The 242,239-nt window shown below is 39.0% G+C and overlaps 19 protein-coding genes, 2 long non-coding RNA genes and 1 other non-coding gene across 45 annotated transcripts; 10 read left to right on the forward strand and 12 right to left on the reverse strand.

The window, feature by feature from the left end:
- Window positions 1-591: 591 nt before the first annotated feature.
- LOC103708878 (stress response protein nst1-like) lies at window positions 592-11,575 on the reverse strand. 2 transcript variants are annotated; one of them, XM_008793978.4, is made up of 4 exons: window positions 11,461-11,571; window positions 9,609-11,119; window positions 8,398-9,479; window positions 592-943 (listed from the first exon to the last, which is right to left on the reverse strand). In XM_008793978.4, the coding sequence occupies exons 2-4, from the start codon at window positions 11,031-11,033 to the stop codon at window positions 811-813; spliced, it is 2,640 nt and encodes an 879-aa protein (XP_008792200.2). In that variant the 5' UTR covers window positions 11,034-11,119; window positions 11,461-11,571; the 3' UTR covers window positions 592-810. The 2 variants fall into 2 exon arrangements, with proteins under 2 accessions (XP_008792200.2, XP_008792199.2); XM_008793977.4 differs by having other exon boundaries at window positions 9,609-11,575.
- A 4,123-nt stretch (window positions 11,576-15,698) lies between these two features.
- Window positions 15,699-21,948, forward strand: LOC103708877 (phosphoglucan phosphatase LSF2, chloroplastic). 2 transcript variants are annotated; one of them, XM_008793976.4, is made up of 5 exons: window positions 15,705-16,098; window positions 18,138-18,343; window positions 18,869-19,039; window positions 19,624-19,833; window positions 21,466-21,948. In XM_008793976.4, the coding sequence occupies exons 1-4, from the start codon at window positions 15,819-15,821 to the stop codon at window positions 19,825-19,827; spliced, it is 861 nt and encodes a 286-aa protein (XP_008792198.2). In that variant the 5' UTR covers window positions 15,705-15,818; the 3' UTR covers window positions 19,828-19,833; window positions 21,466-21,948. The 2 variants fall into 2 exon arrangements, with proteins under 2 accessions (XP_038988322.1, XP_008792198.2); XM_039132394.1 differs by lacking the exon at window positions 21,466-21,948 and having other exon boundaries at window positions 15,699-16,098; window positions 19,624-19,834.
- Window positions 21,949-25,989: 4,041 nt separating this feature from the next.
- On the reverse strand, window positions 25,990-27,553 carry LOC103708928 (CBL-interacting serine/threonine-protein kinase 14-like). Its single transcript, XM_008794041.4, has one exon. The coding sequence runs from the start codon at window positions 27,511-27,513 to the stop codon at window positions 26,197-26,199; it is 1,317 nt and encodes a 438-aa protein (XP_008792263.2). The 5' UTR covers window positions 27,514-27,553; the 3' UTR covers window positions 25,990-26,196.
- Window positions 27,554-32,748: 5,195 nt separating this feature from the next.
- On the reverse strand, window positions 32,749-32,830 carry TRNAS-UGA. Its single transcript has one exon. It is a non-coding gene; the product is annotated as a tRNA-Ser (tRNA).
- A 1,651-nt stretch (window positions 32,831-34,481) lies between these two features.
- On the forward strand, window positions 34,482-40,331 carry LOC103708876 (LOB domain-containing protein 15-like). Of its 3 annotated transcripts, none has more exons than XM_039132396.1 (4): window positions 34,482-34,569; window positions 35,002-35,118; window positions 39,446-39,683; window positions 39,800-40,331. In XM_039132396.1, exons 3-4 carry the CDS (start codon window positions 39,507-39,509, stop codon window positions 40,154-40,156), a joined length of 534 nt encoding a protein of 177 aa, XP_038988324.1. In that variant the 5' UTR covers window positions 34,482-34,569; window positions 35,002-35,118; window positions 39,446-39,506; the 3' UTR covers window positions 40,157-40,331. The 3 variants fall into 3 exon arrangements, with proteins under 3 accessions (XP_038988324.1, XP_038988325.1, XP_008792197.1); XM_039132397.1 differs by having other exon boundaries at window positions 35,010-35,118; XM_008793975.4 differs by lacking the exons at window positions 34,482-34,569; window positions 35,002-35,118 and adding an exon at window positions 38,237-39,032.
- A 4,099-nt stretch (window positions 40,332-44,430) lies between these two features.
- Window positions 44,431-47,037, reverse strand: LOC108511375 (peroxidase 4-like). Its single transcript, XM_017843279.3, has 4 exons — window positions 46,764-47,037; window positions 46,435-46,626; window positions 46,177-46,342; window positions 44,431-45,034 (listed from the first exon to the last, which is right to left on the reverse strand). Exons 1-4 carry the CDS (start codon window positions 46,971-46,973, stop codon window positions 44,643-44,645), a joined length of 960 nt encoding a protein of 319 aa, XP_017698768.2. The 5' UTR covers window positions 46,974-47,037; the 3' UTR covers window positions 44,431-44,642.
- A 5,814-nt stretch (window positions 47,038-52,851) lies between these two features.
- Window positions 52,852-57,210, forward strand: LOC108511376 (biogenesis of lysosome-related organelles complex 1 subunit 1). 2 transcript variants are annotated; one of them, XR_003386028.2, is made up of 4 exons: window positions 52,852-53,023; window positions 55,259-55,464; window positions 56,479-56,631; window positions 56,841-57,210. XR_003386028.2 is itself a non-coding variant. In XM_017843280.3 (3 exons), exons 1-3 carry the CDS (start codon window positions 52,918-52,920, stop codon window positions 56,566-56,568), a joined length of 402 nt encoding a protein of 133 aa, XP_017698769.1. In that variant the 5' UTR covers window positions 52,853-52,917; the 3' UTR covers window positions 56,569-57,210. The 2 variants fall into 2 exon arrangements, 1 of the variants encoding a protein (XP_017698769.1); XM_017843280.3 differs by having other exon boundaries at window positions 52,853-53,023; window positions 56,479-57,210.
- Window positions 57,211-58,045: 835 nt separating this feature from the next.
- Window positions 58,046-61,298, reverse strand: LOC103708927 (cationic peroxidase 1-like). Its single transcript, XM_017843270.3, has 4 exons — window positions 61,032-61,298; window positions 59,942-60,133; window positions 59,612-59,777; window positions 58,046-58,822 (listed from the first exon to the last, which is right to left on the reverse strand). Exons 1-4 carry the CDS (start codon window positions 61,236-61,238, stop codon window positions 58,437-58,439), a joined length of 951 nt encoding a protein of 316 aa, XP_017698759.2. The 5' UTR covers window positions 61,239-61,298; the 3' UTR covers window positions 58,046-58,436.
- A 2,481-nt stretch (window positions 61,299-63,779) lies between these two features.
- LOC103708875 lies at window positions 63,780-73,482 on the reverse strand. The gene is made up of 4 exons (XM_008793974.3): window positions 73,083-73,482; window positions 71,935-72,127; window positions 71,236-71,311; window positions 63,780-64,278 (listed from the first exon to the last, which is right to left on the reverse strand). Exons 1-4 carry the CDS (start codon window positions 73,375-73,377, stop codon window positions 64,138-64,140), a joined length of 705 nt encoding a protein of 234 aa, XP_008792196.2. The 5' UTR covers window positions 73,378-73,482; the 3' UTR covers window positions 63,780-64,137.
- An 8,463-nt stretch (window positions 73,483-81,945) lies between these two features.
- Window positions 81,946-83,307, forward strand: LOC103708873 (BTB/POZ domain-containing protein At1g01640). Its single transcript, XM_008793972.4, has 3 exons — window positions 81,946-82,180; window positions 82,352-82,525; window positions 82,656-83,307. Exons 1-3 carry the CDS (start codon window positions 82,004-82,006, stop codon window positions 83,121-83,123), a joined length of 819 nt encoding a protein of 272 aa, XP_008792194.2. The 5' UTR covers window positions 81,946-82,003; the 3' UTR covers window positions 83,124-83,307.
- Window positions 83,308-89,873: 6,566 nt separating this feature from the next.
- On the reverse strand, window positions 89,874-92,202 carry LOC103708872. The gene is made up of 4 exons (XM_008793971.3): window positions 92,028-92,202; window positions 91,481-91,588; window positions 91,193-91,363; window positions 89,874-90,163 (listed from the first exon to the last, which is right to left on the reverse strand). The coding sequence occupies exons 1-4, from the start codon at window positions 92,166-92,168 to the stop codon at window positions 90,077-90,079; spliced, it is 507 nt and encodes a 168-aa protein (XP_008792193.3). The 5' UTR covers window positions 92,169-92,202; the 3' UTR covers window positions 89,874-90,076.
- Window positions 92,203-111,732: 19,530 nt separating this feature from the next.
- LOC103708871 (protein NUCLEAR FUSION DEFECTIVE 4-like) lies at window positions 111,733-113,940 on the reverse strand. Its single transcript, XM_008793970.4, has 2 exons — window positions 112,788-113,940; window positions 111,733-112,409 (listed from the first exon to the last, which is right to left on the reverse strand). Exons 1-2 carry the CDS (start codon window positions 113,903-113,905, stop codon window positions 112,001-112,003), a joined length of 1,527 nt encoding a protein of 508 aa, XP_008792192.2. The 5' UTR covers window positions 113,906-113,940; the 3' UTR covers window positions 111,733-112,000.
- An 11,581-nt stretch (window positions 113,941-125,521) lies between these two features.
- LOC103708869 (regulatory-associated protein of TOR 1) lies at window positions 125,522-155,134 on the forward strand. The gene is made up of 23 exons (XM_008793968.4): window positions 125,522-125,902; window positions 133,084-133,186; window positions 136,443-136,525; window positions 136,612-136,770; window positions 136,862-136,978; window positions 137,107-137,264; window positions 137,632-137,786; window positions 137,875-138,019; window positions 138,103-138,181; window positions 138,315-138,416; window positions 144,103-144,186; window positions 144,300-144,410; window positions 144,623-144,976; window positions 145,052-145,241; window positions 146,690-147,313; window positions 147,453-147,782; window positions 147,910-148,033; window positions 151,415-151,539; window positions 151,751-151,896; window positions 152,001-152,102; window positions 152,425-152,510; window positions 152,730-152,814; window positions 154,315-155,134. The coding sequence occupies exons 1-23, from the start codon at window positions 125,624-125,626 to the stop codon at window positions 154,651-154,653; spliced, it is 4,080 nt and encodes a 1,359-aa protein (XP_008792190.2). The 5' UTR covers window positions 125,522-125,623; the 3' UTR covers window positions 154,654-155,134.
- A 4,115-nt stretch (window positions 155,135-159,249) lies between these two features.
- On the reverse strand, window positions 159,250-163,083 carry LOC103708868 (pentatricopeptide repeat-containing protein At4g13650-like). The gene is made up of 2 exons (XM_017843269.3): window positions 159,694-163,083; window positions 159,250-159,590 (listed from the first exon to the last, which is right to left on the reverse strand). Exon 1 carries the CDS (start codon window positions 162,901-162,903, stop codon window positions 160,480-160,482), a length of 2,424 nt encoding a protein of 807 aa, XP_017698758.3. The 5' UTR covers window positions 162,904-163,083; the 3' UTR covers window positions 159,250-159,590; window positions 159,694-160,479.
- Window positions 163,084-167,605: 4,522 nt separating this feature from the next.
- On the reverse strand, window positions 167,606-169,257 carry LOC103708867. The gene is made up of 2 exons (XR_604369.3): window positions 168,469-169,257; window positions 167,606-168,200 (listed from the first exon to the last, which is right to left on the reverse strand). It is a non-coding gene; the product is annotated as an uncharacterized LOC103708867 (long non-coding RNA).
- A 10,933-nt stretch (window positions 169,258-180,190) lies between these two features.
- On the forward strand, window positions 180,191-194,754 carry LOC103708866 (protein SCAR2-like). 4 transcript variants are annotated; one of them, XR_003386027.2, is made up of 12 exons: window positions 180,191-180,657; window positions 184,488-184,651; window positions 184,956-185,079; window positions 185,160-185,289; window positions 188,646-188,710; window positions 188,802-190,285; window positions 190,523-190,921; window positions 191,049-193,594; window positions 193,739-193,825; window positions 193,917-194,021; window positions 194,125-194,493; window positions 194,634-194,754. XR_003386027.2 is itself a non-coding variant. In XM_008793966.4 (12 exons), the coding sequence occupies exons 1-12, from the start codon at window positions 180,257-180,259 to the stop codon at window positions 194,176-194,178; spliced, it is 5,469 nt and encodes a 1,822-aa protein (XP_008792188.2). In that variant the 5' UTR covers window positions 180,191-180,256; the 3' UTR covers window positions 194,179-194,754. The 4 variants fall into 4 exon arrangements, 3 of the variants coding, with proteins under 3 accessions (XP_008792188.2, XP_038988326.1, XP_017698771.2); XM_008793966.4 differs by having other exon boundaries at window positions 190,523-190,657; window positions 190,748-190,921; window positions 194,125-194,754; XM_039132398.1 differs by having other exon boundaries at window positions 190,523-190,633; window positions 190,748-190,921; window positions 194,125-194,754.
- A 6,755-nt stretch (window positions 194,755-201,509) lies between these two features.
- Window positions 201,510-204,641, forward strand: LOC103708865 (WRKY transcription factor WRKY24). The gene is made up of 5 exons (XM_008793965.4): window positions 201,510-201,984; window positions 202,421-202,609; window positions 202,764-203,344; window positions 203,445-203,606; window positions 203,801-204,641. Exons 1-5 carry the CDS (start codon window positions 201,661-201,663, stop codon window positions 204,234-204,236), a joined length of 1,692 nt encoding a protein of 563 aa, XP_008792187.2. The 5' UTR covers window positions 201,510-201,660; the 3' UTR covers window positions 204,237-204,641.
- A 5,707-nt stretch (window positions 204,642-210,348) lies between these two features.
- On the forward strand, window positions 210,349-214,324 carry LOC103708864 (probable protein phosphatase 2C 73). Its single transcript, XM_017843281.3, has 5 exons — window positions 210,349-210,698; window positions 211,641-212,003; window positions 212,109-212,226; window positions 212,364-212,587; window positions 213,412-214,324. The coding sequence occupies exons 1-5, from the start codon at window positions 210,504-210,506 to the stop codon at window positions 213,856-213,858; spliced, it is 1,347 nt and encodes a 448-aa protein (XP_017698770.2). The 5' UTR covers window positions 210,349-210,503; the 3' UTR covers window positions 213,859-214,324.
- A 1,491-nt stretch (window positions 214,325-215,815) lies between these two features.
- On the forward strand, window positions 215,816-223,270 carry LOC103708925 (pentatricopeptide repeat-containing protein At4g19440, chloroplastic-like). Of its 4 annotated transcripts, XM_039132400.1 has the most exons (7): window positions 215,816-218,638; window positions 218,799-218,855; window positions 220,973-221,054; window positions 222,103-222,340; window positions 222,686-222,738; window positions 222,777-222,816; window positions 222,899-223,270. In XM_039132400.1, exon 1 carries the CDS (start codon window positions 215,891-215,893, stop codon window positions 218,414-218,416), a length of 2,526 nt encoding a protein of 841 aa, XP_038988328.1. In that variant the 5' UTR covers window positions 215,816-215,890; the 3' UTR covers window positions 218,417-218,638; window positions 218,799-218,855; window positions 220,973-221,054; window positions 222,103-222,340; window positions 222,686-222,738; window positions 222,777-222,816; window positions 222,899-223,270. The 4 variants fall into 4 exon arrangements, with proteins under 4 accessions (XP_038988328.1, XP_026661125.2, XP_038988327.1 ...); XM_026805324.2 differs by having other exon boundaries at window positions 222,686-222,816; XM_039132399.1 differs by having other exon boundaries at window positions 222,777-223,270.
- Window positions 223,271-224,552: 1,282 nt separating this feature from the next.
- LOC103708924 lies at window positions 224,553-230,336 on the reverse strand. 11 transcript variants are annotated; one of them, XR_005514345.1, is made up of 6 exons: window positions 229,307-230,336; window positions 228,095-228,178; window positions 227,192-227,284; window positions 227,013-227,038; window positions 226,522-226,617; window positions 224,554-224,893 (listed from the first exon to the last, which is right to left on the reverse strand). XR_005514345.1 is itself a non-coding variant. In XM_026805326.2 (3 exons), the coding sequence occupies exons 1-2, from the start codon at window positions 230,234-230,236 to the stop codon at window positions 228,131-228,133; spliced, it is 978 nt and encodes a 325-aa protein (XP_026661127.2). In that variant the 5' UTR covers window positions 230,237-230,335; the 3' UTR covers window positions 224,553-224,893; window positions 228,095-228,130. The 11 variants fall into 11 exon arrangements, 1 of the variants encoding a protein (XP_026661127.2); XR_005514351.1 differs by lacking the exon at window positions 227,192-227,284; XR_005514346.1 differs by lacking the exon at window positions 227,013-227,038.
- A 994-nt stretch (window positions 230,337-231,330) lies between these two features.
- On the forward strand, window positions 231,331-234,872 carry LOC108511374. Of its 3 annotated transcripts, XR_003386026.2 has the most exons (4): window positions 231,336-231,866; window positions 232,223-232,312; window positions 232,491-232,655; window positions 234,358-234,872. It is a non-coding gene; the product is annotated as an uncharacterized LOC108511374 (long non-coding RNA). The 3 variants fall into 3 exon arrangements; XR_001879571.3 differs by having other exon boundaries at window positions 231,339-232,312; XR_003386025.2 differs by having other exon boundaries at window positions 231,331-232,655.
- Window positions 234,873-235,079: 207 nt separating this feature from the next.
- On the reverse strand, window positions 235,080-238,853 carry LOC103708923 (laccase-3-like). The gene is made up of 5 exons (XM_008794035.4): window positions 238,674-238,853; window positions 238,428-238,579; window positions 237,987-238,231; window positions 236,417-236,545; window positions 235,080-236,288 (listed from the first exon to the last, which is right to left on the reverse strand). Exons 1-5 carry the CDS (start codon window positions 238,788-238,790, stop codon window positions 235,201-235,203), a joined length of 1,731 nt encoding a protein of 576 aa, XP_008792257.2. The 5' UTR covers window positions 238,791-238,853; the 3' UTR covers window positions 235,080-235,200.
- Window positions 238,854-242,239: the final 3,386 nt, after the last annotated feature.

Raw genomic sequence — 242,239 nt, forward strand, 5'->3', positions numbered from 1 at the left:
TACAGTGGCCAAGAACCGCCTGCGGCTGAGAGATAGGTCAGGATCTCAACCAAGTTTTTTCTTTTAATACCGTGGATGCATCAATGGATGAACAAACTTTAGCCGTATGAGTGTTTCCCTTGCGACTGTTCTTAGGCAGAGGCAACGACACCATGAAGTCAGGTTAAAACAGCCAATTTCGTATGGCGGAAACTTTGCAAAGCCTGAACCAGAACGATCAAAGACCGAACCGCATTTCCAGACTTTTCCACTCTATTCAAAACAACACGAGCTGAGCTGGACAAGGCCAGAGTTTTCTTCTAGATGTTGCCCTTTTAAAAAAATATATTAAAGCGGATGTTAGCGCAACGACAACGGAAAACAAATCATTCAAGGTTTAGGTTCTGGAGGTGGAGTTCAAAGGTTACCCATGAACATATTCCTGACGTCGGACACGAGATTCGTGAAACATTGAGCGGGTGCCGAGCTGCTATCTGGAATTTTTGAAAAAAAGCAGGGTTTTGAAAACACATGCAAGCTTCTATTGGCGCCCCAACAATAATCAGTATGAGTCGATGCAGGGGGCATACTTTCCCCTCCAAGATATCCCACTTTCATCATAAAAGAAGTAAATTGATGAGCATGCATGATAAGACTGAATGATACAGTGAAACATATCCTCATAGGAATGCATGAATGCATGCATGCCATCTATGCATGCCAATGAAACATATCATTCGCATTACAAAGGATACAGTGCAACAAGTTCCTCAACTCTCTCCTCAAAAGAGGCAAGGGTGCTTGCCTTTGGCGACATTGATTCTGTGGTGTTTATACCGTCTCTTTTTGATTGAATGACCAGACTGACTGTACATCTGGATTAGTAGAAAACAGGCCTCCGATGTGCGGCGTTGCTGGGGTTAGGTTTCCAGCTTCCTGAGGACCATTAGTTGCCCACTCCCTCCTGCAAACACTCAAGAGGTAAGTATTCAGCTGTTTGAAAAAACACGATGCTATCAGTTGTGATATCCAATCCATTTATTGGAAGAGCCATGTAAAGAACAAAAACTCATTCAACAAAAATATTGGTTTAGAACAGGAGATAAGTAGATACAATACTATCTTCATGGAAAATTTCAAATAAAATGAAGAGATTGCCAAAAACTAACCCTGCAAACTTGACATCTTCATTTCTACTAAAAAAAATCAAGTTCTCCAAAAAGATAAATTCTATGGTGAATACATAGCAAAAACATGAAGAAAATGTCAACCACACCAGCAAGTCAATACCAAAAACATGGATATCCAACACAATCTCAACCCGATGTGAAGGCCATAAAACAGATGATTATTCTTTAAGATACATCTAGGTTTAACTTCACCAGCTCTGCCAATTCACAAGCCAAAATATTGTAGATCATCATTTAATTATGTTTATGCCTGACTTTATGACAATACGTAACGGGTAAGCCAAGAAAATATTAAATAACTATGCAAGACATAAAAAATACTGATGAAATCCTTGTTGTTAACCGTTCAGATTTTTAAAAAATAACTCTAAAACAATTCTTCCCCAATCCATACATTACAATGATACTCAACACAGCCGACAAGAATGGTTTCTACCAATGAAAAGAAAGAAGATTAACAGTACGGATGCAGGGAAAACAGAAGGTCTTGCACGAGAGAAAAGTTAGAAGGGCTTGCTGCATTGCAGCATTGCCACATTAAATCTGAAACAACCAGGGTATACATCAAATTGATTGTCATCATTTCCCAAAATTCCAATTTTGACATGAAAAAATACAAGAGTTCTTTATGGGTCATTCAACTGGTGAGAACTAGATTATTCTGAAAAATTAATTGTAAACATTATAATACAAATTATATGTTAACAATTTTGAGTCAACCACACAGAGCCCACCCCCTGTTGGGTTATATCCAAGGCCAAGCCCTCAACTATAGAATGGCGGTCATACCAGTTCTAGCTACTCACATTATCTTCTTTACTAAAACACTTAATTTTGTCAGAACATTCATATTCATATCTCAGACCCACCTCACCACGGGTATTCCTGGCAACAACTAGAAAATGAATATTTCTGTATTTATTTGTGGTGATAAACTTGTGAATGTTACTAACGGAGGGAAGGCAACAACTCATATATTCGACAGCCAGAATGAGAGCCTGGATGCGGCACCAATTTACTCAAAATTTTCCTACTATGTTCTTGAATATCAACCGTTTTGAGGAGGCTAAGAGCAAATTACAGCCATTATTTTAGACTGCGTGATCCATTTGCATAGCCGTACCATTAGACTACCAGAGAAGAAGCTACAAGTACCTTCAAGGGTTCAAAAGCACAAACCATGAATAAAAGCAAGAGGCCTATCCAAAATAATACCAATGAGACAGTAGGAACCATGAAGCAAGAGCAGGCAGAAAATTGCCAAACAATGAAGGCACAGTCAAAATACAGCTCAGAGAGTTCAACCATTGATATTTTGATAGCTCATCTAGATGCAGATGAAAACAGAACCAAGGAGCATACAAACAAAAATTGGACAACATAGAAACATCAAAATTAAGGTACACAGGTTAGGAGCAAGCAGCATGCAGGTTATTCAGAGTGTCAAGGCCTCTAAAAATGGACAGCAACATCACAATGAGGGACCAAAATGTTGAAGCCAAAGTGTTATGAAGTGGGATATCTTATATAACTTAGTAGTAGCATAGCAGGATATCTTTTAATGTGAAATGTTGGAGCAACAAAGACTTGCTTGACCATTAGTTGCAAGAATTCTGTACCTTGGATGTGATTACACATTTAGAAGCTCTCCTCTTAAAATCCTTGTGTTCCTGGACCCCTTCTATTAGCTTTGTTATGCCCATGTCTCAGCAACTGCTTCCATGATCCTTGTATTATTTTCACTTAATGAATTCCTTTTAAATTTCTCCCAATTTTAATAACGAAACTAATAAGCTACTTAAGACGACACCAAATGGGCAGGCTTCTTTGTTCGCATATGACAAAATTCTGTCCATATGGTTCTTCGAAACTCTTAATTCTTCAACAATTTTTAAAACCACTAGGCATAAAAAAAAAAAAAACATCGATGAATGATCTTTTTAATACATCACATTGATGATAATTACAAACAGGAAAGAAAAAGATAATGACTTGTTGCATCTCATGTTGAAAGAAAAAGATAATGACTTGTTGCATCTCATGTTGAAATGGGATATCTCTTGATACTAGATGTAGTTAGAGCTCTTGTGTGTGTCTCTGTCTCTCTGTGTGTGTGTGTGTGTGTGATTGCATCTCATGTTGAAATGGGATATCTCTTGATACTAGATGTGTGTGTCTCTGTCTCTGTGTGTGTGTCTGTGTGTCTCTCTGTGTGTGTGTGTCTCTGTGTGTGTGTGTGTGTGTCTGTGTGTGTCTGTGTGTGTGTGTGTCTGTGTGTGTCTGTGTGTGTGTCTGTGTGTGTGTGTGTTAAAGACATTTAAGTGCACAAGAAGAAGTATCTCATACTGATGCTGACACCAAGAGGAGGAATAAGCAAGACAGGCCCTCAGTTTCATAAGGCAATTGCACCCATTTTGGAAGATGTAATTTGAAGCAGATTAATTTATCAAAAAGGAAGGTAAAAACACAAGAAAACTAAAAGAAAGGGCATCACAAGGTTCTTTAGATGGTCCCAACCAACTGTTGATCCACACCATTGCAAAAGAAAAGGCAGAAACGCAATTACAGTTTTACTGTTTCTAAACAGGAGAAATTGGGCTTGAAGGTTTTAAGCAGCAGTTTGATAAGGTGAAAAGTAAGAAAGAAGAAATAAAAGAGAGCCATAACACGTTTTAGGTAGAAACTAAATATTGAATTCAATGTTCCAATTCTTTAAGATGGTGATGATGATGAGAAGTTCAGGAAGATGGCAATGACCAACAGCAACTCAAATTATTGCTTCTTATAATACTAATTAATAACAGATAACAGAGTAAGGCCTCAATTTAGAGAATTCTAAGATAAGTAAACCCAGATGGATATCCTTCTTAACTATCTATCTGTTTATAATTGTGAAAACAGTATTAGAAAAATAATATATGGTTTGCACTTTAAACCCTTGTATCCACATCCTCTAATTGCAGAAAGCTGACAGTGGAATTTGCAAGTCTTTAGGTTTATTTGGTTTTACGAAAATGGAAATAGGCCATGTTTGCATGCTGGAGCATTCATTGTTTGTTTAACCAGCCAAACCCAAGCAAGTAACGTGTTAAAGATAGCCGGCCATGCTCTCTCTTCTCCTTTACTTTTTCACTTTTTTTTTCTACAATTTATCCCACTAGCCCTTGATCATCAACCAAATAAGGGATATTGTTAACCCATGATAACTGAATAAGGGATGACCGCCTCGAGTCAAAAGTATCTACCCTCCAGCTAGTTATTCGGCATCCAAAAAGGGCCTTACATGTCACATAACTCGGGTAAGTACTCCACCTTTAGGTGGATAAATGTGCACAAGGCAAGTGCACTTACATATATGTCATTTTCACCCATGTTCGCTAAGTGATCTCAGCCAAAGAAATTCTGAATCACTTCTCAGAATTTGAAATACCATGTTCAGACTTTTGCCGCCATGTTTGATCATAATAGACCATAATGATATATTGTCGATGATAGCTGACTATGCCAGGCTACCATAGTTGACCATGTCAGTCTTGCCACTTCCAGAAGCTTATTTCTTTCATGCCAAACAACCAGAATCGGAACAAACTTACCTTTCAATTCTCACATCCATTGGTCACCCGTAATACTTTTCACACTTAGCATCAACCAAACTAATCCTTAAGGGTGCAACTAATATAGAATATATTTAATTTGTTTTACTCTCTAGCTCCTTGCAATCATAAACATTGGTAACCAGATTTGCAATAATAAGTTTTAAATTATGACATATTCTTCAGCAATTTGAACCCAACTGAAACCAAATTAACATGGGCAATCGACATGGGCATCTAGCTTATAGAAAGAAGATGAGTTGTAAGTTTTCTAATTCCTTAAAGGCCACCTCAAACCAAATCAGTCACTAATTCTCATTAAAGAAACGAAAAGGATTAGATATCGAACATTAATCAGGTCATTTGTTCACCACACCACTGGAAGTCAATGCATTCCTTATCAAGGGACAGGATGCAGGCATCTCATTCTAGAGTTTAAGAAAACTCTAGTTTAATATTAACTTAAATTAGTACAGAATGCAAAAGAGATGATGTGCCTCTGGCAGCTATCAATCAGCCCCCTAATTCAATAAAAGAAAAACAAAATGGAAAAGGAAAGAGAAGGGAAAGAAGATAGGAAGGGGATAGACCAAAAGAAGAAGGTCAAGAAAAATAGAGAATGAAGAGGAAGATTAGTAAAACATTCCTTGAGGAAACATCAATATACCACTCAATTTTCAAATTACACCTTATCAAGCTCCCAAGAGTTTTACCTGAGGACTGCCATGTAGTCCAAAACACACTCCTAATGATCCTAGGCTTGTCTCAATTTGGCTTACAATAAACTAGAAATCATGAACCAGGGAAGACTATGAACTTTAGTTACACACCTATGCTGGCAGGAAGAAAGTGTATAATGCTACAATTAGTTGCTTATCTTGTTTCAAAACAGGTGGACATGTTAAGGCATTAATTTTGAATTCAACGTCCCAAAATGACTGTTTTTCAGTAACATCAACCAACCTGAACAAAACAAGAACAAACATGCGCTTAAGAATCACGTGCAGCAATGGTATAAAAAAGTCTAGCACATTGAGAGTTTCCATTTCTAGGTGCTTAAAGCAATCTTTGAGTACCTTGTAAACAATGCTTAGTCTGCTCCATGAAGCACTCCAATTAACTCCTGATTTTCCAAAGTCCATTGTGCTCTAAAAGTAGATCCACTACAACGTTTAGAGTTCATACTTCATGAAATTTCATTTGAAATCTTTGGTCCAATCCATCGCTAATAGGCTTATCATCCTAAGGCATACATTTAGCAAGCAGAAAGAATATAATTATTTTAATCCTTCATAAATTCTTTCACCACATATGCATTAATCTCCAAAAAAATGTCTCGTGATTTCTAATCACATGCCTTAAATTACTACCCTAAAGAATTGTTCGATGCACTTCTGGAAAATACTTTCCCACCTTCAACAAATCATCCCTTTCCTTTGTAGGTGTTACAGCTCTAATAAATACCCTAATTAAACATGACTATTTTAACGATGAAGGCAATAATGACAATACCTAACTCTAGTAGAAATATGAAGGAATGTTTAAGGTCACATCCATCTTGAGAAAAAATGAAGATGTTGCTAGATATATTTGGAATGTCATGTTGACATCAGAGACCGCAAATGCCAATGGCATTCCTTTGTTGGAATATAAACAAACAAGTAGAGCCTCGCTCAGTAGCAAGAAAGTTCTGTGTAGGGTGCTGCACCCTATGCGCCCTTCCTTAGCATTCCTACCATATTTTTTTGAAGGATCCACTTCCCCACACATGCACGTAAATCTGCTCCCGCATCTCTCTTTCAAGTGACAAAGACTTATAGATTGCAAACTTCTTGTATATGAGATGCCTTCTAAAATTTTGCATCAATCAGCTTCTTACATGAGTGTAATAAGGACTCCCACTACTAAAGCCTCATCTTTCACTGCAAGCTTAATCTACACCGCATCTAGTTGGATCAATAAGAATCAGTCTTCTCCCAATGATATTCTTGCTCAAGTCTTCAACATTTTATCCCTTCCATCCATAATTGCATATCAAAAAAATTAAAAAGCTGGAGATACATCTAATATGATCATAACAAGCTAACTGCAAATCAGCCAAACTGGGATGCACCACCTTTGCTAATTTGGTACCATTTTTCACTCAATGTGAATCCTTAATATTTATAGTTCTATTGGTATAAACTAAACTTTCAAAGATCGTTGCTCCACCTAAGGTCTAAAAACTTGGTCTACGTTTCAGTTTGGACAAATTCATTATATTTAGCAATTCTGGAGCTTTTTAGTACTATGAGCATTCAAATCTTTTGTTCATTCTTCTAGAAAAACTCATAAATATATTGAGTTCCCATAATTTCGAGGTTAAGTTGCTATTTAATCAAGTATATGTGGTTATAGAATGTTATACTCATTTAATTAAAAAAAGGTGTTATTTGTTTGAAATATATAGTATTTAGTAATTCAACTAGTCTTTGTAATTATTGTAATACGCATTCTCCAGGGCCTCAGCCCATGAAGGGTTATGTTCAATATTTATCTCCTCATTTGACTCAAAAAAGGAAATAAAAAACATTGAAAATTAACAATATATAGTCTATGTATTTAAACAAATAAAGAAATAACCTCGGTGTGATAGTAATCACCAAAATAATACTTAATCATATATATCTAGCTTGAACCAATTTTGGCTGAAACTGACTACCACTAAAATTGGAGCAGAGCTGGTCAAAACTAACCAAAATGCAAAAGTGGGGGTTAGTTTCAACTGGGTCTTTGCTGAAACAGGTCAGTTCTAGCCAAATCTTAAAACCTTAGCTCTACCAGATCCTCTACACAATAATAATAATCCGAAGGTGGGACTTTTATATATCCCTAAGAAAATAAGTTTTGGAAGGAAATAGGAAATTCAGCATTTTGGTTTAAAAGAGTAAGATATGAGAAAAAACATTACCATTTCTTTCTCTTCCCGTTATTTCTTTCCAAAAGGTGGAACTCTAAACACTAAAAAAGAGATACGACCAAGGAACCACCTCTCTCTCTCTCTCATCCTGTGGTCCCATACATAACTACATAGGAGGACGAACTAGTACATGAAATGCAACATATCTTAGGGCTAAGTTGCACGATTTTAGTCGTCTCTCAGCAATTAAACCTTTAGTATTCAAATTACCCAAAACTTTGAATGTGCCGCGTTCAGCAGCATCCAGTAATGTGGAATCTAGAAAGTGGGTGCTAGACAGATGGTACAGATAAAATATAGGGTGGTGTTCTATTCATGTCTTTACTTACATTTCTTGAGATATAATAAATATTTAGGAACAAAAATAGTTCCATGTTTTCAAGCAGTTTCAACAAAATATAAGGTGTTACTAATAGTAAACAAAATTTTGTACATAGAGCAGCAAAAGAATAAGAAAAAATCCATATTATGAAACAAAAAAATGATTAAATCCATCCAAATATTGAGGCAAAACCATTTCAAGACAACTATTATCATACTGTACTGTCTAATACATTCAGCAACTAATTATCGTAACTTTTTACGGTAGCGCACAAGGTGACAATGAAGACGAAGCTTAAAAACTGAACAGAGATCCATAACAAAAAGCTTCAAAAAGTATATGGGGGTCACTTACTTGGACCAACAATTAGCTGGAGGTAGCTCAAAAGGATAGGTAGCTGTTGATTCATTTGGACCGTCGTATTTCACATCATTCCTGGCAATGTTATCTATCAGATTAAGAGGAAGAAAGTGGCTTTCTCCCTCAACAGGCAATGGCTGGAAGGGTGATTTCTGCATCCACATATCATTCCCATTCAGACCAGGACCAAGAGGACTGTATATTCCACCATTCTGCTGATTAATAACACAAACATGCTGCGGAGATTGAATTTCAGGAACAACATGTTCCTCATTAGATATTTGTGATATCACAGCGTTGTGTGACAAAGGATGCATGATATTTTCTTGCTTAAATTTGTTCGTCCCCAGGGGTGAAAACCAGCTGGAAGGCCCACCTACCAAACCCAATGCATCTTGAGCCAGTGGAGTGCCCCACATTTGCCATGTCCCTTGTGCATTACTTGACTCATCCAAATTTGAAGAATGTGATTCCTGTGAATTTGGAGTACCAGATACTTTGCTTGATGCAGTATGTTTTTCTTCAAAAACTCGCAGTCTGGACATGGGAGACTCAATTGGCGAAGGCTTGTTAACGTCTCCAGGGGCAGATACATTTTTCAAAACACGAGGTACTTCCATCTTGTCATTAGAAACAAACCCAGTTCCTAGATCCACTGGAAGACTATCAAGTGACTTGGATACCGGCCCAAGCAAGGAGACAGGGTCTGGAACATAGCATGGGTCTTCAAAAAGCTCTGCTTCTTCTTGCACTGCATGTGGTGCTGACTCTTTGATAGGAGAAAACAAGGATTCAGCCACCAAATGAGGAACTGTACTGCCACAAAATGATGCACACACTGGGGGATAGGTGCTGAGCGGCAATGACTGTCCATAGTTGATTTGGTTATCAACAGAATAATTAGAAAATATTCTTTGATCAGGTAATTGTGCACTTTGAGCTTCTAATTGGCTATTCTGACTTGGAGGGCTGGAGGTATTCGTATCAGGATATGGAGAAACAGCTGCTGAACGTGTAAAAAGTTGATGCCAGGATTTCTTTGGGGCAGTTATATGTGGCTGTACATCTGAACTTACCTGGAGAGAGAAAAGAAGCAATTGCAAAATAAATGCATGCATATTATAAATTAGTTAAAATTGCTTCCTCATATAAAAAGCAAATGTATAACAATAAAGAGGAGACAGATTGTGTAGATCACAACTCACAGGCCGATGAATGTTGATCAAAGAAGTTCCATCTACACTAGCAGCAGATTTCACTGTTACATGCCCAGCAGAATGACCATCTCTTTTAATTCCAGAACCATGATCGACAAAGCCAACAGCAGGCTTACTTGCTTTGTTACCCGGAGCAGCAGGGCTCTGAGCATGTCTCCCAAAAAATGAGGCACCACTGAAACCTCCAGAAGAAGATAGGAAAGAGCCTGTCATGCGACCAAAGTATCTTGGCTTATTTGTTGTCACCTTATTTCCATGCCCAGGTTCTGAACTTTGTGATTTGTAGATCTCTGCTGCAGATTTCAGTGCCTCCCGTTTTTCATTCTCACTCTTTCTGTCAAGCTCACGCTTCCTTTCACTTTCCCTGCTAGCCCTCTTCTCAAGGTCTTCAACATCAGAATTGCTTTTGCTAGAACCTCTATCTTTCTCCCTCCTCCTCTCATGTCTCTTTTTCTCTGCATCTTTCCTTTTTTCTCTTTCTCCATCCAGAGCTGAGCTCTTTGCCCTCTCTCTCTCTGCTTCCAGCTTCTCATCACGTAATTTTCTCCTTTCCTCCACTAACCTTGCAACCTCCTCCCTCTGTTTCCTCTCCTCCTCTTCTAGCATTTCCCTTTCCAACCTAGCCTGTCTCTTCTCTTCTGCTTTCCTTCTAGCTTTCTCCCATCTGCTCTCCTGCAAATTTCCTCCATTCTCCCCTCTTTTAGATGATGATCCCTTGTAATCTGAATCTGAAGAACTCTCCTCCCTTGAACAACCAAACCTGAAAACTTTCCTGCAAAGCCAACTCACACTAGAGAAAAAACACAAAAGCAACTTGCAGGCAAAAGCCACCACGCCTGAATAAGACTTCTCTGTCAAGCACTGGCCGTCACCACCACCACCAACCCAATACCGTGGCACAGGGCTGACCCAGCTCCCATGCCCCTCCACCGACCAATCCTGGCTGCAGATCCAACCATTCTTTCCAAGAAGGTCGCTGATGATCCCTGAGCTCCCAACAACAGTACCCGGGACGTCCAGCACAGGCCTTTTAGAAATATGCCCGCAATACGAGCACATGAACCGGCCGCCTCCAGGGTTCTGATCGCGGTATGGGGTGAGGCAGTTCCGGCAACGGCGGGTGGCCGTCTTCCGGAGCTTCTGCAGCTCGAGGGCCTCGGTCCGCTGCCGCTCCCGGAGGCGCGCTGACCGTCGGGCCCGCCACACCGACAGCTGTGGCATCAGGATCTCATACCAGAACAGGGTGACGAGGAGAACCAGCACGCAGCCCAGCCGCGGCGAGGTGATCTCGAACTGGAAGCCCGGCGGGAAGAATTGCGACAGCGCCCAGAAGAAAATAAGAGGGATCACCAGCCACGGCAGCATGGTGGAGACCCACCGCGACCACCGCTGGACCACACAGAGTATACACATTATCCAAAAACCCTAAGCTTCTGAAATCAAAATCGCCGCTTCCACCCAATGCCCAGAAGATTGAAAGCCGGAACCCTAAAAAATCCCTGCAATCCACAAATCCTAAGATCAAAATGCTTCGCCTCCCGTGCTTCCGGCCTAGCCCACGTTCTGATCCGGGGCGTATTCCACCATGATTGACGATTCCCACAAAAGAAAAATAACCAACCTAGAATCTCCAAATCCCTAATCCAAAAGCAAACAAATTTCGTAGAACCTTGCGTTTGCGAACCCTAATCTTCGAATCTCGGAGGCGTAATCCGCTCGAAACCCTAAGCGGAGAAGCGACCGAAGGGAAGGGGGCGGGGGTTGGTTTCCTTCAGTGTCGGATTCTCTACGCCACGAAGAGACCGAGGAATCAAATGGAGAGAAGAGATCGGAGACTTACGGATTGGAGGTTTGCTCATGGCGGAAACCCTAGCTTCTTCGGCGACTCGGCCACGTCCCTACCGTGACGACAAGACAAACGGAAAGAAACAGATAAACAGACACTATATCTATTCTTTTTCTTTCCTCCTTTAAATCCTTTTTGTTTGGTTTTATTACATTTGTTTCCTCCCTCTTTGGGCGCACATGTTCCTCTGGTTCTTTATATCTTATGCTTTCCCTGAGAATATGGACAGTGAAAGGAGATTCCTTTTTGACAGGGAAAATAATAATGGCTGGGGCTTGATAGACAAATGAAGGGTATGCTATGTAGGGTAAGCGGTGGCGGAAAATTCAACGGGCCACTGCAGTCGTAGTGACGGAAAAAAAAAGTTTATGAGAGTCGATACTAGGTGAACCTCTTAGACTCAAACCATCTGATTAACCATTGCCATTTTTAGCTCATCATATATGAGCTAAGTTACTGTTTTATAATATTTTACTCAATGCAAAGCATTTGTGTGAATGTACGGCAATTTATGCGCGTAGACTTATGCGATGATGTAGCAGGATGGAAGTGGCCATGCACAAGATTGGCTAGTGCCGCTCGCTAGGAGCATAGCTAGCCAAACATGAGCACTAGCACATAGCTAGGGTTACACCTAGACATTGATTTTTTCTTTAATATTCTTCTTTTTTTAAAAGCAAGGAGCAATGCATGAGAGTTTGATACGATCTTCACCAATCTATGCACATGTAAACAAATCTAATAGCATGTCTACTTGCCAAAAGAAAGAAGAAGACCAAGACAAAGATTGACTTTCTACTGTTAGGCCTTTCTTTTGTTTCTATGTCAACAAGTATATTTGTTTTCAAAGTAGTTAAATGTTATACCACCTCATTGAACATTGAGAGTTTTCATAACATTGCACGGTAACTTACATGTGATTGATTACATGGTGATACTGCAATACACAATTTACCATATACATGGTTTGCATCCAAGATTCACGACATGCGCACTTTAATACCCATAGATTGCCAACACACTAGTCCATTCTCTTATATATCTAGGTAATGCAATTTTTTTAACTAGATCCAGGCATACATTATGCATGCAAGAGGAAACATGGATGATTACGATTAGAGACATTAGAAAATAGCTGAGATATGCAATTGTGAATTAGGATTTAGAAACCTTGGTTTTTTAAGAAAAGAAGGTAAGAGAGAAAAGAGTCAATTAAGATGCCGACATGTGAATTGGGATTTTAAAAATCTTGATTTCTCAAGGAAAAAGGAGATAGAGGCGGTTTGTATCTTGGAATTTGCAAGTTGAAATTCAGAAAAAAAACATACCTCATTTTTGACTTTGTAGATTCAAGATTGTGTTTTTTTTTTAAGATTTGGGATGGTTTTAGAATTCAAGACAAAAAATACCCCTATCCCTCACTTGTAGGTTTGTATAAGCCCTATTTATACAAGTATAAAGTAAAAATTGCTCAAATTTGTGAATGAATGATTTTTAATATATAATTGGTATTTGATGTGATGGAAAATTTGCATAGATTTTGATGAAATTTAATAATGAATGATCCAAAATGTAGAAGAGCATGATAGCAGAATTATGCATATTTTATATTATGAATTCATAATTATTAAGAGTGTTATAAATTTGAGAATGGACCTGCTCGCATTGGAAAACTTCCACAAGTTTTCCACACTATATGCAAAAACTGGATAGGGATTAAACTTCCACCGTAAAAGAGACGTATGCAAGATTGTCACTATTAGTAAATTCTTCTTCTTCTTCCTCTTTTCATATCTTCATTATATGGGATTAGACTTATCAAAACTCTCCTGCAGTATTTGGTTCCTAGTTAAGGGGTTGATAAGGGAAAGTTACTGGCTTAACCAACCACGCACCACCGAAAAAAAATGATGGTAACTTTGTTTGATCAAAGGGGAAAAGCTAGTTGACATGGCTAACTTTAATTCATAGGGAAGGGTGAAATAAAGCTAATTAAGCCAACAAACATTCCAGCCTCCATTTTTTATCTTGTTTTAATCTCTGGGGATAAATAATTTACTACTCACTTTCACTTGCATCTCTCACCCTCTCCGGATTACTGCTACTGCCCACTATCCACTCCTTGGCTCGAGATATGTGGAGTCCCTCCTCCTGCCTTCTTGTGAACCCTTTCGGTGCTTGGAGACACTCATGGGTCCCTTCCCGAGCCCTCTTGCTGACCGAGCCAGCTGCTGGCTTTTAATGGCCACAGGCACCATCGTGGCCCAATTTAGCCTCGGCATCACCTATTGATTTCTCCTCCTGTGCCTTATCTTGCCTTGGTTAGTCCTTAGCTCCACATCTTCTACAATCTTGAATCGTGGATGCCTTGGCTCTGTCATGCAGCAGTCGTCTTCTTCCCCAGCTCCGACATGGTTTCTGATTGCCATTGAGCTCTCTAGAGATGTGTTGCTGCCTCCTTTCATCTCCTTTCTTTTTATTTAATCTTCATTGCCTATATCAAGTAAGTTGAAGCCTGCTCTTAAAGGTCTCTATTTTGTTTCAAAGGCTTCAGGCATTCGCCAGACTTTGCCCCCCAATCTCTCTCTCTCTCTCTCTCTCTCTCTCACACACACACAGAGCCATTAAGGAGGAGAGGTAAGATCTCATTGGTGTTCTAAACTCGAAAGTCCGCTTCGATTACTTTTAATCTCAAGAATAGTTGGTGCATGAACATTTAGTTGAACAGGAGCAATGAAGCCCCCGATTATGTGGGTTGAGCATTCAGACTTGGGCTTAGCCTTGTAGTTTTATTTGTGTTTTTGTTTTTACGGTCTATTTTTGGACATTTGCTCAATGATTTGATGGTTATAATTGACAATGCTAGTAGAAATGATTTCTTTGAATGAAGTTAGTCATTATGGGCAGGACATGCTAAAATCCATTTGACTTTCCCTGAGCGTGGGGCAGGACATGTCATTCAATTATGAAGTACGGGCTTTTATTGGTAGTCCTTGGCTCGGCCACAGGACCTCTCATATCTGTATGGAAGTGGCGACTGCAAGGTCACTGTCGATGCATGATTGGCATGGCCCATGCTTGTCTTATTTGAATCCCATGATGCATTTTGTGAACCCATTCAATGGACATGACGGTACGTGTGAGTATACATACGAACGAATATTTAGTTTCACATAAATTATTTATTAAATAAATTTTAAATATTTATATAAAATTAAAAAATTTAAATAATACATTTCAACTAATATTTTTAGATGAGGTTTCACATTGTTACAAATAGTATCAAAGCGATCTCAGCCCATAATTTATATGGATTAGGAGATACTGCAGCACGGATTCATAAAGGCTGATCACGGGCCGATCGTAATGCTTGTGATTAGATTTGAACTCTTAACCTGACGAGGATGTCAGGACTTAAAAAGAAAAGTATATAAGAACCCGTTTTTAATACTATACAACCTGGTATTAGTTATTGGCAGAGCTAATAAGCTATTTGACAAATGAGTAGGGTACAAGTGTACAACAGTTGTTCATCCCTTCTGAGAGCTTTTCTTGTTCCCCTCCCTCGCAATTTTACGTATGTTTCAGTTTTTATAAGGAGCATCAAGATGTCTTGATTATAGACAGAATGGATGATGTGTAAATAAATCTCTCTTGAGAATTCGTATGCACCAAATGAGTGCTAAGCCGGATTTTGTGGATCATACGCAGATAGGCAGTTTGCATCATCCATTCTACAGAGCATTTTCCTTTCATCTTAGTTTTTAACCCAACAAATCACCTGTTAGAACAACTAAGAACCATTTATTTGTTAAGATTTCCAACATAGGCCACATCCAAATGTCTAGAACACCATTTATTTGTCTGAGACTTAGACAATATATTTTTGCCTTAAGAATAGATTAAGTTCAACCCAAGTCAATTTAAGCAGGACCTACTTTCATGGGTCTAGTCTTGACTTTCTATTTTGAGCTAAACCCAAGGCCCAAGCAGAACCCAGTCGATCTGAATCAAATTTCTGGGTTCGTAATTCCCACAACCCAATAATTATTTCTCTCACAAAAAAAAAAATCAAAAATCAGTACCAATTTCCTAAAAATCTTTCAGCTGTACTCAGCTCACCCTGAAAAAATCTAGAAAAGTCAAAAACATTACAGAATCTATGGCTCACAAAAACCTGCTAATTCGCCTCACAGGGCTCGCGCTCGCGCTCGCGCTCTCTCTCTCTCTCTCTACATATGTATACCTACAACCGAAGCTCCTTAAATAGCACTGAACCGACGAAGACTCGAGCAAAGATCAAATCTTTGACATAGCGAGAGACGAGGAGGGCGCGAAAAGCGGGTCCGGAGATGGGGACGATGGCGAACGGTTGCTTCTCCCCGGCGCTCCAATCTCCCCTGCGATCCATGGAAGAGGAGGCGCTGCTCCGTCGGAAGACCGTCGGGTCTTTGAAGCCTCTCAGAAAGCGTTCCAGAAGGAACCCGATCTACTGCACGATCTCCGGGAGCGGAACGGTCGAAGAGAACCGCCCTGGAGGAGGACAGACCGGCCCCAAGCGCAAGGTGGAGGACTATAATACCGCCATGAAGAGGATGATGAGGAACCCGTACGAGTACCACCATGACCTCGGTGAGAAATGAATCCCCTCGCAGAGAAATCTCATCCAAGTTTCTCCCCTTTGTTTAATTTTTTGTATATTATTTTGTAAGGTTGCTTAAAAATTTGATCTTTGTGAAACTGTTGCTTGTTTGTTAGCCGAATCGTCTACTGTGGTCTATTTTGGGGTCATTTTAAGCGTGGCATTGAGTTTGTTTGTTCCCTTGATATCCATTTCAGCTTCAAATTTATTTTGTGATGATGTGGTCTGAATTATTTTGTTTTATTATTATTATTATTTGTCGAGACTGGTTTCAAAGTTTGGAAAGAGCAGCACTGACATGCCATTTTTGATTTGGTGGTTCTTATTACTGTTATTTGTTGATGAAGAAAGTTAACTTTAGCTTATTGCTTTAGTTTTTTAAAGTTTTCTGCTAAATTAACGGTTGTGTGCCATTTTGGTAATATATTTTTTCCCCATGTTGCACGCATTGACTGAGTATAATGATTCTCTCTTTCCCATGTATTAGTTAAGGATGTGAACTTTCAATGCTCTAATCCATGTCTCATTCCAAATAACACCATTTGTCTACTTTGTCTCAGGATTTACCGACTGGATATCTGAAAATCATTTCCTCCAACATTCATTTAACCAAACATATACTCGATGAATCATTTCTTCTCTTCTAGCTCGATTAATCTTGTGGTACTTGATTGAATTTTTACCTTTTTCTATCCCCCAAGTATGCCTACCTTTGGAAAAGCTTAGTTAAGGATGTGAACTTTCAATGCTCTAATCCATGTCTCATTCCAAATAACACCATTTGTCTACTTTGGCCCTATTCTTCTCTTCTAGCTCAATTAATCTTATGGTACTTCATTGAATTTTTACCTTTTTTTATCCCCCAAGTATGCCTACCTTTTGAAAAGCCCATTATTCCTTGTGGCGATAATCAAAAGCCAATGTGCATGCCTTCGACATAAGGCGTAATGTCAGAACTCAGAAGTGCAGTGGATGCCTTGTATGAACTTCTATATGCAAAGATTATGTCTTTGTATCAGGAAATCCCATCCTCTGGGCCTTCTGTGGTATGCCTAATCTTGAGACTCTGAGGCAAGATGTGCTGCCAATAAACACATTAAAGTGATCTTATCAAATTAGTTGCTCCAAAATCCACACTAGGATCTCGTTCTTGCTTCTGTCTCTGTTTCTAGGTGTTTTCAGAATTTCCAATCAAAATGGAACATCCAAGATTTTTGGTCTACCAAGTCAACATGGACAACACGATGAGTTTATGTTTGTTCGAGTTATCTTTAACCTGTTACAGATGAAATCAGTCAGAAATCATGGAAAATGCATGGTCTTATGATGGAACTACATGATTTGTCCTCCTCCTCCTCATCAACCGAGACTAAACTTATTAAATAAAATGATGCCATCCTAAAGATATATGATAACCTTGATTACATCATCCTACTTGAATGAGAAAAATTGAGGCATGATGCCCTGATATTCTCTGTAATCATAATATCTACAACTTATGCCATTTAAGTTCAACAGTTTCTTGTATAGGTTTTGTTCAACCATGGGCAGAACAAAGCTGGCTCTAACTAGTAGATCAGCTTGGTTTTGTCTGGAATGGTTGTTCGGCTAACAATGGTAATATCTCTAGGACATCTAATGATAAATAATTCGATTTTTAAGTCTTTTTCTTGGAGTAATTGGAACAACTGCCATTATTTGTCATCATTTCACCAACTGAAGAGGCTTCCTTTTTTTTTGGGTTGATTAATCATAAGCTTCATTTCGTAAATAATTATCAAGGAAAAGAGAACAGCAAGAGATTAGGCTAGCTAATGGTTGTTTTGGTCGCCATAATTCTTTTCTACTTCTTGCTTATGGCCATCCCTTGGTCGGCACCTGGAAAAACAAAAGTAGTCTGGAGCTTTTTTTTCAAATGTTTTATGGATTGGATCTGCTATCTTTCAAAGTTGTGCATCGTAAACAATTTTTAAAGAAAAATATTATTTTTTCAAAATAAGGTTAACATTCTTCCAACTTCGGTATATAGGCATGAACTATACTATCATAACTGATAGTTTAATTGTGGGCTCCCAACCTCAGAAGCCTGAAGATATTGATCATCTGAAAGCAGAGGAGAATGTAGCCTACATACTGTGTTTGCAGCAGGACAAAGATATCGAGTATTGGGGGATTGATTTCCAGTCTATAGTCAAGAGGTGCAAGGAACTTGGTATTCTCCACATGAGAAGGCCGGTAAGCCATTTTCTCCCTTTTTCATGCTATTACTCTTGGAAGGAAGGAGTGAGTTGATGGATGCTTGCCATTTTCTCCTGTTACCTTTTTCCGTCGGATCTCTTACTACTAGGTCGGATCGGATGTCAACCTGTGGAGGCACCATTTGTGACTATTGGACAAATTCCTTCTTTCTTTTTCTTCTTGTTCTTTGCCATATGCCCATTCCGGGACGGATTGGAAGAGGAATTCAAAATTCTTTCGTAGATGAGACTAATCACACCTGCTCCGTGAAAAATTCTTACACCAATTATTTTTTCATTTACGAGCGAGTATTACACAAAGAATTTACAAGCGGATGAGTTTGAGGCCTCAATAGCTTAGATAGGGAAAAAATACTATACTCCAATATAGGGTGCTAGGGCTGAACTTTCAAATCTAGGGAGCCGACCACAGAAGCCTGCTAGGTAGTTTGAATCTTCCTCTTTTTACTCAGACAAAGAATTATTATTCTCTGCTGATTTTTTTTTCAATTTGTAACATCAGGCCAAGGACTTTGATCCAGATTCACTGAGAAGTCAACTGCCAAAAGCAGTGTCTTCATTAGAGTGGGCTATATCAGAAGGAAAAGGAAGAGTTTATATCCACTGTACTGCTGGATTGGGGAGAGCACCTGCAGTTGCAATTGCCTATATGTTTTGGTTCTGTGACATGGATGTAAGTCCTGACTTCTTATATATTTTCTGTCTTCCCACTTGAAATGATTAAATCCCCCAACCCCATCAATGCTTTTCTCTATCAATGGGTGTTCATGATAACATGTTTTTACAGTAGAATCTATAAATACCTTTAAGATATATGCATCTCTTTTTGGGTAGTCTATGCAAATGGTTTTATTACTATTTTATGATATTAATTTCTGCTAATTTAACCTTCCAGACACTATGAAAAGAGAAATAGAACTTCTATACTTGCCATTCTATATTGAAGAAGGTTCATTATGACTTTTTTCTTGTAAGTTTGTTAAGATGCTCTTATTTATGACAAATTCTTGGCATTATCTGCTTTATTTAGCCCAAAATGTTGGCGATAAGTTTCTCGTCACCATCATGCCTTCTCATGCAATGTTAGTGGCCAAAAATTGACTAGCATGCCGAGGTTTTGGTGTGTTTCATCTTTTTATAAATTAAAGACAGTTCTTTCTGCCTTGTTACACATGTTTTTCTTCTTCTTTTCAGCAAAATGGTGGGTGATTGCCCCCTCATGATAATTTTTTATACTGTTATGTCTCTTCCAAGCAGCTAAATACAGCCTACAATACACTTACTTCAAAAAGACCCTGTGGTCCTAATAAGAGAGCTATTCAAGGGGCTACCTATGATCTGGCAAAGAATGATCCATGGAAAGAGCCTTTTGAGAGCCTACCTGAATATGCTTTTGGGGATATTGCTGATTGGGAAAGGAAGCTGATTAAGGACCGAGTTCGTGGAATGCGTGGAGCTTGAAAACAGGTACAATTTCATTATAATTCTCAAAAACTAGCTGCTGGCTTTTGTCTTTGCTCGTATAAATTCTGTTTCTCATTGAATCTAGCTAGATGTTTCCAATGTTTATTTCATGCTTTACACTTCTTTTATCTGCATAATTTACATCAAATTGATCTAGCAGTAAGTATTATGAATCTAATACTATAATTGATCGTCATTGATGGAACAGGAAAAGAAAGATAGTACAAGATTGCAATTTTAAAAGCTGGAACCCATCCAAAGCATCCATACAAGATCATATGATAGATAACAACATAATAATTATGAAAACAAGGAATCCTTTTGTCTTTCCATTCTTATGTTGCATAGAAGTTTTAGGGACTTAACCCCATTAAACCACCTTCTATGTCAAGCAAATGGCTGAGACAGGGCTTGTGATGAAACCTGGGATTTACATGGGAAGTTCCGGCAACGAAAGGATCTTCTGCTAGTTTAAGAGATAGATGAAAGTTCAAGCCTTGTCCTTCCGTATCTATAGGACAGAGCCTTCCATCATTCTGATTTGCTGCCATATTTTGAACAGTTATCTTCATCACATCAAAGTTAAGCTTCATAATCTTATATTGAATATACCATTATATTTGCTTTGTTAGTGCATGCAAGTAGCATATTCTGTCATCAACATTCTGCTATGTGTAACATATGTTACAGAAGAAGATGTCAGTTATGAATCTATTTGCAGATCAGATCTTGATTGCGTTTGGTCTTCTGCACAGTCTTGGTTGGTGTTTGGTTTTCTTCATATTTCCATTTCTTTTAACCAGCTATATCATTAACTAGATAACCATTCGCCGACGTGTAGTAATTATACTCCATTAAAATTTCTGACAGAAGTTACAGGACCTGCGCTTCTGTTGTCTGGCTTGCTTCCACTCTTAAATTAATGTTATTTGTAACTTCATACTCAAGCTGGAAATTTTTCAAAAGTAAATTGAGATTAGAGAGATCTCTTCTTTCGTATTTGCCTTCTAATTGCTTCCATGACATGTTTATGGTCTTGCTAGAAGGTTAATCACCTGATGCTTCTTTGGATATTTTTTGATGGCACTATGACAGGAAGTTACCTCTTTATCTGCTTGAATTAACTCTAAATTAAGTGTCATTTTTCTTTCCTTCTGTATTTCCTGTTCTCTTTTTACAGATTATGTTGCCTCTGGTTGCCCAATAGACCTGTTTTATTGTTCTTTTGTTGCCTTCAGTTATTTTATGCCTGTATCAAGGTTTATCATTTTGCTTGGTTGGCTGGACCTGTCAGACCTTATCTTCATGCTTGCATTCAAAGCACTCACAATGTTCTTGCCATTAGCTGTTAAATATCTGTTAGAATTCTTCTTAAATGCTGTTGTTACTGACTACAGAGAGAAGATTATTGTTTACAATAGAATGTATTATTAGCTCGTAGAACTATCAATCACCATACGGGACAAAGCTGACCCTTCAGTTCATGGCTTTTTCCTAACAATGTTGGTTGGCCAATAAATCCTTCTTTGCTTTTTCCTTCCGTTTAAGGATTACATGTCCAAAATGAAAAGCTTCCGTATATTTTCAAAACTATACCAAATTCTGCATCGTTCTGACATCTTGTCATTCATCCAGGGCCCCTTTCTTACCGATGGTGTCTCTTGGATCTCACAGCACATGGAGAAACCATCTAAAATAGTTCTCGTTCGTGAATTTCCGAGTGGTGCTACTCATGATCTTCTCTAGTTACACGTATGTTAACAAAATGAAGATTCAAAAGAGTGTCCAGCCTCAAAAGAGAAGTGCCATGAACAAATGGTCTTCTCAAATGAAAAGCTCATCTATGAAAACAACCCGAAAGATCTCTTAAATCAGGAGCAGGATGTATTCTTAATTTATAGTTAGTGACTAGAGCAGGTAACCGATAAAGATGGGAAAATTGCAAACTGTGCCAGTTTGAGATGATTGTAGTATCACTTGCAATTGAATTCAATAATTACTTGTTCTGATCAAATAAGTAATGTGTCTTTGAAGGTTCTGGACTAACTGTTATGCCTGCGATATATGTAAAAACTGATATAATTTATTCTGGCAAGATTATTTGTTATGGATCACTTATGTGGAATTGCAATTCAGAGGCTGAAATTAAAACATATTCTACAACTTTTATCCTGCCTTGATCTGCATCAGACGTGCCGAATGATGGTAACCAGAATTTAAAAGAACTAGTTCATAATTCTCTTTTTCTTTATTCTAGTTTCTATAGAAAGCTAGCTCTAAGGTATATATCACCTCCTCAAAGCAGCAAGTCAAACAGAGCATGAGGAAAATTGCAGGGCAGTATTATAGTGTTCTGACATCATGCAAGTAGTGTAATGCAAAGATGTTTTCAACATTAGGTTTCCTTCGACTTCTTTCCCTTCTCCGTTTCTTTCCCGCCATCCATCCTCTTCTTCCTGAACAACTAAAGCAATTTCCTGGATGGAATTAATCGGTAAACAAGCAATCTGGAATTGGAGAGTTTCCATCCACTTGCTCGTCATAGAAGGAAATTAAAGATAATGGGAGCAAAACTAGAATTGCTTTTGAGAATATTTGGTCTTAAATACTTTGCAGTAAAGTTCAAGAATAGATTTGTCAAATGAAAACCTACACTGTTGACGATAATCTATGATGTCTAAAGTGTTAGAAACAAGTTTTTTATTTTTTTAAAAAAAGGGTCTTTAATCCTATCCCATGCATCAAATGGACGTAGAATACATAATTTCAGAGGTATGATATTTGATTGGATTTACGGTCTATGACAAATTTGGGTTTTGATACGTAGATAAGAGATCTTCGGATGAATTATTAGTTTCATACTTGAAACATCGTGACTAAGGATTCCTAATATGGATTTTTATTTGATATATCTAATGCATCGATTTTCATCATGAAGCATTTAGGATCAATTGCTCTCTCAAGAGCAACCTAGCTTTCACTTAAAAAATATTTGATAAATGGATGGAAACTACTTCCTTATTATTATATGACAGTGTAGGAAACTGGAGTCATGAATCGTGCAGTTCCACAATGGCATACAATTTACTTTTGTATCAACTTTGGACTAAATAATTAAGAATCTGTCACCTTTCGCCTTAAAAAAGATACACGAACTCCACCAACCCTGACTTCATTTCCTTGCCACTCTTGTTACGGTAGCTTGCGTGATTGCGTCCAGTCATTTGACTGCGGCCGGTTCCATGATCTCGTGACCACGAAAGGTGGAGAAAGAAGAAGAAACGCAGACGGTTCTTTTTTTTCTTGAGCTGCTGCCCATTTTTTTCCCCCTTTATTTTATTTTTTTCCTTTTTTTCTGGTGCCTATCACTGTTGTTGGTCAACGGAAGCTGCTTCTTCCTTTTTGTTTTTTTTTTTTTTTTGTGCGCGCGCGCGCACGCGCACGATGAACCGGCTGCTTTACAGATCCTAGAGTAAATATATTCATTTGCATCAGTCAAAATAATATTCCAAAATAAATGAGAAAATCCGACAAAGCCTTCTAAAGCGCCGGACCATTGTCATCGGCTATATACTAAGCCATCCAGTCTGCTGCCCTATTTATGCCATTAAAGGCTTACTTGATAATACTGGAAGAAACATTCGCTGTCATTAAAGGCATACTTGATAATACTTCTTCGAAACACTCTTTATCTCCTTAGGATTATTAATGAGCAAGGGTACTTTGTAAGTCAGTTAACCAGGTTTTAGACTCAAGCAGCAGTGAGGTTATGCAGCTAATAGTGTATAAGCATTCTTTACCTGTATAAACATGAGGTCCAACACACCTGAAAGATGACTACTAGGAATTCGCATATACTCAGTTGTATGCCTCAATCTCTAATTACTGGAGTTTTCTTTGGAGGATAGCTATCTTTTGGCACCATTTTGAGATTTAACTAGCCAGGAATGGACAGTGGCAGATCAAGCAATTAGGTTGGGAAGATTTGGCCTGAAGATGAATGGCGGATAGAGTTTAAAGAATCCTTGGATATGGCCTGGTCCTTTCTTACGTTCCCAGTTCCTACTCACTTGTGAGATAATCATAACATTAAGTTGGTAGACCATCAAATAGCCATTTAGTGGTAAATTTAGCAGTAACTCTTTGGAATATAACCTTTCTTTGCAGTTAAAGGACGAAAAATTAACTTCCTAAATCCACATGATAATGTTGGTGCTTAAATTGGATCTGTCATCTTTGCTCTCACTAAAGGATACCTTTTTTTTTTTGCACACGAGATCAATAAACAGACTAAGACTTGACAATTGCATCAAAGATGGCAGATTTGAAGCCTCTGAAACGAAATTTCTGTGCATGTTGAAGATAATCTTGTTTACTTTGGAAGGAGTTTCCAGCAATGGCTTGTAGCTGCTATATTCAATGAGGGCAAGGGACAGTTCATCATTTGTACTTCAAATTTATAGTCTTGACCTACCAAAAATTTAAAACTACAGAGATCTTTTTCGTCGCCCATAGAAATATTCAACATGCAAAGGATCCAATAACTGAGCCCTGAGAGCAGAAGAGAAAGGGATCGAGCTTGCTTGGCTGGGAAAAATATCTACGAGATAGATCCTGTCCTGGAGAATTATTGCTTCCCATCTTAAAGGACAATTTCCGTTGCAAATTATTGTCTATATCAATGAGTGGGATTTAGGTGGGCCTATGAATCAGACGACAGGATTCCTTTCCGTTATGAGTCCGGTCTGGGAGCTCACTAAAGTGTTGGGGCGAGACAAATGAACCAATGTTTTCCAAATGGTCCAAAATCTAAGTTCTTCGTCATCTTCTTATTTCGCAAGAAACCAATCCACCCTTGCCTCGTGGCAGGAGAGTGTTCATGTGCACAAGCCATGTCTGTATCGGGATAATATGAGGTGACTGGTTTTAATGAAATAAAGAATTTAAATAAAATTTTATTTGACCCATCACAATCGTAGCTTAAGTTTTATTTCCTGCAACTTGATGGAGAAACTGCTACTAATCTGGTCCATATCCTAATCTTGATAAAGTTCAATTTGAGAGGAGATCTAGACCCATGCACCTCACGATCTGTTCGCTCGGCGGCCTGGGCATGGGATCTGCGGGATCCTCGACGGGACCAAGGTTAACAGGGCCGAGGTCGGCTGGGCCTTCAGCAAGCTGAGGTTGACCTGGCCTCTGATCGAGATTGGCCTGACTCTTGACGGGATCGAGGTCTGCTCAACTTTTAGCCGGGCGTCGTTGCTTGTCGTCGAGGGAGCTTCTTCAGCCCGCTCGGCTCTAAGGTCCGTTCGACCGGAATTGAATGACTCCATGTTGGAGTAGGATGATCCATTTTGCCTCCTATCACAACCTATTAATGGAAATTCGTCCTTGAGGATGATATCTAACAGCACGTCAGGATAGTGGTTTTGGGGTGACATTTGAAAACAAAAATTACCTCTCGATCTAGCTGTATATCAATATACCATTTATGTATTATATCGATATTACATATATTATATTATATTTATATTACATGTATAGTATTTATGTGATATATTATATTATAATATATATATTAATCATGTTATTGTCATATTATTACTCAATTATATATTTAAATTATAATAGAAATATATTATTATATTTTATATTTATATTACAACACTATTTAATATTTTATTCTATTTACCTTATTTTCCAAATCAAAATAAATATTAGTATTAAAATAATATATATTATTCATATAGATAAAAATATTAATTATATAATAACGATTAATATATTTTTAGAAAATTAATAAATATATTTTTATGAAATGTGCTAAAGTTGGTTTTGGTATTATATATCTAGTGTCTTTAGATTTTTATAGAATACTAAATAGATTAACTTGTGGATATCTAAAGATCTTTAATTACTGTAACTTAGCATGCCAAACATAAGGATCACCAATTATCTAGGATCATCGTATTGATGCTATTTGGATCCATCTTAATATTTTATATATAGCATAAAAAGAGAAGCCACCTTTTTCCTTTTAAGACAAAAAAGTTTTAATAAAGTTTAAAAATCTGTATCCGTAAAAGTGCAAAAAATAAAACAAAATTAAAATATCTTCAATTTTATCTTTGTTAAAACTGCAAAAAGAAAAATCCAGGTAACAAAAAACACTAACTTTAAATTAAGTTATCCGAGAAACAATAGTTCCTCCTATTCCACATCAAGCCAAAAAAAAACTTCTAATTCTATCCGTAGAATCAAATTAATACTCATACCGCCGTAATTAATTTCCCCGCCCAGCTAATTCGAATAAGTTCCGTCTCACGTGTCAATCCACGAAAACCGGTCCGACGTGCAGCCCGACTAACACGAAACCGGAGTCGCCGGTTCAGTAACCGACCCACCCTTCAGAACCGACCGGAGCTTCTCCCTCCAAAACTCCCCGTTACCTTCCGCCTCGCCCCCGATCTCGACCTCGACCATCACCAACTTCCGGTTCAACCGGTGAACCTTGACCCAGACCACAAGATTACCGGTCTGGTCCTCGACGGCCGCCCCACTGCCGGCCCAACCAGGCTTGCCCTTCCTCCGCCGCACCACCAGCCCCTCCGCCCGGCACACCTCCTCGACCCTGCCGAGGATCGCCTCCGACGGTTCTCCAGACACGAACCGTTCCCGGTGCACTGCCGCGTCGAAGAGCCCGGAGATGTCGAACTCGGTCGAGAAGGAGATAATGTCGAAGGCGTTGAGCTCCCGCTCCTCCTCAACGTCTTCGAGGCCCTCGCGGAACCGCACCATGGCCAAGAACCAGTTCTCGTCGAGTTCCACTCGGAACCAGGGGTCGGCGACGATGCCCTCGACGGTGGTCCGGGTCTCGGGATTTGGGTCGAGGAGGCGGGAGAGGAGTCGACGAAGCTCCGGCGAGGTCCACCTTGGGCACCGGTAGTCGCCGCGGCAGATCTTGCGGTAGAGGTTCATCAAATTGGGATGGTTGAAGGGGAGATAGCCGGCGGTGAGGACGAAGAGGATCACGCCGCAGGACCAAATGTCGGCCTTGGCGCCGTCGTAGACCCTCCTGGATAGGACCTCCGGCGCTACGTACGCCGGCGTGCCACAGAGGGTCTGGACGAGGCGGTCGCCGGCGGCGGGGGAGACGACGGCGCTGAGGTCGAAATCGGAGATTTTGAGGTCGCCCTGGTCGCCGAGAAGGAGGTTCTCGGGCTTGAGGTCGCGGTGAAAGACGCCGCGGGCGTGGCAGAAGGCGATGGCGGAGACGAGTTGGTGGAAGAGGCAGCGGGCGGCATCCTCGGGGAGGCGGCCGCGGTTGGCGACGTGGGCGAAGAGTTCGCCGCCCTTGGCGAACTCGAGAACGAAGTAGATCTTGGAGCGGGAGGCGAGGACCTCGTAGAGGCGGATGATGTGGGGGTGGTGGAGGCGGCGCATGGCGGCGATCTCGCGGCGGATGTTGCTGGAGAGGCCGCAGCGGAGGACCTCGTGCTTGCTGATGCACTTGATAGCCACGCTCTGGCGGGTGAAGACGTTGCGAGCGCGGTAGACCTTGGCGAAGGCGCCGCGGCCGAGGAGGCGGCCCACCTGGTACTTCCCGAAGAGGACCTTCGCCTCTGGCTGAAGCGTCTCGGCGCCGCCGTCCGGAGGGACGTGGCCGTCGGCGCGCAGCATCGATGCGGCCGGATCCCAAACCCTATCTCCCGTTTCTCTCTTCTCCTCGCCGATTTCTATTTTATAGTTTTTATTATAGAAGAAATACTTCGACAATTTTATTATTATTATTATTATTATTATTATTATTATTATTATTATTAGTATTTATATACATCGGCAACCCATATATGACGGATGTGGATGCGGCCCATAAAATTAAAAAGGATGAGAAAATGTAAAGGAGACAGTACCGAGACGCGGTCGTCTGAAATAGATGATTTATATAATCATAGTATGGAAACATCTAAGAATATCTAACTACAATATATTCCGGAGCACACAAGGCATCTATCTTTCTCCAACCTAAAGGGTGTCTTCGAAGTAATTGGCCACGTATGAGGCCGTCTAGTCTGCAGTCTCTTTGGCCTCTCGTTGTTTTTGTCTCTCCCTTGCTGAGAATAGAAACTTTTCCTTCCAAATCCAAACTTTTCAGGATGGAGATTGGAAGGCCAATTGGATTTAGGTTGGATGGTCGCGAAAATTTAACCTTATGAAGATAGGAACCCTTGTGCTGTTACGCTTGAAGTTTTCATGTCTATTTCGATATTCTCATAAGAATATGTTACAGGAATCGAACTTATTAGTCCGCCCAACCAAAATCCCAACATGCGGGCTTATGATATGCAGGATTATTATATTAGGCTAGAAAGTATTGGGATGATACGGACCTTGCCCAAAGAGGCTGCCCCATTCCGGAATCTAATAGGAAATTCAATTTAATCTTCTCGGATTATCCAATTAGGCGGAAAAGTTTAGACCTAGATAATTTCATGTTTGTCTTTTTATAAGGTATTGGCTTGTTGTTCGTATAGAATAGAGGAAGAACTAGATACCAGAGTAGGAGGGTGTCTGGAACTATCTCGGTATACCCATCTCCGAGAGGAGGCTGCGGGTCTCGGAGTGCGTTGGTTTGGTGCAGTGGATTCAAAGCAGGTTGGAGGGCTGACGGGCGTCATCCCTATCCATGATGGGCAGGTTGACCTTGGTTCGGTCTATACTGAGCTCTATGCCCGTGTACCTTATGGCTAACACAGTGGTACCTTTGACAGTGCTAGACCGGATCGAGCGAACCTTGCGAGGTTTCCTGTGGGGCTCGATTGGAGGGGGCCATGGGGTACACCTTGTGGTGTGGGATAGTGTCCGTCGGCCCCTCAGAGAGAGCGGCCTCGAACTGCAGACTCTCCAGTCCGGACGAGAGGCGATCATTGTTCGTCATGCGATGCATTTCCTTCTTGAGCCTCAGGGCCTCTGGAGCGAGGCTATGGCTACCAGATGTGGTCGGTTATGGCCATCGGAGGGGGGTCGCTGTGGGAGATCAGTCTCATTTATGTGGCGTGAGATTGGAAGGTACCTGCCGATGGCCTGGGCCAACACTAGTTTGCTGATCGGTGATGGCAGGAGTATTGATGTGGGGGGAGACATGTGGTTGGATGCCCTTCCCTTGAAACTGTGGCCGACCATGGTTAGTCCGGAGGGGGTACAGGGTCTACAAGTGAGTGACCTACTTGCCCCAGGAGGGGGGAGTGGGATGAGAGTAGGTTGAGGCTGGTGTTCGGTGAGCCTCTGGTAGAGTGGGTGCGGCTTCTTCCAGTTCCGGGATGCACGGAATCGGATGTCCGAGTTTGGCGAGCTTCCTGTAGGTCAGGGTCAGTGTGGGCGATGTTGCCCAGGCCATGGAGCGGGACCTTGAGGCTGGCATGGACTATACTTGGGTTTGGTAGTTTGGTCTACACCTAAGACTAGCCTTATTCCTCTAGAAGGTGGTCTAGGACAGACTTCTGACGAGATTAGTTATCAGCAAACGGGGGGTGAGCATACCCCCGCTATGTATGTGGTGTGGGGATGAGGAGACCCTCGATCATGTACTTTTTTGCTGAGGGTGGGCGAGGGGACCTAGCAGTTGACGTGGTTCCCATAGGGTGCTTGGGGCCAAAGGGACCAGTTTGTGCAGGCTATCCGACAGTGGTCTGGTAGCCTCCAGCTGTGTCATTTGGCTTTTGAAGCCATCTGTATTGCCCACCAGATTTGGTTGGCCAGAAATGCTCGGACATTCGGCGAGCGCAGCCCATCTCCTAGGTTCGCGATGGAGCGGGGCCGAGCATAGGCAGCGGAGCTCATTCGAGGTACCAGAGTGGATAAACCTTTGATAGCTAGGGATATTTGGGACTCTCCTTTTGCTCAGGTAGCGCCACGGACTGTGCTTTTCACCTGGGAGCCCCCACCCTCTAGCTTCCTCAAAATCAATTTCGATGGGTCGGTTTTGGATGGAGGGAATAGAGGTAGTGTGGGTTTTGTTATCAGGGACCTGCGTTTGAGGGTGGTGGCCGCTGGTGGCTGTCAGCTCTCATACACTACTATTTTCGGAGCCAAGTTGTGAGCGGCCTGAGTGGGTATTCGCCATGCTCGCCGTGTTTTATGAGCTGATGTTATCATTTTGGAGGGTGACTCGGTCACCGTGGTCGGTTGGATTCAGGAAGGTCCGAGTGGTCTGGGTTGGGACCACCTCCTGCTTCGGGATATTTGGACGATGGCCGGGGACGGGATGGCGTTCCAGGCCAAGCACATTCTTAGAAAGGCTAATGATGCTGCAGATTGGATGGCTGCGTATGTGGCTAACCACTCTCATGGCACATTGTGGATCCAGAAAGAAGAGTTGCCTAGGATATTTCACGAACTCGTGTAGTCTTACTTACCTGCCATAGCAAAAAAAAAACAAACAAATAAATAATAATAATAGAGTGGTTAGATGAAAAAAAAAAAAAAAAAACTGGGACAACCACGTGGGGTTACTAGTGGCAGTTACCGTGGCCGAAAAGCCTTTCCTGGAAATGTGTGGTTGGGAATAAGAGGAGGTAAGGGAAATATGTGGCTCCTCTATACGTTCTACATCCTTCCAGATGATCTTTTTCGCATCAGAGTCACCAACTCCTTTCCTCAATATCAGTTTCGACGTCAGTATGCATGAAAAAAGGCCTATGGCGGACCAGCCTTCGTCTTTAGAGTTTATAGAGGATACTATTCTTCCGATGGGTAAGTTGCATTGAGCATGGGAATTCAGAGCTAGCCCAGGCCATACGGACCTTGAAGGCATACTATTCTTCGAGATCGGTCATCAAATAGCTGGCTCATATGGCCTCTGACGCTAATGGTTCTCACTCCTTCATTCAGGATTGTTGGTGCATGGTGGCTTTCCTTGTCTCTTTTGATATAGCTCAAATCTCAGAAAGGTAAATAGTGCTGCAAATATATTGGCTTACAATTTATATGGCCAATCGAGAAACCCAGTATGATCTTATCTCTATTCTTCCTTCTTCTTGTTTAGAAATTCTGAATCCTGACTCTGCACTTCCTTCTCATCTTTTGGAAATTTTATACTCTAATTCTCGTGAATGTTCCACGTTATGCATAGCAAATGGGTTCCACCAAAAGTTTTTTTTTTTTTCAGAGAAAAAAGATTGATTAGTTGAGGTAAAAAAATTTTGTGCAAAGAAAGACAATGGATAGAGATAGTTCAATGTAGCATGCATGGTATGCCTATGTAATTATCTGCAGGTTAAACATGAGTTGAGCTCATAAACTCTCGCATATGCAACACACGAGGGCCAGCCGATGAGTGACTGAGCGCGCGTGAGAGAGAGAGAGAGAGAGGGGAGAAGGTTGAACATAAGATCATTTATTAGCCGGTTGTATATCTCTTTAGTTTTATAGAAATATATATATCGAATGTCGGCAAAAAAAACAAAGATGTTGATTGTTGCTGGGACTTAAAATCATTACAAGCTATTACATTCTTTTCTGAGAGAAAAAATTGGAAAACCAGGGTTAGCCCATCTATAATTTATAATTTACCCTTAACAAATTTTTTAGGTGTCAACTCTCTCCAAGATTTATTTGAAGAGTTGCTCCTAGTTGTACAATTACTTGTAAATCATGCTATACCACCAATGTGGGATGAACTTAGCTATAACTTACCTAATTACACGTTAATTATCCTTTGACTCCTCCTGCATTATACAAATGCAAACACTAGCAATTTATGGCATGACATTAATGTTTCTTGGATGAATTCTTAACAAGTGGTGCTAAAACTTATACAAGTGCAAACACTAGCAATTTATGGCATTAATGTTTCTTGAATGAATTCTTAACAAGTGTCCTCCTCAAAACCCGTCTATGGGGATTTTCACAAATCCGCTTCCTAATCACGAAGCATGACCAACTATCATTAAGAATTTCATCTTTGGACCAAAAACAAGCAAGAGGTGGAATACCACAAAGAGAAAGTGTACCTAATAAAAAAGTAGTTCTTGTAATTGGAACATATCTTGTTAAACCACCCATAAGAACCATATTCTGACTTTTTTCTGGTGAATATCCAACAATAGATTCCATATCCTGACCCGCTACCACTGCATCCGTCCGTTTTCCTTTAAATGTTGTTATGCCCCAGTGACGGATCTACGATGGGACCGGAGACCCGGTCGAGCACATCGCTCATTTCGAGACCAGCTGTGGAAACACGGCTCACGACGAGCGTCTGTTATTCCGCCAGTTCTCGGCCTCGTTGTCTGGTGTAGCCTTTAGTTGGTATGGGAGGCTTCCTCCCAACTCTATCCATTTAGCATTCCTCTGTGCTATAGTTTTATTCAAGTCGATATTGTACTTGACTTTAAAGAGATTTTTCGTTCACCGCGGCACGAAAGAATGAAGAAGCTGAAATAACTCAGAAAGAGAGTGGCGCCTAGCCGTTGAGAGCGTCTGTTGTCTTTTAAGAATAACTGTGGGCACATGCTTCTCAGTACTGATTCGTATTGAATTAGCCCGACCCGGCGATCAAATTCTTGGTGGGAATCATCAACTTTATAAAAAAAAGTATTTTAGTACCGACCTTATGGTTATTATTCTTTGATGGTTCACACACGAGCCTTTGAGGAATTGGAAACATCTCTTTTCCATTTCCATTTACCCAGTTCATATCTTTGTTGTGCTAAAACAAGCCGTCCAAGTGCATGTACGAAAAGCAAATTTCACTTCAACCGATTTTCTATAAGAAATTTCATGCCAATGAATCTGATTCCATGAGATGTAACAAAGATTAAGAAAATAGAACCAAATTTTTGATCAACGGAAAACAATAATATAAAAAAGAAAAAAGGTAGAAAAAAAAGGCATTGGGGTGAAAAGAAAATTTTGCGTCGACAGCAGGGTTCGAACCTGCGCGGGCGAAGCCCAACAGATTTCAAGTCTGTCTCCTTAACCACTCGGACATATCGACGGTCGTTCCGGAGTATTCTCAATTATGATACATACTCTAAATGAGGTACCTCTTTTAATTTCCTTCGACGTGCCAGAGGGCAATTACAAGGTAAAAACAATGATCTACGGCAAGGAGAATTCAAAATAGGTTCCGACTCCTTAAGCACCATGTTTAACTTCAAAGTGGCAATGCCTGTTGAAGATGGATCATAGCCAAAAGGAAAAGAATGAAAAAATAAAGATCATCATAAAGTAAGTAGTCAATTAGGGGCAGGCCCGGACAATTGGGCAAGCTTAAATTCTTGTAGAATGATATAATCAAATTAATGGCGGAAAAAAAAAACGAACGTTAACATATTGGAATCAAGCATGATATGCACTCGAGAAAGTGTTCTACTATTAAAAAATCCAATGCACATCTAAACTACTCTTCATCTTTAGTGCCTCCTAAAAGAAAACTTGGGTGCTTTTAAGATGCACTGATGGAAGACTCACTATATAAGCAGGTGGTTGAACTCCTTGACATTACTGCCATTTCAAGTGGTCCTGGCTAACTCACGTGATTCACAGGGCACTGGTCCAACCCATGAGGTGCTTTGTTTAAGTGAAATAGAGTTAAAAATGAACAGCATAGTCATATGAAATCTCATAATAAGCTATAAATTTCAGGGAGGAGTCTTTTTTGGAAAATGCTAAAGATTAGCCATCAGATTACTCCTCCGATTTAAGAGAAAAATTCGTGATTAGCTGAGTGGTAGGCGAGGCCAGACCGATACAACCATTCACATCAATTCCTAACTATCATATATAAACTTTGTAAACTCAGCAATTATCTGACTAGTTGATAGGTCATGATCTTTATTTTTTTTTCCTTGCACTCCAACTACTATGGTTGAGTTGTGATAGTGTTTTTGTGAGGGCTTGCTCCATTTGATCAGCTCGGTTATGTATTGGGCTTGCCAGCCCAAAAGATGAGATAGGACTCATGCGCCTCGCACGTGAGCCGATTCCATTGGGCGGAGGAGTCTAGGGCTGCTGCTACTTTTTCTAAGCCTCCAATTTTGTCCATAAATGAGACTCCTTTCTCTTCTCTAACATCTGCCTTTGAAGTCCCTCAATTAGGGCTCGTTTGGTTCGCAGGAAAAGGAGGGGGGAAAGTATGGTCAACGGGAAAGTAATGAAATGCCTCTTGTTTGGTTGGAGTTTTCAAAGGAGAGAGATGGGAAAGTTGTATTCCCATGGGAATATGATTCCCATATTTCATGGGAAAGTCTTTCCCATGAGAAACATGGGAAAGTTACTTTCCCATGAGGTGGGAATCACTCCTTTTTTATTTTTTTCCAAAAAGACCCTTCAACATTAAAGAAGCATTAAAGAGGCATTAAAGAACTAATTTTTATTAAGGGCATAATAGGAATTATACATAACTTTCCTAGGAAAGTGGATGGTCAACCAAACATGAGCACTTTGGAAATTTATCACTTTCCCATGGTTAACCAAACATGCCAAAAATACTTTCCTAGGTATCCTCTTCCTAGGAATATGATTCCTGGGAATCATATTCCTAGGAGGGCGCACGCCTTCTCGAGGGCTACTATACTACCACTACCACAGCTGGCAAAGCCAGCCCGGACATCCAGGGAAAATACTTCCCGCGAACCAAACGAGCCCTTATAGTGCGATATCGAGCATTTTTCTATGGAGGATTTTCTGGAGAATTTACTATTGATTCGGCCGCGAGACCTTGCCGCATTTGAGGTAATAGCCATAGATCTTCTTCTCTTTCCTTTTCTGGTTTCAAGGATGCTGTGACCACCCTGTTTGAAGCTAGTCAGCCGCTAGATCTAGTCTCACATCATCTCCCCTATTTTGCCATCAATGAGAGAGAGAGAGAGAGGGAGCTTTTCCCTATGTTGAAGGAGAGCTCTCTCTCTCTCTCTCTCTCTCTCTCTCTCTCTCTCTCTCTCTCTCTCTCTCTCCTTGCCTCTCTACTTTTTCTCTTTCTCTTGCTACATATCTTACAAATTAGTAGAGAATCCAGATATCTAGCTAAACCAAAAATGACCATTAACCCTAGGAAGAGTTTCGAGTCAACATTATGTGGCCGTGGGAAGGGTTTTGGATCGATTTTATTATGATCATTGACCATAATCCATGGATGGTTAAGATTATTCTGACGATGAAATCCAGCTCTGTAGGTAAGCAATTGTCCGGGCAAGAAGGTGTTGAGCAGAATACTTTGCCTCCGAGTTTGTAAATCGAGAAGTCGATCGGTGTTCGTTGTATTTGAGTATGCTACCAATAAAGGTAAGAATCTTTGGACATGATCATCTGCATGTATATTTACTTATGCATTGCGTGATTTTGGTTCCGCATGGTTGATTATTGATGTTATACGATTGCCGATACAATTATTTATATTTTCTATATTATATGCATGTATCAGATGCTGATGGCATTTTCAGATATTTGGAATATGATACCATCTACTTGAAATTTTGAAAGAAATAAATCTTATATTATATTTGAATTGATAGTTATGAAAGAGGTATTTGAACTAGCTGCGTTAAATTATGGATAGCCTCGTTACAGCAGGAACATGGCATTGGGAATGGCCTCATCAAAGAAAGGAACATGGCATTATGGATAGCCCCAGGACGAATAGAAACATGGTAGTTGAACTTGCCGATCATGGACTAAAGCATGGCCCTGGTTAGTCAAAAACTGAAAGATAATTGTTGATGGATCCAGATCCTGTTAATGAGACATGGATGATATATAGAATCACTCACAATATTTTTTAGGAATTTGTGATAAACAATATATATTAATATAACGATTTAAGTTATATTAGATTCTTGTTATGAGATTCGATGATTTATGGTTTCACTCCAATATTGTTTATCTGCTATTTTTGAATTATATTATTATATCAATATGGATGTATGGAAAATCTTATTAGGCTGTAAAGCTCACACTATCTCTTTTCTTTTCCTTTCAAAGTCGCAGAATGCGTAGTCTCGATTGAGTTGGGTTTGGAGTTCGAGCAATGGAGTCATTAGCTAGTTAGTTTATTTTTTGATATCAATAAATATTTGAAATTATGTAATTGAATAAGTTTGATTGTTTGATCATAGTGGATTTATTTAGTTGAATTATTTATCTACTATTTTGAATTTCTGGACTTATTAAAAATTTGTTCATCTTAGCCTTGCATAATTTTTAAGGCATTATTTTAAGATACATACAGCCGTGTTATGTGACCGGACCAGATAATCGGTCGGGGGGTAACGGCTTTAACCCTCTTAAGTATCACTTGAGGTACCAGCCTAGCCTCGCAAGCATGTTCCGCATGGTATACGTTTCTTGGTATAGTTTGATGGCCCAATTTTCTGATGAATGAAATCCCAACAAGTATTTCTTGGTATAGTTTGATGGCCCAATTTTCTGATGAATGAAATCCCAACAAGTAGCTTCTGAGTTGTTGGGATATTATGGTCTAGACTAATAAGGTAGAACTGAAAACATCGCATCCATAAATAAAAGTAGTGTTTACTGCGAGCTGAATAAAGAGATTCAAATGAGCCAGCCGGTGCTTCAAGTTTGGATGGACTGATTTCTAATATAAAATTTTACATTGATTCAGCTGGATAATAAAGTCAATGTCACGGAAATATATGTTTATCTTGGTCCGGGCCCCAGTTCGAGCCCATTTGATTAAGGAATTCCTCAGCTGATACTTTAAAGGTAAACTCTTGACGGGGAAATAAAATTGAGCCAAAAACTCAAGGGGAGGAGGATACTTAATTCATTTAAACTCTTGGGACACTGTTTGTAGCAGCAGAGCTGATTTTGGTCTAGGGGTTTCATTGACCCCGCTATGGAATAAAGCCTTGCCAAGCAAAATGGACTTCATAGAAATATAAGTTCAATGGATCCTGACACAACCCATCCTCTCCTTTTGCAGTATCACACGCCATTTGTAAGAGAAGTGATTTAATAAAATATAAATTTTTATGGTCTATGCGAAATGGCCTATCAATCTCAGTCTTGGATGATCCTTGGATTGGTGATATTTTAATTGGAATGCTTGGATTGGTGGTATTTCTCTTGGCATGCTGTTAATGGACCACAAAATCAATGGAAATATACTTCTTGGTCTGTATAAGTATTCAAAATCTCTCTATCATACGAGAAATTTATGATAAGCACACACGAGCTATTTTAAACTCTCCCAATCTCTATCGACTTTTGCGTACTCCCTACAATATTTAAGTCTAGCTATCCTTGCTCGGCTATTAATCTAAATCCAATCAAATCTAATCATAAATATCATAATTAGTTTGTTGTCAACCTCAAAAAGCCTGTGTGCTACTGCTACAGTGCTTTATAGCCTGCACAAACCATGAGTTGGATTCATTCTATGCTATTCATAACTAGTGGTGTGGTCCCTCCTTTATGTGACCCACATCATTTAATAATTAAAAAAAAAGATAACGTGGCAGTTTCAAACCCCTTGGCTTGGGAATGGGGTAACCGCAGAAACAAAAAAAAAATGGAGAAGAAGTATAGGAACATTATTAGATGATTGGATGGTTAATTTTATTCATATTTGGCTAAAATTTCAGTATATTATTTCCGGCACTAAGAGCTACAGATTGAATAATTTGGATCTTTGAAAAGCTTTCTCCATTGATTATTTCAAGTATCAATATTTGGTGAGATCCATCATTTATTTTGTCGTTTATTGTTGAAATCCGCTTTATTGGTGATAAATGTTCTTTTTGTGGAACAAAGATTTAATCTTAATGATGTTTGTGTAGCCTCTAGTAAATTAGAGAGGACCTATTGTAATTCCATTATTTTAAATAGTGAAAGATTTTGATTGAACTAGGTCCCGTAGTTTTATTTTTCTTCACATCGAAGGGTTTTCACGTTAAAATTGTGTTGCCTCTTTTTTTTGGATTGTTTGATTATTTTGTTTGTTAATTGTTGATGTATATAATAGAGATTATTGTTGCTTGGTGAATTATAGTAACATTCCATATGATTGCACAAAGAGGAAAAGGGATTTTGTGGTGTTATTATTTCTTGATTGCATTTTTCTATCAATAACAACCTAGCAAATTACCTAAAATGACTAGTCGAAAGATATATTATTTGGATTTTCTAGTATGTATAAACACCCAAGATCTTCCCAGCTCGCAATTGAAGTGGGACTAAACACGGGCTCGCACGGGCTCTTACAAAAACATTTGAAGTGGGACTAAACACGGGCTCGCACGGGCTCTTACAAAAACATTGGGAGTCATAATTGTCTATATAAATATGCCTTCTCTATCTATTTTAATTTAGCATCATCTAGTTTTAATCAATTTTCTGCCATTGTATGCAGGTATCCTCTCTCTCTCTCTCTCTCTCTCTCTCTCTCTCTCTCTCTCTCTCTCGGAAGACATATCTGATCAGTTGCATCCTTTTGCCGCTGATCCCAAACAATTGGTACTGCGAAAATTGTTTCCAGAGAGATTCCATAACAATATTTAGCCATCAATGACGGTTTCTATGAGATAGACATCCAACTACCAGGTTAACATTACAATTAGCACGCAATAACCATGTGTTATCCGTAAGTTCTCACATAAGCGAATTACACATGCTTTTTTCCTTCTCCGTATATGGAAAATTCTTTCATTCTAATGTTGATTTTTGTTATTAACTCCAAAAATAGATCCCAAGACTCAAGCGACCTTTCAAAACCTAAACAACGAAGATCCCAATGTAGCCAAGACCTTTCCTTTGATTCCTTGCCAAAGTCAACATACGAGGGCAGTCCACGTGAGGAAGAAAGGCCAGAGCTGGCATCACGGAACAGAAGAAGAGCCTTCCCCTCTCTCTCTCTCTCTCTCGTTTTGTTCCAAGTCTTTTCTTAGCTTCTCCACCAGTACAAGCTTCTTCTCCAATGAACAAGTCCCTGTACATCAGCAGCAGCAGCCGAACAAAATCCTCCATTTCTTCCTTTCACCATCTTCTTATAGTTCTCTTCCCCTTTTGTCTTTTGCCTATGATATTTGCTTAGGCGCCCCATTTTCCTTACCATCTTGCCTTATAAGCACTCTTTTCTTTCTTCATATTCCATATTTCTGCTTAATTTCATCTCTCTTTCTCTCTCTTCGGAGCTCCATCTCCACTGCCAAGGAGCATGCCTGAATGTCCACAGAAAGGTAAGGTGTAGGAAAAAACAAATACTTCAAAAATACAAAAAAAAATCTATCAGTACTGGTTTTAATTTCAACAATATATTCCTTAGATTCTTGTCTTGGCGTTATGACCTTCACCAGTTTTCCTTGTGGTGGTTATGCTACCTTTAATCTCTCTCTCTCTCAAAAAAAAAAAAAAAAAATCACATTCACCAGTCCTTTTTTTCTTTTTTTTTCATGTGTTGTCCTTAAGTAGCACCAAATCCCTATCCTTGTTTCACTTGCTCCGTAGAAAGGGAACATAAGACATATCACTCATCCTTTTCCGGCTTTTGCTATTCATTGAATACACTGAAACCATAACCCTAGTACATGTAGACCCATTTTTTTTTTAGCTTAGACATTTTTTTTTGTTTTTGTTGTATATACGCCCTCAGGGAGAGATTTGATGAGGTTGGCAAGAAGATTAAGAGAGAAGCCGATGGCGCCACCGATCCTATGGGAAGCCCAGTGGGAACCCTAAACATCATAACCCCTTGCGCCGCTTGCAAACACCTGAGGCGGCGGTGTGCTCAAGAGTGCCCCTTCTCTCCTTATTTCTCACCACATGAGCCCCAAAAGTTCGCATCGGTGCATAAGGTCTTCGGTGCAAGCAACGTCTCCAAGATGCTCATGGTATTATCCCCATGCACTCTCCTCGAAATCTTACATCCTTTATCATATCTTCTCCATTTTAAATTATGTGATGAAGTTCTTGTGATGTAAATACTTCTCTATGACTAATTAATTAGGAGGTTCCCACGGCCCAGAGAGCTGATGCAGCGAACAGCCTTGTCTACGAGGCGAGCGTGAGGCTAAGAGACCCAGTGTATGGATGCATGGGGGCAATTTCAGCCTTGCAGCAAAAAGTTCAGGCCTTGGAGGCGGAGCTCCAAAGAGCAAGGGCTGAGATCTTGAAGCTTAAGTATAGGCAAACTAGTGTTCAGGTTCTGCCTGCATCTCATGCTGCTTTTCTTGCTCCTGTGGATGTGTCGGTGGCTGCACCACCCTCAATCCAAACTTCACCACCTCCTCCGGCTTCTGCTGCCTCTTCCTCTTCCTTTTCCATTTACATCAACCCAAATGAAAACGTTACATACTTCGGCTGAAAAGCTTTCAAAAAATTTTGAAAGTCTTGAACCATATGGAGTAAAGGAGGAAGGCATTATTGGATTGACGGGGAGTAGATTTTTTTTTCTTTCAATGTTTTCCATAAATTCGAGACTTACATGATGTTCAAAAGTCCATACTCACCTAAAACTTGTTGAAAAATAGTTTTGATTATCTTTTATCTCCTCCTTCCGATTTTTGTACTTCTTTAGATCTTGTTAGTTGGTGAAATTTTGTGCGAGAATACTTTGTTTTGTACTCATCCTTTGGTTGGAGAGGGCACATACAATTTTTTCTTAAGAGGAATCAAGGTATGCTTAAAAAGAATGCGCTAAATCGATCTGATTTAGACCAATTAGAAGATGGCTTTTGGATGCACCGAAAGCCATTTCAAACATTTCTCTGGATTCAAGAAAGAGAACACCATAAACTCCCATTCGAGTGAAGACTTAGTCCTATCTATGGTAAAGGCATGGAATCGAAAGGAATCGATCCAAGTGTTTGAGAAGAATTTTTCTCATAACTTTTTTGTCTCTTTTGCTTAAAGCTAATAAAAATGGACTTTTGAACTCCTTGCATGTCTGTGTGATTTGGTTGACTGAACTAGTGGATCTAGGGCTTCTTTACATGTTTGTATGTACCCTAAATCTACCTTCCTCGAAGTGTTCGAGAAGAATTTTTTCATAACTTTTTATTTTTCTCTTGCTTAAAGCTAATGAAAATGGACATTTGAACTCCTTGCATGTCTGTGTGATCTAGTTGACTGAACTAGTGGATCTAGGGCTTCTTCACATGTTTGCCTGTGCCCTAAATCTACCTCCTTCGAAGTGTCTGAGAAGTATTTTTTCATAACTTTTTTGTCTCTCTTGCTTAAAGCTAATAGAAATGGATATTTGAACCCCTTGCATGTCTGTGTGATCTTGTTGACTGAACTAGTGGATCTAGGGCATCTTCACATATTTGTCCCTGTCCTAAATCTACCTCCCTCAACACTTAAAAGGAGGGGAGACACAAAGTGTGAATAATTTGTCTTCCCTATGTAATCTAGGAAAAGAAACTCGAGACTTTGGTCATGTGGATGTGCAGAGAGAAAAATGGCCATCATATTCTTGGGAAACTGCACGACTAGTCCTAATTTTATCATCTATGTCCCAGAAAAAGATAACATTCTTGACATTATATTCACCTTTCTAATTCTCAAGACAATGATTTTGCTTGAATTAAGATGTTTATAATTAGAGAAGCTAGTCGGAGACACATTATTTGGTAGCTAGAAAGAGTTACTTGTGCTCTATCATTATATTTCATATCCAGTACTTCTGCAGCTATAGTTTTCCACTTTTTTGCCCAACAAACCATCTTACATGGAGTTATATCTAGTTTAAGTTCTTTTCAAACAGAAAATGCAGTGGTAATAATGTACTACTTGTAAAGCCAATAAGAAAAAAAAGAATATCAAACCAGAAATTCTCTTCTCTACTTCGACTATATAGCTTGGCTCAACGTAGCAAAAGATATGATCAGAGTACATCTTTTCATTTTGATCAATTTGTCGGAGAAAAGCTAATTGAAGTGTTAAGCTTGGAAGGAGACTGGTTTCCGTATCCGTGTATGAGCGAGAGAGGGGGGGAGAGAGAGAGAGAGAGAGAGAGAGAGAGAGAGAGAGAGAGAGAGAGAGGTGGTTCTTTCTTGGTGGGGTGGTCAATGATCTTGCCAACTAATCTATTATTAAGACTAGAGAGGGTTACGTAGCGTGCAAAGTTCTATATGGGCGGTGGTGAGAAAAGGAGAAACACTCATCACTAAAATATTTCATTGGAAACTGCATGACTTCACGATCTCCTATACTTTTCTACCCTTACGTTCGTTGTTTATTTTGGAGAAGAGGTGCTTCCATGGATGTTATGGGATTTGGTCTACCGTCGTAGTTGCTTGAAATGGTCCCATCATAGTTTTGTCTTTACTCAACTCTCATTCCAAAAACAAGAGTTAATTATACCAAAATCCTAAATATTATTTAAACAAATCCATTTCTACTATTCAAAATCTCAACTCCGTCTTCATCCAGCAAACTGAGTTTCATGTAGTTTTAAAGGAAAAGAATTGTCAAACGAGAATTTTTTCTTTTAAGACGGGGTTCTTCAGACTTTTTGAACGGATAGCATGTTGGTAAGGCTTCGAATTGGTCGCCAATATTCACTTAAGTGGTCACTGTTAAAATAGTAGTTAATTCTACAGCCGGGCTCCTAAAAAATATTAAAACAAATTCCTTTCTCTTATTCACAATCTTAACTCCATCTTCATGCAACAAAAGTTATAGTTTTAAAGCAAGAGAATTGCGAAGAGAGAACTACTTTTTTTTTTTTTTGGTAGATTGGGTTGCTCAGACATTTTGGAGAGCTCCAAGTTGGAACTGTAGGTAAGTCTTTTTCAGATTTTTAAACCGAAACATCAACCAAATGGTGGCACGAGGAGATTTTCGCACGTGCCACCGACTTGTGGTTAGAATTTGAAGAAGATAGGATCGAGGTCAGTTGCAAATATATGGTGCAAGCAGTAAGTTATGGGTGCGAAAATTTCTTTGTATCATGAGAATTAGAATTTTGTGTGTTTTTCTAGACACAGTAAATAAATTTCATTTGGATTGCTTTAATTTCCTTAATGACCCCTTCTAAAGCTATGTTCTAACTTCATATTGAGTAGAAGTTGCGCCACTTTGTGCTGCTCGATTAGCTTGTTAACGCTCCAACGATGCCTTCTTTTGATAGATTATAATTTAAGGCCATCTTTTTCGCTTTTCACGTACTTCATGAATTTTTCAATGATTTTCTCGTCTTATCACCTTGCCCCCCCGGCCTTTCATTGTGCCATCGTAGTTGAAGTTTAGATCTTCAAGAGTTTAGTGCATTGGCGGCCCAAGTTTCATAACGTTATGGGCCTTGCATTCACATTCAATTTGGGCTAATTACATTAACGTAGTCCTGGGCTGGATTGGGCCTTCGAACAATAACCCTATTTCGTTCGTTTTGGTTTTGATGTTTGAGATCTCACTATTGGGCACAAGCCTGGTTGGAGTCCATGTCAAAGAGTGGACGAGCCCATCCATCTCTACCCATCCCAGCGATCCCACCCTTCACACGTACCAGGGCAAGCCGAAGCCTTATATTAGGATTTCTCAAGTTTCAAGCCCTCGACTTCTCGCTTATAAGGCAAGAGGGTGTATCATTGAGCTCTAGGCTTATGGACTTTTCTTCTTTTTTTTTCTTTGTTGGGTTTCTTATAAGAGAGGCTTGATCTAGAGAGGCTTGCCTGTTATTTGATCTTTACAACGTCTAACAAGGACCATTACAAAAGCCACTTTTTTACTCCAAGAAATGTAATTAAAGCTAGACTAGTCAAACAAAGGATGCTAATCTATTACAAAAGTCAATCAGGGAACATGTTAAGAAGCTATTCCGCTTGTTCTGACAGTGCTAACAAAGGAGCTAGCCACAAGCATGGGCTAAAATAGCCGCTGTTTGGTAGGAGACTAGCAAAACACTAGTCAGACTACTGTGTATCGTTCAAGTACGTACATACAAATGTACGTATGTATACATAGATGTGTAGTTGTGTGTTTGTGTGTACGTGCGTGGCATGAAACTCATTTGTTTTGACCTTGTCTAATGATCGGTCACATGGTTTCTTAAACGCGTGTGCACTCCAAACAAGCCAAGTTCTAGTTATCTTTCTTGAGATTATGTGACGGTAAGTATTGAATGACTTTGTATTCAAAAGATGTCCAAAAACTGGCTGAAGCTGGTCGGACCAGTTGTTATTAATATTTGTTGGTATAGATTGATCTTAGAAACCAGAAACTTCGTCATAAGCCAATCTGCAAAAAATTAAAAGAGAAAAGTAGTAATTAAGGAAAAAAGAAAACTTGGTGCCATCATCATGTCATCTTCTACTCTGAATAGTTTCATCAATAAGTTACTCGTTATTGATTCTAACCTTTTTGTCGTTATTAATATCACGTACTCCTAACTATGATTATAGACTTAGAGGTCCATCATGTCATTTTCCAGGAGGCTGTAGACGACCCACGCCCCATGTCATTGCTTTGAAAGCTCACCAAACTGGTGGGACCATTCGACCCCTCGGCATCCTAGCAATTCATGTGCATTGTTCAATACTCCTTCAAGGAAGTAGATTCCAATCCAACATCAACTTTAGTGCACCTATGGTTATCATAACAGTGTATTTAGGCACAAAGCTTATCGATCCATTCAAATGATTAATCTTGGTAACTCAATAATAAATATCATATGCTTCAATAATCAATGTTCTTAATACACATCTGAACAAAAAAGTGAAGCTCTTGGTACACGACAGGCGAAAGTAAACACAAAGACATAAAGCAGTAATCTCGTAACTTTAACACCTTTCTTGTGATCGTTTTCTAAGAAAGGTGGTACAACCAAGCCTCGAGGTGCCGCTGTCCCCTTAATTGATCTTCCTGCAATTCTTCCTAATCTCACCCTTTGAGCCCGTGAGGGGGTTAATGGCTGCCATGTTGATCATGCCAGTGACAAAGTCACGGTAGAACGTGCCAGGGCTTGTGGTATAAGTCTTAACTTGGGAGTCAGTGGATCCGCCATTGAACAGCACTTGGTCGGAGTGGAGGAGGCCCTTCTCGTTGATGAGATTCTCGTAGTAATCGTTGTCGAAGTAATTTTGAGTCTGGACATCCAGGGGTGCCAAGTTGTTGTCCCCTGAGCCGGCGGTTCTCGGGCATTTTTTCTGCCTCTTCTTGGCGAAGGAACCATTGATGTCGGTTTCGTTGTATATGCGGCTTCTAAAGTTGATGCACCGTGCTTTGCCAATGGTGTGGGCACCTATGAGAAAATATACTTAGGATTATTTAGATGTACATGGTCATTAAGTATTGTATTATTTTAACAATCTCCCAATTAACTAAGTTAATTTGGCTGCTGTAAGGCTTATCTCCTCCACGGCAAAATGCAGGACCACTAGTATACTTCTATACTGTGTCACAAAGGGATCAGGGTTACGACCTGGATGGCAACACCATGTATACTGTGTCACAAAGGGATCAGGGTTACGACCTGGATGGCAACACCATGCTACTATCCATTTGAATTGATGTTCTACCTTCTGATGTTGACTCTAACGTGGAACATGTGTACATTGAAAGCTGGCGGGCAGCTTTGATGTCGCACATCAATATTACCAGGTCACGGGTGACATGCAAGCATGGAACCCGCACACGGTTGCTTATAATAATTACTTCGAGGATGAGATTCAGTATTTGACATGGTCTAGAGTATGCCAATTGGCACTTCCTGCATGGAGGAGCTTTTGGGGTAACAAAATTGTTTTTTATTTTTTATGATTATTATTTTGGTAAAAGAATAGGGGGGACGAACCGACCCGCGTAGCAGCTTTCACTAGGTCTTCCTTTCATCAGAGAATATTTGATGTAGGTCGCAAGTTTTTGCGTGTTCTTTCCGACCCGTGGGTTGCCCCACGTGTGAGTACGTCGACCCAGCACCACCTCGGTACAAGCGAACCAGATAGCGACTCCACTGAGTAAATCGACAGAAGGCATCCGGTCCTGACATTTAATCGACGCCCGTGCATTTCGAATCTAGGTCATTTTCATGGAATCTTAGTCCTGTTCCAACCATGCTGCCATCTTAGTGGCAACAAAATAGCTTTAAATGGCAAGAAGCCGCCATTGTCATACTCTGGTAACTAATTGGAAGAGTAACGTAGGTGACGTATATTTTGGAGTTTACTAAGTCAAGGTGCTTTCCCCACACACTGTCCTTGATTGGAGGGGGACATGCAACTGGGAGAGAGACGGTTGTTCTTTGGCCAGCTATTGAAGAATAGGTAGTAACAAGTCTAATCCCTCATCAACTTAACATATCAGAGTCATGAATTTGATTAAAATCATGTAGCATGGATATATGTGTGTGTATATATATATATATAGATGACTTGGTTATCATACCAGAGAGGGCTACCATGTCCTTTTTAGAGAGACCCACAGCTGCAAATTTAGAGATGAGATTGCTAAGGCTCGAGGTAGGAGGAGGAATGTTGTTGTTAGCTAGGGAGAAGCTGGCTGTCTTTGAATCCCTCCTCCCCAACGTCACCTCCCAGTATGGCCCTCCAAGCTGCAGAACAAGTTCTTTCAGTCAATCCAAAGGCTATTTCGATGAGCGAGACCTTTCTTAAGAATAGCGGCCGACCCATGATTCATACTCACAATGACCACCGAATCTCTGGATGTGATGACCACGATGTCGGCACACGACACGACACCCGGGCACACCTCCTCAACCGCGGCCTTTATCTTGTCTATGACATCGAATCCCCTCACGGAGTTGTTGTTGGGTGCTGCAGTCTTCTCCCCCCTGAAACTGGATGTGTCATCCAACAGCAACGACGCATCGCAGCCCTGCAGCAGATGCAACACGCATGTCGGACGCTAGGTATTGAGTTAAAATGAGAGTTTGCTCGTAAAAAGTTGCAGGAGAGAAGCCATTGGAAACCAAAATGCAAGCAAGCCAAGTAATATGAGAAAAGGTTGACTACTTGGACAAAGCAGTCATGGAAGAGGAGGCGAAGCAGAGAGGCGCCCATGCGCTTCTCCTTCGCGATCGCAGACTGCACCACATGTTTCACGGTGGGAAAGAGTTTGGGGCATGACGACGCATAGAAGTTAGGAGAGAGATTCGCCGAGGTGCTCCCAAGGAGGAGTAGAAGAAGTGCTAGAGGAGCAAAGGTCATGGAGGAGAGAGCCATTTTTTCTCTCGATGGTAGAGAGAGAAGGAGCAGAGGAGAGAGTGTGGCTTGAGGAGGCCATGCGAAATAATAGGCCTATTATATAGAAGTGCGAGGGTGGGGCTTGATTTGATCTTGGTAACTTCGTAGCCGAAGGTGCTTACCTAATTCCTTGGACTTTTGGATGGAATTGTAGGGGAAAACATGAGTGCATTAACTGGATCGGCGCAGAACAGGGCAATGGGGCCATGGGGGCTGGCTTAGCTCTGAAAGGGTCATCAACTGCACCGAGGCTTTTTGATTTGTCAAAATCAACGTCGGCTCGTCACGAGCCCATTTGTTTTTCTCGTGGTGCAGCGCTCTCTTCGGAAGGGTGGCCGAAAAAAGTATTGGAAGACCAGCGAGATTTACTAGTGTCGTAGTCAGTTGCCTGGATAAGAGCAGGGGACCAAATTAAGGAGAGAAGGATTTCAATTCAGATAAGGAAAGCCTACTGTTGACCAATGACTCGCAGAAATATCTCCTAGTTCATGCAAATCATGGGTCAAATCTATTCTGATACCACTTGTTGCAGCACATCATCTCATCTAAAAATGCAAGTCAGAAAATATAATTCAGATTTCTTAATTCTATATAAGTATCGAAATTTTTTCGACCAATAATCGATGTAGAGTTAAACACATGCCCACATGGATCTTTATTAAATAATTTTTTGTAAGGTGGACAAAAAAAGAGATATGAAAAAAAAGGATACAGTGGTGCCACGCAAAAATGCTTACACACAACTCTGAGAAACAACTCAGAAGAAACAGGGCAAGCATCTAAATAACCATGATTATTTGTCATGGCCATGCACATTAGTGGCAGACTCACCCTCTTGTAAGCAGAAAATTTAGGTGAGATTGCCTATTTCCCTTTCAGTTTTTCAGGCTGGTCCGGCTATTTTAGCATTCCCCTTGGGAACAGCTTTGTCCTTCTTTGCCTTTGGAAATCATGTGGCAAAAACAACTTAAAAACTACTCAATTGACCCGTCTAATCTCTTTTTGTACTCTCTCTCTCTCTCTCGCTCTCTCTCTCTCTCTCTCTCTCTCTCTCTCTCTCTCTCGCTCTCGCTCTCTCTCTCTCTCTCTCTGTGTGTGTGTGTGTGTGTGTGTGTGGATTACATCAGAAACTTCTATACAGTACACAATATACTGTGAAAGTAGGCAATCTTCTTTGGTAGTAGATATCCATCTCTGCTAAATTTGTCTCGTGGAAGCATCCTAGTTGGTATAATATGTTTTCAGTAGAGAAAGTCGAAAGGGAAAATAAACAATTAGTCACCTCTGTTTGCGTGCATTAAAAGATTGCACGAGAAGGTCAGATCTGAACTTCTGAGAGGGACAGAACGTTGTTCACGCTAAGCAATTCGGTTTTTTCAAGCTTATGTCGCTTAATTATTATCAGTCAAAGGCTTTAAGAAGCCAAATACACGACCTTCCGATTTGTCTGCGAGAGTTGGACAAAGTACTGGCCAATGGCCAAAAGAGTCCGTAAACATAATAGCTGGCGACCATATACTCGTGATCGAACCAGTTAGCTATTTTCTATTGGATAAGTTAATACGCAACTAGATGAACCTAGAACTTTTCGACATTGGAGACTCCTGAACATAAAAGATATATATAAATCCTGTAAGTGCTCATCATCTTAGAAATCAGCTCTCTTCAATTGAATTTTTCTTTGTTCGATTTGTTCAAAGCTAGTTGAGTTATTTATAACTTCATATGTCTTGTAAGAATTGATTTAGACTGGGTACAATTTGATGTTGTGCTACAGTTCTACAACTTCTCCATTGACTTGAACAAAGAAAGGCGGCTTTTGAGGATCATATAAAAGCAACACATTGGAATGCAGGTCAGTCGCTGTAAGTTGACGTCAAAGGAAGAGTGGTTGCCTGAATTAGCGCAGCCATGTGAAGACGTGAGGAATTCAATCACTCCTTGGATGTCTAATCATTCCATCTACGAAGTATTTCCTTTGTCTAGAAACCGCTAAGCAGCGAAAGGAAAGAAGCTGGAGTAATTGATGGAGGCTGTTGCTACTATATTCTCGAACTTCTCAAAATAATAGAACTTAAAAATTTAAGTGAATTCAAAGTTTCTAACCTTTTGATATTACAACATCAATGACCTGCAAGATCCCTTCGTTTTCATTTTCCTTAAATCTTCGCACTTTTCCACCAATTCTGACGGTAGATTTCTTCTGTTTTTCTTTGAGAAATACAACAAGAATGCCACCATCTATGTTCAAATTCAAGAGCTCTCTCTAGCTATGTGGTGTGTTGGCTAAAAAGACAAAGAAGGTCTGTTAAGATTAAGCTCAATCCAAACATAACATAAACCTGATCCAGATTAGTCCCGGCGTGGCCAAAATTAAGTAATTTTTGTTACTTGACCTTAGAAAAATCAACATGGCTAGCTCTTCTTTTTTTTTTTGATGTGCATTGGAGGAAGTAAAACACTTCCCCCAGATTTTATTCAGAAAATAGAAAAGTAAAAGAGAAATAAACATCAAAACAAGGCAGAGGATTAGGGACTAGAGAACAACAAACATCAATACAAACACGAAGGCGGGCTTGCGTGCAGAAGTGAAGATAAAAGTTGTCGACACGTTTTGGTCCATATCACCTACTTTTTGGAGCTTAACTATTTCCAGCTTTTGTAAGTATGGAGAGTCTTCTGCGAAACAGAGTAAATAGGCTCTTTCTCTCGAGAAAAGTAGACAGCAATGGTGAGTAAATAGTAGTCTTCTGCAAAACATGGCTAGCTGTTTGGAGTAATATTGGAACAATGGGTTTTCCTGAGCTCTCTGGAACTAATTTAACTCCATGTAGCAACAAAGTGTTGCCTAAGAAGTAAAAGAGTGAAGTGGAAATCAGATTGTGCTGTTGTTTGTTGAGACATCAATTCTGATGACATGGATTTGGCTCTTCCCAGTGCCCTGCTAGAAAGGAGAAAAGGACACCTTTCTTTTCACAACCTGGAACTTCTTGGTGGACAGCTTACATCCTAACATTCGCTAATAGGGGCTTTTTTTACGCTGACCAAAACAACTTTTTGCAGGAAATTCACCAGTTTAATTTTACACAAACGGACATATCCTTGTAATTTAATCACACCTTCCAGTGTGCCCATTGTTCAATTAATGTTCACTAGTCTTATCGTTTTCTACAGAAAAAAAGTTCACGAGTCCTATTGATGTATGATGTATCCAAGTAAGTCGTTCATCTGTCCCTGTTTTGTGCTCTCACTGAAAGCCATTGCATTATCTTCCATGGAAGTTTCTGAAGGCATATTTACAAGTTATTTGATGCCTAGTTTGGCTGCACAGAGAGACCTGATGCTTGGTGAGATGTAACCCTCATAATCTTATGAACAACCTGTCTTCCAAGATGGAAACCGACATGGTAATCATCAAAAAACATGGCAGTCATCAAAATCTTTCATATGGATCATGAGTTTGTGTCAATTTTCCACCAACCGTGAACATGGCAGGCCAAGGACAGGATTTGTTCGGTTCTTTTAAGACAAAATTTTCCTAAAAGTAATGAGTAAGAGGCCAACAATTCATTAGGGCATGTGTACGTTAGCTATGGAGTCAATCAAATTTCTACCAGAGTATGAAAGCGATATAGTGAACTTATTCTTCTTTTATTTTCTTGAAAAAGATTTCGATTTCAGTTAGCATATTCAGGAAAAAAAAAATAATGGCCTCAAGTTCTCTGGCCAAACTAGGATGCAGAAACAGAGAATTTTTACTAAAAGTACGTAAAAGATGCAGATTCATATATATTTACTACACAACCATTTTCATAGTAAAGGCTATGCAGGAATAGTTCTACTCTTGTTGACCATATAAATCTTCAAGAAACCTCAAAAATCATACAACCAAATATTCAAGAGATCGTCAAAGCAAAATCTGTTATCGTATATTTTTCATTAAAGAATCACCGAAGCATATTTATGAGATAGTTATGGAATCTCTAAAATCACGTAAGATTTTCAGTATATACCTTACGATTATTTTTGTATATTTTCATCCTTTTATCTATTACCATCATAAGCAATGTGAACTTTTTTGCATTAGATACATGCATGGACTAGTACTCTACATGCCGGAAAAGCTAATGAACCTAGCATTCACCTAGTCTTCCTCGTAGGTTCAACAAAAGAATTAATTAATTAAAAAAATCCCCAGCTAAAACACCTGGCATTCCTGCTAGAAGTGGTTCCACATGCTCCAAGAAACTCCTTGATTGGGAGGTTGCCATCACCTTGCCATTTCATGAGGCCAACTTGTAACTTTGAACTAACTGCAATCAAATAGATTGTTTACGTTCATCGCCCCATGCAATCCAACTGGGGTCGATCATATCTTATCCCACCAAACTCCTCGCATCTGATCTTGGAAAGTCCTTTTCAGTCAATATCGACTTCACAACTGACCACATTATTGCACTGCTAAGAAGAAGGAGAGGCAAAATTTGATCTCTCCTTCTCATTTGCTTGCATCTTAATCAAAGCGGAGGGATGAGGCTGATGGGCAGTTCCGCTTCAAATGCAATGCTATGATTCTCTATCCAAGCACGCGGTACATCACTTGACGTAAATTAGAAGCCATTTTTAAGTACTATTTCCCCCTTAAAGGTAGCATTAATAAAAGGCTAATGATTCAGTCCACATTCATTAGCTGCGGGCGGCCTCCAACTTTTCTAACTTTAGATTTGTTGTGTCTAAAAACATATAATATTTATATGGTTCAGTCTATTGATCTACATCCACGTCAAGCGCTGGCTGTCGCCATTTCAAAAAAATGGTCTCTTTTTGTCTCTCTAGAGCTTGTAAGCTCATGGCTTACTTTACAAAGTTAACATCTAGACTTAGATATGTTTGGTGTGGATGGATTCCTATCCTTTTCTTTTAAGAGAAAAACAAATTAATTATTGCTTTCTAAACTATTTGCAAAATTGTTCTCTTTCCTCATTGTGCTAGATTGAAATTTGGTGCACAACTTATCGGCATAATCAAGCCTATGTTAGTTCTGGCTTTTTTTTTTTTGGTGGTAGGAATGAAAGATCACTGCATTGCATCTGCTCTAATAAGATGAGCAAGATTGGGAGGAAAAGTTTCAATCCAAACTAATTAACATACCCAAACTCCATTAGAAATCCAAATTATTGGCTTAATTGTCCTATGTATTGAAGAAATTCCTTCCGGTTATTCAAATAGACACCCATGCTTAATTGGAATTCTTTTCCTTTTTTGTTCTTAGAAGTAGAGAAACAAACAAGATCAAAAGAATATGCTTAAAAAACAAAAAGTTTTCAATCTTTTGTTTCTTGGCTCAAGAAAAAGTTTAGATAATTCCATATAACTTATAAATGCTATTACTTCTTAAAAGTCTAAAAACGAAAAATAAGATATTAAAAGGTTGTAATTCCTTTTCTCCTGTAATAAAATGTAACAGCTCTAGCAATTAGATATAATGGCTATAAATGCGAAAATAATTATATCTGCCTTTTGATTTATATCTAATCTTATATTTTTAAGTTCATAATTTTTGTGAATCGGTGATGAATGTATTGCCCTTTTACTTTTGGCTATTTCATTTTTGTACTCTCTCTTTGAAAGCAAGATCCAAAAAAAACCCTTTTATTTATTGTATTACTTGTTGATTCAAAAAAAAAAAAAAACAATAATCAGCCTACTATATTTGTATTTTATAGAACTTTTATGTCATAAAACCGACATGAACCTTTTTTTTTCTTCTTCTATACATCATCATCATCATCATCATCATCTCATACTATTACTTTCAAACCCCTTAAAGACTTAATATTTACATTAATCTTTCTGTTTAGCGAACTAATTCACTCTTCGTCTGGGCTCTTCTTGGGGCCGCTTCTCCCTCTCACGCCGACGGATGGTGATGGAGGGAACGAAGGCAGAGGTGGGGAGTTTGGAATCGTCGCTCCTGCGAATCGTTCAGGAGCACCAACAGAGATCCATCCGGATCCGAGATCAAACAGGTCCGTTCCAGGGTTTCTCTTCCGCAGATTCCCAAAACCCTATCTCCACCTTCTCGAATATGATTTTATTCTTGCCTAATCTAGATCCAGGTTCCTATTCTTGTATGCTTCTTTTAGGCTTTTTACGTATGATTTCTGCTCTGATTTGAAGAAGAAAATGAGGGAAAATACGAGCCAATACGAAATCTTAATGAGGGGAAATCTGGAACCTGAATCTCAGAGGTGTAGCAAAAGGAAATCAGGATCCCTAATTAGGGTTTTGGATGTATTGTTGTTGTAGAACCCATCATAAAGAATATGATTTTGGCTGTTCGGTTGTGGGATCTTGAAAAGTCTCTTATATGGTAGATCTATATTGAGGAACGATCTGATTGAAGGAAAACATTGTAGTTATCAGATACTACGTTTAACTTATTAAATTAATACTATTATTTCAATTTTTTGATGCTGTTATATGGCTCGATATGGTGCGACTTCTGCTAGAAATTGGTGGATAGGGCTTCTTTGGTTCCTAAACAGGCACATACTTTTATCCAAGTCAGATATAAATCTAGCAAAATTTTAGTCGCCAGAATTGGGAGCAGTTGCAGTTTCAGTGTAGTGAATATTTTAAATTTACTTTCAGCACTAGGAAGCTGATGCAGGTCGATATTCTAGGAAGATTCTAAGTGGGTGCACTGCGCTGGGTAAAAGATTCTAGCTAGTAAGAGCAAATATTAGAAATATGTATGGGTAGGACTAGCAATGCTTAAAAGCATCAAGTCTAGCCCATGAGATTAATTTCATCCTAAATCCAACCAAGTAAATTTGTGGGCCTGAGGCTAAAGCTGTTTAGGATTGCATTGCAATCATGGAAATTTGGATCCAGTTTCATGTATGATGCCTATGTTTAGACACGCGAAGAGGGTTGATGTGATGGGTAAGGCAAAGGGGGCCGTCAATAATTTTGTGTGAGGGACAGAGACTATGAGACTAGGTTTAGTTTATATACTCATTTAATCTTTTAATAAGTTCTGAGAACTGGTACCAATGTCGAGCAAGAAAGAAAAAAAAAGGGGCATTAGTTTGTCAAGACTCAAGAAAGAATCAAGCTCATAGTGCATATCACACTTTAGTAAAAGTTCATGTGACCGACACTTGCTTGACAAAAGATTGAATATGATTTTTATACACATGCTGGGACCTATACTTTTGCTATAAAAAATTATTGCATGTGAGTAAATATGAAGTTATCCATCAACCAGTAGATATTTACATTCCAAACATCATGTTGTATTTAGATATCCAGAAATGCCTATTAGTTAGTAGATATTAGAGATTTTTACTTATTAACCATGTATCTACTTGGTTTTTCAAAAGAATTATCTTCTGCTAAAGATCATTAGTTTATAAAATCTTAGTGAAAATTTATAGTCTGTCGGGAAGTTTTTCCCTTGACAAAAGTTCTGATCTTATTGCAATTTGAAGGTATGGAAATAAATAATGTGAAAGCTTGTTAGGCTGGATTTTGAATTCCTAATTATTTAGTTTACATGGTCAGGCTAGATGCATTAAGTGTTACCTTTAGACCTATATAATTTGTCTTTTGTTTTTTTGTTTTTTGAATTGATTATCTAGATGACCTTCTTGTTTTTCTTGGGATTGAGGTAAAAAAATTTGATAGTTCAAAACTTTTTTTCTCTCTCTATTTTAGGTTCGGGGCTTACATTACATTTAGTTTTCTAACATGGTACCTTATTTAATAATATACCATGGCTTGGACCATCTTACTGGGCTCCATAGCTCAGAGAAATATCTTCCACTGTTGGGATGTAGTACTATTAATACAAAATGCTTTGTGGGCCATCGAAATTGAGAACCGACACCCATTGCTCATGATCATCATTTGGACTTTGGAGTAAATTTCACCAGTAAAAAACTTTTTGCTTGTTGTTTAAATTATCAATGACTAAGTTGGTTTTTGTATATATCTGACAATTTACTCAAAAGATAACAAACGATCAATCAATTGAAAGTGATCTTGATGTGTTCTGGTTTCTAGTATTCATTTCAATGCACTTTATGCTGTCATGAATCTAAAATGTTATGTTGTAGAAGGTGCTGCTGGTAAAGCTCTGACTTCTCTCATCAGTAAATCTATTAGAAACTCTTAACAGATCCTCTAACTTATATAAGTGCATGAGGATGCAATAGTGTAAGTCTTACTGAAATGTGGTTTGCTTTTTGTGCCCACAGATAAAGCAAAGAGGGATGCTTTAAGATCTGCAACACATGTTTCTGGACTTCTGGTTGACACAGTCAATGGAGGAGTTGAAGAATCCTTCATCAATGAGAAGCGTATTGAACTTGAAATACGAGCATTAGTTAGTACTGTCATGCGCTATAAGAAGCAAACAAATCAATGGCTGGCCGCTTCCCATGCATTGAATACTATTTTAAAGGTTTGCCCAATAGTACTACCTGTAGTATATTTTCCATATAAGCAGTTTATATCAGCATATTGGGGTTCATTCGACCTCTCCATCTAGCAATACTCATAAAAATTAAATTTGGTGAATATAGGTTATTTCTGCAGAAGAGCACTCTACATGCTATTTTCTCGCCCTCTTGACTCTCACTGATTACTTTGTCTATTCCTTGCAGATGCCCCCCCCCCAAAAAAAAAACTTAGGCGATTTATTAAACTATTGTCTAAAAGGTTTTCTGTGCATTTAGCTGTCCTTTTTCACCCAGTATGTTTCTAATTGTAGTTATCTGTTTCTTCATCATAAGTTTTCCAAGTTGCAGAATCTTCTTTCTTCTGTTTTCCTGTTTCAGTTCATGTAATGATTTAATAGCATCCTATATCTAATTAATTTTTACTTTGTATTTCTTATTACATCTTTTGTTTTCCCGTGAGCCTTATCGCTTCCATTTACACAATGTTTCCAGTGTGAATGAACATTAGCAAGTCCTTGAGTTATACATTTCTTTCTTTTCTATTATCTAGTACTGTTGGTGAGATGAAATGGGATGGAATCATCAACTGTTTTTCTATTAAGAATAAAGGGATAGGGAACATAACTAGGTAAAATATGTTTTTCTCGTGCCTATCCTAGTTTAGGGAATCATTGGTAGGCCTACCCATCTTTGTAGTATTAGTTATTTGCATGTAACTGTACTGACAATCAGTTTGGCATCATAGGATTCTACTTATGTATTATTGCTATCAAAAAATAATATATTTGATAAGATCACAAAATGACAAACTCTTCATTAAAATTCTCAGCATCTTCCCACATTTTGTCGGAGCTAAACATTATTGCCTGTGCTTATATGCAGTTCAAATGTTGGGCTGAATAGACTTCATTTTGCTTTACTTTTTCAGCATTCAATGAAACTGAAAATTGAACAGAGATATTAGGTCTTTTACCAGTTATTTGTATGTTCAAGATGAATGGTTATTTGAGTTGCAGGAGATTGGAGACTTTGAGAACTGGATGAAGATCATGGACTTTGATTGTAAAAGCATCAATGCTGCAATTTGCAACATTCATCAGACATAAGTGCATGCACCAGACCACAAGGGTCATTACATTTGCCCAGTCAGTCTTGTGAATCCCCTTGGAGTATGTCATTATGAATTTTGATTTTTTGAAATCATTCTCAGCCAATTTTTCATCAGTTACAGCCATTACTACAATTGGTGCTTCTGCAATTTCCTTTTTTCTGTGTAAAATTGCCATCATTTGGATGTATCAACAATCGTAACAGCCATGCTGATTCTTTATATGCATAGCCTGTATAGAAATTGTGATCCTGCATGTATTTGTTGTAGCGAACTGTTATCATTCCTGCTTGCCAAGTAAAGAGATGTAAGCTGATGGTATTCCGAGTGAAATGTAAGCTGATGGATTTAGCTCTCTTCCAGTGCCTCCGCAACATCTATTAATGGAGGCAAGCTAAAAGTCGAAGGGCTTAAATTATTCAGTCAATTAGGGTATCATGATGGTTGTGTCATGAAAATGATCTTTCTGTAGGAACCAAGCTTAGTATTTACTTGGTTGATGTACCATCAACATTTTGATCATATTGTCTGAAACAGACATGCTACTGTTCTTTTCTTTGATGTACTCTAGTAATTGTATAACTTACCGGTCGGATTTGGCAGACCCACTTATAAATTTAGTTGATATTATTGTAAATTATGTGTTGATGTATCTTTAAGAGATTCTTTTGCTTATACTGTTGCATCTTAATGCTAGCAACCATCCCAAGTCTTAATGGAGAAATGCAGACGGATATCAGGTGCTGTCACTCACTCACGAACAACCGGACAGAATTCAGCGATCTAATGGAACAGAGGCAACATGTATTCGTGTTGCTGATACCAGATCTGTCACATTCTGCGGCAATTATTTTAACAGTTCCAGGTATCTGCATCCCCACTTTGTGATATGCTCAGGATTAATTCCCTTCCATGCTACTGAATTTTTTGCCACGTGGCTCCTCGCCCCACTTCGAGAACTTAAGAGCATCTAATAAACATTCTGTCGGAGTGAGTGAATTCTATGTGTTACCGAGAAAAAAAGGATAGGATCTTATGTTGCTCAAACCAATGGGCTCTTGTGCACAGCAGTATGAATGCGAACTTCAGGAGACATCGGTATTTCTACAGGGAGATATTACTGGGAGACGATATCTGATAATAATTCAGTTCAATCGCCTGCTATCTGTTTATCATGGAAGGGGTGGGACTTGCACAGCTTGATCCAGGCCAATCACCTGCCATTGTATGATACATCGGTCATATGATGCATGGATCATGGATGACAGGTGATATAACCTGAACCAGACCAGAAACTCTCAATTCGAACACGAAATGGAAAAGATCCGGACTGGAATAGTGATGAACCAATCTAAACTGATGAGATGATCTAAACCGCATCCCTTTCGTTAAATAGTGATTTAACGTAGAAGATTTACTTAAATTAAAAGATAATCAGAATCTTCTTTAATTGGTACCCCCCAAAAAAAAACATCTTTAATCAATCTTAGACGCTTACCGAACTTTTGTGGGTGGATGATACAATTACAAGCGAGGTCAGGCCTAAAATTTCTAGCCGAAAGTTTAAAACCAACGCACAGCGTTAGGTCATGTAAACGCACCCAACCCACTAGTTTCATATGTGGTGGGCTAGTCTTACCTTGGTCTGGACCACGTTACGGGCCGACCGAGTGCAAGGCTGCTCACTTCCCTGGGCTTAGCCAAGGAAAGACAAACAGCACAAAATAAATTTTCCAACAACCCAACCTTATTTCTTCTTATAGTTTCGTAACTGTTACAAGACCTAAAGGACAAACACAGAACGAGCGAAGGGGGACTTGACCCTTCTCTTAGGTGTTGTTACATACTTAAAGATAGACTTCGATCTCAGTTGGTCTTCCTACAGTTTGTCCTGATCTCCCCACTGGTACCAGTGAGAGGACTAATGTTCCCCATCTTCACCATGGCAGCAGCAAAGTCACTATAAAACTTGCCAAGGTTATTAACGTAGGAGGCGACTTGGGAATCGGTTGAGCCACCATTATAGAGCTGTTGGTCTGAGTGGAGGAGGCCCTTCTTGTTCACCAGATCCCTGTAGTAGAAGCAGTCAAAGGTGGTGGGAGTGATGGCATCGAGAGGAGAGAGGTTGTCGTCGCCACCGGAGCTCGGGCAGTTGGATTGTAAGGAGGTGGCCAAGGAAGCGTCGATGTTGGTCTCGTTGTAGATTCGGGTCCGGAACACGGTGCACCTGGCCTGCCCTATGGTGTGCGCCCCTGCCAAGAATCAGATGTGAGATACAGGGGAAGAAGAAGAAGAAGAGTGGCTACTTTTGCTGCAACCTGGAGCTCAGAATTGGATATTAATATAAGAACGGGTCACGCCTGTTGACCCTCTCACAACCAGCAAAGCTGTTGAACAAATATGCCAACTTTCTGACTTTAATGGTTCCTTGACTCCATGTATAGCATCTCACTTCAAGTGATCGACAAAATTAAAGGAATCCTAGATGATCAAGGGATACCTGTCCCCCCGTTGTTTTTTGTTTATGAATTTACTTGTGATTTTGTGTTTCTCAGTTGTTGTTTTATGAACTTCTAAAACTTTCTTTTTTTTTTTTTTTGTTTTGAATGATACATAAGGGAGGCAACAGTCACCTGGCTTTTATTAATAATTCAAAGTGAACAAATTAACTTCTAAACGTGAACTTGTGTAATCATTATGTATAGGATCACCAATACTCACAAGTATAACTTTGCTAAATCTTAATTAGCATGGACAAATATGCCGGTAAAAGTGACCTTGTAATAAGTCTTAAAAATAATCGCCTGTCAGATCAATGATTGCAACTCAAACCTCATGACTGGATTTAATTTGTAGGTCAGTGGCACCTTAACCTATACATCCAACCTGCAAATATAATTCCTCAGACCAGATGTCCCAATTCCACCAACCATCAGTAGCCTCTCACAGCAGGCAATCTGACAAGTAGACCTCCAAGAAATTTATTTGAATGTTGATGATGGTTTGGAGCAAATAGGTGGCAAGAGACATGCAAAAATTACCTGAGAGAGCTACCATATCGATGGTACTGAGACCCTTCTTGGAGAAGTTTGATATCAGAACACTTAGATCCGAAGTTGGGCTGGGGATATCGCTGTTTGCGGCACTGAAGCTTGCAGTTGTTGCATCCCTCCTTCCTAGCTGCACGGTCCATGAAGGCCCACCCAACTGCCAAGAAAAAATTCCATCAGCTTCTCTTCTTCAGTCACATATGTAGATTTGATGTAATACTGATAACTAAATTGAAGGCAACCAGACTGAGATGTAGAGAAGAGAAAGATAAAGCCTTCAAATCTTCTGTATTTGATTCAGAAGAGCTGATTAGCACTTACTGCAACCACGGAGTCGCGGGCGGCCACAGCAAGAATGTCAGCACATGAGACGACTTGCTTGCATGTGGCCTCAACCTGGGATTTGATTGTGTCGATCACGTCAAAACCTCGAACAGAGTTATTGTTGGGACCTGCAGTCTTCTCGCCGGTGAAGCTCGGAGTGTCATCCAACAGAATGGATCCATCGCAACCCTGTAATTCTCACAGCAAACCAGAGCTTACAGTAGTTAGAATTGATGTCCTATTTTCAGCTTCGTCAACTAAATTAATGACACGATGATCAATATATGGGTTGGTTGTTAAAGGATTGAGATGAGGAGAGCGTAACCAAAGACCACTTGGATAGAGGTGGCGCAGAATTATATGAAGATGGCCTTTTATTCTGAAATTTTAATATAGTAAATGTCTTCGTGTGTATAAATCTGCATGACCAAAGGAAAAGAATAACCCTACGTTCTCATTTAGCTAGCTACCGTGGTGCACCACATACAAGCCAGCATGTGGTTGCAAGATAAAAAGTCACGTATCACTGACTTCTCAGTATCTTTCAACATCGCTTTTGTAATCGTTACTTCATTACATTTACATATGGATAAAAAAAGTATTACGAAGCAAAGATAGAAGGATAAAACTTCCCCTTTAGAGATGCATGAAGAATAACGCTAGCCTTATGAACCTTTCCCCAATTTTTATAGCGCAAGATGCAACAAGGAAGGCGATAAAAAAGAAGTGCTGACGACATGAAAGATTTCATGTTGGACCAATCGGTAACACTAGAAACTAGAAAGCTTCAGGAAGAAGGTGTGCAATCCACGAGTTATGTGTCTGTTGGCCCTCATGCATGGTTTAGGGTGTATAGCTAGCTATTGTGGGATCTTTCTTTCTCTAAAAGGTAGAGATCTATCTATTTCATTGTTATCTTGCTCTCACTCGATTGAAAAAAGAAAAAGAAAAAACAAAAAATCTACTGGCTATCAAGATGTCGTTCGATAGTCATACCCTAAAAAAAGAAGTGAAAAAGAGCCAGCAACTTAAACTAATTGATCGTGGTACAAGAGATGGTATAAGGGTGGGTTTTGTTAGCACTTGCATTAACAAAGCAATCATGGAAATGGAGCCGGAGCAATGATGCTCCCATACGGCGCTCTTTGAACACTGCAGCCCTGACTGCGTTTTGGATGGTGTATAGAGCTCCGGGGCATGAAGTGCCGTAGAACGTTGGCGACAGCTGCGCTGAAGCTAATGCAGCAAAGAAGAAGAACACCAGGGAGTAAAGCATCGCATGCATGGAAACCATTGTTCAACAAAGTAATAAGAGCGAGAACTTAAAAAGAGGATGGAATGAAACGTTGCATTATCATGGGTATTTATAAGCATGCAAAGTTGTCTAGCCACCCCATGGCAAGCCTTTTACTATTCTTTTTTTTCGATAAGAATGCCTTTGAATATTCTTGGACGCACCATATATGTTGCATTAGGCTGTGGTTGGGTGGTCAAAGTCCGAACGCATGAAGGGCGGAGTAAGAGCACGCCTGAACCTCCTCCATGTACTAGTGATTTGGTCCTCTATATCCCATTCACCTGCAAGAATATCCTGAAGCACCATTTATAAGTTCAATCTTCTCCATGCAAGGCCCACACACCACTCCATGGTAGGCCTGTCCATTACCAAAATTAGTCAGTCTCATTGATGGAACCAAAATCTCATACTTTAGGAATGAGGATGGTGTTGTTAATTCTATACGAGGATATCTTATTTGCATTATATGTATGATATATCTTACTACAAGGTTGGTAGCATCATGATCGATGCTCTTATGGAACATAGGTGTGTGACACCAGTAATCAACATTGCTTGAATGAAATGCACATGTGCCAATACAAACATGTTATCCACTACATTGAGGTTATCGCACACGGATTTTGTGCAACTTCATAAGGAGCAAGGTGATGCTATCTCCAAAGTAATTGGCTTCGGGTTCCATCATAGATCAAAATGCATATATCAGAAGAGTATATGAAAATTTGGATACAAAGATTGAAGATAAAACTAGTATCCGTGCCTCACATCATTGATGAAATGGGGGTACTAAAAGGTAATGCCTTGATTGATTGTCGCATGTGCATATATGGATAATGTTGGTAGGTCTAACTCCAACAAAATGACTAGAAATCACCTTGGTCAACAAAATTTTTCAGTATCTAATTAGGCATCAATTAATAGCAAGCTCTCTTTAGTTCTTTTGGTTTGAATTGTATTCTTGGACATCAATTTAATTGTTTCTACCAAATTCTTGTACCGTTAAAATACTGTTCTTGCTGGGCTTATTAGGCCAGAGGATATTCCTGTCCTTAGTTAATTAACAACACATTAGTTTACTCCGGAAATGGGGGTGGTTGATTTGGGAGACCACGCCACTAGGGACGTCTTTAAGGCGTGAACGGAGGTGGCTTAAAAGAATCTGATTTGGTCAATGAATTAGGCGCTACTTTCTAACTTGGCCTAGCTGTATGTCACATATGAATAATGTTTGCTTGTTCTCCACTTGGAACCTTCTAATGTTTGTCCAAATCAATAGTTATTTTCAAATAGTGGTCCTCAAACTTCTCCATTCTAATGTTGCAGATTAGCTATTCCCCATCTAAGTAACCAAGCAAGATGGGTTTGCCCTTTGACATGGATTAACGTATAAAAAGTTATCACATGCATCAAAGGCTCCTGTATGGATAACGAATTGACTAGAGTATTTCTTGATGACTCCCATTCTTGATTCTTTGTGACCCCATACACCATTGATTGCTTGCTGGCCCCCTCTTTGTGTCACATCTTCATGCGGGGACCAACCACATGGATGATGGATTGATGATATATTTTGTTTTCTTATTGAGTGAGGGAAGATTTAACATCATTCTGCTAATCTAGGCTCATATTAGTTTAAGAATGAGGTGAAAGTGCCCCTCATAATCATCCACTCGCCCCCACACTAATATCTTTTCAAACTTTTTCTTTTTTTCCTTAAAAAAAAATCCTCGATTCGACTTCTATGCTCAAATTCCATTGTTGGCCAGAGTCTTGGTGGCTTGTTTTCACTTTGCTGCCTCATTACTCATTCCCAATGTTTTAGTGCAAGTTCTTCCGAGAAACAAATATATTTTAGTGTAAGTTGGCCTTACTCTTCTTTTGTAATTTGCACTGCCGCACTAGGTAGAATTGGGCTACAAGTAACAAGATTGAGCCTTAACATTACCACCCTTTGACATCCGAGGACAGGGGGCCAATAATTGTTTCCTTTAGTCCTTGGGAGAGACGCGGGGTGGTTGGGAGTAGCTAAAGGCACTTTATGAAAGTCTTCGGTTCCTCCATTTTGATGATATGAAAAGATTTGGGTGGGAAACCACCACCTTTCAGCTTCCGGATGCTCTACAGAACCATCAGAAGAAATTACAATCTGGGGAGGGAGGCAGATGGGTCGTCAGGTGGACCCGAAGCAGAGCAGACCCGGAAATTGAGATCAAGATGTTGGGTTCCGGGAGCCAGCACGGTTTCCAAATTAAAACATGCTAACCAAACAGGTTGGGAATTAGATGGATCCCGTAAAAATTGAACCCGGTTTGATTAATTTATCACCTGGCAAAGATTAGTTGAAAATTCGAGTCTTAGAATCTTAAGACACATCCCCCATACCTACCACATTGTGGTTCCGATCCAAGTCCTCGACCCAAAGTCAGTACAGGTCGGGATCTGGATCAAGCTAGATCCAAGCCCTGTTTCATACCTAACATTACATGTCTTCCATTCCCATGGACCCAGGTAGGACAATCCCCAATAATATGGTACTGAGTCAAGAAAAGAAATAGAGCTGATTCATATTTTTGTATAAGGCTAAAGTACAGATTAGTAATTGCAAGGTCACTGAACTCCGCTAGTTTTACATTCACAGAAGTACAATCGATAGGTAAGTGATTGGTACACTGGCCAGTTTTACATTCGGAAGGCAACCAAAATCTTGCCAAGATTCCCAGTTGCCGCTCATGTGGTCATATCACTGTACATGGTTCCCCTGGGTTAGCATTCTGCAAGTATCCTACTCTATAGTCGAATTCCTAAGTAGGCGTATGCTCCGCTGCCATTCCAGTCGCTCTCTGAGACAACCACCTCAGACAGTTTAAAGGTATCCATATATCCAACGCAGACTCTATTCAAGTTCGCTCTCTGACACAACCTCCTCAGGCAGTTCAAAGGCATCGATCTCTGCAAAGTAAGCTTTCTGATTCTCAATAAAATCTTGAGGCAGTATCGGTTTGCAGATGGCTTCAGGCATTGTGTAGCGCCGCTTCTGTGAATATATCAAACAAGGAGAAATATTTAATACCATGATAAGTTCCAGATAGCAGTAATGAATCCACCACAAACCGTGATTCAAGTAGAGAGAACTCATGCAAGTTGGACAGCATAAAAAAAAGTGAGTGATATATAGAGAAGAATAACGAATTCTGTAAGTTTATGAGAAGATCCAAAAATTAATACTTCAATCGCAACAAGAATATAATAAATATTCTGCAGACATTACAACCAAAAATACACCAATCTAAGCACTTGCACCCCACCTCATGTAAAGGAAGCATAATATCATTCCACAATACTCAGCTGCCTCATTCTCAACTAAAAGCATCCAAGTCCTGCTTCATACTGTTAACCATTGAGCAAGCCCAATTTATGGGGAAAAATCAACCAATTTATTTCACTTTACAATTTATTCTACAATTTTCCCAATTAACTATTAATTTAATATTTAGAAAAACAAACTGGCCGCGCAAGCTCTTAGATAGGAAAAAAATGAAAACGCATGTGTTTGCTAAAATATTCTGGCAAAAAAGGATGGTGAAAAACAAATTCAGATAAACCATCATGAGACAGATCAACGTAGTGAGTAAAAAATAAATAAAATTTCAAACCACAAACAAATGAATAATATCTCGCCATGCCAACAAAGATACAAAAAGCATGTTCTATAATGTTTATCTTCCCCCTCCAAATAATTGGCAATTAATATACTAAACCTAGAGAAGAAACATGAGATATCTACAAATTCAGAAGCATATCATAAATCATGTAACCAAACAGTTAACATAGAGAACTAAAGGTGTATTATTGGCTTCCAACCTACAGTTCACTTGACTTGCATTTTCAGTATCCGGGTGAAACACCACCAGTTCTACCTAGGCTTGAAATTCTTGCCCCAACATCAATTAGGGACAACTACAGACCTTGTGTAATAACCCCGAATTTTAGGGCTCGTGGGCCGGCCCAAAGTGGCCAGGCCCAACCCAATCCCATGCGCCTAGCCCAGCCTATGGGCTTGTGGGCCACGCCAAATAGGCCGAGCCGAACTCAGCATGCGCTCAACATGCGTGGCAGGGGAGGGAGACTCCCGATCAGAGTCTTCCTCTTCCCCTGCTCCGTTTTCCCCCAATTCCTCCGGAGAAGAGGAGTCTAGGATGATCTCGGCTTACTATGTTCGAACCAATCTTCACCTACAAAAAGGGCCTCTTCCCCTCTCCTTTGGCATCATCTTTGGAGGTTTTCCATTAGAGATCTCTAAGCTTCCCGTGGGAGGAATTCAGAGCTTCCACCGTCGGGCCGACCGGAGGAGCTCGCCGGATGCAAGATGAGCTCCCTCTCCTACTCTTCGATCTTTAGGCCACTGTTCCCTTGGAATCCGGTCGGCAACCTGCCGGATTGATGTGAAAACCAAACTCCCCTGTTTTGATGCATTTTCCTCTTCCGATTCGGCCAGCCATCGCTGATCATGGGCGCTACCGGCACCACTTTGGGCCACGACCGCTACGGTCGCCGGCCACAGACGGCTACTGCCGTCGAGCATCCTCCCTTCAGGAAGAAAGAAGAAGAGGGAGGGAGAGCCTTCCTTTCCTTGTCTCTCTCTCCTCTCTCCTCTCTCCTCTCTCTTGGTTTCTCTCTCTTGATTTCTCACTTTCTCTCTCTAGTTTCTCTCTCTACCGGACTTTCTCTCGCTACTGGACTTTCTCTCTCTATCTGGATTGTTTCTCTGTTGTTTCTAACTCTTCACATGGTTTTACGAACCCAACAAGAGGGTCCAGATGTTTTTATTGTAGACCCCAATAGAAGGTTCTGGACCAGTGTCGTTGCAGCCACCCATCACGCTAGCCTTATCCTGACCCTCGCCGAGTACCATTGAACTATATTATTATGAATATCTATTGTGTTACATGTACCGTAATCTGATTCTGGTTTCATGATTCGGCTGGTTAGACTGGCCAGAGCGGACCGACCTGGATTGTCGGACGTTGTTACCTAGTCGACCCTATCCATCCTACACCCGATTGTTGTCAGCCATCATTGGACCCGTTATTAATAACCCTTGATTTATTCCCTTGATTTAATATATCATTCTTGATTAGATATATTGGTTTACGTTGTGTTGACCGATTCGAACAATTGGGTGTTATGATCTAGCTAGCCTTGTATAACTTCCTATACGAATCTATTTTTACAGCCAGCCCTGATTTTGTATGGGGATACAATCATTCTAGCAAAAAAAGCCCAACGAGATCTTATACTCTAGTTTCTCTCTCTTTCTATTTTCTTCTCCTGGTATTTTCTCTCTCTAGCTTGATCTGAGAAAATTTTGGCTAAAAGGGCTCGGAGGATAGTCCTAGATTACTACGTGATGGTAGACTCTTTAGTGGATCAATAGAAAGTTTTAGGTTGTCGAATACTTCGGATAATTTTTGATGTTGACTTGATTTTGTAAAAGAACAATCTTTTGGACAAGAGGACAATTGAGCAGAGTTCTGCGCACCCCGGTTCGTAAATCATGGTAGTCTGTCTGGGTTGTCGGCAAAGAGATAAGAATCCTTGTACATCGACCTACATGATATAGATATTTTTATACCTATATATGTATGATATCCTAATGATCTAAATAAGTAAAAAAGCAAAAATAATTTTATGATGGTTTCTATATTAAATTGTATTTTGATCAAGTATGCTTGTGATTGATGGTATGATGGATGCATATATGAGCATAACTTATATTTGCATAATCGGACTAATGGATGTGGTGCTCTGTACTAACCATGATATTATTGGTTGCCCTGTCACGGGCTATAAACGTGACTGTGATTAGTCTAAAGCTAAAAATAAAGTTAAAAAAAAATTGATGTATGGATGTGAACTTGATTAAATGAACAAGGACTTTGGGCCCGTCTCGTTATCATTGGTTTGCCCCATCACAGGCTAGAAATGTGATACTATTGGTTTGCCCTGTCATACGCTAAAAATATGAAACTATTGTTTGCCTCGTCACATGCTGAAAATGTGAAACTATTGTTTGCCTCGTCACAGGCTGAAAATATGAAACTACTGTTTGCCCCGTCACAGGCTGAAAATATGAAACTACTGTATGGCCCGTCACAGGCTGGAAATGTGAAACTATTGTTTGCCCTGCCACAGGCTGAAAATGTGAAACTACTGTTTGCCCCGTCACAGGCTAGAAATATGAAACTATTGTTTACCCCGTCACACGCTGAAAATGTGATACTGCCGATTGCCCCGTCACAGGCTGAAAATGTGATACTATTGGTTGCCCTATCACGGGCTGAAAACATGATTGGGATTTGGCCCAAAGTCGAAAAGATAATTGATTTGGATCAAGTTAAAAAAAATGAAAAGAAAAGCATTGAAAACATTAATGAAGATTTATGAGATATCATATGCTATATCACTCTTGAGGGGCTGAATTTCTATTAATATTTAATGTACATATTTATATTGATTATTAGAACATTATTGATAGTCGGTTTGTGATTTCATAAAATGTGCAACGATTTCTTGCGGTTTTCAAACTTATATTATTACTGTGTTGGTGTAGATGTGTAAAGATTCTTACTGAGCTGTAAAGCTCACCACCCCTTCTTTCTCTTTTTCAAAGTTGCAGGTTGCATAGTACATGACTACGGTTGAGATCACATGTAAAGGGATGATTAGATAGAGCATCACTGATACTGGTTCGATGATCAAATCTTGTAATTGGATCAACTTTATTGTCTGGTATGGATTGAGTTGGATTTATCTATTTTGATTAATTAATTAATTGTGCAGTTATCGGATTTTGTTTATCTTAAGCCTTGCATAAACTTTAGGGCACTGCTCTAGGGCTCATGCGGCCATATCGTATACGGGACCCGAGTGCTGGGTTCGGGGGTGACACCTTGTCCTGATCATCCGACCCAGAACAGCTTAAATACATGATATAGCTGGGAATACGTAAAGGCAACCCAGGCAATGCTCTGAATAGGAATGCTTTGCCTGTACATATGTTTGGCAAAATAAAGATTCATAAAGCCGAGAGCAGAACGTGGGGACAAGCCTTGGTAGTTATGGCTATGGGATATTGTCTTTTCAGTTATTTATCCAAGCTTAGCTAGTAGTTTCCTAAAGCATTGAAGGATCAAAGTGGCAAGGCCCATTCAAGCAAATCTTAGGCCATCCAATGCTCAGCTCAATGTCAGTTTTGAAAGTTGGGTCCTACCTTCAACTGAAAGTGCATGCCTAGATTGCCCAAGAATAAGATTAGGCAAGAGAATGCCGGCTGGGCCAATAACAACCTCTCTTCCAACTAGGTCCAGACTGCCGGCGCGCATCCCCATGTAGAATAAAGACCCCCCATGTAGAAGAAACTAACCATAGCATAAGCAGAATGCACAACATATACATCACCAATCTATCTTATGGATTACTTTCTTGTAACTACATATTATATTTAAAAATAATAAGCATGACTACTTATCTGCAATTTGATTTTTAACAAGATTTTAAGCTATTTTTTCCCGATTCTAAATGAGGGCTTGCCCTCTGGAAAACTCACAAATCATCAAAAAATCAAATGGAGATCCACTAATATTTCTAGGGCAAAAAAAAAGGAAGAGATATGCTTCCAGCGGAAGTTTCAAAAGGAGCTAATTATTGTTATGATTTACTAAATGTTTCCTCGTCAAATGTAGCTAGTAGGGTGCATTGATTTCACAAAGAAATATATGCACATTATTTTGCTCAACAGGTCCCGGGCAATGAAGAACCTTTGCTAACTTCAAGCTATTTAACAGATAATAATCACAGTTATCAAGATTAGTATGCCACTCTATGCCATGCAACATGGACTGTGCCAGTGCCTGACAAACACATGGCACGGCTGAGTGCCCAGCACAAAACCAAGGGAACCTGCATCTATGCGTGCCAAGCACTGGCACAGCATGGAATGGCACGTGCTATGTCAATTCTGCCAGGCCATCACTGCATTGGCAAATGTTAATGATTGTTATCTTTCTATTAAAAAAATTGTAAATCTATCATAAAGGTAGTTAATTAGAAGCACATATCAAAACACTCTATAGATATGAAATATCTATTTTTTTTGATTTAGTTTCAAACTTAACTCTTTAAAATAAGTGCTCATGTCAAGAAAAATACTTTGAAATAAAGGTCAGTGCAGCATTGCATGAAGAAACAATCTTAAATCTGAGTTTAGCAAAGATATATACTGCAAATTATGAATGGCACCACTAAGTATCATAGAACATCAACAACAAAGGAAATGAACTGTACAGCAGAATAAAAAGATGATAGTGGGAGTTAGAATCTTAGCTGCACCAATAAGAACAAACTTGCATTGCACAATGTGGCCAAGCAAATTACTTATGAAAACTCTTGAGTTATCTATCCAATGTATGCTAGAATTTACTACGACAAAAAATTAAAGGGTTTTGAAGTTCACCTTTTGAGCCAACATTATGCTTTCTTGACAATAGGGCCCATGCCTGGTGTGGCGTCTTATTATCTTGCTATAGCAGCCGAAATCATGATAAATGAATATCATAGACTCTTGATTGATGTCGTTTCACAATTTTATGCATATCATGGTGAACAAAGAAATCCTACTGAGCTTTAGTTTGAGAGCAAAAACAACATTGATGGTTCAGGATGAAGCAGACAGAGGATTTACTTGACTAAACAAATCCATGCATTGATGGAATCACATTTGTAACCAAGTCAACACATTTGTTTTTGACCCATTCCACTACAAAAGAGATTGAGATATCCAGCTGCAAGTGAATGGTTCAGATCCAACTGCTATTGAGCTAAAATGCACGTGATTTATCCAGTTCAAGAGTACCTCATTATCCACATTGCGCTTAGGTTTGTCAAGCAATTTCAAGTAGTTTATAAATAAATAGAACTTGTCACAATCATATAGGTTGAATTATGCATGATTTTGACAAAGATCTAATATTTCAAAATAGCTGCACTTAATTGTTGTCTTCAAATTTTTGGTTGTTGCAGAAAATTTATTTATAATAACATAATCGTATATAGAACATTATATACAGATACAATCACTTGCTTATGCATGCATTTCTGTAAATCCTAAAATGCCAAAATGTATACATTTTACAATTTTTCATGTTGGATTTTTTTTATACACTTCAATGAACATATGACAATTTATGTATAATTTTATTAATAGAAAAGGACTTCTCCAGCTACTGTAAACTTTCTTTAAGGCCTCTATTTTGATGCATTTCATGACAATGTAACATCCAGCGAGTCATGCTTTGTCTTTGTTAATGACGCATGGTTTGTTGATTACATTAACTTTCAGTAGCCAATGGCGCATCCATTACATAACATGAATCTGAAAGTTGTAACATGTCAAGAAAGGATTACAGTGCCAGTCTCAGATAAATATATTAATAATCAAAAGGCTTGAAAATTCTTTCTCATGGCTGAGTCTCTTAATGTGCAATTACATAAATCCTTTCCCAAGAGGGATTTCAATGAACAACCACACACAAGAAGCCTACCATGCAAACAAAGAACAACAAATTGCAAATTCTTGGACCTCAACAGAACTTACTATAGGAATGTAAAGTTTGTTTATCGACCTTAAGCAACCAAACAAGCAAAGAGAACCAAAATAGCTTTTCCTATGCATGCCGTCCAACTGGCCTTGATATCTAATAGACTTTTCTATTCCTTGAAAGAAAGAACATCCAGGATTCTTGCCTGAGGATCTTATCGAAGCAGCCGTCCCTTAGGTAAACATGAATGGATTTTGAAGCAGTTGCCATAGATTCAAATATTCATAGATGTGTTTAAAACATTGGTACACTGATTGTATAAGATACAATTACGAAAACTAGCATTATGCATGTCAAAAAAGACACTGATGAAGGGTAAGAAAGTTTAGACAAACCTTTTTGGCTTTTTGATAAGGAACTGAAAATGCTTTAGGGTGATCAACTTTGTCATTGTCCAACACCAGTTTTCCCCTAGTAGAAAGATATGAACCATATCATATAATATAAATATGACTGCATGGAAATTTATTTAAAAAAGAAGACATGTTTGGTATAAACATCTTTTTGTCAAGCATAGCTTTCGTGTATACTAACTTGTAACACCTCCAGTTTCTCATCCAGAAAACACACACAACAAACAGACATTGAGGAAAAGAGTATAGGTAATGTTCCGGTTAATTAAGTTTAAATGCTAACATATATACTATAGGTAGAATTTTTCCTTGAGCATGTAACAACCCAGTCTAACATGAACCAATCATTCTTATGCAATAGCTTGTGACTGCCATGCCGGTACCATTCTCAAGCTCCCATCATAACACAATACAATATCAGCTATAAGACGCAATAATACACGCATACGTATAAGAGATGGCTAAAGTACAACAGTTTGGATTGATCCTGGACTCCAATCCTACCAGTTCTCTCACTTCACGCACGCACAGACATGCATGCATGCGCACACACAGACATGCATGCATGTGCGCACATGGACATATACATAACCTAGCATGAACCATTAGCACGAGAATAAATTATAAAATAAAAACTTCAGAATAACCTTTTTTTTTAAAAAAAAAGAACATATTACATACTTTATACTTCTACTCCTTCCTACTGGTGGACAACTCGATGTAGTGGAGGGTACAGCCTTTTCCTTACACCTTCTTCCTGCTTCTTTTTCCTGGCATTTTCTTCCAGCTTCTTTTTCCTTACACCTTCTTTCGGCAGTTCGTTGTGTGTAAACTATATAATGCTCTGATTTGTCAGGTTGAGCAACATCATCAACTGCAAAACATAAATTCAGAAGTCTATGAAAACACAGTTACTAATCCTCGAATAGCAACAAAAGCAAAAAATAGTCCAAAAAGTCAATTGTTTACGGCTCAGATTATAAACAATTATTTCCTTAAAAAAATTATGAACAATTCCATGAGTTAACAAACATTAGTGAACTCTCATTATTCTAGAACCATCTGCAATGTCACAACATGCATGAAAAAACAATCACATCAAGTAGTGATTAAGAACAAGAGGAAAAAGATACTACAGTCATGGGTTTCCCAAAAAAAACAGAATTCTGCCAAGCATCCTAAGCAGTGGGATTACTTAAAAGTTAAAACCCTAAGGAACTCAAGGAATAGGACAGGGCATATAATACTACAAAATGCAATACCATAATTTCATATATCCTGGAGGTACATAAATAAGAATGTACATTCTAAGTCCACTCATAACACAACCTTCAATGGAATTCCTCTATGGACCCGATAACTGGCAAAACTTAACTCTACGGACAATACTGCAATTTCCCAAAGAGCACAAATTATACAACTTTATTGTCTACTTCTCCAAGAACTGTTATTTTAATTTCCTAGGAACAACAGATGCACCATCAGCCATTACTGACCATAGACAAACCACCAAAAATGTAAATACGCAACCTTGGCTGGAATCCTATCAATCCAATCTCAGTTTCTAAGCCTCTAAAGAACCTAAAATATGCGATTAATCTGTTTGCAGACTAAAGAATTTCTTGACATCGACGGCATCTACAGCCAATATCTATTTCCTCGGCATCTGAAGTAGGGTTAACTGTCGCGGAACCACCAAACCCTGGATTTCACGGCACAAGTCCAGAAACCCAGGACCACTATAAATTGAAGAAGTTCCCAACAAATCTACAAGCCCTAGCATTCTAAAAGTTTCAAAAATCGAAACAACACGGGAAAGGAGAACTCACCGGAATCCAAGAAGGTTTCCCTCGATCTAGGAGAGGGTGCGGCGACAATTTGAACTCCATGGTCGTCGGGGCCACCGGAATTGAACCCGGAGTTGGATCTGGCAGGGGTCTCGTCGGGGTTCGAGGATTGGGGCGGTGTCGGGTCGGAGGATTGGGGTTTTGGCTTCCGCTTGGGAATGGGATTGGGTTTGAGAGAAGCGGCATGGGAGGAGGAGAGGGAACGGGTGGTGTTGGTGAGGTCGAAGAGGGGTTTTCGCTTGAGATTTCTCCTCCTCTGGGATCCATGGCTTTCCATTAAGGAAAAATGGGTTCTTGGTTAGTAGCCTGAGCCTCACATGGGAAGCCGAATCCGGTTGAAGCCAAAGAGCGGGAATTTGGCGAGGAGACAGGAAACTAGATGGGGGGGGGGGGGGGGGGGGGGGGGAGGAAAAGGCGAAGGGAAGGGGATAAGATCATAAGAACGAGAATTAAGCACGTAGGGCTTTGAGTTTCGTGCAAGTTTTCTTGATCACTTATAAGCATGCCGCTGAATAACATGGCCGGCTTTGAGATTGATGCATGGGATATCTGAACGTAGTGCTAACGCTGAGGTATCAGCTTTGTCATTAGAGATCAAGAGGTCAAACTAGTGGCGGTTGGGGGTCGACACATCTTCAACCAGTCTGTCGATAGTACTGAGCTGAAAGCAGCATGAAAAGGAGTATACCATGCGAGACGGGTGCTGGGGGTCGACTGCCTTATCATTGAGGGAGATTCTGCCACGGTGATCCAAAGAATCCAAAGGACTAGAGGCGCTGATGGGGGACTACGACTGCTTCACAACATTCACCGTCTGCTAGGTGAATGCATCTCCTATCGGGCCTCTCATGTCTACAGAGAAGGTAATAGTACAACAGATTGGGTGGCCTCCTATGCAGCTCATCATTCAGGCGACTTCATCTGGGTGGACCAGGCTTTTGTCCTATCTTCTTTGCAGCCTATTTTACTTTCTGACTTTTTAGGCACTGCTCATACCTGTTGTGTGAGCCGCCGATATACTTAAAGAGAGAGAGAGAGAGTGCCAGATTGCCATAATTTTAGGGCAGAACGCCACCAACCAACCATAGACACATGTTTGGAGGGCTACAAAAACGAATGGTTGTAACTTATGATGGATGATGTCCATGGCCATACACATGGTATAGAAAATAATTTTTGGTCATTCGCTCTCTCTTTGAATGATGTATCAAGTGATCCTTTTATTTTTCTTTTTTTTCTTTAAATTTATTGATCCTAAAATTCATTTGGTAGATGCTTTTATACAACATCTAGAATCTCTTTTCACACAATAAAATTTACATAGTACACGTGTAGCATAATCAAATCATGTTACCCCTCAACAAATGAAATCAATTGGATATATGCTGATATCTTATAATTTAGGAGATCCATATCAGTCATCAAAACCATCTTATTCCAAAATAAATACAACACAAAGAATAAAGTATCATTATACCATGTTGTATGCACTAAATGGATTCAACACTAATTTATGGATATTCTCGAATACGTAACTTGCAGCCAAAGGTGGATATATAAGGTCTACCTCTCAACAAAAGAATATGTAAATGATAGAGTTAAATAAAAAATAATAATGTGTATGTGATAAAATTTGGTTGTGGTTCTGTAAAAAAAAATTGTACTCTAAGCACATTATTGTCTTAGTGTATTCAGGGTTAACAACATTTTATCCCATGTGTTATGCAACAAATAAGAGTGGGACACGTATATAAAATATTAAGTAACAATTTTAGTAGTATTTTTGAGTTATCAGAACATTGCTCATGATTTTGTTCGAGATCATTAATCTCTTATTGTATATAGATATTATATTTTAACTAACTAAACTCTTTGGTGAATGGTTTCCTATTTTAAATCTTATCTTCTTTTTTTTCTCTAGAAAATTTTCTAATATAGAAAGTCTGTTGGGAAATTGCCTTTTTGAATGCTTTGATAAACAGATGTGTAGGACTTTCTATCCACCAATTATTTACTACTTTGCATCTAAAACACTTTTCTTGAGTGCTTTCCTATATTAAAATCCCTAGAAAAAATTACAAATAGAGAAAAATATTGAGAAATTGCTTTCCGAATGCTTCGATAAAGTAGGCTTTCTATCCACCAATTGTTTAGCTTACATCTAAGAGATACTCTCTTGAGATATATCACTATCTTAGGTCACCTTTTTTTCTCGAAAAAAGGAAATCCTGTATGGCTAAAATATATGGTTAAAATAATACACAAAGATATAGAGGGAGAAGAGAGGGGGTGGACTACTTGGCCGTCGTCACGATGTGGGTAGTGTGGTCGGATGTAACAATGTGCAAATAGTTGCTTTGTACCTTGGTTGAACCCAAACTCCTACTTATGTTTTGTTTTCTTAGCGTAGTCTTATTTTTTTACTTATGAATTGGGATTGTTTGTGAGGGATGAGGTCAGGAACCACCCCTTATTCTTGCCTCTTTTAGTTTGTCCCTTAAGCCGCTTGGTTTACTTTAGAGTGAACGTATATCACTTTTTTTTATATTTGTTTCGTATTATTTCATTTTATCTTAATAAATGATAATCATTTAGCAATTGTTTGCACACAAAAAAAGTCGCCATATATATGGGATAAGACAAATTAATTAAGACCAGGTAGAAAGAAACTGATAAAACCCTAGTGTAGTGGTCTTTATTTCATTTTAAATATCCGAGTTGTTGGAGAATATATTTCATAGTGTATCAACTTTTGATTGCACTCCTCACTTGTTAGGTTTATTGACATGTTAGTAACAATATCCGAGTTGTTGGAAAAAAACAGGCTAGCACTATGACAAAGAATACCATTCTACTCGTTGTTTGATGCTGTACAATATATTATTTTTAAGATTTGTCCTAAGATATAACCTGTGTGATGCAAGGGATGCAGTTTTTTCTTCTTTTTTTCAGCTATTTTTAAAATTAAAATATAAAATAGATATAATAAAATAGATAATAGAAATAGAATAGAATATAGTAGATATAAGATCCAAATTATTTTTTTAAAACAAGTTTTTGATGCTAATATGATAATATACTATCACTACATAAAAGTTTTAGTAGTATATATCTTTCTATCAATATAGAAAAATAATATATTATTATAAAATAAAAAAGTATTGCATATAAGAGATATTGAAATACAATATAATGAGGCCATTAGTAGCTACACTTTTACTTTTAAATAAGATCACGATCATAAATATAAAATAGTAATTAATAAAATATCAATATAATCTAATAGCCCATGCGAGATGTTAGCTGGATATACTGCAAATAAAAAGTATATTTCATTAATATCAACATACACCAAGCAAATATAATTATTAACAATATCATTAATTTATGTATTAATTTAATTTAGAACCATATTAAATAACTTCCTATTTGTTATCCAAAATAAAAGTTGTATGATGATGTTATTAGTACCGGCATCCACGCATAGCAAATGGAGAGCTATATATATATATATATATTTGAGTTCGAATCTCAATGAAACCACCAAATTGATGGAGATTCACGGTCCCAAACCGTACATTAGGCCCTTGCCACCGCTCCTTGGCTTCACGCCTTGACGAGTTGCTGCCTTTGATCGATTTATAGGTAACGTTCGTGGATCTGAATCTCCTTTCTGCTGTAGAATTCTAGACTATTCGTAGGAATTACTGGTTGCAGCTTATCCCAATGCCTAGATCTAGTTGAATCACTCGCTCAGAAAAGAAAAGGAACAATAAAAGCAAACAACTAATGATTCGATTCCAATTTGAAGAATAAAGAACAAAATAAAAGGATAAATCTAATAAGAAATTGTAAGGATGTCAAGGAATTGATCATTGTTCTTTTTTTTTGAGAGAGTCGACCGTAAAGCTTGGAAGACACTTGTGCCTATTTTTGGTATTTAGATCTTTGTTCTAGAACTTGGGCTAATAAGGGATACATCAATTTCTTATTAGATTATTGGGCTAGTAAGAGATGTACGCATGTGTGTGTGTATGTATGTATACATATATTTTAGAATGGTTATCTCCGGACAATTTCATCCCATCCCATGTCATGTCCCTCACAAAAAAATCCCCGGACCGCATTGCATGACTTTTAACCTCAAAAATGTGTATTTTATCTCGACTTTGCAGTGGGTTGTCAGCCGCATTTCCCATAAAAAACACTCATAACTTGCGGTAGATTAGGGTTAATTAATTTATCCCCCACGTCGAGGAAGCTGGAACTCCACAAAGAAAACCACGTGCCTCCTGCCCATAAGTTTGGCAAGCCAGTGGGTCTCCTGCGGCAAAACAATGAGACCCTCCCTGTGACAAAGAAAAAAATCCCCCACGTTATGGCCAAACCAGCAGCGGCCCAGTCTCGCTCGAACCCATCGAAATCTACCATAAGAAAGTTTCGCCAACTTTCCAGCAACTCCCTCGGTTTGCCTCCCCTCCCACGCCTCAGGCAAGACCAAAGAAAAGAAAACAAAGGCTGCCTGTGGTTTCTGTCGCTGTTCCCAGGTTTGCAACTGAAACCAGGGGGCACCCTCAGCCTTATAAGAAGCACCCCCACCATCCTCTCACAATATATTCCTCAGCTCTCACTCAAAGTCTCCAAGCTTACAGTGATTGCAATTGTTCTTCCACCGTTTGTTGTGCCAGTATAACAGAGAGAACGGTTGGTACAAGATGAGTTCTTTGCAGGCTTGGGTTGCTGAGCACAAGCTCACTAGCGTGGGTAAGTACTCAACCTCTCTCAAAGAAAGAATTATTGAAAAGTTTTTCAGTTCTTTCTAATTTTTCATTGGTTGATTGATTGATTCTTCAAAGTACTGTACATAAATAAATCGATCAAAAAATTGTTCAATAATCAAATTAATAATTTTGTTGCAAAATTTACGAACTAAGCATAACATTTTTGTGACTTATTCACGAGATACTATATACTGAATGCTCGTTAGTGCTGTTTTTTTCTTTTGTTTATTAGTTACTACCCTTTCTCTTCCCAATTTTTTATATAAATAAATTCAGAAAATTATAGTCTATATTTCTATATCTTTATTATGTATTTCAAAGTTTAGCTGTCATTTTTTTTCTAAACTTCTGAAAAATTCATCGGATACATATATTTTTTAAAGAACCTATTGGCATTTGTTCCTGAGCACCGAACTTAATTATGACCATGCTCTCAAATAGTTGCGAGTATTATATATCTACTTCAAAGCATTGTTTTTAATGGGAATTCTCTTACGATTTTCTTCAGGAGCGCTCTGGGCGTCTGCCATTGGAGCCTCACTGGCTTACACTCGCAAGAGGGCTCCGCTTGCTAAGCCCAGCCTTCGGCTTATACACGCGAGGTAACATTTAGCGAGCTACTGTTTGCTAATTAGTTTGATGCCTCTGAGTTTGGGGCTCTAATACAAAGCTTGGTGTGGTGGATTATAGGATGCATGCCCAGGCTCTGACGCTGGCGGTGCTCTCGGGTGCTGCTACACTACTACGACGCCAAGCACGCCATTGATGACGACGAAAAAGTTTCTCCCACCACCCTTGTTTAGATAAGTTCAAGGGCTTATAATATGTCCGTTACTTTGTTAACTGGCAATGGCCATAAGAGTGAGAAGTAATGATGTTGTTGAGGGGGTTAGACTGCTACTCTCGATATCTTGCCCATTTGTACTTGGTATACATGGACTACGTTATGCGATTTTGAGCATACATATGAAAAATTTCAATCTCGTATGATCTTTTCTGTGACAAGTTTCTCCGCCTGGTGTGATCAAACTTAATGCTTTTATCAGGGTGTTGAAAATCTGAGAGTGGAAAAAAAAAAATTCCTTCATTGATGGATGAAGTGATCAGGCGGATACCTTGAGCATCATCAAGCGTAAAATATAGCAGTTTGCCGACTTCTCCATGCGGAAAGCGTGCATAGGGTTCGTGTTCATGTGCATAGAACGGAACGGAGGATGCATTTACCTAAATATCTTCTGTTTGATTAAGCTAATCAACCAAAGTAATCACATGCTATCAATCATCTATTGGACCACCCGTGTTTGTTATACTATGATAATTTGGCTAATAACATCACATTGTTCTTCAAAATGACTGGCTTGTCGCGTAAAGTTCTTTGGCCAATCTAACGTGACAAATCTTATTTTGAGTTGGACTAAGTTGGCAGAGGTTAGGGGTTATACCTTCATATTGGGCTTAAAAGTCTGCCTCTTGCTTTTGGGATTACTTAGCCCATATCCTAAGTAACTTGGATCAATCAATTCCATGGCAAATTGGTCAACCCTTGGCTTAATAAGATTCTTATGTTTTAGGTGAAGATGTAGTCCATAAACATCGAGCGGCGAATAATGCAGTGGACTGAATTATATCTTTTGTCATCTAGGAGAATACTTTGCCTAACTCTGCTCAGTTTTGAGATATTTTTTCCGAAGCCTATGATTGTATATACACTAGATTGATTTGATGTAACTGGTCAAAAAAAATAAAAAAAATGCGCGTGCACAAAGAAGAGGCCTTGTCCTACCATGGTCGCCAGACTCTAGGATATCCAACCATTTGGCCAGACCTAAATTGGTTTGTCCGGGCCTCTCTTCATGTACACAAATGCGACAAATCCAGACTCCAATTAATGGATTAGATCATTGTTAAAACAAATCCTTAACCAAGTCCACTAACATCAAGCATTTTACACTGAATTCTTGGGACCACAATAATAATTACTTTGAACCAACTATTCGAACTCCATAACATTAAAAAATGATCCATTAGACTCAGGTCATCTCAAGATGTATCCTTTCACCTAATGGTTGAGTTCTCTTGACCCAATACTCATTTAGATCGATGTTCAACTCCTAAATTATATGATTTGATAAATTAAAAAAAAAACCATATGATCACTATAAAATTAAGGTGGTTGCTAGGTCGCTATTTGGATCTCTCATTATGGTTATCAAACTCCTTTAGTGGGTTCCATGTATACGTTGTGCTTGGCCCCTTCTACCCAATGATTAAATTCTAGCAACTATTGCTTAGTTGGACCTCGAATAGAAGTAGGTAATCCCCACCACACTGTACCGTAGACCAATGTTCTTCTAGCAACACATTACCATCTCCATTTTGTTTATAGATTATAATTTATACGTGGCGGTTGTGTGAGTGGAAAGTAGCCATTGGGGATGGGCCGGCCTCACACCTTTCTCTTCATCTTTTCGCGTTGGAAAGTCCCTCTCGCCTTTTTGGCTAATCATTCTGCCCACGCCACTGTTTCATTAATCAACTCTTCTGCCTATCGAGGAAGCTGTTCTTCCGCATGGAAGAGTCAGAAGTGTCCTTTTGATTGGACAAAAGAATTGGGCCTCTAGACTATTAGGCCTTCAACAACCTTCTTGACCCACATGTTCTCCTCTTAGGCTGGCTCATGGGCCCCACTTGCAAGGCCCTATGTAGTATAAATCATTTGAAAAGGTATAATCATTATCCGATGAGAGAGAAGAAATTTTTTTTTTGAGCCACTCAATTCGAATCCTTCAAAAAAAAAAAGAATAAGATAAAAAAATTATGAAAGTATAGCTTAAATCCTCTTTTCTTTTATTAATGATTAAAAAACTAGGATATAAAGCCTTTATTTATGATAGTGAGGTCCGCTCTTACGCAATTTAGGTTGGATTTCTCTTCCTAATTTCAATAGGACTCTTTTTTCTAAAAAGCTAAAATTTTTGAAGAGGTAGATTTCGATTTCTACATCATTATGCTTTCTATTACTTCAACTAATTCTTGTTATATAGAGAGCTAAGCTCGGTCAAAATCTTACTAAAATAGAACTTTCGATTTGACCGATCCATTTCAGGCTCCAAACAATAAAATTTGGGCTCGATCACTAAAGGTGTCACCTCCTAAAGAATATGTCGTCATATTGTAGATCTCGAAAAATTATTCAATTAAAAAAAAATCATCGATAGTCCAACATTGCTTGTAGTGGATAAAGCAGTCAATATCGAATCTGAGGATCCTCTTCGATCAAATCATGTGCAATGCATATGAGCATGAGCTAAAAGATTTGTATTTTCGTGCATCTTGATACATGGACAAGAACTAGTGCTCCATCAAATGATTTGACAAGCAATAGATCCACTCCTCGTTTTAACAGGAGCTCAAACCTAGAACCAAAAAATATGCATTCAAAGTCCTGTTACCACAACTTCACTAGAAGACAAAATTGCCTCCAACTACGTTCAAAACTTAATTCCTCAACCGATAAATACTTGGTAGTTTGGAAGAGTTGGGTTATCTCCAAACAAACACTTCGAGTACAAAAACTGACCATATCATGATACAAACCTTATATAGTTGCATACTGAAAATACAGAGATCCTTCAAATCACTTATGAGATTGTTCAGCTTGTTGAATAGCTTAACATATCTACTTACATACCACTATTTTTTATAAAAGATTTCTATTGCTCTTTTATATTTTTTCTTCTTATAAATTCTTTATAAATAGTTTTTGTAAACTCTCACTTTTCTAATAAAGGCCGGCCTCTTCATAAAAAAAAAAAAGAAAAAAAAAAAAAGAGTATGAAGACTGACCAAAAATTTGACAATAAATTTCCGTTCCCTGTGGGCTGGGCCGATCTAGGCCCACACATCTTCATGGAATTAAATAAAATTGCAAGGTTACCACCGGTATTTCATGTTGCCGTGAATATATTTGAAGGGGAAGCCTTTACATCTACTCAAGCCCCAAAGAAACTCGAAACCAGTCGGTACCCACCAAAAACTAGAGAGCGATGGAAGTAATGGCTCCCCATCGTATATATACCCTCAGATTAGAGATGTTCGATCTCTGGAGAACAGGAGGCAGCAATGGACTGCTGCATCTGTGGTCCCATGGCCAATTATTTCAAGCCTCCGAGGAACTCCATCTGCTCCAGCTGCTATGAGGGAGCCAAAGGAATCATGGCTTTCATCGACGAGCTCGACGGCGATCGAGATGCCGGCTTTCCTACAACTTCCCAGGGCTTGAAACCCAATATATCCAAGGCAAGCTCCTCCTTGTCAATCCTCTGTTAGGCTGCTTATCCCAGGAATTCTTTTCATCTCCTACGTCTTACATAAATTTTATATCTTGTTCTCAGAAGGATATAGTTCTTCTTCTGATTGATCGAACTTCTTGAATGCATAAAAAGAACCTCAAATGTTGATTTTTTACAGGGGCTATTAATTGCTTTCAAGTGGGTGAGGAAGATGAAAGAAAGGGAGGAAGAACTGAATGAGAAGTTGAAATTTCTAGATTGTCTTGTGTTGGCACTGAGGGATGGGATTCACACGGACATTATGGTGAAGCCAGGCACAGGGGCTCCCTTAGCTGCCCATAGAGCTCTGCTGGTGAGTTCTTTTTCCCCCTAGCTTGGGCATTCTCCAGTTCGCCACCCCTAATAATTCTCCTCATAGTCCTATCGATCACCAAGCATGATGCCATGATCTCCTCTCATAGTAATTCCCTTCCGTGATGCAGGCCACGAAGTCTGAAATCTTCAGAACCATGCTGGGCTCGGATGAATGCAAAGCCCCAGCAGAGGACACCATCTCGCTCCCCGAGCTCAGCCATGATGAGCTCAAATGCCTCCTGGAGTTCCTCTACACTGGAAGTCTGCCCCAGGAGAGCACGGACAAGCACTTGTATTCTATGTTAGTAGCAGCAGATAAGTATGACATCCCTTTCCTCAGAAAGGTGTGCGAGCACCAGATACTAGACTCGTTGGACTCATCAAATGCACTCGATATCCTTGAGGTGTCGGATGTCTGTTCTAATAGAATACTGAAGGATCGCGCTATGAACTCCATTGTCGAGCATGCGGAGGACGTGGTGTTCTCCACAAGATACGATGAATTTGCTCTAAAGAATGCTCATCTGTGCGTGGAGATCACAAGGGCATTGCTGAGGGAGATGAAGGATAAAAAAGATCATGAGATGTCTGGTTGAGTTGGAGAAATTTTTGGCTTCAAGGCTACTTGATGTTGAAAGGGACATAGAAGATCAAATAAGGGGAGAATGTAGACTCGAAGCTTAATAGCAACAGAGAAATGAGTGATGAATTCTCACCTAATTACATGAAGAAATCGTGTATTGAAATTAATAGACATTATTATTACAGTAGTTCTTTTTATTTTAACAAAAAACGCAAAACCATAGATGCGATTTACATCATAGTAGGAGATTTTCATCGCCGGTTAATACTTTAGAGTACTATTACAGTCCATTTCTATAGTCCTTACGTTTCCAAACCTGAAATTTCTAAGTCATCCACAGGCACTTGCAGAGAAAAACTCCTGGTTTATAACCATCAACATGCCGTTACTCAGTTTATAACCATCAATATGTCCACAAAAATTATGCTGTTTGATCCTTTGTGCCATGATTTCTTCTGTGGCCCTGCATTAATGGCTAATGGAGCCATGCTGTAGATGTGTGAAAAACATTATGAAACGTATTTAGCTGCATTTGAAAGTGAACTAAGGGCGTCATTTAACATAGTTATTCCACCCTACTCCAGCCAAAAATTCATTGGAGCACTTAGGAATAAACCATTTTTAGAAGAGTAAAATGGATATTTTAAAAAGTTGGTATATAACATTTTTGTTTTTCAAATATATTTGCCTCACTTAATTTAGGAATAAGTTACTCCACCATGTAGGGTGAAGTAATTTATTTTAAAGTAAAAAGAAGTGGGAAGAAATTAACCTATTTGTGCTAGATTAATTTATTTCACTTCCAAACGTAGCATTAGAGTTTCTTGTAATATGTTAGAACTTAAAAAAATAATAAATAAAAAAAGAAATAAAGATATTTTCCATCAATATTGCCGTGTGCATATTTTTCTTTTTAAAGAGAAAGGGTGGTAGACCTATCCGTCATAAAGTACTTGGAAATGCACCATGCAAGGCTAAATATATATAGTTGCAAGGCAGAGCAATGCGATCATCCTATGTTGCCATGTATAGATCCAATGCATAAATGCAAGCTCGTGAAATTTTAATATACATATATTGCAAAATATGCATAACGTTCTTCCCTTAGGAAACGGGAGCAGGTGCTGCATGCAAAAATCATCATTGATTGTTAGCATAATTTCAGGGACCATATAACAACCCGTATCAGCCCATAATATTTTTCTTCATTAGTGTGACCCTGTATCGGTTGGCATTATTTTTTTTGTTAGCATGATATTGTTAGAATAATTTTAGGAATCACATAACAACTTATATCAACAAGTAATATTATTCTTTATTAGCATGATCCAATATCGGCCTTTATTATTTTTCTTGTATGAAGTCTGTACACGAGTGTATGTATATAACTTCTAAGATGTGCCGAATATGATGGAACTAGCAAATAATATCACTTTTTTCTCTCTTTTTTTTTATTCTTTTATAAATAATTTAACATGGTATCGGAGCCACCGATCATCTAACCTGCCGCCACCATCTTTTTCACCTTTGTTATAACCGTCATTGTCATATCTAGAAACTTTGAAGACCTCCATTGTCGATCTATCGATTTTTATTTCCGGGTGAATCAATACTCGAAGATCCTATGTTTTTGGTGGATCTGCAAATCTTCTATTTCGCCGCAGATCCTCTTATTTTCTAGTAAATCAACATTCGAAGATCTCATTAGTAGATCTACATATTCTGATAGATTAATATCTGAAGATCTTTTATTTTCTAATAGATCCGCAGCTCCTCTCCACCATTTTTTTTCTCAAATTTAGATCTTCGATCGTCTCTCTTCATCATTGCATGTCCTTTCTCTCTATCTCCGATTTCATTTGCTTCCTCTGGCTCCTTCACCATCCAATTTGAGGCCTCTTACTCCTCTTCTATGGTGCCTCCATCTGTAAAAATCGTCGATCTTTGGTTGCCTTCTATCTGATCGTCGGTCCTCACTGCAACTATCATCTTCTATGCATCATCTCACTACCAAGTCATCTAAAGTAGCCACAATAAACGATACAATACTCTACCACATCAGTATAGACAAGACATATCATCTAGCCACATCATCATGGACCGGTCATGACATTCTGCCACATCATCGTCTGTTCATCCGCAAAGCTTGCCACATCAGTTGTTTTGCTATATCACCACAATGTAAGAACCATGTTGGCCACTAATCAGATATAATAGTCCATGTCATTGAATATATATATCAATTAGTCACATTAGTTTGCCATGTTATTAGACAAGTTAATTAGCTGTATTGGCAGCTATATTAGTCTGTCATGTTAACTAGACCCATTGACAGACACACCAGTATGCTATGTCAGTTAACTATGTCAGTGGATACATTAATCTACTGCATCAGTTAGTTTTACCTGTATTATAAAATACATCAGTTTGTTGCGTTAGCTCCTTAATATGTTGCATCAGTCTCAAGCTGCTATGTCGACTTCTGTTATGCCATATCAAATTCTATATTGTCACATCAGCTTGGTACATCAATCTGCTATATCGGCTTCTGAATTGTTATGTCAACTCCTAATCTTCTACATCAGCTTTTAAGCTGCTATAACAGCTCGTGTTCTGCTACATTAGGCTCTGTGCTACCTCGTCAGCTCTTAATATACCACCATGTCAGCCTCTAAACTGCTATGTCAGGTCCTAGTCTATCACATCAACTTCTGAGCTGCTGCTTCAGCTCTTGACCTATAGTGCCATCTTAAATTAAGGGGGGATGTTTGCATAATTTTGGAGATAATGTAACAACCTAGATCCTACATCGATCGATATTATTTTTTTTTATTAACATGATCTTTTTAGAATGATTTTAGGGATCATATAACAACTTGTATTAGCGAGTAATATTTCTCTTTGTTAACATGATTCTATATCAATCTATATTATTTTGCTTGTAGGAAGACTATATATGAGTATATATAACTTCTGAGATATACCGAATATGATAGAACAGAAAAATAAAAAAAAATCATTTTTATATTTTATTTTTTTTGCAAATATTTTAATATTGACTAAAAAAAAAAAGAAGAAGAAACGGTATCAAATGCAAACCACAAGTACCGGTTTTCCGCTCCTTTTCTTGGCTGCCTTCGTATTAGTTTTGAGGAACTGGTAAACTGCTGGCCGGTAAACTGCTGGTTTCTCAATATCGTAGTGCTTCTCTTGGTTAAAATTTGGAGATGCTGCAAAGAACCTATTTACAACTAATTTAACAAGAGCTCATGAAAGCATTGGAGCAAATATAATCTGTTGTTCTTTTCAAAGGAAATTATTGTCATTTTTAAAATAAAAGGAACTAACATATCCTATTTCATAGCTTTCTGGCTCTTAAGAAATTGACTCTATCCTTTCTTAATTTTCAAAGGATAATATTACAAAAGTTGTTGCACAAGGAGCATAATACTTCTATCTAAGTATTTCATTTTTCACCATATGTATACATAGTGAAGTGAAGACTTGCGTATGCACAGTTACTTTGATAGGAAAGGGTTATATATCAATCTTCTCCATGGAACTGGAAACGAACTTGAGCGTAGTCAAGTGTTTCTCTTGGTTTCTTGTTTCTTCCATCTGTTTCCTTCACCCACATCTCTGTGTACCAAAAAAGAAAAAGAAAAAAAAACACACACGTCTCTTGCATCTCTTTCTGGAAGCTGGATTAAATTTGCTTCTCTATTAAGGAAACACTAATTTGTAAGGAATTGAATAGTTTCTAACTTATTATTTTTTTTGGGTAAACTGGCGTCTCGCTACACATTGATGTGGGTACGCCACGAGCAATCAGAATATAAAATACAATCAAGGCCCTGCGGAATAGGGCCAGTGCCATTCCATAAAAAAGCTCCGGAGTGATGAGCTGCGGAGGAGGCAACCCAATCCGCCGCACTGTTCGCCTTCCGAAAAATATGTGCGAAAGAGTCGAGACTATCCAGAAGATAGCATCCATCCCGAACTATTGAGTGTAGATCTGGCCTGGCACGTCCACCCCTAATAGTTTCTAATTTATAGAAAGATTAAGTAGGGTTAAAAGTTATGTTATGAATTCGGTGCATTTAATTTCAATCAATAAAATATCCTCTTGCCACCGTTATGTTATCAGGAATCAGGCACAAAATTGTGAGCCTTTCACATATCAGGCACTGATCTTGATACATAATTAACGGTCAATCCAGCAAGTTAAGGATTGCCGGCTCTTAATGGTGTCAGTGATGGCCGTTAACTAGAGGGAGAGTCTGGGTTTTGTATGATCAAAGGACGCATCGGGAGAGTCTCAAATGGGCCATGGTAGGAACCACACGGGCCCACGATCCACACCACTTTGGGCCAGAGATCAAAAGGGCCCACAGCAGAAAAGAGCTCTTAGCGAGCTCTGTTCTGTCCCTTGTTCTTTTATGGAACGGGCCTAGATGCCCTGGTTTGTTCCCGTGCCATTTGCGCCTCTTCCTTTCCGTTTTCTTTTATTTCTCTATTTTTTATGTTTGTCTTCTTGTTTGTTGCTCTTTATATCTATTTCATCTTTAACGAAATGCGTCGTGGTATCCCCACCATTGTGCTTAGAAAAAAAAAAAAAATCTGCCGTTGGAAGATTCAATGAGAATTAAATTATTCAACTCTGATATGCTTGCGTATGTGTAGTCCATGATGATCTTCCACGTCCGCGCACCTCACAATATGTGAAGTGATTGCAAGATAATTATGTTTCATTGATGCAAAACATGGTTTTCCAGCCAAAGGCTTGGAAGCATGCATCCAAGCCATTTCTAACATTAGCCATCTAAATTTTAGTGAATAATATCACCGCTCAGCGTGATGACCTACATGCCCTGTTGCATTAGCTCGTAATTGCATTGTAGGATCACTAAATTGTCCCGAACCCAACGCACATAAATGTTTATGTATACATGCGTAAACATGAATCAGTGAATGCATATTTGCATATATAATCGTCCTGTAACAAGTCAGATTTACGAATATATTCATCTTACATAAGAGATTTGTAAGAAGCCAGATCTTTCCAGTTTTATAACTAAAACTAGCAGTAAAGCCGTGTTTTGATGGCGGACTTGCACTGCCAAACACTCATCTTTGGGTGGAACAGGGATATCCTCTGAGACAAGATAAAACTATGTCTGATGGTATAACTCTACTTGGTGGATTCCGGTCGAATTGTTATAACGTGGAATAAGGTGAGAACTTATGCTGACCCTCCTTGTTTGCTTGACTGCCCTATCCCCCACTTTTCCAATCTTCGACACCTCCATCACTGTCTTCCAGCCACCAGGTGTTGCTCGCACAGCCATGCCGGCCGAACTCAGCCACATCTGGTTCATGGCACTTCCCATCTAACGCTCTTCGAACTTTCTTTCTCCATCGGCGTGGTTTCTCCTCCCCTCCTTGGCAGTTGTTCACAGCCCTTGCCAAGGTCTCTTGATCAGCAACAAGGGGCATCATGGATGAGGAGGGCATCATGGATGAGAAAGTCATCTATTTGATCTTCGATCACCTCATCGTAGAGGTATGGGTGCTATATTACTCCTTTTCTTCTTCGGTGTGGGGTTTATCTCGGTGTTTGAGATGAGTAATATGCATTTGCTAGACTCCTGAAATACATTTATTGACAATCCAATTCATATGTTTTGAATATTTGATACATATTTATATAAACTATCACCCATGCTGTACTCAGATGCAAAGATAAAAATTTAGGAACTCCTGATGATTTGGAAGTATTACTAGACTCGATGTGGACCACTTTGGCTACTATGGATAAAGCTGCATAGGGTTCAGGAGCGAAATTCGCTATATTGGAAAGTCGAATTGCGTGCTAGACTTCTGAAGGGGTATGTTTGACCATATGGTGCCCAATTGAGTTTTTTTTTTTTTGTGGCAAATCAAATAACTTTTCAAGCTTTATAATGCCATGCCACCTTCTAAAGAATGTAGCGCGTTTAGCGATCAGACCCAAATTCCATCGTCGAGCTCCAAAATGAGCCGGTTAAATCAAAAATTTCTTTTTCGAAAAATATTTGTACCAAGTTTCTTCCAATTTGGGAATAATTAGGTGGAGTTACTGAAGGCAGGGTTAATATAAAATTTGGAATCTACGTTTTCTCATATTTATTTCTACTAATCATGTTTATTTTGGAAAACTAAGTTCGGTTTAAACTGGAAGAGGAATTTGACAAAAATTGTGCAAGGATGAACTTCGTTATTATAAATAAAAACTATGCATTTTAGGTTATGATCATCAATGAAAAAAAAGAAAAACTTCCTATATCTTTTTTAGAGATTCAAGTTGAACAGGTTGAAAAAGAATTCATCCTTTTTTCCAATCAAGTCAAGTAAATATTAATCATTCTTCAAAAAAAAAAAAAAACTGATTTTTTGTTGCAGAATTGACAATCTAGTGAATCTTTTATGCAAAACTCATATTATGCAAATTGGTTGTTGGAGGAGAAAAAGACCTCGACTAAATAACCGGAAGGGCTTCAGGACTGATGTTCCATAATGAACAATTCCTACCATTCTGATTATATGTGGCTCTTGATAAATTAGTACAAGAAGAACCATCTTGCATGATCAAACCACTTTATAGACATCAGGCTTTGTTTTCCTGCCTTAGTTTTTCTTTTATTTTGGAGGGGGTTCATATATCCAAATTTACTAACAGCATTGATCACTTTCCATGCTTCCATAATACTCAAGTCAAACCAAGGATTCCAAGCACAAAACTGTTCAACTTTTAAGATTTATTTTATGTAGTGCAACATTTAGCCATATTCTTTACACTTGCTTGACCAAAGAGTGAAGAACCTAACTTCATTGAACAGATTTTTCAAACACACAACTAGAAGAAGAGAATCCAAACCAAAAGCAAGCTTGCGCTTGGGACAAAAGGCCAGATGTCTTCTGCTATCATTACTTCTCTTCACTTTCTGTGCATTTCTTAATGGCTTGCAGCACTGCTTGCCTCACCACCTGAGCATCCATGCTCTCAGCTTGTTGCTGCAAAAATTCTCAAACTGAATTTTTCCACAGACACAGAAGGGAATTACTTTTACATGCATCTTTATGCAAAAGCATCGATTGAAACCCAAGCGCATGCATATAGCTCTGACCTTAATTACATGACTTTATCCAATAAATCCAATACTAGTAATGTACTATATATCTACACCCCAGTTCTTGTCAGGTGGCATGTACTTGAATCGATATCTAAGGGTATGCATGTTCATGTTCATCAGGCATTTTCAAAAAATGTCGACAAGTCCATTTTTATGTATTAGTAGTATATAGATGCATGCTTGTATGGTTCTAGCCTTCTAGTTCTATGCCTCTAGTACGCATGGCAACAGTCCATGCATGTACATCATATTTAATTGGATATGTCTGTGTGAACATGCAGAACTTGTTGCATTTGTGCTCCATTATTTTTGTATGCATTGGACTCGTGATGATGATCACCCTTTTAGGTGAAGGTCGTATCATAATATGTGTAGGGGAAAAAAAATCTAGAATGGTGTCACCAAGGAGGTGGCTACCAATAATTAACAGGCCCTACCTACACTGGAGTAACGCATACTGACATAGATCTAGACAGACACACAGTACCACAACGGAATAGTATTCCTCCATGCATACTAATTGCATGTAGACTATATAGAAAGCTACCTTAAGTTGTCTTAACTATGTAGAATGTTTTGGGGGCAAAAAATGATCTAGAATGGATCGATGCTGTTGGGAAACTACTAATATTCTTTGAGACATGAATACATGCCTAAAGGACACATGACCCAGGCAGCAAGACCAAAAATATAGTGCGACATGCATAGCTATCAATTTAAGCATGTGATAAGCTTTTTTTGTTTTCTAAATTATCTAAATGTTCGATGCAGATTAACCCACTAGAGCATGATCTTTAAAAAAAAGAGAGACTTGTTTCATGAATATATGTTTGTGTTTTTCTGTTTCATATGTCTGTGTTTTATTAAAGAGGCCTACTGAATGAGTTTCTTTTTTTTTTTTGGTTCTTACTTCTCCTCCAACTGCTTCTAGGCGAAATGTATCAGCGCAAGAAACATCAGCATCCAGCACATCAAGACCCAGCTCCTCAAAGGCCTCCAGAATAGAGACCAACAAGCCCGGGGAGCTCTTCTCTAAGAATACGTTGATGAGGAAACCTTTTTCTATGGTTTCAACTGTAACCTGCAAGTAAGATGTAGAGATTAAGCTAGGTTGAAGGATAAGAAGATCTAATGAGTGTTAAACCCATAAAGCAAGCCAGTAAGATGAAGTAATGTCGGCAATGGCATCGAAATGTACCATGGGCAAGGGGTTATCTTCTGCAACATCCCGTGAACATGCACCAACCTTTTCCTTCAACTCTTGAATATATTTGGAAGCATCTACTATAATAGAAGTTTTGCTAAGCTGTGAAATGGAAGAAAAAGAAGAAGAAAGAACTGGCGATTAAAAGGACATAATTTTTTAACCTTAAGCATCATTTTTTTTTGATAAATTAATGATATCCTTTGTGATTGGCTATTATACTGGCCTAGAAAGAGAATTAACTATGCGACAGTGGCAGGACCTAAATTGATAAATAAATAATCGGATGCTTAACGAGGCAGTGGAGAAGAGAGAAGCATTAGGATTAGTTTTCTGGCAAAGAATATTTCCAGAGGAGAATGGAATTTTAATACAGTAGAAGGTATTACAAAATGTGTCAGAAACATGCAATTAAGGAATAAAATGTAGATACCCACTTGATAACTAAAACTACAGAACCAAAACCTAGTAATTAGAATAAAAGAAGAGAAAGAATGAATCCAGTAAAGATCGAATAGTTTCAGAAATTTAAGTAGATTACTGCATGGGATTTAGTAACAGAACGAAGGAGCTGCAGCTTCTCATGCAGAGCAGCTTTCTTCTGCTCCCTGGAGGCCATCTCGCTCTCTCTCAATCTCTTTCTCTCTCTCTCGCTACTGCTTAGACGGCGGAGGTCTCCCATCTATATGCATGATTGCCACCCACGGTATCAGTTGCCTGAGTTTTCCAGGACACAATGTCTTCGTGAAATATTAATAATATAGTGTACGGAATTACCCAGTTACCCTTGGCTCTACGTGGCAAGCTCACGGAAATGCCTCCTATTATAATCGCTTTAAATTTTTTGTAGTGGATCACTGAATATAATAATGGATATGGCTCACAGCTGCCATGCATCCTAAATAAAAGCCAAGACATGCATTATCCAAAAATAGATTTTTATTTAGTTTTTAAAAAATAGTGTAGAAGTGATCATGATTAGACCCTGCCACTACAAGAACTTGCAATTCGTGAGAGGAAAATATTGGTGACTAGAGATCATATGGTAAGAGGCATTAGATAACATTTCACAAACTTATATATTATGATTTTTTTTTCTAAAAGGAAGATTGAGAAGACCCAAATAAATTAAGGAGAACTTAACATTTGATTCTTTTTGTTGATTGGCATTTTGCAGCTGGTTCTTCGACTATTAATATTTAATTTTTAACCATGCGCACACATATACGAAATTTGCACATATTTATACTAATCTTATACATAATTATATCATCCCTATACACACTATATCTGTGCACCCATAGTTAATTGTTATTGTATGTAGAGTCAACTATAGGTGTATATGGAACCACAGACTAAAAATTGGAAAGCCTAGGAATTACAGGGTCGGAATTAAACTTTCGATCAATACGGGATTAACCATCAAATGATGATCAATCACACAAGGCATCAATTACCTCTTACATTTTATCCATCCTTCTCTTTTTCAGAGTTCAAGAGAGGCTAATCCCTACATACTAACCTACAACCATTCCACACGACCTAGACGAGAGTTTAAGCCCCCAGATAGACTAAGTTAACAAATTGCAGAACCGCGACTTTATTAATTGAGAGTTTAAGCTCTATCTTCTTGTCCAAGTGACATGGGATGATCCTCTTTGGCCATGTGCTTGGTGATAAATTCATTGAAATGTACTCTCTCTTTTCTTTTTTTTTTTGGAAGAGTTGTGCCATACAGATATAATTCCACTTTCAATTGGTACATTCTTTTTATTTCTTAAATTAGTAGCTAGTAGTTGATAGCAATGCTTGCATTAATATATTATGACTATAGGACTTTGACATGAAATTTTGGCTTTTAGAAAAAGTAGCGTTTCTTCTAATGCTAGCCGCAGCCATTGTTTTCTCTATGCCAATTAGGCATTAAAAGGACATTTTTCTTCACTCCTGTAGCATGTCAAATGGTTTTTATTACCCAAGAGCCCTCACCTCCAAGCTTCCTCAAGATCAATTTCAATAAATTTGTATTGGATGGCAGCAAGAGGGGTGGAGTAGGCTTTATATTTAGAGGCTTTGGCACTAGATTGGTGACTGCTGGAGAAAGCCCGATTTTCGATATCTCGGTCCCTGGGGCAAAGTTAAGGACAACCTAGGCTGGCTTCAGTCATACTCGGCATGTGTTGAGAGCCAACATCATCCTGCTAGAAGATGACTCGACCACTATGGTCGGTTGGACCCAAGGGCTCCCTAGGGAGGTAGGGTGTCACCCTTGCTTCAGGACATTTCGGATATGGTCGGTGGAGGCATCACCTTTAAGGTGAGATATATCTACAGGAAGACGAATAGAGCCACCAATTGAGTTACTTTTTTTATGGCAGATTACTCCGGTGGGATCCTTTAGACTGGTGAGGTGATGTTGCTTCGCATTCTTCGAGATTTGATGTTTTCTGATTTTTCTAAATGTATTCATATCAGAATTGTGTGAATCGTTACCTTTTTTTCATCACCTTTCTTACCTAAGTGCAATGGAAAAATAATAGTACACTCCAAATTTGTGCTTTCTGGCGCTAGCTCATGCAGCTTAGCTTGATGAAATTATAAGACGGCACATGCTAATCCATATTAATTAATCACACCAAACATTCTCCTGCTCTAGATACCAACAAAAGAGCCCACGGAAAAAGAAAGCCACTACCTTCATAGGGCCCCGTACTCCAATTTGAGTGCTCGCCTCTTGAAACATTTGCATCGTCAAAAAGGGTCCGATCAGAAGCAACTTGCCCCTACTCAATATATAAAACTCCACGGCTCCAGTAAGTTAATTAGTATCTACCACCACTTGGAATGACAACAGCTGCAATAATTGCAGTGGTAATAACAACCCATGTACTATTTTATTAGCGCGTCACATGTGGGTTTTTTTTTTGGTCTCATTAACAAATGCGCCAAAAGTACTTGTCAGGCGAAATTCCCTTTATCTTACGTGACGTTCCACTCATCTTTGGTGACGACTAGCCATAAGATATCGCCAAAGACATCTGTTAGAAGATTAATGCTCTCTTTATTTGATGTAATAATCCACTTGATTAGCTAAAGATATCTGTCCAAAAATCCTCGGCAACAGCCATGTGGATCCAACCCCCAAAAAATAGTTAAAATATAATTATGGGACTAGATGAAAATAAATCATCCTGATGCTATTCATAACAATGCAGAATCTTATCCAAAAAAAAATTAGGCAGAAAATATTATTGAAGTACTTTTTTTGAAAATATCTTTCAAGCATAGCCAATGTTGGATTAGATGCACACCCGCTGAGAGAGTCCATGCGAGTGTGTATTTAGTTTCATATTAATTATGCACTGAAAAAAATTTAGGTAAAGTTCTAAGTCATTATATTTAAAGGAATATGTCAATACTTGATTGAAGATCAAACTATTGTTTAGGGATTAAACTCTTAAGTTTTTAATCATATTTATTTTGAAAATAATGGAGAGAGAGTCAGCCTTTTTTTAAGGCTTAAATTTGGAGGCTTAGAGTGCAACTCGCTAATAGATTAGCTGTTGACATGAGAAATTATTCAAGATCATTGGCGGCAATTTAGAAACAAAATGAATAATCAATAAATGAAAGATATTACTGTTTGCAAATATTGAAGCCCTTACAGGTTGTAAATGATGAAAGGAGCGCGATGCAAAATATTCATAGAGTTTATTGCTCAATGCTCCTGTTTTTTTTTAACCGTATGGAAGAAAGGGTGGCAACTATCGTATATCTTCTACTCACCAATTGTAAGGAGAAAAAAAAATTACTAATGGGCAGAAGAAAAAGAAGTGATAGCAATAAGCGACTATTTTAAAATATTTTTAGGTTTAAAGATATATTTAAAACAGAACCAATTTAAATCAATTTCTTAAATCTAAAACAGAATCAACTATTTTATTAGATTGATGACCGGTAGATTGGACTAAATGAATTGTGATAAGTTTAAATATAAAAGTTTTATTTTATATAGAGTTTATGTTCACTCAGTTAGATCAGACTAAGCTAAATTTAAATATAATAATTATATTTTATATATATATAAATTAAAAAAAAATAAAATATATATGTAGATGTATATATATGGGCCGGGCTGGATTAGTTTGAAATAAATGCCTAAAAATTAAAATCAAAATAGAAGTTCAAGAATTTTTCCACCGACACAAAGTTGAATAAGATTTTTTATTATTATTATTTTTACGCACGCTTCCAGTTGGGCTCGAGGGGATGTTTGCGTGGACGCGCGCCCGTGTGCGCGTGCGCGCGTGTGAGAGAGAGAGAAGGGATGATGGTGGGGTAAGCGGGAGAGCGACGTGGATTCGCTGCGGCTCGTGATCGGGGCGCCATCGAAAGCGTCAAGGAGAGAACTATGGCAATATGTGCGTGTGGTTTACGCAAACGCGTGTGAGTTGTAAATGCCTCCAAAGATCCCTCACGGGCATCTTCATATGTTAGTCACCGTGGAAGAATGACTTGACTTGGTGGACAACCAGATTAAGGAAAAATAATGAAAAATCTAGATAGCAATTCAACAAAATTACAAAAACCAGAAGGAATCAATCATCCAAAAAACAAGAAAACACAAATACAAACTTCAAAATTTGGCATGTCTTACACACTTCATTGTCGACACAACATCACTTATTATTGCTCCAGAAAAAGCAATAGAAAAATCACATTCTCCCATCAAACCTCAGAAAATAACAAAAAATCTTATATATAGAGAGAGAGTAACAATTTTATGGATATATATGGATATCGGGACCTTTTGAGAGTTAGCCAGTAAGAATATCAACAAATCCTTGGATGGATTTCTGCAAAAAAAAAAGATATTATAAATATGGGTAATATTGTAGACAAATTTGTGCTTCCATGGTTGCATAATGCAATATTTAAATAGTTTACGAGACCTATATTACAAGTAATGTCAAAATAACCAATTTATTTCATTTCATGGTGTAACTAAATAGCCAAAATTTGTAACCACGAACTCCGATATGAAAAAAAAACTATAATTATATGAACTGTGATTTCCTAGATTACTATTCTAACTATCTAGATTTAGGATTTTTGTTATGCCCATCCATAAGCTATATTTTTTTAAAATTATTATCTATATATATATACCTATCAAAAGTAAAAGTATGTTTCTTTGCAGTACGAACTAAATGTGGACTTTTCTAAAGATATTAATGCACAAGGGTGATAGTGTCATTGTACATTTAAAGCAGCTACTTATAAATGCCCTGATTCAAAAATCTAACGGAAGAGATATCATTGCAAATAATAATTTTCAGACAACAAAAATGTAATTATTTATTTGCAAAAGTATATATGGGAAATTATTAATTAATTTATATACGACGATCATTCATAAATATTACAATTTATTAAAATGGATTCAAACTATACCCTTTTTTTTGTTACCAGATACATACAGTAGAAACAAGAACCGAGTATGCAAACAGCACCCATCTTTCTATCATGGCCATGGAACCAATAAGTATGCAAGGATAACTCTCCATCCAAACGCCAATTGGGAAAAGGCATTCCCACTTTCTGTAAGCATTTGCACAAGGAAGCGCTTTCACTCTAAAACTTGAAAGGGTGGCATTTCCATGACTTCTAATGAAGGAAATAATGAGCAAAAAAAATAAAAATTGGAAAAGGCTCGCATTAAGAACATGTAAGAACTACAGGTATTATTACGAGGCTAGCCAGCTCTCAGTCTATTTTACAAGAATCTAAAAAGTTTTGACCTCTTGGAATCCAAAGTTATTTCTACAAATTAGCAGTCCTCCGTGCTTTCTACAAAAGAAGAGACGTTATTTACTTTGAACCCGATCTTTCCTCCATCAAGACATATTGATAATGGCGAAGTGCTGCATAGGCTGCCCTATGCTTAGGCGCAGCTAGCAATCACACAAAAGGACATGATATGGATAAGAGGAATGGTATGTTGGCCCGATTCAAGTTTCATGTAGTGAATGATTGAAAGAAAAGTAAAAGAGGGGACATTTCTTTAAATTTTCATTTTGTACTTGAGAATAAAGTGGAAGCATTATTTAGTAAGCTTATCTTGAACGAATATTTGAAAGAAAATATCACATAGATATTCCACTCACAACCTCTTCCTATGAGGATGAGTTTGCTATGGTTTCTTTTTTTTTTGTGTGTGTGGCCATCATATGTGCAAGAAAATATAAAATATATAAATAAATTTACCTCATTTATCAACTTAAGTTTTTGGGACAAGTGTGATTTTAATATGGTATCAGAATAGAGGTTTTGAGTTCGAACTCTGTCACCACACTTTTAAACTTTTAGGACAAGCTTCTAACAACCATACAATATCACATTAACATGTAAAATCCTTGCACATAAGAGGTGAGTGATCAATATGGTAAATCGAACATCCTAATTGAAGCTACACATGCAACTCCCCGTAACCTTTTTTTTTTTTTTTCCTCCTAAGATCCATGCATGTGTTCATCCGATAGTCTTTTACCTTAACATAGGCAGCACATGTACCGACTTCGTACAAAGCAGCCAAGGCTCAATACACCAGCTCAAAATATTATCTTCATTAAAACAAGATAGCCACTCATGTATGATTAAAATTTTTTCCCACATATTTGCATATTGTCCTTTCCAACTCACGTATATACATATACATATACACATATATAGATACACATATATATGTATATGTATATATGTATGTATATGTATGTATATATGTATATACGTATTTATTTGTTTCTGAGAATAATAATGCAAGGCAATGTAGCCATTAATTTCCATTCTTTAACAGTTTTGCTCGGCTGGGGGTAAGCCTTCGCTCTAGGGTTGTCTTTTAGCAGCATTTAGTGCCTTGGACGTTTTGGTAGACGTTTTAACCAAAATAAGTCGGGTACCGGCAAAGTACGCAATTAAAAAAAACCCGAACTAGCTTTAGCAAGAGCTGGCTAGAGCCAAGCAGGGGCCAATATAAATAAGTGTCCTGCAACCATCTCGTGACCTTGGAATGCATGACAACTCATGAGAGATGGGAGTATCCATGGGTGGGTAGTCCTTGTTTCTTTCACCATGGGATCTGGGGTTCCAATGGGTCCATACGTATCGCTGGTCCAGTGCCTCGAGGCCTCGGCCATTGTCCTCAGGCCACACGGCCAAATCACGTACCCTTCTATATTCACATGCAATGCCCTACCATCCATCATTGCCGCACAACGAACCACCCATGCACTCTTGCCTTTGTCTCTAGTCCTCCTTGCTGAGTTGGCCTGCTTGAAGTTTTCACGACATTAGAGCTTGATTAGTAGGTTTTCCACGCAGTACCCTATCCTTTCCTTTCTCTCGTCCATCGTTAAGGATGTTGAAATTTGGAAGCCTTTGTCTCCACATGGTAATCATTGATTACAAACTTGTTTAGCAACCGAACTGCGCATGTTTTTTGTTTCTTTTTCTTAGTTTACGAGCTAAGGGTAAACATGTGATCACTTTTGGATCCTCTTGAGCTTAAATGGTGGATTTCAATTAAATCATCCATCGATTCTGGCGTGTTGATCAATGTATGGTGGTGATGGAAAGAGCATGTGTAGATGATGTGTTTATATATAACAGAACAGGCCTCACCCTAGCAGTACAATCTTATATAACAGAAATGATCATCTAGATCTATCTGTATAGGTTTAACCTTCACCTGGTCGTCCTGATAACTAGGAGAGGTTTACTCGGTCTTCCTAAAAGACTGAGAGCTCCACGATGGTTGTTTAGATCTAACCTAAAGACTACGCATACTGTTACAGCTTAGTTATAGTTCCTGTATATATATATATATATATATATATCTTTGTAATCATGATAGCGATATATAGAAAATACGGTTCTTTCCACCGTGTTTCATCTTCTATATGGTATCAGAGCATCATTAGTTCACACGAGCATTAGATCCTCTTGGTTTTTGCTCTTTCTTCCGCTCATGGCTGATGCTAGTTCCTCCACCAACCCAATCGTGAACAATCTTGTTTCTGTTAATCCCACCACTCTTCTGGTAGCTGTGATCAATGCCTCCTCTCAACTCCCTCTTAAACTCACGCCAACGAATTTTCCATCTGGGCGTGCCGGTTTATATCCTTGCTCATCGGCTATGATCTGATGGGCTACATTGATGGCAAAATCCAACGTGTCCATCATGTGTCCAAACTTGTACGCAACCACTCACCATCCATCAAAGCATGGACGGCATGAGACATCAAACAGGGCTCGTGAGTTGGATCTGAATTAGTAGCTGGCTATGTTCACTAGTTGATTTGATTTCATGACTCACCGCTGAGAAAAGTTTCCATTGATCAGCCAGCCTGACCGCATGCCGATCGAGCAGCCTATTCCTATTGACATGGGACCATTTTGTAGAAATCCTCTTGCGGTTTGCTTGCATGGCTTGCAGCCACTATGGACTTTGGTCCATATGTAAGCAGTAGCATGGCCCAAATCCAAAGGAGGGCTTATGAAACATCCCATGGTTCCTAGATCGCATAATAGCAAAAGGATGGTCCAGAAGAGATTAATCTTTTATACCACCAAGTGTTTGCTTGGATGGCATCAAACTTTATTACTCGAGCAAAAGGGCGAGGGTTCAATCCAATTGGAAACAGTGCAAGAGGGGGTGGGTACAAGGTAAAAAAAAAATGAAGATAATTAACCACTCCTAATAAAAAAAAAAAAAAAAAGAGGAGGAGGAGGAGGAGGAGAAGAAGAAAGAAAGCTTCATGTTTATAACTAAAAAATTCAAATGCAGCCATTCTCGCAAAAAGATTCAGCATATATCTATAATTTGAAGCGAAAAGCATCTCATTTCTTTTTCGTTTGCGGGTAGCATGTTAAACCACCAACCCATGCACTCTACATAGAAGTACAGAACTATCTAGATCTGACATTTTTTTGTTTCAAATTAAATATTAATTTACATCTTATATTAACATTTAGTACATTCTAACATATTCAAAAATCAAATTATTAAAAATTAAAAACTAGACAAAATTAAAATAAGTTTTTTTTGGCAAGTATACCTCCTAAATATATGAAATTACATGAATACTCTCATAAAATTACTATTTACATGTATATCCTTCTTCTTTTTTTTTTTTGCATATGTACCCATATCATTTAACGTTATTACAAAATAAACGGCTTAAAATTAAAATGACTAAAATACTTTTATGGATAGATTTGCAAAAAAAGTTATAAGGGTATATATGCAAACAACAACTTTACGAGGATATTCGTATAATTTTTCATATTTAGAAGAGTATACATTTACAAAAATCTATTAAAAAAATAAAACTTAGATAAAATTTGTCAAGTCTTTTATGATTCAGTTGGATTGACAAGTCAAAAAAATATGAAGTCATATTGTCAATTTTCTTTTGTAAGATTTTGACTTAATCGATTTGGAAAATCAAGTGATCATTTGAGTAATTCTATTCTTCATTTAATTTTGATATAATTATCATTATTGAATCTGTAACATCTATATATTCGTCGTTCTTTTTTAAAAATTAAAACATATCAAATTTAAATTAATTATAGATGCTTAGATTGGTAAAATATTTTTTAGTGATTTGTAGATGTTGAGTTGTTGATTATTTTTTAGGCGAGAATTTCGTAAAAGCAACATGATTTATTTTATAAAAATTGATATTAGTATAATTTAATCTTTTTTTGTTATTTTTTTATTAATGATTATTTTTACTAGATTTTGATCATTTTTATTGATTTTTTTTAAATGTATACCCTTCTAAATATGCATAATTATATGAATATTCTTACAAAATTATTATTTGCATGTCGATCCATATAAAATTTTCTTTTTTCATGTATATCCATAATTTTTAATTTTTAATTATTTATTTTTTAAACTGCGTTACATGGTATGGTACATATTATAATAATAATAATAATAATAATAATAATAATAAGTATAATGTAAAATAATTTTATAAAGATATTCAGATAATTTTATATATTTGGAAGGATATATATAAAAAAATTATTAAAATATCACGAATCTAATAAGTAGTTTCCTCCCGACGTCGTCAACAACGTGCTCTCCAAACTGCATCTGCCACGGGTCCAAGGCCATATTAATGCAGTGCATGGGTCCTGAACGCAAACGAATGGCGAGTGCACCGCAGAAGGGTAACATCCCTCCGGAATGGAGGGTCCGCAGCCCCCCCGTCACTTCGTGGGCCCCTGGACAAGTGGCGCACACGGCACGGCTCGCTAGGCAGGTTGCGCACGACCGTGCCCCAGAAACCGTACATTCGGACACTATTCTTTTTGAAAGAGACTCGACCACAGTGATTAAGTAGGTATGAGATCGAATGAGCATGGCCGAGGAGAAACCGTTGCTTCACGATACCTGCAGTCCACTAAAAAAGTGTGTACCTTACTAGGCAACGTACGTCTACAGAAAGATAAATGGGGCTGCTGACTGGATTGCCTCTTATGCGGCTCAGCATTCTGGTGGCTTTATTTGGACGGCCTATTAAGTGGTGCCGGAGTTCTTGGATAGCTTTTTACTTTTTTCTATGTTTGCCGCATTTCCATCTGCAGGGTGTGAGCCGTTGTTATAAAAAAGAAAAAAATGACGCATTCTTTTGCCCTCGTTGCATGGTTGCCAACCCACTTGTTCTTTCCTTTGCTGCTTATCATTTTAGAGATCGAAGTTTTCTAGGCCAGTTTTATATCCATTCCGTATTTTGTCAATTGGCTCAAATGGTAATGCTCGGACGCACATGCCTCGCGAAAGAGCTTGCCGACCCTGCCGTGACTTCTAAAATTAAGTGGGAAAACGAACGGCAGATCCCCCAGTTCTCATGGAAATTTTAAGCGTGGTAGAACTTTAACAAGCCTCAAATATCACTCATTAAAGTTCGTAAAACTCGCAGACTGCTCGCTCATCAGCATAGACAACAGTATACTTGTAGTTATCCGACGTTCATTGTCTGCAACAGCCAGCAACGGTAGGTATATGGTTTCTAGTGACAACTTCTTTTGCGTAGGTTGAGACAGAGGACCTGCAAAGTGAACATGTGCATTAAGTTATTTATTTTTTTTTCTTTTTCTTTCATCTAGGACATGTCTTTTCTATTATTATGTATATCTTGAGTTTACAAATCTTAGAAAGCCAAAAAAATAAATATTTTTCTGAAGCGGAGTTCAAGAAGTGAGCGGACTAATCTGTTAATTATTATAGGACTCCAATTCGAGTCTATATTGACTTACTCTATAATATATATCTCTTATAATACGAATAAAAAAGAATAGTTGAGTGTTCTACACATCGGATGCAGGCTAGAATTTGTGAGAAAAATTTATGTTCTATAATATCTTATTTTCATAGTAAAGCTTCTGCATTGTCTCGTGGATATAGGTCAATAGATCAAACTATATAAATATTGTACACTTTTGTTCTTTTCTTATTTTTTTTCATTTTTGTTTCGTGTGATTCTCCTGTTTACCTCACCATCTACAAAATTTTAAAAAAAATAATTAATTTTTTTTATTTTAGATTATCTTTCTTTTTAGACTTGGTTATGGTTGTACTAGTAGTCCATTAATTAGCTGTAAGTGGAAAGTTCAAAGCTAATTTCAACTTTTGCAATCGACAAGCCGGTGAAATTCATTGATCAATGGAAATTAACCGTTAATCTACCGCATGGGCAGGCATACAAGCTAAGCCCTTGTAAATGAAGAAGAATGCAATTCTTATATTTGCCTCCTATTTATGAAGGAATCTACATTAGAACGTGTGAACACGACCAAGCTACAAAGTGACAATTAAAGTAGCCTTTCCATGACGGCATGTAGATCCAATAAAAAAGAGTAATTCCCCAAGTGCATGAATGCCTGCACTTAATTGACCGTTTGTGGACCCATATGGGCCATTCAATTGCAATTTTTCTGTTAATGGAGCGAATCTTATGATTAAAAAAATTAAACATAATTTTATGCGGCATCTTTTTTCTTTCTCATTTTTAGAATATTTTTTTATCGATACATACCATATAATCAGATGATACTTATCAAGCAAATTACTCATCTAACAAATCAATATATATAGATCTCTATATAAATCGATACATAATTTCAAAAACATTATGTTCACCGGTACACAATACATGGCCATATAATATACATTTAATAGATTAATTATCTAACAACCTAATACATACCTCTGAGCAAATAGATATATAGTTTCTAGAATATCATATACACCAATACGCACTACAGAGCAAGATGATAAATACTCGTTGACTTCTTAATACATACTACAAGCTTCTTTGATACATGCCTAGTAGTGATCTAATACATCTCTAAATAAAATGATACAGTTTTCAGAATATATTTTTTGCTGATACATACTACATTGCCAAGTGATACATAACAAATAAATTAGATATTTAGCAAGCTAATATATATTTGTAGATAAATTGATACACAATTTTAAAACATGATATTTATCTATATCAATATATTGTACACAGTTTTCTAGCTTGGTCTAATATAAAAAATTATATACATACTATTTTTAGATTTCACAAACTCTTAAGTGCAACTTAATCGAACATCATATGAGGTTCTCATGATCTTCGGAAGTTGTGATGCTCATTTCGACTTCCAATGTGGATGATCTTTCTCTCAAACCATAGCCGATACGCAACTCAACTTCCTATGCAGAGGATCTTTCTTTCGAACCATCTTTTAGACCTAATCAATACGATTAAAGTGATCGACATTGGACAGGTAATTACCAAAACCATCAACACGCCCTTCAAAAAGAGCGGTCGGCATTGCTTCATCCCTTTCAACTAGAGTGGTCGGTGAACGTTGAAATGGATGCTCCTAGATCTCCTGCTTCAGCTTCAAAATCCAACGCAAACTCTGCCATTATTATGCTCGCTCGGCCTTCGCCAACTGGTCCCATTTAGTGCAGGCGTGCTACCCTTATTGCCGAACTTTTCCCAGTTCCCAGGTAACTCCAAGCAGACACAGCTAGCTAGCGTTGTCATTGAGGTCCATTTCATTCCACCAACCAATTAGCACAATGAGTGCAGGTTTACACTCAAGTTTACAAAAGATCCATGGGAGTGGCATCATAATCTCGTCGGCATGACACGGGCAGAGTGCATAAAATTATGGAAGCATTATATTGCATGGGACCAGTCTAGTTGATGAAGAAGTGCGTCGCATCAGCTATATCCCATGAATCTATCTCGTATTTGGTTTTTCGCTTGCAGTAGTTCTCCATTTAGAATAATTTGGTTCGGAGCTCCATCACTCAGATGCCAATCTTGTTTCTTTCGACACGAGAGTACAGAAGAAGTCTTTTCATGATTCAATGATTTCGCGACCTTCTCGAGCAAACAGCTACATGGCACCTTGTATGAGAAGTATTACGCTTGTGGTAGAGATCCATCCATTTAATCCATCTTTTACCTGGCCCTGAAGCCAAAAAGTGGCAGCCGAAAGATTGAAGAGGGAAACTACGCTGACGTTCAAGCAAAAGCTACTTTCCAACAAAGAGATCGAAAAGGACAAGAATTCTGGTCTACTAGATTCACATCAGGCTGAAGAATTCAAAGTAGAATTAATGGCGAAAATAGAATCTTCATTTTGAGCATGTGGTGCCTGTTTGATGAGCTACAGAGACTGTAACGGTGTCCCGTCCACACCCTCTCCATTAGCCGACTCCGGTTTGCATTCAATCAATAGAATGAGTGGAGGCTATTCAATTTAATTAAACAAAATCAATAGAGACTGTAACGGTGTCCCGTTCACACCCTCTCCATGGTCCTTCTCCAGGCCAAGCGAGTTTCTTCTGATACCGTCTGCTGCAATTGATGTAGATTGCAATGGAAGATACAACTAAAAAGTTTATTTTTCTAAGTTAGTTGTAGATATGCATAACCTGACAAGTAAGCTATATTTTTTAGGATGATATCGACATTATAATATGAAAAAAAAAATATAGTGGGAAAGAAAACACGGATTGATTTAATATGATATGAAAGAAATTGTGGTCTGAAACAAGCAGAACCGAGAATATATTAAGACATTTTAAGAATCAATTGAAATTTCAATTTTGATACAAGTTATAACCGTCTAACCAGTAATGCAGGAGTTCTTGAAGCCTGTTAAACAGCTTTAAATGCCATTAGTTCAGCAGGACCCCATAATTGTGACCACCATTTGAGAGCCATCCACATAATTACAAAAATCTCAATCAACTAATTAAACTTCTCTAATATACTTGACCATTAGTTCAGCGAAGTACTCAGTTGACGTGCCCACTTCCCATGCAGTGAATCTTTTCCACGCAATTGGTGTGGTACCTCCTCATGGGACCGGCCTCATTTAAATTTTAAAATAATAATAATAATAATAATAATAAAAGTTAAAGATGGTGGTTTAAAACCACCGGGCTGAGGCAGGAGTTTTCGGGTCTCCCAAGGAATAGAAAAAAAAAAGGTGTAATTTTGTCAAATGGTTGAATGATTGATTTTATTCAAATTTAGCTGAAATTTCAGTATGTTGTTGCAGACATTGAAAGCTACGGATTGAACGGTTTGGATCTTTGAAAAACTTTATCTATTGACTATTTCAGGTGTCAATAATTGGTGAAATCTATTTTCTATTTTATTGTTTTTTTTTGAAATCCATTAGTTTGGTCATGAATGTACGTGGAAGCCTCTATTTGATATAGAGAGTATATATTGTAATTTCATTATTTTAAATAATAAAAAAATGGCTGAATTAGATTTCGTTTTTTTTTCCAGTACATCGAAGATTTTTTATGTTAAAAAAATAATGTTACCTCTTGTGTGTGGATTTGCTTATTAATTAATTGCTCGAGTAGATTATAAAGATTATTGTTGTTTGGTGAGTGATTTTTAATTACACAAAGAGAAAAAAAAATGTTTGCGGCATCATTAGTTTTTTTATTGTATTTTTCCAACAAAATTCAGGTGCAAAATAGAGAAAAATGAGTAATGTAGGGTAGCTAGTTTTATCATCCTCAAAATAATTCAGTTTCCGCACTTGTGCCCAAGGCATTAAGAACATCTACATGTCTTCTAACTGATGGGGACATCAGAGCCCTTCATCCAGATGATCCTGAGCCCTCGGATTGAATCAGACCCGTTTATTTGCATATTTATTTTATTTTATTTCTGGGTTTATTTGCATTTAGGGATTTGTGGTTTATTTTATTTCTGGGTTCATTTGCATTTTAGGGCTTATTTGTGTTATTTGTGGGCTTATTAGGAGTTATTTTTGTGTAAGGGGGGTTTCATGCAAATTGTGTATTTGGGCCCTATATATAGGGAACTATTTTCTTGATTAGGGTTTAATGAAGAATTAAGAATTTCTTTTCCCCCACATTTTCCTCTTCTTCTCTTCTCCTCCCTTCTCCTTCTTCTCTTCTTCTTCCTCCTTCTCTTCTCCTCTTATTCTGCTTCCATTTAAAATTTGGTTCTACATCAACTTGGTATCAGAGCAAGGCTGGTTTTGCCCCTGCTGCCAAAGCCCCGATCCATCTCCCGGCTACTTCTTCCAAACCAAAAAAAAAAAATTTCTCTCTCTCGGTTCAAACCAGAGGAAAAAGGAAACCCCTTTCCACCGGCCACCGCCCTAGTCATCCACTCCACCAGAATCTCACTGAAGTCTCCCCCGATCACCCGAGACTTCATCTGTCTCTTCCCTCTCGGTTCTCATCAAAAAAAAAAAAGAAAAGAAAACTTTCTGTAGCCGAGAGAGGAGGAAGAACAGCAGCCCCTGTGCCGGATTCTCCCTGCCCGTCGGCGCACTTGATCCGCCGCCGCCATCAGTCGCCGCCGCTTCCCCCACCACCGGCAAACACTGTCAGCCGGTGTATGGCCGAGCGCCGACGGATTCCCGGATTCCTGTGGCCGCACGAATACTACGCCGTACGTCGACCACGGACACCGGAGCGCGTCGAAGGGCCACGTGTGACTCCCGCTGCCGGAAAGAGGAAGAGCGTCGCCGACCTATTTTCGACCTTGTCCCTCGGCACTGTCGACGCACCCGCCGACCACCGCGCACAAGGAAATCCCGGCCGCCACCACGACCAGCCGCCGCTTGTCGCCGCCGACAACGGAGCCACGACTGCAGTCTCCATCGCCGTTCCGTTCGGCCGCTCCGCAACCACCGCCGAAGCGACCGGAACGCCCTCCCGAATCGATCGGGAGGTTGAAGAAGAAGTTACGGTAACGGGTCGGTTCTAAACCCGTTACCCCAACCCGATAACCCGGGTCTTCAAAAAAAAAAAAAATTCCGTAGGATCACGTGACCTGCACGTGTTCCCAAAAAAAAAAAAAACTAACCTCTGTGACTCTGTCTCTGCCGAAGGAAACCCTAGGGGTTTCCGCCGCTTCCTTCGCCGCCGTCGCCGAGCTCAGCCTGCAGCGCCGCCTCCAGCCGCTCCGCCTTCGTCACCTCCACAGTCTCCGCCGTGCCGCCGAACCCCCACGAGTCCACCGCCGCCGTGCGACGCCTCCTTCGGGCGCCTCTTTCCCGCGGCCGACCGCCGACGATCGAAGCCGACCGTCACCGAGCCCCGACGACGCCCTCCCCGCCGAGCCGCACCACTTGCATACCCTTCGCCACCTCCGCCCGTGTCGCTCCGCCTTTGCCGCTTCCGCCCGTGATGCCTCCTGCCGCCGACGAGATCCGCCTCCGCCCGTGCCGTCTCCTGCCGCCGCCTCGCCGTCCCCGCCGCTCCCGCGACCGCCCGATTGCCACCACCGCTGCATCCTTCCCCGCGCCCGCGTGCTCCACCACTGCCGCCGTGCGCCGTTGGCCGCTGCCTACTCCGGACGGACCGCTTGCAGCGCCCATCGCCGAGCCTTCGTCCGAGCCGCTCCCATCCAGCTCTCATCCGCGATCAGGGACACCCCTGTGTGCCAGGCTGCCAGCCAAGAGGTGGCATCAGGCCACATCCGAGCCCGACCGGCCTGGCCCAGTTATCCTAAGCAGGCCGCCAACCCAGGCCCGTGCACCGTGATTTGAGCGCGGCCCAAGGCCCTTGGCCGCAGGCCCTGTTTCAGGCCCGATCCAGAGTGTTCTTCAGCCCATTTCAACAGCCCAGGAATCCTTGTGCTGTAGATCCAGGTCCACAACTCCAGCTAGCTCTGCCCGGCGCCAACTTCGTGTTCGAGACTCCACAACGGACGCTTCCGGTTGACTGCATCCGTCACAGGTGATAGGTTTCTACTTTTTCTGGCTTGTTCATTTAATTATGTTCTGGTTCTCTTGCATGATAGCCACATTTTGAAAACCTACTTTTGTTGTCAAAATTTAGAACATAGAACCCCTACTTTCAAACCCATTCTATTCGCCTTTTAAAATCTAGATATTAAATTAGCACACCTTAGTAACAGGACGTTTCTCGATATTATTCGATCAGATTACTTTAGGATCAGAACAACTGTACTACTTGATTGCAATCTAACTTCTTAAATTGAATAATCTTAATTCTTAATTCGAATAACCGAAGTAAAATCAGCAATATTTAAATTTTAAGTTATTATTGTGAAGACTTGCTGATTTCTGAAATCATAATAGATTGCATTAGTAGGTTGTCCTGCATCAAATTTGGTCCTACATTATAGTTATTAGGGTTTCATTAGTGACACTGCATTTCACATCATCATCCAGTGTCATCATTGCATGCCAACCTGTAGTGATATGGAGTACTATCTCAGTCAACCTAAAACCCCTGTAGCTACCATGAATTCCGATATTTTGAGGTCTATCAAAGAACAGATCGTTGCCATGCGGGCTGGATACAAGGAATTCAAACAAGAGATCCGTGAGCTCGTGCAAAATTCTAGGACCCCTAAATCGCCAGCCCCTGTTACAGCCCAACCTAAAATCGGTTTGGTCGCACCACCTGTAGTCCTTCCCCACTCTCCTAGGCACCAAACCCAATACTCTAGGTGTCAACAATTCGGCCACATAGCGCCCCAATGTTCCACTAAGACCTACCCGATTACTGAACCAGAAGTTAGGAACCAAGAGGCCGAATATGTCGAAGAAGTCTATGAACCAAATATAGAAGATTACGAAGAAGACTTTGAAGACGAACCTATAGAATTAGATTTTGTCCAAAATGATTTCCAAAGGGAGACTATTGATCTAAGTACAACCAAGTCATTTCACATCACTACTGTGGAAGAGATAGTGACAGATATTGAGAGTCAGTCACCTGAATTGGCACTTGTAGCTAAAGATACCCATGTGAAGTCCAATCTTGAACATTCCCCTATAGTAGTTTCCCTTCTAGAGGAGCTTAATGATGTAGTCCCTGATGATCTTCCGGATGCACTTTCTCCGATGCGTGATATCCAACACGCAATTGATCTAGTTTCCGGAGTATTTCTGCCCAACCTTCCACATCATAGACTCAACCCAAATGCATATGCTAGGACTTGGGATTTAATATTACCGACAGTTGAGTTTGCATATAATAGTTCGGCTCATAAGTCCATAGGCATAAATTCATTCGAAGTGGTGCATGATTACAAACCTAGGCAACCCATAGACTTGTTTTTCATGTCTCATCAGTATAGAGTCTTTGAGTCTGTACAATCAATTGCTTCACATCCACATTCATTGCATCAAGAATTCAGCAATTGTAGTCATTTTAATAACTTAAAATGTAAATTCCTTGCTGATTTACACATACGTTATAAAGAGTTAAGTGAAAAAGGTTACGTCATGATAAGAATTAGACTTGAACGATTTTCTTCAGATACGTTTAAGAAATTGCAAACTTGTAGTGCAGAACCGTTCAAAATCTTAAAGACAATCAGTTCGAATGCATATGTTGTGGATCTTCCTGATGACTATGGGATTAGTGCGACATTTAATATTGAAGATTTGATCCCATACAAAAAGATAATATTCATGCCTTCTGACCCCTTTATTGATATACCTACCCATGTTGGACACCTTGACCTATTACCTGCTATTGAGCCACCACTTTCCAAAGTTCATGCACGCAGAGAACAAATAGAACATATATTGGATGAGCAGGTTATTTCAACCAGGAACGGTGGTTACCAACGTTACCTTGTTCGGTGGAAAGGTCGACCAAAGTCTGATGTGACGTGGATTTTCAGAGCACAGTTACAGCGCCTCAACCCCGATCTTCTGGAGCAGTACGACAGCCGACCAGACCTGTACTCGACGGGGTCGAGTTTTTCTCACCCGGGAGGAGTTGATGGGGACATCAGAGCCCTTCATCCAGATGATCCTGAGCCCCCGGATTGAATCAGACCCGTTTATTTGCATATTTATTTTATTTTATTTCTGGGTTTATTTGCATTTAGGGATTTATTTGTGGTTTATTTTATTTCTGGGTTCATTTGCATTTTAGGACTTATTTGTGTTATTTGTGGGCTTATTAGGAGTTATTTTTGTGTAAGGGGGGTTTCATGCAAATTGTGTATTTGGGCCCTATATATAGGGAACTATTTTCTTGATTAGGGTTTAATGAAGAATTAAGAATTTCTTTTCCCCCACATTTTCCTCTTCTTCTCTTCTCCTCCCTTCTCCTTCTTCTCTTCTTCTTCCTCCTTCTCTTCTCCTCTTATTCTGCTTCCATTTAAAATTTGGTTCTACATCACTAACTTTAGGGGATGGTACTAGATTATGAATTCCAGAAACTAGTATGTGCTATTAGTTCAAAGAGACATTTGCCATTAAGAACGAAGTTATCGCCACAACGTAGTAGGATCCTATTCTGCGCCTTTAGATGTATTGGATTCTGCTTTTGTTGTAAACTGTTCTAATCCCCACCTCTCCACAAGAAAGGGCAAGAAAGAATAAAGGCGCGCACGTAAAAGTTTCAGCTGCTGGCCTCTCATTAATAATAATTCTGTTCAGTTAGGAAGAATATTTAGCCACCAAAGTGGAGTAATGATTGATGCCTGTAATTCGGTTGGCAAAGAAACCTAGTTCAGATTTAATAGCAAGAAATCATGGTTATGAAGAGCATTGAATGGTGGAATAATTCCAACTGCGTTCCTGTTTGCTCTGTAATGTAGCAACAAATATTGATGAAGCTTAAAGTAATATTTTTGATTCTGATCATCTGTCAACTACTTCAGGAATTTGCTACACCCACAAAGTAATGAGAGGAGTATTCATATTAATTTAGCAAACTTTACAGAAAGGCCAGTGTGATACATAACTACATAAGCTGGCTTTAGCAATCTCCATCAACTTGCAAAATGTGGTGGGTGTGCCTGAATACGCAAGCAGGTACCCCTACACCAATGCAACTTGTGGCCAGATTTTGATGTCCCTCAGGTCCTGAGAGTTACAATATCATGTGTGATAGCTTAATCTATGCGAGTCATCAGATCTGTAAGAAGTCTTTCAGCAAAACTTTCGAGTTCGGGCATAGAGGACTGTACAAAGAAGAGTGGCCAAGGAACAAGTAGAACCCCATATGATGAAGGTTTTCTCGAAGCATTCAGCCCCAGTGCAGCTATGGCTTCCTTCAGCTCCTTTCTGGTAAAGAAGGGCAGCACAGTAACCAAAGACAAAAGACCCTATCGGTATATTTGTGACAACAATGTTGTGGTTCACGCCAAAATGCTTGTTGCCAAATAGCTCAGAAGTTGCTGAGACTGCAATAGAGGTTATTGCCCCAGTGCATCCCCCAATAATCGCAGTGCTGAGGTACAAGAAATGTCTGCTTGGATTTAGAAGTAGGAAGAAGGCTCCTGCCATTGGAGCCATCAGTGTGGCCATGAATGCTGGCCTTGACACCATGTACCCACTTCTGAATAGATAAAAGAAGAAACGTTAAGCTTGATAAACAGCAGGTCATCATGCAAAAGGGATAAAAATAACAATAAAAGGATTTAGTGAGCTAATTAAGAGTTTATTTTGGCGCAGGATTCAGAAGTACAGAAGCATGCATTATGCTCTTGTTCATCCTCTACTTGAAAAATAGAATTATTCATGAGCTTTATATCATTTCCTAATCACTGCAAAAACACCATCTTCAACGTAACAGGGGAAGAAAATTGCATCGGAACGTAAAGAAAAATCATAAGAGGAATTAGACTGATTCTTAGATGAATTATATAAATTCTTCTTGATCAATCTTATCGTGCACGCAGAAAAGAAAAGGTGGTGATGTAAATGGAGGACTTACTTTGTTGAATAGTAGTCCAAGAAAGATGGCACGAGACGACCAAAGAAACCGAAAGAAGAAGAGAGGGAGACGAGAATAGAAGTCTTTGAGAACCGACGAGACTCCGCTATTTGTCCCAGGTTGTTCAAGAAGACCAAACCCAATGAAGCACTAAACATGTAGCTGAAGAAATACAACCAAAAGTCCACCTTTCTTAATAGTTGAAGGCCGCCAACTTCCATTGACCCTTCTACTTTCCCATCTACAGCCCCTCCTTCCTTCAACTCACAATCAATGACTCTCCCTCCAGTTTTATCCTCATCCACAGTAATATCATGAACCTTCCTCTCCCTCTTGTTCCACCATATCTCTCCTATGACTTCTTTATACTTCACGGCCAAAGGGACCACCAAAGGGGCAGTCAAAAGAATTCCTAGGCTTAACTTATGCTCTCTTGATTCAGACCTGATGCTGCCAAAAACTGCACAAATTCCAGTTGCGAGTGTTATGGCCAACATCACCATGAACCCGCAACTTGATCTTGTTTTGTTTTTGGTCTGTGACTCACGTAGAAATGGTGAAACTAAAAGACTAACTAATATAGGTACAATGGCATTGAGTAGGAGATATGCCTTGGCATTATGACTGGGCTGTGCATGGAAGACTGCATCGGCCACAACCGTGTAGACCTTGGCACTCAAACCAAGATAGCTTGTGGATAGCCCAACTGCAACATGGCTATCAGAAGGAAAATTTTGGATACAGATGAGATAGCAGCAAGTGTTGATCCAACATATGCCATTTCCAGCCAGGGCAGTGAGCATAAAGAGATGCCAGTAGGATAGATGGGTATTCTCTAGGAAGAGAAACTGCATGCCATAGCCTATCAGCCCAAAAGTTGCACCAATCACTGAGACCAGCCAGAGGGGGAGAAAAATGGCCGCAACACCAGAACACCAGCCAAAGAGCTTTCCAGCATCAGAGGCGAAAGCAAGGAAATTGAGCTGGACTTGAGAGATGGATTTAAGATCTTTAAGCTGGGATGAATAGACTGGGAAGTCTGAGTTTGCTCCATTAATAGTTTGGAGCCAGATGGTCCCAACCAAGCTCAGCCATGGAGCAGAGGAAGAGGAAGACATGGTTTCAGAATTTTTCTCACTGCTGGGAGCTGATTCGAGTGGTCGTGTATTTATAAAAAAAAAACAATCATGATAGCAGCAACCAATGGAGATTTAGAATGCTGTGGCTGTGAACCTGACATGTGGTTTCTTGCTGACCAGAATGAAAGTAGTTGATTTCTTCAAGGTCGAATTAACACCTGATGCAATGATGTTGTGGTAGAGAAAAGCTTAAAATCTATTCTATTGACATGTTCAACACTGCACATGAGAGGGTTCTGCGCACATACCTGTTGAGAAACCCAAAGGTTTGAACACAGTGCAGGGGGCAATACAAAGTCACACTCAAGGAGAGTACAGTAAAGAGAGCAAGCAGTAATGTGAACGTGAAGGCTCAATGGCCTAGCAAACGTATGCAATTACGCTATCAACACGTCAGGGGATTTTTAAGGACAAAGTATTTTGCGTGCCCTTCTTCCGCACGTTGCATCACACAGACCCATCACAAACGGCATTCACAAATTAGTGCAGGCCAAGAAAGCCAGAACTGGTTGACGTTTCAACTTTGCAGTTGCAAGCCAAGTATAACTGAACCACCTTGAAACCTTACATAATGTTTTTATGTGACAGATTATTTCTAAGTGGATGTAAGTTTATTATTCTGAGAACTTCTTAATTTTATCTTTTATTTCGTCTATTGTCGTTAGCGTGTTCTTGGTGGTATAACAGGATAATTCACAGTTAGTTTAAATTTGTTCTTTCATGGCATGTGTAATGGTCTTCCATTCTTTTTTCTTTAAAAAAAGGAGAAAAAGGTAAAGAGTTTAGTTACCTCTGCATGGCCATGTAAGTTCTTAGTCGCAAAAGGGAACCAGAAGGTGAAGGAGTTTCCTATTTCTGTTACTCATATTTTGGAATCCCTGAAATCAATACATTTCTTTTATTCTTGAACCAAAAAAAAAAAAGGAAAAAGAGAGTCCGAAACACATTTCACTACCGTGAACATGGAAAACAAATAAAAGCACTTCAGCTTGCATTTGAATTTACTATATAACCACACAAACCAAACAGGGTCTTCATGTCAATAACTACAGACTGTAACATTTGCGCTGGATAGATCTGAGACAATTGAGCAGAGTAATAAAATGGAAGGCATCAAAAGACAGCATGCTAACAAAGGAGCTAAAATAATCAGCCCCAAGAACAGAAATTTCTTTTTAAAAGTTTCATTTATTGCCAATAGAATCACTATAAAGAGAACATGGAATAAAGTTTATCCTTCCATTTTACATCGAAAAATCCATCTACTCTGCATTAGATGGGTGTTTCCTCATCTCCCTACGTACATGGGAAGTTGGTCAGAATATGGTCCTTCCAGAGTAACTCTTTGGCTTCATTTTTATTTCCACTAGCTCTGCACTCCTTGTTGCGGGAAAGATTTCTGTCAATACAATTTACACGGGCCAAGCTTTCTTACATGGATCCACATCATTTTAACTTTTAAGCCCCTTTCATCTGGTGCTCAAAACCATAATCATGCTCAAGGGCGGCCCAGTACATTTGGAGGCCTTAGGCGGATTCAATGAATGAGACCTTTTTTTAATAATAATTTTTTTTAATAAATATAAAATATTTAAAGAAAAATATGAAAATAGATAGCTATCAAGTACATTATTTCAACAAAAATACATAAATGCAACAAAAATCGACAAAAAATCTTTTTAGTTTAATATAATTTTTGAATAAAGGTATGAAAAAATAATTACGTTAAAGGAAGGCCCATAAAACTGATTAAATAACTGAGATATTGCTTGGCATTATTATTTACCATGTCAAGCAAGGGCAGAATAGAAAAAGGTCATCCTACGGCACTTAATGGCAAGGTAAAAGGAAGAATTTGTCCAGAAAGGGACCTCTCTACAAAAGAAAGTAGGGGCATTATGGGAAATTCACTCCATCTAATTAATAAAAGTTCCATCCCACCATCTCCCCTTCAAGCGAGTACCCAAGCAGCATACTTCAACATCACGGCACAGCGGCCGTTCAATCTCCAACCTCCCTTCTTTTCTCTCTCTACCAACCAAGAGGGGGTAAGAAACGGAAAGGAGAAAATTAAAAGAATCTCCACCCTCCAAGAAGTCCATCTCCAATCCCCCTATCTTTCTAGACTTTCTTCCTGATGGCCCAGCTGGATCAGGAGTAATGTGAGGGAAGGAAAACCAAGACCAAAACCAAAAAAGAGAAGGGATGAAAGATATGAGTGCCCCTCTGCAGGCTGGAAAACTCTCTCCACGTCCCTTCCATCAAGGGGCCGGGAAGACTCGTAGCCAGCTCCTGTTCCTGTTTTATATGGAGCTTTTGCTTCCTTTCTGTCATTGGAACGGGGCCTTTGCTTCCTTGGTCCTTGGCCCGAGGCCTTAGGCGACCGCCTCGGTCGCCTAACGCTCGGGCCGGATTCATGCTTATATACATACGTACATCTTCTCTCTTGTTCTTTTTTTTTCTTTTCTTCTTCGGCATCTTAGAACGGCCACATACGACGTACGTACATACACATCGGTTTATACAATTATACTTCCCTTCTTATAAGTAAATTATATAGATGTTTTATCCACCTTCGAAGACCTTAAGAGCACCATCTCACATCAGAAGCAGGGCTCTTGCATATGCGGAGGGAACAGAACTGCAGATTCCGTAACCAATTCCAGGTTTCCTGAGCACAGCCAAATTGCCTAATCTCCACAATGTGGCTGAAAGCAGGCTTTAAGAGGATTTGTGATCCCCAGGCCAATTAATTTATAGTATAAAGTGTCAGCAATTGAGTGAATATATGTAGGGATTTGTTGGAGAGCCATTGGTTAGGTACAGAACCTGCTTTTTTAACTAAATGTTTCATTTTCAGATCCAAAGATGCAGTTTAAATGTTCATAATTTTGCAACTTGAGACCTGAGTTCTCATTAAACTCAAACGTTCACGGATTTTTCATGTGTTGATAAGACACTTTTTGAAATTTTCAAGAGAACAAAAAGGTTCATCTTTTATAGATTTACCATGTGTTGATGAGGCACACCTTTCGAAATTGTCAACACGCTAAAAAGGTACAATTTGAAGCGCAGCTGCGACCTAGAGGGCCAAAAGTATTTTTTTTCTATAGTCTCATAATTAATTACAGGGTAAGAATTAGATGTCCCGGATAAACGGTGTAAGGCCCAGTTCCCTGGGATAATGGGCCGGCCTGAAGAGGCCAAACCCATCAGGCCTGTCGATCGTGGTCGATCGCGAGAATGGAGTTCGGTAGCGAGGGCTTGTAACCGAACAGGGGCTCACTCTTGCTTCATGGCCATTGACTTGACCCCGGCTCACTCTTGCTGAGAAGGAGATGAGAAGGAGACGAGAAGGTAAGCCAAAGCCCTCTTCCTTCTTTGCCCGTGTCTGATCAGAGCATGGAAACCGAGGTTGTGCAATGGCAAGCGCTTTCCTCTCTTCCATCCTATCAAAAACCAGCCAAGTATCGGGCTGTGTTCAGAGAGGGGCAGTCTCGCCGTCTTCATCATCGGATCCAAGTAGCCGTGTCTTGAAAGATCTGGAGAAGCTGGAGAGAACATTGAAGAGGATCCAGGCACTGGGGGGTATCTATGGTGTTCTCAACCAGAAGCGCGGCCGTGTCTTTGAAGGAGAAATCTTGCCGGGACTGTGATGAGCACAATCGTCTCTCTATGGAAGCACGACCCATGGAAGATGGGCTTGCTGAGGCCATTGATGACGTATTGGCCCACGAGATGATCCAAAAGTACGTGCAAACATTCTGTCTGAGGAGTTTGGATGGGACAAGGATCGTGCTAAGAAGATATGGTGTTTTGGGCCCGAGACCTCTGGCCCTAGCATGGTTGTTGATATGTGCAAGGGCGTACACTAGCTTAATGAAATTAAGGACTCTATTGTGGCTGGTTTCTCGTGGGCATCAGAAGAAGGGGCATTAGCCGAAGAAAAGTAAAAACACGTGTGTGGTATGCTTTGAAGTGTGTGATGCGGTTCGCACGTCAACAAGAAGGTAAACGGTACTGCAGACCGGATTGCTTTCTTTGCGGTTCATCATTCTGAAGATTTCATCTGAGCGGACCGCAAGTTTATGCTAGGGCCCTTATGTAGTCTTTTTTGCCACATCCACACTCGTTGTATGTGAGCCGCCATTGTACAAAAAAAAAAAAAAAAAAGTGATGTGGTTCTGCATGCTGATGCCATTTACAGAGGTGGTGGTTAAGTCACTCCAACAGCCAGAAGGGTCGTATATGCATCACAATTAACAGCTAAACCAAGGTTGTTGGAACCAGTTTACTAGTAGAGATTAAAGCAGGCACTAAAAGCTGGATTCCAGTATCTTTTATTAGAGGTAGTGGCTGCGGTTTTAGTTAAACGTGGCGAGGACTCGTGGTCGCTGGAGATCAGTGCTGGTGAGCTTGTCAATGCTCCTCTTGGTGTGAAGAATATTGATGCTAAATAGATTGCGATAGAGATAAGGATCCCGTTACTTGGTTACCATTATGTATTTATATACATATTTTTGATTTGTATTACTGGATTTGCATCGTGATTTACATTGGTAGATTTGAATTTGTATGTGATGGTATATTTTATATAATTTTCAGTATGAATATACTTGCATGATAGTATATGTATTTGATATTGATCAAAACATGAATATTTTATAGAAATTAGATTGTCTAGATAAATATTTTACATCAATCTCCGTATTCTTAATGTTAAGGCCAGCATTTACTAGTATCAAGATCTCAACTCTTGCACAACTCCACAGGTACCGAGAAGTCATGGCCTTTTTCTCTTGTCCAATTTTGTCCACAAGTTCTCTTGTATATTGATAGATATATATGCTTTAATTTCTGAAGGTGCACTTGGCTTTTATCCTGTCTTCCTTTGCAGAATGATTATATTCTTCACAAAATTAATGTTATTAGAATATTCTCTCATTTGAGATGTTCTTTCGCGCAATGCTAATAAGCAAAAAGAATACAGGAGTAATAATGGAAGAACTAACCCAACTTTTTAAAGCGCAGCACCCCACATTTATATTTTAATGATTTAAAGTAGCACTACAAACTAAGGTTTTCCCTCAAGAATGTATGATATTATCGTCAGTCCACAGCACCATCCAAAATTCAAGCCCTCCGTTTGCAAGTATATCAGCACATGCATTGTTGAGGTCACCAGCCAATCTCTCCTTATGAATGAGTTCATAATAAAGACCAAGGAACGAAGTATCGCTTAATGACGGAGTGCTGGTAAGACGTTGGGGCGATAAATACCATGCTGAGCCTCGTGTCAGTGCTTGGCACATATGATACGCACCGACAAGGCAGCATCATGCTTGGCACCACCCGCTCGTCGCCACCACCACTACGGCGCTGCCCATCACAAAATATATAAAAATATATAAAATATATAAATAAATCTACCTCATCCTATTAGCTTAAGCTTTTGGGACAAATGGTGATTTCAACATGGTATCAGAGCAGAGGTTTTGAGTTTGAACCCTATTTCCACACTCTTTAATCCCATTATTAAAAATTTCACATATCCCAGAGAAGAAAACAAAAGATAATGATGGGTGTTAAGCCAGAGAAGAGATTCATATTTCGAAGTTAACGTGGTTCGAGCAAGAATAAAACAACATCCGAACCATTAGATGAGAGGAGGCGTGTACAAGGTGGTAGGTCTAGATTGGTTTGGACCTGCCCCATCCATCCCATATGGGAGCATACATAGTTTCATTTACATAGTGTCGCATTTTTTTCCTGCACATTTAATTTTTTAAATAATTATTTTCAATCAGCTAATGTTATTTTGATGAAAGATTGCAGCATCAAATTCAATTTGTTATAATAAATAATTATTGTTTGATATATTAATATGAGATTGTTACTTTAATAATGGTGATATTATACATAATATTATATTATTTATAATATTAATTAATATAATATATAAGTATTAGCTAAAACATTTACATTTTCAGAATATTGTTAATAATTATTACACTACATTAATATATTAATAATGATATTATATTATACTAATACCAATCATATAAAATATGCCATAACATTGTATTATTATAATTTTGATATATAATATGTAATGTTATTCTTTAATATTCATATTATATTTCAAATATGAATTTATATCATATAACCTATAAAGTATAGTATAGCAGGTCAAGGATATTACTGGTATTTTAGAAAATTAAATGATTTATCTGAGTCCCTCATCTTGTTCCAAAAATTTTTGCAACCAAACAAACCGGCGCACATTGCTAGCACATCAAGTGGCAAAGCTTTTCTTATTCCTATTTTCTTTATTCTAAACAATCAAGCATTTGAAAGTAAAGGATTTCAGAAAAGCGATTCTTATTCTCCAAAATATAGACAAAATAGTCTTAATATAAGTCGAAAAAATAAAAATGTTCAATCTCTTTGTTTGGTAAAGAAGCTCGACTACAATGAGAAAGAATTTTATAGAATGCAGATACGAAGGAGGCATGAATGTGGCAATGAAAATGATTAATATGAAAAATAATGTCATGATGCGCACAAGCTTTAGCATCTACATGATTGGATTTTGGATTGCATTTATGTGTTCTTTAAAATGAAAAATGGTGTTCTTCTAAGATATCTTAAAAATTGCGCCTACACATGTAGGTAATTAACCAGGTCCCTCTTAGCCGGCGATAGGTTCTTCAAAGGCATAATTCCTTGCCACCGCAATGAAACTTATTTAAAAAAGAAATATTTAATTCTCAAATATATAAATGTTCATAATAAATTATTGTTATTTAGTGCAATACCAACCTTCAAGTCATAATGACAATGTCAAGTGGGAACAACTAATTTGACTTGCCTGAACCAAATTGTTAGAGGAATACCCCAAATGAGAAGAACTAATTTGATTCATACAAGCATGGCTAGGACTAAAACTGCAACACGAAGGGGAAAAACTAAAAATCATCTATAAGACCTCGTCCGGATCTGAGGTTTTTATCAGTGTCCACCATTCAAACAATTACCGATATTTAGATGCTGGATTTCGAGGGGCCCTAGATTCTGACCAAATGCTCGTGGCCGGTGGCCACGCGCTGCCCCTCCCTGCCCACGCCGTAAACCGCACGCCCGTCTCTTCGGCACTGCGAGACGCCACTTACATCGGACGATACTAAATGCCTCCGTGGCCCCATGGAGTCCTTTGGTCACACTTTTTCCCTGGAAAAAATTAAAAAGCCTTCTTAGGAATCATAACTCGCCAGCTGGGCATGCACTAAAACAAGGAGACGCTCAAGGACAAAAATCTCCCACCGGCTCTATTCCCACTCCCAAAGTACTTGCCAAGCAGATGACAACTGGGGCGAGGCCACTTGTTTGAGCTTTCCAAATTTGTCCATCCCCAATTCTACTTCGCAGGCAAAGTGCTTGTGTGTGTGTGTGTGTGTGTGTGTGTGTGTGTGTGTGTGTGGTGGGGTGGTCATCCATCTCTGTTTCAACTTTCATCACATGCGAACAATAAAACAATTTGATTGCTCCTCCTCCCATGGTTTTGTCTTTGGCTGCCAAGATGGCAACAAGAAAAGATTCTGGGAGAAGTGGTGAGGTCTGGGTGTGTGTGTGCTCCTCTTTTTGTCCACTCGAATTTTGCGTGTATTTTGACGCTGAGACCTCAAAACTTTCCTGGCAAAGCTTGCTCATGATGATGTAAAAGTTGCGGGCTTTTGGTTTTCTGAGCCACCTTTGTTGAGTCTTGTTTATAGTAACACGAAAACAATGGACTACACCTATTATAGTGAAAGCATGGGGCAGCCTCAAGCATGGTCCCAGTTATTTTGGGTGCTTCGGGGTGTCCTCAAGCTGAGATGAGTATGTAAAGCTCCTAACTTTGCCTGGCAAATTTGGTGCTCGGCTCATGTTAATAAAGTTCTCATTTTATTTTGTTGCGCAGTGCTTGAATTGTGGGCAGTTGCAGAGTTGCATTGTCGAGGTTTAAACTAAAACTACCATCGCCTTCTCAATGCACCTGGGAACAGCTTTTTTAGGATCGTAGTTGTGTTGTGTGATGCAACGAATTTGACATGCAATGCAACTTATTTGTCGTATTTTGAATATCAAGTGCCGTGATTTGGTCAGTTCCAGCTAGCAGTTTAACTATTATGTAACTTGCTTGAGGTCACCACCTGCTACTTGGTTGTAAAACAAGTTCCATGAAAAAAGGAGCATGTAAATCAACTTGATATAAATGATCCAACTGAGCTTTCGAGATCTCCTGAGAATCACCTCTCCATCCACAATTTTCTTTCAGCCACAATCCAGCAATAGTTTCCAAGATTCTAAAATAGTTTCCAAGTTGCAAAAACTGCAGAGTCCCTTTGCAGTTTCTATCATTTTGTTGCTTTGTGTCCACACCCACTTTAACTAAAGGCAGATATCTGAAAGAGATCCACTCACTTTATGCACACCAACAATGTTTTCAAGGAATACAGGGAATTAAACACGCACGCACGCACGAAGAGAGAGAGAGCACTGGTTAAAAAGGGAAGTTGACTAGCTAAGGTAGAAGAAGAAACTTTGGTAATCACAATGGCTTCAAGCAATTAGTATCCAAAAGGATGTGGTGCTTGTGAGCTCCCTGAAATAACGAAGTCAACCAGCCCATCCCCAGCCAAAGCCTCCTAAAAGGTTAAGGCCAATCGTAGGGTCTCACCCAGCCAGCGTTGAGCCACCCCTGGCACTCTTACCTTGGCTCATAACAATAATTATGATTCTGAATTCCTATACTTGATCATCAAATGTTTACTTTTTCTTGCTTTATACTGAAATAACAATAACTATTTGAAATAAAAGGGAAAGCGGCATTAGGCAACTTGTCAAATGGTTAACCCTGCATAGGTGGCACAGGAAGCATTGCCACTAAACTTGATGTCATCCAAACCCTTATTGATGACTTCAGTGATGATCAAATAATCATCTCATTTGACTATGATCGGCACTTGTTTCATCAAAAAAAGACTTTGATTAGAGCTGGTACCCTATTTACAGAGCAGGGAGAAACTTGTCACACACTTAAATTTATCAAATTAAGGGAGAGTTTTAATTCTATAATTTGAAAATGGTTACTGCTAATATTCCATCCTTTTATCAAGGAGGAGAAAAAGGCGCAAAAGGATGTTTGTGCGAATTGGATGGTTATTGTTTATAGGATGGTTAATGTGATGTTTAGGAGTCAGGCTACCTCCCCAGCTGCAGCACTCCATTAGGATATTAGTGGATGCTTTTTTGTAATCAATGCATAAACACTACTTAAGAACTGTGCTGTGTTAAATTATCTGAAAGCCCTGAAAGTTAATTTGTCATTATATGCTTGACTACTGATGGTCATTCTAAAGTTATAATGTTGCTTCATCTTATTCCAAGTTTATGTCTTCACTATGTGGCAAATTAACATTCTGCCATATTTTTCATTGATCTCCTTGGTGCTTCCCTTCTCCACGACAGCTGTTAGTTGTTGGGTAATCTTTTAATATTTTCTAATCCATCACACTGCTTCCATAGTGCTATCCAATTGTATCAAGCATAAAGAGCTTACCCCTCCTAATTAGTCCTAGCTTTAGTGAGACAGAGATGTCTTCAAAACTTTTGAGCTCTCAACACCAGCCAAACAGGGAAAAGAAGAAAAAGAAAAGCAAATGACATGCTAGAAGTTGAATCTGTAAGTCATAACATTAAACAATATGAAATTTATAAATTCTTTCTTCTCGTTGATTTATTCTTTTCTTAACTCTCTTGATAGAGGGAAAATTCATTTTCTAAAGTTGAAAGTGTATCACTGAATATGCTTATCTACATCAGCACAATTGCCAGTATAATAATAGATACAGATATTAGTGTTAAATTTAGATGGTGCATGTCTTTGAATGCATATACATATGTTGTAGGGTTTTGTTTGTGCAACTTGTTAGTTTCTTACGATAATATCAAGAAGGGAATGATAGAAATCATAAAGGATAAGTATGGTTCATGTAAGGGTGATTGAATCATGACATACCCTGCCAACTTTATACCATCATGTAAAATCTCAGGTATATTTTGCAATACCAGCTATAGCACTTTTTATATGTATTTTGAAAATTAACTATTATTTTTTTAGTATTTTTTAGAACCCATTTTAATCATATATCTTATCCTTAACATAGATTTTTTATTAAATATCAATTTTCATGCTATTATGGATTGGGAGGATCAAGATGACTTATCATAAACCATAAAGTAACACACAGTTCATGAAGGATTGACAAGGTTCATGAGAAATGACTAAATCACGACATGTCGTTGCAATTGGCATCGTGGATTACATGATCAAGCAATGTCTAATTGTATTTTCTTACTTTTTTTTTTTGAGAAAAGTTTTTTCTTTACCCTCTGTATGTACATTTTGAAACTATGTTATATTTTAATTAAATCTTATATATACTTTTTAAAAAATATCCCAATGAATTTTCACATTTACCATGGATTTAAAGTGGTGTGGCACTCTGGAGATTCATTGGATGTTGAAGGTCAAGAATAAGAGGGTATTTGCCGCTTCCAGTTATTTCTTATTGGACGCATGCTATGTGCTGAGCTGGCAGGCAACAAACTGGGTGGACTCGACCCCTCCCCCTGAGACCATCATCAAGTGGCACTCGCTCGCGTGCCCTAGCTCCTGTTCCCCTGTGCTTCCCCCGTACCCATACGATCCATGTATAAGCCCCCATGCACCGCCCCAGACGGCATCCCTCCCCGGTGGTCCCCCCTCCATTATAACCGTCCATCTTCGATCGGATGGCCCGCGAGCAGTCCTCCGGCCACGTCCGAGCCGTTAGTCGCTGGGGCTAGCGTCCGGTAAACCGTAGGATTGGTTTAACGAACACGCTGCTCACCTTTTTACTTGGAAAACGGACAAGCAGTCGGCGACCTTAGGGCAGGGCAACGGCGCATTAAAGGTGATCCGCGGGTCTTTCGACAGGAAGTGAGAGCGAGCTTAGCCCACCATCAGGCAGAATAACGGGAATGAGATGGTGCACTGTCCGGCGTGATCGGACGGTTGGGATTCGCCGGGGGCATTCTGGGAAGGGCGAAGCTACATCAAAGCGAAAGCGGGGGCGGAAAGAGGGCCGCGGCTCCCGAGCATTTTTCCCCCCTTTTTTAAAATAATCGAAAGTTCGAAAACGATAAAAGCGAAAGGAAGAAAATAAATAAATAAAGAAATAAAGAAAATAAAGAAATAACTAAAAAAGATATATATATTTTAGTTTAGGGTGTTAAGGGTTACATGTTTTGTTTATATTTTTCCCCTTGCTCGCTTTCTTTCCTCCGCCATTTCCCTCCGCCTCCACGCTCTCCAAAACCTAGGGTTTCTAGGGTTTCCCGAGGGCTCCGGGGTCCCCCAGGGTTCTTCAGAGCTGGACTGGGTTTCGTTCCTCCGGAGAATATCTATGCGCCGCTGGTCCAGCGGCTTCGTGGATTAGCTCACGAGCTCCGTCGATCGGTTATTGGAGACGAGGAGGAAGAGGAGGAGGAGGAGGAGGAGGAGGAGGAGGAGGAGGATTCTTGGATTCTTCTAGGGTTAGGGTTTTCTTGTGGGGCGACGCGGGAGGCCGCGAGGCTGGGGCAGGGGTGAGGAGGGGGGTGGGTTTAGATTTGATGGCATTGGGAGATCTGATGGTGTCCCGGTTCTCGCAGTCTTCGGCGTCGTTGTCGAACCATCTGGACGAGTTCTCCAGCCGGGAGGATGGGGATGCCGTCGGCCATAGGACGGATTCCGAGGCCGCGGCCGCGGCCGCGGCGGGGGCCACCACCAGTATGGCGTACCTGCCGCAGACCGTGGTGCTTTGCGACTTCAGGCATGAGGGGTTCGAGGATTGTGTGCCGTTAGGGCCGTCGGAGAGCGGGTTGGTGTCAAAATGGCGGCCCAAGGATCGGGTAGGTGCCTGTTTCTATTCTATGCTTCAATTCCTCATCTCCCCTTTCATAGAGTTCGTCTCGCGGCTATGAGCTGCTATTTTTTGTATATGGGTGCTCATTGATGGCGAATACGTGCCATCTTTAGCTACTTTGGTACCATAAGCTCTTCAGTGAAATCCCTCTAGTATGAAGAGAATGGAGAACGACAAGAAAGATAGGTAACTCGAAAATCTTTTCCTTCTTGGGAGAGCTGATTAATTCGTGACCCCAATTGAGGTGCCCTGTTACATTAATTAGAGAACTGTGAAGCGTTTGAATTTTGATTTCAATAGTTGTTGTGAGCACAAGGAACATAGATTCTTGGCAGATTGTTCTTTTTCCTGTGGTTTCCTGAAGTTGCTATATAAGCTTCTCGTGCTTAATGGATCAAGGTAATGACAGATTAGTGCATTACTGGAGCAGAAAGCTTTATTACAGATGTGTTTGCTCTTTTAATAACGTTGATGTTGTTGCAGGATCTTAAGGTCCAAGTTTATACTGTATCCTGGGAGCAAGTACCCTTTTGTCAATCAGGATAAAGTCACTCGTTTGGGATTGGTTGTATGACTGATTGTGCTCTTCTCATGAATTGAGTCGAGACTCTAGAATTCATGTGATTAATCATATTTGAATTATAGAAGTATATTATGGACAGAAAGAAATTGTAATAAATCTGTTGTACATGAGACAAGCACCCCCAGATATTTGAGTTTCTAGTCAGAGGAAGAGGCTTTAGGATTTATAGAGAGAGAGAAATATATGTGTTTCTACTTGCTTCATGGAGTTAAGATTGGGTACCCATCCATATATTCTCTCATGAAAAATAATTGGAGTGCCATCTTAGAGGGTGATTGGTGTTTCTTTAGATATTACAAAAAATGAGGATCCACTTTCTATATAGAACCATGGAATCTCAGTGGTCTTGGTTGAGGAAAAATAATATGTTTCCATCAAGATCAGAAGAAGAGGATGGAAAAAGGAGGACCACTATGCGTATCAAATTTTGTTATGATGGCATTGACAGTACCTTTTTTGCCTGCTGTTTTGGAATGCTTATTCTTCCCCTTTCATTCATTTGATTAGTCAAACACAATATCTCAGTGGACTTATTTTGCAGTATCTAGATATAGTGTAGATTGATGCTTGTTTATTGAACATTTGATGTAGCTTGGGTTGAGGATCATGTGTATCAAGCATAGCAAGCCGATATATGGACGAAGGGTTGAGTTCTATCTAAGCTTTGAAGACTTGATTTTGGTTTCACTTTTGATTGAGCCCTTTTGAATTTGGCAGTTGCAGTTTGAGTTTTATACTTAGCCATAAATAGTCAAAGTTTAAGGGGAATTAGAACATAGTAGAATATGAAACAAAACCTTGAAAGACACATAACAAAATTCTTAAAAAAAGTTTCAATAAAAACCAACAAGAACATGAAAAAATGTTGTTGTTCATCAAATTAAATTCTGGTATTATTTAGTTATTTGTTGAAAAATCGAAGCATCAAGCCCACATAAATATCTGCAAAAATAAAATATATTAAAATATATGAAAGTGAAACTGCATGCTAATATTTACTTGCTATGATGATTATCATCATTTCAAGCTACAGAATAACTTCATTTTTTTTTTAATTTCTTCACACTGATCAAGTTCCTTTGTCGTTTTAAGTAAAATTGCTTGATGGTGTTTTGGCTTGAGGAAACCAGGAAATCAATTGACACTTGTTTTATTTGATGTCAATTGAAGTTGGGGCTTTGGATCTTCTTTTTCTGACATAAAGCATCCATCAAAGATGAACTTAAGAAGGCCAAAGCTCTCCTAATGCGAATGGCTTGCTGAGACTTCAAGGAGCATGAATCACGTTGAGTTAAAATAACCATTTCATGCTAACTTCTAGTTGGCCAGGATTAATTCTCATATTATCCATTTGAAAAAGAAAATAGTAGTGATTAGGTGTACTTCGCATACATGAGTAGTGCTAGTATGTGTGTCAAAACCCCTTCGACTAAAAAAATTATGGCAAAATTTATGATATGTACTTAAATACTTAAGGAAATGAAGAAATGATCAGAAAATGACTTTAACAAGCAAATAATGAATAATAATGATCAGAAATGATCAGCGTCTAGTTGGAACTGGCCAATATTAGATTGTCACTGTTTATTTTCTGCTGAAACCAAGTGAAACTAATCAAACTATGAAATTTGGGGTTAGTTTTGGTTTTTTTGGGCAAATGATCCATTTTGGCCTGACCAGATTGATTCGTTTTGAAACTTAAGATGTCTTTTCTAGCGGGCAGTATGGGCTTGCCCTTGATTTGATATCAAGAATTTGGGGGGTTTTGAAACTTTTTAGGTTTGTCTGTGCATATTCTAAGCTTAAATCTCAATTTTATTAGTCCTTATTGCAAAATATGTAAGACTATCACTTAGTTTGATTAGCGTATGGTTGATTGGATACTTTTGGGGCTTGCCCACCGTTAATCTAGTTAGCATACTGTATCTTAAATAATTATTTCTTGCCTTGTCTTGTTGCCTTGATGTTAACAATCATCTTTGATTATTTTGAATGTGGCCGAAATGAGAATATATGGTAATACAAGTAAAGATAGAATAAGAAAGAAAATCATTCATAAAAGGGTGGAGGTATCACCAGTTAGGGATAAATTGAGAGAAGAATGACTTAGATGATTTGGATATGTACAATGTAGGCCGAGGCGTGCACTGGTACGAGGCAGTGATTTGACATAGAAGAAACAAAGAGGGGCAGGGGTAGTCCAAAATCACACAGGATGAAGTAGTAAGGAAGGACTTGATATTTCAACATCTTTCAGAAAGTATGGCCCTAAACCGAGTGGAATGGAGGAGAAGGATTCATGTAGCTGGCCCTAACTATTTTAGGATTAAAGCTTAGTTGAGTTGAGTTGAGCTAACAATTTATTGGCTGATTAATCTTGAAGAAAGTATGCTAATTTTTAACTTTTTAGGGGGTTTCTTATTATTTTGTTATTTGTTTTGGATAAGAGGGGAAGCTCCATTCACTTTTCACTACCAAGATGAGAAACACATATACCAAATAATAAATAAGAAAAGATAAGTTAGCCAATAGACAATTTATAGGAATATGTCTCTTTTCTTAACAAAATATGGTCCTGTTCTATACACATATATTCTATGTTTTCCTTGTTACCCTTGTTTTTCTTAATGTCTTCCTTTTTATTCTCTTTTTCTGATCTCCTATATCCCACAAAGCAACATTAAGGTGGATGCTTCAAGCTCCTTTATCTTATGTGCATGTCTTGTCTTTGAATTTTTTGAAAGCGGTTGAGATTGGCTCAGTGGTTCTATTCAGCGAACGGGCTGTAGATTCCATTTGCATGAGGCATAGTACTTGACATCATGTTGATGGTTAGGTTTTATTGCATTTGACTAATTTCTTGTTGTTTATTCAGCATTTACTATAAACTGTTAATGTGGAAGAAGGTATAGTATATGTTGGAATGTGCAGATGGGTACACCCTACATGAGGGACTGTAGACATCTTATTAAAATTTTCGTTATAGACAGGGTTATTATGATGCGTTGAAGTTACTTCTCTTGAATACGTAAGGCTCATGAAGTTGCGTGTCATTTGGTGTTTGAGTTGCTCATGTTGATTAAACCATAGAAATAATGCTTCTCTGTTATCATCATTAGGTTCATCTTCTGACTAATTTAGTGATACAACATTCTATATGATTACTCCAATATGAGACCATATATGGCGTGGTGTGGCTTCGAGGATTGAGGGCAGGTCATGCAAGGTTTTGGTGAGTGCAAGGGGAAGTGAGGTTTTGCTAATTGAGTTGTGGAAGTATGTGGTCTAAGGTTGTTTAATGGTAGAAGACACGTCTATGTTTGAATTGGTCATGAGAACCATTGAGTGGGTGGATGCCTTCCCCTTGCGGCTTTGGCTGAGCATTGTCAATGTCGGAATTGCGGAGGGTTTTCGCATATGCGACTTCTTTGTCCTAGGGGGCTTGCATGGGACGAGGCTAGGTTGTGTCAGGTCTTCAGGATGCATCTTGTCGAGAGGGTCCGAGCTTTGCCAGTTCTAGGGTGTGGAAGTCCATATATCTGGGTTTGGAGTACCTCGCACAGGACTGGTGTTAGGGTGGGGGAAGTGTCTCGCATTCTCCGGCGGGAGCATGTGCCGGGATTGGACTGTGCGTGTGGATCTGGTGCCTGGGCCTCCATCCGAGGGTTGCACTGTTCTTATGGAAGGTGGTCTGGGATTGCCTACCAACAATAGCATTTCTCAGTGGTCGTGGACTACAGATTCTCTCAGAGTGCGACATCTGTGGTGTTGATGAGACAGTGGACCATGCGGTGTTTCGGTGTGCATGGGTGAGAGCGGTTTGGCGACTGGCAGGGATCTCGAGAGAGGCTTGGAGCTAGAGGGACTTGGCCTTTGACAGCTTGGGATATCTGAAATTTCCATCCTGCTCCGGCAGTACTCTGTACGGTGTTCTTCACTTGGGAGCCCTCACCTCCGAGCTTTCTCAAGGTCAATTTTGATGGGTCTATCTCGGACGGAGGTGGGGGGGTTTGTTATTCGGGATCTGTACGCCAGAGTGGTGGTAGCAGGTGGCTGTCGGCTATTCGATGTTTCGATTCTTGGTGCAGCGTTGAGGGCCGCGTGGGTAGGCCTTCGACATGCTCGGTTAGTTTTGTGAGCTTGCTCAGTCATTCTAGAGGGTGACTCGACCACGGTTATCAGCTGGATTTAGGAGGTCCAAGGGGTGCGGGTGACGACCACCCTCTGCTTCATGATATCTGGGCCATGACAAGGGATAGAGTAGTCTATCAGGCCAAGCATGTTTTCCGTGCAGCCAATGGGACAATGGATTGAGTTGCTGTTTATGTGTCCAGCCATACAGGTAGTATCGTGTGGGATAGAGATGGGGAGCTGCTTCAGACACTCCAAGATATTCTGTTTTTTGATTTTATTGGATGTATTTGTACTCGTCAGATATGAATCGCCCGTCCTAGTAAAAAAAACCCATTGAGTTCTCTTCTACCTCAGAAGGAAATTCAGATTATCTAATTTAGCAATAAAATAATAAAATTATATTTTAAAAAATGCATGCAAGTAAATTTATAAATAAGCAGCTGGTATTTATTTGCATATTATTGGCCTCCAATAGGGTCCTCGGTCTGGAGGAAACTCTCAGAGTCGTGCCATTGTGAGGGTAGTTTTACATCACCAAAGAACTCTCAGGACTGTTTGGTTCACGAGAAAAGAAGGGGGGGGAGGTGTGGTCAACGAAAAAATGAAGAAAGTTCTCTTCTTTGGTTGGAGATTTCAAAGAAGAGAGATAAAAAAGTAGCATTTTTATGGAAATAAGATTTACGTATTTCATGGGAAAGAAAAATTCATGAGGGACATGAGAAAGATGCACTCCCACTGGTTGGAAATTGGAATTCTTTTTTTTTATCAAAACTATCCTTAAGCCATCGAAATTCTTGGATAAGGTTTTTCCCATTATTAAAGGTATAAAAGATATTTCACACAACTTTTCCAGAAAAGCAGATGCTCAACCAAACATAAGCCATTATGGAATGACCACTTTTCTATGGTCAACCAAACGTACCAAAATCATTTTTCTAGGCATCATATTTTCAGAGATCAGCTGTCTAGAAAAAAATATTCCGATGAGAAAAAATTCTTCCCGCGAACCAAACAAGTTCTCAAATAAAGTTTTCGAAGTCCAAAGCTTCATTTACTTTCTATGAAAAGTGATGTGTATGTAGCATTTTTATCATTTCTTAGGGCCCTTTTTTCAATTGTACTCATTGTGGTATCTAGAACTCAACTTAATTGCAAAAAAGGTAAAAAATTAAAGAGGAGGTTAAGCAATTTTTTTCCGCCCCCTAAGGCGATTTTGTGAATTATGGAGCATTTGTCAAACAGTTATGGCACCCTCAGAACCAAGGGATAGCTGTATGTTGCCTCAAAGAAATTTCCTACCTTATTTAGGACTAAAACAATATTATCCTATATTTGATCGTTGGTCTTGAATTGTCAAAACTTCTGACTTACACGATAGGAGCCATCAAACTGATAGCTTCTGCATCATTTACATAGATCCAGTCAAGATATGCATCATTACATAGTACCGACTGGTTCACCCCGTACCGAATCGGTCCGGTCTCTGACTGGTCCGGTTTAGCCTTAAAAAACGGAACTAGCCGGTATGCATCAAAGGGCCGGAACCCAGCGGTACCGGGCCGGAATCGGCCGGTACTAGATGAGTACCGGTGCGAACGGGTCCCGAACCGGCCAGTACGGGTGAAATGATGAAATGCCGATTGAGATGATATGAGTATGTGGTGATGATCTAACGGGGATTTTGTGAGAAGTGCTGCTTTTATTTGCATTAAAGGGTTTAGAAAGAAGAGGGGAAGGCTTAGGATAACATGGATGGTAGTTTTGATGGAGAATTCCAAAAATTTTGCAGTAACACCGAATCTAGCCCTTAACAGAAATATGCCTTAAGAGGATTTCATCACATATTAAAGTAAGTCATATCAGTTGGTACATGGCTTGATAGTTTTGGTTGACTATTTGGATTGGAATATACATGCATGCATGCCTGCCTGCCTGCCTATATGTGCACATGCAGATAAAATGATGGAAAGGCCAAAATTGCTGCACATGCTCTGTGTATCGTGAGCCTATGTCAGGCTTAACAGACAGAATTTTAAATTTACCGAAATACTGAGCTTATAATACATTCCTTTACCATTCTAACTTATGATATCTTAGTGATTGGTTATCTTTGTTCCTCTCCACCATGTTATAATGGACATATACTTGGTCCTAAGAAGCTTTTTGAATCTGACATATAGAGTACTTCATTTGCCTAATGGAAGCCAACTAAACGGCTGCTATCAATTTCTAGATATTAGCATGCCGAGTTATCATGTTTTGCTTCTTTACTATCTTATCACCATTGTATATTTCAATCTTTTTGAGCTTCTTTGAATCTTTAGAATTTCTCTGAACTCACTGTAATTATTACCCAAGTTAAATGAAGGCCATAAGTCTGTAGCGTTATGTTAATTGATTTTAATTTTTTATCCTCCATATTAGTTTGACTATTAAGTTTTGTAGTGCAGATGAAGACGGGATGTGTGGCACTTGTTTTATGTTTAAACATTAGTGTTGATCCACCAGATGTAATAAAAATCTCTCCTTGTGCGAGAATGGAGTGCTGGATAGGTGAAGTACCACTTGTTCCTTGTTACCCTCAATATGTTTGTATTCTGTTCTATTGCTGCTGATTTTCATTATTATTGTCTTCTGCTACTATCTTAGACAAGTCAATGAGTTTTTCACCTTAAAAGGGGAAACGTCAGCTTTTCCGCCTCCAAGATTTTATCAGTATGCACATCCTTTCATTGTCACATTTTAGAGAAAGGGCAGGCTATAGAGTACAGGCATGGGTCATTATTGAGCATTTTTGATATTAAAAAAATGCTGCTTATCTCCACACCCCAAAAAAGAAAAGTGGTTGTGCGGGGTTGCATGTGTGTGTTTACATGTGCATATCTTTGTGTGGTGTCTATAGCCGTCCCTTTACAATCTAAGACAAATTTTATCATGAAGCCAGAACATCTCAATCTCTTTTATTCTGTATATACACCTTTTCACACTAAGCCAGAAATCATGGTTATCGTTAATGATGCAGTGTTCCTAAACCACCTTTACGTCGGGAGCAAATTAGTGATTCCAAGGCTTGGGGATTGCTTGAGATTTATGGTTTACTCATAGCATTTCAGTTTACTGTATGTTAGTAAATCATTTGAAATTGTTGTTGGGAATATTTCAGTATTTGCTGAACACACATATATTTGCAAAGTGAAAAACAGTGCCCTTTTTTTATTTCATTACAGGTAATAATGGGGTTCAGATTTGCTTTAATGAAAAACAGTGCCAGATTGAACCAGGGATAATGGTCTTTTCTAGTTTTTCGCTGATGCAGTCTCTGTGAAAAAAAAAACAATTCTTAAATGATTTCTAGGTAACATATTGATTGATTGATTGAATCTATAGATTCATTGTTCCCACATTTTAATGTAGCCAAATTCAGAAGAACCCCTTGCACAAACACTAATGCGATCTTCATGTTGGCTTGGATATTTAGCTTAGAGAGCACCATTAAAATCAAGCTTTTGTAATTGGTGTCATGCAACGCCAATTGGAATTGTAATTTTCTTCTTAGGTAAACACTTTGGTTATTGGAATTGTTGTTGTTCATCTTCATTGTCAAATGTTGTGATCTGAACACAAGCGCTAGCTCACATAGGTGCTAGTCTATGATGTTCCTGTATATGGTAGAAATGAACTTAAGGAGAGTTAAACTTATTATAGCATGGTCAAAAAGGCTTACATATGTAGTGAAGCAAACACTACAAGCCTAATTTAGGTAATCAATACTTTCGCAAAAATCAAACAAAATTGGTTCCTCTGGTTGCCTGGATGAAAATTCGTTTCATTAGTTTGGAGAAAGGCTTAAATTGAGATTCTCTGGCTGAGGTTTGTACCAACTTCTTACGAACAAGAAAAGTTTCATGCCCACCCAATTACCACATCGAAAATAAAGTGAATGCAACCATCTACAAACCTCATCGAATACATTAGTCATGCCTAGGCTTGTCTTTCAATTCAAGTAGTTAGCAATCTCTTATACTTTGTCTTAGATCATTTTCACCTTACTTCCTGTGTTTTTCTGGACCATGGTCATTATCCTTGCTATGGTTCATCAGTCCATTATTTGGCAAATTTTGCTTTATAAATTTCTTGCATGGCAGACTGTACATTCTTTTCTTGGAATTTTGTTCCTTACTTCCTTTACTGTGCCATTGGTGGTCTTGTCTCTTTGGTCTTGCTCTTGGTTGTGCTTAGATTGTTGTCAATTTGTGCTATAGTATTACTCTGTTCTTTGGGCCATGCTGTCGATCTTTCTGCTAGATGCAAGCACTTTAGATGGAACTATCCCATCCACTCTTCTTTTACCTTCAGCTTGAGCATCATCATGTTTTTATTATATGTGTTGTGTTTTGACCTTTTGGCAGCAACATCCTTATATTTGCCACCTTAAGATTCCTGAAATGTTAGGACTGGTTGTGAACCAACTTCTCGTGCTTCAGCAATCACTAAAGATGATTCTTATTACGTAACTACCATGGGAGTTAGATACATTTCTTGCCTTATTTGGCTGCTATAGTTGGCTGATATCTCTTCAACATTTTTCATTTTTAATAGTTCTGTTAGCATCTGTTACAGGTGCTTCATATTTCATCAATGCACTCGTTTATAAATGGCTTCGCCTTGCTTTGCTGGAAATTAAATGTGCTGGTTGTGTCACCTTCCCCAACCTTGTGAGACAGCAACTATACTAAAACAAGTTTTGCATTTAAAGTGTTTTTTCCTTGGGTTTTCAGAGCGATACTCTAGATTTTAGAGAACAGTTGAACTCATTTCCTTCATTTTCTATAGACTTGTCTTCATTGTCAGGTTTCATTTAGAAATTTAGATCATGTGCCACACTAATCCTTATAATGTGGCAAGTCTGCAGTTTTTTTTATCAGCTTTTTTGATGCATTCTAGAGTGTCATTGCAACTCCACCATAGCCTTGTATACTCTGTTTTCATCTTTTAGCCTAATTTATTGACTCTGCAAGTTGGCCCATAATCACTCAAATGCAGACAATATTTGCTATACCATCTGTCATGCTTTTCCTTCTATACCGTTATGCTTTTCATTTTGAACGGCTGGATCTATTGTTGGCCCATGCTTGTGACAAATGTGTAATTTATATCACTACCTTTGTTAAGAGAGGTGCAGAGTTGGATGTACACATTGTGGCAACACCCAATATTTATGATACTTCACATTTCTATATTTTTAGGATCTGCAAAGCTGACCCAAATAGTTGTCAATGCTTTGATGATCATGGTTATCATTGGTAGGTTTGTATATTTGGTACTTTATATGCATCCATTCATGTGGTGTCTTACTTGGGGTGTGAGTCTTTCCCATTTATTGGATTTGGTTTTATTTGCCCTCACAATATTTCACAAGGCTTTAAGTACTGGTACAGAATCCTGTATCTTTTTTGCATTAGAATGGTATGGTATTGGTACAGTACCAATATCGAATGCATGTACCGAAATGATTGGTATGCATAGGTATGGCCTGTACGTAGCAGTATGGCTGTTTCTATATCCTGGTTGTTGTTTTCACATGAGAATGGTATGGTACTGGTCATACTGTCCTCTTTCGGTGGTTTTTGAAACCATGGCCCCGACTCTTGCTCTTGAAGTTTCAGAAAGTTACTGACTTTGCATAGTTAGGCTCTTGTGGTCTGTACTGCAGTCATGTGGATAATGACTGCAGCACTTGTTTTACACACTTTCTCCCTGGTTGATTTCCTAAAGGATAAATGAAATCTATTTCTTCGTGGCTTGTCAGATCCTTTTTCTATGGCTCCTCCAAAGGCTCTTGAGACAATTGGAAAAGCCTTGCATGCTCAATATGAACGATGGCAACCTCGGGTAAGGAATTTTGGATCTTATGGTATATTTTGTCTTATTATCATATTAGCTCTTTTATGCGGTTAAGAGCTCTGAATGTATAACAGGCTCGTTACAAACTTCAACTCGATCCTACTGTGGAGGAGGTGAAGAAGCTTTGTACTACCTGTCGCAAATATGCTAGGTCAGAAAGGGTCCTCTTTCACTATAATGGACATGGAGTACCAAGGCCTACACCTAATGGTGAAATTTGGGTTTTTAATAAGGTGTTTATCTCTGACTTTAATCAGTTATTTTTGTAGGTGTTATATGTATGCTAGGTTAACTTCTTTTTTTTTTGTTTGCACTGCATTACAGAGTTATACACAGTATATTCCATTGCCTATCAGTGACCTAGATTCTTGGCTGAAAACACCGTCAATATATGTTTTCGATTGCTCAGCTGCAGGGATGATTGTCAGTGCGTTTATAGAGGTTTGTTTTCCTAAGAACTATCTTGAATGGTTGAATTTATATTTTTTTGTTGAAGCCTATATTGCATTTTCTCATGATAAAAACATCCTTTTTTTTACGTGGTAACTTGTGTTGTCATATTTTTTTAGCACCAAGAGTGGAACTCTTCTGGTGCCTCTGCTTCATCAAAGGACTGTATTCTGCTTGCTTCCTGTGAAGCACATGAGACTCTTCCGCAGAGTGCCGAATATCCTGCTGATGTGTTTACGTCCTGTCTAACTACACCTATTAAAATGGCATTACGTTGGTTAGTCTCTTCCTTATGCTTAACTCCATTGTTGTGCTCCTCGAACCTTTTCTGTCAGCGGGTGCTCTTTGGTAAAGTGCAACAGGGTTTTGCTTTTTCTATTTTTCATGTCATGTTGTTATCAGCATGTTCTATTTTCTGAAGTGTTGGTTATGTTGTTATCACCATGTATGGAGGTTCTTTGTAGCTTATTCCATGTCTTTTACTTGGTTACTGGATCCTTACTCTTGGTTACTAGAAGCCCACTTTTGCAGTCAAACTTGATCTATTGCCTGACAGATGTTGAGTACATATTAGAGCAGCATGTTCAGCATTTCATAATTCTCGAACCACTGCCTTCTGTAATTATGTGTTATCTGTTACTCAGGTTTTGCTCTCGCTCATTACTTCGTGATTCCCTTGATCACTCTCTGATAGACCAGATTCCTGGCCGCCAAAATGACCGAAAAACCCTTCTAGGGGAGCTCAACTGGATTTTCACTGCTGTCACTGATACAATAGCATGGAATGTACTGCCTCATGGTATTAGATCATTTGATTATCATTTTTCTATTTTCTACATACTTTTTTGAAGGAGTGCAATGCTGATATGTAAGTTGACATTGTGCAGATCTTTTCCAGCGGTTATTTAGGCAAGATCTGCTAGTTGCTAGTCTCTTTCGGAATTTCTTACTTGCTGAGCGAATAATGCGAGCTGCAAATTGTTCTCCAATTTCATATCCGCTGTTACCATCGACTCATCAGCATCATATGTGGTAGCCATATGGAGTTATCATCTTTGTATAACTATATATTTAGTCTTTATTTTTCTTTACTTACTAGAGTTTGCACATTTTAGGGATGCATGGGATATGGCTGCTGAGATTTGTCTATCTAAACTTCCGCAATTAATTGCTAATCCAAATTTGGAGTTTCAGGTTTTGTTATCTTAGATCTATTCATCATAGTCTATCATTTGCCTTTCTAGTATGATCGTTAAATGTTAAAGTATTTGTCTTGTTTTATTGTTGTTATGATGTTTGCTAATGTTCCTTATTTTCTGCAAATCAGCCTAGCCCATTTTTCACAGAACAATTGACGGCTTTTGAAGTGTGGCTTGATCATGGCTCTGAATACAAGAAGCCACCTGAGCAGTTGCCTATAGTTCTTCAGGTGAGGCGCTTATTTTTTTTGTTAGGTACATATGCAAAAATTGCTTTCTTAATGTGATAATTGTCATTTTAATCAGTTTTGGATATTGCTATTCTACTCTCAAATGGTTGTTAACATGTTATTGTTCATGGTATTACTGCTAAAATACGGTAGCAAGCTATCTTAATTCTGTATTTTGAGCCAAGGTTACTCCTGAAAAAGTGTGCTATGGAATTTTGCAAGATGAGTTGAAAGCGTTTAAGAGTCTGTGCGCTATTCTCATTAGGCAATAGAAGCTAATACATAGAATTTATATAGGAGCTTAAGGGAATATAATACATAGGGCATTAGACAAAGTTGTACACATTTTATTACATACTCAATATGATAGGCTTCTCTATTTTAGTTTCTCTTGAACATGCAATGGATATGAACCATGCTTGTGCCAAAGCAAAGTGGATCAACTTTACGTAATATAATAGATTTCGTGATGGTGTAAGTCTTGTTTTAAGGTAGCGCTATAGCAACAGTATGAGTTAATAAGCAGAAGGTACAACTGTATACTGCAAATTTTTGAACCAATGCAACATTTCAATGAAACGACAAGCCTGTAAATGAGCTGAGATGGTATTGAAAGGTTGACAATTTAAAGTAGAACAGAAAAGGTTATGCATATGAGCTGAGATGATATTGCAAGAAGCCGCACTAGTTTGAAATTGTGGAAGAGGCAAGTGCCAGTGGAGGCAATTAAGTAGTAGATTGGTGCCTTATCTAGGTGGATTGGTCAGAGTCTCAAGCTGTTATTCTAATTACCAAGATGACTTGTAGAATTATGAAATTGATAATATGGATCGCGAATTGATGAGTTTTTGATGACTTATATTGGCAATGGGATTCAATGGTTGACAAAGTCAGCTGGAAAGTAAGAAACTGGATTGCAGAGTCAGTTAATGTCAATATAAATCAACAGATGTGTTGGGAAGTATTAGTACTACATTATAATTCCATGATTCCAAGTATTTACATGTACTCTTTGCATAACTAAGATGCCAGTGGTAGCAGAAAATGTTAATTATCTAGAAAATTGCAAAGAAAATTTAACAAGGCCGATGCATTTTTAATTGACGTATATAGGTGGAAGTAGTGAGGAACTTGATGTTGCAAATGAAGCTTGCTAGTCATTAGTGGTGAATCCAACCTAGGGGTTAAGACCAGAGCATGAGCAAAAAAGACCCTGTAAAGGAGGGATGGTGTAACCGCCTAGAAATCAATCTTAAAAACCTCATAGAATGACACTAGGATGATCCAAATATGCTTGAGTCATTGGCAAGGTTAAGGACAGGAAATTATTGTAGAATCCACAGAAAGGGAAAAAGGATCATGAGCAAATAGTTGATAAAAGTGCAATTTGACTTTATTCTGGTAGTCACTGTAAAATGAGCCATAAAGTTGCACATGAATTGTTGAACTTACAGGAGCCTAGGGGAGAGCTCAAGGAAATTCCTGGAATGAGGAGCGAAGTTCTACCACTAATAAATGAGGTGGGTTGTAGAAGCAAGAAGGTGGGAGAAAAAATCCAAAATGACAACCAGTGAACCATATTAGTGAAACTTAGCTTAGACAATATGGAGGCAACTTGAGGAGTCAAGGAGTTAAGTTCTGCATGGACCTACAAAGTGCGACAAACCATAATAAAATGGTGATATATTGTAAGAAACCATAATAAAATGGTGATATTGAAATTGTTGTGTGCTAAGGGGCTGTTTTGTTCAGGAGTAAAAATTCGGGGAGTAAGGAATAGCTATTCGGCTACTATAGACGGTATAGGATTTATTCTGCAGGATAAGGAATTTATGTTGTTTGGTTTAAGGAATAGTTTGAAGGGATATCCCGTCATGAGGTTGTTTGATTGGTGGAATAATTGAAGTGGATAGGTGGAATTTTGTACGCTTTGGATAAAATTGCCTGTTTAGAAAATTTTTTAAAAATGGCTAAATATGGTACTTTTTATCTCATGGAAATATGAACAATTAGCATATAGCCTGCCCCCTTGCCCACCCCCTTCCTAATCATGTACAACCATGCGCTACCCCTTGGACTGAAGTAGTGTAGTTCTTTTTAAATTTCCATTAGTACAAAATTGTCATTCCATTTTGCAGATAAAAGGTTGAGTGTATGGATGATTGCCACACCTGTACACCACTTCTCCCTTCCTCCACGCCAGGTGCTCCCAACCTGATGTTTCCATACCCTGCCCCTAGGCTTGATTAGTGCTAGATGTTTTTATTTCTAGCTGCAAAATTGGCCTTCTCCCAGTTACTATAAAATGTCTAGGTAACGAGGATCAATGCCATCATATATTGCAAAGACCGATATGTTGTCCTTCCCATTCCCTCCCTCCTGTGCCATTTCTGGCCTTGGCAAATTAATGTGTTTATGTCCATACAATCTTATGATCATTGCCGACATCATTTGAACTAGCCAAATAATATTTAACAACCACAATTGTGCATAATACCACTGAGGATTTAAAAGAAAATAAACAAAAGTAAATTCACCCTGGAATTCATAATGCAAACCTAGCAGACATAGTATACAATACTATTCCTATATTGGGTGCATCCACAAGTCATCAATTACATATCCGGTACTACATAAAGCAAAATATCATCCAAGAATCTGAGAAAGGAGAAGGATCACATAGGGCAGGAGGATGTGATTCTTTAAATTGGTGCAAATCCAATCACCAAGATTTGAGATGAAACGCAATTCGTCAATGGGAGCAAATGGTATTAAGAGGAGGAAAGGGTATTATAAGAAGCAAAAAGGTTATACTCCTAATTTTGAAGGAGTGAAGTAACAGAGTCAGCTGCCAGCAGATGTCCGTTTATGCTCTAGTTTACCTAAGACAACAGTACCTATTTTGGGAATGTCTAATACTCTAATGCCTAAGTCACTGAGTGGGTAAGTTGCCAATCCCTAAAACGGATGTACTTTTATCTATAGGTTTACGGCTACTAGTAGGTATTTTACCAGAGGTTTCTATCCATCTACCCTTGTGTGATTCTTGTTGAATCATATACTTGGGGGGTATTAAGAGGAGGAAAGGGTATTATAAGAAGCAAAAAGGTTATACTCCTAATTTTGAAGGAGTGAATTAACAGAGTCAGCTGTCAGCAGATGTCCGTTTATGCTCTAGTTTACCTAAGACAACAGTACCCATTTTGGGAATGTCTAATGCCTAAGTCACTGAGTGGGTAAGTTGCCAATCCCTAAAACGGATGTACTTTTATCTATACGGTTACGGCTACTAGTAGGTATTTTACCAGAGGTTTCTATCCATCTACCTTTGTGTGATTCTTGTTGAATCATATACTTGGGGGGATGGTGTGACGAGTAACCGGAGGGATAGCTGGATGTAGTTCACAGTGATTTGCAGGATGTGATGTGCCTGAAGGCTCCTTTACATGTGCAGTCATTGTGTTCCCACGAATGTATGATAAGCTCGGGCGACGTCTTTGAGCATTGGATACTTCTCATACAAAGCATGTGACTAGCCGGTAACTTGCCTCTGACACTCTAGCCATGTTGCATATATTCCTAGAACACGGCCAACAAAGACTGCATGAGTATCTTCCATGCCTCATAGTGAGTTGGCTCGTTCGGACCTTGCCACAAATGATGCAAGTAATCGTGCAATAGATTAAAGAAAAACAACAACACAAATTAAAAGTAATACGGTAGCTAAAAGACATTGTCTTAATCTGTGACCTTCCATCTCACAGGTCTCGTTATTTTCTCTCGCAATGCTTTCCCTCTTGTTCGCTTGTCTGTCTCCACACACATGAGCTCATGCTCAATATCACCACCATCCTCACTTAGAGGGGTAGGTCGAACCTCATACCAAAGTACCTATTATTGCCTTGGTGCCATTGAATAAATTTATGCACGACGCAATAGGCCATGGCATTGTCGCACTGGGTCCTCAACTTATATGGTGCAGTCACCTGAAGTATCTTGAACTGGATCTTCAAAATACCGAACTACTCAATTGCATTTCATAGCTGTGCATGGTGGTGGTTGAATCGTTCTGGATTTCGGTGCTGTCATTTCCTAACTTCTTGGTACTCGCTATTGTGGTACGGAATGTTATGATATGGAGTTATAAACCTATATGTATTTGCATAACCTGTGCCGATCAGTTAACATTTTCCTACATGCATAAGTGAATATAATGTGTTCGAAGATGATTTCACATATATATCATTGGTAGGTCAAATGGGGGAAAACTAGGAAACAGCTTACCTTCAAGTATCGTAAACCTCCATCCATGAGGACCCAGTGTAAGACCCGCATATCAGTGGTTGATCCCTTGTACCCAGTAGTGATGTACATGAATGTGTAATCAAATAAACCTGCTGCCATCACATTATGTGATATCCACCCCTTGTTGCGATATCGAGCTTGTTTCTCTTGATTCACTTCACTTGCCTTTTGCCTCTTATGATATTCATACACCTACTAGGAAAATTACCAGCAAACTGTACTTTTATCATTACTCATTCTTTTTTTGAACCTTAGAGAGAAAAGGAGAGCCATTACTTAAAAAGGAGAATTATTACTAAATTTCTTATTTATTCTTTAAGATAGAGGCAACTCCATTTTTGATTTTATGTATATATATACTGTATATACATATGTAATGATTTGCTCATGAATCTATGATGTAAACTTATCTGGTAATCTTTCTAATATTTGCCAATCGACAGGGTTGCCATCTACATGCATTTATAAAAGTTATATATGCAGCTCCATGGATTCTCTTTACTTTTCATTTTTTGTGGAAGGGCCCATCTCTGATGCCTTATTTATGTTGTTATGGATTAAGTTGGACTCATAGATGAACCCAAATATTTGTGTTTTCTTTTGGATAACTTTTTTAGTAATTGCTAATTGAGGGTATTAATATCCATGTGGACGGTATTAGCTACATGAACTGAGTTCCCAAGCTTGAATTTTGGGAAACACACATGTCTGATGCTGTGTGTGTTTATTCTGTCACACTTCATATTGAATTTTAATAAAAAAGGAGTCTTTCAGCCATTGTTTGAGTCATATGGGTGTTTAAACCTTTGCATGATTTTCTTGTCGTAATTTATAAGATTCTAACTGATGTATGACTGATTATCAGTGATGGATTTACTAAAGAATCAATTGTTGGTATTGTATAAAATTTCTAGAATTTGTTTGGATGGTCCTAAATGCATGATTGCACATTAAATATTGACATGATAGTTGCAGATATTTGTTCAGTATTATTATATAATTAATGCCTTGTGCTAGAACTTTGCTAGGTCCGAGCAAAATTCATCGCAACCTAGTTCATTGCCAGGCTGTAGTAGTTGAAAATGCACAGATGGTTTCATGTTGAACTGTATGACTTTGTTGTTTTGCCAGTTCTCTCTGTCAATTAATATTCAATTTATGCTTGGATCTTTAGGGGGCTCCTCTTTCATAGTTATATTTAAGCATCTTTCTAACAATGATTCATAAGCTAACCCTAAATAATTGAACTAGTGATTCTTGATTTTTATTAGAGATACCTTAGCATGTATATTTTGACAGTTCAGATATCTGAATTTGTGTACCAATAATTTTACCCTAGCTATTACTCTTTCTTGTTTGCTGATGCCATATGTTATTGTAGGTTTTGCTTAGCCAATCTCATCGATTTCGTGCACTGGTGCTTCTAGGAAGATTCCTTGATATGGGACCTTGGGCTGTGGATCTGGTATTTTGTTGATCACTATATTTAACCTGTCATTTATTTTCCATCTGTATACTGTTGGAGCACTTCTTTTATTGTGCTTTTGTGTTTTAAGCTTCACCTTTTGTGTCTTTTAGGCCTTATCTGTTGGGATCTTTCCTTATGTGCTCAAACTATTACAAACAACTGCAATGGAATTGCGCCAAATTCTTGTGTTTATATGGACCAAGATACTTGCTCTGGATAAGGTAGTTCAGTCTCTTTCTTGAATTAAGTTGTGCGCTATCTACATTACTTCTGTGCATTTAACATTCAGGAGTGATAGTTTCTATGGTTTTAAGTCAGTTATTAGCCGATCATAAGTCAAATAAGCTGTTAGTTTTGGCAATCTTCAGATATTTTATGTTGTTTCTCATCTATGTGGAATGTAACAAATTTAACATTTTTTGGGGAACATTAGTCTTGTCAGATTGATCTGGTGAAAGATGGGGGTCATGCATATTTCATCAAGTTTCTTGACAGCATGGATGCGTACCCAGAACAGCGTGCAATGGCTGCTTTTGTTTTAGCAGTTATTGTGGATGGACACAGGCGGGGACAAGAAGCATGTATGCATGTAAATTTAATACATGTATGCTTGAGACATATCCAACTAGCAAGTCCACATGATGCACAGACTGAGCCTTTACTTCTTCAGTGGCTTTGTCTCTGCCTGGGAAAGCTCTGGGAGGATTATCCAGAAGCACAGTTAGTAGGTCTGCAAGCAGATGCACCTGCAATAATTGCACCTTTGTTGTCAGAGCCTCAGCCTGAGGTAGGATTTTCCTTTGCTTTCCAAGTGATCAATTTAGACTATCACTTTTCACATCTGTATTTCATCTCCTGCCAGGTGAGATCTGCCGCTGTTTTTGCTCTGGGCACTCTTCTTGATGTTGGATCTGTCTCCTATAGGGATGGCCATGGAGGTGATGAGGATTGTGATGATGATGAAAAAATTAAGGCTGAACTAAATATTGTCAAAAACCTTCTACAAGTTGTTGGAGATGGAAGCCCACTTGTCAGGGCTGAGGTTGCTATAGGTAATGTAAATTTTCCCCAAAAATTCTGATGATATATTATTGAAAATATTATTTACCTCTCAAGGCTGTTATTTTATTTTATATGTTTTTGATATTACATGGTTAACAAAAAAATATCAGATAGCATCACCTGTTTGCATTGTAACAAGTTGATCGGTGGTCTGCTATGCTTTTGTATAGCAAGGAAGAAAATTCTATACTGTTTGATAGCAAAAAACATTTTACCTTCATAAATTGCAAGATTGCACTTGAAAGTTTATGAAGTCCAATGGATATTTATAAATATTGTTCGATGATGTTGACTTAGTTGCCGCAAAAACCAGTTTTCCATTTGGGATGTATATTTGCTCCAGAGACCTGAATTATTGTAAAATTGCTACATAGGTTGTTAAGTCAATAAAAAGTAATCAATTTTTTGGTGGAGGAAAAGTAAATAGTACAGCCAACCTAGAGTGAAAGTGATCAAATCAAAAGCCCTTTATAATGTAAATCACAACTAACCATCCCTTCTGACAGTATAATCCACAGATTTATTAGGATTTCAAGTAGAGCTTTTGATAGTTCCGTTCAGCTTGAGCCTAAAGCAAATTAATAAATTAAGCCTTGAGGTGAGATATACTTAGGTCTGATTTCGTATAATTTTGCTTATGTTCATTATCACTTGTATTCTCAGAGATCCGATTTACAAACTTCTTTCAGGATGGGTTTAACTTTCTTGCACTTGACATTAGTGGATGTATAGATATGAAAATTTAGCTTTTGTCCAACATCATGGCTCAAGCATCAGGCAGCGGTTGGTCGGGGGCTGGAAACTGGTCAGATATGTGTTGGATACTATATATCCATGCCACTGTATCCATTTTTCCCAGTGGATACAAACAGGGATGTGAATTTTAATTAGGCTTCCAAAATATTTATCCATAGGTTGCCCTAAACAAATATGTGTGTGTATCAGATATCTGTAAAATTTTTATATATTTGAAAGTCATCATATGTATTTGACATGAGTGATGGCCATTTTTTAGTTAAAGAAACATGGATATCAATCTGATATATGTGTGTACATGAATAGACATAACAGCTTTGATGGGATAAATCAACAAGATCTTTTTCAGAAGTTAGTCCTTAAAAAACCAATATAGCACTAGTTTTATAGCTGTATATATAATCAAAATATTATCAGGATAGAAAGAATCATCTTTTTGATGTGTCAATGTCCATTTCCATATTTATATCATTAAAGAATGTCAAGTTATTCTGTGTAAGTGTAGATATTTAATGTATCACCCTATTAGTATTGGAAATTGAGTTTATATTCCTGTAAACTGGTTTAACTTATCCTATTAAAGACATACAGCCTTTTGGACTGTAGGTGCTCATGCAGTATGCTTTCTTCAGTTTTGTTTTCATTGTGATTTGTGATTAAGATTGTTATGCTTGTTTGGCAGCTCTTGCCCGCTTTGCCTTTGGCCATAGCAAGCATCTGAAGTCAATTGCTGCTGAATACTGGAAGCCTCAATCTAATTATTTATTGGGCTCATTTCCTTCTTTGGCTAATATTAACGGTCCAGGTAGTGGATATGCTAACCCAAGCCAGTATATGCAGTCAGGAAGTGCCCTTTCCTGCCATATTGGCCCTGTACTGAGAGTTGGCAGTGACAGCACAGCTACTGCTCGAGATGGAAGGATATGCACAAGTAGCCCACTTGCATCTATGGGGATAATGCATGGTTCTCCACTATCAGATGATTCTTCTCAGCATTCTGATTCTGGCATAGTTATAAAAGAAAATGCTAGTAATGGGGTCATCAGCTATCCTAGGTCAAGGCCTCTTGACAGTGCAATATATTCACAGATTATTCTAGCCATGTCTACTTTGGCTAAAGATCCATCTCCTCGAGTTGCAAACCTTGGTCGAAGAACTCTCTCTATTATTGGTATTGAACAAGTGGTTACGAGGCAATCAAGATTTAGTGGTGCCGGCATACATCAAGGAAATTCCTCTGCTCCATCTGCATCTCCAAATCTTGCTGGATTGGCACGCTCTTCTTCATGGTTTGACATGAATGCTGGTAATCTTCAGGTTTTATTGTTCGTCAGTTTATTTGAATGTTATCATTTATCGTCTAGCATCCTTTAATAATCTGTAAAATATCATTGCAAAAAATTCAATTTTTGCACTGCTAATTTTATTATTGTTGTTTTATGCAGGTCATTTGCCAATGACATTTAGAACACCTCCAGTTAGCCCTCCACGGAATAATTACCTCACAGGATTGCGGCGTGTGTGTTCCCTAGAGTTCAGGCCTCACCAATTAAATTGCCCAGACACTGGACTAGCTGATCCACTTTTAAGTTCTGACGGATGTTCTGGAGTTTCTGAACGCAGCTTACTTCCCCAATCAACCATTTACAACTGGAGCTGTGGTCATTTTTCAAGGCCGCTTCTTACTGCTTCTGATGACAATGAGGAAATTATGGCTAGAAGAGAGGAAAGGGAAAGAATAGCCCTGGATCGCATAGCCAAATGCCAGCATTCTTGTAAGTGGAATGATGATTAAACTATTTGGGTTCTATGCCTTCGGATTTTTTCTATCGTTTAGTCATGTGGTTGCCTTCTTTGTTTTTCATGTAGATGAACATGATTTTATCTTTCTGTGACTTGCAGCTGTAAGCAAACTTAATAATCCAATTGCTAGTTGGGTTTCAAAGTTTGAAATGGGTACAAAGGCCACATTGCTGCTACCCTTTTCTCCTATTGTAGTTGCTGCAGATGAGAATGAACGTATCAGGTAATTGAATGGTAAAACTTTGTCCTTTCCTTTTATTTTAATATTTATCTCAATTTTTAATGTTCTATACCTGTAATCGTAGGATTCTATTTTGATGGATCTTAACCAATTGAGTACTTGTATGGCTGACCACAGATAGTTTGGGCAAAGTCTTGTTAGTTTTCTTTTCTTTCCCTTTTCCTTTATTCCGTTGCCATATATTATTGAATACCATCAAACTTTACCATGGAAATTGGTTGTGAAAATATAATCACAAATGTAAAGTATAAGGGCGTGTTTGGCAATCGCTTTTATTTCTTGTTTTCTACTTTGAAAAAGAAAAAGCATAAATCGTGACAAAAAATATGTTTGTTGGCAATGTTTCTGTTTTCCATTTTTAAAAAGTTATTTTCACTATTTCCAAAAAAACCAAAAGTAAGAAATTTTTATTTTCAATATTTTTTAGAAATAAAAAACTCATGTTTTATACTACCACCAACACCGGCCCCTCCACCATCATTGTTGTTTTCGCCGCCACCATTGTCGTTGCCACCACCACCACTGCCATTGTCGTCTCCACCACAACACCACCACCATTGTTGTTATTGCCTCTGCCATAGCTGCTGCTACCATCGTTATCGCTGTCGCTACCAGCACCACTTGTGTTGTTGCTGCCATCCCTCACTACGCTGCCATTGCTCTTGCCATCAAACTCACCCCTATCGCCATTACCACCCCTGCCACCCCTGCCGCCGCCACCATCACCACCACTGTGTTTATGTTTTTAAAAATATTTGGCCAAGACATGTTTATATTTTTAAAAATCTGGAAAAAATAGAAGTAGAATTTCTATTTTTTATTTCTGAAAATAGTAAAAATGAAGGTGATGCCAAACTTTATTAAGTGATTACTTGGTGCATGTACTCCATCATGTTGGTGGAAATTTTCATAGAAATGCGAATGTCTTATTCTTTTGTTTGATGCAATCTAGATCATTAGTCCACGCTTAAAATTCTAAAGTAGCTAGTGCAAGCTAGCTTGCTTATGATGCTTTGAGAATAACGTAACCCATCAATAAGTTACAAAAGTTCCCATCATTAATTATTAAATACTCCTTTTGGATTACATGTTCATTAGAATAAATAATTGTATAAAAACGTATTCAGTAACATGGTATAAAATTTTATCTTCATTGAATAGCTATGTAATAAGTTGTGCCTAGCTTTTTTTGAAATCTCATCATGTCAAATTTCTTTATCTATTAATTTATTTTGTACCAGTGAGCAGCGTGTCCTGAACTCATTGACCTGAACCAAACCCGACTGGTGGTCTTGTCGTAGGTTCATAGTCCGACCGTTGGTTGACCGCTGGTCAACCGATCAATAGAAATAGCTCGTTATTTCCATATATATTTCTCAAAACACATCACACCTTCCTCTCCTCTGATGTATCGAAGCTAAATCTCTTCTCGGATCCGTAACTTGCCCTCTTGACTGCTCTCACCATTGTTGTGAAGCTCTCTAGGCCTTAGCCTTCTCCTACTATCTTCTTTGGTCCCCCTTTTAGCCTTCTTTGCCTTTGCCATGGCTGTTGCAATCAAGCACCCAATATGACTGCCTTCCCCTCCTTCAGTGTCAATCTTCCAAACAACCCACTCCTCTCCTTTGGCATCACCTTATCATCATCTAGGTCATGCCCCTTAGCACATCCTCCTCGCCACTTCAGTATCAAGCTGGCCTTGCCATCGGTTCCCCTCAGTGTCCCTTCCCATCTCCACCATGATCTCAAGCCCTTGGTTGTCTCACTTCTCTTCACTGCTTTGATCATCAACCCAACTTCCTGGTGTTTCCCATGATGATGGCATGTAATGGAGAGAGAAATCAAGATTTCTTTGTGATGGAGCCAAGGTAGGGTATAGGGCATCATACTGCCCCTTCGATACGAGTTGACCTATGGGTTTTAAATTTTGACCTTGATGGTTCAAAAGGTTAATTTGCTCAGGTCACTAGTTTGAATGGGTTTAAGCTATTTCCAAGCCGTTGTGATCCCAACCTGCTGCACCTAGCAGGTGACATGTTGACCTGGTTGACCAGGTCAGGTTGATGGGGTCTCAGAATGCTGCTAGTGAGGTAGATTGTCTATCCATGCTCCTTTTTTCCCTTTTAGAAAAATAAAATGGCAACTTAGTATGGAAAGAGTGATTTTCATATCTGTTATATGCAACAAATTGTGGTTGCCCTTGGTCAAACTTTTCATATCAAGTTTTGTTAGTAAATTATTTCTTATTGTAATGTTTTTTGTTTTTTTTTTTTTGGGGGGGGGGGAGGTCTATATTAGAACTATCATGGTCTTTTAACAAATAAAATCTGATCAATGGTTAGTCTTTGATAAGTGCCTGTTCTGCTCAGAGAAGACATAAATATAGGGGCTGGCTGTTGCATGCATTGTTATAATCATTTTGCAAGAAAATTTTAACAGTGGATTTTCCATGTAGAGCTCATGTGTAGCACTATTTGAGGATTGAAAAGATTGAGAATTGATTAAGATTGTTTTGTCCCCACAACAAGGGTCATGGGAGGACAGTCAGGCTTTGGTTGCAAGGTTGAAAGAAATGAGATCATGCACGTACTCAACATTAAGCATTGTTTGTATGAAGCAAGTATGATGGAATTTTTGAGGTTTCAGATTTAAACTAGTTGATTTTGGACATTTTCTGTACTCAGGTAGAGTGTGGAGCTATATTGGTCAGCTTTAGATATTGACCACAGCATTTGGAATACCCGCCAGGAAATTGTATTCTTTACAAGTAGTGTAATTATAGAAATATTTTGATGTTCTTTGTGGTTTATGCTGATCGTTCTTTTGTTTCATATGCCAATGGAGGGAAGGCCTTGGCTAAACTGCAGGGTTGCTTTATTATAACCTGAGTGTTAACGGGTTCAAAATATGAAAACAGCCTATCTGCTTATTGGGGTATGGTTGCATGCAACATACCCTCCCTAGACCTACAGTGGCGGGAGCCTTGTGCACTAGGACACTCTTTTATGCCAATAGCTGACCATGTTTGGTTGATTTCAGCAACTTCTCTACACAAACACAAAGCAATTTATTAGCCTAGACAAAAGCAATAATAAGTTTCAAAATTGAAGACCGAGTTTATGAAGGTTAATTTATATTCGCTAATTGGTGCTTGGTCTTTTAAGTTTGCTTTTGTTTTATGATTAAACTCACTATGCCACTGAATAGTTGGAAAAGAATATTTTATGTTACTTGATAATATAGAATTTCATGTACTTCTAATTTCAAGATATCGACTTGCAGTATCTTTTATCTTCTATATTGGTTGATTACATGTTACAGTTATTCTAGTCTTTTCTAAAGCTTGATATATCAATTCCCCAGGGTATGGAACTATGAGGAAGCTACACCTTTGAACAGTTTCGACAATCATGATTTATCTGATCGAGGAATTTCTAAGCTCTGCCTTGTGAATGAACTTGACGACAGCTTGCTCCTTGTTGCTTCAAGTAAGCTGTTTGTTGGTAAAACTAGCGAGCAACTGGTAGTTGTAGTCTATGTGTCCTGGACCCTTCGGTTTATCCATAAGCACTCATCCAACACTTAAAATTGGTTGTAATTATGAACAAACTTTTAGATACTGGAAGGATCCAATTCTTGGGCATGTTCCTGCACTAGACTTGTTTGATAGTTTGTTCTGAATATGCATGTTGAATGCAGGTGATGGAAATGTTCGTGTATGGAAAGATTATACTATAAAAGGCAAACAGAAACTTGTAACGGCATTTTCTTCAGTTCAAGGTCATAAGTCTGGTGTTCGCAGTATGAATGCAGTTGTGGACTGGCAGCAGCAGTCCGGTTACTTGGTATTACTCCATTTCAGTCTTGTGTAATCTTATATTACTACAGTATCACACTTGGCTTGTGAGGTTCATAGACGAACACTTCCGCTCTTATGTTTTGGTTGTAGTACGCTTCTGGCGAGGCATCACCTATTGTGCTTTGGGATATGGACAAAGAACAACTTGTTAGCTCCGTTCCATCATCATCAGACAGCAGCATATCGTCACTGGTGAGTGTTTTTCCATCTCTACTAATATATATATATATATATATATATATATATAGAGAGAGAGAGAGAGAGAGAGAGAGAGAGAGAGAGAGATCAACTAATGAATCCCCCCTCTGGTTATGGAGATGTGCTGGTAAGAAAGCATTGTGTCACAAGTGCACCTGTGACCTAATACTATATTCATTTGCCCTGAATTGTCTGTGCTTGTCAGCCTACACACATATGAAACCTTGGCATTCTAACTATCTTCCCACTCTCTCATCAGTTTTTTACCTTGCTTTGCATTTTAAATGACTTGAGCTTCTTTTATTCTTTTTTCCAGTCTGCTTCTCAAATTCATGGTGGTCAGTTTGCAGCTGGTTTTGTGGACGGTTCTGTTAGGATATTTGATATTCGTACTCCTGAGATGTGAGAATCCACATACTTTCTACAGAATTCTGGCTGTGATAAATTTGGTTAACTATTTCCTGAATAACTGAATATTAAGAAAGTTGTTTTATTTTCAATCTCCCCGATCACCAGACAGCTAAATTATTTATTTGTGATGGTTATTCCAAAATTTTCCTTGAACGACAAATTGTGCCTCTCAGAATTGTATCTGATTATTAGTCATGCCTGGTGTTGTAGGCTTGTCTGTACAGCAAGACCACATACTCAAAGAGTGGAAAGAGTTGTTGGGCTCGGCTTTCAACCTGGTCTTGATCCTGCCAAGGTAACAACATTCATCAACTAGCTTGTTTTATAATATTTTCTATGTTCATATTAACAACTGTCTTGACCTTAGGAGTTTGGAATGATTAAATTATGATGTTAGACCCATTTCAAAAATGTCCTCCTGCTCCATTACTGGTCTACAGAAGAAAATGTAGCTTATCGTTGCTATGTTGCTTGTTCCAACTCTTGCTCCTGTTCTTGTGGTTTTCAAGAGCTATAATCTATAAAATTCAATTGTAAGCAGTGAGAAAGAGAAAAGAAAGAGGGGGTAGAATGCAGGATATTAATTTGAACATAACTTTTAAATTTTTTTTTCAATCACATGGGAACTAAGACAGGTGTTTTGGTCATCTGATGCATGCTCTAAAGTTATGCTTCAATTTAACTCAACAGTAACAAATGTACTATCAAGATTCCAGATTCTTTAATAGGGGGCTGCTGCTGTTAGGGATCTCCTATAAAGAATGAAAAGGAGTTAGCCGATGGAAAAGAAATGGGAAGTGATTTAAGCACATGGATGATTCCAGACTTCATGGTCTCTTGTCTTGAGAAAATAGTTAATTTGCCCCCTTATTAGCAGCTCATCACATAAAACATAATTTATATTTTTGCATGTATGGTGTCGGTCATATGACTTCGAATTAGAAGTCATGAATGAGTAAAAAATAGGAAAAAAATCGATGCTTCACATTTGGTTAAAGATTGGAGGATTAATATTACCTATACTACCTCCTTCCCCTTATCTCACTTTTATGTGAGCGAATCTTCTCCTGAGCTTTTAGATTGTCGGGCTTGCCTTTGAAAGCGAGCAAATGCAGAGAGTTGAAGGTTGCATCCTAGTGTCGTAATTATTCGCATTTTTTCTTTTCGTTTTTCCCTTGAGGTAGAGAGCGGGCCTTAGTGCAATGGTGTGAGGTTGGTACATTGTGACTTGAGTGTCAGGGATTCGAACATGAAAACAGCTTTTCTGCATGTGGGGGTAAGGCTACGTAGATCTAACCTTAGACCACACAATGGCAGGAGCCTGGTGCACCGGAACACCACTTTTTTCCTGCAGGTATATGTGGAAGATGGATGATGTCATGCCAGCTTTTGAAAGTTCTACATTCCTCATCCAAGCTGGCGAAAGCAACAGCATTTTTTTAATCCTTTGTTCTCTATATAAGGTGGCTATGCATATCTGACCTGGCCTGTATTTTGTCCGACCCAATCTGATTGCCACCCCTATCTCTATAAATATCTAGTAACTTAAAATTTTGATTTTATATTTTGCATTTAGGACACAAGTCACCTTGCAGATTATATCTTCCCTTGGTAGCATTTTATGCTGCATGAGAATGGCAGTTTCCGCCTAACCTATTCTGTAATTTATACCTGATGATAAAGATCTGGTTGATTAATCCTTTTTATGCATTTTTATAGTGTCTCATGTCTCTTTGGGTGCTTTTATGTGGCAAAGGTGGCATAATGTATGGTATCTTTAACTATTTGGATGCAGATTGTCAGTGCATCTCAAGCAGGAGATATTCAGTTTTTGGATATAAGAAATCACACTGAGGCATATCTCACTATTGATGCCCATAGGGGCTCTCTTACGGCCTTGGCGGTTCATCGCCATGCTTCAGTTATTGCAAGTGGCTCAGCCAAGCAGATCGTGAAAATCTTTAGCCTAGAAGGAGAGCAGCTGAGCATCATCAGATATTACCCAACTTTCATGGCTCAGAGAATAGGATCTGTCAACTGCCTCACTTTCCATCCTTACAGAGTACTCCTTGCAGCCGGTACTGCTGATGCCTGCATATCCATCTATCCACTTGACAGCTACCAAACAAGATAATTTGTGATCAGTGAGTTCCATCATGGGCGAGAAAAAAGATGTCCACATCTTACCCAACCAGCATGCCTGTTGTCACATTCAGACTAGCGGGCTGATCTCTCGCTGAAGCTATTGGCATTGTCACCGGTTGGATATATACACCTTTGGCCTGCATGTGAAATTTGTATGTTATAATATTCATTAGCCTCCTGCAGAAGGTCTCAGTTAATCCCGTTTCTACTTACCCTTGGAGGCTCTTACAAATAATTTTGATACCTAGGTAAAAGATGTAAATAGTTTCCTTTATTTCAATGCTTTCTAGCCCCTTTCTTCCCCCCTTTGTTCAATTTGTAAAAGTGCCAGACTCTTCATATTATAAATTAAATAGGGTTGGGCTCTTCCTGGGCAAGGGGTATTGGTGTTGTATTTAAAAAATCCTTGTCTTCCAAGTGCACTTTCTCGCTGATCTCTAATTTTGATGTCCTTAATGAGCTTTCCTTGCTAGAATATAGCTTAATGTTCATTTCGACCTTTTCGAATAGCATGAGAGGTTGATAGTGGCAGGGATGATAATTTGATATAGGCTTGTTAGTTTGAAGTTTAGTTCAGTTTTTCTTAGCATTGCTCATAAACATTGCCTTGATGATTTCAGTGAATTCCAGTGGAGTTGCGCAGTTTATATATCTCAACTGTTTTTAGAGATTTTTCATGGCTTGAATACATTCAAATATATGATGGACATTCATTATTTTTTTCCCTTTTTTAACTGTACATCCTTATCAATTAGGCTTGCATAAAGATTTATTTTGCTCCGTAGCTGTTTTGTGGTTTTCTTTGCAAAAAATATCGATCCATGTTATCTTAATTCAATATGCGTCAATGTAAAGATGGCTCCGCTGGAGAGAGGATTGGAGAGAGGATATACGATCATGAATATGATGACTTCATGGTTCTCATTTGTATTCTGCTCTTCCAATCCATAGAAGGTAGCAAATTCCAAATATTGTGATATGAAAGCGCTGATCATGCTTTTTTGATTTTACATTTAGAAACTTGGATCATTTTTTAAATATCTTTTGAAGTTTGTACGCTGAGAAAAATAATGTGCGAGGTTGTTGGTTTAAAGAAGAAAATGGACGGGAAAGAATTTTATTTTGATTTATAGAAAGTGCATTGCATTATAAAGATTGGATCGTTGCTGCATTTGGAGAAAATGTTGAAGCCACTGACACAATATTCGATGATCTGGGTATTCTTCATGCTTTTATAGAAATTTTGATTGATGGTGAAGCTGCATTATGATGTTAGATATTCAATATTAGAGGTGATGTTTTGTGATGATGTATTGTTGATGGTCTTGCTTATGCTTGAGCCAGAGTATCTACCGAGCATACTGAAACAGGTCTACAACGATAGCGGGTTTCTGTTGTTTTGCCGGTGGTGAGTTGTTTCGCCTGGAAACCCCCATATCAGGGTACTGTGGTAGTGTATTGAATGAAGAGACTCTTCGACGCTAATGTTCCTATGGCAGAGCTTTGGGTGCATATTGGGACGGTGTTTGAGTTGCGAGCCAGTAGAGTCTACAATGAGGGCGGCTCCTTGACTCTGTTTGGCTGAATCCACAAATTAACCCAGTCTTTTGAGATATTCACCCTTTGCTCCTAGATATTTGGCGTATGTTGTGGCGCCTGACTCAATTTAAGACATCTCATATATGAAGAGAGGATAATGGACTGGCTGTTTGGGCTGCACCGTATGTTACTCGTTTACATTGATACTTGTTCGTGGACGTCTCTCGATAATTGTCCTGTGGGCATAAGGATAAATTGTTCTGTGACTCGGTTGTATTGACACTCGATAACCGAAACAGGACTTCTAAGAGAAATTTTGACTCCATGAATTATATGGTTTCTATTTTATACAAGGTGCGTAAAAGAAATATGACTCATTTGCACGGATGCAGATTGGCTGTTTTCTTCTGATCCATGGCTAAGCCATCAGTCAATCACCGTGCATTGGCACTATGGCAGTCATGTTGATGGATTATAGATTTTTTTTTTTTTTTTGAGAATATGGATTATAGAATTCTTGTTAAGCTCTTATAAAGTTGAAAATGGATTCACTTGTAACCGCAGGAACTTTAATTGGTTTAAGGTTTAAACATCAAATCAAGAGTACCAGAGTTGATATGTAAATGTTTAGTATACAACGGGTGGTGAATAAACCCTTGTTCAGCTGTGCTGTTAGCTTGTTTCATTCTGCCTTTGTCACATGCGTAGCATGTGTGGAGTCCTTTGATGCAAAACTTGTACTCTACTTGGATAACCATGTCAGAATCAAATGTTGAAACCAACCCTTCAGATTACAGCTCTTTAGATGCCACAGATTCTGAATACTTGCCCTCAATATTTGTAGTTACACCTTCCCCTCACAGGTCTCTCGCTCCCCCTCACAAGGAGCCAACTAGGAAGGAATGCTACTATAAGCTCGAGGAAGCAAGTCGAAACCTCAATCTCCAACACCGAGCTTCAGGGATACTGACTCCGAATGCAAGAACTCATTTACGAACTTGAATATAAGTAATGTGGGTGCTCTTAGTAAGTATGATTCTTTGTGCTCGTTTAGATTACCTAGTAGGATTGAATTGGATTTCTTGATTTGTGGATCGGTAAGGGCATTTGTGCATGGCCGATATTAATCCAATACACTCCTGGCCTGAATTCTTTAGGAGAAAAAGAGAGATCCTATAACAATTGCGACTTAGGGTACCGGGTCTGGCCTGAGGAAAGCCTCCAGTCTAGCAATTACGACGCAAACGATGGCCCGGGATATTCATAAAGCGGACCAGGTTCGATCTTCCACTCCCCTTCCCCCACCCTCTACAGTGGCTGGTACCCCGTCGCTGTGTGACGCTGTGGCAGCGGCAATCGGAGGTCCCCTATGGACTGACAAAATTCGTCCGTTCCAACGCTTAGTTCTATGACAATTCCTTTTCTAGTCTAGGGTGTCTGTGCCATTCCCTTCTCATTGTTGTTAGTTTTCGTTACTCTCATGTTTTTATTCCTATTCATGGTCTCAGTGGAATTTGAAGGTATAACCCAACGTTTTGCAGCTTTTGCAGCTGCGCTTCATTTTTATCCACTCTCAGAGTTTGATCTCATTTAGCTTTATCATGGTATTTGGTGGCATTTTTTTTTCTCTATTTTTCTTTCTTTCTTAGCATTTATGTTCTGAAGGCCTCTCCTTCTTCCCAATCTCCCCATACAAACGACAGGTGGCAGCAAACCTTCAGTGGGCTGCAAGCAATATAAACACTAGAAAAGAAGGTGTCTGAAGAACACAACTACTCCTCAACCAATTTCCTATCCATTCTGACTGACTGTCCCCGCAGCTATGACTCGAATCCAACCCCCTGTGCATACTCCATCATCATCAAATATATATTTCAGGGCCCACGTCCCTCTGATTCTTGACCATCTTGAGAAAGTTTAAAAATCTGATGTTCCTGAGAGAATCTTCTTCAGGATGCCGTCGACATCTTCTTTAGAATTCCAACGCTTCGATGCACCCCTTCTGTGGTCTTCTTAAGATCTTTGCTCTCTACCCTAAGAGGAGGCGGCCCTCGTTGTAGTTAGTGATGTCTTGATGAAGACTCCAGAGATGAACATTCGACTTGAGGTCTCCGTCTTTCAGATACTGATCAGAGCTCTTTGCAGGAAAGGGAAGTATGCTCTGCAGTTGAACTTCTCAACGTGATGCCGCTTCATGATTGTACTATCCTGATGGAAACACGTAAACACGGGTGCTTTGTTCGCTTTGTTCTCTTCATCAACAATACTTTTAATGCATGTGTTGCAGGCACAATTCCTTGATATGTTCAGTAAAATGGCAAGCCAGTCTCGACATTCAATGATAGGATGGGGTTTCTGTTCATCACCTTTAAAGTCCTATTGTTAATGAAGTATAACCAGTGCATCTAATTTTGAAGATATTTCATTATTATTTTTAATAATATCCAGTTATTATGTTTTACAAGCTGAAATAGAAGTTAGGTGAGCCAGATTATTGCTAGGGCTAGACACTTGGTTGACTGACAGTAGTCTGTACCACCATCTATATATAGATCATGTGCAGATATCCTGTTCCTGTGAATTGATTGAGACAGGTTGGCATCTACTCTTCTTGCAGTTTGGTTTCAGTATTATATCATCTAAGTTCAGAACTCTGGTGTTATGTGGACAATAATAAGCCAATTCTGTGATTTGAGAGAAGTTGGTCCGCCAGGCATTCTCTTTTACATGCCAATGAAGGAAAAACATTCCTTTTGCACGTGAACCCGTTCAATTCACTGCTTGTTTCTGCTTCGGTCCCAAAATTAGGTGAATGTCCTGGTATGGATTTTGTAATTATATATTTAACCGTGTGTCAATCTGAATTGACCGATCAATGGATATTCCAATATATTGTTTTTTTTTTGGTGCAATGTACTGGCTTTGAATTAAAATTACAGTGCTTGAAGGTTTTAGATGCCATTGAGAAGACTATTTTTGCACACGTAGATTTAGAAGAAAGATTTACAGAAAAATGTTGCTCTAGCTGCATTTGGCACCTCATGAATTTTGCGAAAGATAAAACACTCTTTATGTGTTATTCAATGTTCATATATGAAATATGAGTAACTTCATGCTTTTCAGCACTCCATTATCCACTGATAGGTAAGAGCATTTGGCTTTATTTTGATTCTAGAGGCTGATTTTGCAGGGAAAAAATCACATATCTCAGTGGGCAAAAGATTCATAAGATTAGACAATATCACAATGATATAGGCTGGAAAATTCCTGGGCGAATTGGGTTAAAATTCTACATACAAAGTAAAAGTTGGCAAACCTCTGTGCCAGCAGAAGTATAACTTAATCATCATGCAGATCCTTTCTTTCCAGACCTCAGCATCCACAATCCTTCGTAGAAAAGGAAAAAAGTGGGGGAAAAGGTCATAATCAGTCTGCTGCATTAGAAAAATAACGGATAAAATAAAAAAACATAATGAATTGTGGATCTTACAAGTTTGCAAAAGGACTTTGCACTGCAACATACTAATTATGCCTTCAAATGCATCCATTACCAAAGCATTGGCAATTTCATAGCTGGTTCCAAACTTGTAAATGCAAATACTGATTATAGAAGCATCCTCGATAATCTGCCGATCTCCATTATTTGATAAGAACCATATTTCTCCTTGGGGGCCTAACAAACCATAGGCTAGTTACCAATTATCTTCCTCAGGGCATCTTCATTTACATCCTTGGGTCCAACTAATAGCATAATGGGGCTTTCAAAAAATTTGTGAAGCTCATCCTATATTTCCACCTAACAAACTTGATAGTTGATACCTCCTACATACTTCTTCCATATTCATCCTCATTCCCCACTCTCTATGCAATGCATTAACATGTTAAAATATCCAGCCAACAGCCGACTCTGACTCCAGCAAAGCACACACTGGCAGAGTGGTTCATCACCAAATGGTACGCCAAGGTTCAAATTGCATGTAAGTTTTACTCCATCTTAAGCAGTGCATTGGTGCCAGTAGATCAGCAAAAGAACCAAGAGTATTCTTGATTTGCTGCAACCCCTAATCACATAACCGTAGCAAGAAGCCTTCAAACTCTCAGAAATTGATTCAAGGGAGCTCTCAAGCACCAGTTTTTTTTCATTTTCTTGTTGGTTGCAGGAGGGAGGAAACTTCAAGGATCTTCGTCTCCAAAAATATTGGAAGTTTGCATTCTTCACTTTCTTATAGAGGTTGTCTTAGAAATTTTGTTTATCCACATTTTGCAGGCCAGCCTTTTATGTTGCCATTATACTATATCCACATGCCTTCTGAACTCCCTTTTCTTCCATCTTCATCCTCACCTTCTCTGCATCCTCCCATCTTCCATCTTCGGCATAAATATTAGACAACAGGACATAGGCACCATCATTGTTTGGCATCAACTTAAGGATCTGCTCAGCAGCCAGTTCACCAATCTCTTTATTCCCATAAATCCGACAACCACTTAATAATGATCTCCAAATAGCAGGCCAAGGTTCATATGGCATGTTTTCAATGACATCTTTAGCCTTCTCGATAAGCCCATTTCGTGCAAGAAGATCAACAAAGCAAGCAAAATTATCCTTGGAAGGGAACATCCCATAAGCCGAGCTTATGGAATTGAAGAAATGTTGCCCTTGCTCCACTAGACCTAGATGACTACAAGATGATATAACAGCCACGAATGTCGCATGAGTAGGAATTAAGTTAGCACACTTCATCTTCTCAAAGAGCTCAATGGCGTCTGTGATTAGGCCATGATGTGAATAAGCTGAAATCATGGTATTGAAGAGAATGGCATCATCATCTCTTGAAACACTATCAAAAGCCTGCTTAGAGCTATTGATATCTCCACACTTAGCATAGGCGTCTATAATTGCACTTCCTACACAGAAATGCTTCTCATATCCTGTCTTGATTGCAAGTGAATGGAAACATTTAGTTTGGTTAAGTAGAGCAATATTAGCACATGCATTCATGGCACTACCTAAGATGAACTCATCTGGCTTCTCACCTGTTTCTCTCAAGCTGTTTACAAGTGAAAGAGCTTCACTACAAAATCCTTGTTTTAAAAATGCAGAAATAATTGTCCCCCAAGATACCAAATCCACTATCCCGGTATGTTGGAAAATCTTAAAAGAGCTCCCAACCAATCCAAAACTAGAATAAGCATTAATTAGCGAACTGCAAACAAAGCTACAAGAATCAAAACCAGACTTGATGACTTTAGCATGGATTTGCTCACCTGTTTTCTGATTTCCTTGACAAGCACCCAATACATTTAAATATGTGAATTCATCTGCTTCAATGCCCAGCCCAACCATACTATGAAAAAGTTGTAATGCCACTAAGCCATATCCATTAAGGTTATAACCTTGAATCATCTCATTCCATGTGATAAGATTCCTAGTAGCAAGGTTGCTGAACAAGAAATATGCATTCTCCACCACAGAACACCTAGAGAACATATTTATAAGCGAGTTGATCACAAGGGCATCATTCAAGTATCCAAGACGACAAGCAAAGCAAAAGAACTGAAGTCCTAATGAAAGATCATCTTTAGCACCACATAATCTGAATATCACAGACAAGGTAACTTGGTTAGGCTTCAAACCAGATAGTAACATATTAGAAAACAAATCTACAACTTGTTTCTCATCTTCCTCATGGACAAAGCCAGATATCACAGTATTCCATGATACTATATCTTTTTCTCGTGTTTTACCAAAGACCTTCACTCCAGAGTCCTTCATGCCTGTTCTAAAGTACATATCAATAAGAGAATTCATCACTGAAGTATTGTTTTCAAACTCATTCTGAATGATCAAGCAGTGAATTTGTTGCCCGAAACTCAAATTCCCCCTTGTCAAACACCCTTTCAGAGCACTAATGTATGTGAACCGGTCAGCAATTAATCCTCTCTGGTGCATGATAGTTACAGTTCTCATCGCACCATAGACATATCCATTTATTGCATACCCCTCTACCATCGCATTCCAACAAGCCAAGTCTCGATAACCTATATACTCAAAGACAAGCTCTGCAGCTTCAACGTTTCCCCACTTGGCATACATCAATAGAAGTGAACTACCGACAAAAGGATTCCCGTCCAAACCTAACTTCAAAGCAATCGAATGAATGCAATGACCAAAATTAATGGCCAGGATCAATGTGCATGCACTCAAGACACCGGCGAGGGTGAATTCATTTGGATAAAACCCGGACCTCGTCATCTCTATATACAGCTCTAGACCCATGCCATGTTCATTATTTTGAACCAATCCAGAGATCATGGAGGTCCAAGAGACAAGATTCTTTTCAGCCATTTCATCAAACAATTTGAGTGCATGTCCTAGAACCTCGCATTTAGAATACATCACGACCAAGTTGTTCTGAGAGAAGATGTCTTTGGAGAAACCGAGCTTGATGATTTGAGAATGGATTTGGGTTCCGAGAAGGCTCGAATTGGTCCTTGAAGAGAAGGCGAGGGCACTGGCAAAGGTAACTGGATCTTTTCTTTCATAGAGGTTCGAGATTTGGGGAGGGACGTGTCGTGGCTGATGGACAGGATTCAGAGGAGAACAGTATTTTGTAAATGGAATATAAATATGGGATGATTTGGGTTTGAACAGTGAGAAGCGTGAAATATTTGAGCTTCGAGAAATATAAGCTTTTATCATGGCAAGAGATGGTCCCAGGAGCGGAGCCAAAGCAAGAGAGACCCGGCTCCGGTGCACCAGATTGATAAATCTTCAGAGCATTATTACATCAACCGTGACACTGGAACCCATTGGCTGGAAAAAAAAATTCCATGTCTGAGCTCACCTCCGATGCGTCGATTAATGATTGGAGTACGTATAAATCTGTCAATGTTATGTTAAACAGTGCACGAGGAAGTAACAGTTTGGAGTTTGTACCTACATGTATCAGCTGCAAAGGGGGTCACCTGACCAACATGATTGGTACGATGATCGTGATTTGATAGATTAATATACCAGCAAGGTCAATTAAATCACTATTGTTATGCTAACCATGAAGAGTATACCTCACCTCATATCACATGTAGGGTCAATTCAAGTCCATGCATTCTTACCTGTTATGTTATCAAACAATATTCGAAACTCTCTAAAATGAGAGAGATTAATGCGATTGTTGATATGAATAGAGTTATTCAATTATGTCCTCACGAATCATTCGGATCAAGAATCTGCGTCATTGATATGACTTGAAATTTCAAGCTCGTTAGTGTAGTTCAGTCATATATAATGTTTAATCAGACAACTTAATTTGTAGCTAGGAAGTTCTCGGCAGATTTAAGATATTTATAACGTTTCAAATTATGACAATATAGGAAAAGAGGTCCGTAGTTGTTTGCTCAGCTATCAATTACTTCTTCTTTCCTTAGGAGAGGTTTCCGATTCAATCTGATGGAGTGGTGAAGATGGCCATATTTCTAGGAAAAAGACTGGACCTTCAAAAATCGCTCGTCCCAACACCTCTTTTAAACTAGAGACATGGTTGCATCAAGAGAGAGCTGATGTTTGCAAATAATTTGAGTTTGACCTAATTTAGGCTAAGATGACCTTTATTGGTGTATCGATCTTTTTGAGGACACCAACAGAGCCTATTTGGATAAATTCTGGATTCGGTCTGTATTTTGATATGGCCTTTCTCAAAAGGAGGGGAAAGGAAGATGGGATTCTAGTAAAGTCATTTGATCACACCATTTCCTGCATGAAGAGAAGCTTAGACTTTAGAGTGCATTTTGTTGAACGCAATTAGAGCACATTACTAGCAAGTGTTTTTGTGAAAAGATTTTTGAAGGCCTAGCTCAATAATTTGGGCGTAGATTTTAATTCCCTAAGTTGGCCTTTGAAATAAGGCAGCAGCTACTGAAAATACATCCGTGAAAATCAGAAAATAAAAGATCCAATAATTCAGAAGAAATATTCGACATAGCTAGGCCTTTTTTTTTTTTTTTGCAGACTGGGAGAGGAGGATCATGTAATTAATGGAAAAAATTCAAATAGGTATTATTTTTAGCTGGGAAAATTAAGAAAGGTCGGATGACTTTTCAGTCAGTGATGACGATGCGAGACATCTTTGTTTTCATCTCGGTCTGAGAAGGAAATGGTAGGAGGGACCAGACATCAATAGTAGCCATGGGGCTTGAACATATTGGCTCACACAACAATCAATCCTTTTCTTTTAGAAAGAGAAAGGAAGGAGACCCATCTCTGCTGTTATTATCCAAGACTAGATTATCGGAGATGCATCACCCAAGAATCAAAATCCAAATTTCTGATTGCTAAGTAGATGGATGTAACTACTAGGACAAACAACCATATATCACAGAAACCAATCTCTTGTACCAATTTTCATGTAGCAGGCGTACGAGGTGAGGCCTTAAAGTCAAGTCATTCGAGCATTAGGAGATAAGAAAGAGAGCAGAAATTCCTCCCATCACATCTTTGTTTTATCTTCTGATGTTTGTGAATTGACATGTGATATTTGCGATAAAGAAGCAAGAAATTATGGTTCTCAAGAATAATGTTCATGCATATGTGTAGGTATATCTTGCATCTACAATAATCCATTTACATGGAGATTCCCCATCATTCACTCATAATGATAAGAATGAATAAACCAGAATTTGGCTAGTTACAAATCATTATATACTGAAATTATTATCAATATATGGATATTGATAATAAAAGGTAAAACAAATAAAAGGTCAGTTTCAATGCGGCATTCTGATCAATTAGAAACATGACAAAGGAGGAAGATTCTTATAAAGAGACTACTTCTCCTTCTTTTTTCTGATAATGAACTATTGGAGGCTAGGTAAAAGATGTCCCAACCTCATATGGTGCCTTGGTCCTGAAGGAAAATCAGCTGGCATGCATGGTGCCGCAAGCTATTGGTCCCCTGTGCTCAAGGACATGAAGCAAGATCCTCTGTAGCAAAAGAGGATAATGAAGATTAAAAGTGTTCTTTTTTTTTTTTTTTTTTTTTTTTACCCCTAGGAAAAAGTCGAAGACGGGGTTCTTTTTTGTTGTAATTCTTTTTGATGTTTTTGGTATATGTAGGTAAGCAACATGCCGTGTTGCAGTATGAGAGTGTTGGCGTTTAAGAATAATTTGGCTTGCCTTTGTTGTATTGATACTAAGATTTATGGTTTTTAATTTGAAACTAAATGCTATTCCAATCTAAAAAAGTACATAGTTCTCAATCATTGTTGAAGTTCATCACGTAATCATGCTACTAGATTGTATACTGTTTGCATTTAGCACCTGGTCATAAGATAAAAACAATAGGATTTGCTAAGTTGCATCATGTCTGTGATTTTAAAGTTGCAGGCTTCAGGCTTGCAGCTAAAGAGCAGTTTGAATCTAGAGCTAATTTGGATTGATTTTAAACATTTTCTTGTGTGAAGATCAATTTTGAACATTTTTAAGAAGCTGAAGTCTTCATGTTGGAAGAGTATCATCTTTTTCATCAACTTCTTACATATAATCTTGTACAACTTTATGAACTTCCTTTTCCATTATTCTTGTTTATTATTAATTAGCTGGAAAGTTAGTAGTGGTAGCAGGGACAAGATTCATTGAAGTTTAATTCAGAAGTTTATGTTGTTCGCAGTGCAGATTTGCATCAAAAAGTGGAGGCTAGGGAAGAGTATATGATTTGGAAATGGATTCTAATATTATAGCCTTGTGATCTTGCTTCTGAAATTTACTTTTGTGGAAACTAGGCAAATAATCCTTCTGTTTAATTTTCTTAAAAAAAACAATCATTTTATTTTTTTGGTCAATAAACAGTCTTTTTATTTAAGATATTTTTTTCTGCTTCACTGTTGTACCACCATCTGAATTTTCATTTTCCAATCACTTTTAGTAAAATTCTTTTTCGAGCAAACCCTTGCAGTAAATATTCAAACCTGAGTAAATATTTCATCATGCACTGAAGGATAGAACCTGTATCTCATTCATTCTCGGCTGAGTTTTGATGCTTCACGTATTCAGTATGGAGGCTTACAAATTAACACTTGACGCCATTGAAAAGGAGTCAACTCCTGATAGCTAGAAAACAAGTTGATCAAATTGGTCTTCTACTCCTCCTATCGATCTTAAACTCAATTACATCCAGCCACCACAAACACAGTTACATACCAGCTCTGTTATATTCTGTATAAGCTTTTTGTTACTAACTAAATCATCTCACTTATACCATTAACTATTTCAAGATGAACTGCTCTTTAAGTCAACTTTCTCGAGAAGTGAAGCTACCTTTGCCTTGCAAACTTCTATAGAGAATCTCTCCGAAAATAGTATTCTTCCTTGATTTGAAAAGATATTCCTATTACTATAGTTGGTGATGGTTTCTCAGTACCCTTAGCCCTCCTCTGAAAGAATATATATATATATATATATATATATATATATATATATATATATATATGCATGTATGTATGTAAGTATGTATACTTCAGTTGATCAGAGAACAAGTTAAAGAAGCTATGGAAACGTGAAAGAAGAGAATAATGAAATTTGATCATCTGCTTGATTGGAATTTTGCAAACTTTCAAAGCACATTCAAGCACTTGATTTTCATTAAATCATAATATTCATTTTTCAAAATCTAACTAAAAAGCTCTCGGTCTCTTAAACTATAGTTCACAGAAATAAGCTTCTTCTACAATTGTGGCATAATTTCAGAAACTTGAGCATGACTTCTAAAAGCTAAATTTCTGATTCGATGGCATCCATTAATAAATTATAGGCATGCATGAACAAATGCATGTGCTCGCAAGTGCAGCCACCTATACATAAAACAGCAAAAGGAGAGGCATGAAAAAAGTAGCAAGGATTCCTTCCAGTGTAAAGGAGCACTTTTGGCAACAATGGACCGTGTGTTGACAATTTTTTAATGTTGTCAGCTTGTCAACAAGATTAAGAACTGATTCCAAGTTAACAATGTCTCTTATCGAAACATTATATTAATCATATAGCAGTTCTCCATCAATTTCATCTACATTAAATTCTGCAGCTTCTCACCATATTTGGCCATTAAATTGCTCTCCAAATCAGAAAACAACTTTTCATTGATTTAAACCTGTGTCTTAAACTAGCTTTTTGGATAAACCATTTGTAGTCATAATGGTTCTCTACCGAAAAATTGAAGTGATATAGAGGATCAAGTCCTCCTGACTTGCAACGTCTATAGAAACTTGAAGTGCAAGCCCAAAATATTAGCAGCCTAAATATGTGTAATCAAAAAGAAATTTGGAGTGCAAACTTCTACTAATGAAATTTAGGCTATTCCTAGCAATTTGGTGCCGGATGAATTTCCTGCATTCAGCCATTTCTGAGCATTTTTGTGCCAAAAAGAAACTGCATTCAGAAAGAATTCTTATCATCGAAAATATATAATTTCTGAGAGCGGAAGTACATCTTGGAACCAGATTGCTCTGAAGCGACCTCAAAGGTATTAGTGGAAGCTAGCTGGGCTGGGGCAACGAATCATAAAATGGTTGTCCACCAAATGGCGCCAGACAAGAATCATAAAAGGAGACTGAGAGATTGGTTGAGGAAGGAGGGCGTGGCAAGTGAATGGAAAGCGCAGGCTTTGGTTTTGCTAGCTAGAATTACTGTGACAGCAGTACAAGACAATATTGCAAGACCCATTTATGCATATGATATAAGATCCTAACATCGCCGTAATTCTGCAAAAAATAAGCAAAAGATGCAAAGAAGTGAATGCTTCTTGTATCAAAACAGCTAGTCTGAATGAGGTCATAAGCTTCTTCTCGATCCAAATCTCAAGACAGATTTACCAACCACTTTATAGGTATGAAATAACTAAATGATGCTGCTTGTTCTTCAAAATATGATTTAGCTCAAGAAACACATCAGATCTTCTCTTGACTTTGTTGCTTTTCAACTTCATGAAGCGAATGGAGTGATCTTCCATTTATCTGCTCAAGAAAAGAAAACAAAAGAAAGACAAGGATCAAAAAACAAAAGTATCACGAATTCTTCTCCTCCAAAACTTAAGGTAGTCCATATACTTACTTATTGCCAGAAAACGATCCTATAGCAAACGACATCAAAAAAAAAGAAGAAAAAAAGAACAAAACAAGGGAGTATCCCGTAGGAAACTACATAATGCAATTTAACATTAGTATGTGGAAAAGAATTCTACAGAGATCAAGAAGATGAGTGGTCTTCTGATAGTGTATTTACCCATGACGGACGGACTGTTTTCTTCAGATCACGAGCTTGATGTAAGCTTACCAAACCATGGTTACTGCCGACGGCAGCGAACGATCTAATCTTTCTGATCTTCAGCATCGACTGTTAGCAGTAAATTAATTAGGTGGGGTGGGCATGGTGGAGAAGATGGGCACATGAAGAACTATCTAACTCTCTAACTTGGTGAAGGAGAGATGTCAAGTAGTAATGCACGTGCCCTGCTTCTCCATCCTGCACAACCCACCTTCCAATGCTCCAGAGAACCAGCAACCACCTTTAGAGCTTGAGATGCTGCCCCTTCTTTCTTATTTATAACAGTCCATTGGGTCCATGCATCCTCTCTCCTTGTTTATTAGTAGCTTGCTTGAGCTTTGGATAGGTATTCGATACATTGTCATGAAGAATTGGAGGGTAACAACATAGGGGTCCAGGCCAGGAAACTTGTTCCAAAGGACCAAATCACGGGTGCTTTGTTCCGTCTAAGAACAGATGACAAATGTAGTCCTCCAACTTTGATAATGCCACATATATAGGACACATACGTTGATGACATGGCCCCATGGGAAGTCGACATGTGTGCGGTCGACCTATGCGTCCAAATTGCAGCTTGCTACCTACTACCACAGTGCCTTTTCCTTTCCAATTATTTTCAGTAAACTTGATTTTATGATATTTCAGTGTGGAGGGTAACTTGCAACCACTATAATTATTAGGGTTGCTCATGAAGATATTATGGATGTTTCTACCTCAATTATCCTAAGTAAAGCCTTTCTTTCTGTAAATCTTCATGCTGCCTATAGTTTCAATATATGCATGAAAAAGAGAGGATATTTTCCATTTGGCTAACAAGAAACTTAACAGCGAGTTACATCTTTTAAAGCATTAAGTTATCTCTACCCTTGCTATTGTCTCCTAAGACTGGCTGAAAGGCTTTACGGATCCAGGATTTCAAAACTTCAAAGATCTGCTAGCCCAAAAAAAAAAAAAAACGTCGGATGCCAAGCTCAAGGTGACACATACTCTGGTTATTTTCTAAAGCGAAAAATACAAGGTGTCTTATCCGCCAAAAATGTGAAGGAGTATCATAATGTTCAGAGGACCACCATCTCTGATGTCCCAATCAATCAATGGTCCTAAAAAGAGCCATGGATCTTAATCTGTCGATAAATCTGATTCCACCACCAGACACGTAGCGACATTGGAGATCAGTGTCGCCTGATGACCGTCGTGATGATGATCTTCTGCTAGGACCACCCTCAATAATTTGGATGGTCCTATATTTCCTCTATCTTCTAAGGCAATTTGAAGTTTTCTTCTGTTGAAAGGTGAAAGGTAGTCACCAGAAATGAAAGTGAAAAAAATGGCTCCAGTGCAATTTTCTAGTACAAATCACTGAATATGATGTTAGGTGCGGCCTAGTCCATGCGTTAAAATAGCCATGGATTATTACATCATTGTTACTGTAGGAATATGTTTCTTGGACATTGCTGGTAATCTCTTACTATATCTAAACTCCACGTCAAACCCGACGAAGAAGGACATGGTGAGAACAACAGTATAGCAGCAGTGTGAAAGCATGTTCTACATATATATATATATATATCAATGAGACGAGGTCTTCGTTTATATGAAAAATAGTTTTAAAAAGAAGCTTTCAACATAAAAGATAGAAGCTTTTTGGACAACATTAGCATCAAACTAACCCACACACACCAAAAGCATGCGAGATAGCCTTAGCTTTTGAAGTGTTACGTGATAATATGATAGAAACATTAAAAGAAAAGGCTATTAGTGTTTCCAGATATGCGTGGTCATTGAAGGTGTCAGCTTTTCTTTTCTTTTCTTTGAAGTAATGATATGAGATGCTGATTTGGTGCACACAAAGAAATTCTCTTTCCACATGGCATGAAGAAATTGATGTCAGCCATTCAATAGCAGAGGTGGTTGAATATTGAACTGTCAAGTTAGTATTAGGTGAGCCTAGAAAAAAAACTTTTCACGTACACCAAAAGCTACCATTACACATTCAATTTAGGAGTAACTAAGATGTACCTACTGGATTCACTGTCATTCTATATGTAATTCTTATTGACTGAAAATTTTATTTGTGACCTTTGATTTTAGATGCCTATTTTATGTTTAATCCTTGAGTTGTTAATAAGTGTGTACAGAACAAGGATAAATAACGTAAAGATACAAGACTAACTATATGTTCAAAGCTAATAGTTATTAGCTTAGTTTGTAGGCACCCACTTCTCTATAGGAGAACTCTGAGGTTCAAGCCTAGGTGGTAGCAATAAGCAATCAATCAATGTATTTCTCAAAAAAAATACGTATTTGCAAAATATAAGCGTATGTATATGAAGAAATTTAAAATATTAATTGTTTAGATGCTAAAAATAAAATTCCGGCCAAAGAAATGATCAGATGTTTAGTTTCACTTAAATTATTATAAACCAGAGCTTGGCACTTGAGGTGCATGTGAGGGTAAGAATAAAAAAAATAAATAATAGTTCTAATCCTTGCCTAAATGCCTAATAAATACATTCTCACTCTTAGTCTTAGCCAGTAAAATCCTCTTGTTTCTCTCCCTTAAGCAAGAGCTACTAGGGGTATATTTAATTTGAAGAGGATAAAAATAGAGCGCTGCATAGACTAATAGATGGTAATGAAAAAGATTCACGAATGGTGGACAAAATCTTAGTAACTTATATTTTAATAGTGGAGATTTTTCGAACGTGATACTACTAAGATACTTCTACATCACATTAACATCATAACATTCCCAAGCGAAAAAAAAAATTCTTTTCTTCAATCCTGGAATTCAAGCACAGTGCTTGTGATTTGTAAGATCTCACGACAATTGGCAAATCTTTGCAATTTCAAACGCTAACTATATTTTTCTAATGAGTCTTTTCCCCTCAAGAGCTTTAGAAGATATTTTAAGTTGTCTGACTAGTTCCTACACAACATCTGAAATTTATCAAGAGGGATGTATCACATTCAAACTCATATACATGGACCCAATTACCTTTGTTTATTTAGTTCTACATGATAAACCTCATCAGCCTATCAATGCCACATCAATTTCTAATATATATTAATATGATTCTTCATCCCCCCCCCCCCCCCCCCCCCCCCAAAAAAAAAAAAAAGGATTCTGCTTGGTACCTTGTTTTATTTACAGTATTTATTATGGGTATTAAATCTTAACCCTCCAACGGAAGAAGGTTTTTTTTGAGTAATCTCCAATGGAACAAGCCTAAAGCAGCATATGTTATCTTAAGGTTTTAAACTGCTTCAGCCCGTTAAGAGATTACTAGGCATAATTCTCAATCTCCCCAAGCTTCAGTATCATGGGTTGTGATAGGCTATGGCTAGATATGCTGAACCAATGTTGAACCTTGGCGAAAGCACGCAGTAATGATAGGGTTGGACAAGATTGTTAGCGCCAGAATACGAACCAGAGATGGACTCCAAGATCCCAATGACATGTGTATACTTATAGCATATGGCAGTGAACACTTATTTGTGTAAACACAGTTGGTCGAGCACTTATTTGGGCATGACTAGACTCCCATGATTCTAAGTTAATCTAACTCCATCATTACAAATAGATTCTCACAATCACAAGGATCATGAAGACCATTGCTGAATGGGTGGATCTATAGGAAAGGAAAAGGAGGAAAAGAAACTTTATGTAAAACTTTGCACTCAGAGTTGTGAATCTCACAAATTTGAAATATTTTTAAGCATAGTGAGTAAACGATAGAAGTGTTATCTCATTGAATCTTTTCAGCTGTTCATCCTTAATTATTTTAAAGAAATATGATAGGAAGACCGCTATCAAAGTTTGATATCTGGACCTCTACCAAATGGAAGGAAATGCCAATTAATTTATACAATGCTGGTTGGTGAGTACTTCATCCATCATATTTATACTTCGATGAAATATTCATGAGTATGTCAATATGAAAGACACTATCTTAAGCATGCGTGTACAATCTGCAGGCTGTGTTATATGTACAAAGCCATCCCAATCTGCTTGCATGCGTAGCATTACAAGAGAAAAGAAAAGAAAGGAAAAAAAAAGTTAATTACAAAGTGATGTTTGGTTATAAAATTATATATTGATCAAATGGTGGGAGATGCACGTCCTCAAATATACACTTGACGGCATTCATGTGATACCTCAGTGGATTACAGTGGAGTCCAACATGGAGAAGGGTCCAAATTTGGACTACTTTTATATAGTTCGGCTATAATGTTACAGATATAAATTTGAGGATGGGGTTAGTGACGCACTTCATTAGTGGTGATCATCAATCGTTTCATGGCTTGAAGACGTTAATGCGCAAGCGATCATTACACATGATGCGTAAACGAGCAGACAGGCAGCAAGGAAAAAAAGATAACGAGCATGTCGCAAGGGCCAATATCCATTAGCCAAGGCCGTCGATGATGGTGAATCTAAGCCAAAATAAAAGGGTAGAAGACTGCATCCTTCCCTAACATCTTATATTAGCATGCCATGTACACTTAGAAATCCTCTAGCTTTTTTCAGATTTCATGTTATATATATATATATATATATATATATATATATATATATATATATATGTGTGTGTGCATATCCTTACTATGTCCTCCTTATAGAAGACATGAACTGTGAGGCCCAATAGTCCCACATCGGAAAGACTCGTTTCAAAATCTGAGCATATGAGGCGGATGTCTCCAAATCCTGCCGACGCATTTTGGGTGGAAAACAAAACCGAAGAGGAGTCTGAGTGGCGCGTGTAGGCCCCGGAACTGGACAATATCTGGCAGGGGAGTCCCGTGTTCCCTCCTCATGTGGCCCCCACATGGGCACCGGGTGCCGCACGTGCCCCATGGAGGCGGGGGCGTGATATTTAGTATCAGAGCCGAGGACGGCTCTTGTCCGATAGTGGGAAGGGTGTGAAGCGCAATAGTCACACATCAGAAAGACTCGTTCCATAACCTGGGCATATGAGGCGCGTGTCTCCAAATCTTGCAGGAGTCTGAGTGGTGCGTACGGCGTGCATACGGGCTCTGTAACCGGACAATATCTGGCAGGAAAGCCTCGTGGTCCTTCCTTATGTGGCTCCCACATGGGCACTGGGTGCCACACGTGCCTCGCGTAGGCGGGGGCGTAACATGAACCATCATTAAGTACTCTCCTACCAAATAGTTCTAGGAAATCGAGCAAATAAGAAAGGGATACGGACGAATTGATAAAGTTGGTCGGACCCTATTTATCGATCAACAATTACTAATTTATACATCATACCGATGATCGAGGAGTGATCTAGTAAGTAATCCCTTTTTCCTTGTCAAAAGTATGATTCACTCGACTGTGTCAATACTAGCTATGTAGAATATCTGCATCGTCAGCTACATGATGCTGTTTTCACGGACCATTAGAGAGAATTACCCTCTCTTTCCTGTTCTTATTTTTCTAAGGAGATGCGTACGGAAAAAATATTTGGACTTGGCTGAAACGTGCTTGTATGTTGGGGCTTTGCAGATGGGACTTAGGTCTAAGCAAGCCCAATTTAAAAGGCCTAGTTGGGGCTTCAATCATAGTCCAAACTTGGGAAATAAAATCGGACCAACGACCCATTTATATATCCTCAACTCATTGTCAAATTGGCCCAATGATAGAATATGATTTTGTGAAATTATTGCAAGTGCTTAGTTGACATATAAGGTCCACAGGGGCTGAATCTCTGAAGCTAGTTCAGTGATGAAAATAACGGGGAAGGAGCGAAAATGTAGACGTGGATGGACTTGTTTTGTGGCTTATGTCCCATCTATCTCGGTCCATGTTATATAGAAGTGTTCCAAGTTCCAACGTTTAGATTCTGTAAGTAGATAGAAGTTACGACAACTCCGTTCCATCCCTTCTCCAATGGATAGATCAGTTTTGCAGCGGACAAATTAGTTTCTAACTATGTAATTGTTGTAATGGAGTACCGAGATACTTCATTAACTTGGGTTTCATGGCTACAATGGTTAACATTGTTGTTCAGAGGAGTGGGTGCCAAAATGGCAAACAGGTTATATGGATACAAGCTGTCCCTAAAAAGGTTCATGATAAGGGGATGATGAAAGTGCCGACATTCAGCATGTTTCTCTTCATACATTGTTTCAAAAAAAAAAAAAAAAAAAAAAAAAAAAGGTTGACGTGCACTCAATATGTGCATCTCCGTTCGTGTGCTAAAGATGGACAAATCTAAAAATGTGGAGATTCTTTCATCTGTTGGATGACCTCTGTGCATTGTATGGTGGTTTTCTTGCTTCCTCATGTTGGAACAAAAATCTTATCAGGAGCTTTTCTTTGGAACTTGTATTGTTTATCAAGAGCTCTTTTTAGAGAAATTTTTTTTTAAGAAAAGGTGGCCAAGGCATTGCCAATTTCACTTCAAAAATTTATAAAAATAGACAATAAGCAAAAGGGACTTATAGAAAAGATGAGCATTTGGATGTTATCAACTCATATTTTTAGTGATAACCATTAAATCTTGCCAGCACTAATGCACCGGATCCTATTAGAACTATTACATAGGATCGAAATGGACACGAGATGGGTCAAAGCTTGTTAGGATAAGCCGGGTTTCTGGTCTGGATTGGGACCTGACCTAAAGAAGGACTAGTTGTGCTTGAATCTAATATTCAGAGCTCAAATAGATTTTGCATAGGGTTCGAGCAATGCTTAGAGTAGCCCAAGTCTGGTCCGAACCCAAAGCCCGACCAAGAGGCTAAGTCTGATAGCTAACATGAAGACCGAGTTTTTTTTTTTAAAAAAATAACAGGATTGCCACATTCGTTTAAGTCTCCACCGATCTCTCTTCTCCAATCCTTTGTGACATCTCACTAACCCACTGAAATCTAAAGAGAAGACTAAAAAACAATAAATCTCTTTCACGCTCCCCCTTTTCTAAGAGAAAGAAGAGAGAGAGAGAGAGAGAGAGAGAGAGAGAGAGACGCACTATCTAGTACTATAGTTATTCGGATCCAAATTTTTGATGGTGCACCTAAAGCATTTATTTGCTAAGCAAAGAAGTGTAACCAATGCAATAAATCCTGATTAATGGAAGTCTCTTAATTTTCTTTTTATACTTTAGATATTCATGGTTTGACCGATCCTAGTGATATAAATAATGAAAGCTTCGGGAAGGATAAGGATAAGGATTAGTAGGTTTTAGTTCATGATATTGCACTATTTTTGCTACATCAAGAGGTCTAGTGCAAGATAATTTGAGACAAGTACTGAAGAGAAATTAAAAGCAGTACAATACAAAGAACGAAGTAGGCACCTCCATTGTGAAAGCTCAATTTACACTAATGTGGTCAAATAAGCTGTAATTATCAAGATGGCTTGTTAAAATTAGGTGAATTCAGTATCTGAATTTAATGGGGTCATTGGCTGTCCAACATTTTGACCAACTTTCATCATGGATTCGGCTGAAACCTTTTAAGCAGCCCAAGTCATCAATGTCTTACCTTAGAACAATGGCACAAGGAAAGATCAAGGAGAGGCAAAAGACTGCAGTTGATCCAACCGATTGAAATATCGTCCATATACTCGGGATGGCCATGGCCATCTGATAGATGAGCCCTGTCGGTAGACCTGTGAAAATGGGGCCAGGTATAAAAAAAGAAAAAAGGGGGGATATATCTGCATAAGGATTTGGCATGATCAAAATTATTCGGGAAATCTTTATTGCAGTAGAGGTCCTTCGTTATTATTGAATTTTGAGATTCGTGCAACATACATGTTTTCTTTTGGTAGATCCTACTAACGGCTTACTTGCACCATCTGTTATTAATGAATCTCAAGGATATGAATGATATAACAATCCAAGACCTCATCCAAAATGGCTAGCCAGAAGTTATTATTTGGGTTCTTAATTCCGTATAAGTACCCAAGATCTATCCAATGAATAACCGATGTAAGACTAAATACACGCTCACACGAGTCCTCACAAATGACATTCCATGGAACTTGGACATCTTTTATATTAACAACACATAAATCTTAGGAAAAGAGTTACTTAGCTAGTGAGTAGCTTTACTTTTCTAAATCTGGCAATTCACCAACCCATCTAAAATGTTAAAATGATAGCTGAAAAGGGTGCCACAAGATGGTCACCCATCAGCTGTATTATTATTATTATTATTATTATTATTATTATTATTATTATTATTATTATTATTGCTATTTAAAACTCAAAATGTGAGTCCTGCTCATGCATCATGTCACATGATTTTAATGTAGGCCTCAAATTAGCCTTTGTCAAGTCACTTTGTTGGATTGTTTGTTAAAGAAGTTTGCAGTCGTATGAATCCTTCATTTATCCAGTTGTTCTTAACAATACTTGCTTAACTGCTACTACCATGAAACTAGACAAAATGTAGAGAAACTGTTTTTCAGAAACATAAAACAGCAACCTGTTAGGTGTTACGAAGCATAAAATTTGATCCTGATACTGTTTTCCTTTTTCTGGAAACACAAAATAGAGACCAAAGGCTTAGACTATTTTGCATTAAAAAAAAAAGAGAGCTAGGCTACTAATTGTTTCCAAGATATTCTACTATTCAAAAATTCATGATATGTGCGTGAATTTATTTTACAGTTACTCATAATAAGCATAAATTAGTGGTCAACCGGTTCAGTACTAGTTTGTAAGTTAATGTTTATAAGTTTTTTTTTCTTTTCTTGCGGGTGTTAAATATGCAGTTTCAGTTTTTTTTTTTAAGAAAAAAATAATATGCATTTATATACCGATAAATGCATATTTAAAATATGCTACAATATGCTCGTCAATCCCAACATCACCTGAAACTTTTGTACTTTCTTTTTTTTTTTTTTTTTACTGTTGGAGAATGTTCGATACGAACAGGAAACTTTTGGTACTTCGTTTTTATTAAGGTGTTGGTACTTTTCTTTTTTTACTTGTCAGCACTTTTTTGCCATTTGTGATGGTGGACCATACTCGGTCCATTACATAATTAATTCCCATATTTGCGGAGTGCTATTTCTTCTAGTCCACCGGCATAATCGTTTTAATCTTTTGTTAATGATATTTAAAATTATAATAAATTGAATTTTAATTTTTTGCAGCTAAGGGTTCGACTTTTAGGTTGACCAACAGTACTAGCACTGCAAAATGATGCATGTTGGTGCCAATTAAGAGATTAAACTGTGTCGTCCATGACCTTCTAATTGGTATAGTCATGATAGGTTACCTCCATGGCCAGTATGACCTAATTGAAAACTCTTTAGTCCAACCAAGGTTCCCCATCTTCATATTGAACTCTATACCGATAATATAATAAAATGGTATCAGTACACAATATGGTATATAAGATGTATCGAATGTCAATACAATATAAGTCTAGGTATCGATAGTGAACCGATATAGTACAATAAGCTCGATATAGTATGGTACTGATCGATACAGTAAGTCTTAGAGTCCAACTATGACTCATTCAAACCCTCAAAACCCTCCTCCTAATATAATTTCAAGCGTTGTTGGGTCAATTTTTCACATCATATTTCTCTTTTTTTAAGAAGAAAATGGGCAAAGCCCAAAGCTTTGTTTCTGCTACATTTCAAGCACATCCTTAGCAGGGATCATGAACGGCAGGCAAAAGAGAACAATTGTTCCATTGCCCCCTCGGAGTATTCCTGGGGAAATAATAGCTTCAAGGCAAAGACAGGCCTACGTTGCTTCCCACTCAAAGGAAGAAAAACATATTAGAAAACAAAGCCTCGCCAGGCATTGCGCTAGGTGCAGCCGCTAGGTTATGAAACTATAGTCATGTCTCTCATGCAACATCAAACTATATAAAAACTAAAATGGCACCCTGAGTGGTGTAGAAGGATCAAAAGCTTTGTCTCATGATGCATCTTTAAGTCTCTTCTTGGGTAAACAAAGTTCATGTGAAACTTTTGGAGTGGGATATCATCGCACAGTGTACATACTTATATTGTACGGTTCTAACTACAATTATTAGTAATCTATGAGGTTTTTCAGATGAACGCTTGAAGCTGAAGCACTTATAGTTGCATGATAGTGCGGGCCTGCATCATTTACTGTTAAGCATCTTAAGTTGTGGCCACTGTAGAAGTTCATATCAAAATTAAAGATCATGATGGCAACTATCAGACTCGATAAAATCTATGGATTGGCATTTTATTGTTCAAGCACCATACAATACTGTTATTTTGGATAAGAGAAGTAAAAGCAGAATATATATTTTTTTGATCTTTATTGTTCAAGTAAATGGAGATCATAATCACCATGCTGTGACTTGGAAATAATTATAATCATGCTTGATAGCAAAGTTTTTTTTTTCATGGGGGGTGGGTGGGTGGGGGATATTTGTGATTTCACTAGGATGAATTTAAAAACAGAGGAGGATATAATTAATGCCATTTGAGAATTAATTTAGGACACATAAAGGTCATAGGTAACAAAGATGACATGTGCAAAGAAGTCTCAGATCTTATGGACACCTAGATTCTATGCTACTAATCCATTAATAATAGTTCTTATACTCTACATATATTATATCCATTGGACAGCAGCCTGCTAATTACTAATTAACTTTCTTTTTAACATGTTTAGTCATGGAGGTAGATGCTGCTAACTCTATGTAACCGTTTCCATATAGGAATTCAAAGTTGCTTTCGCTTTTATTCTCAGGATCAAATGCTAGATTAGGTTTGATATTTCATCTTCCACACTTTTCTGATCTCCCAAGTCTGTTCTATTAATTAATTATAGTAAAGGCGAGTGCATTAGCAGAACAGGAGAAATAAAATAATAATTAGAATATATAGTTGTTCAAGTTAAGTTGATGTTTATATAAAAGAATCTTAATCTATGTTTTCCAGTTATGCTTATACATAGAATAATTAAAACATGGTTGTGATCGGGATTACAGCATGATTAATTCTCCTGAACCTGATGAGTCTGTGAGAGGGATGGCCAGATTTGGTAGGTGGTTGGTCACATAGCCAGTACCCAGAACAGCAGAAACAGTTAGAAAACATTCTTAACAAATTATGTTTTTTATTGGTATCAAAAGAATAAATTATGTTTTTATTAGAGTTTTTTTTTTTATAAATGTCCTTCTAAAAAATTTAAATTTATATAAATATCTTCTTAAAATTTATATTTATTTCTGTATCCTCATAAAATACTATTTTTACACAAATATCCTTAATATAACGCTTCTTCTAAACTATATATATTTTAATTTAAAATAAATTATTTTTTATCCTTCATGACAATCATCTTATAAATACTTTTTTTTTGGGCACATCTATTTATTAAAAATATTTTAATCATTTTAATTTGAAATTGTTAATTTTTTAATGGTGTTAGATGGCATGGGTATATATGCAAAAATAAAAAAAATTGAATAACAAAAATAGGCATGAATATATATATATATATTAATTTAAAAAATATTTATGTAAAATTTGATATCTAGGAAGCATTCATGTAGAAAATTTTTTTTATTATATTAACGCCGTCAATTAATGACGGAGGTTGACCGTGTCATGGCTCTGGCTGCAACGCGTGCTTGCTTAGATGCGCCGCGGAGCATCCTAACACCTCGCCCACTTCACTCATCGCCGGCTAATCATGTGATCGCAATTATTTGGTGTGCAGGACGCTGACTCTCTCATTAACCCCCAAGTTCTCGTCTTCTCGACGATCTCATTAAATGCTGTCGGCTCATTATGGTTTTTACTGAATATTCGCTGAATTCTCAAAATCCCCAAAAAGGACCCAAGAAAGAGAGGCAAAGGCAAGGGACAACAAAAATCCTGTCCTTGCACTTGCTTCTCTCTCTCTCTCTCTCTCGTTCTATTCGAGCTCTGTTGCAGAGGTCTGATGGCGGAAATGTAGCAGAATCCCGCGAGGAGAAGCGCTCACAGTTCCGAAATTTGGTGGTTTTTGTTCTCTTTCTTTCTTGGGCCGGAGAGATGCCGATGATCCGGTACCAGATAAGGAATGAGTACGGATTGGCGGATCCGGAGCTCTATGGAGCCGCGGAGAGAGATGATCCCGAGGCGCTTCTCGAAGGGGTCACCATGGCCGGCCTCGTCGGCGTCTTGAGGCAGCTCGGAGATCTCGCTGAGTAGGTGTCTTCTTTAGTTTTCTCGAGCTTCTCGCGTGTTTCTTGAATCTTGATGCGTTGATTTGGTGTCGGTATTCTGGTTCTTGGAGGGAAATGTAGGGGATTGGGGTTTGGTTAGGATATCAGGGTAGATTCAAAGAATGCGCGTGCTTTTATTTCTGGTGAGAGTCAGGGTAATTGAAAGAAAGGGGAGAATTAGGGTTTTTGGATTTCTTTTGAAGAGATAAAAATTGATGGGTTTGGGTTTGCGGAAATTTTAGTTGCTCTTTCTTGCCTGATCTATTAGGAGTCAGTGGATAATGTTGGATTTGATTATAAATTTAGAATTTTGTGGTATATGGTTTTCCTTTTTGAGCAAAAGGGTGATTAATGGATGTATCAAGTGGAAGAAGTTACGCATCGTAACAAATGGAATAAAATAAAATGACTTTACATGCATCATGATTGACACATATAAAAAGTAACCATCTTTCCATTTTCATAAAGCTCTATGCTAACTGAATTTTTTCTTATTTAGGGTTCTTAGATTATGTGCAGCGAGGCATGTTAAGACTTAACATGATTCTCAGGACTTCTGGTTGTTATGCTACTTATATTGTCTGCTTTAAAAACTGAAAGGGTTCTGGTTGGCTCTTTTATCTGTGAAGAATCAATTTCTCTCTCTTTTTTCTGGTGAGTTTATAAAGCTTATAGAGACGATATGCCATGAAGAATCTAATTGTTGCAACTTGGTAGAATACACATAGGCTGTTTGTTGCACTTTTGCAATACAAACGGATCTTTCAGTCAAGATTCCACAGTCTCAGTATTGTTCCATTATGTTGAGGCTTATGTAGGGAATGAACTCTATTTATAGAAAGGCTTAAACTCAAAGGTATGTGGCATGGCACTGTCAAGTGTTATGTGAGATTGGTGGAGAGATACCAGAGTGAAATCACAGGAGCATAATAGAATTATGGACACAAAGGACTGAGGGAGTTTTTGAAGAGTAAAGGATAAGGGAGAAAAAAAGGACAGAGATACCCGGTGACAAATTTGCAAGCCCCCCAAGAATCATATGCAAAATCAGCATCATGGCTTGAATGAGAGGGTCACCGATCAGCTTGCTTGGAATCAGCACCAAAATGCCTCCAAGCTCTTAATAATCAGTAAAGCAGGATTTTGGTGAAGTATCAGTACACCCACCATGAAAACAGTAACGCACCTCATTTTCAATATAAAACTTTCACTACCCTAAAGGAGTGCATGCCTCTGCTTGTAGCCTTCTAAGACCCAATCTATCTAAAAGGGAAGAAAAGACCAGCTAAGAATCAAATTTAGGTCCTTTTTGGTTCAGGATCAGCGTTATCATGGGAAAGTTGAAGAGGAACAACTTGGGGTTAAAATGGAAAAATAGGAATACCTTTTTTCTACCCATTTTTCTGAATAACTTTATCCAGGTTTAGTGGAAAAAAGTACCTCTCCAACTTCCACTTATCTGAGATCAAGTTTTGGTGTTTGGTGGGATAAAGTGGAATAAATCAGAAAAAAGGGGGCTAGTTCAAACATCTATGGGATCTTGGCAGCACAAAACATGAGAGCGAGCTAGAGCTAGTTCAAATAATGAAATGGGGAAGCAGCACTTCCAAAGGTCGTGCAGAAGCATGAGTAAGAACCACTAAATTCAAGAAAAAACTTATTATATGTTTATTATGTGAAACATCTTCAAACTTAAAATTAAAATTGGCAAAAGCCATATATGATACATATAAAATTGTACAAGTTTTAAGATTTTTGTATCAAAGGACTAGACTTGATAAAAAGGGAGCTGTCAGACTCAAGAGGGATGTGGTGGAGTGAACTCTAGATTCTGAAAGGTACACGGCCAAGGTACATAATTATAGCTCTTGGAAAAGGGATGGAAGGCCAAAAGATTGTACCCAGCACATGAATAATACAACTAATAACTAAGAAACAACATAAAAGGAGGACAAAAAAGGGATGTGTGTTATTAAGTATGCAGATGAGCATAATATCTGATTCACAAGCAGTGGAGGGGAAACTTTTGTAAAAGCAAGCTAGGCTTTGAGGACTTAAAACGCACAGATCCTTCAGATTGCATCTGATACCCATATTTATTAGGTACTTCTAGGATGCATGTTAGATACTTATTTTAACTTTCATATTTTTGAAAATTTTAAAAAGGCTTCGGCGGAACCGGTACTGAGCACCGTATCGGTTCCCTACTGGCACGAGACGGTACGGGCTGTGCTGGGCCTATACTGACGGAGTAGACGGCATGCAGAGAGAAAAAGAAAGAGAGAAGGGGGAGAGAGGGAGGGAGGCTGGAGGAGAGTTGCGGACGCCGGCGGAGGCCGAGGCCGTGGTTGCCGACTTCACTTAAAAATCTGAAATTTTTTAAGGCTGCGGTCGGACCCTTGTTTCGTTCGAAACAAGAAAAGCGGCCGCGACCTCGCTTCCTGCGGCCTCCGCCGCCCTCCGCCGGCCTCTGCTGGCGTCCTACCCTCTTCCTCTCCCTCTCTTCCCCGCTTGCTCTCTCTTTCCTTCTCCTTCTCCAGCTCTAGCTCCGGCAACGGATTTCGTTTCTGTTGCCGGATCCATACCGGTGAACTACTAGTACGGCTCGGGACGGCTGGGACCGACCGGTTTGGGACGGTTTCGCCGACCCTGCTACAGATACTTTTCCGATATGCTTGAGTTCAGTACCTCTAGGGATGAGGGGGAGGACAATATTTTCTTACATCTTTTTTATGAATGTTCATCTTTTATTGACGAAGGGTCAATTTTGGAGTTTGTGATGGTGATATTACTGCATGGAGTATGGATTATGGTTCACTAATTTGAGTGACGACTAAATGATGGAGTTTTTGAATGTTAATGCTATTATATAAAGTATGGACTATGTTATCTAGTTAACCTACTAGGCTTTATAGATGCTTTTTAACTTATATACAAAAAAAAAATGTACTTATTTATTGTTGTGTGATCATATTCTACCCATATTGTATCCTCCCTTTTCAATATTTGCCGTATTTGTACATTCATATCATGTAATATCCCCTTCCCCTATCCATACCCGGTCCTCCCTGGACAAGGACACTATTTTGCTCGACGAACTTTAGGTGATTCAACCTACAAAGAGAAAAAATCAGTTAGCTGAAAAAATTTTGCCCCTTGACATTTCCTGTTGCTTTCCTCTGCCTAGTTCAACATTGTAATGGATCCTGCACATTCAAGTTATTCTGAATATTTTAGTTTTTCTTCCTTGTAAGAATTGTGAGGTTCCATTACTGGCTCTGCTCACCATATGATAGATAATAATGATGAGATCGCAAACCTTTGAATTGAGAGAGTGGAGTTCTTTTTTGGTCTATTTCAACTGCTCCTATCGTAGTTACAAGTATTACATTTAGATACAGACAACACATAAGAAGCAATATAAGTAGCATCCTGATGCTCTAAGTTAGGTATGCTTGGGTTCTGCTTTTCATTGTGAAAGGATGTTTCTGCTTTGGCATCTTCATGATAGAGATGGATCATTCAGGCATAATATCAAGATGGAATCTAATCCCTATTTTGTGTTGAATTTTCCGCTTTGTACGATAAGAACTTATTATGTCCTTTGCTTTTAGAAAGTCATTATATTACTCAATTTAAGAGTTGATCATATGTCTATCTGCATTTTTTTCTATTGTTTCCAAAACATAAAGCTGACATGCAATTTGGTCCTCCCTCTGTGGCTACATGATGAAAATTTTATAATTTGCTCACAGTTATTTTGCATTATTTAGTCACTAATCGAGGTGGTTTTGTTGCTTTTTCGGCCACAGGTTTGCTGCAGAGATATTTCATAACTTGCATGAAGAAGTGATGACCACTGCTGCTAGAGGGCATGGACTGATGCTTCGTGTCCAGCAGCTTGAGGCAGAGTTTCCATCAATTGAGAAGGCCTTTTTCTCTCAGACTAATAATTCAAGTTTTGCTTGCAATGATGGTTAGTGCGTGTTTTAAAATTCTTCAAGAATGCTAATCTGTTGTTGTATTTTTAAAGTCACAAACAAGGTTTAAAAACTTGGATCTGTTTGCAATTCGGTTAAGGTGATACAGATTCGGTTTCAGTAGTTTTAGGAATTAACCACTCAAGTTGTTGAAAAAGAAACTTAGCTATGAAGGATTACTGTTTTGTATCTTCTCTCGTAACTGATTATCCTGAAACATTAAAGAAGATCCCTTGAAAGACTCTAAGATTTTGGTTCATATATATTCTTATGATTGTTGTTAATGTCATCATTTTGTAGGTATTGACTGGCACTCTAATATTGAAATGGATCAGAATCTAATCACACGAGGAGATATGCCTCGTTTTATCATGGACTCTTATGAAGAATGTCGTGGTCCACCTCGATTATTTACACTGGACAAGTATGATCTCGACACTATCATCTTATCTACTTTTGTGATATTTACAAATTTTGTCTGTTGACTTGTCCTTGGTCCTTTAGGTTTGATGTTGCTGGTGCTGGGGCATGTTTAAAAAGATATTCTGATCCCTCTTTCTTTAAGATGGAGTTGCCCTCCTCTAGAATGCTGGAAATAGAGCTTCCAAGAGAAAAGAAAGCTCGTAAGACCAAGGTAACATATTAGAAAATAGATAATGACATATTTGGCATGTTAGGCTTGTGACACAGCTTGTCTGGAGTTCTGTGAGAAATCTTTTGCTATATTTTCTAGTGTTGGCTTCTTCCTCGAGTTAATGCATTCCACTTTAGTTGACTTTCTTAATAATGTAATCACCAAACTTTGGTTCAGATGGTATGACCCTTGCTGCTTTAGGCAAGGGGCAAGGGACAGTGTTCGGTTCGGCAGCATGTTGGCCCTCACTTCGACCCCTAATTATACTAATCCCTGGTCTTGTGAGTAGTGGCTTGGTCTGCCTGGGCTCCAGTTTGGGCGGGAAAAAAAACTTTGTTTATAATGTAGACAATGGGCCTCCATAAACCTTAAATAAAGAGTCCATTCATCTTTTTTTTTTTGCCTCCTTTTATTTTCTTTCTTCTATGAACCCCCTCTCTTTCAGGACCCTAGATGAGATTAGGAATAAGGTGATGTGACATCCGTAGTTTGGATTCTCTTCACAATGGTAGAAGATTGATGTTACCTTTGACTTTAAGAACACAGTGGATATGATGGTGTAATCTATTGGGGAAATATCGACTTAGGTCATGCATGAAAGTTCAAAATAAATTTAGACATCTTCAGTGTCAGTTTTTGATGTGCGGGCAATTTGATCCACTCAAGTTCTTGATTTTTTTTGAGGATTTCATGTTTGTGACATTACTTTCAAGGATGAAGGGGAATTTCTGACATATGTATCATGGATCTTGGTGCTCTCTTTGCCTTGGAGGCAAAGAAATCATGTTCCAAACATCATTTAGTCGTGCTTTTGTTTTTGAGATGTGGCAGCTTGGGCATGAGCGCTTTTAGTCTTCTACTCAAATTGTTGTATTTATTATATGTTCTGTTTACCCGTTTCCCAAGGTGGACAGCTTCTTTGACCCATTTTTATTGATTGCTTTTATGTGCCCACTTTAGAAGCTGAAGGTGCGTGCTGATTATTGAAGGAAAATGTTCCTTAGTCTCAATGATTTTCTCTGTAGCAAACTTTTGGCAGTTAAGAGCACAACCAGCTAGAAAATTGTCCTGCGATAATCTTCTATGACAATTGGGCAGAATGCTATATAGTGATGTCAGCATAAGTTGATAATTGAAACTTCTGACACTATATTACGGGATTTTTTTTTTTTTTGGAGTGATGAAAAGAAAAATTTATTAACTAAATTACTAGAATTTACTAGAGTTTAACAACTAGAAGTAGCTCATGTTAATTAGGTTGATTTCATGGGCAACCTGAGGTTGATCTCATCGGAAGTTCTCTTATTTTTTCCTTCCTGCCCCCCCCCCCCCCCCCCCCCCCCCCCCCCCCCCCCATCATTTTATGAGGTCCTACTGGGTTAGCTAGTTCTAGTGACTGCCTAATTATGGGTCATGGGGAACTTATGTTGTCTGGTTAGATAGATCCATTTCAAAACTAACTGCAAAAAGTAGCAGATTGTGAAGAGTGTAATGATAGTAAGATTGAATAAGTGTTTCTCTGCAAAGTTTGGAATCTGCCTTGGCCTTCAAAGAACAAGATCATTGTTTGGAGTCCCACATGCAATCTGGTGGGAAGTGTGGCAAGAGGGCTTTGTCCTATTTTATTTATCAGTGTTTAAAATAATATCATCAATTTGACCATCTCTTAGCCTGCCATTCTGCATATCACTCATTTGTCAAGCCAGTTTTCTTCTCCAGTTCAACCTCTAGCTTTTTTGTGTGCCTTTTGGTACCTTTATAAGACCATCACTTGTTCCTGATTCTCTTCTGTCTCTTTGCTTAAGGCCAGATACTATACTGATCTTGGGAACCAATTATTCTACCAATCAGCAGTCTACAATTGTCTTTTGTGTCTTCTTTTTTTGACCCTCGCATAACCTAGAATATCAAGAAGAAATATATTCTTTCCAACTCAAGCAACAACCTATCTGTATGTCTTTCATAATGTTTTGGAGGTTGTTTGGCTTTGTAGCCTTCTCCCCTATCAAAGAGTTGCCTTTGGTGCTCTTTTTGTGCTATACTATAATCACCATTAATGTGTATCAATAGTAACACCAGTAACCCAACCTTTCATGAGCTGACAAAATGTGCATTTGTTGTTGGGATGAACTGCAGATGGTAGAGTGTAAAGGGAGGGAATCAATACCCTTTGTCTCCACATTTACAAAAATTCATGTTTGAGGAATGCATTGAGATTTTGATTATCACTTTGATTATTAGTTTCATCCCAATTTGTATCGCTCCCTTAGTCTTGTCTATTTAGCACATTGTGGACTTAGAAAGAAGACTGAATCCATCATATTCTTTCACTATTTATGAGGACGAGCTGTTGTTCTATAATTTGCCATTATCAAAACGAGGTGTATATGTGTGGAAAGTGAGAGGGAAGAGCAAAACGATGGTATGTATTTTGTGCTTGGTGGTATTTTAATGTAACCATGACTGTGTGCAGGGTTATAGCTAATTGTCAATGCATATCTATCAATGTACTTGCAATTTGTAAACCTTCCATCCAAGGTTCGCCGTACCGGTACTGAACCCCGTACCGGTGCCGTACTAGTATAGGCATACCGAGTGTCGGTACGGGTACGGTATGCCCGGTACCCATCGGTACGGGTACGGTATGCCCGGTACCCATCGGTATAGATATGGTACGCTCGGTACCGACCGGTACCGATTGGTACAGCATACCATGCTTCCATCACTAACTCCACAAGTTAGTGGTCTGATTATTAACTAGTTGCTTTGGTATAAAAGTTGCACACTCCCAAGGGCTTTGAAACTTGAAAGATACCAGAATATAGCAAATGTGTTGTTCAGTGGTCATAATGTCTCTGAGAATCTTTAGCTTGGGTGTTTGGTGGAAGGAAGAAACTTTTTGAACGTACAGTATTGGAATCTATTATAGTCGCTGTAAGGTAACTAACGGGATATGATAGAGATTCCTATAGACTGTACCATGCCCTTTTGAGTTCACTTTATTACAGAGATACTGCATATAACTTTGCTAAGAGTCTGTTGATTACTATTATTATTTTGTGGGAAATTATGATGGTTGAAGATACCATTCTTTAAAATTACATGTGCTAGTCTAATCTCCATTATAACATGATTTATTTTTATAATTTGTATTTTCTGAGAAATTTTTTCATGTCAACGAGATGTAATAGGAGCTATTCTATCTCCTTCCTGTCATCATGTCGTCTCTTTCCTATGTTGTTTTTTGTTTTTCTTCACTATTTTCTACTTTTTATAAGATACCCATGGCAACAGCTTAGTTTAAATTATCACTTTCTTAAATTTGAATGGAACCTTCTTTATCATTTCTCTTTCAGAAAGGATCATGCTGGAAGAATGGTCAAACACTTGAGTCCTTATTAGCACCCCATGCCAACTCCGAGTAAGCACGTTTTTGATTTCAACTACAAGCTGATCATATTATCATACATGATGTCAATTTATTGGCTTAACTTTATGATTGGTGCATACAGTTTGCAGGCCATATCTTCTGACCAAGTTTCTGAGAAAACTTTGAGGCGCGTGAGATTGAAATCTAGGCACTTCAATGGTATGGAGAGAAGCAATGAAAGAAGATTAATGGAGCATCTACTTGAAATACATTCATCTGAGCAGAACATTTTGTTTGGAAATTCTGTAAGCTACTCCCACGTAAAGGTAAATTCAATTGATTCAAATGAATCAGCTCCTGAAATACATGAAATTGTAGTTGATGCTTCAGCTGATCTCCCATTAGTTGGAGGCCTAAATCCAATTCAGTCTCCTATTAAAAAGGAAGTGGCAGGGTTGTCTTCATATGAATTGGAGACTCAGAAGATAAAGAATAAAGAATTGTCAGAGGCACTGCATGACTCATTTGGTGAACTAAGAAAGACTGACGCAGACTATCTTGTTGTGGAAGAAAAAGAAATGTCCACTGAGTCTGGATATAAATCAGAAAGTAGTGTTGATGGCGATGTATCTGGTGAACCTGGAAAAAGCTCTCCAGCACTGCAGGTGGTCAATCAGAACAAATTGTTGGGTGATGCTGAAGGCATATCAGAAGGCTGTGCTGATGGCTATAGGTCCGACGACGTTAGTAGTGAGCTGGATAATTTCGTGGATGCGTTGAATACAATAGAATCAGACATAGAAACAGATACTGAAAGCGGAGGTAAAGCTGATCCAGGTGTCTTCAACATGGAATCTCATCGAAAGGATTCTCACACTAACAAGGCACAACAGGTGCTGCCAGCTCAATTTTCAGAACCAGATTCTGTTGATAACTCTACCAAATCATTGAGCTCAGATAATGTGTTTAAGAATGAAATTACAAGTACTTCCGACTCAGATTCAACTAGTTCGACTGTTGCACAGCCAACTCAACGGAATATGGTTTCTTTTGATTTGCCTGCCAATTCAGAAATTCGCCTTGGTAAAACCTATGAAAAGACTACCGAAACAGATTTTGAAGACACAGCAAAATCTGATCATGGTGTCTTCAATGTGGAATCTCATGGAAAGGATTCTGACAGTAACGAGGCGCAACAGGAGTTTCAAGCTCATTTTCCAGCACCAGATTTTGTTGATAACTCCACTAAATCATTGAGCTTGAACAATATATTTAAGAATGAAATGGCATGTGTTTCTGACTCAGATATTGCAAATAGTTCAATTGTTGCACAGCCAATCCAAAGGAACATGGTTTCCATTGATTTGCTTGCTAATTCAGAAATTTTCCCTGGTAAAAACCATGATAGAACTACTGAAGATCTCTGGCAAAATAACGAGGCTATGGAACTTAATTCTTTAAATCATTTTGCATCTAGTTCTTGTGTTATAGGTTCAACTTCTATTCTTTTTAGCATTCATCCTCAAGCGAGTGCTCATGAATCCCAATCCATTACCGGAGACCAGAATGACTTACTTTCCAGTAATGAAGCACCAGATGCTAATGAAGCCACCGAATATCTGGATGGTAATCTATGATTCATCTTCAGATAGAAAATGTTATGATGAAAAGTCTGTGAACAAATATAAAGACTCATTTATGGGAGACCAACATCATGTGCTGGTGTTGGCCGCCTGTCAGTGTGGTCTTTTTTCCCATAAAAAGAACAGTCTTGATATTTGGTGTTAACATAGCATTGCTCTTTTCAGAATAGCTCAATACTTTGACATTTCTTCTGATGCTTTACTCTGTGTGATATGGCAGGTTTGCCTCTTGAGAGTGATCATCTTGCAGAGCATGTTGAAGAGCTGATCTCAGAAGATATAGCAGAAACATTTGACATGCCTGATCACCTTTCTCAAATAGAATACAGAAGTATGTCCAGAGAAGCTCCTTCAGGTTATATTGAAGACTTATTGCTTCTATTACCTGCATCTGTAGTAGGAGAGTCACAAGAATCAGTGGAACCTGATAGTAGGGCTTGTTCAGGTGTGGGCATATCACCAATCATCTCTGCTTTATCTCCTGCTATCAACTATAATGCTTCACATCTTGATGGCTTGGCTACAAAACTCGAAAATGGTGTGCAACCTGAAGATATACATGCAGACATATCATCTGGCTTTGTGGAAGACAGTCATGACATAGCTGAAGAGTTTGATGGTAAGTTTCTTGCAGAGAAGAGACCTCTGAACTTCCTTCTCAAGCAAATGATGACATGGTGTTTGAAGATTTTTTAAACAGACACAACTCATTTCTGAAGTTTTTCAGCATTTATTTAATATGACAGGTTCATGCCCTGGGACTAAAGATGAAGATGTTCCTGAAAATATACATCCTTCAGACTATCCTGTAGAGCTAAATTCAGAAGATACGACAATCACACTTGACATGACCAATCATCATTCCCAAGCACGAGATGAGTGTACTCTTGGGAAGGTTCCTACAAGATTTGGAGGAGACTCAGCACTTCCTTCAAATGGGTGCATAGGAGAGCCACATGAATCCATGAAACAAGATATAGATGCTTATTTAGGTAGGAGCACATCACCTACCATCCCTGGTTTGTCCCCTGATATCAGCTTTACCATTCAGCTTGAAGGCTCTGCTGCAGAAATGGAAAAACTAGTTGCACCTAGTGAACATTTACCATGCTCGAGTTCAAGCCTTGAAAATGTTGAAGAAATGGCTAAGGGTAATATTTCAATGCCCAACACACTGTCCCCTCAGTTGGAGTACTTCTCTGATGCTGAGGAGCCTCAAGAGTTCCCTCATGTGGTCTCAGCAGGGTTTACCCATTTGTATTCTGTAGAAGAAACCTGTCCTAGTGATGTGCAGCTTCAGTGTAAAGTTCCCAACCATGAGCTGATTGAATGTCCGATAACTGTTGATAATAATTTGAAATTGCTAGATGAGCCCACAGAATGTCTCTCTCAGGAGAATACACTGCAGGCAGGAGGACCTACACAGTCTAATGACCTCACAGCTGAGAATTCAATTTTTAATGCTAACAGTGGTAATGCACATCCTTCTTCAACCTATTCTCCAGAAACATCAGGCCTTCTAGTACAGCCACAAGAAAATAGTATTCCTGATGATGAATTTCTATACCAGCACCTAGTGGAGAACCAAAAGACAATTAGTCCAAAGGACACAACAGCATTGGATTCTCAAAGCACTCAGCACTTGACTCTTCCTTCAAGCGACGAAGATCAACTTGTATCTGCTCCTACTGCTTCTGATCCTGAGTTATCCATTTTAGATTCATCTAATACATCTGCTTGTAGATTACTCAGTGATGTTTGTCAGACAAAGCTATCTGGAGGTGTCCAAGAAGATCTGCATTCCGATAACAACGAAGTAAATTCAGTATATTCCTTAGAAAGCAAACAAGATTTTGGTTTAAAAGCTTTGCCTCATGATGGCTGTGAAAGTGTAGAAGAGAAGCCGCCAACTATTCATTTCCTTTCAGAACCAACAATTCCGCTTGAAGAAGCAGCCTCCAAGTCACAGGTCATCAGCGAACTGAATGTGCTCCCTGTACATCAAGAGGGTGAGCATCTTGATCCAGGCATTCCAACTAGTTCTATTGACCTTAATGATGAACCATCAGAACAAGGGCTGCAACATAGGTGCCGTGACTCTGCTAGCGATGGAGATGTTGGTGAGTTGGATATACCACCATTGAACGAAGCCATATCTGGGCAAGTTGAACTAGAAACTTTTGTTTCTTCTGCATGCAGTTTTGAAGGTATCTCAAGTTCTTTGGCTTCTAATATTTCAGCTGTTACATTATCACCTTTTACAAGCTTCGATGTTGCCATTTTGGAAACTTCTTCTCAATTGCCCTTCGAGCCACGGTTTGATGAACCAGTCTCCAGCTTTCCTTTACAAGGTGTCGAAGAACCACCTCCGCTTCCCCCACTCCCCCCACTCGAGTGGAGGAGGGGAAAGCTTCAACTGTGTTCTCTATCATCAGGTGGAAATTTATTTCAACCTCTGAGTGGAACAAATTCATTAATGGCACCATCACCTGCTGATTGGAAGCATGGACATGGTTTATTAGAAGACGAAGGTGAAATGGTTAAGCCGGCAAATCCATTTGTTACTATGCCGGTGTTGGAAGCCAAGAGTTCTCAGCATGGTTTGTTCAAATCAGATGGAGAAAAGATGCATCCCTCTAGGTTGTCTGAACTGCCACCTATTGCTGGTAATGAGAGATATCAACATGATGCCTCATTTTTGGAGGGGAAAATTGTGCATCCTTCCAACGCTTCTGTAATAATTCCAGTCGGAGAAGATGAGAAGCATCTGTCCAGTCATAATGCAGCTGGGGAAGTGATGTTGCAGCCATCAAACCCATTTGCATCATTATCAGTATTAGAAGATGACATCTCTCAGCATCCCACACTATTGCAGGGAGAAACACTTCAGCCTTCAGAGGATACTAGTTCTCAACTTGATCAGTTGTTAACAAGTTTAGAGTTGGAGGGATCTCAAGAGTCCCAACATGGTCACTTAAGTTTAGAGAGAGAGACAGTGCAGCCTCCGAACCTATTCTTGGTTGGATCAGATATAGAAGATGAGAAGCCTCAGTATGGCTATGGAATTTGTGGAGGTGAAAATATGCAGCTGCAATCATCAGTGCGAGCACCAACAACAGCACCTGAGTTGCCTAAGCTTGGTTGTGAAACTTCAAGGGAAGAAAATCAATCTTCTCAATTTGATGTTTTACCTACACCAGATGATGAGAACTTAAATGTGAAACCACGTTCCATTTGTAGCCGGCCGAGAGATCCTCTAATTGAGGCTGTTGCTGCTCATGATAGAAGCACGGTAATAATTGTTTACTGCAACAGGATTATATTTCTAGAAACCCATACCGGATACGAATTGCATAAGATTTGCACCCCCCCCCCCCCCCCCCCCCCCCCCCCCCCTTTTCTCTTTTTATCTTATTGTGTTTCAATGATTTTGCAGATGAGAAAGGTATCAGAGATGGTTCTACCTTCCAATAAGCCAAAGGCGGATGAAAGGGATTCATTACTAGAGCAGATAAGAAACAAGGTATGTTGCACTCAATTGGATTTCCATTTCCTTTCGCTTTTTTCAAGACCCACATCTAGTTCTCACTTCAAGATTACTTGTTCTTTATCAGTCCTTTAACCTGAAACCAGCAGGCGTCACAAAATCAAACATCAAGGGTCCTCCAACAACTCTAAAGGTTGCTGCTATCATAGAGAAAGCAAATGCAATCCGCCAAGTTGGTCCTTAACCAATAAACTAGAAATTAAATCTCTCTCTCTCTCTCTCTCTCTCTCTCTCTCTCTCTCTCTAACCATCTTAGAAGCATATTCTTGGTATAGGCATTTGTGGGAAGTGATGAAGACAATGATGAAGATAGTTGGACTGATTCTTAGGCACTGACCATTTCTTGAAACTATTGGAGTACAGTTCGAGTGATTCCTAAGCACCGATCACTTCTTGAACTTTTGGAGCTCTCCATAACTGAAATATGCCAATCACGCGGGTCTTCCCTGAGCAATACAGTTGTTGAACAGACGGACATGAGGTGCATCAGTGACAGCAGGGCATTAACCAAAGAATCACTACAAAAGGGAGTCTTTTTGTTCGTGTGTATATATTGTCATGTATATAATATTCTCTTCGATCCTTTCTTCTGTGTCAAAATGTATTCTTTAGCTTGTATTCACTGGCAAAGGCTCTAGAGTGAGGTAAAACAGACCTTGCCCTTGTTGCTCAATGTAATTGTAGGTGATAAAATTTTCGGTGTGTAGATTTTGAAGAGGCGTAGATCTTTGGAGTGCATAGAGTGCATAGAGCTCCGAGTCTAATATTTCCTGGCTCTGTGCAGGTCTTATTGCTCCTGTCGGTGCAGACTTGGTGCTGTATTTGTGACCAAAGGTTGCAGAAAATTAATGTACGCTGCAGAATTCATATCTAGTTCCTCTTTCAGCTTTTGCTCTGGAGCTTAAGCATTGGGAGCGGTAGGTGCTTTGTGAGCATTGGGAGGTTAAGCATTTGTTTCACATATCTGCAGGCTGGACTCAGTTTGACCTTAGTCCAAGTTATCTATATTTCAGAAATGTTTCAACAGCAAACTGAATCATGTACAGCAAATCACAGGTAGAACTAGTATGTGTTCGAACTAGTGCCGGCACTTGGTGTGCCGGAACTTATATATGTTTGAACTAGTTCGGAACTGACTAGTACCGATCCCACCATGTTTAAATTAGTCCCAGCACCCGACGTACAGGCCTTGCGGCTGGTGTGCTGGCTGGGACAGATGTAGGTCCCATGCCTACGGCTGAACTAATGCCGGCAAATGGAATGCAGGTAGTAATAGTTAAAACTTGATGTTATTATGAAAAAGTGAATTCTTCATTCATAACATTAGGCTACTCTCTTTGGAATCCCCATCTGGGTTTTCCTTCCGAGGGGCTTGGCCTATGAGCTATATTGTACTCTCGAAGGAAAAGAAGGTTGAGTTTTAGTACTCATATTGGAATCTGGTTTATCCAGTCTTCCCTTTCTTCTCCCAATATTTGAAGTGGTCGAGCAGTTGGATCTGAAGGGGAAGAAAGAATTTGGTGTTTTAAAAGCAGAGGGATCGATTATGCTTCCTTAGATAGGAGGTTGAATTTGTCACACCTTGTACCCGTCCCCTGGGTTGGTTATATGACACGGCTGTATACATCCTAGGATAAGGCCTTAGAGAATATACAGGTCTGAAAATTTATTACAACCTCAATATCACTAAACAATAATAATATCAATTTATAACAAATAACAAAACTTATAAAATTACAAATTTTATTCATTCAATCGGTAACAATGATGTTCTATCTATTTATTCTTTTTATTCTCAATTATAGCCTAAGCAATCTGCAACTTTGACAAGGAAAGAGAAAGAGGGTTGTGAGCTTTACAACCCAGATTCTTACTGCACATTTACACCAATAATAATATAATTTGAAAATAACAATAAGCAATATCAAAATGAAAACATAAATTATAAAACTTCTTTTCAAAATCCAACATAACTTAATTAAATCGACAAATATCCGCATAAATATATATCAAATATTTGGCTTATCAAAAGAGATATATATCACAAATGCCAATAAATAAAATCTTTTATTCAGCATTGTTTCATGTGTCTTATCAACTATTTCTCTTTAACCCAATTCTAAGTTTCATAGTAATTATTTTTTTGGTTTTGGACTGACCAAGACCATGACCCAGTCCAAGACTGCTAAACAAAATCTTATGCGTAATCCCGTAAAGGCTATCCCACGTATAAGCTTGTGAAGACTGTCCCATGCGTAAGCTTGTGAAGACTATTCTATGTTTAAGCTTATGGAGGCTATTCCATATGTAAATCTGTGAAGATTATCCCATGCATAAGCTCATGGAAGTTGTCCCACACGTAAGAGCTATCTTAGACATTAAATTTTTTATTCAAAAGTTATTAAATTTGATCTAAGAAAATGATCATTCTTAAGATACAAGTTCATAAACTATAATTAAAAAAAAATAAACATTGATATACTTGAGATGTAATAAATATTTAAACGTAATTAAGTAAAAGTAGGTCAGCAGAGATGGGTTATTAAGCTGCTTAAAATGAGATTAGTTTAAATGAGATTTATTAAAAGAATTGAAAAGATATTTAGTATGAAATAGAAGGGATTTTATATCATTTTTGGGCTGGTTTGGATAGGGTTTAGATTGAGTCGGATCAAACGGGCCTATTTTTCGCTAACTCAAATTGTTGACTCAATTGCCTGTGTGTGTCTATGTGTGTGAGTGTTGAGATTTATTAAAAGAATTTAAAACATTTTTTTTTGTTAACTTAAATTGTTGACTCAAATTGTGTGTCCGAGATGTGTGGCTAGGTGCTCAAAAAACACTCTCGAACATGATTATAAATGGTGGAAAATTAGATCCATCTGTCATGTCTAACCAACCGAGTATCGAATCTTGCTGGTCGTAAGAAAGGATCTTGATCTTCCAGATTCCTTGTAACTTATTGACGTTGGCTCTCGGGTAGTTAAAGCCCGAATCTGAGAGAATTCCTTCTAGGAACGAGCCACAGCTTATTTTACAGGTTCATGCATTACTCTACATTCGCCAATCAATATTTATCAGTTAATCCAGTTGTTTGGCTGCTTTTTTTTTTTCTTTTTTCGAAGGACGTCCAGGTTCAAATCTTGATCGTGCCATATTATTACATTTTTTGTTTTGTATAATATCTACATTTCTGAAATAGAGCGTGATGTGCACGGATATGGCAGATGCTGATTTGCGTGAAAGGCTGTATGCTGTTGCCTTCAGGACAGCTCGAAACTCCCCCATTTCGTAGTAAAAACATCGAGGATCATGTATGATAGCGTCTGCTGGAACTATGCCTTCATCAATGTTGTCACTTTCCCTGAAAGTTGGAGTCGTTTTTGTAATGCTTCAAGCTAACATTATTATTATTTTTTTTAATATTTGTGTCTATATTTGTACGTCATGGATCAGTTTTTCACTCCTTTCTTTCAATCCAAAGGACAATTGCTCTTACTGTGCCCTCTTCTTTAGGATCCATTTTTTATAGGTAAATATTATGAAAAAGTTAATCAACTTTTTCATTGTCCAACTTATTTTAAGTTTTCGTGCTTTTTTAAGTTAATAAATTAGTTTTTCATGAGTAGAATTTATTCATAAAATAGAAAAAAAAATTTACCCATCTAAGTTAGATAAGTTGTTTTCTCGTCAACCAGTAAAATAACTTTTTTTTATTTTATTTCTAAAATACCCCTAACCCAATATATTATATTATGTTATGTTATGTAATATTATATATGATATAATATTAACTATAATATCTATTATATCATGTATTATATAATATATTTATTATTATAAATATAATATATATATATATATATATATATATATATATATATATATATATATATATATATATATATATATATATATATATATATATATATAGACATATGGATAGATTTTAGCCTCACCGCTTCAATATAAGCATATTATGTTTAATTTTTCTACCAATGATGCTTGCGGTTGTCTCCGGTTGCCTTTTTTAAGTAAATTACAAAGCTGTCGGCGCGAAATCCTGTTCATGAATCATGACCTTGTTTTCGCTTCCGTTGGGCTGCTTCTGCCGGTGAATGTTGGCTTGTCTGTTCCAGCCCGGTCCTTGGTGTGTCAGCTTTTCAGGTCTTCTCATGGATTCTTTTTTTTTCTTTCTAGAATTCAATTCTAGGGCCCACCCCTTAAGTCAACGATAGCTATTCAGCTGCTTAAAAAACAATAACCATCAGCAATATTGCTACCGAAGCTCACTTTAAAAAAAATTAAAGAGCAGCACCTCGAACCGGGCCGGTGTTAGACTAGAAGACCTCTCCCGCATCATTCAGCCAGAGCACGAGCCAGGGCCGGATTGCGCTTGGATCTGGAGGTTCGGTCTCCACCCGAGGGCAGCTCTCTTTGTGTGGAAGGTGTTCTGGGACCGCCTTCCGACGAGAGCAGTGCTGAGCAGGCGTGGCTGGGGGATCCCTACGGAGTGCGGAACGTGCGAAGCTGAGGAGTCAGTGGACCACGTGCTCTTCCAGTGTACTTGGGCGAGGTCGACATGACAGTGGACATGGATCCCGCAGGGAGCCCGAAGTGCGCGGATACAGTTCCTTAGGGTGATGCGGCTGTGGCTAGCTAGTCCGCAGACTCGTGAGGAGGGCATCAGAGCGACTTGCACAACCCTTCAGATCTGGCTAGCAAGGAATGCTCGTACTTTCGGCGAGCGCAGGGTGTCACCGAGGGCAGAGCTTGCTCGAGCACAGGCCACGGAGATCAGCCATATCCCTTCCTTAGACAGACCTTTGACAGCTCGGGACACCTGGGGTTCCCCCCTTGCTCCGGCAGCTCCTTAGATGGTGTTTTTCACCTGGGAGCCCCCACCCCCGAGCTTCCTCAAGGTCAACTTTGATGGGTCTGTGCTGGATGGCGGCACGCGAGGCGGTGCAGGTTTTGTCATACGGGACCCGCACTTCAGGGTCGTGGCCGCAGGCGGCTGCTAGTTGTTCGTTACATCAGTCCCGGGAGCAGAACTGCGCGCAGCCTGGGCGGGTCTTCGACATGCGCGGGCGATGATGTGGGCCAGCTCGATTATTTTGGAGGGCGACTCAGCCACTGTCATTGGGTGGATTCAGAAGGGGTTGAGGGGTGAGAGCTCAGACCACCCCTTGATCCGCGATATAGTCAGGATGATGAGAGATGGGGGGGCCATCCAGGCCAAGCATGTATTTCGGAAAGCCAATGGGGCGGCTGATTGGGTGGCCGCCTATGCGGCCTACCACTCGGGGTACGCCCTTTGGTCGGGGGAGGGGGAGCTGCCACTGGCACTCCGCGAGATATTGTATTTTGATCTTATTGGGTGTATTCATACACGCACTGTATGAAGCACCCGCTTCAGCGAAAAAAAAAATTAAAGAGTAAAAGCTCCCAAAAGAAGGAAGGCATCATCCATACGGGACTCGTTCTGGGTGCGGTTTACATCCATCTTGAAAAAGAGTTGGCTACAATAATCGAATGGGTTAGAGGTCGGCATAGCAATACTGGAGTAGTTGCTACTCTATGATATACTTAGACTAGCGAGAGGGTGCGACTTTTTTCAGGCCATCTATGTGACTATGTCTATCGGAAGGTAAATAATATTGCTGACTGAGTCGTCTTCTTTGTAGCTCATCATGCTGGAGAGTTTCTTTGAAAAAATTAAGGGTATGTTTCTTATTTTCTTCGCTAGTTTTTTTTTTCTAATTTTGTTGACTATATATATATATATATATATATATATATATATATATATATATATATATATATTGGGAGGCGCTGTTGTACTATAATAATAATAATAATACAACCAATAGGCTGGATTAGCTCTAATAAGTAGAGTCTGACCTCGAAATGACCCTATTCAAAATAGTACCTTTCAATGTGATGGAACAAGTATTGCTGAAATAAATGACCCTATTCAAAATAGTACCTTTCATAACAAGTATTGCTGAATTATCACCCCCCTTAGGACCAACATTTCAGTGTTTTCTAGTCGAATTGGGTTTGATCGCACCTTATCTTCTACGGAGTCGATCTCCACAATATTCTGCGAGGGGTTTCTCCATGCTTGCCAATCGCTAGTGTCTTTATCGCCGTTCCTTGCGACTTGGAAGATACTTGCTCCAAGATTAAAATGTCATGCTGTGTCTCATTAGAAGGATAATATAATATTCAAACATACGATGATTGCTTGGTTCACAAAAGCTTGGTCCGGTTCGAGCCCTGATAAAATATTGTGGATTCTTATTGCAGATGTCGTTTGAATCAGAAATGCGATCAGATGCAAAAAAAGAAACGCTGAATGCTCGCATTCGCTGTTCCAACAGTGAATCGCGTTTAATCCAGCCAAGCTGTCAGCCTCCGACAGCTTGAGCCCAGCCTAGCTAGGCCAGGTTGACTTAGCCTAATCGAGTCAATTCGGCCAGGTCTCATATGGAATATCCAAATCCATTAAATTTTGGTACATGTATATTTTATAAATATTGATCATGATTAATAGTATGGATTTTTTATTCATGTACTCTACGATATAGTTTGGCACTGCCCCGCTATCTTTTTTTTTTTTCTTTCTTTCTTTATAAAGCAAGCTTATACAATCCAGTATCAATACATCCAAAAAAAAAAAAACTCAGATATAAAATGTCATTAAGTATGGTCGGAATAACCGACCTAGTAGTTTACAAAAACTCTCCAAAGTGCTTTGCTACATAGGAGAGGACCTAATCCGCTGCTTAATTCGCCACACGATAGATATGCTTGGCTACGTATGATGTGCACTCTCTCGAGCTTCTCCGGTTGTCATGCAAGAGGGGCGAGAGATCACCATCCTAGTCTGGCCCTGAATCCAACCGACCACCATGGCTAAGTCACCCTCAACTGTAATGCAGTCTGGTCTCACAATCTATCTGGCATATTTTACCCATTTGATGTTAGGATGGGCAACATCCAAAATACACAAAATATTTTTAATATTTTTAATACTTTATAAAGTAGATTATAATGAACGATGTAGATGCAGCATGCCTATTATTGAGTTTGATTGAGCGTGATTGAGGTCCCAGTCCTTTGAAAGGAGAGTAAATGGACTCGATCTCTATATACAATAGAATATCTTGGTCAAAGATTTGCATTCGTCGTTCATAATAAAAATTATGTATTGTAATCTTTTCTACGCATGGTTTGGACACTTAATATACTACAAAATATGTCATAAAATATTTAAATTGATAATCTATTTTATTGATTATTATCTATATATCTCTTAAAACTATGCTTATGATATAATTTTTGAAAATAAACTTCCAACCATGCGTCATAAGATGATCGGTACTCTACACTACCACCATATCTTTTATTGTACCGATTTTTCATTGCCATGCTACTATTAAATTGCGTCTTCTTGGTACCGGCGCTGGGCTACACGGCATCATCATGGATCAGAGGAAAAGTCATGAAAGGTGTCATCACAAACAAACCAACGTGGACTCTCAGCCGCCAGTCAAACTCAAGAGCTTTGACCGCTAATTCCACGGTCAACTTTTCCACCCTCTCCATCTCCTTCAAAGAAGACACCCCGGGCTCAACTCGCACCATTAGTCCCATTGGCTTCTACGTAACCATTGGTCCTATATTACCAATCCCCCACTCTCCTATCCTCCCCTTCTCTCAGACCAATTCCGCCCTCTCCTCTCCAACTCCATTCCAACTCCCTCTCTTCCTCTTTGATTCCCTTCTTTTGGTCTCTCCTCCCTATGGCTTCCCCCACTGGGAGTTTAGAGAACTCGGCCAATTCTCGGCCCGCCGCCTTCTCCTTCCCGACCACTTCCTTCTCCGAGCTCCTCTCGGGAGCTGGAAATGATGATGGCGAGGACTGGTTGATGACCGCGGTCACCTGGGGGCTATCTGACAATATGGGGAACGGTGGAGCAGGTGGACCGAAGTTTAAGTCCATGACTCCTCCTCCACTGCCCGTCTCTCCACCTCCTCTCTCTCCATCCTCATACTTTGCCATTCCGCCCGGCCTCAGCCCAAGGGAGTTCTTGGACTCTCCTGTTCTTCGTTCCTCTGAATCTGATGTAAGAATATGAAGGAAAACCGTCTTTTGTAGTCTTACATATATTTCTGATTATATTTCACGAGTTACTTCTTATATTGTAATTTAGTTTTCAAAAGCGTTTCCTCTTTTTCTTAACCCTCTCTCGCTACTTTATCTATCTATTTAAGTGGAACTTTAAGTACCGTAATTGGTTCCTCTGCTGTTTAGCTTTTTCTTGGTAATCATAATATATGAGTCCATGCATGTTGTGGGACAAATTCTAGCTTCAATAACCACAATTAATAAAGGCCAGACCCCTACTTTTTCTGCCATCTCCCAGACCAGTCTTGATCTCTCTCCCCTTCTTCTCACACCATGCTTTATCCCTTTCAATTATTTGGTGGATATTTCTAGTCTTTCTGATTACATAAATGATGCTTTTTGCTAATTAATATGTATTGAATCTCTTTTGATAGATTCTGCAATCTCCAACAACTGGTACTTTTCCTTCACAAGTGTTTAATTGGAGGGGACCTGCTGCTAATTATCAGCAAGGCATCAAAAAAGAAAATAAGGCCCACTCTGAGTTCTCCTTCCAAACCCAAGCAAGTAACGGAGACATGCAAACAACATCCTTCCACCCTTCTTCAATGCCAATTTCTTCGGTAGGCGTTCTAAACTTCCTTTCTTTTATTCTGAGTAACTGTTCCTGTGTGTTATTTTCATCCTTATAGATCTCTGGTATGAAATATTTGTCATACTGGTGACATGTTCTAGGATTCTAATACATATCTTCTATTTCTCTTTGTGCTGATATAGCATGAAAAATCATGGAATTACCAACAACAGAGCGACAATACCAACGTGAAAGCCGAATTAGTCGCTCCCAGCCGAGCAAATTATTCTGGAATTCTCCAGGCTAATACCCAAGCTAACAATGGTGGGCAGCAATCTAATTTCAGTCATTCTACTCAAGCTGCTCAAACCTTAAGAGGGCAGGGGACGTTAGACGACGGCTACAACTGGAGGAAGTATGGGCAGAAGCCGGTGAAAGGAAGCGAGAACCCTCGCAGTTACTACAAGTGCACTTTCCCGAATTGCCCGAGAAAGAAGAAGCTGGAGAAGTCATTAGATGGACAGATCACAGAGATTGTGTATAAGGGTGCTCACAACCACCCAAAGCCCCAGTCCACCAGAAGGAACTCAGCTTCCTCTCAAGCTTTCCAGGCTTCAGGTGCTTCTGAAGCATCTGATCATTCTTTGGGGGCGCAATCGGGTGCGCAAACTGACTCTGTTCCGACACCAGAAAATTCTTCAGTCTCTTTTGGTGATGACGATCTCGATGTTAGTAAATCGGGTGCCGATGAATTCGATGAAGATGAACCAGATGCCAAGCTTTGGTAAGTTTTTATTTTGTTAATTAGAATTTAGTAAGTGTTTGATTGATTAGTCTTGCGAAGGGAAAGAGAAGTGAAATAATGTCTTTCCTTTTTTTTCCAGGAGGAAAGATGGTGAGAACGAGGGGATTTCAGCCTCAGGCAATAGGACAGTGCGGGAGCCTAAAGTGGTGGTACAAACCACAAGCGATGTCGATATCCTTGATGATGGGTATCGGTGGAGAAAGTATGGGCAGAAAGTGGTCAAGGGGAATCCAAATCCAAGGTGAGCATTGGCTTGACTCCTCTTAGTTTTGGAAATCCTAGAATTCTTGAGGCATGCTCATGTTACACAAACTAGCACTGAGCTTAGCAAAATAATCTAGTAAATATTCTTCATCAGAATCAGGGTCTAATCTATTAGAAAAATAAATGATCCTAAGAATATGGATTAAGGTTTTGGTTCCTTGCTACCTATAGGAGCTACTACAAATGCACCACCCTGGGTTGCCCGGTGAGAAAGCATGTGGAGAGGGCATCCCATGATCTCAGAGAAGTGATCACAACCTACGAGGGCAAGCACAGCCACGACGTTCCTGCTGCTCGTGGAAGCCGAGTCCGTAGGCCTCTGACAGACGACAATAGCAGCGAGAATAACTTCACCATGGCTATTAGACCAGCGGCAATGGTGAATCATCCTAATCAAATGACGGATATTTCTCTTTTTGGTGGTAGACCAAATGCTTCTGTGAGCCAGGCTCCCTTTACAGTCGAGATGCTGCAAACTCCAGGGAGCTATGGATTCTCTGGGTTTGATAACTTGATGAATTCTTACATGAATCAACTGGAGCAGCAGCAACAAGGACAGATGGAGGGTGTCTTCTTAAAAGCTAAGGAAGAACCAAGGGATCGATGACTTGCTTCATGAGTCGTGCTATGATGAATTTTTGTAAGGAGAAAGAGCAATGGATACGGTACTATTAGTTAGGATTCCCCTTGTATGCTTTATAGGGTTTTCGGTGTAAATTGAGTTGAGAGGTATGGAAGATTTGATCTCATTTTTTTCATTTGTTTTGAGGTCTTTCAAGCCACAAATGAGACCTCTTTTTTGACGTACAGTAGCTCCATTAGCTGCTTGTCAATCTCGAGCTTTTAATGTGTAGGAACCTCTGGGACAAGCTTGACAAGCTTGATTAGTCTGTTGCAAGTGTTGCGGAACTTTTGCGTATATATATATCACAAATGGCATTGCTTGACTAAATATAAAATTGTATGATGTGTATAAGAACTTTGGTTAATGATTAACTAGCATTAACAGCCACATTTTATATTGGTAATGGTTGTTTGCATCCAAGGAGGCATGCTCTTCAATATAACAATCAAGAGGGTCGTGGGAACATGCAACAATTTTGGGCAGGAAGATTTCCTCGATCTTTACAAGCCTTTCTTCCCTCGCAAGTACAGTCAGTCAATTCATCCTATTCTCTTGACCTGAGAAAGAAGCTTCTGCTGTAACTTTCAAACGCCCATTATTCTTTCCTTTTTCTAACGCAAACAAATATGCAGTCTTCTAGACATATGAAGTGAAATTGGACGTACGTAGTGGCATTTAGAGGCCCTAATCTTCCAATTTAAATATCGACAAGCCCTTCATAACAAAACATAAAACACAATCACGACTTGACTTCTTCACAAGAAGAGATCTGGACTGGATTGTCGTCTGTCAGGCCAACATCCAACCTATAGATTTACTGATTTGTGAGTTTTATTGTGGAGAGATTTCAGCTAATTAAAGTACTTCCGTAAATAGCATTGAGATTTTTATTACGGGCCACAATTGGCATCGTGAAGCTCGTGGTTGTAGGTGAACCACGTCGCATGCTGCTGTCGTGTGACACGGTATGCGACAAACGCGGCTTCTCTTCTTCTCCAAGAAAACTGAAAACCAGAAGCAAACAGTGCAGAAGATTAAAGGAGAGGAGGGGCAACGGGACTGTAAAGTAATAAGCTAGCCGTAAGAAACAAACTTGGTCCATAGTAGTATAACATCCTAAAACTTTATCAAAAAAAAACTAGTCAAAAAATATTATTGAGGTTCTTTGATCCTGTAGAAGAATTCAAGATCTATCCAGCGAATAACCGATGTGGAACTAAACATATTCCCGCATGAATCCTCACACAGTCCTTCCGTTTAAATCCTAACATTTTAGTCAGACTAAAAGTTCAAATTCATTCAAATCTAATCACAAACATCACGATCGGCCCGTGATTAGCTCAAATGAATCTGTACTGCACTATCCCCTAGACCACATAGGTTATTAGCCAGGTCCACTCTAATACCATTTGTCATAACCCAAAATCTCATTTTAAAAGGCTAGCCGAAAAGTATTATTTGGATTTCTTAATTCTGTATAAGTACCCAAGATCTATCCAGCGAATAACTAAATAACTGATATGGAACTAAATATATACCCGTATGGATTCTCACAAATAGAGCTTAAATATGTTTAAACCTGGACTTAAGTCTGAATTTATATTAAACTGCGATGATAAATGACCTGACACGATGACCTAATTCTGATTTTTGAGCCTGGAATTGTTGATAAAGTTCTAGGCTAGTGGGATAAGTAATCTTTGTGGACATTGATTAGCTAGACGTTTTATTGTTGATATGATGTATGATCTTACATACTAATATTACAATCAATCTCCAGTATACAATGCAACCTCAGTCTCAGAGACATGTCCAACCTTCTACCATCTCCATTGTAATTTTTTCTTTAAACAAACTAAAAATTACCTCGATCAAGAAAATGAAGAAAAAAAAGGAGAGAAATATATTTAACTAATCCTACAAACCATTTCACTCTTCATAGACTTATACATCCAAAGTAAAGTAGAAGCACGACCATCCTCTCTAAACACAATCTAAAAATTATCTTGATCAAGACAACGAGAAAAAAAAATAAGAGAATATAACTGAATCCTACAAACTATTTCACTCTCTCTACATTTATACATTGAAAGTAAAGTAGCTGCACAATCATCCACTAAGAAAGTTGATCATTGATGAAATCATGATAATTGTTTATGTAAAATTTATAGACTGACGCAATCCAATCTAGAGTGGCTGGAGAGGCAAGAGCGAGATCGTCGACTTTTTATTGGAAAGAGTTTTTAAATGTAAATAGAGTTTCTATTCACATATGTATCTTTATAAAATACCATTATTTTATATATATATATATATATATATATATATATATATATATATATATATATATATATATATATATATATATATATATATATATATATTGTATCGATGGTGTTACTTACATTGACATTTATTTAAATTAACAATTAATTAAAATGGTAAATTGGCCGTTACCCTTTTTAAGTCTGTCAACTGGTGTTGGGACTGGGCTGTATCTTTGGCGCGCAAAAGGAGGATTCACCTTCCCTCGCGCGAAACCACCATCGGGATCACCCACTGCACAGCTCTCTAAGCACTTCATATCCCTCCAAATCCCGGAAATAGTCTCTCGACGTCGTGCTCTCCGAAGGTTGCACGCAAAATGGTCCTCTCCGTGGTGTTCTCTGAAGGCTACGCGTGCGGCGGTCCGACGAGCTTGGGCGTGGAGACGCGGTGCCGACAAGTTCGAAGGTCAGGCATCTCTCCCTGAAATCTCTCTCTGCTTCTATTTGGTTGCCGTTCCTTGGGAGGTCACCTCCATGGGCATGCCTTTTATTAGTTACATTGGCATTGGAGAACATCCGGAGAACAGTCTGTCAGCTCGAAAACAAGAGAAGAAACCTTCCAACTGCCTGACCTTTGCATCCACTGTGAACCCAATCTTTGACGCACGCCTCGCCTTAGAGCTCTCCCTAGTCCACATAGTTTGATCCTCCACGTCCTTTTTGTAGTATTTGATCTCTTGGATCACAATGGTGATGCATTGGATTGTTTAACCTCTGGTAGGAGACGTGGGTCGCAGGTAAGGGAGGTTACAAGCTGCGGTGGCCGAGAGAGTAGCCCAAAAGATGGGGGCTGGTGCAGGGGCTTCTACAAGTATCTGGAAAGCATCCCCAGGTGCTGGCGGTGGTGACACGCCATGGGCTAAAAGAGGCACGAAGTGACCATGCGTGAGACCCATGCGGACATATGTTTAATCCTACATCGGTTATTTACCTAGAAAATTTTGGATACTTATACAGGACTAAGAAATCCAAATAATACTTTCTGGCTAGCCATTTTGGGTGAGATCCTGAGTTGTTACAAATGGCATCAGAGTGAACTCGACCCATAGTCTATGCAGACTAGGAGACACTATAGCACAGATTAATGAAGGTTGACCATGGGCCTATCATGGTGCATGTGATTATATTTGAATGGATTTGAATCCTTAGCATGACAAGGACGTTAAGACTTAAACGAGAGTATGTGAGGACCCGTGCGGGCGTAAGTTTACTCCCACATCGGTTATTTGCAAGTTTAGTCCTACATCGATTATTTGCCGAGGAGATTTGAAGTACTTATACAGTACTAAGAATTCAAATAATATCTTCCGACTAGCCATTTTGGATAAGGTCGTGGGTTGTTACACCATGCTTCCCCACATAAAGATAAGGATGTCGACATCCCAGATGATTCATGTATGAACATGGTGGTCCAAATCAGGCAGCCATGTCATTGGAAACTGCAGAGGTATTGGTCACTATTCAGATGTTAGAAAACTTTGAGTTCGAAAATTCATTATTTGCATGGGTACTTTTTCAAATTATCTCTTATTGATCGAAAGTTCACTGTTCGGATGTATACTCTTATAAATTTTTCTCATATCTATTCGGTCATTTTAATTTCAAGCTGCTTATATTTTTATTGGATTACATGATATGAGTAGGCATGTAAAAAAAAAAGTTATTGACTCATTTGGTCCACAAAGTATTTTTCTTCATTGGAATGCTTTTTCTGAGAAGTGGTTTTTGCATGTTTGCATATCACGTGAAAATGCAGCATTTGAAAATGGCTTACGTTTGGTTAAGCACCTACTTTTCTAGAAAAGTTATGTAAAATATCTGTTATGCCCTTAATAAAAGGAAAGATCTTACCCCATTCCATCTAAAAGCTTAAGTGTATTTTTGGAAAAAAAAAATTATCCCAATTTTTAACTTGAGAGAAAATAACTTTTTCATCTCCCATATGGATTTTTTTTCCCATAAAATGTGAGAATTTTATTTTCATGAGAAAACTACTTTCTCATCTTTCTTCTTTCAAAACTCCAACCAAACATAAGTTATTTCTCTATTTTTCATCGACCATACTTTCTCCTTCTCTTCCACATAATAATTCTACAACGATATCCACATAATTTTGATCTTCAGTCGCCGCCACCACGAGAAATTATACCCTATACCGCGTATATCATATAGCCGTACACCAAGCCAATCGTGCATCTCAATTTCTATGGGCTTTATTTATCGTGCACTCGTAACGAATTGCTGCTCTACATACTTCATCTCGATTTATTCTCATGGTGCACCACTGATATGGTGTGTGTGGTGCAGGATATAATTTCCCTACAACCACAGCCTCTCTCACGTTCTCTCACAACAACAACCACCAATGGACCAAGCTCAAAAAGAGATCACAGGATTCTTCGCTGTCTGTCGTAGCCCCCATGATACTTCTTGCTTCTTCTTAACTCTCTGCTCCCTTCTATTTTTCTTCTTCTTCTTCTCTGAGTTCTGTGACAATGAGTATCGTTCTAACACGTGAGAGCTGGATCATTTTGGACAAAACAAGTCCACTTTTAGGCTTTTCCTCTACTCTGGTTTCATTTGTGCTTTTAGGAATGGTGGATGAATATAGTGGAAGAGACTAACGGTTTCACCTAGCCTTCCGGGCTAATATGGATATACCGTATGATACCTTAGTAAGTGATCCCCACATCAAGAGGTTTATTAGTTGGATTGGAGGGTTCCTCGATCTGCCATATTGTTTTGAAATAAAATCCTAAAAGGATCTTTTAACCGAGGTTTCAATAGCACAAGTTATAACTGGGTTATTTGAAACTAATGTCATTATAATGATTGTTATTTGCTAATGCAGGAGAAAATACCTGTCAAGTAAAAAAACTAATAGAACTATTTGTCCAAAAATCACTAATAATAAAACAAAAAAGCAAATCCTCTGTCCTTCTCACAAGGAGGACCAAAGTCAAAGCCGGAGGAATTTGTATGTATCTTCGCTTCGAGTGCCCGCTTCTACCGTAGATTGATGGCTAAACGAGCGTGCAGGACCGAGCTTAGAGCCGAGGCCAGGAGAACCCAAACACCTGGAGACAACCAAGCCACTAGAAGAAGCAAACCCCCGTTCTTCAGCAATACCATCTCTTTTCCACCTCTCTCTCTCCCCACCTCATCGGCACTTTAATGTAAAAAAAGATAATAATAATAACTTTCTAATTCTAGGATTTTGACTTACCACCCCAACAAAGCTAAACATTAGAGTTCAGACACAACCAGTTAGCCAGTTTCCAGCGAGAAACTTGCAGGTGATGCCTTGTGGTAAAAAAAGATGGTGTCAAGTAAATAACCGGGAAAGCAAACAGATTTTATTCATTCATAGTAACTTAACTTGCAGTTATTTTCATTTATAACAATTAAAACATTACGTCTTATTAGTACTGGACTGGCTGATTCTGACAAGCCATCTAATTACCAGATCAGCCTCATCTCCTCCTCAAAATGACACCGACCCTGGCTCTTGGCAAATTGGCACGAAGCCACGAGCTCACTCAACCTTTCCGAGGCCCAAACACTGACCTTTTCTTAGATAGACCTCCGTTGATATCTCCGTCCCATCATCATTATCGCGGCAAGGGAAGAAGGCAAGCCAAACTAGCAAACAAACGAACCCAAAAGGGCGAAATGAAAGAGACTGAAAAAAACGAAAATAAAACAGGGGAATGGAAACGGAACTCACGCTTACCAAGGACGCTGCACAGTAAATGGTGTTCCCAGCCGCATTTAAGTCACAAACTCCCACCAGTCTCGCCATTAATCTCCTCTCTCTCTCTCTCTCTCTCTCTCTCCCCCTCTCTCCTCTCTGAGATCCTCTAAGGTGTGGCCTTCTTTCAGGCCGGAGCCAAGGTAGGATTGTTGCCTGGTTTGGAGGAAGATGGGAGGGTGTTGTAGCAAGGAGGAGGTCAAGCCGGGAGGACTTCAATGCACAGAAGAGGAGGAAGATTTTTTTGATGGGAAGGAGGGGGAGGATGGAGCACGTGTGAGGTTGAAAGGGTCGTGCACCTTCGCATCCATGTACACGCAACAAGGATGGAAGGGTGTCAACCAAGATGCAATGACCATGTGGGAGGTAAGACTCGGAAAGAAGAAAATTGAGATCAGAAGTAGAAAAAGGTTTCGAAAACTTTTTGAAGAAAAGAAAATTGATGATAGATTAATCACGTTTTTGCCTCTGGTTTTAGAGATCTGTTCTGTTTGGATGCTCTGTTCTCGTTGTTAAATTTTCTGTCTCGTTGTTTTAATTCATGACGTTTGATTGTTATTATAACATTTTGTTTTCGTTCGTTATTTCTACGATCTTCTATTTTGTATGTGTTCATGGCCATCTCTCGTACAAAGAGAATCTCTCTCTTTTTTTTGGTTTTTAAGCCAAAGGTGGCAAGATCCACACTGTCTCATTCATGGGAAAGTAAAAGAAACTAGAACTTCTCTTTACTGGTTGAAATTTTGTGATCGTCATATTTTTCTGAATTATTCAATTACTTTAGAGTTTATTGGATTCTTAGCTTTCAAAGACCTAACCAGTTTCCATGGATAGAGTATCGTAAAATGATATAATAAAATGGTAGAACACACGAGAGAAAGTTCAATAGAAAAGAGTAAAAAATAATCAAGCATTCACAAGGTTCCTAAAGTAGTCCTTTAGTGAGTTTGATTAACATTTCTTTTGATTCCTTCCAAAGATTTTTAACCAATTTCATGGTTCATTAACCTAATGGGCTTGCCCATCTTCTTCTCAAGAAAAAAAAAATAATCATCAAGGTAATCAGTTCTTTTCGGAAAATAATAAGTCCGGTACAAAAAAAAAAATGTCATTTATTCCTGAGCAAAGTCGCATTATAATTTCATGTTTCTTCTTGCTATATATAGAATTGCAATGTTCTATGCCATTGTCACCATTGTTCTTTAAGAAATAAGAAATGAAACACGGCATTACTACTTTCCTTTCCCTCTACAATTTCCTTGGGAATGAATTATACTTTTGCTATTTAATTAACCTTAAGATCCATAGGATTTTGCTGGCGAGAAGGATACAATCTTTTGTGGTGTCTTTGATGGACATGGCCCCTTCGGTCACAAAGTTGCCGGCCATGTTCGTGATACCCTGCCAATGAGACTCTCTTCAGAATTTATGTCGTCGCAGTTCTTTGATCATGGCAACAATGACAGCAATCTCAATAAAAACAATGTCAATGGAGATGACAGCGATGACTCAGACCATTTTCATGATGTTAGTGATGATTCCCAACATTGTTTCTCCGCATGGAAGGCCATCATTGTTAAGGCATTTGAGGAAATGGATAAAGAGCTCAGCCAACAAGCTAGCATCGATTGCATTTGTAGTGGAACCACAGCAGTATCCATAGTTAAACAGGTACTTCTAGGTCTTGCAAAAGCTACTTTTATATTGTTTTGAAGTGTCTATTTTTTTCATTGTTAGGAACTAAATTCTAATTATTTGTCACTTTTCCTCTTCTAGATGGAACACTTGATAATTGCCAATTTAGGAGATTCTCGGGCTGTTCTTTGTACCCGAGATAACGAAAACCAACCTGTTGCTGTCCAACTGACTGTTGATCTAAAACCAAATGTTCCAAGTGAGTTCCCATATTCTAATTCATTTTTTAATTTTACATAGCTTCAAGTGTCATCTAGAGAGAGAGGGAGAGAGGTAAAGTGCAATGACTTCAGATAATATGTATTTTTTTTCTCATCTTCATGGGGTGTGACACAGGTGAGGCCGAAAGGATTAAGAGTTGCAAAGGAAGAGTTTTTGCGCTTGAAGAAGAACCAGATGTGCATAGGTTATGGTTGCCCGACGAGGACTCTCCAGGCCTTGCCATGGCAAGAGCTTTTGGAGATTTTTGCCTGAAGGATTTTGGGCTTATCTCCACACCACAGGTTTCGTATCGGAAGCTTTCAGAGAAGGATGAGTTTGTGGTCCTTGCAACTGATGGGGTAAGTAGATGTCATGACAAGCTCTAAATGAATTGCAGATTAAGTCTTTTTAAGCAATAATACTACAGAATAATTACACTCAGATATTTCCCCAAAGATTTTTTTTTTCTCAGTTATTCCATGGTTAGTAAGACTAGATTTTTCTAGATGACTTACATAGCCTAAGAATCTTCAGTAGTTAACATACTGCGCTATTTTCTGTTCATCTAGAATTTGAACTTTCCCTGTGAATCAAGATGTGTAGTCACTACAGTGTCAGTTTTCTTTCAATCTTTATTTCATTATGAACTTTTGAAGTAAATCATGGAAATAGCAGAAGAAAAGAAGGGGAAAATATGTTGGGAATGGGAAGAAGAGAACCAGCCATCAGGCTCTCTGTTGTATTCCTGATCTTTGGAGGGTACATAGAGCACAACTTATCCCCAAACCCATTTACAATAAAAGGTAGAAAAGACTTAAGAATTACATTCTTTACAACCCAACATTGTAGCACAGCCATCCATCACCAACAATTTTTCGAAGTTCTAATACCGATAACTTAGTGATCATGGTCTGGACCGAGCCTTTGTTACCAAGGCCTCTTGAGAGGAACTATGTTATCCAAGGTCACAGAATCCACATGATGCCTCTTCTTCTACTTTCTGTTCAACTTCTATTGACTCAACTTTATTTGTTTCTTGATCTATTTTCTGCGAGAAGGCTCGATCTAAATTTTGCTATCTATTAATTTTCCCTTTGTTGACAACATGAAGACTACAAAATTTGAAAAAGAGATATATTTTGCAGGTTAATTCCTCTAATGCAAGAATTGCGATTGTTTGTAGGTATGGGATGTCCTATCAAATGAGGAAGTTGTAAAGATAGTGTCATCAGTCAGTAAACGATATGATGCTGCTAAGCAATTAGTAGACCGAGCGGTCCGAGCCTGGAGATTCAAACACCCTACCTCTAAGGTCGACGACTGTGCCGTTATATGCCTCTTCTTGAATCTCCTTCCCACATCAACCATGCCAACCATCGAGGCTCGCAGAAGCAGCAGAAAATCTCGCGAACCATCATTCTCTGATAGCTTCAAAACAGCTAGAAGTGGGGAAGTCTCCGACTTGGATGATGAGAGCACTGCAGGCTCAAGGGAAGTGTGGACTGCTCTTGAGGGTGTCAGCAGAGTGAACTCATTGTTGAAGCTTCCCCGGTTTGCTGGCGTATTGAGCTGGCGTAAGAGATCGGTGAAAGTGGAAGAGGATGAAATGCCAGCTTCGCCAAAGATCTAGTAGTTACCCTTCACTTGATTTTATTCTTCGAGATGAATTCAATTCATTGCGCGAGCAAACAGAGTCACAAAACAGTCATGGTGCTGTGCTCAAACAACCTATGCTCAACGCGACCGGATCTTTACATCATCTGCTCTACCAAATTTGAGGACCAACAAAAGAAAACCATCTTAGTGAGCATCAACACCTTCCGTCCTAATATCATTTCCCATTCTTTCACAGCACGCTCTGCTTTGTACCAGAGACGAGCTCAGGAAGAACTGCAATATAGCTGGGTTTGTTATGATCCTTTGAGAGGAAGTAGTGAATATACCCAGCCTTCTATTGGAACCTCATGGGGGCTCTGTTTTTATTTGTGCAGAAGGGAGGCAAATGGCTCGGATGTTTTATCAGTTAAACTTGCTTGTGCCAGCAAGAAATTGATTTATTTGCTATCGCCTGTTCTTTTCTGATAGTCCTTTTTTGGTAACTGTTCTTTTCTAAGCGCCTTGGTTGCATTTATCAAACACAATGGGTAATTAGATATCTAACGTGTGTGTGTACTTTTCTAAGTTGATGAGTGGGATTTTCTATCAACCTCTCCATCCTCTCATCCTAGAAAATAGAAAAGAAAACCATGATTTTTTAACAGATCGAGTTGGGTTTCTATCTCCTATAGATTTTTGAGTGGTCAATTCGAGCTCTAATTTGGTATTCAATCCTTTTTCTAGTAGTTTTAGATTCGTATAACACAAATCTATCCCTCCTACTGAGGATAGAGTGAAAAGAATTGCACTTTCTACATATTTAAAAATTATTTGGAAGACACTATTAACAAAAATTAATAATACTTAATATAAAATATTAATAAAGTCAAAGATATTTAAATACATTAATTGAAACTAATAATATTTTAGTAAAAATAGTGAAGTTAATATTATTAATAACACTAATAATACTAATGGTATTTTAATAAAAATAATATATTTTAGTAAAAGTAATAACATTTTTCACTAATGGTATTCTTAAAAGATTAATAATGTTTAACAATATATTAATATATTTAAAAAATTATTTTTTATTAAAACTAATAAAGTATTTAGTAAGAATATAAATATGTTATTTATATATAAAATATTTATATTATTACTAAATAATAAAAAAAGTAGCTATCAAGGTAACTTTCTATTCTCGGAACTAACTAAAGCTCTCATTGACTTATTAACATTTACACTTGCTAGCCAGGAAAAAACCAACCCATGTCCATTAAGAAACAAAGCATAATCATTCCTCTAATAACATGGATTACTTCTATTGAATAGTAATTTTTTTTTTTTCTTATGTTGTAGAGTCTAATATGACAAATGTAAGACCATAAGATTTCGTTTAATGCATGAACCGAAATCAAAGACTTCCCATACTACATCTAAGAAGTGGCCATGGGGCCAGGAGGAATCTCCTCTTCTATCAACTACATCTTGCTTTTCATTGTGCACTAATCCAAAAAAATATCATTACATGCATTGATACACATCGCCATACCTATTGGGAGTTCTAGATGGATGGACATATTTGGTAGGCCACAATCAGAGTTAACTGCGTAAAATGGGAACTACATATTCCATCCTCTCAAATGGATCCTCTATATAATTCATACAAAATTGGATATTGAGCGAGGAAAAGTGTAACAATCATCTTATGGCAAGTTGACTTAACCTTCTCCATTGACTCATACATACTGTATTTGGGCCATGTTGTATTGCACTGCTACCTCACAAGTCATGGTCGCGCACTGGACCTAAGTTCAAGTAGGATCATAAACTTGAGTTCAACCAACATCGTGGATCCGGACCAGCCAGAATACCAAGCTATAGCCATGAATCATGACTCCTGTAACCCTTCCAATATTTGTGGAAACGGTGCTCCATGCCTTACACCCCGATAGATGCCGATCGAATTCCAGCCGTTGATTCTTCCCCCCAGCTCCCCCCCCAACCCCCGCCCCCGCCGATTCTGAAACCCCCAACTTTCCCCCTCTTCCCGACGGCGCACGATGAGACTACCTCCTCCGCTCCCAAGAAAACCCCGCCGGCCCTTATGTTGCTCCCGCGCCGTACCTTGCTCCAGCTCCGCCGCCCCAGATCCGCACCACCACGCTACTCCGCCGCCGGCCGCCGCCGACACCTCACTCCTCCGCCGCGACCTCGCCCTCCTCCTATCCCGCCCCTCCATAGACGCCGACCTCTGCCGAGAGACCCTCGCCCGCCTCTCCCCCCGCCTCCTCGACCGCCTCCTTCTCGATCTCCGGCCGGCGATCAAGCCCCGCCCAGCCCTCCGCTTCTTCTCCTTCGCCTCCGGCCACTGCGGCTTCTGCTTCACTCCCCGATCCTACTCCATCCTCGTCCACGCCCTCCTCCGATCTAACCTCGCCGCCCCCGCCCGCCTCCTCCTCATCCGCCTCATCAGTGGTGGAGCTGGTGGCAGCCTCCCCCTTCTCCTCGACGACCCCAGTCGCCGGTTCCCCGAGATCGTTCGCTCCCTCGCCGACACTGTTTCAGCCGACGAGCCGCCATCTGGCGCTCTCGATACCCTGGTTCACGTGTGCTGCACCCAGTTCCGATCCGACGGCCCGAAGCTCGCCGTCGCGGCATTCCAGATCCTCGTAGAGCGAGGGTTCTGCCCATCTCTGAAAACCTGCAACCTTCTCCTGTCATCGCTTTCTAAGGTCAATGATTGCAAGCATGCGCACATGGTGTTCGACAGAATGCGACAGTTTGTTGTTCCGGATGCCTACTCGTATACCCCTGTCATTGATGTCTTCTGTAAGAACCACGAGGTCGCTGAGGCGATCACATTGTTCTCAGAGATGGAAAGCTCGGGAATTCGTCCCACGGTCGTTACTTACAATGTGCTGATCGATGGGCTCTGCAAGAAGAGGATGTTGGATGAGGCGTTTCGGTTCAAGGAGAAGATGGTGAGGAGCTCAGTGAAGCCGAGCGTTGTTACATTCAATGTTCTCATCAACGGTTTGGTTAAATGCAATAGATTTGGAGATGTGGAGTCTGTCCTAAAGGAGATGGACGAGATGGGCATTTTGCCAAATGAGTTTATTTATAATACTCTGATTGACGGGCACTGCAGGATGGGGCAGAGTTCAGAGGCTTTGAAGTTAAGAAATGAGATGGTGGCGAAAGGGATGGAGCCAAATTCGGTTACTTATAATGCACTTGTAAAAGGCTTGTGCATGTCAGGGAAGATGGAGCTGGCCGAGTATCTACTAGATGAGATGCTGTCAAATGGTATGGAAATAAATGTCGGGCTATTTAATTCTATTATTTTCTGGCTTGTCACAAAGGCATTAAGGTTTGACTCTGCCTTGAGGCTTTTCAGGGAGATGTTATTAAGGAATTTAAGACCGAATGATTCTCTAATGACGTCAGTGATCAAGGGGCTGTGTGAGAATGGGAAGCATCGTCAGGCGATTGATATTTGGTTCAAAATGCTAGAGAAGGGTTTTGGTGTGAACACCATTACTTCGAATGCTTTGATTCATGGGCTCTGTGAGTCAAGGAACATGAAAGAGGCAGTTCGGCTTCTTCGCACAATGCTTGAGAAGGGATTGGCTTTGGATAGGGTGACATACAATACTTTGATTTCAGGTTGTTGCAAAGAAGGGAAAATGGATGAAGGCTTTAAACTTCGGGACGACATGGTTAAAAGAGGGTTTAAGCCAGACATTATTACCTATAATACGTTAATACATGGATTATGCAATTTGGGTAGGATGGAAGAGACTATCACGCTTCTTCATGATCTTAAGAATGAGGGTTTGGTTCCAGATCTTTTCACATTTAGCACAATAATAGATGGTTATTGTAAGGCTAAAGAAGTCCATAAAGCCAAAATCTACTTGAAGGAGATGGCTAGTTGGGGTTTAGAGCCAAATAGTGTCATCTATAATTCACTTATTGGTGGTTACTGCAGGGATGGTAAAATTTCAGAGGCTTATAATCTTCTAGATGAAATGAAGAGTAAAGGCATTGCAGCAACTTCTGTGACATACTGTACCCTTATGCATGGGATGTGTGATGTTGGTCGTGTTGAAGAGGCTAAGAATTTGATTGTGAAAATGAGAGAGGATGGTTTGGAATTGAATGTTGTAAGCTATACTATACTTATTGACGGGTATTGTAAGATAGGTCAAATGGATGAAGCAAACAAAGTCCTTGAGGAAATGCATGCTAGTGGGCTAGCCCCAAATAAGGTTACTTACACTGTCCTAATGCGTGGATACTGTAAAATGGAAAACTATGATGCAGCAGCTAAACTTCTAGATGAAATGCTGGATAATGGTATTGTTCCAGATGTCGTCACTTATAACACGTTAATGTCTGGTTTCTGCAATGAAGGAAGAATGGAGGAGGCTTTTAAGATATCTGATCATATGACTCAAGAAAACATGGTGTTGGATGAGGTGTCTTACACTACTTTAGTTCATGGAATAACTAGTGTAGGGTGCCAAAATGAAGCTGCTTCCATATCTGATGGAAGCATTATCAAGCAGGGAATTGGGCCTTAGCATATTAAGATATCTTCATGGACAACTGAACCTTACCAACTACCTTCAGAAGAATCTATAGACATCTAATGCATGCTTTAACATGCGGGGGACTCTCCATTTCCCTGGGGCTGCAATACAAATGCAAACTTGTGCCTGTATTCACCTTTCCTTTTGGAGATGGCATTCTTGAAGGTAGAGATGTATGGCATTCATGGCTGGCTGATGATCGTCGGCTGACAGGTTCTAATCTTGCTTAAACTGTGGTTTTTGTAGTCCATGGCTTTGCATCTTGAGAGTGTGCATGCATTTAATCATATCGTTCTTGTGATGCCATATTCATCTTTCTTTCTAAGCATAGCTATTTCATTCATATTTTTCTATGTGATCTGCCTTTTTGCAGGTTTTTATTGGAGTAACATTTAAGGGTGCACAGACTAAGAAACATAGCACATATAAGGCATGAAACTTGTCTCATGTTAGATGAATCCTTGTCTTAGTATATTCTTTCAAGTTGTACTCCTGTTTGATATGTATATTGGGAGAAAAATACATGGCTAGTTGTTTTGCAACTAGGCTATATTCCTGTTGTTTATGAGATGCGTTTCTTGAAATTGTGCAGAATCCCCATGCCTCTTTTCCTTGTTTTCTTTTGTATAATGGTATTTCATTTTAATTTTCCATTATGACCAATTTTATGAATTTTGTATCTGATTCTTGTGTTGCAAACATTATACCAAAGATCAGGGTTTTGATCAATTCATTCTCATTGGTTCTTAAACTTTCTGGTATTCCTGATATCACAAGATTGATTCCAACCTACCTTCCACAAGACTATCAAATCAGGATTATTAGTGGGTTGAATGTCGGTTGGATCGAATACAATCTTAATCCACTTGATTATTAAAATGACTTAAATTCTACTTGTTATTGAGATTTATACTAGATGTATTGATTCCTTTTTTTTAAGAAAAAGGTTTTGGACCCGTTACCTCTTCCATTTGCTTGTTCATATTTTTAGTAAAATGTGGAATGCAGTATGTATGAAACCTAATAATCTGTATAGCGACCATCTTAAATCAAAACAACGAGACTGTACACATATGTATTGACCAAAATTTACATCACAATCGACTATTCTCTGAAGACTACCTTGTTGGGGTGGGAAATAGTTAAAGACTTCGTCACTTGTTGGTTCTCGTCCTGCGTTATAGAAGCCGGTACGCGCCCATGAACCACCTCCATCATATACTATCTGGTTTCTAGTTATCATTCAAGGGATCCTTATTTTTTCCATCTAGAATTAGGAAAATAGGTGATAATTTTGCATCACCATTGTTTGCATCAATAACAAAAGTTTGATACAAGAACCGTCGTACCACCCTAAACCTTCCGGTTTGGGACGTACTGAGCTGCACCAGGGACTGACCAGTGCAGTTCCGGCCCTCGGTTCAAGAAACCAGCAAGGGATGGAGAGGGGGAGAAGGAAAGAGAGGAAAAGAGAGAGGGAGAGGGAGCGAGGGAGGTGCTGGGAGAGGGTGAGAGAAGGGGTTCGGAAGCCTTCCTCTCCTCCTCCACTCATTCACAGGAGGTGCTGGGCGGAGACCCTGTTTCGAATGAAACAAAGGCTCGATTGCAATTTTTTTCATTTCTTTGAGTGAAATCGGCAAACTGTGCTGACTTCACTTAAAGAAAGAAAAAAAATAGGGGCTCCGCCCAGCACCCCCAATGGATGAGTGGAGGAGAGTAGGGCTTCCGAGCCCCCTCTCTCACTCTTTCCTGATATATCTCTCTCCCCCTCCGTCCCTCTCTCTCTCTCTTTCTTTTTCCGCAGTCCCTGTTTCGAACAAAATAGGGGTTCCTCCCAACAGCCCGAGTAGAGGAGGAGAGGAGGGCTTCTAAGCCCCCTCTTTCTCCCTTTCCCAGCATCTCTCTCCCCCTCCCTCCCTCTGTCTCTCTCTCTCCCTCCCTCCCTCTGTCACTGTCTTTTCCTCTCTCTCCTTCTTCCTCTCCCCTCCCTCTTCAATTTTCCTTCATCAGTACATATGCCAGAACAACACGGTATAGTATCATAATATACCGTACTGCCGGCCTACCAACATAGATTCCGGTTCCGGTATTGCGGACCTTGGTTTGATAGACAAGACACCAGGACTTCTAGTTTGTACAATGTACAAGTGAATGGACAATAATATAGAGAAGAAGCACATTTTAAAAGACAAAACACGATATATTAGGAAGACACCTAAAAACTAAATATTATAAAATAATATGATTATCTTATTGACCATTTAATGATAATCAAACACATTTATCCATATTATAATTGTCAAAACCATTATAACTTTAACACAAGAAGAGTTCTAGTTAAGATTCCGATAAGATGCACAGAAGTGAATCAACTTTCCAAAGTGATAGAATGCGACCTTTTGTTATCTACCACAGGATATTCTCATGAAATTTTTCAAGATACAATAGCAGTCTTATGAAAATTTTTAATAACGTGATCATTTTCCTCAGTGCATCTGACTTGATTATTTCTTGTGAATACTAACTAAAAATCTATGTTATCTGCAGGGTAATTTTTCCAGTTTAGGATTTTGGTGTTGAACTCAAAGAAACCATCAGCCAAGCATCATCATTGATGTCAAGAAATAAGGTAAATTCCTTTGTTATTTCATATTATTATTTTTGTACGAAGTTACAATATGTTTGTGCTTGATTGCATGTACCTGCAGCTGGTTTTTTATTACTGAAAAGAAAAAAAAACACATTACTGTTTCACAGCTCTATAGAAAAGTTTCTTATGTCATGTTATGTTGCAATTTGACTAGGAGAAGGCCTGACGATTAGTGTTGGGGACAAGGAATCTTAGGCCCATGACATAAAACTAGAGGAACCTGATCCAGAGAACTAAAAATCCAACACCAGGACATCTCTGTGCCTTATAGATGTGCTTATGTGTGTACTTATGAAAATAGTGCATAATTAATAAGACCTTCACAAAATGTTATGTTAGACTTGATTTTTGCTTAGAATTGCAAAAAGTTGACACGTACTGGTTATGACGTCATAATTTAATGATTTTAGGTGTCGGGTGTTGGTGTCCATTTAGGAGTCCAAAATTTGGATTGTTTAGGTGACTCTGGAGACGACGTAAAGGATATTTTGTATTCAATAACGAAAATGCATTATGCTGTCTTTGTTAAGATTTCTCACTTGGAGCATTTGGATCTAAAAGAAACTGAAGAACTTAGATTTTGCTGGTGTCTCAAGGTTTTAGTAGGGATTTAGTTTTAGAATAAACAGGAGGGCTTAGAAATAGCCTTTTATTTCTCCAGGATCTACATTATGTTCCTCAGGAATATTATATGTGGATTACTTGAATCCATCTAGCTGGCAACAGCTAAGAAAAATTATCCAATTATATTTGCAATACCACATCGGCTGTTTACCATCACCTCTCAGTTTAGAATGAGATACTAGTCGGTTAGGAAGATGTTGATATGTGGTTCTTCAGAGGTGGCTACCTGCCAACAACCTTGGATGGCTCGTTAGGGTGAGAGAGAGGCCATGCAGGCCCTCTGCAGTAAAATGCAAGTCTTATTATAATATGATATTATTCTACCACAGAACACCATTCAGATGTGTCTCATTGAGAGAGTGGTTCCAATCATGGAGCTTGCTAACCAGGCTTCTTATGACAGGTCGTGGCCGCTGCAAGCCTGGGATCCTCTTACTGCATGAGCATGGTGAATGACAGGAGGATGCAATATTCTGGAGCATCATTTCTTCTTCAGACATCCTGCAAAAATGGGTTTGGTGCCATCTGTACATTGCTAGCTTTTTGATGCAAACTGCCGCGACAAGCAATCTTGAAGCACATTACATGACATAGATCTGTGATGTGAAGGCTTGTATCTCTGACAATGGAGACGAGCAAAGGTTTTACGGGTTTTTTTTATAACTAATCTGTCATTCTTTTATATTCTTTTACATGCTCATTCCTGATCAATTAAGCAAAAGCTATATATTGTTTTTTGTAAGTTTTTAATTCAATTTATTTGTGTAAGTTTTGAATCCTAACTTGTAACCAGTAACGTATATGTACTTGCAAACATAGTATGAAGCAAAATTGATTTTATAAATTCCTCTTCTACAAGCAAATCGACCGTTGTAACTTGATGTTAAATGTTGTGACTAGAAGTCCCTATGACAGTCCGGGTATGCCATTCTATGTTATTTTCCTAATGTCACCTAAATCCTATTTTGTATTGGGAACATCATCAGGTTTCACCACAGACATGTACTAGGATCCAAGATGCGGCCACTTCAACTAAGAGGTTAGAGTTGGAAACCAACCGTTTCTATGCTATTCCAGGGATCAGACCGTGAATTTTTACTGCCTGCCCATTGACAAGGTGAAATTCCAGTGCTTCTTTGACTCTAGTCTAATGTATTTAAAAGCAGAATAATCTTGATTTTAATGGTGTGATCCCACAGCAAGGCATTAGGAAGTGATTAAGGGACAAGATACTGAGCTGGAGTAACTAAAGGTTCATCTTCACACCTTGATTCTTAACTTGGCTAACTGATACGGGTATGCTGAACCTAGAAATTGCATGACTTGCTATAAATTGATGCTTTTCTGCTTCTGGATGAACGTACATCTTTGGATTCTTTTACCTAGCCTACGGTTTGAGCCCTATTAAGTACTGCTTGTACATGAAACTTACATGGTTTGATGATCTTTTTTGTATGTACCACATTCTCCCAAAGTTATACCACATTCTTCCAAAGTTTTTTTATATTGTGGTATAACATGATGTGTTGATTTTTGGACAGAGAAATTTCCAAAATGTATGATTATTTGTTTATGGACATTTTAAAACTTGGTATCATATTTCATGATTTTGATTTTATTTTGCAACTAGATGATTGAATTTGACAATGGATGTAAATTCTCTCTTTACTCCTTTTACCTTGTGTGTATTATACTGGCACCCAATTTCATCAGTTTTCTTGAGAAAAATGAAACCTAAAGTTAAGAATTGAGATGTTATTTTTGACAATTTTTATTTTACGATGTTATTATTCTACAACCTTCTAGTTCAATTCTTACTTTTAAAAAACCAATCATCATTCTAGCAATATTGCGAATGTCTTAGCCTCAAAAAAACAATTCTGTGAATGTCCACGGCAAATGCTTGCTGCTTGTTTATGGGACAAAATTAAGACCCCTCAAGAAAAAAAAAAAGTACGCTCTCTTTGCTTTTGAATTTTAGTTTTTTATGGGCCCGCCTATTATCATAAGCTATTGCAAAGGGTGATGTCATACGGATCCAACAATCCATCGAGCCTAATCTAATATAATGTTATATAATGAACGGCACTAAACTTACACGTTTGTACCCACAAGATAGGTATTTCTGAAGTCCTCTCTGAATGTGGGCAGATTGTTAAGGAAATAAATTAGCTGCTATTCAGATTTTAATGGCGCAATAAGTTAAAAATTCCTTGTGGTCGGTGGCCCACCAAGAAACTATCATAGCGTAAATTCCAGCACAATTTACTGCTCTTTTATGGAACTAAACATGGTGGACCTTATTATTTCAATTCAGATTTTGGAGCAAAATCGACAAAGATTGAAAACCGAAAACAGAAGATTGTTCTTGACCCTGATCTATGGCACCGCATGCAATCTTTTTATTAGTTCATCTTTAATACTAATTAAATTTGTGGCGAGTGCCGAACGGAGAACGCAGATTGGCTTTTCTGGTTGTACCCAGCCATAGATTTAAAGGTTAAAATCAAGAATAATATAAGCTAAGGGTTCAATGTAATGCCAATGCACGTGATGCTATAGTATATAGCGATGAGTGCACTCTACCAGAGGACTCCAGAACTTCATCCCCACAGACATATAAGTGATACATCTAAGAAAATGCAAGTAAATCTATCAATCCAACATTAGAAATTCCCATGGATATAAACCGAGCTTTGCAATTATTATGAAGAATCAAAGATACCGGATCGATCGAAAGGCTTTAGCTCCGTCAAAAAATTGAGTTCTCAAACAAAAGCGTGTGCATATGCCATTAGACCTTGTCCAGAACAAATGAAACAACGGCTTTAAGCTCAATATAAAAACAAAAGGGGAAGAAACAAAAGCAGCAACACCTTGCAACCTCGCGGATGGCAATATTTCTGAATTTTCAGAGAAGCAAATTTCTTCACAATATACATAGAACCCAACGAGTTATTTCTCTTTTTAAGTCCAAATCTACCAAGATTGCTATCCACCGCATTGTCACTCCCCCCCATCCTTCATAAACACAAGTGAGCTAAATCTTATAATAGACATGAAATTTTCCGTAAACAATTCAAGGCAACAAAATCATCACAGCATTTCCTAGTCTCTTCACCTCATCCATGGTGCTTCTATCCACCCTTGGCATTGATTCAAAGCAACCAGCCTTCGTTTGGAACATTAATGCACTGAAAATGGTTACAATATGAAAAATGTGAGCAATTAAGATGATTACCATGGAATGGAATTGTTGGGCTGATTGAAAATTAAGAGATAATTAAATAGTAAAAACATATAGCTGCAAACATGGCAATACCTAGCTATCATGCTACCATAGGCGGGAAAGTTCAACCGGCACGTACCCAGCCAATGCATATATGTATAACACCTCTTGACTTGTGAGCGGAACCCCTACTCAGTACTTGAGCTCACAAGATAACCCAATACCATAAAAAATGGCCATAGTTAAATAAGTGAACTTAAGTCTAACAGTGGTGGACTTGGTCCATTTCAGTTTGGACTTGGTTTCAAACCTAAATGTACAAGCAAACATAAGTAATCATATTTAAAGTACAAAAATAACTCCGAAGGTACATCCAAAAAATTCATTGTATACTTAAATACTTTTCTTCTGATAAGCATTCATAACTTCAAATTCAGAATTCAGCCCTTCGCCAATCACCAATCTCACTAAAGAAACACTAAGAGGCCGCATCCTTTATATTTATCAATATATATATATATATATATATATATATATATATATATATATATATATATATATGACAACAGTACCTACGTGAAAGCTTATGCATTACAAACAAATATCAATTGCTGAACTGGAAAAAGGAATAGGGCCCTAAGGGCGAGACCAAGGGTGAACGTCTTTGCAAATGACAGGGACTCAGACCAGCACTTTAGTGTAAATTTGGTACTCAATAATTCTTGTCAATTGACCCAAAAAAAAGTACCTGATGAAGTAAATAGAGCATGTAGATGACTAGCTCCTAAATGTGAGTGATAATGCCAAATTCTGGAACCATCTTATGTGAGGTTACTCTCTATTTTCCAAAAAACTTATGTAAGGTTACTTGAAACCCCATCCAGTCTAGACTGCGTGAACATGCACAACACGTCAAAGCAGCACATCCCCTTACGTTTGCCAATAAATACTGTCACAACCATATGAAACAATGATATGAAGGAATGCAAGGGATAATCACATGAGCAATGAAAGAATACCTCCACAAACAAGCAATGGGTCGAAAAACAGCATCATCATAAAGATGAGATGACAAATACCAGAAACATTTCAGGCCATAGTAAACAATGAAGTCTACACAAAGAACCCTGCTTCTATGTTCTGTTGCTTATGAAAACATTAATAACGAATGACGAATGATAACCAAAAGGATGTCGATGAAGCTGACACAAGCAATGACATAATGTCTTACCAATATGAGATGAATGAAAATCCAGTACATGACTACATGCATAACAATGCTCCTCCAAAATCATGCCAGACCAAAATAACATTTCAACACCATTTCAAGTTGGAATGCAACATGAAACTCCTTCCAATCTACATTTTATCCACAAGAAGAGTACAGGTGGGATGGAAATCAACAACCACCACCACAACAATGTTAACACCAGTGAGTATGCTGACACTAGGTTTCCCTTTGCTACAACTGGCAAATAATCAACGGGTTTGGTATAAACTCACAAACTTACAGGATACCAAAACCACATTGAGAAGACCATGATTCTAAAAGATCAGAACTTGAGAGAGAATAATGATTGAGTTTTCTCTTACATTTAGCCATTGAGTAAGCATCAAATATCTAAGAGAGATAAAGTCCTTTCAATGTAGCACACATTTGCCCAAATGTTATGCAACTCCATGCAAACTCTGGAAAACAAAATGTCAAAATTATTCCAAAGTCCAAAACACTGACAGAGGCACTACAAGCTGAAATCAACACTTTATGAAGCACAACCCAAGCTCCACTAACGTATCTTGTATCAGCATGCACACACCCACACGCACATGCTCACATGCACACTAAGAAAGCAAGCAAACAAACAAACAGAAAAGAGATAGACTGTTCTGCTGTTCGTGCAAAACCTACAATACTGAGGACTTGAGATGTGCAGCAGATATAATTCGAGGTTTCTTTTAGTTATGATAGCAGCCAGCTGCAGCCATAATACCCCAAAATAAAAATCACAAAGACTACAGGTTAAAATGCTGTATGAGGCAATTAACAGTATCGTGGCAAGAAGGGAATGTCTAAAAGTTGACACCTGTTCAAGAATGTCATTCTCCATGCCTGCTTAAAAGCCATAAATAATATAAAAATTAGCTGTGATACAGTTGAATATTTTAACAAATAAAATTTTGGAAAAAATATTAATTAATAGTAACTATGCACATATAAACAATGCATATAGTAATACTTAGAGAAACCAGTTTTCATGATTACCAGTGTGCCAACATTTGTGAACTTCGACATGACATAAAGTATCAAGCATAATATGGAGGGATGGATGTTACTGCTGCATCACAAAGAAGAAAACTACAAAGAAGACAGAATAAGATGAATAACGAGCGGTCAATTTTCAATTTCTATCTAATTGTTTGAGAAAATAGGTAGAAAATAAGATAAAATGATGAAAAGAGGAAGAAGCAAGAAAAGGAGATTTGTTTTTTTTTTTTTTTTTTTGTTGGGGGGGGGGGGGGCAGCAAACCTTTATTAAGTGACCAGGCATACATCTCTTAGAAGATTCAGCTTCTAATTTCATCAAGGTGATCCTTTTCAAATCTCAAACATAACCCCCCAAGCAATTTCTCAAAATCAAGGATTTATTCTACGGGATGCACAACCAACCCAACAGAGAGCATACCATTTTTCGCATTTACAGTATTTGTGCATAATCCCCCCCCCCCCCCCCAAAGAAAAAAAAAAAAAGAGTCAAAGGATTACACTAGCTGCATCATGTATGTTTTACATTGTATCTCAATTCCCACTTTTCACATTGATAATATAATTCATTGAAAGAGAACTCATTTCTGGCTGTTAATCAACCATAATTTGTCAGTAAATTGATGTCCTTCTATCATTCTCTATGACAGTTTTGAAAAAAGAATTTCTACAAAATTTTGAAGTTGAACAAATAGAATGCCTATAGCATAGTCAATATTTGTACTATAACAATGGCACGCAAGATAGCATGAATGAACCAACAAAAAATTGAAAATCTGCTACTAAAGCAAACAATTCTTTGGAGATAAGAATGGAAAACCGAACATTCAAAAGCATGTCAGAACAAATGAAGCATCAAAAGTAACCATTAATGTAGAGCATTGGGGGAATTAAAGAAAATACCAGGTTGAGACACAAGGACTTCAAATGACACAAATTTCATTCCATCCCGGCTAACTTGTTTCGCAATAATGAATTTCGGTTTTCCTGCCAAATATGCCCAAAAGAAAAAGTATGATTGCTAAGGAAAAGTCACCTCAATCACAACAGCAATCATCTTTGATCACGTTTACTCCATAAAAGATATAAATAAAGATGTCACAAGCAAAACAAAAAATAGTCCGCATTTACCTATCATGATCTTAATCTACATATATATTTTGGCCAAAATTCATAAAGATTCTTTCTTATCAATCAAAGATCTGATTGCCATCAAGTACTCAGCCTTGACAAAGAAGATATGAATGATGATGACACGGTCAAAATGGAAAAAATGCTCCACTTCTAACCATTCTAGATTTTACTCTATATATGTTTCATAAAGGTTTTCTGTTACCCAATCAAAGAAGCACTGACATCAATCAGCCAGCCTTGAGCAAAAAATATCTTGTCTACACAAAGCTGCTTTTGTGAATCAAGATATGATCCACCAAATTTTAGAAAGTTTTGTTACCAGCTCTCAACCTGACATCAACCCTCTATGAATCTGTGATGAGTTCAAAACTGGGGTACCTTTGGGCAACAAAAATATTTGTCACGCAACCAAGTGAAGGCAACATAACAGCAGATGCCAGATAGTGAAATCTACCATGCTAGTTATGCAATTTAAGCTCATGCAAGCGATAAGAAACCCTAGATTCCTTTAAACTTGGAGAGATGTCAAACCAAAAATAAAGAGGCAAGATTTGATATGGGAACTGAATAAATTTCTAATAAACAAATTAAACAAGCCAACAGACCAAATTCAGATTCAGCCAACAATAATAACTCATTTAGTAAAATTAAACTAAAAATATCTAAAACCATGACCTACCAAGTATGCTTCCCTTACAGACACATCACCCCCATAATCCAACAAAGCATGAGTGATTTATAGAATTATTAAGCACTTAACAGAATGTACGGATTTATACTATGGTAAGAATGAATTACTTTTGACACAATAAAATGATATATATCAATTCATAGTAGATCAAGAACTCGTCAAAGATATACTTCGAATAAAAATTACACAAAGTTCAATTTATTCAATATTCTAGTTACAGAGATCTGTAATCAAAAGGCATAAGGCATTTAAGCAAGAGAGAGACAGAGAGAGGGAGAGAGAAAGCTCACCTGCTCAAGAACCCTAGCTGAGCTCTTCTCCACAAGCCTCGCCAAGCCCTCCAGCTTGAGCAGCATCTTCGTATACAAGTCCTCCAACTCGGAGGTGTACTCTGCCGCCCCTGGCCCCACCAGCCGCTCCAATCTCTCTAGGCCGAATCCCTCCGCAGAGGACTCCAGCAGCCGCAGCTCCCTCTCCGCCTCCCGGAGGCTCTCCCCTTTCTTGCTCCCCCTCTCTCTCTCCCCCTCCTCGATGCCCCTCGGCCAGCACGGCATCCACGGGAACGCCGACGCCGGCGAGAAGGAGCTGTACTGCCCCCGGAAGGCAGGGCCTACGTTGATGACGTCCAGCGATCTCGGCTCGAGGGCGCCGCTGCCAGCGGCCGTCGACCGGAACACGAAGGCCCGGTACTCGTGGGTGTGGACCGCGTGGTTCGGAGATGGCGAGGAGGCGAGGAGGAGGAAGATGCAGGGCTTCGGAGGGAGATCGGGATGGGCAGAGCCGGGGCGGTCGTCTAGGGTTAGGGTTGGGTATTTGGAGAGGGAGAAGGAGACGGCGAACTCGCGCATGGAGGGGTGGACGGGGGAGCGTCGGCGCCCAGAGAACCATCCGAGGAGGGCGAAGCCGGGGGGGCGGTGGTCGGCGGCGGCGAAGGCGCGGCGGAGGGCAGGCAGGTCGAGGCGGCCGAGGGCGTCGTAGAAGCCCATGGGGGAGCCGGAGCAGAAGATGCCGGTGACGGTGGCAGAGAGAGGGGACTGGCTGGCGGCGGCGGAGGTGGCGGCGGAGGGGTCGTCGTCGTGGAGATCAGGAGGGGGGAGGCGGGCGACGTGGCCGAAGAGGAGACCGTCGACGTCGCCGGGAGAGGACGTGAAGCGATGGATGATGGAGGCGAGGGTGGGACCGGAGATGGAGATCTTCTCGACGACGGCATCGTCAGCCATGGCGATCGAGAGAGAGAGAGAGAGAGAGAGAGAGAGAGATTTGAGGGTGATGAGGGTACGATCGGAGGGGACAGTGGGGTCATTCGGGGAAGAGCGGTTTTGGGTCTGAACGATTCGACTACGGTTTTAAAACTCGCGGACCCGAGTCAAGACTCGTCCGAGTGGTGTTGTCAAAGATCCGTTAAAAAATCAATGGATCGGATCCAAAATCAGTTGAATTATTTACGGATTGTATTGCTCAGAGTTTTCAGTGGTTGATTAATTGGGGGTAAGCCTTAGCGTAATCCCATTGTAACCTAAGTTTTATAGGTTCATTCTTCCTAGATTTCATAGTGGCAAGAGCGTGCTAGTGATTTGATTTATTATTTTTAATTGGAAAGACCACTCTCACCACCCATATTTACTTTTTTTTTTAGCATTACTAATACCATCTCAAATCTTAATTTTTCTAATTATATATCATATTATCACAAAATATTTTGTAAACATCCATCCAATAGCAATGCGCATGGCATAAACTATTTTTCGGATGAACATGATGTGGGCTTTTATTTCACTTGAGTTAGCACGGCGTATATTTGAGTAGATCTAATGACGTATATGCAATAGACCGTAGATGGTTAAGTTATTTGGATTAACCAAAATAAAAATTTTGGTCAAAAATTCTTAAAAACAAAGAGTTATATGAAACTATATATTTTATTTTTTGTATCTATAATAAATTTATTATATTAATGTTTTACTTTTGTATTTAATTTGATGTGTAGGTTAGACTTTAATTTTTGGATTTTTTTAATGATATAGATGATTTGATCTGCAATTTGGATAATCTATAATTAACTTTAAGTATAGATTATTGTATCTTGGATGATACCTGATTGATTTTAAAATTATTTTTTTTCAAAAATAGATCTTTAAATCTCAATCTTGATTTTAAAATTATTTTTATAATAAATTAAAAAATTAATACAAAGTTTATGATGCACTTCATGTTGGATAATCGATAACTATGAAAAACCAATCATGACATAGCGATGCTAGCGAGCATTCACTATTCCACAATATATTCAGGTTAACGCGGGAGTGTGGCTCCTTCGAACTATCCATATTTATTGAAAGATAAACAATATTTTTGATTGTATCGCCTTCTTATCTCAAAAATATTTTTAAAAAAATTATTATTTTTTTAATTTTGTTGCCCCATTCACGGCAATGTGAAGCGCTGTTTGTATAAAAAAATACTTTTAAAAAAACAATCACAGCTCCCCCGGCGTGATACCGAACGAACCGTCGGATTGAGCACGTGCTGCAAGATTGGCGGCACCGGTCGGAGCCTTCGCCTGGAAGATCGCCTTCGTCTCCTCCGGCTCCGACCCGCTGAAACCGCTATAACTCCAGCCCTCACCTTTCCACCTCCTCCCCACTTACAATGTTTAGAAAATCGCAGTGGCCCCTCGAGAACTGGGCTTTCCACCTTTGGCCCAAGAATTGCTTCCTAGCCCTAGATTTCGAGAGCTCTCCGAGAACTCGAGCCGCCATGGACGAGGAGAACACGGGGACCTTCTGCCGGACGTCGATTCGGACGAGGAAGATGGCCGCCGCTCTCGAAAGCTCCTATAACAGTACCCTGGTGGATTTCATCTCCCCCTTTTCTTGTTGCGCGAACCATTGCAGTTTCAAATTCTATGCTCTTGATTTGAATCGAATTGAATTGATGCCATCTTTAACAGATTGAAGGGATTGTTTATCTCTTGTTGAATCTGACTCCTTTTATCGATTATTTACTTTTATATGCATTTTTCTGAGCGAACGCCTTTAATATATATTAGATTAGACGTGAAAATTGTTGAAGTCGTTTTCTTTTTTAGTCAGTGGAAGAGTCAGGGTAGCTAAAGTTTCGATTTTATTTTATTTTTGTCATGTTTTCTTCCTTGAACTAGTTTCCCTTTCGGATATCAATATTGAAAATTTAGTGACTTTAATTAGTATCGAGGGATTGGAAAATGACCATGCTGGAGCAGAGGTGATTGAGATTAAATGATGAAGATGATGCTTCTCTAGATAACGATGATCGAGGTCTGTTTGCATCTCTTTTGGATTTTTTTTACCTTTTGGATGTTTCTCACTGTCACATATTCAGAATTTACGCAAACACCCTGTTCCACTACTTCACTAGATTATATGTATAAAAAGCTTAGTATGAAGTTGGTGGCATCATAGATCCTTATGGAGCTTTGTATTTTTAAATTTTCAGGTACTTGATTTCAGCTGCTCCATGGCGGCATAAATCAAGAGATGTGCTAAGGGTTGCAGCATTACACATGTAACTTTTCTTATTTTGGAGGGATCTTTAAAACAATTTCAAATGCTGATCTCAAAAGCAAAGTGCTATTTTCAGCACCATCCTATTTCATGAATGGTAAGAATTCATATTTTTCTGTTGTTTGAAGTTTTTTGTGCATCTGATTACAGCTTGTTGTTTTCTGTTGCCCATTGTGTCCCATGAAATTAGTATTATAGAGATTGAACATGACTTACTTAAAAATAGCAAACTATTATTCTTGTATAAAATTAAGAAAAGATAAACAGAAAGCATGACAAAAATATCATGTTTATAAATAAAACAAGAAAATAAAAGTTTTATTTATGAACGCTATCATTTTATTTCATAAGTTATGACTATAAAGAATAAAGATAGAAATTTGAAGATGCGCAAATGTTCCTCAAATTGAAAAGGTGAAACTTTGTTGCTGATAATATTGCAGTAAGAGAACTACGCAAGTATTATTTCCATTGTCTGATAAGTATTTCACAAAGTAATATAAGAATTCCATTCCAATCCCACTGTCCTGTGCGGCACTCTCCAATAGATTATCTTCAGTTCAACCAGATGTATCCATAAAGAAATATTTATTAAGTTTGGGGGCATAATAATTTAATAGTGAGCTCTGCAGTATTCTGCAGAGCAACATGCTATCTGCTTATTCTATTTGAGCAGCTTCTTTGATCTTTTGTCTAGCTTTTCTTGTCTCATAGCTTATTGTTGAACTTAAAGCACTGGCTGAATGTGATTGACTCTTCATCTACTTATAATTTGTATAATCAGTTTAGTGTCGTCATTAAACCAGAGGTGGAGGAAAGGAACTACTCCTTTGGAACTCTGGCAATGTAGGTTTCAGTACCCTTGAGTTCTCAATAATGAAGCTGGCAATTTTCTGCTGTTTGAATCCCAACGCTAGTGACAGTTTCCTTTTCTTTTAATTATTTTCCCTAAGATCAGCACTCTGAGCACACAGATTAATCTCTGTCATATTCTCTAGCCAGTTTTAGGTATGATGGTTATTGGACTACTTGTTTAATATTCATGTATCCAGCTGACAAATTTTGTTTAGTATGCTCATATGCCATGTATCATGCAAGCTTGTGCATCTCTTTCGCTCAGACAACTCAATGTGAGTATGTGACGCTATAACTGCTGAAAGACATTTATAGATATCGTTGTCACGCTTCAAGCCATGTTGCTGTGTGAAAGTAGAGAGTTGGATCAGTTAATAGCATACTTGAAAATGAGCTTTTTCATCAAATTTAAGCTGGCTGTTTCCCTTGACACGATATAACATCTATTATGGGCTCGTTTGGTTCGCGGGAAAAGAAGGGGGGAAAGTGTGGTCAACGGGAAAGTAATGAGATGCCTCTTGTTTGGTTGGAGTTTTCAAAGGAGAGAGAAGGGAAAGTTGTATTCCCATGGGAATGTGATTCCCACATTTCATGGGAAAGTCTTTCCCATGAGAAACATGGGAAAGTTACTTTCCCATGAGGCGGGAATCACTTCATTTTTACTTTTTCCCAAAAAGTCCCTTCAGTATTAAAGAAGCATTAAAGAGGCATTAAAAACCTAATTTTTATTAAGGGCATAATAGGAATTATATATAACTTTCCTAGGAAAGTGGATGGCTAACCAAACATAAGCACCTTGGAAATTTGTCACTTTCCCATGGTCAACCAAACATGCCAAAAATACTTTCCTAGGCATCCTCTTCCTAGGAATTTGTTTCCCAGGAATCATATTCCTAGGAAGGAAAATGCTTCCTGCGAACCAAACGAGCCCTATATGTCTGTAGTGTATGGTCAAAAGCAGCAGCTAAGACTAGACCGGCAAAAGCACTGGACAATGCAAAGAAGGCACCAAGGAAATTCATACAGGATGTAGGCACTAATGCATGTCTGTAGGATATTAACGGCTACCTGCACCTATAATTTGTCTCACAGCTTGTCATTTGCTTTTAATTGCGACAGGCAAATCTAGAGGCATTGCCTCCGCATGTTCCTTCCTATTTGATGGCCACAAAGCACTACATCCCATTCCCATATCTGCACAGTTTGTGTGTATGCTTCCAATGGAAGGAGATTCTGTTCATGATGTTGTCAGGTTATACTCAATGACATCCAATGTTCAAAGTTTGTAGCCTGATCTTTGGCTTGATTGTTATCAAGAGCTCCAGGTTGTAAAGATTGCTTTGAGGTTAGGTTTGTTGAGAAGAAAGGAGGTTCGGTCTCTCTTTGTAAACATTATGATGTTAAACCATATGTACTTGAATGAATGATAAAAAAATGTGCATTTCAGGATGCAATTACATCCTTGTCTGCAAAATTTTGTAATTCACTACAAAACGAACTGATCAAAATTATAATCAACAAAGTAAAAGAAAGTAGAGCAAACTGGCATAGTTATGATTATTAATTAATAACAAATCTTAAACTTAGCCTTAATAATATAATTATTATTGAAATGTAGAGAACAATGCCAAATTAAGGCTCAAATAATCCGAAGTCCTTTAAAAAATAGGGGAAAAAAACGGAAAACAATAATTTTAAAAAAGAAACAGAATAATGGAAAAACTACATTCCCCCGACTGCTGAGCTTCCATTATGGATGGATGTTGCTTTAGGCTTTCAAAATTTGTTCAGCAGATGGGGAGGTCAGCTGGAGGAGGCTCCAGGGACTGCAACACTCCGAGTCCATCTTCCACCAGGAAAGCCATGGCCAAGCCCCAGGTAATATGAACATCCAAATGGCAGTGCATGAGCCAGACCCCTGGATTGTCCGCCACGAACCGGATGACAGCCCAGCCGTTCACTGGCACCCCGACGGTGTTCCTCATCGGCGGGTCGACGAGGTTGAACTTGGCAGCGTCCTTTGCAGCGTTGAAGTTCCCGAACCCCTGGGCGAGGATGTAGAAATCATAGCCGTGGAGGTGGATTGGATGGTTCTCAGCAGCAAATATGTTGGTGCCCTGGAGCACCAGCTGCACCACAGATCCGTACTTCAACTTGTACACCTTCGTTGCTGCAACGGGCTGCCACAGGGAACGGCTAACGTTGGCCGCCGTGTAGTCGAACTGCACCGGCGGCTGGGCCGGGAAGTCGGCGGTGAACACGCCGGGCATGCGGTGGTGGTGAGCCTGGAGGATGGAGAAGTTGGCTGGCAAGACGAAGGAGAAATTGTTCATGCTCGCCCCAAAGCGAGTACCGTTTGGCCCGCCGCATCTCTTCCCCGGACGGCAGTTGAACAGCCCCAGGCCCACGGTGAAGAAGAGGTTCTCATCTACTCGGCCAGGGATGTCAACCTTTTTCAGGCTTTTCAGGCCGGTAGAAAAGGCGGCGGCCGTGGCGGTGTCGTTGTAGGCCGGGAGGATCGGGAATGCCGGTTGGGTGATGCCTTGTCGAGGCTTCGCTGCAGAGCAGCCGCAGTCGTAATCGAGGATGGCGGTGGTGGTGGTGTTGTCGAAGGGGACGCCCTGGGCGCTGGCGTAGGCTCGGGCGGCCATGTAGTACCGGGACGGCGGCTGGTCCATTGTCACAAGGACATCGGTGGTCTGGCCTGGGCCCAGCATGAGCACCGAGGTGGTGAAGGGCTTGGTGTAGGAGGCGTCGGCTCCGACGACGGTCATCTTGTGGCCGGCAATGGTGAAGAAGAGCTCGGTGTTTAGCGCTGCGTTGATGATCCGGAGGAGGTTGGCCTCACCGGCGGCCACCGAAATTACCGTTGTGCCTGCGGATTTAGTTAGAAGGAATGCTTAGCTTGAGAAGAATTCATCCAGCCAGTATAAGCCCAACCATTGCATTTGCTTGGTTGAATTGGCCGAAATGGGTGGTGAAATGAGAGAAGAACCCGCCCACCTTCGCTGGAACAGTTGTAGAGATCGCCGGGCTGGCCATTGATGGTGAAAGCGTCAGAGGTGTTCGGAGCTGCTCCTGTCCGTGTTGCCTTTCTCACAACATCAATTGGATTTGCATCCCACCACTCTCCTGTTTATCAGTATTATACTTGATCAGAATGATTTATCACTGCGTTGTTTGAAGAAATCTCTGTATATGGCTTGGCTTATTAAGTCAGCTGGGTCACAGTTCAGGCTTATTGCAGCGTGCAAGAGTGTCCGTTGTAGAAACATAATTTTAACTGAGATCTTAGCAGCATGTTAAGTTAAATCATTTGAGAAAAAGTTTCTCTTTCTTGTATACATAAGAGCATATGGTCTGGTCCATCTTTGTATGTAATGAGGTCCCAATCAAAGTGGGTTAACTCCTGGTCAATATGCTTTCGTTTTGTTGCACACTCAAGGGCGTAAGTTCCTATTCAAAGTTGTTAAACTCTGCGACCCATTGGATTTTTTTTTTTTTTTTTTGCGATAACGGTTAATTATACACTTTTAGTATGCATATATCTAAAAAAAGTCAAAAAGTAATAAGTCTCGGAGTATTCTAGGCAGCTTCCTCTCACTAATCCAGAGAGTTCCTCCAGAGTGCTCAACCACATACAAGGCCACCTAATCAGCGGCTCCATTGGCCTTTTAGTACATATGCTTGGCCTGAAAGGTAACGTCTCTATTGGCTTTATTGGCCTATTGAACATGCAGTGCTTGATATAGACCAGCCCAAGCTATTCCCAACTCCACCCTAAGAACACAAGTGCCAAAGATCTGGCACTTACCAGCTACAACCATCTTAGAGTCTGTTTTATAGATTTGAGTGGCATAAATTTCTCTTTCTTATGCACTCAAGGCCTTAGGCTTATAGATTTGAGTGGCATAAATTTCTCTTTCTTGTGCACTCAAGGCCTTGGTCCTAAACTCCTAATCGAAGTTTGTTAACCCTGTAGCCCATAGACCTGCGAAATGATGCGATGCGGTTGCCTAAGCGGTGGTGCTAGTTGATGATGCATGTCCTTTTCTATTTTGTAGCAAAGTCAAATGACTTTTTTGTAGCAAAACTATTGCCTTTTCACGAAGGAAAAGATTCCTCGTAAAGCACACAGAGCACCCCTGAAAAGCCCCGAAAAACCAATTGTCTATAGAAATCTGAAATTTTTTATTCAATTTTTCCTTTTTGAAGATTTTTTTTTTAAAGACGATCAATTTCTACACTTCATGTCTCATCTTTCTAATTTCTAGGCTATGGATTACTGCCATAGCATCATTTGAACTGCAAACTGCAAGGTGGTCGATCAGTCCAACCAGATGAAACCCAGCCAATCAATATGCAAACTTTTTGCGGTTGGCCATCGTCTCCATTGACCCACTCAAGTTGCACGTTATCTACAGATGGCTTAATAGAAATGGTGCGTGGGGTCCCTCCATGGTTCTACCCCAAAAAGAATAACAGGACATATATCAAATGAAATGTTGGACTTCTCACACTTCATGTTAGTTATTTAATGTTATTTGAGAAGGACATAGATTGAGAGTGTTACCAAGAAGGATGGGGATCTCTCTTTTGGGCTTGGCGAATGGATAGGAGGTGTGCTCCTTGGGGTGGATGATGAGAGCTCCATACACAGTGGCCCTGAGCCAGGAGCTGTGTGCATGCCACCACAACGTCCCCTCTTGGCCCTCGACCGTAAACCGGTACGTGTAGCTCCCTCCAGGCCTTATCGGACACTGAGTCACCATCTCCGGTCCATCAGCCCATGCCGTTCTCATTTGCCGAACTCCATGCCTCGAAAACAAACAAAAAAAAAGAAAATGAAGAACTTGCCTAGTGATCAGAGCTATCTACGCCTATGAATGCAATGAGAAGAAGCAGTGGAGCAGACTTGCAATAAATTTGTACATAACGTGGGTTTGCATGCATGGTTTTCATGCACGTGCGCATGGGAATGTGCATATGTATACGTATATATGCATGTATATACCAGTGAAGTGTGACATTGTATCTGGCCCGGTTCACGACACTAATCACGAGGGTGTCGCCGTTTTTGACCTCCAGAGTTGGCCCTGGGAATTGCCCATTCACCGTAATGATGTTGTGGGTCTTGCACAGCCTCTTCACTGGCTTTGCTTGGACCTGAATACAGCATCCAAAGTATGTTTAAGAACTAAGAAGACGAAGGAGAGGACAGACTAGAAATGAGGTGAGTGACAGGAATAGATATCCATACAACGAAGTCATGGTAGTGAACTTCAGCTTTGATATGGGAGAAGAGAAGAAAGAAACCAAGAAGGAAGCAGATACGAGACCAGGACGGCATGACAGTAGTGTTTGGGTGAGCCTCCATAGCTTAACTAAGCCCTTGTTTTCTTTCTCGGAGAAAACCTAGGGCTTATTTGTTTGGAAGCTATGGGATGGTAATGCGATGGAAAGGGAGAGAGGGCTCTTATATATAGAGAGCATGGGATAGGCATAGAGCTAGGTAATGAGGCTGTTTTGAGGTTGGCGGATTACGTTTTGATTTATGGTGAAAGCCTTTAATTTGTTTTCTTTTAAATTAATGTCTGGTCAAGTTTCCATGTTCTCTTTTGATCAACCCTGTAGAAGTTGGTGCACCCACTAGCCTCTCCGTTAGAGGCAGTAATTTCAGCAATGCTTGTTCCACAAGCCTCCCCATGGATGAACCCCGTCAGGACAACACAACATGATGCCATGATGGCCTATGCTTTTCATGCATCGTATGAATTTTGTCAATACCAAAGCTCTACATGCAATTTGCTCACTTGAATTGGATGTCTACTTTTGCATGAACCTTTCAAGACCTGCGGTCCCTGGCACCATGAATTTTGTCAATACACAATTTGCTCGTCTATAGAAACCCTCCAATATTCCTTGCAAACGACAAGTCTCTGAGGTTTTGGTTGGCGTTGCTTTAGGGGGTGCAACTTCTGTTATAGTCATTGTATATGACCGTACCCATCTGCATATGGAAAAGAGGGGGCTGAAAAGCTGCATGGAGGCCGTCTCATGTCGACACCCTCTTCTCAGCTGGCTTGTTCTTCTACAGAAAGAAACCTAGACGTACGCTAAATCGATACAACTCCTCCGGGCTGCTTGTTATAGATGCTTTCTGAGTTATGATTTCTTCTCTTGAACTGGCAATCATCTTATAATCCAATCACCTTTTGTCAGTATAGTAGTAAAAAAATGAGAAGTTTTACTTGCTTTTATCAAGTCTCGAGGGTTACTTAATCGATGACTTCGCATTGATAAAGAAGTTGAATTAGGTGGTCTTTCCTTTACATGTCAAAAAATTGGATCCAGTGGTTTCTGACCTCATCTTCTCTCCATAAGCATGGAATGAACATGAGAATCAATAAAATTGGTAATCAACGTTAAATAAGCATATTTTCTCTTAAAAAAGCATCAAACAAGGCTATGAGATTAGGTGTGTAGCGTTACTTGCACCTCACTTGTTATCATGTATTATAGTTCTGAAAAATACTTGCGTCCATCAATTGATTCCTTGAGGTCTCCCTGTCAGAAGATTTCCAACCTAGCCATCTGGCCGGTCTACTTATTGGGCTATTATAGTACAAGGCTACCTAATTGCTTGGTCCACTTCACTGATTATCTCTACGACGATGACATAGCAACCATCCTCCAATGTGGTTTTTAGAGAAAATCTAAAGCATTGCTGATAGAGGCATTTTACCAACCAGTTTTCTTCCTTAATGCTGGATGTTTTCCCTTCTGATTCAAGGAAAGGGGAATACTGTTGAGAGCTATTTAGTCAAACCAGTTAGCAATGTCAAATCAAATCCTAAAGTTAGGAAGAGTACAGTTGTTCGGCCAAGAAAGAGAAGATAATCTTGGTAGGACGAGACTGAATTCAGGTGGAGACTACTATTGTTGATTTGGAGTGAATTGGCAGCTAAGATGGCACCACCATAAACAATGGTTATTGCACCAAAACGTTCACATGTAAATGGTTCCTTAGATCTCTCCTGCAATCCATGTGGATGAAGGGAGGAGCCAAAAAAAAAAAAAAAGGTGAACCGCTCCTCCCACCAACAATAAGATAGCGACGCAAGCACAGAAACCACTGAGCCAGGCAAGCATCTCCATGGGTCTGCCGAGGCCATCATCATTTTAGACACTAGATTATTTTTGATGCAGTCCCATCATGACGTGAACTCGGCTGCATGACTTCAAGCAGCTAGCGAACGATTATTAACCCACAGGTGTGAGATGGAAATTATTGAAGTGAGGCATCACCTAATACATATTGATTGCAATGAAAGACTTTGAACAATCTACATTTGTAGTTGATATAATGGAGTGGCCTAGCCTCCCTGTTTTTCGGAAGAAAAAAAAAGAAGTTGATATAACGGAGACAGAGATTTATGGGAAGTCATATAAATTATGCAACACTTAGATTACATGAAGCCTATTAATGGCCCCAGGATTTATGATTTTCCTTTGCAGTAACATTAAAAAGTTTGGAAAGAATCTTGTATCTCGACTATTATCTTATTCTGAAGCCAAAATTTTAAGAAGCAAACAATTGCTATTACAATGTGATAGGATATGTTTAGGCATCTGGCATAAACTGAGAGTACAGAGTGGGGCGAAATTAATTTATATAAGAAATCAATTGGCATGATCTTTCTTTTCCTTCTGATCTGATAGAAGATCAAAAGTTGTTTGGACATTATCAGAAGCTGAGCACCCTTTTGCTGCGATCTCATCCTGGAGCAAGATCATGAGAACCTTTCTCTGGGTTCAAAAAATATAGATGAAAGAACTTTACTGATTCAGTATCTTAGTATGAACACAAGAGCCACTCCAACAAATAGAAGGCCTCTTAGAAGGGTGTGATTGGGGGAGAAACAATATTAAATTTTCCTGTATGAATACCAGGACTGTATGTCAATACATACGGCAGTCAACAACAACTCCCATTGAACCCAACAGTAAAAACTACGATTCTTTTTTTGTAATCTTCCAAGACCACTCTGTGGCATGGCCAAGATTCCAGAGCACCAAACTACTACTGTCTAAATGACTTCACCAGAATTAGCTTTCAAATAATGTGTGACCACGTGAATAACAGTATGCAGTATGGCCAAGCAATATTGTACTCTAGCAGAACTACAAAGTTCAGATCTTGTGTTATTGATCACACACTACAGAGTACTTGCAGGTGGATGGATTACAACTAAGCCCTTCCTCACAGTCCCTCTCTGTAGGTAGGATAGCAGGACATCCAAATCCTATTCCACTGGCCTGTTTATTTGATAGCAAAGCAGTTCAACTGATCATCAGTGACGAAAGTATAGATCTTAGGCATCATGTGCCAAGAAAATATCTTTGTCATCGGATGATCCAAACCTGAAAAGTTACATTCAGGACTTATTAAGATTAATAGTAGAAGAATCAAGTGTTTTTTTATGCAGACCAGGCCAGCTACCATGTGAGATGCATGAAGCTGCACTGCACTTCATCCATCTACAGATGGGAGTTCCATGAGTTGACTCCAATGGCAGGATAACATGTGAGCTGAATTCCAGGGATAGGTGGTAAACTATACTGGCAAGAGTGTTCAACAAAACTAAAAGACCTACAAAGCTCATGCTTGCCCCACTCCGTCTACCTTCATAGAATATCTCTATTTATGTAGTTGGAATGCGATAATGTCCTGTCCAATATATAATTTTTTTTGGGGTAACAAAACGAATTCTTGTCTCTCTCTAAAGAAGGGCCTGGAATTTGAAATAAGAAGAAAATGCAGTC

Source organism: Phoenix dactylifera, chromosome 12 (assembly GCF_009389715.1).
Source record: "Phoenix dactylifera cultivar Barhee BC4 chromosome 12, palm_55x_up_171113_PBpolish2nd_filt_p, whole genome shotgun sequence".
Classification (NCBI taxonomy): Eukaryota; Viridiplantae; Streptophyta; class Magnoliopsida; order Arecales; family Arecaceae; genus Phoenix; species Phoenix dactylifera.

Coding starts and splice junctions, on each gene's coding strand:
- LOC103708877 (XM_039132394.1), top strand. CDS start 15,819: ATGGGGACGATGGCGAACGGTTGCTTCTCCCCGGCGCTCCAATCTCCC. Junction 16,099..18,137: donor CGAGTACCACCATGACCTCG/GTGAGAAATGAA, acceptor TTCGGTATATAG/GCATGAACTATACTATCATA. Junction 19,040..19,623: donor TTTGGTTCTGTGACATGGAT/GTAAGTCCTGAC, acceptor TCTTCCAAGCAG/CTAAATACAGCCTACAATAC.
- LOC108511376 (XM_017843280.3), top strand. CDS start 52,918: ATGGTGATGGAGGGAACGAAGGCAGAGGTGGGGAGTTTGGAATCGTCG. Junction 53,024..55,258: donor CCGGATCCGAGATCAAACAG/GTCCGTTCCAGG, acceptor TTGTGCCCACAG/ATAAAGCAAAGAGGGATGCT. Junction 55,465..56,478: donor CATTGAATACTATTTTAAAG/GTTTGCCCAATA, acceptor TTTGAGTTGCAG/GAGATTGGAGACTTTGAGAA.
- LOC103708876 (XM_008793975.4), top strand. Junction 39,684..39,799: donor ACGTCTCCAAGATGCTCATG/GTATTATCCCCA, acceptor CTAATTAATTAG/GAGGTTCCCACGGCCCAGAG.
- LOC103708868 (XM_017843269.3), bottom strand. CDS start 162,903: ATGATAAAAGCTTATATTTCTCGAAGCTCAAATATTTCACGCTTCTCA.
- LOC103708869 (XM_008793968.4), top strand. CDS start 125,624: ATGGCATTGGGAGATCTGATGGTGTCCCGGTTCTCGCAGTCTTCGGCG. Junction 125,903..133,083: donor AATGGCGGCCCAAGGATCGG/GTAGGTGCCTGT, acceptor TTTGTAGTGCAG/ATGAAGACGGGATGTGTGGC. Junction 152,103..152,424: donor ACAGCAGCATATCGTCACTG/GTGAGTGTTTTT, acceptor TCTTTTTTCCAG/TCTGCTTCTCAAATTCATGG.
- LOC103708872 (XM_008793971.3), bottom strand. CDS start 92,168: ATGGGAGACCTCCGCCGTCTAAGCAGTAGCGAGAGAGAGAGAAAGAGA. Junction 91,589..92,027: donor CTGTTACTAAATCCCATGCA/GTAATCTACTTA, acceptor TCCATTTCACAG/CTTAGCAAAACTTCTATTAT. Junction 91,364..91,480: donor AAGATAACCCCTTGCCCATG/GTACATTTCGAT, acceptor TCTTACTTGCAG/GTTACAGTTGAAACCATAGA.
- LOC103708864 (XM_017843281.3), top strand. CDS start 210,504: ATGGGAGGGTGTTGTAGCAAGGAGGAGGTCAAGCCGGGAGGACTTCAA. Junction 210,699..211,640: donor ATGCAATGACCATGTGGGAG/GTAAGACTCGGA, acceptor TAAGATCCATAG/GATTTTGCTGGCGAGAAGGA. Junction 212,227..212,363: donor TCTAAAACCAAATGTTCCAA/GTGAGTTCCCAT, acceptor GGTGTGACACAG/GTGAGGCCGAAAGGATTAAG.
- LOC103708924 (XM_026805326.2), bottom strand. CDS start 230,236: ATGGCTGACGATGCCGTCGTCGAGAAGATCTCCATCTCCGGTCCCACC. Junction 228,179..229,306: donor CAGCTAGGGTTCTTGAGCAG/GTGAGCTTTCTC, acceptor CATATTTGGCAG/GAAAACCGAAATTCATTATT.
- LOC103708923 (XM_008794035.4), bottom strand. CDS start 238,790: ATGGAGGCTCACCCAAACACTACTGTCATGCCGTCCTGGTCTCGTATC. Junction 236,546..237,986: donor AGAGATCCCCATCCTTCTTG/GTAACACTCTCA, acceptor ACTGATAAACAG/GAGAGTGGTGGGATGCAAAT. Junction 236,289..236,416: donor CTACAACTGTTCCAGCGAAG/GTGGGCGGGTTC, acceptor CTAAATCCGCAG/GCACAACGGTAATTTCGGTG.
- LOC103708927 (XM_017843270.3), bottom strand. CDS start 61,238: ATGGTTTCCATGCATGCGATGCTTTACTCCCTGGTGTTCTTCTTCTTT. Junction 60,134..61,031: donor TCCATGATTGCTTTGTTAAT/GCAAGTGCTAAC, acceptor TGAGAATTACAG/GGTTGCGATGGATCCATTCT. Junction 58,823..59,611: donor CGATATGGTAGCTCTCTCAG/GTAATTTTTGCA, acceptor GATTCTTGGCAG/GGGCGCACACCATAGGGCAG.
- LOC103708865 (XM_008793965.4), top strand. CDS start 201,661: ATGGCTTCCCCCACTGGGAGTTTAGAGAACTCGGCCAATTCTCGGCCC. Junction 202,610..202,763: donor CTTCAATGCCAATTTCTTCG/GTAGGCGTTCTA, acceptor GTGCTGATATAG/CATGAAAAATCATGGAATTA. Junction 203,607..203,800: donor AAGGGGAATCCAAATCCAAG/GTGAGCATTGGC, acceptor TGCTACCTATAG/GAGCTACTACAAATGCACCA.
- LOC103708875 (XM_008793974.3), bottom strand. CDS start 73,377: ATGGAAAGCCATGGATCCCAGAGGAGGAGAAATCTCAAGCGAAAACCC. Junction 72,128..73,082: donor GGAAACCTTCTTGGATTCCG/GTGAGTTCTCCT, acceptor TATGTTTTGCAG/TTGATGATGTTGCTCAACCT. Junction 71,312..71,934: donor GGAAGGAGTAGAAGTATAAA/GTATGTAATATG, acceptor TCTTTCTACTAG/GGGAAAACTGGTGTTGGACA.
- LOC103708928 (XM_008794041.4), bottom strand. CDS start 27,513: ATGCTGCGCGCCGACGGCCACGTCCCTCCGGACGGCGGCGCCGAGACG.
- LOC103708866 (XM_017843282.3), top strand. CDS start 180,257: ATGGTTTTTACTGAATATTCGCTGAATTCTCAAAATCCCCAAAAAGGA. Junction 193,826..193,916: donor TAGAGCAGATAAGAAACAAG/GTATGTTGCACT, acceptor GTTCTTTATCAG/TCCTTTAACCTGAAACCAGC. Junction 194,022..194,124: donor AAGCAAATGCAATCCGCCAA/GTTGGTCCTTAA, acceptor TTCTTGGTATAG/GCATTTGTGGGAAGTGATGA.
- LOC103708871 (XM_008793970.4), bottom strand. CDS start 113,905: ATGTCTTCCTCTTCCTCTGCTCCATGGCTGAGCTTGGTTGGGACCATC. Junction 112,410..112,787: donor TTGGACTACTATTCAACAAA/GTAAGTCCTCCA, acceptor TTATCTATTCAG/AAGTGGGTACATGGTGTCAA.
- LOC103708878 (XM_008793977.4), bottom strand. CDS start 11,033: ATGTGTATACTCTGTGTGGTCCAGCGGTGGTCGCGGTGGGTCTCCACC. Junction 9,480..9,608: donor TGATCAACATTCATCGGCCT/GTGAGTTGTGAT, acceptor TTCTCTCTCCAG/GTAAGTTCAGATGTACAGCC. Junction 944..8,397: donor CCAGCTAATTGTTGGTCCAA/GTAAGTGACCCC, acceptor GAGTGTTTGCAG/GAGGGAGTGGGCAACTAATG.
- LOC108511375 (XM_017843279.3), bottom strand. CDS start 46,973: ATGGCTCTCTCCTCCATGACCTTTGCTCCTCTAGCACTTCTTCTACTC. Junction 46,343..46,434: donor CCAGAGATTCGGTGGTCATT/GTGAGTATGAAT, acceptor CTTGTTCTGCAG/CTTGGAGGGCCATACTGGGA. Junction 45,035..46,176: donor GGACATGGTAGCCCTCTCTG/GTATGATAACCA, acceptor ATTTTCTCATAG/GTGCCCACACCATTGGCAAA.
- LOC103708873 (XM_008793972.4), top strand. CDS start 82,004: ATGGACTGCTGCATCTGTGGTCCCATGGCCAATTATTTCAAGCCTCCG. Junction 82,181..82,351: donor TGAAACCCAATATATCCAAG/GCAAGCTCCTCC, acceptor GATTTTTTACAG/GGGCTATTAATTGCTTTCAA. Junction 82,526..82,655: donor CTGCCCATAGAGCTCTGCTG/GTGAGTTCTTTT, acceptor TCCGTGATGCAG/GCCACGAAGTCTGAAATCTT.
- LOC103708925 (XM_026805324.2), top strand. CDS start 215,891: ATGAGACTACCTCCTCCGCTCCCAAGAAAACCCCGCCGGCCCTTATGT.